A 229,888-nucleotide genomic window follows, 5' to 3' on the forward strand; every position below is an offset into this window, starting at 1 on the left:
TCTCTGTTTTATTATGCATTTTGTTTTTATCTTGTGTTCTGTGTCTTTAAGACTTTTCTATCTGTAGTAAAATATCTTTTTTAAACAGTTTGTTGCATAAGAGTTAGGTTTATTGTTTCTTACATTTTTTAGTTGTTTTTGATCTTCCCTGGTATCTCTGTAAGGTAGATACAATGCTGGAATGGTTATTAGGGGACATTTCTTGGGGCTGCAGTTCCTCTGAACTCCACAAGATGGTGATCTCATTTCTACTACCCAGACAGGACTTCTCTATGGAATACAGACAGGAAGTGATGTCAGGAACAGACAGGAAGTGATCTGGAATAAAGATAAGACGTTCCATTTGGTCTGAAGGAGATCGGAGAGGTTGCTGGACGTGGCAGTAGAGGAGGTAATTATTATTATACAGGATTTATGGCACCAACAGTGTCCTCAGCGCTGTACAATATAACGAGAGACAATACAGCAACAATACAGATCAATACAAGAGGGATAGGAGGGCCCTGATCCTGGGAGCTTATAATTTAAGAGGGAGGGGCTAGTGGTACAAAAGGTAGTAACTGTGGGGGATGGACTGGTTGGAAGAGTAGAAGATTCCTTTATTAGCTGAGGGCAGGAGAGGCTTCCCTGAAGAGAGAGGTTTTCAGAGATCGCCTAAAAGTGAACAGAGTAGGCAATAGTCTGATAAATTGGAGTAGAGAGTTCCAGAGGATGGGAGAAGCTCTAGAGAAGTCCTGGAGACGAGCATGGGAGGAGGAGACAAGGGAGCTAGAGAGTAGGAGGTCTTGCGAGGAGCGGAGAGGAAGGTTTGGGTGATATTTAGAGACAAGATCGGTGATGTACTTTGGGGCAGAGTTATAAATGGCTTTATATGTTATTGTTAGTATTTTGAATTTTATCCGTTGGGCAATGGGAAGCCAGTGGAGGGATTGGCAGAGAGGGGTGGAGGACACTGAATGGAGGCCAGTGGAGGGATTGGCAGAGAGGGATGGAGGACACTGAATGGAGAGCAGTGGAGGGATTGGCAGGGAGGGGTGGAGGACACTGAATGGAGGCCAGTGGAGGGATTGGCAGAGAGGGGTGGAGGACACTGAATGGAGGCCAGTGGAGGGATGGAGGACACTGAATGCAGAGCAGTGGAGGGATTGGCAGGGAGGGGTGGAGGACACTGAATGGAGGCCAGTGGAGGGATTGGCAGAGAGGGATGGAGGACACTGAATGGAGGCCAGTGGAGGGATTGGCAGGGAGGGGTGGAGGACACTGAATGGAGGCCAGTGGAGGGATTGGCAGAGAGGGGTGGAGGACACTGAATTGAGGCCAGTGGAGGGATTGGCAGAAAGGGGTGGAGGACACTGAATGGAGGCCAGTGGAGGGATTGGCAGAGAGGGGTAGAGGACACTGAATGGAGGCCAGTGGAGGGATTGGCAGAGAGGGGTAGAGGACACTGAATGGAGGCCAGTGGAGGGATTGGCAGAGAGGGGTAGAGGACACTGAATTGAGGCCAGTGGAGGGATTGGCAGAAAGGGGTGGAGGACACTGAATGGAGGCCAGTGGATGGATTGGCAGAGAGGGGTAGAGGACACTGAGTAGAGGCCAGTGGAGGGATTGGCAGAGAGGGGTGGCAGATAAACAACGGTTAGTAAGGTGGATGAGTCTGGTAGCAGCATTCATGATAGACTGAAGAGGGGATAGCCTGCGATGAGGTTGGCCAATGAGGAGGGAGTTACAATAGTCAAGGCGAGATATAACAAGGGAGTGAATAAGTTGCTTAGTGGTTTCCGAGGTTAGGAACGGGCGTATCTTGGGGATGTTGCGGAGGTAAAGTCTGAAAGATTTGTACAGTGATTGGATTTGGCGGTGAAAGGACAGATGGGAGTCTAGGATTACACCTAGTACCCTGGCATGAGGGGAGGGACTGATGATTGTATTATTGATCTTGATGGAGAAGTCAGGGGAGGGGGCACGGGCCGGAGGGAATACTAGGAGCTCAGTTTTGGAAAGATTGAGTTTGAGGAAGTGGAGTGACATCCATGCCGATATGTCACTTAGTAGGTTAGTAATGCGAGAGGAGACTGAAGGGGTGAGGTGAGGAGGAGACTGAAGGGGTGAGGTGAGGAGGAGACTGAAGGGGTGAGGTGAGGAGTAGAAAGATAGATTTGTGTGTAATCAGCATAGAGATGGTACTTAAAGCCATGGGAGTTTATCAAGTGACCAAGGGAGGAGGTGTAGATGGAGAAGAGAAGGGGTCCAAGGACAGAGCCTTGAGGGACCCCTACAGAGAGAGGGAGTGAAGAGGAGGAGGCAGAGTTATTGGTAACACTGAAGGAGCGCTGCGATAGGTAGGAGGAGAACCAGGAGAGAGCAGAGTCTCGGAGGCCAAGAGAATATAGTTTTTTGAGGAGGAAGGGGTCAAGTAGTAAGAGTACGAAGTAGTGGCCATTAGCTGGGATGAGAATGAAGTAATGGCCATTGGTTGGGATGAGTACGGAGTAGTGGCCATCGGTTGGGATGAGTACAGAGTAGTGGCCATCGGTTGGGATGAGCACGGAGTAGTGGCCATCGGTTGGGATGAGCACGGAGTAGTGGCCATCGGCTGGGATGAGCACGGAGTAGTGGCCATCGGTTGGGATGAGTACGGAGTAGTGGCCATCGGCTGGAATGAGTACGGAGTAGTGGCCATCGGCTGGGATGAGTACGGAGTAGTGGCCATCGGTTGGGATGAGTTCGGAGTAGTGGCCATCGGTTGGGATGAGTGCGGAGTAGTGGCCATCGGTTGGGATGAGTGCGGAGTAGTGGCCATCGGTTGGGATGAGTGCGGAGTAGTGGCCATCGGCTGGGATGAGTGCGGAGTAGTGGCCATCGGCTGGGATGAGTGCGGAGTAGTGGCCATCGGCTGGGATGAGTGCGGAGTAGTGGCCATCGGCTGGGATGAGTGCGGAGTAGTGGCCATCGGCTGGGATGAGTGCGGAGTAGTGGCCATCGGCTGGGATGAGTGCGGAGTAGTGGCCATCGGCTGGGATGAGTGCGGAGTAGTGGTCATCGGTTGGGATGAGTACGGTGTAGTGGCCATCGGCTGGGATGAGTGCGGAGTAGTGGCCATCGGCTGGGATGAGTGCGGAGTAGTGGCCATCGGCTGGGATGAGTGCGGAGTAGTGGCCATCGGCTGGGATGAGTGCGGAGTAGTGGCCATCGGTTGGGATGAGTACGAAGTAGTGGCCATTGGTTTTAGCAGACTGTAGATCATTAGTGAGTTTTAGTAGGGCAGTTTCAGTGGAGTGTAGTGAGTGAAAGCCAGACTGTAAAGGGTGAAGAAGGTTGTTGTCGGTGAGGTGGGAGGAGCTCAGGCGATTGTAGACTAAGCGTTCTAGGAGTTTAGAGGTAAATGGCATCAGGGAGATGGGTCTTAAGTTGTTCAGGTTGGTGGGGTCCAGGGAGGGCTTGTTAAGTATGGGAGTGATGTGCGCATGCTTTAGAGGGGAGGGGAAGGCAGCAGTAGAGAGGGAGAGATTGAAGATGTGAGTGAGGGAGCATAGGATGGAAGAAGAGGGTGACCGTAGTAGTTGTGAGGGGACAGGATCCAGGGGGCAGGTAGTGAGGCGGGCTTCTGAGAAAACCTTAGTGACCTCTTTGGTAGTAGCGAGGTCAGAAGAGGAAAGTGTTGAGGGAGGTTTAGTATAAGGTATGCTAAGTGGGATGGATGTCTGTGCAGTGGTGATGTCCCTACGAATTGCATCAGTCTTGTTTTTGAAATGATTTGCAATCTCATGAGCAGTGAGTGAGGTACTGGGTGGAGGTGGAGAAAGTAGAGAGTTAAAAGTAGAGAAGAGAAAACGAGGACTGGATGACAAGGTATTGATGAGAGGGACAAAGTCGTCTTGTTTGGCAGCATGGAGGGAGGAATTGTATGTGAAGAAAGCAGATTTATATCGGGTGAATGCTTGCTGAGATTTGGTTTTATGCCACAATCACTCCAACAATCATTTCTGGTGTGGTCAGTCTGCCACGGATGTAATGGTCGGGGCCTGATGCTTCGTGTTGTTAGAGGAGCAAGTCAGTCTAATGTGGATGAGAGCAAACTGTTGTAGACAGCAGTGGCCAGGTCAGGGCAGGACAGGGGAGAGATTCTGTCATAGAGTTGGTCAGTTGCAGAGTGGAAAGGAGCCGGGTTCAAGTTGTGAAGGTTTCTGCGGGTAATTGTTTGCTGCTTGGAGGGATAGGTGTTTGAAGATGAGGAGACTGTGAAGGTGATGAGATTGTGATCAGAGAGAGGAAAGGGGGTGTTTGTGAGGTTGTAGGGAGTGCAAAGATGGGAGAAAACAAGGTGTAATGTATTCCCATCAGAGTGAGTGGAGGACGGTATACATTGTGCTAATGCAAAAGATGAGGTTATGTAGAAGTGTTGGGATGTAGCCGGGTTGTTGACATTAATAGGAATGGTAAAATCTCTGAGAATGATAGTTTGTAGTTTAGAGGACAGAAAGTAGGGTGTCCAGGCGGAGAAATCATCAAGAAAGCGGGACACGGGTCCAGGAGGCCGATAGATCACTGCAATCCTCAGAGAATGGGAGAAAACAGCCGGATGCAGTGAGTCTGGGAAGAAGAGAAGGATAGAGAGGGAGGATTAGGGGGGACTTGAAAGGTGCTCAGTGGGGATAGAAGCAAACCAACCCCACCACCTTTCTGACCACTGGGTCTGGGTGAGTGGATCCAGATGAGGCCTCCATAGGGAAGTGCTGCGGGGGAAGTAGAATCTGCTGCTTGGAGTCAGGTTTCTGTAATTGCTAGTAGGTTAAGGGAGCGGGAGACAAAAAGGTCATGGACAGAGGTGAGATTATTACAGACAGAGAGGGCATTCCAGAGCACACATGAAAAAGGGAGGCTGGTTTTTGTGAGCACGGGGACTGATATTAAATTGAGGGGATTGCAGCTATTCCTGGAGGAAAGAGGATGCCTGGTGTGGGGGTGAATTACTGGAGGACCAGAGCTTGGGGAGATATCCCCAGAGGTTAGGAGAAGAAAGAGGGTGCCAGATGTGGGGGTGAAATACTGGAGAACTAGGGTTTGGGGAGATATCCCCAGAGGTTAGGAGAAGGAGGAGGGTGCCTGGTGTGGGGGTGAAATACTGTAGGACCAGAGCTTGGGGAGATATCCCCAGAGGTTAGGAGAAGGAGGGTGCAGAAAGTAAGATGGGAGCGGGATGTACACGAGCGCACATGCCTTCCAGACCTGGTGTTTGGGTCAGCAGGAGGTGATGAGAGCAGTAGTAGGGAGTTGGTAGCAGTGAGGGTGAGATGTACAAGTTCTGGGGTGGAGCAGAGGGGTGAGATTTTTGGAACACAGGAAAGTAATATGAGAAGGAGGCGTAGAGGGGAAATATGAAAGGTACACGGAGTGGGACTCAGACTTGTAGGAGATATTTCCCGGGGTGTTTGCTTGCAGTCTGTCCAGCATGCAGGAGAGTTTCTTGTTGTATCTTCCTGCTGCTTTAGTTCAACTGCTTCTTAGCACTCCATCAACGCAGAACTCACTCAAAAGCAGCCCCCCCTCAGTGATCTTCCCCCATCAGTGACTGTGCCCCCCATCAGTGATCTTCCATTAGCTGATCTAAATTTATAGGGAGATGGCCCAATGAGCACTCATCTCCACCCCAATTAGGAACTGATAAGGATCACATGAATGGGGGGGATGATTCTCAAACACAGACCAGACACAGGCTACAGTCATAAAACGGTAATAAGATGTTATGTTCTATTTACACCCAGTAGCCCCCCGTCATGTCCGTCCTCTTCGTCCATAGTCATGTCCATCCTCTTTGTCTATAGTCATGTCCGTCCTCTTCCTCCGTAGTCATGTCCGTCCTCTTCCTCCATAGTCACTATGATGTCTTTTATCTCCAGCAGATGATACACACATGTTGATGATATACATCAATATTTAGAAGGACACAAGGATCTCTACAAGGACGTCATGATGGACAATCAGCCGCCCCTCACATCACCGGGTAAGAGGAGACTTTATTGTAAAGGAGAGAGCAGTACGGAGGATCCACCTAGATCCCCCATCATCTGATAAACACATAGAAACAATGGATTCAGTCAGTGTGTGTGTTTCCTACAGATGGATCCAGTCATGGGAACCCACCAGAGAGATGTCCCCGTCCTCTGTATTCCCGGGATTCCACACAGGAAGATCACACCATCCCTCATTATTACAAGGTTGGTGGGACGGAGCATCTAGAACATGGATTCATGGAGACAATGTGTGGATTTTTTTATGTGACCTTATATTTTACAGATGATATTTTCTCTCATTTCCTTGATTTAGAGTGGAGATCCAATCGATATAGAATTTGAGGTGAAAGCAGAAGAAGAAGAGGCGTATGTGAGGGATGATCAGCAGTCTATGGAGGAGGATGGAATAACGGGGACATTTATAGAGGAGGACACTCCTACAGAGATCAGCACAGGTGGGTCATGAACACTAAATCCATTCCTCCACCCATACTGCTCACTGATTGGTCCAGAGTAGGGCGGGGACTGGGTGATATCAGCCTGTAATCCCCTGGTCACTTTCCTGAGCTGTGTTCCCCGTCCTGTATTCCTGGATTTCTCTCGGATAATCTTCCTTCTCTGTGCTGCAGACACAATTTATGTCTCTAGACTGGATTTATGGAGGTTCTGGGGTTCAGCTGGCAGCAAAATGTTGATTCATGAGCATTACTAGACATGCTCATGAATCAGCATTACTTGGGGCATGTAATTTGGGCCTCCTGCCCCTTGCCCAGGTCTAGTAAGATCTCTGACAGAACATTTCTCCCAGGGTTCCTTGCTCTGTGGTCTGCTGGCTGTGCCGGGTGGAGAAATATGTCTGTAGTGTCTCAGACCCAAGTCACTGAGTGCAGTCTCAGGAGGTGGGAGGCAGCGGTGTGGGATCTCTGCAACTTGTCTACAGTAAACATTTAATCTTCCACTGATTACTGAATACCAATATTATGAGTTCTGACCCTTACACTGTATAATGTATATTGTACATTCCATACTCCTGACCCTTGCACTATATACTCTATGTTGTACATTACATACTCCTGACCCCTGCACTATATACTCTGTTGTACATTACATCCTCCTGACCCCTGCACTATATACTCCATGTTGTACATTACATCCTCCTGACCCCTGCACTATATACTCCATGTTGTACATTACATACTCCTGACCCCTGCACTATATACTCTATGTTGTACATTACATACTCCTGACCCCTGCACTATATACTCTGTTGTACATTATATACTCCTGACCCCTGCACTATATACTCTATGTTGTACATTACATACTCCTGACCCCTGCACTATATACTCTATGTTGTACATTACATACTCCTGACCCCTGCACTATATACTCTATGTTGTACATTACATACTCCTGACCCCTGCACTATATACTCTATGTTGTACATTACATACTCCTGACCCCTGCACTATATCCTCTATGTTGTACATTACATACTCCTGTCCCCTGCACTATATACTCTATGTTGTACATTACATACTCCTGACCCCTGCACTATATACTCTGTTGTACATTATATACTCCTGACCCCTGCATTATATACTATATGTTGTACATTACATACTCCTGACCCCTGCACTATATACTCTGTTGTACAATACATACTCCTGACCCCTGCACTATATACTCTATGTTGTACATTACATACTCCTGACTTCTGCTCTCCCCCCTCCCCCCACTGCTATATATACACATAATATGGATTCTCTTTTGTTACACCCATTTCCTCCCAGCTGGACATTTTATATCGGATGATGTGATTGGAGCACAGACTTTTACATGGTGATAATAATGTGATAACATCCTCCAACTTTGGACCCTTAAACAGAAAGTGATAATGAGGGAGGAGTCAATACCCCAATGATGGTGGTCTTCAGGATCAGTCCAGTCTTCATCTTGGTTGTTCTCCCCCCATCCTCACTCTCTGACCTCTGGTGGGGCTCAGCCCCGCTGTTCTTCATGACTAAATCATGGAGTAAATAAGGAAGTGCAGTACTTCTTGTGTTGGGAAGATGGCGATGAGTGATAGAGGGGGTGGGGACCCTCGTCCTATAATCCCCTCATCACTGTCCCTCCTATAAAAGACAGTTCTGGTTGTTTCCTCACTCTCTGACTAAGGTCCATGAATAAAGAAATAACCTGGTAGGAGATCAGAGGAGCCATTTCCTAGTTTCCTTGATGGTGGAATTGTAAACTCCTCAGAGACCAAGCTGCCTGATGTGGGCGGAGTCCTGGTTTGGGGGAACCAATCAGCTCCTGTCTAGTAATCCTCTTTATCTTTGTATTTTAGTCCATGGCCGGGAGATGAGGAAAACCTCCGAGGATTGTCTCACTTTGTCTCCAGACTGGAAAATAGAAGATGAGGACATCACACAGAATAGTCCAGGAGAAAACCCGGCTCCCTCCAATGTCCATCCGGCACCACCCAGTGTAGATGGACCATCGGATTCCTCGTATCCTGAGAAACCTCAGAGTGTGCTGGACCGGGCCGGCCTTCCAACAGGGAAGAGCTTCTCCTGTACTGAGTGCGGGAAAGGTTTCCAGTCTAAATCTGGTCTGAATGGGCATAAAAGATTTCATACAGGGGAGAAGCCACATTCCTGTCCTGAGTGTGGGAAATGTTTTTCAGAGAAGTCCAATCTTTACAAACATCAAAGAACTCACACAGGGGAGAAGCCGTATTCCTGTCCTGAGTGCGGGAAATGTTTTTCAGAGAAGGTCAGTCTTTCCACACATCAGAGATCTCACACAGGGGAGAAGCCGTATTCCTGTCCCGAGTGTGGGAAATGTTTTTCAGTGAAGTCCAATCTTTACACACATCAGAGATCTCACACGGGAGAGAAGCCGTATTCCTGTCCTGAGTGTGGGAAATGTTTTTCATTGAAGTCCAATCTTTACACACATCAGAGATCTCACACGGGAGAGAAGCCATATTCCTGTCCTGAGTGTGGGAAATGTTTTTCAGTTAAATCCCATTTTAAAAGTCATCAGAGATCTCACACAGGGGAGAAGCTGTATTCTTGTTCTGAGTGCGGGAAATGGTTTTCACTGAAGTCCAAACTTGATTATCATCAGAGATCTCACACAGGGGAGAAGCCACATTTCTGTCCTGAGTGTGGGAAATGTTTTTCATTGAAGTCCAGTCTTTACATACATCAAAGATCTCACACAGGAGAGAAGCCGTATTCCTGCCCTGAGTGTGGGAAATGTTTTTCAGTGAAGTCCAGTCTTTACACACATCAGAGATCTCACACGGGAGAGAAGCCGTATTCCTGTCCTGAGTGTGGGAAATGTTTTTCAGTTAAGTCCTATTTTAACACACATCAGAGATCTCACACTGGGGAGAAGCCATATTCTTGTCCTGAGTGTGGGAAATGTTTTTCAGTGAAGTCCAGTCTTTACACACATCAGAGATCTCACACGGGAGAGAAGCCGTATTCCTGTCCTATGTGTGGGAAATGTTTTTCAGTTAAATCCCATATTAACAGACATCAGAGATCTCACACTGGGGAGAAGCCGTATTCTTGTCCTGAGTGCGGGAAATGTTTTTCACAGAAGTCCAGTGTTTACATACATCACAGATCTCACACAGGGGAGAAGCCACTTTCCGGTCCTGAGTGAGGGAAATGTTCCTCACTGAAGTCCTGTTTTCCTGTACATCAGGTATTATAACGGGGTAGACAGATCAGATGGGTCAATACTTATTGGGGGGTGGAATGTGGAAAGATGGGGGGAGGGCGATGGTAGATGATAAGAAGGTTCCCATGTTACAAACAACCAGTGCAATTGGTACCATTTTTGTATGCAAATAAAAAATACAAAAAATCCATGTGAACAAGGTGTCGGCAAATGAACAAGGTGTCAGTGAATGAAAGTGTTTGTTCCCCAATGCCAGAAGTGTGCCCAGCACAATAGGTGAGTTGGAAGGTTTGGTGCATGAAGAGAACTAGGATTGAATTGGTATTGCTGAATCTTGGCTTCATTCCTCACATGACTGGGCCATTCATATTCCTGGCTAGGTTCTCTTTCGGAGAGACGGGGGAAATAGGAAAGGGGGTGGTGTCTGTCTCTGTGTGAGAAGTGATCTCAGAGCGAGTGTGAAAGAGGACCTAGTTGATGGAGAGTGTGATGAGGCTGAAGTATTATGGGTGGAGCTGCACATGGGGGGGCGGTACTACAAAGGTCATCATTGGAGTTTGTTATAGGCCTCCCAGTGTTAATGAGGAGGTGGAGACTCAGCTCCTCCCACAGATGGAAAGGGCTGCAAGGGCTGGGACAGTGATAATAATGGGGGATTGTAACTACCCGGAAATTGACTGGAGTAATGGTACTGCAGGAACAGTTAAAGGCCAAAAATGTATAAACCTACTACAGGACAATTTTATGGTCCAGTTCATAAAGGCCCCAACTAGGAATGATGCTCTGCTGGACCTGGTCATCTCCAACCATGCTGAGCTTATTTTGAATGTCCATATAAAATAACATCTGGGTAGCAGTGACCACAACATGATTTCATTTATTGTTAGCTATAAACAGTAAGCACAGGAAAAATAAAAATGCTCAATTTTAAGAGAGCTAATTTTCCAAAGTTGAGAGCTGCTCTCCAAGACTTAGACTGGGAGGGAATATTGGCATCAATGAACACAACACAGAAATGGGAGTTCTTCAAAAAGACTGTATGTGACCACACTGCAAAATATATTCCCATGGGCAACAAGTATAAAAGGCTACAAATCCAACCTATGTGGCTTACGGCCAAAGTTACAAAAGAGATAGATAATAAGAAAAGAGCTTTTATTACATATAACAATGAAGGAACGCGATCATCGTTTACACATTACAAAGAATAGAACAGAAGATGCAAAAAGGAAATAAAGGCACAAAAACTGAAAACAAACGACAGAAAGATATCAGGACGACCCCAAAACATTCCTCCAATATATGAATAGTAGAAAGGTCCGGTCCCAGCATGTAGGCCCTTTACAGAACCATCTAGAGGGGGGGGGGACGACAAAGAGAAGGACAATGTATGAAATCCCTTCTTCAGCTCTGTGTATACAAAGGAGCATGGGGGGGCTCTTGTCCATAATGGGGGGTGGTACTGACACCCCCCCAGATGATCCACATTGGCTCACAGTTGATATGATCCAGAAATATTTAGACTGAATAAAGCCCCTGGACCGGATGGCAGACACCCACGGGGCCTTAAAGGATTCAGCTCTGTCATTTCACGGCCATTGTTTCTGTCCAGGAATGAGAAGATCGCCATGACGCATGAATCTGACAAGACATACAGGCAGGTGGGCAGTAGGACCCAGGCACGCCTGTCACCAATGATGGCACCGGCAGGCACTAGGACCCAGGCGCGCCTGTCACCAATGACGGCACCGGCAGACAATATGACCCGGGTGCGCCTGTCATCAATGACGGCACCGGCAGGCACTAGGACCCGGGTGCGCCTATCACCAATGATGGCACCAGCAGGCACTAGGACCCAGGCGCGCCTGTCACCAATGATGGCAGCGGCAGGCAATATGACCCAGGCGCGCCTGTCACCAATGATGGCACCGGCAGGCACTAGGACCCAGTAGCGCCTTCCACCAATGATGGCACCGGCAGGTAATATGACCCAGGCGCACCTGTCACCAATGACGGCACTGGCAGGCACTAGGACCCAGTTTAACCCCTCGCCATCCTGAGGATTTACCCCCCTTCTTGACCAGACCTCTGGCGCTCTACTAATTCAACGGATAATTGTGCGGTCATGCAATGCTGCACCCAAATGAAATTTATGTCCTTTTTTTCACACAAATAGAGCTTTCTTTCGGAGGTATTTGATGACCTGTGTGGTTTTTATTTTTTGTGCTATAAACAAAATAGACCAAAAATTTTGAAAAAAAAACAATATTTTTTACTGTTGGCTATAAAAAATATATAGTAAACTCAAAGTTAGTTATAAATTTAGGCCAAAATGTATTCTGCTCCATGTTTTTGGTAAAAAAAATCCCAATGAGTGTATATTGATTGCTTTGTGTGATAGTTATAGCGTCTACAAACTATGGGAGAGATAATGGAATTTACACCATTTTTTACTATACAGCACTGCAGTTTTACTGACAATTGCGCGGTCATGCAATACAGTAAATAAATGAACTTGTAACTAAACTCTTCTTTAAACATAGATGAATCTATCCCAATATACAATAAAATAAAAAAATAAATTGTAAAATAAAATAAAAATCCCCAAAAATTATATATCAAACTAAATGTCCCAAAAAATAAATGTCCAAAATGTCTCTGTAAAGATGTCTTTCCAAATTCCAGAGCAAACTCGTATCATCTTTAATCATCCAGTATGGAAATTCCAAAATTCTTCATGAACCTCAAAAAAATAAACTTCTGATAGTGTATTACCTTTAAACTGAACATACATGTAAAATAGTGAAAGAACCGTGTATCATGCCAACTGCATACCGTGAGCTCACACGTGAAAAACCAATTCCTCTACCAATATATCAATCTCTGAATATGTAAATACACTCGTGACAAGAATCAGAAGAGTGACCATTCCAAGTCCAAACGATGAAACGTGATCACCTCCAAATAGTGAGAATGGAGAATAACCCAAATCTCTAATAGTGAGCACTACAAACTCAATAATAGTGAACAATAAAGTGCTCTCCTCCAACTGGGGCAACAATGGATCATTCCCCTCTGGAAATAAATCCCAGGCTTTCAGGGGATAGTCGCACTCTCCAGGCTTCCTAATGTTCCTGTTGGCACTCTTCCATATTCCTCATCAGGTGAGATAGGAGACAATCAGCGCTATATAGTAACAGAAGTCAATATTTATTGAATATCTTACATTACAATTGAAGAATATCAGCTTCCAGCATTCAGAACAGCTCAGGTGTAGTCCTATGTATAGAGAACCGCATGTTCCCACTTCCAAAATGGCCACCACCACACTTCCGGTTTTGCGTGAGTTCTTCAGACGTTGCGTGTCCCGACATGTTTCGTCACTTCCTGGACTTTTTCACATGGGATCAAGATGTCTGAGAGGTGGTTCCTTATATTCTGTCCCACATCAAGGGCAGGAAATCGAATCCGCCATCTAACTATATGGAAAAACGACAGCATGTATATCTTTATTCCCATTCCCTATATGAGCACTGCAATCCCTATACGAGCACTGCAATCCCTATATGAGCACTGCAATCCCTATACGAACACTGCAATCCCTATACGAGCACTGCAATCCCTATACGAACACTGCAATCCCTGTACAAACACTGCAATCCCTATACGGACACTGCAATCCCTATACGAACACTGCAATCCCTGTACAAATACTGCAATCCCTATACAAGCACTGCAATCCCTATACGAACACTGCAATCCCTACACAAACACTGCTATCCCTATACGAGCACTGCAATCTCTGTACAAACACTGCAATCCCTATACCAGTGATGGCGAACCCGTGGCACGCGTGCCACAGCCGGCACGCCGAGCCTTATCTGTGGGCACGCCAGGAGAATCCAGCGGCGCGCTGTCTTCCCGGCTGTAGTGTGCGTGACAGCCGGGTCCCAAGTGCGCATGCGCAAGAAGCAGTGCTCTTTGTGAATGGTAAGGCGGTACCTGGGACACATGACAGATCCCAGAAGCCGCCGGACCAATCACAAAGCGCAGCGCTTCTCGCGCATGCGCACTGGGCATCCGGCTGTCCGCCCACACTACAGAAGCCGGGAAGACAACGCGCGGCTGGATAAAGGAACAGGTAAGATAAAAAAAAAAACTCTGCGGAAGTAAGAGCGGGTACCTGTCAAATTCAGGTACCCGCTCCCCCTCCCTCCCCAAAGGTCAGCAGTCATCCCTGTGCTGTCCGCAGTCTCTGGTCATCTCCTGTGCTGTCCGCAGTCTCTGGTCATCTCCTGTACTGTCCGCAGTCTCTGGTCATCTCCTGTACTGTCCGCAGTCTCTGGTCATCCCTGTACTGTGTCCGCAGTCTCTGGTCATCCCTGTACTGTCCGCAGTCTCTGGTCATCCCTGTACTGTGTCCGCAGTCTCTGGTCATCTCCTGTACTGTGTCCGCAGTCTCTGGTCATCTCCTGTACTGTCCGCAGTCTCTGGTCATCCCTGTACTGTGTCCGCAGTCTCTGGTCATCCCTGTACTGTGTCCGCAGTCTCTGGTAATCCCTGTACTGTCCGCAGTCTCTGGTCATCCCTGTACTGTGTCCGCAGTCTCTGGTCATCCCTGTACTGTCTGCAGTCTCTGGTCATCCCTGTACTGTGTCCGCAGTCTCTGGTCATCTCCTGTACTGTGTCCGCAGTCTCTGGTCATCTCCTGTACTGTGTCCGCAGTCTCTGGTCATCCCTGTACTGTGTCTGCAGTCTCTGGTCATCTCCTGTACTTTCCGCAGTCTCTGGTCATCCCTGTACTGTGTCCGCAGTCTCTGGTCATCCCTGTACTGTGTCCGCAGTCTCTGGTCATCCCTGTACTTTCCGCAGTCTCTGGTCATCCCTGTACTGTCCGCAGTCTCTGGTCATCTCCTGTACTGTTCGCAGTCTCTGGTCATCTCCTGTACTGTGTCCGCAGTCTCTGGTCATCTCCTGTACTGTGTCCGCAGTCTCTGGTCATCTCCTGTACTGTCCGCAGTCTCTGGTCATCTCCTGTACTTTCCGCAGTCTCTGGTCATCTCCTGTACTGTGTCCGCAGTCTCTGGTCATCTCCTGTACTATGTCCGCAGTCTCTGGTCATCCCCTGTACTGTGTCCGCAGTCTCTGGTCATCTCCTGTACTATGTCCGCAGTCTCTGGTCATCCCTGTACTGTGTCCGCAGTCTCTGATCATCTCCTGTACTGTGTCCGCAGTCTCTGGTCATCTCCTGTACTGTCCGCAGTCTCTGGTCATCTCCTGTACTGTGTCCGCAGTCACTGGTCATCCCTGTACTGTCCGTAGTCACTGGTCATCCCTGTACTGTGTCCGCAGTCTCTGGTTATCTCCTGTACTGTGTCCGCAGTCTCTGGTCATCCCTGTACTGTCCGCAGTCTCTGGTCATCTCCTGTACTTTCCGCAGTCTCTGGTCATCCCTGTACTGTGTCCGCAGTCTCTGGTCATCCCTGTACTGTCCGCAGTCTCTGGTCATCCCTGTACTGTGTCCGCAGTCTCTGGTCATCCCTGTACTGTCCGCAGCCTCTGGTCATCCCTGTGCTGTCCGCAGTCTCTGGTCATCTCCTGTACTGTGTCCGCAGTCTCTGGTCATCTCCTGTACTGTCCGCAGTCTCTGGTCATCTCCTGTACTGTGTCCGCAGTCTCTGGTCATCTCCTGTACTGTGTCCGCAGTCTCTGGTCATCTCCTGTACTGTCCGCAGTCTCTGGTCATCCCTGTACTGTGTCTGCAGTCTCTGGTCATCTCCTGTACTTTCCGCAGTCTCTGGTCATCCCTGTACTGTCCGCAGTCACTGGTCATCCCTGTACTGTGTCCGCAGTCTCTGGTCATCTCCTGTACTGTGTCCGCAGTCTCTGGTCATCCCTGTACTGTCCGCAGTCTCTGGTCATCTCCTGTACTGTGTCCGCAGTCTCTGGTCATCTCCTGTACTGTGTCCGCAGTCTCTGGTCATCTCCTGTACTATGTCCGCAGTCTCTGGTCATCCCTGTACTGTCCGCAGTCTCTGGTCATCCCCTGTACTGTCCGCAGTCTCTGGTCATCTTCTGTACTGTTCGCAGTCTCTGGTCATCTCCTGTACTGTGTCCGCAGTCTCTGGTCATCTCCTGTACTGTGTCCGCAGTCTCTGGTCATCTCCTGTGCTATGTCACCAGTCTCTGGTCATCTCCTGTACTGTGTCCACAGTCTCTGGTCATCCCTGTACTGTGTCTGCAGTCTCTGGTCATCCCTGTACTGTGTCTGCAGTCTCTGGTCATCCCTGTACTGTCCGCAGTCTCTGGTCATCCCTGTACTGTCCGCAGTCTCTGGTCATCCCTGTACTGTCCGCAGTCTCTGGTCATCTCCTGTACTGTGTCCGCAGTCTCTGGTCATCCCTGTACTGTCCGCAGTCTCTGGTCATCCCTGTACTGTGTCCGCAGTCTCTGGTCATCTCCTGTACTGTGTCCGCAGTCTCTGGTCATCCCTGTACTGTCCGCAGTCTCTGGTCATCCCTGTACTGTCCGCAGTCTCTGGTCATCCCTGTACTGTGTCCGCAGTCTCTGGTCATCCCTGTACTGTGTCCGCAGTCTCTGGTCATCCCTGTACTGTCCGCAGTCTCTGGTCATCCCTGTACTGTCCGCAGTCTCTGGTCATCCCTGTACTGTGTCCGCAGTCTCTGGTCATCCCTGTACTGTCCGCAGTCTCTGGTCATCCCTGTACTGTCCGCAGTCTCTGGTCATCCCTGTACTGTCCGCAGTCTCTGGTCATCTCCTGTACTGTGTCCGCAGTCTCTGGTCATCCCTGTACTGTCCGCAGTCTCTGGTCATCCCTGTACTGTGTCCGCAGTCTCTGGTCATCCCTGTACTGTGTCCGCAGTCTCTGGTCATCCCTGTACTGTGTCCGCAGTCTCTGGTCATCCCTGTACTGTCTGCAGTCTCTGGTCATCCCTGTACTGTGTCCGCAGTCTCTGGTCATCCCTGTACTGTGTCCGCAGTCTCTGGTCATCTCCTGTACTATGTCCGCAGTCTCTGGTCATCCCTGTACTGTGTCCGCAGTCTCTGGTCATCTCCTGTACTGTGTCCGCAGTCTCTGGTCATCCCTGTACTGTGTCCGCAGTCTCTGGTCATCCCTGTACTGTGTCCGCAGTCTCTGGTCATCCCTGTACTGTTAATTAGTTTGCACTACTGTACGAGTTGTTTTTTCTAAACCAAAAGCTCGATATTCAGGTTTCATTGCAGTGTTGGCACTTTGAAAGAAAGTTGGTTTTGGGTTGCAGTTTGGGCACTCGGGCTCAAAAAGGTTCGCCATCACTGCCCTATGGTAATGACTCCCTCTACTGGTCAATCTATGCATTCCCAGATCAATACATTCTACATCTACTCACACACAAACTAAACCTGATCCATATCCCCCAAACTATCTCATAAAAATGATAATAAATATATAATAAAATAAATTAAATATAAAATAAATAAAATCAACCCCTAAAAAACACTAACAGTTAATATAAAATCTACCAAATACATAAAAGTTTTCACTGTTTTACATGTATGTTCAGTATAAAGGTAATACACTATCAGAAGTTTATTTTTTTGAGGTTCACAAAGAATTTTGGAATTTCCATACTGGATGATTACAGATGATACGAGTTTGCTTTGGAATTTGGAAAGACATCTTTACAGAGACATTTTAGACATTTATTTTTTGGGACATTTAGTTTGATATAATTTTTGGGGATTTTTATTTTATTTTACAATTTATTTTATTGTAAATTGTATTTATGTATTATTTTATTGTATATTGGGATAGATTCATCTATGTTTAAAGAAGAGTTTAGTTACATGTACACATACTTTCAAGGGTGAAAGTTTACTTTTCTTTGGGTATAGTAGATATTTTTGTAGGTGATAAGGTGCGGAATTCTGTTTATTGATTATTGTGTACGTAAATGAAATTTGCATCCTTTTTTTTCCCAAATAGTTTTCCTTTAGTGGTATTTGATCACCTGTACACTTCTTATTTTTTGCGCTATAAACAAAAAAAGACCAAAATTTTTAATAAAAATATTTTCTCATTTCTGTCATGAAAAATATCAAAAAACTAAAATTTCATCATAAATTTAGGCCAAAATGTATTCTGCTCCATGTTTTTGTAAAAAACATTCCCAATAAGTGTATATTGATTGCTTTGTGAAAGTTATTTCATCTACAAACTATGGGATAGATGATGGAATTTACACAGCTTTTACTTTCTGACTGCCCATCATATTTCTTGAGGTGCTAAAATACCAGGACAGTACAAACACCCCAAATGACCCCTTTTTGGACAGTAGACACCCTAAGCTATCTGCTGAGAAGCATATTGAGTCCATGGAGAATTTTTTTTTTTCCACAAGTTTTTGGAAAACTAAAAAAAACATTTTTTTTTACACAAAGTTGTAACTTAAATTATATATTTGTCACACAAGCCATGAGTATATGTGGACTTACACACCAAAATACATTCTGCTACTTCTACCGAGTATGGGGATACCACATGTGTGAGACTTTTTGGGAGCCTAGCCACATACAGGAGCCTGAAATCCAATGACCACTTTGAAAGCCTGAAGGTGAGTAACTTCCTCATTTCACTTCCTGACTACCTATCATAGTTTCGGGGGCCCTGAAATGCCAGGATAGCACCAACCCCCCCAAATGACCCCTTTTTGGAAAGTAAACACCCCAAGGAATTTAAAAAGAGGCATGGGGAGTATTTTGCAGATTAAATTTTTTTCTTACAAGGTTTTGAAATATAAAAAAAGAAAACAAAAAATAAGTTTGTTTTTTTTTTTCTTCAATTTTCAAAAACTTGTGACAACAAATGAGATCTGCAAAATACTCGCCATGCTTCTTATCAAATTCCTTGGGGTGTTTACTTTCCAAAAAGGGGTCATTTGGGGGGGTTTGGTGCTATCCTGGCCTCCGAAACTGTGATAGGTAGTCTGGAAGTGTAATGAGGAAATAAAGCCATTTAAAAGCCTGAAGGTGCTTATTGGATTTTGGGGTCCTGTACTTGGCTAGACTGCCAAAATGTCTCACATGTGGTACCCCCATACTCAGGAGAAGTAGCAGAATGCATTTTGGGGAGTAATTCCACATATACCCATGGCACGCGTGAGTAATAAATCATTTAGGTGACAATTTTGTGTAACAAAAAAAAAAATGTAATTTTTTTAAAGCAAACACCCTAGTGAATAAAATGGTGGGTACTGCAATTTTTTATGGCACATAGTACATGTGCAGTGATTTTTCAGATGCAATTTAAAAAAAAATGCACTTTTTTTACTTTTAATGCACAAAAACACAAAATATTGGGCAATTATTTGGAAAGTTATAAAATATGATGGTATGCCAAGTAAATAGATACCAAACATGACCTGCTTTAAAACTGCGCATGCCCCGTGCAATGGCAACAAACTGCATACATTTAATATCCATAGGCAATGTTTTAAAGCTACCTTTAGATGGTAGCCTTTACAAGCTACCATTTTAGATTTACAGAGGAGGTCTGGTGTTAGAATTACTGCCCTTCATCTGACATTCGTGGCGATACCTCACATGCATAGTGCAACCGCTGTTTACATACCGGCACAGGGTCAACACTCATGAATGCAGATGCGTGCGCGGGGAGGTGAGGGTACTTTTTTTTTTAAAGTTCTTTTGATTTTTTAAATTATTTTTACACTGTCCCTTTCATTTTTTTATCACTTTTAATGCTATCACAGGGAATGCAAACATCCCCTATAACCTCAATGGGCATTGTCATATATTCTTTTTTGAGAAATCTGGGGTCTATCAGACTCTGGATATCTCCTCTGCCCTTACATTATCTAATCTCACCAAGATCGGTGTGATCAGATGCTTTCCCAATTTACAAATGTTTATATCCTGCAAAACTGAAGTGATGAAATGCTCGTAGCTTCCAATTTCTTAGACTATAGAGATGATTGGCACCATTCTGGTCTCCAAACAGATCTATGGTCAGCTGGCAGAAACACCGGCTGCATTCTCACGTTCCCCCGATGGCACGGGACTGCCTGAGGAAAGCTGTGGAAGGCAGTGGGGGAGGGGGGCATCGTCTCCCGCTGCTTGGAAAAGCAATCCTGCAGTTAATAAGCCACTAGGATTGCTTTTCCATGAAAGTCGATCACCGGCTGAAAAATACGATACCAGGGTGATGCCTGCAGCTGTAGGCATCATCCTGGTATAACCATTCAAAGGCCCTTGTTGGGTTTACAGTAATACTTCAGATTACAAATTTAATTAGTTCTGCAGGACATTTCGTATAGTGAAACACTTTTTCCCAAAGAAATGTACTGAAAACCAATTAATCCGTTCCGAAGGTCAGAAAAACAGTAAACGCTACTAATATACTGTATAAGTTATTTTATTAACTCATGTGGTATTTTAGTAGTGACAACCATGCTGGTGAAGGGGGAACCCAAAACTCATGGGTTTCAGTAACATTTTGACTGCTGAAGCCAGATTAAAAAGTAGATGTTTATTATACAAGCATGTACAGGGGCGGACTGAGCATTTGGAAACTCGGGCACTGCCTGAGGTCAATAGGGGGCCCCATGAGATGCCCCTGGTACCTTTTTCATAGGCTTTTTTGAGTTTGGGCAAGGACACATGGGCCCCATGGTCCCCTATTGCCCGGGGGCCCCATGAGTTGTCAGTTTGCTCCTGAGCATGTAGCTAGACCTCCATGCAGGGAGAGCAGAACAATCTATGGTGTGGATTCGAAGTAATGCTCTAAACTTCCTTGAAAAGCTAATACAATTTCTAAGTCCCAGAATGGGTGGGAATCTAGCTATCTGACTTTGAAGTCACATTCTTGTTTCTGGTGGAGTTCTTTGAAATATAAATGTGAATTCACACCAGCATGTTACATCCCCAATAGTTCCTTTAGATAGCAATCTTCCCAGCTGGAGGTGTGAATAGCATTCTAAGACAAGAAATACAGCTCTTACACAACAGGACTTCTAATAACAAAATAGACATTCACTATATATCCACTTAATCAAAACTCAAATGTTTGATATATAAAATGGCTGTTCCATTTTCCCTCACAATCCCTCCTCTTGGACATCATATTGTCCAAACAATTATCCCTTCCTAAAAAGAAATTTGAGAAACATATTTTCTATATCAAACAATTGGTACATTAGTTGTGAACAGTCGGGTTCTTGACTTTTCACAGTGTAGAGGATCATTTGGTGACAATTAAAGCTATGTAGGGCCAGCTAGATGTGTATATTAGGGGCCCTGGTAAAATGGAACAATTGTAGGATGACTAGGTCTCATCACACATACAAAACCTAATATAACATATATTTTGAAGAAGATAACAAACACTTAGTTTACAATTCCTCCCCTCTAAATTCTCTTACATCTCCCTTTGTTTGCCTAATCTTAGTTTAATATTTCTTTCTAGTTCGTATTTCTCCTGATTTATACATCCAATTTACTTCTGCAGAAAAATCTAATTTTGCTTCACAAAGGCTGAAAAATACAAAACATTAAACAAAAAATCAAAAAGTCCAAAAAAAAAAACTGTGTGTGGGCTAATAGTTTATGAACGCCAAGTCTTTAGTTGATTCCTCCATTGTATCCTTGACAGCTAGTCCTCCATAACACTGTCCTGCAACACCTAAGAGTTCATACAATGTTCATACATAATATTTTCTTCAGGACCATCGCAGTCCACATGACAAGAAACTTCCGGTAGGTGTGCAGATCTGCTGCAATTATAGCAAATTGAGCTTTGACTTCTATTCATGGACAGCTGAAATGATAAGTATAAAAGTTCTTCAGATATTTCAAAGTTTTGAACCCGCTTTTCTCCATCACTGTTGTTTGTGGCTAATGTCATGAAGTCCAGGAATAAGGGAGGATATTTTTGAAGATGGCATCATTCAGATTGCTAGTCCAGCATTAGATATCTAACAAAAATGCCCATGAAGCCATGACGTTTTTATTTTTCTGCCAAAGTAAATCTGTGTTATAGAGATAATAAGACCTAGAAGAAAAGAAATCCATCTTAATACAAGGAGAAACCACTCTCACTCAGTATAATGTGTTACTCAACTGTCATCCAAACTACCTACACTATTCAGAATTCAATCCTGAACAATCGGACATCTCAAAGGGGGCCCATCATGTATGGCTGGGATGAGGGACCTTACAGCTGACCAGGAACATGTAAGCACAGAGACAGGAGACTTGGAGAGCACAGAATACAGGACTTAGAAGAAGGGCAGGAGGACAGTTCAGCACTGTGGTACTGGTCTTACAGGCAAGCAGGACACAAAATGCTAGTAAGAAACACTTGTAGCACTGGGGATCAGGGCTCACAGGGAATGCAGGCACACAGGATACAGCTGATGTATCAAGGATTCTAAAACATGAAGGATACCCAACAGTACCATCTGGGGAGACACAACGACCCTGATTTACTATTGTGCCTGGGCGCATTTCCGTGGGCGAATGTCTATTTTTTAGTGGCGACCATCTACTTTTACCCCGCTAAGAGATTTACTAAAGAGAAGCGTCAACAAGTAGACACCCAATCAAATTTACTAACGAGACACAAACCAGAAATAAGACTCAAAAAGCAGACTTGCTAAGAGGCACGTCTAACACCATGAAAAATCACTGCAGAGACGTTCACATTGAAATTTACTTTGCCAAATATCAGGACTTCACTTTAAACAATATCTACCTTTTCAAAAAAAAATTAAAATGTGTTAAAAATATTTTTTTTAAGCAAGTCGACACAGTGAAGAACTAGACCAGCAATGGGCAAACTACGGCCCGGCGGACCTTTTAATCCGGCCCGCAGAGCTAGGCTCCCGCTAGGCTCCTCTCACAGTCCGCCCTGTTTCCTATGAGGATCTGTCCCCCCTCGACGTATCTGTGCATGTGCCAGAGATCGCCGATCGGATGCTAATGCCTGAAACTGGCACATGCGCAGATACGTCGAGGGGGACAGATCCTCATAGGAGACAGATTTTCATGCTACACCGAACGGCGCGGGAACACGGCGAGAGGAACGCGCGGAGCAAAGGTAAGTGAATTGACACGGGGGACTTAATATGGGGGATGAATTAATATGGGGAATGAATTACTATAGGGGGGATGAATTACTATATGGGGGATGAATTACTATATGGGGGATGAATTAATATGGGGAATGAATTACTATATGGGGGGATGAATTACTATGGGGGATGAATTACTATGGGGGATGAATTACTATATGGGGGATGAATTACTATATGGGGGATGAATTACTATATGGGGGATGAATTACTATGGGGGATGAATTACTATATGGGGGATGAATTACTATGGGGGATGAATTACTATATGGGGATGAATTACTATATGGGGGATGAATTACTATGGGGGATGAATTACTATATGGGGGATGAATTACTATATGGGGGATGAATTACTATGGGGGATGAATTACTATATGGGGGATGAATTACTATGGGGGATTAATTACTATATGGGGGATGAATTACTATGGGGGATGAATTACTATATGGGGGATGAATTAATATGGGGGATGAATTACTATATGGGGGGTGAATTACTATATGGGGGATGAATTGCTATATGGGGGATGAATTACTATGGGGGACGAATTACTATATGGGGGATGAATTACTATATGGGGGATGAATTACTATATGGGGGACGAATTACTATATGGGGGATGAATTACTATGGGGGATGAATTACTATATGGGGGATTAATTACTATGCTTACTATGGGGGAATATTACTATACTTACTATGGATGACACATACACATCATTCATCTACTCTTGGTCCGGCCCCCGGGTCCAATATATGAACCCATTGCGGCCCTCAAGTCAAAAAGTTTGCCCACCCCTGAACTAGACGCTTGTGCAGCGTCTTTGGCTGATATAAATGCACATGTGCAGAACACATTTTAGATGTCCTCTCTGGGCGCTTGCTTTTTAGCCACTGTTCAATAGTAAATCTCTGGCTGGAGTCCTCTGACAGCCGGCACTCGGTCGCGTCTCCTGTGTGTGGAGTCCTCTGACAGCCGGCACTCGGTCGCGTCTCCTGTGTGTGGAGTCCTCTGACAGCCGGCACTCGGTCGCGTCTCCTGTGTGTGGAGTCCTCTGACAGCCGGAACTCGGTCACGTCTCCTGTGTGTAGAGTCCTCTGACAGCCGGCACTCGGTCACGTCTCCTGTGTGTGGATTCCTCTGACAGCCAGCACTCGGTCACGTCTCCTGTGTGTGGAGTCCTCTGACAGCCGGCACTCGGTGACGTCTCCTGTGTGTGGAGTCCTCTGACAGCCGGCACTCGGTCACGTCTCCTGTGTGTGGAGTCCTCTGACAGCCGGCACTCGGTGACGTCTCCTGTGTGTGGAGTGCTCTGACAGCCGGCACTCGGTCGCGTCTCCTGTGTGTGGAGTCCTCTGACAGCTGGCACTCGGTCACGTCTCCTGTGTGTGGAGTCCTCTGACAGCCGGCACTCGGTGACGTCTCCTGTGTGTGGAGTGCTCTGACAGCCGGCACTCGGTTGCGTCTCCTGTGTGTGGAGTCCTCTGACAGCCGGCACTCGGTCGCACCTCCTGTGTGTGGAATCCTCTGACAGCCGGCACTCGGTCGCGTCTCCTGTGTGTGGAGTCCTCTGACAGCCAGCACTCGGTCGCGTCTCCTGTGTGTGGATTCCTCTGACAGCCGGCACTCGGTCGCGTCTCCTGTGTTTAACAAACAGCCCTTGGCATATCTTTATGTATTCTAATTTGATTTCCTTAGTTCTAGTGATTCTATTTTTGTTTCTTATCCTAGATAATATTTATTTTGACAGCTGAATGTAAAAAAAAAGGTCTGCAATAAAAAAGGGTCCCCCCTCTCATCCATACCAAGCCCTTCAGGTCTGGTATGGATATTAAGGGGGAACTCCACACCGAAATTAAAGAAAAAACAGCGTGGGGTTCCCCCCAAAATCCATTCCAGACCCTTATCCGAGCATGCAGCCCGGCAGGTCAGGAAAGGGGGGGTGAGCAAGCGCCCCCTCTCCTGAACCATACCAGGCCACATGCCCTCAACATGGGGGGGTGCTTTGGGGTGGTTGTGGGGGTCTGCGGGTGGGGGCCCCCTTAATATCCATACCAGACCCAAAGGGCTTGGTGTGGATGGGAAGGGGGACCCCACGCTGTTTTTTGTTTACATTTTGATGTGGAGTTACCCTTTAAGATACATACCAGATCCGAAGGGCTTGGTGTGGATGGGAGGGGGGACCCCACGCTGTTTTTTATTTATTATGGTGCTGGTTTTTAAATGTAATTCTCCCTTTTTTTCCTTCACTATAGCTCAGAAATTCAGCTGTCACTTCCCCCAGCTAAAAGAGAAAGTTTATTAAAAGATACAAAGTTTTCTGTAACATCAGGGAAAGTGACTTCTAAGCTTGTGAACTATAGTGAACAAAAAAAAAGGCGGCATTTGCATTTGAAAATCAGCGCCGACATACACTTTGTACTGCAAAAAAAATTATTAACAATTGTGTAAACCGAGGCATTATTTTCAATGGATTTTCATTCGTAAACCGAAAATTCTGTTAACCGAGGCGTTGGTACACCGAGGTACGCCTGTATTAGTATTGTAATCCTTTGTATTGGGATACATAGAACCAACATACATCTGAATTGGCAACATAGCACAACATTTGTGTCACATTGGAGACATCTGGCTAGTTACACTGACCTTGCCCAGGGACCTAGGATTGATTCACACCACAGAAATACAGGCTGGATTAGTGTTCAACAGCTCCATGGATTAGTGGTTATCACTAGAGATGAGCGAATCGAACTTGGCGAAGTGGAATTCGTTTCGAATATTAGGAAAAATTCGATTCGCGCCGAATCCGAAAATTAGCAAACTTCGGATGCACGAATCGAATTTTCCCCGATCGGCCGATTTTCATCCCTTCTACAGCCGGCAAAAAGTGTCCCTGCAGAGAGCTCCGCTATTTCTGACAGTTCTCTGACAGTTCCTTCACATTTACAGCGGTTGAAACATTGTATCTATTTGTTTCCATTTAGGAAACAAATAGATACAATGTTTCAACCCTCTGTAAATGTGAAGGAACTGTCAGAGAACTGTCAGAAATAGCGGAGCTCTCTGCAGATACACTTTTTGATGGAATGGAATTCTTCTTATTTTCATCCTACTTCTTCTTCTTCTTCATCCTCATCCTCTTCTTCTTCTTCTTCTTCTTCATCATCATCCTCTTCTTCTTCATCCTCATCCTCTTCCTCTTCTTCTTCTTCATCCTCATCCTCTTCTTCATCCTCATTCTCTTCTTCTTCATCCTCATCCTCTTCTTCTTCATCATCTTCATCCTCTTCTTCATCCTCATCCTCTTCTTCTTCATCATCCTCATCCTCTTCTTCTTCTTCCTCACCATCATCCTCTTCTTCTTCTTTATCCTCATCCTCTTCTTCTTCTTCCTCATCCTCTTCTTCTTCTTCATCCTCATCCTCTTCTTCTTCATCCTCATCTTCTTCTTCATCCTCATCCTCTTCTTCTTCGTCCTCTTCTTCTTCTTCTTCCTCATCCTCATCCTCTTCTTCTTCCTCACCATCATCCTCTTCTTCTTCTTCATCCTCATCCTCTTCTTCTTCTTCTTCATCTTCATCCTCATCCTCTTCTTCTTCTTCTTCCTCATCCTCTTCTTCTTCCTCATCCTCTTCTTCTTCTTCTTCTTCATCCTCATCTTCTTCTTCTTCATCTTCATCCTCATCTTCTTCTTCCTCATCCTCTTCTTCTTCTTCCTCATCATCCTCTTCTTCTTCATCCTCATCTTCTTCTTCATCCTCATCCTCTTCTTCTTCTTCTTCTTCTTCTTCATCCTCATCTTCTTCTTCTTCATCATCCTCATCTTCTTCTTCTTCTTCCTCATCCTTTTCTTCTTCTTCCTCATCCTCTTCTTCTTCTTCTTCATCCTCATCCTCTTCTTCTTCTTCATCCTCATCCTCTTCTTTTTCTTCTTCTTCATCCTCATCCTCTTCTTCTTCATCCTCTTCTTCTTCTTCTTCATCCTCATCCTCTTCTTCTTCTTCCTCATCCTCTTCTTCTTCTTCCTCATCCTCTTCTTCTTCTTCTTCCTCATCCGCATCTTCTTCTTCTTCTTCATCCTCATCTTCTTCATCCTCATCTTCTTCTTCTTCATCCTCATCCTCTTCTTCTTCATCCTCTTCTTCTTCTTCTTCCTCATCCTCTTCTTCTTCATCCTCATCCTCTTCTTCTTCATCCTCATCTTCTTCTTCTTCATCCTCATCCTCTTCTTCTTCAATTGAAGCTGCTTCTGCTCCGCCACTCTGCCATTGGACTCTTGATAGTCGTCTCCCCACACTGCTGCTGGGGAGACTTTTTAACATAGGCCTCTGTATGGCCTTCAATTTAAGCTGCTTACGCTTCGCCACTCTGCCATGGGCCCCTGTACCGCCTCCTCATGCTGCTGCCAGGCCCGTAATCTGCCATGGGCCCCCGTACCGACTCCTCATGCTGCTGCCAGGCCCGTAATCTGTCATGGGCCCCTGTACCGCCTCCTCATGCTGCTGCCAGGTCCAGAGTGTGTCATGGGTCCCTGTACGGCCCTCCCATTGCTGCTGTCTCCATCGCCACACTCTGCCATGTGCCACTTTCAGGTCTCCTCACACTGCTGGTGGGTTCCATTTTGTCATAGGGTGCTGTATGGCCTCCCATTGCTGCTGCCTCCACCGCCACGCTGTGGCTCCACACTCTGGTTTTGGCCCCGTGACTGCCCAAATGAGTGAAGTGTGCGGTGATTCTAAGATCGACGGCACTCATCTGCATGTCATACTGACTGACAGTATTATTTCTCTTCCCCAGCAGACTCCAAGGGCATTTAAATTAAAGGTACAGTGTTCTGCACTAATATAAAGTCTCTCTGAAGCCTAGAAACCCTTTTAATAAGTTAAATTCACAGCGAATAAATTCGCATCGAATTGAATTTATTCCGCAAATTCGGCGAATCAGCCGAATCGAATTTTTGAATAATTCGCTCATCTCTAGTTATCACTGCTGCCTCACAACGCTAGGGTTGTTGGTTTGAATCCCAACCACAGCAATGAATTTGCATGATCTCTGTGTGACTACCCTAACATACATGTGCTGGTGGCAGCATCTTTGCTTTCTGTCTAAATGATCCCGAGAATGTGAATTAGAATGAGGCCTTGTCTGTTCAAACACCTTTAAAGTTGCACCTTATGTGAATGTCAAACGATGGGATGAGATAAGGGCCTGGACTAATGATTGATTGGATAATGCTGGTTTTACTCCACGTCCTTTTGGGAAAGTTTGTTAAACCATGAGAAGAGTGAGCGAAAGAAATGAATTAAAAAAAAAAAAAATTAAATAATGGCATGGAGTCCCCCCCCCCCAAATCCATAACAGACCCTTATCTGAGCATGCAGATACTGCATGCCTTCAAAGATTTATTTCCTTTGTTGAATTGCCTGCTTGGTTCACACTAGATGTGATTTAAAATTGTGCTTTTTGTTGGCAATTTCACCGTGTTTTCTGATTTACCAATGAGTTATTGCGTTTTCAATTGTGTTTTGCATTGTGATTTCTATTGTAGTCTATATGTGAGATCGCAGCTGTCATACCGGAAATATGTCATGACGTTTGCGGAAGGACGTTTGCACACACCCGGAAGTGGTAGTGGGGAGTGTTAGTGGATGGGAGTGTAGTTAGGAGAGTTTAGTGCTCATTTACAAGTCTATTTTTTAGTGTTGTGAATTCTTCTTTTGTGGAATTCCAGACCACATCTAGACATGGCAAGATCGCTGTTCTCCACCGAGGAGCTGATCCTCATTTGCTGGGGAAACATTACTAATATTTGTTGTATTTTCAGTTAAAAACATGTCCAATTCCTAGATCCATTGAGGTACATAGCAGAGGTTCAAGGTAATCCATAGAAGTTGTTGTGACGGTCGCGGTGTCAGACCCCCAGTCAGACCCAGAGGTTCAAGGTTCTTCCTAACTATACAGGTGGCACAGACACAAGCATACACTAGGGCCACTGTTAGATATCATGGGGCCCCGTACAGCATACCTGACAGCCCCCCACCGCCAGAGAAAATATCCAAATTATATTTATGGTAAAAATACACTAAAAACATTATTAATGGACATAATCCCAACCATATTCCTGTGAAATCTAAATGATAAAACTGTACTGAGTTCATAAATAAAGCTGTGTGTGTAATGGAGGTCTTGGGGCTCATGGGTGCTGTGGCCTGTAGAGTGGGAATCAGTGGTTTGTTTTTGTGGCTATCACCGTTTGCAGGCAACCTATGTTACACTATGGAATTGCTGCAGGTCATAATTTGACAAGCATATGGGTGCAGGTGTACAGCCCTGAACACTGTGAGCATTCAGGGCCACTTCCCCACGCCATCACACCTGTCAGATTAAAACCTGTGTTCATACAGCTGCTGTGTAACCATAGTGCAGTGTTTCTCAACTCCAGTCCTCATGGACCCCCAACAGGTCATGTTTTCAGGATTTCCATTATTTTGTACAGGTGATTTGATCAGTTTCACTGCCTTAGTAATTACCACAGCTGTTTCATCTGAGGGAAATCCTGAAAACATGACCTGTTGGGGGTCCATGAGGACTGGAGTTGAGAAACACTGCCATAGTGTAACAGGTGGCTCTAGCCACATAAACAACCCCCTCATTCATGCTGTATAGGCCAGAGGACCTGTGTGAATGGGGCATTTTTTACTTTTTTTTTTTTCCTCAGCTCGTTAATTTCAATGGCCTGCCTAATGTGTGGGAACATGCAAAAATACTGCAGGCATATTATTTTAAAAGTGTGTTGCGCCTAACCTCGCACATCTGCAGAGGGCATTGCATTTCTTTGCTGTGCTGGAAAATGTGTGTTCTTGCATGCGTTTCTGCACCACCAATGGTGTGAACAAGTCCTAAGGGCCAGTTCACACTATAGAAACAGTCTAGATGTGTTCCTGATGCGTTTTTGCATGCCCTTTTGGCATGCATGTTTAGTGTGTTCAAGTACATTTTGGATGCGTTTTGGACATGTTGCATTGCATTTTTGTATCCCTTCCAGTTAGTTTTTTCTTTTTATTCAATTTAATTAGGGACATGTGCGTTTTAGTACATTCAAGGATGTTTCAATGTGTTCCAGTACAGTTCTGTGCAGAAACAATGCAGCGTGGTCAACTTTGTTTACAGCACCTGCAATGCACTGAAAATGCAAGCGCTGATGTGAACTATCACATTGACAACCATATAACCTTCTTTCTGTACGTTTGTGATGCCAAAAAAGCAACTGAAACACATGTAGTGTGAACTGGCCCTAAAGATTATTAGAGGTCAGGGAAAGGGACTGACCAGGAATTGTGTATTTAATCAAACTATTGATGAGATACAATCAGCAATCGTATAATAATGTGAGATCTGAGCTGTAGCTGATAGAAAATGAGACACATTCACTTGATCAGTAAATAGTTAAAAAGAGTGGCGCGGTGATCCATAGATTTGCATATGGGACAGGTGATGATGGGGTGGGGGAGGGGGTCAAGTTGTATAAGGAGACAGATTTAAAAGAAGAGAAAAAAGTTACAATGAAATATACACAGCATGAAACTTGCACATTTCCTAATTGGCAGAAGAACAGGACGCAGGTAGCATTCATCCACTTTCTAGTCATTAGGTAAAATCATAATTGATTGATCAATATTCCTGGCACTGACACAACCCAGAAAATTGATCTCCATTTTTTGAACGTTCATAAATGTCAAGGAGCTTATAATCTAAGGACAGAAACTCAGCCATGTAACAAGGTCCAATGAACCTAACAGCATGTCATTTAAGTGTTGGCAGAAACACATCCATACAGGGAAAGCATGCAAACTGGGATGCAGCCATGACTGGGATTAGAACCCATGACCCAAGTGCTGTAAGTTCTGAGCTCTAACCACTAAACCACTGTGGGAGACACAGTTTGAGATACAATGTAGAATAGTTACATTGTTTAAAAATGATACAGCGAGCGCTGGTCAAATGATATAACTACTAAAATGGTATTACACAAGATAAATATAACCACGAACAGCAGTGCATGAACTCGTGAAAGGTCATCCACCCCTGTGACAGTGTACTACACTATTGAGCACCTTTCTGGCTCCTGTGGCTGAGCTAATTCCTCCCCAGGACCATTTGGGCACCCACCCTGATGGATGGATGGAGCTGGATGACTAACCCATAGCTGCCAGCATACCGCTGCACCCCCAGATGTGTGATGTGTATAACCCATGCGCATTAATACTTTTGTTCTGGTGAGTGTAGACCAGTCCCAAGGGTGGTTTACCTTTCACGGGTTCATGCATTGCTGTCCGTCACGGAGAGACCACACGTGCCATTCATAGGCACTCTCTGAGTTGGTCCTCTCACACCAAGGACATTCCATTATTCAGGAATGATTATATGAACTTATGTTAGCACCATTTACCATTTTACATCATTATTGCAATTATTTGCACTTTTTGGTTTTTACATGCGTTCATTACTGATCACATGCATTTATAGCGCTGCACTTGTCTTTAACATAGAATAGTTACATGATTACAGAGAATGAAGATATATCATATTGGGAACTTATTCCAAATTATTAAACATTATTATTATTAATATAAAATTATTAAACATTCCAAATTATTTGAGATATAAGTGTGAAAATGTTTAACATTTAAAAATAGAATGTATGACATTCATTAGTTAAATGCATTAGTTGTCTGATCATTTTGGAGAAACAGCAAAAAAAAAAAAAAATTTATAATATAGATGCACTAATTATATTATTCTAAGTATTCTCTTTTGCTAACAGGAAAACGCCAATGGTACAATGCCCGCGCTTGTGCGCCATCTAGTGAATATATCCGGTATTGCACCTTAATATGTGCCAGACGCGATTCCACATTAACTAATAGCAAAGTAGACGTTCGTCTATGGAATTGCTAGACACCGCTCAGGAGACTGACAGGTCTTGATTGATTGAACTGAGTCTGCCTGAATGGTCAGATTCTGCTGGTAGACTCAAGTCTTAGTGAATCAGGGCCATAGAATCATGGTGGTACATTCCACAGACATCCTGGGGTCCTGACACCTGGGCTCCAAGAGGGGCCACAAGGAGAGCAATGCCTTACTTTTATACCCCCCCATTCTAGGTAAAGGCACACCTTTCAATACATTCCAGTATTTGCCATTTCTGTTCAATGGGGGGCTCTGTGACTTGTGAAAGATATCAGCCATCTGTAACTCCTCAGATGGAATGCATGATAGGCCAATGTCCAGCTGATCATATCTCCTCTGAATTAAGTTCCCGCAGGAAGATCGATGACAGTCGCTGATCGTACCTCCTCTGAATTCAGTTCCCGCGGGAAGATGGATGACAATCGCTGATCATACCTCCTCTGAATTCAGTTCCCGCAGGAAGATGGATGACAATCGCTGATCGTACCTCCTCTGAATTCAGTTCCCGCAGGAAGATGGATGGCAGTCGCTGAGCGTACCTCCTCTGAATTCAGTTCCCGCGGGAAGATGGATGACAATCGCTGATCATACCTCCTCTGAATTCAGTTCCCGCAGGAAGATGGATGACAATCGCTAATCGTACCTCCTCTGAATTCAGTTCCCGCAGGAAGATGGATGGCAGTCGCTGAGCGTACCTCCTCTGAATTCAGTTCCCGCAGGAAGATGGATGACAATCGCTGATCGTACCTCCTCTGAATTCAGTTCCTGCAGGAAGATTGATGACAATCGCTGATCGTACCTCCTCTGAATTCAGTTCCCGCAGGAAGATGGATGACAATCGCTGATCATACCTCCTCTGAATTCAGTTCCCGCGGGAAGATGGATGACAATCGCTGATCGTACCTCCTGAATTCAGTTCCCGCGGGAAGATGGATGACAATCACTGATCGTACCTCTTCTGAATTCAGTTCCCGCAGGAAGATGGATGACAGTCGCTGATCGTACCTCCTCTGAATTCAGTTCCCGCAGGAAGATGGATGACAATCGCTGAGCGTACCTCCTCTGAATTCAGTTCCCGCAGGAAGATGGATGACTGTCGCTGATCGTACCTCCTCTGAATTCAGTTCCTGCAGGAAGATCGATGACAATCGCTGATCGTACCTCTTCTGAATTCAGTTCCCGCAGGAAGATGGATGGCAGTCGCTGATCATACCTCCTCTGAATTCAGTTATTGCAGGAAGATGGATGACAATCGCTGATCATACCTCCTCTGAATTCAGATCCCGCAGGAAGATGGATGACAATCGCTGATTGTACCTCCTCTGAATTCAGTTCCCGCAGGAAAATGGATGGCAGTCACTGAGCGTACCTCCTCTGAATTCAGTTCCCGCAGGAAGATGGATGACAATCGCTGATCGTACCTCCTCTGAATTCAGTTCCCGCAGGAAGATGGATGGCAGTCGCTGAGCGTACCTCCTCTGAATTCAGTTATTGCAGGAAGATGGATGACAATCGCTGATCATACCTCCTCTGAATTCAGTTCCCGCAGGAAGATGGATGACAATCATTGATTGTACCTTCTCTGAATTCAGTTCCCGCAGGAAGATGGATGACAATCGCTGAGCGTACCTCCTCTGAATTCAGTTCCCGCAGGAAGATGGATGACAATCGCTGATCGTACCTCCTCTGAATTCAGTTCCCGCAGGAAGATGGATGACAATCGCTGATCGTACCTCCTCAGAATTCAGTTCCCGCAGGAAGATGGATGACAATCGCTGATCATACCTCCTCTGAATTCAGTTCCCGCAGGAAGATGGATGACAATCATTGATTGTACCTTCTCTGAATTCAGTTCCCGCAGGAAGATGGATGACAATCGCTGATTGTACCTCCTCTGAATTCAGTTCCCGCAGGAAGATGGATGACAATCGCTGATCGTACCTCCTCTGAATTCAGTTCCCGCAGGAAGATGGATGGCAGTCGCTGAGCGTACCTCCTCTGAATTCAGTTCCCGCAGGAAGATGGATGACAATCGCTGATCGTACCTCCTCTGAATTCAGTTCCCGCGGGAAGATGGATGACAATCGCTGATAGTACCTCCTCTGAATTCAGTTCCTGCAGGAAGATTGATGACAATCGCTGATCGTACCTCCTCTGAATTCAGTTCCCACGGGAAGATGGATGACAATCGCTGATCGTACCTCCTCTGAATTCAGTTCCCGCGGGAAGATGGATGACAATCGCTGATTGTACCTCCTCTGAATTCAGTTCCCGCAGGAAGATGGATGGCAGTCACTGAGCGTACCTCCTCTGAATTCAGTTCCCACAGGAAGATGGATGACAATCGCTGATCACACCTCCTCTGAATTCAGTTCCCGCAGGAAGATGGATGACAGTCGCTGATCATATCTCCTCTGAATTCAGTTCCCGCAGGAAGATGGATGACAATCGCTGATCGTACCTCCTCTGAATTCAGTTCCCGCAGGAAGATGGATGGCAGTCGCTGATCATACCTCTTCTGAATTCAGTTCCTGCAGGAAGATGGATGACAATCGCTGATCATACCTCCTCTGAATTCAGTTCCCGCAGGAAGATGGATGACAATCGCTGATTGTACCTCCTCTGAATTCAGTTCCCGCAGGAAGATGGATGGCAGTCACTGAGCGTACCTCCTCTGAATTCAGTTCCTGCAGGAAGATGGATGACAGTCGCTGATCACACCTCCTCTGAATTCAGTTCCCGCAGGAAGATGGATGGCAGTCGCTGAGCGTATCTCCTCTGAATTCAGTTCCTGCAGGAAGATGGATGACAGTCGCTGATCATACCTCCTCTGAATTCAGTTCCCGAGGGAAGATGGATGACAATCGCTGATCATACCTCTTCTGAATTCAGTTCCCGCAGGAAGATGGATGACAGTCGCTGATCATACCTCCTCTGAATTCAGTTCCCGAGGGAAGATGGATGACAATCGCTGATCATACCTCCTCTGAATTCAGTTCCCGCAGGAAGATGGATGACAATCGCTGATCATACCTCCTCTGAATTCAGTTCCCGCAGGAAGATGGATGACAATCGCTGATCATACCTCCTCTGAATTTAGTTCCCGCAGGAAGATGGATGACAGTCGCTGCTAATACCTCCTCTGAATTGAGTTCCCGCAGGAAGATGGATGGCAGTCGCTGATCATACCTCTTCTGAATTCAGTTCCTGCAGGAAGATGGATGACAATCGCTGATCATACCTCCTCTGAATTCAGTTCCCGCAGGAAGATGGATGACAATCGCTGATTGTACCTCCTCTGAATTCAGTTCCCGCAGGAAGATGGATGGCAGTCACTGAGCGTACCTCCTCTGAATTCAGTTCCTGCAGGAAGATGGATGACAATCGCTGATCATACCTCCTCTGAATTCAGTTCCCGCAGGAAGATGGATGACAATCGCTGATTGTACCTCCTCTGAATTCAGTTCCCGCAGGAAGATGGATGGCAGTCACTGAGCGTACCTCCTCTGAATTCAGTTCCTGCAGGAAGATGGATGACAGTCGCTGATCACACCTCCTCTGAATTCAGTTCCCGCAGGAAGATGGATGGCAGTCGCTGAGCGTATCTCCTCTGAATTCAGTTCCTGCAGGAAGATGGATGACAGTCGCTGATCATACCTCCTCTGAATTCAGTTCCCGAGGGAAGATGGATGACAATCGCTGATCATACCTCCTCTGAATTCAGTTCCTGCAGGAAGATGGATGACAATCGCTGATCATACCTCTTCTGAATTCAGTTCCCGCAGGAAGATGGATGACAGTCGCTGATCATACCTCCTCTGAATTCAGTTCCCGAGGGAAGATGGATGACAATCGCTGATCATACCTCCTCTGAATTCAGTTCCCGCAGGAAGATGGATGACAATCGCTGATCATACCTCCTCTGAATTCAGTTCCCGCAGGAAGATGGATGACAATCGCTGATCATACCTCCTCTGAATTTAGTTCCCGCAGGAAGATGGATGACAGTCGCTGCTAATACCTCCTCTGAATTGAGTTCCCGCGGGAAGATGGATGACAATACTCTCTAGGAGGTGTTAGGAATGACGGGTCCGGGGCTTATTCCTTACATCAGCCAGGTGACCATACTGCCATAAACCTCTACAGGAAACCTTCATGGGGGGTGTTGGGGTGATAAAACACATGGGAAATCTTATATACAGTCAATGTCCACTTAGAAAGTGCAGTTCTGGGAAGTTGCAGGAACTGAGACTGAGACTTCTATCAAAAGTTAACAATTAGAGATGAGCGAATCGAACCTGGCGAAGTGGAATTCGTTTCGAATATTAGGAAAAATTTGATTCGCGTCGAATCCGAATATTAGCAAACTTCGGATGCACGAATCGAATTTTCCCCGATCCGCCAATTTTCATCCCTTCTACAGCCGGCAAAAAGTGTCCCTGCAGAGAGCTCCGCTATTTCTGACAGTTCTCTGACAGTTCCTTCACATTTACAGCAGTTGAAACATTGTATCTATTTGTTTCCATTTAGGATACAGATGTTTTTATTCGGAAACAAATAGATACAATGTTTCAACCGCTGTAAATGTGAAGGAACTGTCAGAGAACTGTCAGAAATAGCGGAGCTCTCTGCAGATACACTTTTTGCTGGAATGGAATTCTTCTTCATCCTCATCCTACTTCTTCTTCTTCTTCATCCTCATCCTACTTCTTCTTCTTCTTCATCCTCATCCTTCTTCTTCTTCATCCTCATCCTACTTCTTCTTCTTCTTCTTCATCCTCATCCTACTTCTTCTTCTTCATCCTCATCCTACTTCTTCTTCTTCTTCTTCTTCTTCATCCTCATCCTACTTCTTCTTCTTCTTCATCCTCATCCTACTTCTTCTTCTTCTTCTTCATCCTCATCCTACTTCTTCTTCTTCTTCATCCTCATCCTACTTCTTCTTCTTCTTCATCCTCATCCTACTTCTTCTTTTTCTTCTTCTTCTTCATCCTCATCCTACTTCTTCTTCATCCTCATCCTACTTCTTCTTCTTCTTCTTCTTCTTCATCCTCATCCTTCTTCTTCTTCTTCATCCTCATCCTACTTCTTCTTTTTCTTCTTCTTCATCCTCATCCTACTTCTTCTTCTTCTTCTTCATCCTCATCCTACTACTTCTTCTTCTTCTTCTTCATCCTCATCCTACTTCTTCTTCTTCATCTTCATCCTACTTCTTCTTCTTCATCCTCATCCTACTTCTTCTTCTTCTTCATCCTCATCCTACTTCTTCTTCTTCTTCTTCATCATCCTCATCCTACTTCTTCTTCTTCATCCTCATCCTACTTCTTCTTCTTCTTCTTCATCCTCATCCTACTACTTCTTCTTCTTCTTCATCCTCATCCTACTTCTTCTTCTTCTTCTTCATCCTCATCCTACTTCTTCTTCTTCTTCATCCTCATCCTACTTCTTCTTCTTCTTCTTCATCCTCATCCTACTTCTTCTTCTTCATCCTCATCCTACTTCTTCTTCTTCTTCTTCATCCTCATCCTACTTCTTCTTCTTCATCCTCATCCTACTTCTTCTTCTTCTTCATCCTCATCCTACTTCTTCTTCTTCATCCTCATCCTACTTCTTCTTCTTCATCCTCATCCTCTTCTTCTTCTTCTTGCCATGGGCCCCTGTACCGCCTCCTCATGCTGCTGCCAGGTCCAGAGTCTCTCATGGGTCCCTGTACGGCCTCCCATTGCTGCTGTCTCCATCGCCACACTCTGCCATGTGCCACTTTCAGGTCTCCTCACACTGCTGGTGGGTTCCATTTTGTCATAGGGTGCTGTATGGCCTCCCATTTCTGCTGCCTCCACCGCCACACTGTGGCTCCACACTCTGGTTTTGGCCCCGTGACTGCCCAAATGAGTGAAGTGTGCGGTGATTCTAAGATCGACGGCACTCATCTGCATGTCATACTGACTGACAGTATTATTTCTCTTCCCCAGCAGACTCCAAGGGCATTTAAATTAAAGGTACAGTGTTCAGCACTAATATAAAGGCTCTCTGAAGCCTAGAAACCCTTTTTATAAGTTAAATTCGCAGCGAATAAATTCGCATCGAATCGAATAAATTCGCATCGAATCGAATTTATTCCACAAATTCGGCGAATCAGCCGAATCGAATTTTCGAATAATTCGCTCATCTCTATTCACAATGATGGTAAAAATTATTGTAGGCCCAAAATATCTATCACACTAGTAACAAAAATACAATTCCAGTATCTATCCCGCCATTTGTAGATGTTATAACTTTCACATAAAGCAATTCATTTACACGGATTGGGATTTTATTTTTAGCAAAGACAAGGAGCAGAATACACTTTAGCCAAAATTTATGACATCGCTGATCGTACCTCCTCTGAATTCAGTTCCCCCAGGAAGATGGATGACAATCGCTGATCATACCTCCTCTGAATTCAGTTCCCCCAGGAAGATGGATGACAATCGCTGATCGTACCTCCTCTGAATTCAGTTCCTGCAGGAAGATGGATGACAGTCGCTGATCATACCTCCTCTGAATTCAGTTCCCCCAGGAAGATGGATGACAATCGCTGATCATACCTCCTCTGAATTCAGTTCCCGCAGGAAGATGGATGGCAATCGCTGATCGTACCTCCTCTGAATTGAGTTCCCGCGGGAAGATGGATGACAACACTCTCTAGGAGGTGTTAGGAATGACGGGTCCGGGGCTTATTCCTTACATCAGCCAGGTGACCATACTGCCATAAACCTCTACAGGAAATCTTCATGGGGGGTGTTGGGGTGATAAAACACATGGGAAATCTTATATACAGTCAATGTCCACTTAGAAAGTGCAGTTCTGGGAAGTTGCAGGAACTGAGCCTTCTATTAAAAGTTCACAATGATGGTAAAAATTATTGTAGGCCCAAAATATCTATCACACTAGTAACAAAAAATACAATTCCAGTATCTATCCGGCCATGTTATAACTTTCACATAAACCGATTCATTTACACGGATTGGGATTTTATTTTTAGCAAAGACAAGGAGGAGAATACACTTTAGCCAAAATTTATGACATTTTTTTTTTTTCGCTGGACAAGTTTAACCCCTTGCCCTCCAAAGGATTTACCCCACGCCTCTTTTTGATATTCTGCACTGCACTAATTCAACTGAAAATTGCGCGGTCATGCAATGCTGCTCCCAAAAGAAATGTACGTCCTTTTTTCACACAAATAGAGCTTTCTTTTGGTGGTATTTGATCACCTGTGCACTTTTATTTTTCGCACTACAGTCAAAAAAGGAATGAAAATTTAGAAGAAAAACATTTTTTACTTTCGGTTATAAAAAATATATAGTAAACTCAAAGTTAGTCATAAATTTAGCCCAAAATGTGTTGGTGAAAAATCCCAATAAGTGTATATTGATTGCTTTGTGTGATAGTTATAGAGTCTACAAACTATGGGATAGATAATGGGATTTACGCCATTTTTTTGCTGTACAGCGCTGCACTAGTTTAACTGACAATTGCGTGGTCATGAAATATGGTAAATAAATGAAATTTACGTCCTTTTTTTCACACAAATAGAGCTTTCTTTCAGTGGTATTTGATCACCTCTGCGCTTTTTACTTTCGGTGCTATAAACAAAAAAAATTTTGAATTTTTTTTTTAAAAAAAAAAACATTTTCTCATTTCTGTCATAAAAAAATATATAAAAAAAACAAAATTTCATCATAAATTTGGGCCAAAATGTATTCTGCTACATGTTTTTGGTTAAAAATAATCCCAATAATTGTATATTGATTGCTTTGTGTGAAAGTTATAGCGTCTACAATCTATGGTAGCGATAATGGAATTTACAGCTTTTACTTTCTGACTGCCCATCACATTTCTTGAGGTGCTAAAATACCAGGATAGTACAAACACCCTCAAATGACCCCTTTTCGGAAAGTAGACACCCTAAGCTATCTGCTGAGAGGCATATTGAGTCCATGGAAGATTTTGTTTTCCACAAGTTTTTGGAAAATTACATTTTTTTAAACCCAAAGTTGTCAATTAAATTGTATATTTCTCGCACAAGCCATGGGTATATGTGGAATTACACCCTAAAATACATTCTGCTACTTCTACCGAGTATGGGGGTACCACATGTGTGAGACGTTTTGTGAGCCCAGCCACATACAGGAGCCTGAAATCCAATGACCACTTTGAAAGCCTGAAGGTGCGTAACTTCCTCATTACACTTCCTCACTACCTATCACAGTTTCGGAGGCCCTGACATGCCAGGATAACACCAAACCCCCACAAATGACCCCTTTTTGGAAAGTAGACACCTCAAGGAATTTAAAAAGAGGCATGGTGAGTATTTTGCAGATTTAATTTTTTTCTTACAAGGTTTTGAAATATTAAAAAAGAAAACAAAAAATATGTTTGTTTTTTTTCTTCAATTTTCAAAAACTTGTGGCAACAAACGAGATCTGCAAAATACTCGCCATGCTTCTTATCAAATTCCTTGGGGTGTCTACTTTCCAAAAAGGGGTCATTTGGGGGGGTTTGGTGCTATCCTGGCCTCCGAAACTGTGATAGGTAGTCAGGAAGTGTAATGAGGAAATAAAGCCCTTTAAAAGCCTGAAGGTGCTTATTGGATTTTGGGGTCCTGTACTTGGTTAGACTGCCAAAACGTCTCCCACAAGTGGTACCCCCATACTCAGGAGAAGTAGCAGAATGTATTTTGGGGAGTAATTCCACATATAACCATGGCATGTGTGAGCAATAAATCATGTAAATGACAATTTTGTGTAAAAAAAAAAAAAAATTGTTTGTTAAACACCCTAGTGAATAAAATGGTGGGTGCTGCAATTTTTTATGTCACATACTACTGAATTTTTTTATGTCACATTGTACTCGCGCAGCAATTTTTCAAACACAATTGTTTTTAAAAAATACACTTTTTTTACTTTTAATGCACAAAAACACAATATATTGGCCAATTATTTGGTAAAATATAAAATATGATGGTATGCTGAGTAAATAGATACCAACCATGACATGCTTTAAAATTGCACATGCCCCGTGCAATGGTGACAAACTGCATACATTTTTAATATCCATAGGCAATGCTTTAAAAGCCTTTACAAGCTACAATTTTAGATTTACAGAGGAGGTCTAGTGTTAGAATTACTGCCCTTCATCTGACGTTTGTGGTGATACCTCACATGCATGGTGCAACCGCTGTTTCCATACTGGCACAGGGTCAATGCTCACAAACGCAGGTGCGCGTGTGTGTGAGGGTATTTTTTTTTTGTAACTTATTTTGATTTTTTTAATTATTTTTACACTGTCCTTTTCATTTTTTTTTATCACTTTCAATGCTATCACAGGGAATGCAGATATCCCCTATAACCTCAATGGGCATTGTCATATATTCTTTTTTGAGAAATCTGGGGTCTATCAGACTCTGGATATCTCCTCTGCCCTTACATTATCTAATCTCACCAAGATCAGTGTGATCAGATGCTTTCCCAATTTACAAATGGCGCTGTTTATAACCTGCGAAACTGAAGTAATGAAATGCTCATAGCTTCCGATTTCTTAGACTATAGAGATGATTGGCACCATTCTGGTCTCCAATCAGCTCTATGGTCAGCTGGCAGAAACACTATCTGCATTCTCAGGTTCCCCCGATGGCACGGGGCTGCCAAAGAAGGCTTTGGAAGGCAGCAGGGGAGGGGGGGGGCATCATCTCCTGATGCTTGTTAAAGAAAACCTGCAGCTAATTAGCCACTAGGATTGCTTTTACATGAAAACCAATCACTGGCTGAAAAAATTGATACCAGGATGAGGCCTGCAGCTGTAGGCATTATCCTGGTATAACCAAAGTCCAGTGATATACCAGTACGTCGCTGGTCCTTGTTGGGTATATATGTTATGTTCTTTTTTTTGTATGTAGACTGTGGGCTGAATGAAAAAAAGAGAAGAAATATCTGCCAGAAAAAGTGTGTGGTATGCCCACCATTAGAATATACCGCCCTGCATCCACCCACTTCTAATGGTGGGCACACATTAGGTCACATGGTGCCACATGCCTCAATTCCAAGATTGTACAAATGTCTAAATAGTGGCACGCTTGAATAAAAATTGTCCACGTATAAGTGGTACCCCATATGGAAAAAGGATGACACCAAGTCCCAAACTATCTTGTCACTGCTCCCCATGTAGTCTGGGCATCCAGGGGGCTCCACGTGACTATCTTTTCCTTCGTACATCTGAAACTTATAAGTATAGCCTGTTGTCCTCTCACAGGTCTTCTACATCGTGAGCCCATATCTGGCACGCTTGCTGGGGAGAAATTGTTTGAATGCAAGGCAGCCAGAAAAATGAATGAGGGACTCATCAATGCAGATGTTTTGCTGGGGAGTATAGACATCTGCAAATTTTTGGTTAAGGTGATTTGCGACGGGCTGAATTTTGTGGAGCCGGTCAAATTCAGGGTCACCTCAAGGACAACTCAGTGTATTGTCATTGAAATGCATAAAACACATTATACTCTCATATCTATGCCTGGCCATGGCAGCAGAGAACACAGACCTATGATGAATCGGGTCTGTAGACCAATACAACTGCAAATCGTTTTTCTTTAGTAATGCCCATGTTGAGGGTAAGGCCCAAAAATGTTTTAATTCGGAAACTGTATTGAGCTTCTATGCGAATGGTCTGGCAAGGTTTGAATTTGGGTTGGTGGCGATAAATTGTTCTGCATATAAATTGCTGGACCTGTCTACTCTGATTTACCCCTGACTTCGGCTTGGCTTACGGATACTCTCTTTCTCACTCCTCTGTGAATGACCTTGGCTTTCCCATCTGTCTACGTCCGCTCTGATTCCCACCTCGTACCTGACCTTGGCTTGAACCGACTACTCCGTAAACATCCAAATCCCGGAAGGGCTTGCATACCACGCACAGGCACCTCCTGTCTGCAGACCTATCTCCGTGCACCAGCTGTGCTTCTGAGTGGACCACCAACCAGCACTCCTACAGGTGACCTGTGCCACTTTGGGCCTGACTCCCACTGTCCCACTCTCAGGGGAGTCCAGAAGTTAGCTGCAAGGGAAGCCCTCTCTCTATTGGCCTCCATCACCAGGTATGTGATAGGAGTAGTTAAATTTGCTGTTTCCACCTGAATTCCGAGTTGGGCAGTGAATGGGGGAAGTACGGGTGCTGCAGAATTTGTGGGCTGCTAATCGGGATTTGCAAGCACATCTGGAAGGACACCATGGGTTCTACAGGCCTGTGTGCAACTTTGGTTGTGCTCACCACTGCACCAGCTTGTACTGTACTTATGGGACTTGCCACATCACCAAGTGATACTGCAGTGCTGGTATGTGAAAGACCAGGATGTACTAGGCCGCTGGTGCTCGCCAGTTCACCAAAAGTTAGCGTGGCACTAGTACTGGCACTCTGCTGCACATGAGAGTCATCAAAATTTAAGGGCAAGTGCTAGCAGAGATCAGGCCTGATTCTGCCAACACTGCGGTTTTGTGTGCAATGTATCAAGTGACAGTGACCTACTGACACTGCACTTGCTGGGGGAGAAGGGGGGTAAGTGTAAGGGCTAAACGCAGGTGCCAGGGCTGATCCCACTAACGCTGCATTTTTGGGGACACTATACTAATGTGAACACTGGTATAGTGCTGATCTGATCAAAGATATTGATCCGTTTAGACACTATACTAGCAATGGAGGTTTATTGTGTATGAGCATCTTCCTGGCAATCAAGGGGTTAAATGTGATGACTGGTGTACTAACGGGCAATCTGATGCCATCTGGGAGGGGCATGAAAACCACGGGAGCACGAATCATGTATATATATATATGTGATTATGCGCACTTGTGCTGCCCTGTAGCAGTATTTCTGCTATAGGGCGGTCAGGAAGCCGTTACAGAAGCGGTTTGTTTTACGGCGCTTCATTAATTTACTGACAATTGCACGGTCATGCAATGATGCACCAAAATGAAATTTACTTAATTTTTTTCCACATGAATTGGGTTTTTGTTCTGGTGGTATTTGATCGCCTGTGAACTTTTTATTTTTTGCGCTATAAAAAAGAAAGACTGACAATTTTGAGGAAAAAAAACTATATTTTGGACTGTTTGCTATAAAACATGTCCAGTAAAAAAATGTAAAAATTTAATTTTGTCAAATTTGGGCCAAAATGTATTCTGCTCCTTGTCTTTGCTAAAAAAAAATTCCAATACGTGTAAATTAATTGGTTTACGTGAAAGTTATAGCGTTTACAAATGGCGGTATAGATACTGGATTTTTTTTATTTTTATACTAATAGCTGCGATCAGCGACTTATGGCGGGACTGCGGCGGACATTCTGACGGGGGGGGAACTGACTTGGGATCACTGACATCCTGAGTGACACCAATACAGTGATCAGTGCAAAAAAAAAAGCACTGACACTGTACTAATGGCACTGAGGAGGAAGGGGTTAACATTTTTAGGCAATCAAAGGGTTACCTGTGTGAGGGGAGTGTTTTACTAGTGGGCGGGGGTAGGTGTGCTTCACAGGATCACACTGATCCGGAAAACTGAAAGCTGCTCTCTGGAACAGTGTGCTGGAAACTGACAGGGATGAGAGCTGCATTGAAAACAATGCAGCCTTCCTGCCTGTGAGTGTTTGCCGGGCTCTGGCGAGTAATCACTGGTCAGGACCCGCTGATTGACACCCGTGGTCACGATCGGTGCCGCGGGTAGGACGGTTGCATGCCGCGCGCGCCCCTAGCAAGTAAATAGGATGACGGTTATAAACGTGATCCTGCGCACAGGGGCCGCTTTGTGGCAGTATATGTACTGTGGGCCGTCCCCTAGTGGAGTGATCACTGATAATCCCATACACTGTCACTGGACTAATGACACTGGCTGGGAAGGGGTTAACATGTAGGACCATGAAGAGGATCCATGTGTGTAATTACGTGTAACGTGTGTACAGTGTGCTGCCTTTACTAACTCATCTCTCATTGAAGGAGAGAAACTTGTTGAATCTGGGCTTTATTTCCCTTAGCCCCTCCCCACAGAACCAGCCCAGGGTTGATGGCCCTCCTCCCCCACTTTCACCTCTGTGGTCACCCACTTCAAGGAAGAAGAAACCTGCTACTCCACGTTAGGTCCTTGAGGAACCTGCTGGCTACTAGTTGATTTCTATTGGGCGGGGACCTCTACATGGTCTTGTTATGGGACATTGTCCTCCGCCCTTGTTCTTCTTTGAATTGTTATTCCAAATATTATGTTTTTTAATTTTATTGCTTTTTACCTGTTTACTGGCTAGATTGGATATATGTCAGGTATTCTATTTCTCTGGGGTTAGGAACCTTTCTTATACATGTCTTTTACAGACCCCATGGTGCCGGGAAGCGTCTATGTGGTCTTCCTAATTGGAAGACTCTCCCCACTGCTATGCTTTGGTGGAGACTCTTCCAGTCCTTGACCTTGTGTCTGGGTTATTTGGTGTTTTACTGTTTTATGCTGCATATCGTTGTTTTACCACTTGAACTGACATTAGCCATTTTATGGGCTCGGTGTCTTTTGTCTCTCCCCTATTTCTTCCTTTTTTTCCTCACTTTTTTAATTGCTTTTCTTTGAGGGTCATCTCGGGAATTTTCATTTGGTTCTGGATTCTCGATCTCCCCTACGGGGATGTGTGGGTCTCCCCATCGCTGTCTTGCATTTTTCTATGTCCACCTTAAGACCTAATAGTGGCATTGTTCCCTTACTCTCCCATAATGTGCAAGTTTGGGATCCCCCTCTAAGCATCTCAAGGTTTTTTCTCATTATCCTCGCGCACTCTTCTCCACCTTCAACTCTCTACTCTCGCCACCCCCACCTGCACCCAGCACCTCACTCACTGCCCTTGAGATTGCCAATCACTTCAAAAAGAAGATTGACACAATTTGCAAGGACATTGCCGCAATTCACACGCCCTCTCAACCCGTCCCCCCTCATCCCCCCTCTCCCTCGACATAACCCGCAGGGACTTTGTCGCTGCTTAAACTCCCTCCAACCCCGTTCCCCCTCACTCAGCTACCCCCCCATCACCCCTCTCCCACGGTCCCACCACTGCTCTGACCTCCACTTCCACCCCACCCTGCATTCCTCATACTGAAGCCCCCCCAACACTTCACACCTTTGACCTTACTACCATCGAGGAAGTCTCCAAGATCCTCTCTGATGCCCGCCTCACCACATGCCCTCTCGACCCTATCCCCTCACAACTCCTATGACCTCCTTCCCCCTCCATCCTACGCTCCCTCATCCACATCTTTAATCTCTCCCTCTCCTCCGGCACTTTCTCCTCCCCTCTGAAGCATGCACACATCACCCCCATACTTAAAAAGCCCTCCCTGAACTCCAATGACCCGAACAACCAGAGACCCATCTCCCTGCTCCAATTTACATCTAAACTCCTCGAGCGCCTAGTCTACACCCGCCTATGATCTCACCTCAACGACAACAACCTCCTCGATCCCCTACAGTCCGGCTTCCGTCCCCTACACTCCACCGAAACTGCCTTACTCAAACTCTCCAACGACCTGCTAACCACCAAAGCTAATGGCCACTATTCAGTGCTCCTACTCCTTGACCTCTCTGCGGCCTTCGACACAGTCGACCACCCCCTCCTCCTCAAAAAACTACACTCCCTCGGCCTCAGAGATTCTGCTCTCTCCTGGCTCTCATCCTACCTGTCACAACGCTCCTTCAGTGTTACCTATAATGCTACCACCTCCCCCTCACTCACCCTCTCTGTTGGGGTCCCTCAAGGCTCTGTCCTCGGGCTCCTTCTCTTCTCCATCTACACCTCCTCCCTTGGCCAACTCATACTCTCTCACTGCTTCAACTACCACCTATATGCTGACAACACACAAATCTATCTCTCAACCCCCCACCTCACCACCTCGGTCTCCGCCCGAATCACACACCTACTGAGCGACATATCAGACTGGATGTCGCTCCACTTCCTTAAACTGAACCTCTCCAAAACCAAGTTTCTTGTCTTCTCCCCAGCCCAGATACCACCCCCCATTGACTTCTCCATCACATCTAACAACGCCACCATCAAACCCGCCCTGCAGGCCAGAGTACTTGGTGTCATTCTGGACTCCAACCTATCCTTCCAGCCCCAAGTCCAATCTTTAACAAACTCATGCAGACTCCACCTCTGCAACATCTCCAAAATCCGCACGTTCCTAACCCCAGAAACCACTAAACAGCTCATCCACTCCCTCATCATATCACGACTCGACTACTGCAACTCCCTCCTCACTGACCTGCTTCACCGCTGGCTATCCCCGCTTCAGTCCATCCTGAATACGGCTGCCAGACTCATTCACCTTTCCAACCACTCCATTTCTGCCACCCCCCTCTGCCAATCCCTCCACTGGCTTCCGATTGCGCAACGGATCAAATTCAAAATCCTAACACTGACGTACAAAGCTGTCCACCATACTGCCCTGAACTACATCACTGCGCACACTCCGCTCCTCACAAGACCTCCTTCTCTCTAGTTCCCTGGTCTCCTCCTCCCACGCCCGCCTCCAGGACTTCTCCAGGGTGTCACCCATCCTCTGGAACTCCCTGCCCCAACCCATCAGATTATCACCTACTCTCCTCTCCTTTAGGCGCACCCTGAAAACCCATCTCTTCAGGGAAGCCTACCCCGCCCTCACCTAACAGCCGATCTCCTCCACTCTTCCTACCACTCCATCCCCCACAGCTATCTCCTCCTGTACCTCCATCCCCTCCCTCCTAGATTGTAAGCTCGAAAGAGCAGGGCCCTCAATCCCCTCATGTTTTGCATTGTATTGTTATTGTTCTGTCACATGTTCTGTCCCCCTTTGTAATGTACAGCGCTGAGCGAACTATTGGCGCTTTATAAATACTGTATAATAATAATTATAAGTCCCTGGGAGCTGATATAGTTGCTCTGCAGGAAACCCATTTTGTCTCCTCTTTCACACCACGTTATATTCATAGAGACTTCCTTGTGTGCTTTTTTGCTAATGCATCTGACAAAGATCGAGGGGTAGCGCTCTGTTTGGCCCGGCGGTTCTCTTTTACTGAATCTAAAGTGATATGAGACAAGGAAGGGTGATGTCTATTGGTTAAAGGCCACTTGGGGGGAAACTTAGTGACTTTCCTGATTTACTACACGCCTAATGTGAATCAATTAGCCTTTTTTCGATCCCTGTTTCAATCTTTAGCTCCGGAACTGGAAGGCGATGTCATTTTAGTGGGGGATTCAAATTTGGCTTTAGATCAAATGCTTGATAAATCTCATGCTACCAAACTTGTGTCCCCCCGAAACAAAGTCACAAATTTGCTCAACTTTTATATCGCTATAATTTGGTGGATGCATGGAGAGAGGCCAATCCTACTTCTAGAGACTACTCTCATTTCTCTAGAGCTCACAACCATAAAGCTTCTATCAGAGGTTTTTGTATCCAAAGAGCCTATAGACTGAAGTGATCTCGTGAAGAGTTGATCTCTGCCAAAACTAAGGAATACGAGGCTTTACTGGCCCAACGTAAAATGACTCCAACCCCCGACTTGTTACTTAAGGTACAACAGGCTCGTTTGGAGCTTAATCTTTGTCTCGCCACAAAAATGGAAAAACAGCTACGATGGAGGAATCATAAATTCTTCACATGGCGAGACAAACCGGAGTGTTGAGAGAGACTTGTTGGAGGGCTGCCCATGTGCTGGTGGCTGCCAAGTAGCCAGAGATGAACTGGGCTAAACTTGGGGATGATGGAGTCATGAGATGTTTGCCTAAGGATTGGAACCCCGTCTGTTACATACTGGAGTGAGAGTCCAGGGAGTGACTACAACACTGGAGTGAGAGTCCGGGGAGGGACTACAACACTGGAGTGACAGTCCGGGGAGCGACTACAACACTGGAGTGAGAGTCCGGGGAGGGACTACAACACTGGAGTGAGAGTCCGGGGAGCGACTACAACACTGGAGTGACAGTCCGGGGAGCGACTACAACACTGGAGTGACAGTCCGGGGAGCGACTACAACACTGGAGTGACAGTCCGGGGAGCGACTACAACACTGGAGTGACAGTCCAGGGAGCGACTACAACACTGGAGTGACATTCCAGGGAGCGACTACAACACTGGAGTGACAGTCCAGGGAGCGACTACAACACTGGAGTGACATTCCAGGGAGCGACTACAACACTGGAATGACAGTCCGGGGAGCGACTACAACACTGGAGTGACAGTCCGGGGAGCGACTACAACACAGGAGTGACAGTCCGGGGAGCGACTACAACACTGGAGTGACAGTCCGGGGAGTGACTACAACACTGGAGTGACAGTCCGAGGAGCGACTACATCACTGGAGTGACAGTCCGGGGAGTGACTACAACACAGGAGTGACAGTCCGGGGAGTGACTACAACACTGGAGTGAGAGTCCGGGGAGCGACTACAACACTGGAGTGACAGTCCGGGGAGCGACTACAACACTGGAGTGACAGTCCGGGGAGTGACTACAACACTGGAGTGACAGTCCAGGGTGTACTCTTTAAAGGCTCGCTATTACTCTAATGAGGGTAATTGTATGCATTTCAGCTATTTAGAAGTGTTCACAATTTATATCATTTTTTTATTTATTTCCTTTATTTTATTTATTTATTTTAATTTTATTTATTTTTTTGTTTTATGAGTGTACACTGATTGTTCACATTTATATATATTTATAGTGTACACGGAGTGATTTCACGATTCATGTGTTGCTCACGATTTGAATCTTGTTTTTATTTTATTTTGTGCATATTTTGTTAAGTATATATTATTGTTGGTAAAGTTATACCAGATGATATTGAAGGTAATACACTATTTTTAGTTTTTCCATTTTTTTTGAGGTACACATCTTATCTGGATTTATGGGGAGGTTGAAGTTGGACACGGAGGATTCATTTATGTGGACTATAATTTTGGATTTTAAACATTGACTGGCACAAATAAGATTTTTGTATAATGTCTGATAGTTACTAGATTTTGGACCCACATGTTTAACCTGATCTACAGGGTGATGGGGGTTAATGTTGGTAGGGCCCCGGAAACGGCCCTCTTCCATAAATTTCCACTTACAGTACCAAAAGAAGACCCTTAACCACTTGCCAACTGCATATAGCCAAATGATGGCTTCACTGTGGCCGGCTAGTTCTGGGAGTGTCATATGACGTCCTCCCAGAACACGCCCTCCCGCGTACCCCCGGAGGCATGCACTCTGTGATCTCCATGATCGCTGTGTCCTACGGACACAGCTGATCATGTGATGTGGTAAAAGGCCAATCACAGCGGCCTATTACCACATGATCAGCTGTGTCCAATGACACAGCAGATCACCAGGAAATGTAGTTGCCAGTTATCGGCTGCACTTTCCTCACACTGTCACAGCATGAGGAAAGTACTGCTGATAACCAGCAATTGTCAGAGGAGGGATCAGCACCGATCATCAGGGCACTGATGATCAGTGCCAAGCAGTGCCAGTCACCTGTGCCCTGCAGTTCCGCCCACAAGTGCCCAGAGGTGCCCACCATTGCCGCCCAGCAGTGCCACCCAGCAGTGCCGTAAGTCAGTGCCATCCATCAGTGCCACCTCTCAGTGCCTATGAGTGCTTTCTATCAGTGCCCAACATTGTTGCATATCAGTGCATCAGCATCAGTGCCGCCTATAAGTTCTGCCTATCTGTGCCACCTCATCAGTGCCCATCAGTGCTGCCTATCATTGCTGCACATCAGTGCCCATCAGTGCTGCCTATCATTGCTGCACATCAGTGCCCATCAGTGCTGCCTATCAGTGCTGCCTATCAGTGCAGTCTCATCAGCGCACATCAGTGAAGGAGAAAAATTAACTGTTTGCAAAATTTTATAATAGAAACAAAAAAACCCCTTTTTTTTTCAAAATTTTTGCTTTTTTTTGTTTATAGCTCAAAAAATAAAACACCCAGCAGTGAGTAAATACCATCAAAAGAAAACTCTATTTGTGTGAAAAACAAATGGTATGTTTCACATGGGTACAGTGTTGCATGACTGCGCAATTGTCATTCAAAGTTCTACAACGCTGAAAGCTGAAAATTGTCCTGGTCAGGAAGGGGATAGAACTGCCCGGTAGGCGAGGGGTTAAGTGTCTTACTTCTATGCTGTTAGCAGCGAGAATCACTATTGCTGAATATTAGAAGAGATCAATTATTCCGCTTCAATATGTTCACAACAAATGAGATTGGATCCTGATTAACGACAGACTCACCTGTGTTTTACATCATAATACCAACATGTGTGATAAAACGTGGGATCCGTGGAGTCCATACATCCCCGTGCCCTAGTACTTCCTGATTTGGCTCTCTTCTCCTTCCCTCCTTTTCTCTCCTTCCCTCTTCTCTCCTCTTCCCTCCTCTCTCCCCTCCCCTCTCCTCTCCCCTGCACTCCCCTCCCCTCTCCTCTCCTTTCCTCTGCCATCTCCTCTTCCCTCCCCTCTCCCCTCCCCTTTCCCCTCCCCCCTCCTCTACCCTCTCCACTCCCCTGCACTCTCCTCTCTCCTCCTCTACCCTCTCCCCTGCCCTCCCCTCCCCTCTCCTCTCCCCTGCACTCCCCTCCCCTCTCCTTTCCTCTGCCATCTCCTCTTCCCTCCCCTCCCCTCTCCTCTACCCTCTCCACTCCCCTGCGCTCTCCTCTCTCCTCCTCTACCCTCTCCCCTGCCCTCCCCTCTCCTCTCCCCTCTACTCCCCTCTCCTTTCTTCTCCTCTCCTCCTCCTCCCCTCTACTCTCCTCCCCTTTCCCCTCCCCCTTCTCTTCTCTCCTCTCCTCCTCCTCTCTTCTCCTCTCCATCTCTCTCTCTTCTCACCTGCCCTGCCCTCCCCTCTCCCCTCCCCTCTCCCTTCTCCTCTTTTCTCTTCTCTCCTCCCCTCTCCTCTCCTTCTCTCCTCTTCTCCTCCCCTCTCCTCCTCTCCTCCTCCTCCCTTCCCTTTCTCCTCCTCCTCTCCTCTCCTCCTCCTCCCCTCTCCTCCTGTCCTCTCCTCCTCCTCCCCTCTCCTCCTCTCCTCTCCTCTCCTCCTCCTCCCTTCTCTTTCTCCTCTTCCTCTCCTCTCCTCCTCCTCCCCTCCCCTCTCCTCCTCTTCTATCCTCCTCTCCTCCTCTTCTCTCTTCTTCTCTCCTCTCATTACTGTTACCCTCTTTTCTTCCTTTCTGCTGTCTCTTTTATTTCCCATGTTCTGGTGCTAGTGTAGTTCCATGTTGTATGTGTTGTGCACTATGTGTGGTGTGTATGATGAATGCTCTGTGTGATCCATATGTCTCCTATTATTGCTTCCCCTGTACAAGGTGGACTTAATGCTGGGAATGTTCTATGTGACGTCTCCAGTCATTATTGCACACATTTCCTGCTTCCCTGCGGGATGTCTGTTGTTTATTCATCCGCCTGTTTGTTGGGGAGATTTCATACCTTATAACATGACACTTGTCTGTTACATTTTCTGTAACTTGAAAAATTTCAATATAAATATTAAAAAATAAATAGTTGGTTGCATAAGAGATAGTTTTTTTTTTCTCAGTTTTTTTTAGTTATTTTTGATCTTTCATGGAAACCAAAGGAACGAATATTTTAATATTTCTTGGGGCTGCAGTTCCTCTGAACTCCACAAGGTGGTGATCTCACTTCTATCCAGAAAAGAAGTTATTATAGAACACAGACAGGAAGTGATGTCAGGTACAGACAGGAAGTGATGTCAGGTACAGACAGGAAGTAATCTGCAAAAAGACAGGAAGTTCCATACCATAGGAAGCAGCGAGGAGACAGTGGTCGAAGTAGCAGCAGAGGAGGTAATAAGATGTTATTTTATATTTACACCCAGTAACCCCCCATCATGTCCGTCCTCTTCCTCCATAGTCACGTCCGTCCTCTTCCTCCATAGTCACGTCCGTCCTCTTCCTCCATAGTCACGTCCGTCCTCTTCCTCCATAGTCACGTCCGTCCTCTTCCTCCATAGTCACGTCCGTCCTCTTCCACCATAGTCACGTCCGTCCTCTTCCACCATAGTCACGTCCGTCCTCTTCCTCCATAGTCACGTCCGTCCTCTTCCTCCATAGTCACGTCCGTCCTCTTCCTCCATAGTCATGTCCGTCCTCTTCCTCCATAGTCACTACGACGTCTTTTATCTCCAGCAGATGATGATACACACATATATAGTGTGGGAACCCAGATGAACCCCTTCAGGGGCAGAACATTCCCCCACTTCCGGGGCCGGAACATTCTCCTCATTGTGGAGATAAATTCTAGTAATATGGTCCTCTAAACCAGTGGTTCTCAACCTTTCTAATGCCGCGACCCCTTAATACAGTTCCTCATGTTGTGGTGACCCCCAACCATAAAATTATTTTCGTTGCTACTTCATAACTGTAATTTTGCAGTGGGAGGACTAGTGCCACATCACTGATGTCAGTGGGAGGAATAGTGTCCCATCGTTGGTATCAGTGGGAGGAATAGTGCCCCATCATTGGTGTCAGTGGGAGGAATAGTGCCCCATCACTGATGTCAGTGTCAGGAATAGTGTCCCATCGTTGGTGTCAGTGGGAGGAATAGTGTCCCATCGTTGGTATCAGTGGGAGGAATAGTGTCCCATCACTGATGTCAGTGTCAGGAATAGTGTCCCATCGTTGGTATCAGTGGGAGGAATAGTGCCCCATCGTTGGTATCAGTGGGAGGAATAGTGCCCCATCATTGGTATCAGTGGGAGGAATAGTGCCCCATCATTGGTGTCAGTGGGAGGAATAGTGCCCCATCATTGGTGTCAGTGGGAGGAATAGTGCCCCATCATTGGTGTCAGTGGGAGGAATAGTGCCCCATCATTGGTGTCAGTTGGAGGAATAGTGCCCCATCATTGGTGTCAGTGGGAGGAATAGCACCCCATCATTGGTGTCAGTGGGAGGAATAGTGCCCCATCATTGGTGTCAGTGGGAGGAATAGTGCCCCATCATTGGTGTCAGTGGGAGGAATAGTGCCCCATCATTGGTATCAGTGGGAGGAATAGTGGCCCCATCACTGATGTCAGTGTCAGGAATAGTGTCCCATCGTTGGTATCAGTGGGAGGAATAGTGCCCCATCATTGGTGTCAGTGGGAGGAATAGCACCCCATCATTGGTGTCAGTGGGAGGAATAGTGCCCCATCATTGGTGTCAGTGGGAGGAATAGTGCCCCATCATTGGTGTCAGTGGGAGGAATAGTGCCCCATCATTGGTATCAGTGGGAGGAATAGTGCCCCATCATTGGTATCAGTGGGAGGAATAGTGCCCCATCATTGGTATCAGTGGGAGGAATAGTGCCCCATCGTTGGTGTCAGTGGGAGGAATAGTGCCCCATCACTGATGTCAGTGTCAGGAATAGTGTCCCATCGTTGGTATCAGTGGGAGGAATAGTGCCCCATCGTTGGTGTCAGTGGGAGGAATAGTGTCCCATCGTTGGTATCAGTGGGAGGAATAGTGTCCCCATCATTGGTGTCAGTGGGAGGAATAGTGCCCATCATTGGTATCAGTGGGAGGAATAGTGCCCCATCATTGGTGTCAGCGGGAGGAATAGTGCTCCATCATTGGCATTAGTGGGAGGAATAGTGTCCCCATCATTGGTGTCAGAGGGAGGAATAGTGCTCCATCATTGGCATTAGTGGGAGGAATGGTGTCCCATCATTGGTGTCAGCGGGAGGAATAGTGCCCATCATTGGTATCAGTGGGAGGAATAGTGCTCCATCATTGGCATTAGTGGGAGGAATAGTGTCCCCATCATTGGTGTCAGCGGGAGGAATAGTGCTCCATCATTGGCGTCAGTGGGAGGAATAGTGTCCCATCATTGGTGTCAGTGGGAGGAATAGTGTCCCATCATTGGTGTCAGTGGGAGGAATAGTGCCCCATCATTGGTGTCAGTGGGAGGAATAGTGCCCCATCATTGGCATTAGTGGGAGGAATAGTGTCCCATCATTGGTGTCAGTGGGAGGAATAGTGTCCCATCATTGGTGTCAGTGGGAGGAATAGTGTCCCATCATTGGTGTCAGTGGGAGAAATAGTGCCCCATCATTGGTGTCAGTGGGAGGAATAGTGCCCCATCATTGGTATCAGTGGAGGAATAGTGCCCCATCATTGGCATTAGTGGGAGGAATAGTGTCCCATCATTGGTGTCAGTGGGAGGAATAGTGCCCCATCATTGGTGTCAGTGGAAGGAATAGTGCCCCATCATTGGTGTCAGTGGGAGGAATAGTGCCCCATCATTGGTATCAGTGGAGGAATAGTGCCCCATCATTGGCATTAGTGGGAGGAATAGTGTCCCATCATTGGTTTCAGTGGGAGGAATAGTGCCCCATCGTTGGTGTCAGTGGGAGGAATAGTGCCCCATCATTGGTGTCAGTGGGAGGAATAGTGCCTCATCATTGGTGTCAGTGGGAGGAATAGTGCCCCATCATTGGTGTCAGTGGGAGGAATAGTGTCCCATCATTGGTGTCAGTGGGAGGAATAGTGCCCCATCATTGGTGTCGGTGGGGGGAATAGTGCCCCATCATTGGTGTCGGTGGGAGGAATAGTGCCCCATCGTTGGTGTCGGTGGGAGGAATAGTGCCCCATCGTTGGTGTCGGTGGGAGGAATAGTGCCCCATCGTTGGTGTCGGTGGGAGGAATAGTGCCCCATCCTTGGTGTCGGTGGGAGGAATAGTGCCCCATCATTGGTGTCAGTGGGAGGAATAGTGCCCCATCATTGGTGTCGGTGGGAGGAATAGTGCCCCATCATTGATGTCAGTGTGGTGGAGGGGGAATAGTGCCCCATCATTGGGGTCAGGGGGGGGAATAGTGGCCCATCATTGGGGTCAGTGGGGGGGGGAATAGTGACCCATCGTTGGGGTCAGTGGGGGGGGGGGGAATAGTGCCCCATCGTTGGTGTCGGTGGGGGGAGGAATAGTGCCCCATTCTTGGTGTCAGTGGGGGGAGGAATAGTGCCCCATCGTTGGTGTCAGTGGGGGGAGGAATAGTGCCCCATCGTTGGTGTCAGTGGGAGGAATAGTGCCCCATCGTTGGTATTAGTGACACAAATGATGGGGCACTATCCCTCCCACTGACACCAATGATACTTACCTTGCTGACTCCTGCTCCAGCCTGGGCTCGCTCTCTCTCACTTACCTGTCAGCTGTCTTCCTTCTCTGGCCTCTCTCTTCACTCGCTCCTGCAGATCCCTCGATCTTCTTTGATCTCCGCGCGCTGGCGCTCGGCTCCTCCTCTCCAAGCTCCACCTCCTCGCCGGTGATTGGCCGCCTGTGTGCCTCTCCTGAGCTACAGTTCCGGTGGCCAATCAGCGGCGAGGAGGCGGAGCTGTTGAGTGATCCCGGAGGTGTGGCCATGTGACAGGGGCAGCATATCATCCCGCCCACAGATCGCCTGAGACAGGAGCGGTGTCTCGGTTCCTAAGACCATCGGAAATATGTGTTTTCCGATGGTCTTAGGCGACCCCTGTGAAATGGTCGTTCGACCCCCAAAGGGGTCGCGACCCCCAGGTTGAGAACCGCTGCTCTAAACAAACAGCACTGACAATAAATAGACAAGACAAGGACCATCCTGACCATACATGGCCTACAAAGGGCAATGATGACACTACACAGGCAGCCAATGGGCAATCATTACACTATGCAGCCAACACAATGATGGAGTGCCGGGGTCAGGAGTATGGAGCATAGAGCCCCTTACATTGCTGGGAAGGAGGAAGAAAACATTCCCCAGCCTGCCATGAAGAATATGTTCCATCATTGGTGTCAGAGGGAGGAAAATACTGAGGGGTCTGAGCAAAGTAGAGGAGCTGAGGGGGTCTCTCAGGGGTTACTGAGGATGAGGAACTTTGGGGCCCCTGAGGGGGTAGTGGAGTTCAAGGGCTTTTAGGGGTTTGAGTAGCTGAAGGAATCTGGTAGGATAGGGTTGGCAGGGAGCAGGGCTCTGAGGAAAGAGACGTTTGTCAGGCTCAGGGGGACACTGAGGTAGGGAGGGGGGCTCTTGGTCTCTGATTGTCCTCTTACCTGCACTTACTTTCCAGACCTCCTTACAGAACTCCTGCCAGGAAAGGAAGACAACCTTCACCTTCTTACCATCTCACTGGTCAAATAATATATTCCAAGATACCAAGTGGAATGAAGGAGGGCGGACCTTCACCACTTGGTGGGCACTTGTTCTTAGAGGAGGTCTGTTGGTGCATTATTGACTAAAAGGTAGTCAGGGGTCAGTGCTGAACATCTTCAGGAGACACTCCAATACCTTCCCATGACACAGGCTCTGGCAGTGCCCGGTGCTGGAATTCAGAGCTCCAGAACCACCACCACTCTGTACAATGTCCTGGATATTACAGTATACTTGGTATCCAAACCTGTCCCCCTCCTGTCCTCCTTCTACCCACACTAGGCTGTCATTGGAGGGAAGAGAACAGGCTCCTCCCCCACAGCTCTCTACTCCACCAGCACCATCCTCCTGCTATCCCATCCAAGCTCTTCTTTTACTGCAGAGAGTGACAGTGACATCACTCCTGTCAGTCAGCAGGCTGCCACAGATTGGAGCCTTGCAGTCGGAGTTCTGCCAATTATCCTGATTTTCCAGCAACTCCGGCCAAAAGTCATCAAGTTCCCCTTCCTGGACCTCATGATGAGCCGACATTGACCTCACAGCACTGCCTCAGAGCAAACAAGTCATAGGAAGGATTGTATTTATCATTCCTTGTCTGCAGATCTAAAACTCATCAAAACCAGTTCAGAGACCAAACAAACCCAACAGAGAAAAGGGGATTTCTGATCTGGCAGGACAAGAGGGTCCCGGGACCTCAAATATGCATCAAACACTAAACTGTCCAAACAAAATGTCTTCCCATGGGGGGAGTAATTCTTCCATGTCCAGCAACCCTCCTATTCCCCCCTCACATCCACATCCTATTATTGTGTGACCAATACCATCCAAATCATTCTTACTTTCATTTCCCAAAGTTATCCGTCTACAAGGAGACCTGTATAGATCACATGATGGCACCAATGAGGATGGAGGAGGACCAGAGTCACATGACTGAGAAGATACTAAACCTCACCCTGGAGATCATCTACCTGCTGACCGGAGAGGTGAGGAGGATTCTGGGAGGTCACATGACATCACTCTCATCTCTATTAATAAAACACAGACCTGACCGGAGAGGTGAGGAGGATTCTGGGAGGTCACATGACATCACTCTTATCTCTATTAATAAAACACAGACCTGACCGGAGAGGTGAGGAGGATTCTGGGAGGTCACATGACATCACTCTCAACTTTTTTAATAAAACACAGACCTGACCGGAGAGGTGAGGAGGATTCTGGGAGGTCACATGACATCACTTTGATCTGTATTAAAAAAAAAACACAGACCTGACCGGAGAGGTGAGGAGGATTCTGGGAGGTCACATGACAGCACTCTTATGTCTATTAATAATACACAGTGTGACGATTGCGATATCAAATCTCTGCCCCTCTCACCAGACTCGTGACCGAAGGACTAGCCAATCTAAAACCGCGATGTCAGGTGCGTAACAATGCCACGCCCAGCTGCACCCTGCACAATGATTTTCCAGCTAACTGGACCACAAATCTATGTACCGGCAGCCTGAGCACGATTGTTACTGGGTCAGGTTAATTACGCAATTAACCCTTCACATTGCCCCAACCTCCTTTTTGTACAGAGAAAGAAGAAACTCGGCAATATCAGCAATAACACTAGGGTGGTTGAAATAATCATCTGTATACCACTGTCACTGCAGACAGGTTATACAGAGGGTTAAACACACACAGTAGCGCTCTTCAGCGGCAGGAATTCTTAAGTTGCATTAAAGAGCTTTAGAAACAGTTCAACACTTTCAGAAAGTAAGATTTATTACTAAAAGGTCAAAAGGGTGCAATAAAAAGATTTACAGAAAAAAGATGTAACCAATATATATATAAATATATAGAGAGCAATAACACCGCAAAGAGATAACAGAAGTTTAGGTAGATGAGTACTAGCCAAAAAGCCTTGGGTTATGCAGTTTCAAGTCTCATGAGCCAATTTCTTGGCTCTACTGCTAGTCTCGATGTTAAAAGCAGGAGAATCTTCTCTTCTCTCATCCACACTCCAAGCATAACAGCCTTTTTCTAGCAAATCCCAGCAGGGTGTCTCTTTGGAGTAGTAACCAATGGTCTCCTTTTGGGGAGGGGTGTTGGGTGGAGACCTAAGTTACAAGCAGAATCTCTCCTAGCTTATATTTTGGCTCATAACTTTTCCTAGGTACATTTGCCGGCCTGGTCACTAGTATATTAATACTCAGCCACATCTGCAGAATGGTTAGAGATGAAACATGAAATATGCACTTAAATGGTTCAAGAGATATACTTTTCTGCTTTTCTCTGTAGGTCAGCTAAGGGGTGTCACATACCAGGAGAATGGTCTCAAACTGAGCCTTCTGAATATAGGCTCCATGTTTAGGTAGTTATGTTCTAAGTGAAGATATCAACTTATATGTAAAGTGAGTTTTTAAAAGTAAGTCTGTGTTTACAACCCCTTGGAAGGTCTTTTGAAGTTCAGTGACCCTTCTCATCACTCAGGCCACATGTCACCCCACAGCACGGGAGGGGGATGAGAGATCTACAAGATGGAGGGGGTAGCCTGCTTTGGGAGTTAGAAATGGTATAACATAGAAAATTATTAACAAAACGGAGGGCCGCGTCAGTCTCTGTGTGCACGATTCCTACACACAGACCTGACCGGAGAGGTGAGGGGGATTCTGGGAGGTCACATGACATCACACAGACCTGACCGGAGAGGTGAGGAGGATTCTGGGAGGTCACATGACATCACACAGACCTGACCTGACCGGAGAGGTGAGGAGGATTCTGGGATTCTAACATGATATTCTTATTGGTTCCTCAATACAGAGATTTCCTCTTCTGAAGTCAGGTGATCATATGACCATCACAGTGCCTCCATGTGACTCCCTAAACCCTGAGAGACACAACATGCAGAAGATTCTAGAAGTCACCAAGAAGATGATGGAGCTGCTGACAGGAGAGGTGAGCGGTGCCGGGAATTCTGGGACATTCTCCAGTAACAGACAAGGGATGTGTCTGGATGGTGACTGTATCATTGTGTGTGTCAGGTTCCTATAAGGTGTCAGGGTGTCACTGTCTATTTCTCCATGGAGGAGTGGGAGTATTTAGAAGGACACAAGGATCTCTACAAGGACGTCATGATGGACAATCAGCCGCCCCTCACATCACCGGGTAAGAGGAGACTTTATTGTAAAGGAGAGAGCAGTACGGAGGATCCACCTAGATCCCCCATCATCTGATAAACACATAGAAACAATGGATTCAGTCAGTGTGTGTGTTTCCTACAGATGGATCCAGTCATGGGAACCCACCACAGAGATGTCCCCGTCCTCTGTATTCCCGGGATTCCACACAGGAAGGTCACACCATCCCTCACCATCATCAGGTAGATGAGGAACAATCACTGATAGTATCATTAGGATCTGTACATTATCTGCATTGTTACCATTGATGGCATTTTTATTATATATTCAGAGTGGAAACCTGAGAGAATTTGAGGTTGAAGAAGAAGAGGCGTATGTGAGGGATGATCAGCAGTCTATGGAGGAGGATGGAATAACGGGGACATTTATAGAGGAGGACACTCCTACAGAGATCAGCACAGGTGGGTCATGAACACTAAATCCATTCCTCCACCCATACTGCTCACTGATTGGTCCAGAGTAGGGCGGGGACTGGGTGATATCAGCCTGTAATCCCCTGGTCACTTTCCTGAGCTGTGTTCCCCGTCCTGTATTCCTGGATTTCTCTCGGATAATCTTCCTTCTCTGTGCTGCAGACACAATTTATGTCTCTAGACTGGATTTATGGAGGTTCTGGGGTTCAGCTGGCAGAAAAATGTTCATTTTCATCATAGACGTTACTAGACCTAGGCACCTGGGGTGTGTGCTATTGATCTTCTGCTCCATGTCCGGGTCTAGTAAGATCTCTGACAGAACATTTCTCCCAGGGTTCCTTGCTCTGTTATCTGCTGGCTGTGCCGGGTGGAGGGATATGTCTGTAGTATCTCAGACCCAAGTCACTGAGTGCAGTCTCAGGAGATGGGAGGCAGCGGTGTGGGATCTCTGCAACTTGTCTACAGTAGACATGTAAAGTGGTTGTAATCCCTCCATATACTCAGTGCAGTGACTGGCCTCAGGTGATACACAGAGATAAAACAAATCCTACATATGTTGCACCTTTTTATCTGCAGCAATCTCTTCTCTACAACTGTTCAAAGCCCAGAATGTATACAGCTTGTCTGAGAAGTCAGAAAAAAAGAGACAGAGAGATAAAGTCACATTCTGCAGAGTTCAGTGAGGTGAGCTCTAAAGGTGATTGGAGGGAAGGTACACACAGCACACAGGAACAGAGCTGAGGCTGTCAATCACAGGCTGTGTGCTGGAGCTTCTCCCCTTTCACATTTTTTCTCTTGGTGTCAGGAAGACTTGTCAGAAGTGATTCATGCTGATCGCAGAGGAAGGAGATAGCAGACAGAAGTGGCCCTTATTGCTCTGGAGTGAGACAAGTACACACTATAGAGGGATATGCTTTGTTCATATTCCATGTCTGAGGGTTACAACCACTGTAAGTGATCTCTGATTACTAAACACCAATTTGATGTGATCCTTACACTATTTATTAGTGTGGCCCCTTGTCCTGAATAGAGGTACTATGTGGGTTTAGTTTGTGGCTGGGCTGTACTTGGCTCAGGCTGATTGTATAGTTCTTCACTTGGTTTCTCCCTAAGTTTAGGTTGTCTTGTGATGTCTCACTGTGGCCAGTAGATGTCACTGCTATCACTGGACATAGGATGAGGTGGCGGCTGCATTCCTTTTCTTTGGCTTTTTTCCCTGTTTTCTCCTGGTGATCTGGCCAGTAACACACCTTCTGTATTAGAGCGCCCCCGCTGTGGAGGCAGCAGCATGGTCAGTCTGGGGGGAGGGGAGTGTTAGATGTATTAGCAGATTTAAAACAGTAACTAATTGAAGCCAAACTCCAGCTCACACTTCATAATCAGTTTCATCAAACAGTTTTTTTCTTTTGGGATAAAAGTTTTACATGAATAAATAAAAGCTGCTCATTGTAAGCCCCCTGTCAGTGGTAAGTGGTCTGCCTCATCCCTGGAACTGATACATTCTGCTGCAGAGTTTTATAAAACAGATTTACTGGCTAGATCACCAGATGAATATAGAAGAAAACGAATACTGTTTAGTCCTAACTTTTGTATCCCGTATGATAAGTTGTACATTACATACAGTGAAGGAAATGTGTATTTGCTCCCCGGCTGATGGTGAATGTTCGCCCCTCACACAGAAATGATCGGTCTAACAATGGAATGTTCGCCCCTCACACAGAAATGATCGGTCTAACAATGGAATGTTCGCCCCTCACACAGAAATGATCGGTCTAACAATGGAATGTTTGCCCCTCACACAGAAATGATCGGTCTAACAATGGAATGTTTGCCCCTCACACAGAAATGATCGGTCTAACAATGGAATGTTTGCCCCTCACACAGAAATGATCGGTCTAACAATGGAATGTTTGCCCCTCACACAGAAATGATCGGTCTAACAATGGAATGTTCGCCCCTCACACAGAAATGATCGGTCTAACAATGGAATGTTCGGTGTAACACTGAGAGACAGAATACAACAACAAATTCAGCAGAAATGCGTCTAACAAATGATGACTGATCTGCATGTTCATGAGGGAAAGAAGGATTTGATCCCCTATCATTCAGCAGGATTTCTGGCTCCCAGGTGTCTTTCATACAGCTAATAAGCTGAGATTAGAAGCAGTCTCTTAAAGGGAGTGCTGCTAATCTCATTGTGTTACCTGTATAAAGACACCTGTCCACAGGAGCAATCAAACCATCAGATTCCAAACTCTCCACCATGGCAAAGACCAAAGAGCTGTCCAAGGATGTCAGGGACAAGATGGTAGACCTACACAAGGCTGGACTGGGCTACCAAACTATGGCCAAGCAGCTTGGTGAGAAGGTGACAACAGTTGGTGCAATCATTCACAAATGGAAGAAACACAAAACAAGTGTCAGTCTCCCTAGGTCCGGTGCACCATGCAAGATCTCACCTCGTGGGGTGTCAATGATCATGAGAACAGTGAGGAATCATCCCAGAACTACACGTGAGGATCTTGTCAATGATCTCCAGGCAGCTGGGACCACAGTCACCAAGAAAACAATTGATAACACACTACGCCGACAAGGACTGAAATCCTGCAGTGCCCGCAAGGTCCCTCTGCTCAAGAAAGCCCATGTCCAGGCCCGTCTGAAGTCTGCCACTGAACATCTGAATGATGCAGAGGAGGACTGGTGGGAAGTGTTGTGGTCAGAGGAGACCAAAATCCAGCTCTTTGGCATCAACTCAACTCATTGTTTGGAGGAGGAGGAATGCTGCCTATGACCCCAAGAACACCATCCCAACTGTGAAACATGGTGGTGGAAACATTCTGCTTTGGGACAGGACAACTGCACCGCATCAAAGGGACGATGGATGGGGCAATGTACAGTCTAATCTTGGGTGAGAACCTTCTTCCCTCAGCCAGGGCATTGAAAATGGGTGGTGGATGGGTGTTCCAGCATGACAATGACCCAAAACACATGGCCAAGGCAACAAAGGAGGGGCTCAAGAAGAAGCACATTAAGGCCCTGGAGTGGCCTAGCCAGTCTCCAGACCTTCATCCGATTGAAAATCTGTGGAGGGAGCTGAAAGTTCGAGTTGTCAAACGTCATACACCAAACCTTAATGACTTGGAGAGGATCTGCCAAGAGGAGTGGGCCAAAATCCCTCCTGAGATGTGTGCGAACCTGGGGGCCAACTCCAGGAAACGTCTGACCTCTGTGATTGCCAACAAGGGATTTGCCACCAAGTACTAAGTCATGTTTTGTGAAGGGGATCCAATCCTTCTTTCCCTCATGAACATGCAGATCAGTCATCATTTGTTAGACGCATTTCTGCTGAATTTGTTGTATTCTGTCTCTCGGTGTTACACCGAACATTCAATTGTTAGACCGATCATTTCTGTGTGAGGGGCGAACATTCAACATCAGCAGGGGAGCAAATACACATTTCCTTCACTTTAGGCCTTAATTATTTTCCACCCATTTCCTCCCAGCTGGACATTTTATATCGGATGATGTGATTGGAGCACAGACTTTTACATGGTGATAATAATGTGATAACATCCTCCAACTTTGGACCCTTAAACAGAAAGTGATAATGAGGGAGGAGTCAATACCCCAATGATGGTGGTCTTCAGGATCAGTCCAGTCTTCATCTTGGTTGTTCTCCCCCCATCCTCACTCTCTGACCTCTTTGGGGCTCAGCCCCGCTGTTCTTCATGACTAAATCATGGACTAAATAAGGAAGTGCAGTACTTCTTGTGTTGGGAAGATGGCGATGAGTGATAGAGGGGGTGGGGACCCTCGTCCTATAATCCCCTCATCACTGTCCCTCCTATAAAAGACAGTTCTGGTTGTTTCCTCACTCTCTGACTAAGGTCCATGAATAAAGAAATGACCTGGTAGGAGATCAGAGGAGCCATTTCCTAGTTCCCTTGAGGGTGGAATTGTAAACTCCTCAGAGACCAAGCTGCCTGATGTGGGCGGAGTCCTGGTTTGGGGGAACCAATCAGCTCCTGTCTAGTAATCCTCTTTGTCTTTGTATTTTAGTCCATGGCCGGGAGATGAGGAAAACCTCCGAGGATTGTCTCACTTTGTCTCCAGACTGTGAAGTAGAAGATGAGGACATCACACAGTATAGTCCAGGAGAAAACCCGGCTCCCTCCAATGTCCATCCGGCACCACCCAGTGTAGATGGACCATCGGATTCCTCGTATCCTGAGGAACCTCAGACTGTGCGGGGCCAGGCCGGCCTTCCAATAGGGAAGAGCTTCTCCTGTACTGAGTGCGGGAAATGTTTCTGTTATAAATCCCATCTTAATGTGCATAAAAGAACTCACAGGGGGGAGAAGCCGTATTCCTGTCCTGAGTGCGGGAAATGTTTCCGTTTTAAATGTCGTCTTAATGAGCATAAAACATCTCACACAGGAGAGAAGCCACATTCCTGTCCTGAGTGCGGGAAATGTTTTTCACAGAAGTGCAATCTTTCCAGACATCAGAGATCTCACAAGGGGGAGAAGCCATTTTCTTGTCCTGAGTGTGGGAAAAGTTTTGTAGCAAAATCAGATCTTGTTAAGCATCAAAGATCTCACACAGGGAAAAGACCTTATATCTGTCCTAAGTGTAGAAAATGTTTCTCAGAGAAGTCTGATCTTTACAGACATCAGAGATCTCACACAGGGGAAAAGCCATATTCCTGTGCAGAGTGTGGGAAATGTTTTTCAGACAAGTCCAGTCTTTACAGACATCATAGATCTCACACGGGGGAGAAGCCATATGCCTGTCCTGAGTGCGGGAAATGTTTTTCAATGAGGTTCCATGTTTACAGTCATCAGAGAACTCACACAGGGGAGAAGCCACTTTCCTGTTCTGAGTGCGGGAAATGTTTTTCTGATAAGTCCAGTCTTCGTATTCATCAGAGATTGCACACGGGGGAGAAACCATTTTCCTGTCCTGAATGTGGGAAATGTTTTTCAGAGAAGTCTAATCTTCACGCACATCAGAGATCTCACACGGGGGAGAAGCCATATGCTTGTCCTGAGTGTGGGAAATGTTTTTCACAGAAATCCAATCTTTACACACATCAGAGATCTCACACGGGGGAGAAGCCGTATGCCTGTTGTGAGTGTGGGAAATGTTTTTCAGTGAAGTCCAATCTTTACAAACATCAGAGATGTCACACGGGGGAGAAGCCACTTTCCTGTCCTGAGTGAGGGAAATGTTCCTCACTGAAGTCCTGTCTTCCTGTACATCAGGGGTCCCACACAACCCTGGAGGTGTATTAGTGCCTTGAGTGCGGGAAATGTCTTCTAGATGAATGTTGCTGGACATCCCAGCTCTCATGTGGGGAAGAAGCACACCCTGATATACACCTCAGATATACTCCATGGCTGATCTTCATCATGGAAGAAACAGTTCATAAGGAGATCAGAGGTCCCCAAAGACATGGATGAAGTGTGGGACCGGGTTGGCTATTGATAGCAGCTCAGTGGTTAGCCCTTCTGCCTGGCAGTACTCGGGTCATTAGTTTGAATCCCAACCATGGCACCACCTGCCTGGAGTTTGCATGTTCTCCCTGTGCCTGCATGGGTCTCCTCCAGGTACTCTGGTTTCTTCCCACATGCCAAAGACATGCTGGTAGGTATATTGTCCCCTAGTATGTGTATGTATGAATGTGAGTTAGGGACCTTAGATTGTACGCTCCTCGGGGGCGGGGACTGATGGGAATGAACAATTTATGTATAAATGGACAGTGCTATAGAAGTACCTGTAATAAATATGGAGTCATTGCCTCTCATTGGCTGAGTATATTTATGGTGGAAGCTTTCACAAACACTTAGAGGTTTAGTAAAAAAAAAAAAAGTTAGAAGGAATGTGAGTGACATTCGCCCGGCCATGACGAATATTAGGCATACTTTATTTCACACTCTGATTCCTTTGGCTCCATCTAGTGGCCATAATGTGGTATTGTGCCATTAGTGATTGCTGTATTTCAGGAAAAATCCACTATTATGTCCAATCGATGGAGGGCAATGTTATTACCAGGCTGCAGCTAGGGGGAGCTCTAATGTCACCCCAGCAGAGTGATCCCATCTAGCCCACATTAACCCTCTCACTGCCAGAGCTGTTTCTGCATGATTTTGCACACATGGGAAAATGCAGATTTTGGTCCTGAAGATGAGATAAACCCCCAAACATCTATTCTGTGACATCAGAGGCCCTGGAGAATAAAATGGTGGTGATTGTTAAGGTGTTCCCCGTACACAGATTCCCCTTCATATCCGCCTTTATTTCCTCCTTTCCCCCATTTTCTATGTTGGGATCTTTTCTACAATACTTTGTTATAATAATGGAACACGTTGTGTATTGTATTGTACGCCAATAATAATGACTCCGCCCCCACATTCCAGACAAGAGATCTTCCTGACCAATCGGATTTCTGCCTTTACTATTTCCTGGTTATTTTTGTAATCTTGTTAAAAGTGAAATTGTAATAAAAATGTATTGAATGAAAACAAAATGGTGTGTGTGTGCAATGATGACAAAGCTGTGTATCCAGAAACGGCTGGTCGGTGACACTTCCATATACAGCCCAATGAAGTGACAAGGAAGCCCTAGAACCCTTTGGAGGAACCCTGGCTGAGAAAGGCTGGACTAGGCAGTCACATATCTCTGCCCCCCTTGCAGGGTTCCCAACCCTCCGTGACTTTTATTCCTGACACAACATGAACATTTACTGACGGAGGACATGTTTTTCCTGACATCCTGAAAAATGACAGAACTCCTGTTAGGATTAATATTATTATTATACATTATTTATATAGCACCAAAGGGTTTGCTCAGCGCTGTACAGTAGCGGGGGGGACAGAACATGAGACAAGACAGTAACAATACACTACACGAGGGGTGTGAGGGCCCTGCTCTTTCCAGCTTACAATCTAGGAGGGAGGAGAAGGTGGCACAGGAGGAGATGGCTGTGGGGGATGGAGTGGCGGGAGGAGTGGAGGAGGTTAGTTGTTAGGTGTGGTCAGGTGTTAGGTGAGGGTGGGGTAGGCTTCCCTGAAGAGATGGGTTTTCAGGGTGCGCTTGAAGGTGAGGAGGGTAGGCGACAGTCTGATGGATTGGGGTTGGGAGTTCCAGAGGATGGGGGATGTCCTGGAGAAGTCCTGCAATCGGGCGTGGGAGGAGGAGACCAGGGAGCTAGAGAGCAAAAGGTCCTGAGAGGAGCGGAGGGCACGGGTAGGGTAGTATCTGGGTATCAGGTCGGTTATGTAGTTTGGGGCGGCGTTGTGAATGGCTTTGTAGGTCAGGGTTAGCAGCTTGAACTTGATGCGTTGGGCAATCGGGAGCCAATGAAGGGATTGGCAGATGGGGGAGGCAGATGTGGAGCGCTTGGTGAGGTGGATGAGTCTCGCTGCTGAGTTTAGGATCGACTGGAGTGGGGATAGCATTCGTTTGGGTGGGCCAGTGAGGAGGGAGTTGCAGTAGTCCAGGCGTGAGATGATGAGGGAGTGTACGAGTTGTTTGGTGGTGTCTGGGGTGAGGAATGTGCGTATCTTGGAGATGTTGCGGAGGTGAAGCCTGCAAGATTTAGATAGCAGTTGGATATGGGGTAGGAAGGAGAGGTGGGAGTCCAGGGTGACACCCAGGACTTTGGCGTGTGGGGTGGGAGTGATGGTGACGTTGTTAGTAGTGATGGAGAGGATGGGGGGGGGCACAGGGTGGGGGGAAGACCAGGAGCTTGGTTTTGGATAGGTTAAGTTTGAGGAAGTGGAGCGACATCCAGTCTGATATGTTGTTTAGGAGGTGGGCAATGCGGGCAGAGAATGAGGGGGTGAGGTGGGGGGGTGGAGAGGTAAATTTGGGTGTTGTCAGCATAGAGGTGGTAATTGAAGCCGTGGGAGTGAATAAGTTTGCCAAGGGAGAAGGTATAGATGGAGAAGAGGAGGGGCCCGAGGACAGAGCCTTGGGGGACCCCGACAGAGAGGGGGAGGTGGCAGTGTTGTAGGTGACACTGAAGGAGCGTTGGGAAAGGTAGGAGGCGAACCAGGAGAGAGCAGCGTCCTTGATGCCAAGGGAGTGCAGTTTGGCAAGGAGGAGAGGGTGGTCAACAGTGTTGAAGGCCACGGAGAGGTCGAGGAGCAGGGGGATAGAATAGTGGCCATTGGCTTTGGCAATTGTAGGCCAGGTGCTCAAGGAGCTTGGAAGTGAAGGGCAACAAGGAGATGGGTCTAAGGTTGTTAAGGTTGGTGGGGTCAAGGGAGGGTTTTTTGAGTATGGGGATGATGTGTGCATGCTTTAGAGGGGAGGGGACGGTGCCAGTGGAGAGGGAGAGATTGAAGATGTGGGTGAGGGAGCGAATGATGGAGGGGGGTGACTGGAGGAGCTGTGAGGGGATTTGGTCTAGGGGGCAGGTGGTGAGGCGGGCTTCGGGGAAGACCTTAGAGACCTCCTAGGGGGTAGTTGAGCTGAAGGAGCGGAGTGTTGGCGAGGTGATGATGTGTGGGGCATTAGGTATAGTGGGGGGGTAGTGCGGCTATGAGGTCGGGGGAGGGGACGGTTGAAGGAGGGCAGAAGGCTGGATGGAGAGGTGGATTGCGAGTTGACAATGCCCTTACGGATTGCGTCAATCTTGTTTTGGAAGTGATTGGCAATCTCGTGGGCGGTGAGTGAGGTGCTGGGTGGGGGTGGGGGGGATGTAGTGACTTTTGGGGGAATATTTATTAAAAATATGATTTCAATCCAACAGTAACAAGCCCAGCCGTCTGTTAAGGGTTAATCTTTCTTGGTGAGAATTCAAATGACCTTCTCGTGAAATCACACACACAATGAGTGGAAGAGACTTGTTCCAGAGACAATATACTATTTGAATCTCTACAGGTGGTCAAACAAGTCCCAGGAAAGATAATAGTGGGATCTGATGTCGGTGACTCTAAGACTGGCAAAGTATGTTTTCTCAACAATTACCATTGTCTGTTGAAAATGAGGAGATTTCACCTGAAAAAAGTTAATTACAAAGTAAAATACCACCGTTGGACTTCCAAACAGTGAGTCATCACACCTGACCAAAATGACAATGGTGAGACGATACTTGTAGATCTGAGAAGATTAAATAAAACCTTGAAAGTGTGGATTCCCAGAGGAAACTTTATGGACTGTCACAATAGGCTATTGAATTCAGGTTTAACTACAGGCCAGTCTATGTACTTTAAGCACTCAACAATGGATAAGGTTCTCTGTCATATTCCCATGAACTATATTCCCAGCCAAGGAAAGTGTGGGGGATCTCAATGGGATGTTATAAAGGGTTCCACACACAAAAATCTATTCAGCAGAGTTGGGGATTGCATACCATTAAATTAAGTATGAAATGGTGAAAAGTAAGATATTTTGTGAATTGGTATCAGTTGTATGTTTCCATCAGAAAGCAAATGTTTCACACAAGTTTGAATCTCAGGGAAATGAATAACTGAATACACATATATCTTTCTATGGTTCCTATCCGAAACATTAGTGGTAAAATCAAATATATTTGGATAAGACGTATATTTAATATCTAAAATTACCTTGGTTTCCACCCGAGGCATGAGTCATCATTAATACTCAAATTGTTTTGTGATCCCTGACTGCCCCCCAGTGGACAGGTGAGAGATATCTTAGGTACATACACTTCTCGACCGGCCAATCAAAAAGCCTGTTGGGAGGGTCTTTTAAAACAATGGTTTGGATGGTATAAAAAAGCCATGCACCTCATTTAAAAAAAAACATATACTAAAAGACTCATGCTAAGAAAAATAAGAAAGCTAAAGAAAAACCAATCAACAATCGGAAGGAGATTTGAAAAGCTGAAGGAATCTGACGAGGCTGAAATCTATCCCATCTGAAAAACTTAAAGACCTTTTAACACTATTTCTCAATATTTTCAAACTACTAAAACTTCTACTAGACTCCTAAATCTCTGAACTTCTACCATCCTACACTTTTTCTTAAACACTACCCCCTATTGCACTCACTTGCTCCCTGCGGCCATTCTTCTGCAGGAATTTCAATTGCCAGCTGAATGCACTGGGGAGGCGTCATAATCCAGGTTCTGGGTGTGGTGAGATTGTTAAGAATTAATATTGTATTTTATATTTCCTCTCTTGCATTGGGGTGATAGTAATTGCATTGGGGTGATAGTAATTGCATTGGGTGTTCATATATATATATATAGAGAGATCCATATTATTACTGCTAAGAATTGTTTGGTGTAATATTGAAATTATAGATATTGCATAATTAATTAATTTTTAATTGGTTATAGTACGATTTATCAGGGAATATTTTCTCACATTTCTATGGCCACGTTTTGGGAGAAATGACCTCTGAAGTACTATAAATTAACACTTATCACTAAATTTGATTTTAATCTTTATTACTATCTAGAAGAATTGTTTGGTGTATAGAATTGGTATAGTATATCTTTGATCGTGTGTACCAGTATCCATTCATCACCAGTCTTTTGCGCTTTGTGTTAATATATATATAATTTTTGTACATAAATAAATTTATCTATTTATTTATTATAAAGGCAATTTTTGTGTGTATGGTACGAAATCATACTGGCTAAAAGGACTCAAGGTATATTAATAAGTGGTGATCAAATTATTAAGGTGTCCAAATTATTGGTTCATTAAATAATTGCCGTATTTTAACGGCTGGAGGCACTGTAATATTTTGTTTAAGGGAAAAGGACACCACCCTTCATAAGTAGAATAAATTCTTACATAAACCACCACAGGGAGAGAACAGGGATTTGAAAGTGGAGAAGAGCCGACGAGGACAGGTGGAGAGGGTGTTGATGAGGGTTATGAAATAGGCTTGCTTGGCTGCATGGAGGGAGGTGGTGTAGGCGAGGTAGGCAGCTTTATAGAGGGAGAACCCGGGAGGGGATCTGGTTTTGCACCATAAGCACTCCAGGGCGTGACTGCGTTGTTTGAGGCATTTTGTGTGGTCATTTTGCCAGGGTTGAAGCGGTCGGGGTCTAATGCTACGTGTGGTTAGGGGTGCCAGGGAGTCAAGGGCAGCTGACAGTGAGTCGTTGTATGCAGTAGTGGCCAGGTCAGGGCATGACAGAGGGAGGATACTGTCATACAGACGGTCAGCTGCTGGGTGGAGATGGGTCGGGTCCAGATTGCGGAGGTTGCGGGTGATGGTTAGATGCTTTGGGGGGGAGTTGAGGGAGGGGGAGATGGAGAATGTGAGGAGGTGGTGGTCAGAGAGGGGGAAGGGGGTGTTAGTGAAGTCATGGGGGGTGCAGAGGTGGGAGAAAACGAGGTCCAGGGTGTTTCCGTTGGAGTGGGTGGAGGACTGAGTGTGCTGTGTGAGCGCGAAGGAGGAGGTTAGAAGGAGGAGTTGGGAAGTAGCCGGGCTGTTGGCGTTGATCGGGATATTGAAGTCGCCTAGGATGATGGTCGGTAGCTCGGAGGAGAGGAAGAAGGGAAGCCAGGCGGCGAAGTCCTCTAGGAAGAGGGATGCGGAACAGGAGGCCGATAGATTACCGCAATCCTTAGGGGGGTGGGAGAGAAGAGCCGGATGCAGTGGGCCTCGAAGGAGGAGGATAGGGAGGGGGGATAGGGAGGACCTGGAAGGTGCTCAGCGGTGGTAGGAGCATACCAAACCCTCCGCCTCTGCGTCCGCTCGGTCTGGGTGAATGGGTCCAAACAAGGCCTCTGTTGGAGAGGGCAGCAGGGGAGGTGGAGTCAGTGGCTTGGATCCAGGTTTCGGTGACCGCTAGGAGGTTGAGGGAGTGGGAGACAAAGAGGTCGTGGATGGCGGTGAGCTTGTTGCAAACCAAACAGGCATTCAGGAGTGCAACCGAGAGGGGAGGGGTGGATGTGGGGAGGAGGGGGACAGATATGAGATTGAGGGGGTTGTGGTGGTTGGCGTGAGTAGGGGGGTGCCGGGTGTTGGGAATGCAACAGCATGTACTATAATGTACTATATATAGTATTGTGTGTTATTATCACTTGACCAGTAGATGGCACTATACACTAAAGGTTACTAGTTGTGTATATCTGAAAACTTGTTTGTTCCTCTTCTCTATCATCTCTTCAGGAAGTAATGTGTCTGTAATATGTCTGCTGAGAAATGTGCTCTGTATGTTTGCAACTTAAGCCACACAAGTAAAGTCTGAATTCTGCTATCACTACCAGTGTCTTCTATAACACATAACCGACAGGTTATGGGCCCAGCTCCAGACACTGGAAAAAGGAAAACTACAAGCAAGTAAGTGCTGCATTTACAATCCTACCAATTCACTGAAAGATGGCAAGTGCTTCAGATATGAAGTTTACAATAGCAAAGCTCAACAATACCAACTACCAGGTATGGAAGTTTAAGCTTGAAATGCTGTTATCCAAAGATGACTTGTGGCCGGTACTAGATACACACAGACCCAATGACAACCCGGAAGAATGGGACAGAAAAAACAGACAAGCAAAAGCAGTCATAAGCCTGTTAGTGGAGGATGATCAACTCATTCATATACGGAAAGAACACACAGCTAAAGGTATGTGGACTGCATTACAAACACTGCATGAATGTGCAAACCTAAACAGTAAACTATATCTGCTACGCAAACTGTATAAGATGAGGCTGGAAAAAGGGCAGGAAATGGGGGAACATGTAAATGCTATGCTAGAAATTGTGGACCAGCTGGGTGCAATAGGTGAAGAATTAAAAAGCAACCATGTTGTGTCAATACTTCTGTGCAGCCTTCCAGAATCATACAGTGCCCTTATAAATGCTCTAGAAACTAGACCGGAAACTGAACTGACGCTAGAATATGTTAAGGGAAAATTAATTGATGAATACAGCAGAAGAAAGGAAAATTTCCATAGTGAAGAGAACGAGAGACCAGAGGCAGCTCTGAAGGTGCATGAAGGCATAAGACAAAGCAAAGAAACCAGGGTATGTTTTCGCTGCAAAAAGGCCGGTCACCTGAAAAAGAACTGTTCAATCTGGAAAGCTGAGCAGCGAAAGCGGGAGCTACCCACAAGAGAAAGAGCTAAAGCGGTCATGAAAGAAAATGAAAGTGCATCATGGAGTGGTACTTTTAAAGTGACTCAGAATAGTACCTCACATGGATGGTACATTGATTCAGGGGCAACAAGTCACATGACAAGCGACGAGACATTCTTCACAGAAATTGATTTTAGTGTAAAAGATAAAGTCTTCCTAGCAAATGGGAAAAGTATTACAGCGGAAGGTAAAGGTCAGGAATTTCTGAACTGCAAAACGCCATCAGGGGGCAAGCAGAGCATCCTTGTAAAGAATGTTCTATATGTTCCAAGCCTAGAAGGAAGCCTCCTATCAGGTAAAACCCTTGCAAGCAATGGACTCACTGTCCAGTTCAGAGGTGATGAATGCACAATTCAAAATGGAAAGCAAATTTTAGCAAGAGGAAGATTAAATGAACATCTGTACAAAATCATCACTGAAAGTGAGAAGGCTAATGCGGCAACTCATAACCCACATGACAAGTGCATCCACCTGTGGCATAGAAGATTGGGGCATCGAAACCCAGAAGCTATAAAGGACTTTGCAAAGAGAGGTCTATCAGAAGACATGAAAATATTGCCTTGCCACACACTCAGCAAGTGCACGTGTTGCATCAAAGCAAAGGCCACCCGAACCCCTCTTCCACAGACCAGTCAGAGTAAAACCATTAAACCCATGGAACTGATACACAGTGATGTGTGCGGACCAATGAAAACCATCACACCTGGCGGGAACAGATATTTACTGACTTTCATCGACGATTATTCCCGGTACACAATAACGTATCTAATGAAGCACAAAAGTGAGACATTAGAAAAACTTCAAGAGTTTGTAGCTATGACAAGCAACAAGTTTCAAAGGAAACCTGGAATAATACGCACCGACAATGGAGGGGAATATATGAATAAAGAGATGGAATCATACCTAAAGAAACAAGGTATTATACACCAAACAACCGTACCATACACTCCTGAGCAAAACGGTGTAGCTGAAAGAAAGAATCGCACTCTTGTAGAAATGACCAGATGAATGATTTCAGACGCTACCTTACCTAACAAATACTGGGGAGAAGCAATAATGACTGCAACATACCTACAAAACAGGCTCCCATCAAAAGCTATTGAGAGTACACCATATGAAATGTGGAATGGATCAAAACCTAACGTAGGACACATCAGAGTGTTCGGCTGTAAAGCATATGCCCACATTCCAAGTCAGAAACGCTCCAAGTTGGAGAACAAAGCCATAGAAGGCATTCTGGTGGGCTACAGTGAGCAGAGTAAGGGATATAGAATCCTTTGTCCAAAGATCAACAAGGTCACAGTAAGCCGCAGTGTTTATTTTGATGAAAGTGAAGCACCAGATAATACAATTCTTGAAAAATATGGAGAGGATTTACACGCTGAATCGGCAAGAGACACTGACCCATGCGAAGCAGGACAAGAGCCAGAACAAGAAGTGGAACTTACAATCAACGAGCCAATAGAACCCACTGAACAACAAGAAATCAGAAGATCCTCTCGAATGACAAAAGGGATACCACCCCACAGGTTATCATACGCTGCTAAAACACATCAAACACAGGAGCCAACATCCTGGGAAGACATAGAAACTTTGCCGAGAAGGGAAGCCGATCAGTGGAGAAAAGCAGCTGAAGAAGAAATAAAATCACTTCAAGAAAATAAAACTTGGTCACTAACAGAACTCCCTCCTGGTCGCAAAACCATAGGAAGCAAATGGACTTTTAAAGTGAAATATGATACAGAAGGAAACATCCATAGATACAAAGCAAGATTAGTTGCCAAGGGGTACTCCCAGAAATTTGGAGAAGATTACGATGAGACATTTGCTCCAGTTGTGAAACATTCTACCATAAGAACACTCCTTAGTATTGCTGCCGGAAAGGGAATGCAAGTAAAGCATCTAGATGTCAAAACTGCCTTTTTGTATGGAGACATCAAGGAGGATCTGTACATGGAACAGCCACCAGGATTTGAGAAAGAAAAGAACCTTGTTTGCAAACTGCAAAAGAGCATCTACGGGCTCAAGCAAGCGGCGAGAGCATGGAATGATAAAGTGAACGAAATACTCAGAAAAGAAGGGTTCTCAAAAAGTAAAGCAGATCCATGTCTGTATTCAAAGAATCAAGAGAACAAATGGACATACATCCTAATATATGTCGATGACATCTTGACGTGTTTTGAACAAGAAGGGGACTATGACCAAATAGTTCACAAACTGAAACAAAATTTTGAAATTAAAGAGTTGGGGAACATTACTCACTATCTAGGAATTCAAATAGAGCGAGATGAGGATGGAAGCTATCTTCTTAACCAAAGTCAGAATATTACAGAAATGTTAGAACAGTTTCACATGCAAGATGCAAAGGAAGCGAAAACACCAATGGAACCAGATTATCCAAAAACAAGGGAACGTCATTGTTTTCTACAAAAGAGACTAAATGTCATATAATTATGCACATGCCGTTGAGAAGGGGTGTTGGGAATGCAACAGCATGTACTATAATGTACTATATATAGTATTGTGTGTTAATATCACTTGACCAGTAGATGGCACTGTACACTAAAGGTTACTAGTTGTGTATATATCTGAAAACTTGTTTGTTCCTCTTCTCTATCATCTCTTCAGGCAGTAATGTGTCTGTAATCTGTCTGCTGAGAAATGTGCTCTGTATGTTTGTAATTTAAGCCACACAAGTAAAGTCTAAATTCTGCTATCACTACCAGTGTCTTCTATAACACATAACCAACATATATGACATGTCCCTGACCACTGCACTCTGTACACAGGGCTGTATATGACATGTTTCTGACCACTGCACTCTATACACAGGGCTGTATAAGACATACTCCTGACCACTGCACTCTATGCACAGGGCTGTAAATGATATACTCCTGACCACTGCACTCTATACACAGGGCTGTATATGACATGTTCCTGACTACTGCACTCTATACACAGGGCTGTAAATTATATACTCCTGACCACTGCACTCTATACACAGGCCTGTATATGACATGTTTCTGACCACTGCACTCTATACACAGGGCTGTATATGACATGTTCCTGACTACTGCACTCTATACACAGGGCTGTATATGACATGTTTTTGACCACTGCACTCTATACACAGGGCTGTATAGGACATACTCCTGACTACTGCACTCTGTGCACAGGGCTGTAAATGATATACTCCTGACCACTGCACTCTATACACAGGGCTGTATAGGACATACTCCTGACCACTGCACTCTATACACAGGGCTGTATATGACATACTCCTGACCACTGCACTCTGTACACGGGGCTATATATGACGTGTCCCTGACCACTGCACTCTATACACAGGGCTGTATATGACATATTCCTGACCACTGCACTCTATACACAGGGCTGTATATGACATACTCCTGACCACTGCACTCTATACACAGGGCTGTATATGACATACTCCTGACCACTGCACTCTGTACACAGGGCTGTAAATGATATACTCCTGACCACTGCACTCTATACAAAGGGCTGTAAATGATATACTCCTGACCACTGCACTCTATACACAGGGCTGTATATGACATACTCCTGACCACTGCACTCTATACACAGGGCTGTATATGACATACTCCTGACCACTGCACTCTATACACAGGGCTGTAAATGATATACTCCTGACCACTGCACTCTATACACAGGGCTGTATATGATATACTCCTGACCACTGCACTCTGTACACAGGGCTATATATGACGTGTCCCTGACCACTGCACTCTATACACAGGGCTGTATATGACATATTCCTGACCACTGCACTCTGTACACAGGGCTGTAAATGATATACTCCTGACCACTGCACTCTATACAAAGGGCTGTAAATGATATACTCCTGACCACTGCACTCTATACACAGGGCTGTATCTGACATACTCCTGACCACTGCACTCTATACACAGGGCTGTATATGACATATTCCTGACCACTGCACTCTAAACACAGGGCTGTATATGACATACTCCTGACCACTGCACTCTATACACAGGGCTGTATATGACATACTCCTGACCACTGCACTCTGTACACAGGGCTGTAAATGATATACTCCTGACCACTGCACTCTATACACAGGGCTGTATATGACATATTCCTGACCACTGCACTCTAAACACAGGGCTGTATATGACATACTCCTGACCACTGCACTCTATACACAGGGCTGTATATGACATACTCCTGACCACTGCACTCTGTACACAGGGCTGTAAATGATATACTCCTGACCACTGCACTCTATACACAGGGCTGTATATGACATGTTCCTGACTACTGCACTCTGTACACAGGGCTGTAAATGATATACTCCTGACCACTGCACTCTGTACACAGGGCAGTATATAACATGTTTCTGACCACTGCACTCTGTACACAGGGCTGTATATGACATGTTTCTGACCACTTCACTCTATACACAGGGCTGTATGTGACATGTTCCTGACCACTGCACTTTATACACAGGGCTGTATATGACATACTCCTGACCACTGCACTCTGTACACAGGGCTGTATATGACATGTTCCTGACTACTGCACTCTATACACAGGGCTGTAAATGATATACTCCTGACCACTGCACTCTATACAACGGGCTGTATATGACATGTTTCTGACCACTACACTCTATACACAGGGTTGTATATGACATGTTCCTGACTACTGCACTCTGTACACAGGGCTGTAAATGATATACTCCTGACCACTGCACTCTATACACAGGGCTGTATATGACATGTTCCTGACCACGGCACTCTATACACAGGGCTGTATATGACATGTTCCTGACCACTGCACTCTGTACACAGGGCTGTATATGACATACTCCTGACCACTGCACTCTATACACAGGGCTATATTTGACATACTCCTGACCACTGCACTCTATACACAGGGCTGTATATGACATACTCCTGACCACTGCACTCTGTACACAGGGCTGTAAATGATATACTCCTGACCACTGCACTCTATACACAGGGTTGTAAATGACATACTCCTGACCACTGCACTCTATACACAGGCCTGTATATGACATGTTCCTGACTACTGCACTCTGTACACAGGGCTGTAAATGATATACTCCTGACCACTGCACTCTGTACACAGGGCTGTATATGACATGTTTCTGACCACTGCACTCTATACACAGGGTTGTATATGACATGTTCCTGACCACTGCACTCTGTACACAGGGCTGTATATGACATACTCCTGACCACTGCACTCTATACACAGGGCTATATTTGACATACTCCTGACCACTGCACTCTATACACAGGGCTGTATATGACATACTCCTGACCACTGCACTCTGTACACAGGGCTGTATATGACATACTCCTGACCACTGCACTCTATACACAGGGCTGTAAATGATATACTCCTGACCACTGCACTCTATACACAGGGTTGTAAATGACATGTTCCTGACTACTGCACTCTGTACACAGGGCTGTAAATGATATACTCCTGACCACTGCACTCTATACACAGGGCTGTAAATGATATACTCCTGACCACTGCACTCTATACACAGGGTTGTATATGACATGTTCCTGACTACTGCACTCTGTACACAGGGCTGTAAATTATATACTCCTGACCACTGCACTCTGTACACAGGGCTGTATATGACATGTTCCTGACCACTGCACTCTGTACACAGGGCTGTATATGACATGTTTCTGACCACTGCACTCTATACACAGGGTTGTATATGACATACTCCTGACCACTGCACTCTATACACAGGCCTGTATATGACATGTTCCTGACTACTGCACTCTGTACACAGGGCTGTAAATGATATACTCCTGACCACTGCACTCTGTACACAGGGCTGTATATGACATGTTTCTGACCACTGCACTCTATACACAGGGTTGTATATGACATGTTCCTGACCACTGCACTCTGTACACAGGGCTGTATATGACATGTTTCTGACCACTGCACTCTATACACAGGGTTGTATATGACATGTTCCTGACCACTGCACTCTATACACAGGGCTGTAAATGACATACTCCTGACCACTGCACTCTATACACAGGGCTATATTTGACATACTCCTGACCACTGCACTCTATACACAGGGCTGTATATGACATACTCCTGACCACTGCACTCTATACACAGGGCTGTAAATGATATACTCCTGACCACTGCACTCTATACACAGGGTTGTAAATGACATGTTCCTGACTACTGCACTCTATACACAGGGCTGTATATGACATACTCCTGACCACTGCACTCTATACACAGGGCTGTAAATGATATACTCCTGACCACTGCACTCTTTACACAGGGTTGTAAATGACATACTCCTGACCACTGCACTCTATACACATAGCTGTATATGACATACTCCTGACCACTGCACTCTATACACAGGGCTGTATATGACATGTTTCTGACCACTGTACTCTATACACAGGGCTGTATATGACATGTTCCTGACCACTGCACTCTATACACAGGGCTGTATATGACATGTTTCTGACCACTGCACTCTATACACAGGGCTGTATATGACATGTTCCTGACTACTGCACTCTGTACACAGGGCTGTATATGACATGTTTCTGACCACTGCACTCTGTACACAGGGCTGTATATGACATGTTTCTGACCACTGCACTCTATACACAGGGCTGTATATGACATGTTTCTGACCACTGCACTCTATACACAGGCCTGTATATGACATGTTCCTGACTACTGCACTCTGTACACAGGGCTGTATATGACATGTTTCTGACCACTGCACTCTATACACAGGGCTGTATATGACATGTTTCTGACCACTGCACTCTATACACAGGGCTGTATATGACATGTTTCTGACCACTGCACTCTATACACAGGGCTGTATATGACATGTTCCTGACTACTGCACTCTGTACACAGGGCTGTATATGACATGTTCTTGACCACTGCACTCTATACACAGGGCTGTATATGACATGTTTCTGACCACTGCACTCTATACACAGGGCTGTATATGACATGTTCCTGACCACTGCGCTCTGTACACAGGGCTGTATATGACATGTTCTTGACCACTGCACTCTATACACAGGGCTGTATATGACATGTTTCTGACCACTGCACTCTATACACAGGGCTGTATATGACATGTTCCTTACCACTGCACTCTATACACAGGGCTGTATATGATATACTCCTGACCACTGCGCTCTATACACAGGGCTGTAAATGACATACTCCTGACCACTGCACTCTATACACAGGGCTGTATATGACATACTCCTGACCACTGCACTCTATACACAGGGCTGTATATGATATACTCCTGACCACTGCACTCTATACACAGGGCTGTATAGGACATACTCCTGACCACTGCACTCTATACACAGGGCTGTATATGACATACTCCTGACCACTGCACTCTATACACAGGGCTGTATATGATATACTCCTGACCACTGCACTCTATACACAGGGCTGTATAGGACATACTCCTGACCACTGCACTCTATACACAGGGCTGTATATGACATGTTTCTGACCACTACACTCTACTCTGACTATTCTCTGCCTGATCTCCTGGGGCTGACCTCGGCTTGCTACTAGACCTTGTTCTGCCTGCTTCCCTGGTACTGAACCCGGCCTGCCTTCCTGGTACTGAACCCGGCCTGCCTTCCTGGTACTGAACCCGGCCTGCCTTCCTGGTACTGAACCCGGCCTGCCTTCCTGGTACTGAACCCGGCCTGCCTTCCTGGTACTGAACCCGGCCTGCCTTCCTGGTACTGAACCCGGCCTGCCTTCCTGGTACTGACCGTGGCAGTCACCTGCTAACAAGCTACGGCCTCCAACCGAGGAGACAGTGAGACTCTCCCTTGTGGAAGTCATTGAATTATATTTTGTGGATACAAGGAAGTGAATTATGTTACTGTTTACACAATGAGTAGGCAAATGTTTAAGCTCCTCCCACTGTGATTTTGCCACACCCACAATTCACTGCTGTGCCCCTCCTATTTATTCTCCTCTGGGTACCAAAGGGTTAAATTCCCCCAGGAACAGACATAACTTTGGCCCTGTACTGTACTTCCTGGAGACCATTGGAGGATCTGATTGGACAGTAGAGATGTGAGGCCAGAAATCTTCTTCCTGATTGGACAGGATATGGATCCTTCCTGGTTCTGGAAATCTCTGATCTCACCAGTCCGGTACCAGAGGATCGGCAAACACGAGGATTAGATATTTCACAGACATGGCCAATGGTGGGAATTTCCAAACACCAAATTATGATGTTCAGGGAAACCTTCCCCAACCTTCCTCCAATGGTGGAATCATTTGCCCCAGAGACCAGCAGGACCTTCTGGAACATTCTGGTGAAGAATAAGTGTGCTGTCAGACACCGTCACAGGAGGAGCTTTCCAAATTACCACTGGATGGCCCCCACAGACCCCCCACCATGTTTGTCAGGCTCTGCTATCACACCTTTGTGCCCAGCACTCACATAGTGGGTGCCACTGGGTAGAGGGGGAAGATCATAGAACAACCAATCACTGATCACCCCTAGAAGTGATGTGTATTCGGCCACTTCCGGGGTCAGTGCCATCATTCCTGACCACTGTGACCGGAGAAGCTGTGAATGGAGCTCAATCTGCTCTCCATTATCTTCAGTGGAGGGCAGGAGACACATGAGGGGTCTGATAGACATCATGGAGGGCAGGAGACACATGAGGGGTCTGATAGACACCATGGAGGGCAGGAGACACACGAGGGGTCTGATAGACATCATGGAGGGCAGGAGACACATGAGGGGTCTGATAGACACCATGGAGGGCAGGAGACACACGAGGGGTCTGATAGACACCATGGAGGACGGGAGACACATGAGGGGTCTGATAGACACCATGGAGGTCGGGAGACACACGAGGGGTCTGATAGACACCATGGAGGACTGGGAGACACACGAGGGGTCTGATAGACACCATGGAGGGCGGGAGACACACGAGGGGTCTGATAGACACCATGGAGGGCGGGAGACACACGAGGGGCCTGAGAGACACCATGGAGGGCAGGAGACACACGAGGGGTCTGATAGACACAATGGAGGGCGGGAGACACACGAGGGGTCTGATAGACACCATGGAGGGCGGGAGACACACGAGAGGTCTGATAGACACCATGGAGGGCGGGAGACTCACGAGGGGTCTGATAGACACCATGGAGGGCAAGAGACACACGAGGGGTCTGATAGACACCATGGAGGGCAGGAGACACATGAGGGGTCTGATAGACACCATGGAGGGTGGGAGACACATGAGGGGTCCGATAGACACCATGGAGGGCAGGAGACACATGAGGGGTCTGATAGACATCATGGAGGGCAGGAGACACACGAGGGGTGTGATAGACACCATGGAGGGCAGGAGACACACGAGGGGTCTGATAGACACCATGGAGGGCGGGAGACACACGAGGGGTCTGGTAGACACCATGGAGGGCGGGAGACACACGAGGGGTCTGGTAGACACCATGGAGGGCGGGAGACACACGAGGGGTCTGATAGACACCATGGAGGGCTGGAGACACACGAGGGGTCTGATAGACACCATGGAGGGTGGGAGACACATGAGGGGTCCGATAGACACCATGGAGGGCGGGAGACACATGAGGGGTCTGATAGACACCTGATGTCTCATTAACCTCCCTGGCGGTATTCCCGAGTGTAGCTCGGGGTAAAGTTTCAGTACCACAAGCGGTAACCCCGAGCTACACTCGGGCTTACCATGCAGCACTGCTCCGGCATCTGTTCTTCACTTACCTTGTCCTGTGCTCCCACGATGTCCTTCCTGCAGTGTCCCCGGCGATGTAATCCGGCGGATGCCGGCATCTGTCATCTGGGTCCCGTCCCCTGCGAGTGTCGGGACGTACGGGGGATGGAACGGCGGGAAATTTGAAAATGACTAAAAGTAACATTCACTAAAATCACATAGTATAACATTCCTGTATCAAACCATTTCACATACATTTTGTCCCGAGTGCTTTGTCCGGCGCCCTGCCTGCATTTTTACTGTTCTTTCTGCCTGGAAACTGAGAAACGTCCATGGCGTCCAAAAAGCGTCCCTTTAGGTCAGACGCGGTTTTAGACCGGCTAGAGAACAGCGATAGTAAATCAGAACCACTTGCAGAATTGAGTGATAATGATTGGTGGGGGAAATTCCTCATCAGACACTGAAAACGATTCTGCGACTTTGCTCAGCGATGTGTGAACTTGGCGCTATATTTCACATTTCAGTGTTTTTGGTTTGATTATATTATTGAATTAAATTATTTATTATTAGTTTTTATGATTATTTATTAATTTATAATTTATGATTTCATGTTTCAAGTTTTATCCTCCCCGGGATGGTTACTAGACTCTTGTTCAGACAGATTTCAGTGAGTTATTCCTAAAAATTACAGCCTACAATAAAAAAAACTACATATTTCCATGCAAAGAAATGTACTGCTTTGAGCACAGAAATACTGACATAATCAGACCGCTAGGGAGGTTAAAGAGAACCCGTCACCACAAAATGCGATCATATGGGGGATATTGGTACCTTATTTGTTGGCATTACAGTGAAAAAATGAAAGATGCACCCAAACACCTAAAACCCCGCCCCCTAATCATTGAGTTCCCACATACATACTAACCAATATTCCACCTGTGCCTACATACAAGATCATGGATTGCCCCACACATTACATCACACCATGCATGCCGGAGTGAGAGCAATCATTCTCCATCCATGATTCAGGGTCACCTCTACACTGAGGACCTGGAAAGGCTTTTATAGCGCCCCCTAGGGACCATTTCTGAGGACAAAGTTTGTCCTGGTTTCATCATCACACCATTGTAGGGCTGGGCGTGTTGGGTATCTAGTTACTCAGCACAACCTCCTTTGTTTCCTGTTTTTGGGTAAAATATTACATTTGTTCACTAGATGACACTAATTCCTATAAAATGTTGTGCCATCTAATGGCGGAATGCACATTTTCAGCTGTAAATGAATGGCTGGTTTATTATTGCTGCTTGGATGACCTTCTATCCTTCAGTGTGTTCTGTACTCACAAGTGATGAGGATGACCTCAGTGATGGAGATCAATCCATGCCTGATGAAGGGAACTAAGGGATCTACTTACAGACCATTCATTGGACGGAAGAGACAAGTGTCCATCCAGACATTACAAATTCTGGACCTATGTGATTTAACACAGTGATTTCCTTTGATTGTCAGCGCCATCTAGTGGTCATAATGCAGTATTTTCCTGAAATACCTCCATCAGTAAAAGTCGCAGAATATGAAATGATGGACCCTATTTGGAGCCAATGATCACATGAAATAAAATGTGGCCAAAAGATGTCACAGCCGGGTGAATGCCGGTCACATTTATTAAACTTTTTTTTATTTAATAGACCTCCAAGTGTTTGTGAAATCTCCCACCACAAAATGTACTCAGCCAATCACAGGGCAGGACTTCATTTTTATTCTTCTCCTGCCATCAATGGCCAACCCGGTCCCACACTTCATCCATGTCTTTGGTGACCTCTGATCTCCTTATGAACTGTTTCTTCCATGATGAAGATCAGCCATGGAGTATATCTGAGGTGTATATCAGGGTGTGCTTCTTCCCGAGAGCTGGGATGTCCAGCAACATTCATCTAGAAGACATTTCCCGCACTCAAGGCACTAATACACTTCCAGGGTTGTGTGGGACCCCTGATGTACAGGAAGACAGGACTTCAGTGAGGAACAATAGCCTCACTCAGGACAGGAAAGTGGTTTCTTCCCCGTGTGAGATCTCTGATGTCTGGAATGACTAGACTTGTCTGAAAAACATTTCCCGCACTCGGCACAGGAATACAGCTTCTCCTCCATGTGAGATCTCTGATGTGTGTTAAGATGGGCCTTCTGTGAAAAACATTTCCTGCACTCAGGACAGGAATATGGCTTCTCCCCCGTGTGAGATCTCTGATGTGTGTAAAGAACAAACTTGTGTGAAAAACATTTCCCGCACTCAGGACAGGAATATAGCTTCTGCCCCGTGTGAGATCTCTGATGTGTGTTAAGAGAGGACTTACGTGAAAAACATTTCCCGCACTCAGGACAGGAATACGGCTTCTCCCCCATGTGAGATCTCTGATGCGTGTTAAGAGAGGACTTCTGTGAAAAACATTTCCCGCACTCAGGACAGAAATACGGCTTCTCCTCCGTGTGAGATCTCTGATGTCTGTAAAGATGGGCCTTCTGTGAAAAACATTTCCCACACTCAGGACAGGAATACGGCTTCTCCCCTGTGTGAGATCTCTGATGTGTGTAAAGAATGGACTTGTGTGAAAAACATTTCCCGCACTCAGGACAGGAATACGGCTTCTCCCCCGTGTGAGATCTCTGGTGTATTTGAAAGATGAACTTATCTGAAAAACATTTCTCACACTCAGGACAGGAATACGGCTTCTCCCCCCTGTGAGATCTCTGATGTATGTCAAGTTTTGATTTTTCTACAAAACATTTCCCACACTCAGGACAGAAATAAGGCTTCTCCCGTGTGTGATATCTCTGATGTTTAGAAAGATAGGACTTCACTGAAAAACATTTCCCGCACTCAGGACAGGAATAAGGCTTCTCCCCCCTGTGAGACCTCTGATGTGTGTCAAGTTTTGATTTTTCTACAAAACATTTCCCGCACTCAGGACAGGAATAAGGCTTCTCCCCTGTGTGACATCTCTGATGGCGGGAAAGATGGGACTTCTGTAAAAAACATTTCCAGCACTCAGGACAGGAATACGGCTTCTCCCCCGTGTGAGTTCTCTTATGTACGTAAAGATCGGACTTCTGTGAAAAACATTTCCCGCACTCAGGACATGAATATGGCTTCTCCCCTGTGTGAGATCTCTGATGTGTGTAAAGACTGGACTTGACTGAAAAGCATTTCCCGCACTCAGGACAGGAATACGGCTTCTCCCCCGTGTGAGATCTTTTATGTGCATTAAGATTTGATTTACGCCGGAAACCTTTCCCGCACTCAGTACAGGAGAAGCTCTTCTCTGTTAGAAGGCCGGCCCGGTCCCGCACAGTCTGAGGTTCCTCAGGATATGAGGAATCCGATGGTCCATCTACACTGGGTGGTGCCGGATGGACATTGGAGGGAGCCGGGTTTTCTCCTGGACTATACTGTGTGATGTCCTCATCTTCTACTTTCCAGTCTGGAGACAAAGTGAGACAATCCTCGGAGGTTTTCCTCATCTCCCGGCCATGGACTAAAATACAAAGACAAAGAGGATTACTAGACAGGAGCTGATTGGTTCCCCCAAACCAGGACTCCGCCCACATCAGGCAGCTTGGTCTCTGAGGAGCTTACAATTCCACCCTCAAGGGAACTAGGAAATGGCTCCTCTGATCTCCTACCAGGTCATTTCTTTATTCATGGACCTTAGTCAGAGAGTGAGGAAACAACCAGAACTGTCTTTTATAGGAGGGACAGTGATGAGGGGATTATAGGACGAGGGTCCCCACCCCCTCTATCACTCATCGCCATCTTCCCAACACAAGAAGTACTGCACTTCCTTATTTAGTCCATGATTTAGTCATGAAGAACAGCGGGGCTGAGCCCCACCAGAGGTCAGAGAGTGAGGATGGGGGGACAACAACCAAGATGAAGACTGGATGATCCTGAAGACCACCATCATTGGGGTATTGACTCCTCCCTCATTATCACTTTCTGTTTAAGGGTCCAAAGTTGGAGGATGTTATCACATTATTATCACCATGTAAAAGTCTGTGCTCCAATCACATCATCCGATATAAAATGTCCAGCTGGGAGGAAATGGGGGGAACAAAAGAGAATTCATATTATGTGTATATATAGCAGTGGGGGGAGGGGGGAGAGCAGAAGTCAGGACTATGGAATGTACAACATGGAGTATATAGTGCAGGGGTCAGGAGGATGTAATGTACAACATAGAGTATATAGTGCAGGGGTCAGGAGTATGTAATGTACAACAGAGTATATAGTGCAGGGGTCAGGAGTATGTAATGTACAACATAGAGTATATAGTGCAGGGGTCAGGAGTATGTAATGTACAACATAGAGTATATAGTGCAGGGGTCAGGAGTATGTAATGTACAACATAGAGTATATAGTGCAGGGGTCAGGAGGATGTAATGTACAACATAGAGTATATAGTGCAGGGGTCAGGAGTATGTAATGTACAACATAGAGTATATAGTGCAGGGATCAGGAGTATGTAATGTACAACAGAGTATATAGTGCAGGGGTCAGGAGTATGTAATGTACAACATAGATTATATATTGCAAGGGTCAGGAGTATGTAATGTACAACAGAGTATATAGTGCAGGGTCAGGAGTATGTAATGTACAACATAGAGTATATAGTGCAGGGGTCAGGAGTATGTAATGTACAACATAGAGTATATAGTGCAGGGGTCAGGAGTATGTAATGTACAACATAGAGTATATAGTGCAGGGGTCAGGAGTATGTAATGTATAACATAGAGTATATAGTGGGGCAAAAAAGTATTTAGTCACCACCAATTGTACAAGTTCTCCCACTTACAAAGATGAGAGAGGCCTGTAATTGGCATCATAGGTAGACCTCAACTATGAGAGACAAAATGAGAAAACAAATCCAGACAATCACATTGGCTGATTTGGAAAGAATTTATTTGCAAATTATGGTGGAAAATAAGTATTTGGTGAATATGAAAAGTTCATGTCAATACTTTGTTATATATCCTTTGTTGGCAATGACAGAGGTCAAACATTTCCTGGAAGTCTTCACAAGGTTGGCACACACTGTTGCTGGTATGTTGGCCCATCCTCCATGCAGATCTCCTCTAGAGCAGTGATTTTTTGGGGCTGTCGCTGGGCAACACGGACTTTCAACTCCCTCCAAAGGTTTTCTATGGGGTTGAGATCTGGAGACTGGCTAGGCCACTCTAGGACCTTGAAATGCTTCTTACGAAGCCACTCCTTCGTTGCCCGGGCGGTATGTTTGGGATCATTGTCATGTTGGAAGACCCAGCCTTGTTTCATCTTCAATGCCCTTGCTGATGGAAGGAGATTTGCACTCAAAATCTCACGATACATGGCCCCATTCATTCTGTCCTGTACATGGATCAGTCCTCCTGGTCCCTTTGCGGAGAAACAGCCCCAAAGCATGATGTTGACACCCCCATGCTTCACAGTAGGTATGGTGTTCTTTGGATGCAACTCAGCATTCTCTCTCCTCCAAACACGACGAGTTGTGTTTCTACCAAACAGTTCTATTTTGGTTTCATCTGACCATATGACATTCTCCCAATCCTCTTCTGGATCATCCAAATGCTCTCTAGCAAACTTCAGACGGGCCCGGACATGTACTGGCTTAAGCAGGGGGACACGTCTGGCACTGCAGGATCTGAGTCCCTGGTGGCGTAGTGTGTTACTGATGGTATCCTTTGTTACGTTGGTCCCAGCTCTCTGCAGGTCATTCACTAGGTCCCCCCGTGTGGTCCTGGGATTTTTGCTCACCGTTCTTGTGATCATTTTGACCCCACGGGGTGAGATCTTGTGTGGACCCCCAGATCGAGGGAGATTATCAGTGGTCTTGTATGTCTTCCATTTTCTAATTATTGCTCCCACAGTTGATTTGTTCACACCAAGCTGCTTGCCTATTGCAGATTCAGTCTTCCCAGCCTGGTGCAGGTCTACAATTTTGTTTCTGGTGTCCTTCGACAGCTCTTTGGTCTTCACCATAGTGGAGTTTGGAGTGTGACTGTTTGAGGTTGTGGACAGGTGTCTTTTATACTGATAACAAGTTCAAACAGGTGCCATTGATACAGGTAATGAGTGCAGGACAGAGGAGCCTCTTAAAGAAGAAGGTACAGGTCTGTGAGAGCCAGAAATCTTGCTTGTTTGTAGGTGACCAAATACTTATTTTCCACCATAATTTGCAAATAAATTCTTTCCAGATCAGCCAATGTGATTGTCTGGATTTGTTTTCTCATTTTGTCTCTCATAGTTGAGGTCTACCTATGATGCCAATTACAGGCCTCTCTCATCTTTGTAAGTGGGAGAACTTGTACCATTGGTGGAGGACTAAATACTTTTTTGCCCCAATGTATAGTGCAGGGGTCAGGAGTATGTAATGTACAACATAGAGTATATAGTGCAGGGGTCAGGAGTATGTAATGTACAACATAGAGTATATAGTGCAGGGGTCAGGAGGATGTAATGTACAACATAGAGTATATAGTGCAGGGGTCAGGAGTATGTAATGTACAACATAGAGTATATAGTGCAGGGGTAAGGAGTATGTAATGTACAACATAGAGTATATAGTGCAGGGGTCAGGAGAATGTAATGTACAACATAGAGTATATAGTGCAGGGGTCAGGAGTATGTAATGTACAACATATAGTATATAGTGCAGGGGTCAGGAGTATGTAATGTACAACATAGAGTATATAGTGCAGGGGTCAGGAGTATGGAATGTACAACAGAGTATATAGTGCAGGGGTCAGGAGTATGTAATGTACAACATAGAGTATATAGTGCAGGGGTCAGGAGTATGTAATGTACAACATAGAGTATATAGTGCAGGGGTCAGGAGTATGGAATGTACAAGTTATATAGTATAAGGGTTAGGACTCACAGTATTAGTATTCTGTAATCAGTGGAAGCTGTTTTCTGTTTTTTCTGTAGACAACATGTAGAGGTGAGCTGGGATTAAACTATCATAAAACTGGTTAGATTGGAGGTGAGCAAATCATTGGACAGAGGGGTGGCGGTGGACGTGGTATACTTGGACAGAGGGGTTGCTGTGGATCTGGTATACTTGGACAGAGGGTTGGTGGTGGACGTGGTATACTTGGACAGAGGGGTGGCGGTGGACGTGGTATACTTGGACAGAGGGGTGGCGGTGGATGTGGTATACTTGGACAGAGGGGTGGACGTGGTATACTTGGAAAGAGGGGTGGCTGTGGAGGTGGTAAACTTGGACAGAGGGGTGGCGGTGGACGTGGTATACTTGGACAGAGGGGTGGCGGTGGACGTGGTATACTTGGACAGAGGGGTTGGAATGGACGTGGTATACTTGGACAGAAAGGTGGCGGTGGACGTGGTATACTTGGACAGAGGGGTGGCGGTGGACGTGGTATACTTGGACAGAGGGGTGGCGGTGGACGTGGTATACTTGGACAGAGGGGTGGCGGTGGACGTAGTATACTTGGACAGAGGGTTGGCTGTGGACGTGGTATACTTGGACAGAGGGGTGGCGGTGGACGTGGTATACTTGGACAGAGGGGTGGCGGTGGACGTGGTATACTTGGACAGAGGGGTTGGGGTGGACGTGGTATACTTGGACAGAGGTGTGGTGGTGGACATGGTATACTTGGACAGAGAGGTGACGGTGGACGTGGTATACTTGGACAGAGGTGTGGCGGTGGACGTGGTATACTTGGACAGAGGGGTGGCGGTAGACGTGGTATACTTGGACAGAGGGGTGGCGGTGGACGTGGTATACTTGGACAGAGGTGTGGCGGTGGACGTGGTATACTTGGACAGAGGTGTGGCGGTGGACGTGGTATACTTGGACAGAGGGGTGGCGGTGGACGTGGTATACTTGGACAGAGGGGTGGCGGTGGACGTGGTATACTTGGACAGAGGGGTGGCGGTGGACGTGGTATACTTGGACAGAGGGGTGGCGGTGGACGTGGTATACTTGGACAGAGGGGTGGCGGTGGACGTGGTATACTTGGACAGAGGGGTGGCGGTGGACGTGGTATACTTGGACAGAGGGGTGGCGGTGGACGTGGTATACTTGGACAGAGGGGTGGCGGTGGACATGGTATACTTGGACAGAGGGATGGCGGTGGACGTGGTATACTTGGACAGAGGGGTGGCGGTGGACGTGGTATACTTGGACAGAGGGGTGGCGGTGGACGTGGTATACTTGGACAGAGGGGTGGCGGTGGACGTGGTATACTTGGACAGAGGGGTGGCGGTGGACGTGGTATACTTGGACAGAGGGGTGGCGGTGGACGTGGTATACTTGGACAGAGGGGTGGCGGTGGACGTGGTATACTTGGACAGAGGGGTGGCGGTGGACGTGGTATACTTGGACAGAGGGATGGCGGTGGACGTGGTATACTTGGACAGAGGGGTGGCGGTGGACGTGGTATACTTGGACAGAGGGGTGGCGGTGGACGTGGTATACTTGGACAGAGGGATGGCGGTGGACGTGGTATACTTGGACAGAGGGATGGCGGTGGACGTGGTATACTTGGACAGAGGGGTGGCGGTGGACGTGGTATACTTGGACAGAGGGGTGGCGGTGGACGTGGTATACTTGGACAGAGGGGTGGCGGTGGACGTGGTATACTTGGACAGAGGGGTGGCGGTGGACGTGGTATACTTGGACAGAGGGGTGGCGGTGGACGTGGTATACTTGGACAGAGGGGTGGCGGTGGACGTGGTATACTTGGACAGAGGGGTGGCGGTGGACGTGGTATACTTGGACAGAGGGGTGGCGGTGGACGTGGTATACTTGGACAGAGGGGTGGCGGTGGACCTGGTATACTTGGACAGAGGGATGGCGGTGGACGTGGTATACTTGGACAGAGGGGTGGCGGTGGACGTGGTATACTTGGACAGAGGGGTGGCGGTGGACGTGGTATACTTGGACAGAGGGGTGGCGGTGGACGTGGTATACTTGGACAGAGGGGTGGCGGTGGACGTGGTATACTTGGACAGAGGGGTGGCGGTGGACGTGGTATACTTGGACAGAGGGGTGGCGGTGGACGTGGTATACTTGGACAGAGGGGTGGCGGTGGACGTGGTATACTTGGACAGAGGGATGGCGGTGGACGTGGTATACTTGGACAGAGGGGTGGCGGTGGACGTGGTATACTTGGACAGAGGGGTGGCGGTGGACGTGGTATACTTGGACAGAGGGATGGCGGTGGACGTGGTATACTTGGACAGAGGGATGGTGGTGGACGTGGTATACTTGGACAGAGGGGTGGTGGTGGACGTGGTATACTTGGACAGAGTGGTGGTGGTGGACATGGTATACTTGGACACAGTTCCGCACACGCGGCTAATGTGTAAGGTAAAGTCAACAGGCTGGAAAAATCTGAATGTAAAATTGGTTAAAAGATCGTATTCAATGAGTAGTGGTTAATGATTCATACTCTGAATGGTCTGGGGGTGTCAGTGGTGTACTCCAAGGTTCAGTGTTATTAGTGGGGTACCCCAAGGTTCAGTGTTATTAGTGGGGTACCCCAGGGATCAGTGTTGGGACCCTTACTTATTAATATATATATAAACAATATGGGGTGTGAGATTATAAATCCCATTCCAGTCTTTGCAGATGACACCAAGCTGTGCCGGGGAATAACGTCCTTACAGGATGTCTCCAACTTACAAGCCGACCTCAATGCTCTGTGTAATTGGGGGACTATGGGGCCAATGAGGGCTAATGGTGATAAATGTAAGGTTCTGCACTTGGGGGGGCTAAGAATATGCATCATACATACTAGCGGGGTACAACTGGGGGGGCAATGGTAGAGAAGGATCTGGAGGGGTAGGGGTCAGTGGTGGAGAAGAATCTGGGGGGGTCAATGGTGGAGCAGGATCTGGGGGGGTCAATGGTGGAGAAGGATCTGCGGGGGTCAATGGTGGAGAAGGATCTGGGGGGGTCAATGGTGGAGAAGGTTCTAGTAGATCACAAGCTTAACAATGGCAGCAATGCAAAGCTGCTGCTTCTAAGGCGAGCAAAATCCTCTCTTGTATTAGGAGAGGTATAGACTCCAGAGAGAGAGATATCACCCCCCCTCCCCCCGGGTACAAATCATTAGTAAGACCTCATCTGGAATATACAGTTCAGTTTTGGGCTCCATTTCACAAAAAGAACATTGGGGAACTGGAGGAAGTACAGAGAAGGGAAACCAAACTGATACGAGGCATGGAGGAGATCAGATATGAGGAAAGATTAGAGGAACTGAATGTATTCTCTACTGAGAAGAGGAGATTAAGGGGGGATATGATCTCCATGTATAATACATAAGGGGGGATATGATCTCCATGTATAATACATAAGGGGGGGATATGATCTCCATGTATAATACATAAGGGGGGATATGATCTCCATGTATAATACATAAGGGGGGATATGATCTCCATGTATAATACATAAGGGGGGATATGATCTCCATGTATAATACATAAGGGGGGGGGGGATATGATCTCCATGTATAATACATAAGGGGGGGGGGGGATATGATCTCCATGTATAATACATAAGGGGGGATATGATCTCCATGTATAATACATAAGGGGGGATATGATCTCCATGTATAATACATAAGGGGGGATATGATCTCCATGTATAATACATAAGGGGGGGTATGATCTCCATGTATAATACATAAGGGGGATATGATCTCCATGTATAATACATAAGGGGGGATATGATCTCCATGTATAATACATAAGGGGGGATATGATCTCCATGTATAATACATAAGGGTGATATGATCTCCATGTATAATACATAAGGGGGGATATGATCTCCATGTATAATACATAAGGGGGGATATGATCTCCATGTATAATACATAAGGGGGGATATGATCTCCATGTATAATACATAAGGGGGGATATGATCTCCATGTATAATACATAAGGGGGGATATGATCTCCATGTATAATACATAAGGGGGATATGATCTCCATGTATAATACATAAGGGGGGGATATGATCTCCATGTATAATACATAAGGGGGGATATGATCTCCATGTATAATACATAAGGGGGGATATGATCTCCATGTATAATACATAAGGGGGGATATGATCTCCATGTATAATACATAAGGGGGACGTGATCTCCATGTATAATACATAAGGGGGGATATGATCTCCATGTATAATACATAAGGGAGGATATGATCTCCATGTATAATACATAAGGGGGGATATGATCTGCATGTATAATACATAAGGGGGATATGATCTCCATGTATAATACATAAGGGGGGGATATGATCTCCATGTATAATACATAAGGGGGGGGGGATATGATCTCCATGTATAATACATAAGGGGGGATATGATCACCATGTATAATACATAAGGGGGGATATGATCTCCATGTATAATACATAAGGGGGGATATGATCACCATGTATAATACATAAGGGGGGGATATGATCTCCATGTATAATACATAAGGGGGATATGATCTCCATGTATAATACATAAGGGGGGATATGATCTCCATGTATAATACATAAGGGGCGGTATGATCTCCAAGTATAATACATAAGGGGGGATATGATCTCCATGTATAATACATAAGGGGGGATATGATCTCCATGTATAATACATAAGGGGGGCTATGATCTCCATGTATAATACATAAGGGGGATATGATCTCCATGTATAATACATAAGGGGGGATATGATCTCCATGTATAATACATAAGGGGGGCTATGATCTCCATGTATAATACATAAGGGGGCTATGATCTCCATGTATAATACATAAGGGGGATATGATCTCCATGTATAATACATAAGGGGGGATATGATCTCCATGTATAATACATAAGGGGGGATATGATCTCCATGTATAATACATAAGGGGGATATGATCTCCATGTATAATACATAAGGGGGGATATGATCTCCATGTATAATACATAAGGGGGGATATGATCTCCATGTATAATACATAAGGGGGGATATGATCTCCATGTATAATACATAAGGGGGGATATGATCTCCATGTATAATACATAAGGGGGGGATATGATCTCCATGTATAATACATAAGGGGGGGGGATATGATCTCCATCTATAATACATAAGGGGGGGAAATGATCTCCATGTATAATACATAAGGGGGGATATGATCTCCATGTATAATACATAAGGGGGGGATATGATCTCCATGTATAATACATAAGGGGGGATATGATCACCATGTATAATACATAAGGGGGGATATGATCACCATGTATAATACATAAGGGGGGATATGATCACCATGTATAATACATAAGGGGGGATATGATCTCCATGTATAATACATAAGGGGGGGATATGATCTCCATGTATAATACATAAGGGGGGGGATATGATCTCCATGTATAATAAATAAGGGGGGGATATGATCTCCATGTATAATACATAAGAGGGGGATATGATCTCCATGTATAATACATAAGGGGGGGGATATGATCTCCATGTATAATAAATAAGGGGGGGATATGATCTCCATGTATAATACATAAGGGGGGATTGCTGTAGGAAAGTCCTGGATTCTTTCTTGGATACACAGAATATAACCGGATATAACATTTATAGGGAAAGTTGATCCAGGGAATATCCGATTGCCTCTCGGGGGATCAGGAAGGAATTTTTTCCCCTGCAGGAGCAGATCGGATCGTGCTTTGCTGGGTTTTTTCCTTCTGGTGGATCAGCTGTGGGTGTCGGATTATAACTTTTATTTTTAATGGTACAACTAGATGGAATGTCTGTTTCAGCCAGACTAACTATGTAACTATGTAGGTCCCACACCGCTGCCTCCCATCTCCTGAGACTGCACTCAGTGACTTGGGTCTGAGACACTACAGACATATCCCTCCACCCGGCACAGCCAGCAGATAACAGAGAAGGTACCCTGGGAGAAATGTTCTGTCAGAGATCTTACTAGATCTGGACATGAGAAAGGACACCCAAGACACACACCCCAGGTGCCTAGGTCTAGTACCGCTTATGGTGAACATTAACATTTTGCTGCCAGCTGAACCCCAGAACCTCCATAAATCCAGTCTAGAGACATAAATTGTGTCTGCAGCACAGAGAAGGAAGATTATCCGAGAGAAATCCAGGAATACAGGACGGGGAACACAGCTCAGGAAAGTGACCAGGGGATTACAGGCTGATATCACCCAGTCCCCGCCCTACTCTGGACCAATCAGTGAGCAGTATGGGTGGAGGAATGGATTTAGTGTTCATGACCCACCTGTGCTGATCTCTGTAGGAGTGTCCTCCTCTATAAATGTCCCCGTTATTCCATCCTCCTCCATAGACTGCTGATCATCCCTCACATACGCCTCTTCTTCTTCTGCTTTCACCTCAAATTCTATATCGATTGGATCTCCACTCTAAATCAAGGAAATGAGAGAGAATATCATCTGTAAAATATAAGGTCACATAAAAATCCACACATCATCTTTACAAGTCCATTTTCTAGATGCTCTGTTCCACCAACCTTGCAATGATGAGGGATGGTGTGACCTTCCTGTGTGGAATCCCGGGAATACAGAGGACGGGGACATCTCTCTGGTGGGTTCCTGGTATTAGGTGGCTCCATCATCTCCTTGTGTCCTTCTGAAAACTCCTCCATCACTCCATACTCCTCATCCTCCTCTTTATACTCTTCTTTAACATCAATATTATCATCCCCGAGGATTCCACTCTGAAAGATATAATAAAACATTCATTGTAACAAACATGCTGTGTATAAATCACAACTACCAATAATTGTCATCATCTACCTGATGATGGTGAGGGATGGTGTGACCTTCCTGTGTGGAATCCCGGGAATACAGAGGACGGGGACATCTCTCTGGTGGGTTCCCATGACTGGATCCATCTGTAGGAAACACACACACTGACTGAATCCATTGTTTCTATGTGTTTATCAGATGATGGGGGATCTAGGTGGATCCTCCGTACTGCTCTCTCCTTTACAATAAAGTCTCCTCTTACCCGGTGATGTGAGGGGCGGCTGATTGTCCATCATGACGTCCTTGTAGAGATCCTTGTGTCCTTCTAAATACTCCCACTCCTCCATGGAGAAATAGACAGTGACACCCTGACACCTTATAGGAACCTGACACACACAATGATACAGTCACCATCCAGACACATCCCTTGTCTGTTACTGGAGAATGTCCCAGAATTCCCGGCACCGCTCACCTCTCCTGTCAGCAGCTCAGTGATCTCTCTGGTGACTTCTAGAATCTTCTTCTTCTTTCTCTCTTCTATCAGGGAGGGAGGTGGAGGCAATGTGATGTCATATGATCTCCAGACTTCACAGGAGGAAAACTCTACATCTGAACACAAATAGTCACATCAAATGATATTCCCAGAATCCTCCTCACCTCTCCATTCAGGTCTCCATTTTATTAAAGCCCCACTTCAGGCTGAGGTATAATTCCCCCCCACAGGACCCCCACACTACGCAGGGTATAGGCTTGTTGCAGCATTCTGATGTCATTACATACAAAGCAGGACCAACAGTCCCACTTTACATGTGAGGATACCAAGGGACCCCACATCCTAAGAGCATCAGAAAAATGCCAGATGGAGGGACATTGGAGGAGGAGCTGTGAGGTCAGTGTGATGTCATAGAATTCTCTGACTCTGGATGGAGGGACATTGGGAGGAGGAGCTGTGAGGTCAGTGTGATGTCATAGGATTCTCTGACTCTGGATGGAGGGACATTGGGAGGAGGAGCTGTGAGGTCAGTGTGATGTCATAGGATTTTCTGACTCTGGATGGGGGGACATTGGGAGGAGGAGCTGTGAGGTCAGTGTGATGTCATAGGATTCTCTGACTCTGGATGGAGGGACATTGGGAGGAGGAGCTGTGAGGTCAGTGTGATGTCATCGGATTCTCTGACTCTGGATGGAGGGACATTGGGGGAGGAGCTGTGAGGTCAGTGTGATGTTTCCACCCCCCAGGGTCACTACAGGTGTGGAGAAAAGCTGTGTAAGAGGATATGGAGGAGAGATGAGGAGGAGATCCAGGAATCAGGAGAAAGGTCAGGGCAAGCAACAGACGAGCGCATCCAAGAGACCAAGCCGGGGTCACTACACAGAAAATCAATCCAAGGAAACAACAGGCAGGACGAGGAATAGCAAGAAGGAGCTGAGAGACAAATGAGAATATTGCTCAGCCAATGGGAGATGATCTCAGCATGACTTCCATCATGAAGGAGATGAGGGGGAGGGGAGGAAGTCACTGAAGGTGACCATAGATCCATGGAAATTCAGCTGGTTTAGCAGGGATCGCTCACATTTCCATCCATGTGTGGCCACTGCCGGATAAAAGCCACTCCCCCAGCGGCTGCAGCCAATAGCTTCAGTGCTGATCCGTGTATTCTGAGAGCGGAGGAGTCCCCCCATTGTCAGAATACAAGAGTGCAGCGGGGAGGATTCCCCCATCCACCTCCAATGTGTGGATGGGGGAATCACTTCAGTTTTTATGGTCATCCCGCTGGCTGAACGATAAAACTGAACCATGTAGGCCAGCTTTGGGAGCAAATATATTATCATCAACTCCTCCCCCTGAAGGGGTTCATCTACGTATTACCTCCTCTGCCGCCAGATCCAGGAATGTGGACTCTCTGCTTCCTCCTGATTCACCTCTCCCCTGGAACGTCCTGTCTGTACCTGACATCACTTCCTGTCTGTCTTCCATAGAGACTTCCTGTCTGGGTAGAAGTGAGATCCCCACCTTGTGGAGCTCAGAGGATCTGCAGCCCCGAGAAGCGTCTGGTAGTGTGACCCCGGCCTTGTGCTGGGTGTGTATGGACTGTAGATCCTTATAGAGGGGTCACCTTCACTCCCACCAAGGGGGACAGAAATATATGACTCCTCGGGGGAGGGGTTTTGGCCCCTTTGATTTTGCAGTAACATTGATTGCAGATTTAGTCCTGTAGAACATCTGGTATATGGATACAAAGCCCCCCAGCTGGGAGTAAAGGGTGGAAATGGCTGGTGACCCCCAGATTTGGGCAATGATGTCATCACTATAAATGGATAAAACCCGCGCTATGTGTAACAACTCCAAACCTACAAAAACCTTCTAGCGGACTGCTGCTGTAACAAAGGGAAGGATTCCCTGTCATCTAGAAGAGCATTATGTGTCACAGCGCTGTCCTATTGTGTGTGCACAGAAATCATCACAAATACACTACAAATATGTGGAGACATTCAGAGATAAAGAGCTCGGGGCTCCAAATCCTATTCTCTGCACATCCACTGCTTCCACTTTACACCCACTTCATTGGTCTTATGGGGTTTATCAATAAATGAAGGAAACTGAACCGTGTGCAAATCATCCACAACATAAAGTGCTTTGTGCTCAAGATGCTGCTCCCTGCACATCCACTGCTTCCACTTTACACCCACTTCATTCATCTCATCAGATTTGCTGCTGTAGGAAATCATCTCAAATCCTGTGCAAATCCATGGAGACGGACAATATTGTGTGCTCAGTATAGTGTTCTCTGCAAGTCCACCACTTCCACTTTGCATCTACTTCAATCCACTTATTTTACTACAAAAATCCACCAATCAGTGAAAAGTTGATAAGGTGTGACAGTGCTCCGCCCTCCAAACATGGCGGCTGTAGTGTAGCCACGCCTTCTTCCACCTCTTGTACACGGGATGGTGAGGGCGCCCCCTAGTAGTGCTTCCCCCTCACCACACCAATAGGACTCCCAGCTTTTCAGCTCCCAGAGTCACAAACATCCTTCACACTCTCCTCATCTCCGATGGTAAAGGAACCGGATCCTCCTCGCTCACTCCTGCAAGTCTGCTGCGGGTTCTGTCAGTCTCCCTCCTAGACTCCGCCTCTGACCGCCATTCCAGCAGGAGCTCCGCCTCTAAATACACACTCAGGGAGGAGAGAAAGGGGAACCCGACATCATGTGACACCTTTTATTACATGGAAATACGAAAATCAACGGGACTAATGCAATCACATTTACTGCAAAATCAGAGGAGCCAAAATGTGTCCCCCGAGCAGTCAGGCTGTAGGAGATCTGCTGAGACATAGAGAGGGAAATGGGTGCTAATAGGCTGCAGGAGATCTGCTGAGACATAGAGAGGGAAATGGGCGCTAATAGGCTGCAGGAGATCCGCTGAGACATAGAGAGGGAAATGGGTGCTAATAGGCTGCAGGAGATCCGCTGAGACATAGAGAGGGAAATGGGAGCTAATAGGCTGCAGGAGATCCGCTGAGACATAGAGAGGGAAATGGGAGCTAATAGGCTGCAGGAGATCTGCTGAGACAATGAAATGTGTATGAAATGGATGGATGTGCAGACACTCCCAGGAGATGATGTCATTATGAGTGGATTGATATATATTTTTGCATTGTCCCCCCCAGAAGGATCAGGTTTGGCGGGATCGCTCTCATTAGCTATACATTTGTATTTTGTGTTCTGTGTTTGTAAGACTTTTCTATATGTAATAAGAGATGTTTGTTGAACAGTTGGTTACATAAGAGTTACATTTATTTCTTCTTCCTTTATTCAGTAATGTTTCATCTCCCGTAGTATCCCTGTAAGGTACATATTATACAGGAAGGGGGATTATGGGATGGATCTCGGGGCTGCAGTTCCTCTGAGCTCCACAGGGTGCTGATCTCACCTATACTCACACAGGAAGTCTCTATGGAATGCAGACAGGAAGTGATGTCAGGGACAGACAGGAAGTGATGTCAGGGACAGACAGGAAGTGATGTCAGGAACAGACAGGAAGCAGAGAGGAGACATTGGTGGACATGGCAGCAGAGGAGGTAATAAGATGTTATGTTTTATTTACACCCAGTAACCCCCCGTCATGTCAGTCCTCTTCCTCCATAGTCACGTCCGTCCTCTTACTCCATAGCCACGTCCGTCCTCTTCCTCCATAGTCACGTCCGTCCTCTTCCTCCATAGTCACGTCCGTCCTCTTCCTCCATAGTCACGTCGGTCCTCTTCCTCCATAGTCACGTCGGTCCTCTTCCTCCATAGTCACGTCGGTCCTCTTCCTCCATAGTCACGTCGGTCCTCTTCCTCCATAGTCACGTCCGTCCTCTTCCTCCATAGTCACGTCCGTCCTCTTCCTCCATAGTCACGTCCGTCCTCTTCCTCCATAGTCACGTCCGTCCTCTTCCTCCATAGTCACATCCGTCCTCTTCCTCCATAGTCACGTCCGTCCTCTTCCTCCATAGTCACGTCCGTCCTCTTCCTCCTCCTCCATAGTCACGTCCGCCCTCTTCCTCCATAGTCACGTCCGTCGTCTTCCTCCATAGTCACGTCCGTCGTCTTCCTCCATAGTCACGTCGGTCCTCTTCCTCCATAGTCACGTCCGTCCTTTTCCTCCATAGTCACGTCCGTCCTTTTCCTCCATAGTCACGTCCGTCCTTTTCCTCCATAGTCACGTCCGTCCTCTTCCTCCATAGTCACGTCCGTCCTCTTCCTCCATAGTCACGTCCGCCCTCTTCCTCCATAGTCACGTCCGCCCTCTTCCTCCATAGTCACGTCCGTCCTCTTCCTCCATAGTCACGTCCGTCCTCTTCCTCCATAGTCACGTCCGTCCTCTTCCTCCATAGTCACGTCCGTCCTCTTCCTCCATAGTCACGTCCGTCGTCTTCCTCCATAATCACGTCGGTCCTCTTCCTCCATAGTCACATCCGTCCTTTTCCTCCATAGTCACGTCCGCCCTCTTCCTCCATAGTCACGTCTGTCCTCTTCCTCCATAGTCATGTCCGTCCTCTTCCTCCATAGTCACTGTGACGTCTTTTATCTCCAGCAGATGATGATACACACATATATAGTGTGGGAACCCAGATGAACCCCTTCAGGGGCAGAACATTCCCCCACTTCCGGGGCCGGAACATTCTCCTCATTGTGGAGATAAATTCTAGTAATATGGTCCTCTAAACAAACAGCACTGACAATAAATAGACAAGACAAGGACCATCCTGACCATACATGGCCTACAAAGGGCAATGATGACACTACACAGGCAGCCAATGGGCAATCATTACACTATGCAGCCAACACAATGATGGAGTGCCGGGGTCAGGAGTATGGAGCATAGAGCCCCTTACATTGCTGCTCAGGAGGAAGGAAACATTCCTTTGTAACAGGAAATGTATATAAATCTGAGGCTCTTTTAGGAATATCTGGGGTTTCAAAAAAGAAAGGGACTTTATAGCGACTAAAACATTTCATATGTGTAACATTGCACTGTTTATCTCCTCCTCCCCTCCCCCACCTGTCTCCAGCACCGCACCCGGGGACTAGCAGGGAGGGCAGAGACCTTGTAGTGTAATGAGAACCGATTGGCAGCTTCTCAGGAAAGCGGAGTGTCCTGTTTATCCTTTCTCCCTTTCACTCCCAGAGCCATTTTTGCATTTTTTGCACACGTTTAAAAAATCATTTTAGGCCTGAAGACGACACAAAACCCCCAAACTATCGATTTTCTGAAATTAGAGACTTTAGAGAATAAAATAGTGGCAGTTCCAATTTTTTATGTCACAAAATATTATCACAAAGTCTAGGAAATGACAAATTTCATTAAAAAATACACTTAAGTTAATTTCAGGGCACAAAAAGCAATAAATGACCCATTTATGTGTAATAATATAAAAGCCGAGGTTGCAGCGAGTAAATAGATATCCAACATGTCAGACCTTAAGTTGTGTGTGCTGAAATGGTGACAACCTTTAGTCCCCGGTATTATCTATAGGGGACACATTTATAGCCCCTTCTAGGTCATCAGTATAGAGTACGGAGGAGGTCTGCTCCTAGAATTATCCTCTCATTCTGGTGTGACCGGCGATATGTAACGTGTATCACAATCAATGTTATCACGTGTAGGCGCTCCAGCGTGTGCTCTTATGTTTGGGTGTGCATATATGTGGGGGGCAGGGGGGGCCTTAAAAATTTTTAAGGGGAGGAGTTATGTACTTGGGTGTAACTTTTATTCTTTACAATTAAAAAAACATTTTTACTTAAGGGGACAAAGTCCTTTATGAGATGACTTTTGATGACAGGTTCTCTTTATTGAGTCATCCAGGGTCTAAAAGACCCCCAATGTCTCCCCTGTACTCCATTGGATGTAATGTAGAGCACATCGCACCGCATTACATTCTTTGCCGGCCTCGATGGTCGGGAAATCTGTCATAACATCACTTCTGGGTCAGGACAAGAAGGGAGTGAACTTGTCCGCTCTCTTCCGTTGTCACTTACCTGGTGTGAGAGGCCAATGGAGAGAGGGCTTCCCTTGCAGCTAAGTTCCAGACTCCCCTGAGAGTGGGACAGCAGGAGTCAGGACCAAAGTGGCACAGGTTACCTGTAGGAGTGCTTGTTGGTGGTCCACCCTGGAGCACAACTGATGCACTGAGATGAGGTCTGCAGACAGGAGGTACCTGTGTGAGGTATGCAAGCCCTTCCGGGGAACATAGGATTACTGGATAGCCGGTTCAAAGCCAAGGTCTGGTACTGGGTGGAGATCAGAACAGACATAGTCAGATGGGATAGCCAAGGTCATACACAGAGGGTCGAGAGAGAATATCCGTTAGCCAAGCCGAAGTCATGCACAGAGGAGCAAGAGAGAATATCCATTAGCCAAGCCGAGGTCAGGTCAGGGTTTAAGCAGAGAAGACAGGTCCAGGAGCAAGCCGAGTCGGTAACAGGAAATCACAGATCACAGTAGCACAGGAACAGGAAATCACAGTTCACAGTAGCACAGGAACAAGGTACCGGGGAGCCAGAGATCAATCAGAACCTGAGAGTAGTGCAGGGCTTCCTTATAAAGGCCGTTTGCTGCCAAATTTGAGCCGATGTGAACCTCTGTGGCCATGCAAGGTACTGGCAGGGGTGTCAGGTCTCCTAACACCACTGCTGAGGACAGAGACTTGACAGTGCCCCCCCAAAGGGCAGCCTCCAGATGCCTACTTGGGCCATCTTGTCTGGATATTTGGAGTAGAACTCCTGGAGAAGTCTTGGGGCATGTATGTTGTCTTTGGTTCCCAGGAGCCTTCTTCAGGTGTTATCCCTTCCATTTGATCAAGAACTGAATCTGCCTTCCTCGCTTCTTGCAGTGCAGGATTGATTCTATCTCGTATTCTGCATCCTCCCCAACTGTTATTGTCAGCGGAGGAGGTTCTACTCTTCCCGGAAATGGATCATAAACTGCTGGCTTTAGCAGAAAAACATGGAAGACTGGGTGAATCCCATATGATTCGGGAAGAGATAGCTCATGTGCCACTGGATTGATTACTCGTTTGATCTGAAAGGGCCCAATGTATCTTGGTCCCAACTTCCGCAATGGGCAAGGAAGTTTTAGGTTGGCTGTTGATAACCAAGCCTGGTCTCCAACCTGCAGAGAAGGATTTCCCCTCCGTTTCTTGTCATAGTATCTTTTGTAGTCAGTTTGCAATCTTTGTACGGATTCCTGGAGAGCTCAATAGTTGTCCTGTATCCTGCTGATTCTGTCCTGAACTGCAGGTACCGAGGTTTCGAGTATGGTATCCGGCAGGCACGAAGGGTGAAATCCGTAATTAGCCCCAAATTGTGACTGATTCATAGCGGAATGGACGGAATTATTGTATGCAAATTCTGCTAATGGGAGTAGAGATGTCCAGTCATCCTGGGAAAAGGCAGAGAGACATCGTAGATATTGTTCCAACGTTTGGTTAGTTTGTTCAGTTTGCCCATTTCTTTGAGGGTGGTAGGCCGATGATAGGCAGAGTTCCACTTTCAGGGTTTTACATAAGGCTCTCCAGAACCTGGAGGTAAATTGAACCCCTCGGTCAGACACGATATTGCTGGGCAGTTCGTGTAGCCTAACGATTTCCTTAATAAAAATATGTGCCGTCTCAGGCGCCAACGGAGTTCCTATCATTGGCAGAAAGTGGGCCATCTTGGATAGCCGATCTATCACTACTAGGATGGTAGCAAACCCCTCAGAGGGCGGCAAGTGTACAATAAAGTCCATTGTGATAATTCCCCAGGGATGATTAGGAATGGATATTGGCCTCAGAAACCCCCATGCCTTGGCTTTGTCTTCCTTGCTACGTAGACATACTGTGCAGGATTTTACTTAAGTTCTGCAGTCCTGACTTAAGTTGGGCCACCAAAACGATCGCTGGATCAGGTCCATTGTTTTTCAGCCAGTTGATGGTCGTGGAATGTCTTGAAAACTTGGGATCTTACCTCCTGGGGTACAAAGATCTTATCCTGGTGCCACAGAAAGCCATCCTGCCTTCTTAATGAGTTCTGCTCAGGCACGGCACACAGATGCCTGTTCAATCAAAAGCTTCAGACTGGGCTGAATCAACAAAAAATTTTGGGCCGACAGGATGGTATTGGGGCAAAGTTTCAACTGAATCTGGGAACATACGTGATAGAGCATCTGCTTTCCCATTCTTGGATCCTGAGCGGTAGGTCATGTGAAAATTGAAGATGGAGAAATATAGGACCCATCTAGCTTGCTGCGGTCTTAGGCGCTTGGCAGATCTTAAATATTCTAGATTCTTATGAACTGTGAAGATCATGATTGAGTGACTAGCTCCTTCCAAAAGGTACCTCCATTCTTTGAACGCCATTTTGATCTCCAAAAGTTCCCTGTTGCCTATGTCGTAGTGCCTTTCAGCTTGGCTTAGTTTCTTAGAGCAAAAAGCTACCAGAAGGAGCAGAGCTTTTGGGCCTTGGCTCCTGTAGCTACCTCTGATGCATCCACCTCCAGGATGAAGGGAAGTGTTGGCTCTGGGTGTTGTAATACAGGAGCAGAAGTGAACTGCTTTTTTAACTGCTTGAAGGCTGTCTGTGCTTCTTGGCTCCAGAGAAAATGTGTATGCTGGCTAGTGAGTTGGGTAATGGGGGCTATAATGGTTGAGAAGCCCTTGATGAACGTCTGATAAACGTTGGCAAATGTTGGCTGCCCCTGGAAGCTGCCCAATAGGGCAATCATATAATTGATGAGATGGTAAAGTGTCAGCTTTCTTTTTATGAAATACATCAAGGAAATGGTGGTAGGCAGGGGGAACGGATTGACTGGCATCTGATGTAGGCTGAACTGAGAGGCACACAGGGAAATTGGTGGGTGTGGGAGTGCCACAGTGCTGAATACAGTAATTTGATGGGAAGGTGACTTCTTTTTTGAGCCAGTTGATTTGTGGATTGTGAGCTTGCAACCAAGGTATTCCTAGGATGGCTGGAAACATGGGAGATCTCAGGATGTCAAAGCAGATGAATTCCTGATGGACAGAGTCAGTTGTGGCTAGGATGGGAATGGTTTCTTGGGTAACGGGTCCTGAGCTAGGAGCGGTGCCATCTGCTAGGAGTACATTAAACCTTTGTGTTTTAGGACAAAGAGGAATACCTCGGTTCTGGGCAACGTTGATGTCCAAGAAAAAACTACAGGCTCCCGAATCAATGATTGCCCACAACTTGACTTCCTTTCCAGCCACCTGTAATGACATGGGTAGAACGACATGGGTGGTTAAGGTTCTGGATAACTGGAGATATGAAGGATGAGGCTGGCTGGACTTACTTGGTCGCACTGGGCAGTTACGTAAGAAATGGCCCATGGCCCTGTGACATAAATGTAAGATTTGAGTAGTTGAGATGTGATCAGTAGAAATATGTCATTGTAAATTTAGTTTCAGTCCATGTTATTAAAGATAAGTGTTCCGAATTCAGTCAGAGACATATGTTCACCAATTAGCATCTGAAAGGACAGAGAATGTCAATAAAACGTTGTCACCTATGTAGCCAGAGATTGCCACCTTCTTGAAATCTAAAATAAGTTCTCCAACCATTTCAGCTTCGGGAAGCACCAGGAGAGGGCTCCGCTTTGTCTGCTAGCTGTGATTTATATCCACAGATCAGAGGAATATATTTCATCTCTCATAAAAGATACAATATTAGTTGCAGAGAGATGAAAATACTTCCTTCTGATTGGACACACTGTAAGCTACATCTGCATGTAAAACTGTATTTATAGCCTCTGTAGAATCCCAGAGAAATGCAGAAAACAGTTATATGGCACCTGATTGCAACAGCTGAACAGATTGGTACTGTCACGATCAGATTGATGCGCTGGTGTCGGAAATTCTATCCCTGACTTGGTGATTCAAACCGTTCCTGGTCCAATCAACTTTGGGTACTTCAGTACCCAGAACGTCCTGTGGGCTGGTATAGGGTTGATTGGCCAAGGGCTAATGTCCAGCCTATGTCCATATTTCAATAAATTGAGGACCCTGAGATATGGATGGGGTGATTCGTACAGAGCCATTTCTATTTTACTGGCGAATCGCGGACTTTCTCTAACTTGCTCCAGTCACAGGATAACTCTTAGTAAAAGTTTTATTTCTGTTTTTATTCCCTTTTATTTTATAGTCAATAGCCAATTGTGTGTCTTTTTGTATTTTCTGTATTATTTGTAACTTTTTATACTTTGTACATATTCTATGCACAGCTCACTTTCGGGATATTAAATCATAAAGTTAATAAGTGACTTCTGGATACTTAAGCTCGGGCTCATATCTCCGGAGAGATTATTGTATTACAGTGTCTATATATGCTCGGTCTAAGTTCATTGCCAATCTGTATGCAATTGCACTGTGTGTTGGCAAATTGCATGCAGATTGTAAAGTAGCAGATCTGCCAGATGGAGATCTGTGTGTGTGGTGGCCCAGCAGACCAGTCTGCCGACAAACTGTTGGATGGTGGCAAGCTACCGTTTGTTGTGTGACTGGTGTGGGGGTGTGTGGACAGTGGAATCGTCATTCACACCGGGGTTCTAGCTTGTAGGATAGCTGGAGGAATGCTAGAAGTGTTTGCCAATTGCTAGACTGCTCCCCAACCCTTAGATTGCACCAGATTGTATATAAGATTTGTATCTGCCTGTGTGTGGTCAGCCAGCTGGATTGGAGTGGAGTCTACCTCTAGTAGTGGCCAGATGCAGTGCGGGCTGTGAATGCGTATCATGGCCAGTCTTATATGCTCAAAGTAAGACCCCCTCATCCCTCTTTACCCCAAGTCACGGCCGGACGTGCATACCTCGGTTAGCTAGGCGCCGTGGGCATGTGTGTACGGTGTGGATCCATGACAGCCCCGCAGTAAAGGCATAGGTTGCCTTGCCGTTTGCGTAATCTTTCCTCTGGAGATAAGGCAGGTCAGAGAAGGCCAATTAGCATGGGTTCTACTTCAGGAGTGCTGATAGGCGGAGAAATAGGGAGAGAATCCACTGGTCTTGGAACCCTTGGCAAAGGGTCTGGGTATGTTCAGAATGTCTCTCCTGTAGCCGTCGATCCAATTAGGCAGCGAGTTGAATTAGATTCTCCAAGGAGGAGGGAGCCTCCACCCTAGCCAATTCGTCCTTGAGGGACTCAGACAGACCTAGATGGAACTGGTATTTTAGGGCTGCGTCATTCAACCTGGTATTGGCGGACCATTTGCAGAATTCCACAATGTAGTCCTCCAGATGACGTCGGCCTTGTTGTAGAGCATGAAGGGTGGATTCAGCAGTAGAGGTCCTCTGGGGGTCATCATAAAGAGCTGCCATGGCTTCAAAGAATGTGATCACTGAGTTTAGCGCTGGTTCTTTTGTTCCTAAAGGCTGTGTGCCCATGATTGAGGTTCGTCAGATATGAGAGAAATGATGAACCCCACTTTAACTGTCTCAAGTGAGAAGGTCCTGGGTTGCAGTGCAAAATACAACTCACAAGCATTCTTGAAGGCTCGGGAATTTACGTTGGTCCCCAGGAAGCGTTCCGGAATGGTAACCCTGAGTAGTACCACAGCGGGTGTAACAGTGGAAAGCGAACTGGCTGGTGCCACTGTAGGGATAGGACTAGGCAATGGATTCTGGTCTGCAGAAGTCGCAGCAGTAGTGAGCGAATGAAGACGTCCCTCCACCTGAAAATATTCCTCCTGCAGATCCTTGACCACTTGCGTAAGTGCCATCATCTGTTGGCACAGGGCCTCTAATGTGGAAGCACATCTCTCGGCCTAAGACATAATGGCTGATTGATACTGTCACGTACCTGGTGAGAGACGCCAATGGAGAGAGGGCTTCCCTTGCGGCTAAGTTCCAGACTCCCCTGAGAGTGGGACAGCAGGAATCAGGACCAAAGTGGCACAGGTCACCTGTAGGAGTGCTTATTGGTGGTCCACCCAGGAGCACAGCTGATGCACTGAGATGAGGTCTGCAGACAGGTGGTGCCTGTGTGAGGTATGAAAGCCCTTCCGGGGAACAGGATTACTGGATAGCCGGTTCAAGCCAAGGTCTGGTACTGGGTGGAGATCAGAACAGACATAGTCAGATGGGATAGCCGAGATCATACACAGAGGAGCAAGAGAGAATATCTGTTAGCCAAGCCGAGGTCAGGTCAGGGTTTAAGCAGAGAAGACAGGTCCAGGAGCAAGCCGAGTCGGTAACAGGAAATCACAGATCACAGTAGAACAGGAACAAGGTACTGGGGAGCCAAAGATCAACCAGCACTTGAGAGTAGTGCAGGGCTTCCTTATAAAGGCTGTTTGCCACCAAATTTGAGCCAATGTGAACTTCTGCGGCCATGCAAGGTACTGGCAGGGTTGCCAGGTCTCCTAACACCTCTGCCAAGGACAGAGCCCTGACATCTGTCCCCTCTACCCTCTGGCACCCGCTGAACTGTGCCCACAGATGGGCAAGCAGAGCCAGAGAAGCATAGTAGGTACAAGGGAGGTTCACACACACGGGGTGGCAGAGGCTGGCACCTGAAAGGAGAGCCCTGTGGCTTGCCCTCAGCAGGGATAAAGATTAAAAACAATACTTGCCCGGCCCCCAGAACTACATGTCCCGGGCGTCGGGTGATGTAAAGTGACCATCCCTGCATGATGAGCCGACATTGACCTCACAGCACTGCCTCAGAGCAAACTAGTCATAGGAAGGATCAGATTTATCATTCCTTGTCTGCAGATCTAATACTCATCAAAACCAGTTCAGAGACCAAACAAACCCAACAGAGTAAAGGGGCCCCGGACCTCAAAATTGTAGTAAACACTAAACAGTCCAAACTAAATGTCTTCCCATGAGGGGAGTAGTTCTCCAATGTCCAGCAACCCTCCTATTCCCCCCTCACATCCACATCCTATTATTGTGTGACCAATACCATCCAAATCATTCTTACTTTCATTTCCCAAAGTTATCCGTCTACAAGGAGACCTGTATAGATCACATGATGGCACCAATTAGGATGGAGGAGGACCGGAGTCACATGACTGAGAAGATACTAAACCTCACCCTGGAGATCATCTACCTGCTGACCGGAGAGGTGAGGAGGATTCTGGGAGGTCACATGACATCACTCTTATCTCTATTAATAAAACAGACCTGACCGGAGAGGGGAGGAGGATTCTGGGAGGTCACATGACATCACTCTCATCTCTTTTTATAAAACACAGACCTGACCAGAGAGGTGAGGAGGATTCTGGGAGGTCACATGACATCACTCGTATCTCTATTAATAAAACACAGACCTGACTGGAGTGGTGAGGAGGATTCTGGGAGGTCACATGACATCACTCTTACCTCTATTAATAAAACACAGACCTGACTGGAGAGGTGAGGAGGATTCTGGGAGGTCACATGACATCACTCTTATCTCTATTAATAAAACACAGACCTGACCGGAGAGGTGAGGAGGATTCTGGGAGTCTAACATGATATTCCTATTGGTTCCTCAATGCAGAGATTTCCTCTTCTGAAGTCAGGTGATCATATGACCATCACAGTGCCTCCATGTGACTCCCTAAACCCTGAGAGACACAACATGCAGAAGATTCTAGAAGTCACCAAGAAGATGATGGAGCTTTTGACAGTAGTGGTGAGCGGTGCCGGGAATTCTGGGACATTCTCCAATCACTGATCATTATCAGTATCATTAGGATCTGTACATTATCTGCATTGTTACCATTGATGTCATTTTTATTATATATTCAGAGTGGAGACCTGAGAGATCCTAAAGTTGAGGTTAAAGGAGAGATGAAAGAGGAGGAGGATGAGGATGGGGGGATGGAGGAGTCAGAGCTTCTAAGAGAACACAAAGATCTGTACCAGGACACCATGGTGGAGTCATCCAGATACAGGAACCCACCAGAGAGATGTCCCTGTCCTCTGTATTCCTGGGATTCCACACAGGAGGGTCACACCATCCCTCACCATCATCAGGTAGATGAGGAACAATCACTGATAGTATCATTAGGATCTGTACATTATCTGCATTGTTACCATTGATGTCATTTTTATTATATATTCAGAGTGGAAACCTCGGGGATGATAATATTGATGTTAAAGAAGAGTATAAAGAGGAGGATGAGGAGTATGGAGTGATGGAGGAGTTTTCAGAAGGACACAAGGATATGATGGAGCCACCTAATACCAGGAACCCACCAGAGAGATGTCCCCGTCCTCTGTATTCCCGGGATTCCACACAGGAAGGTCACACCATCCCTCACCATTACAAGGTTGGTGGGATGGGGAATCTAGAACATGGACTTGTGGAGATAATATTTGTATTTTTCATGTTAGCTTTTTTATACATTATGTGAAATTTCTAATTTTATTGGTTTAGGGTGAAGATCTGATAAATATAAAAGTTGAGATAAAAGCAGAAGAAGAAGAGGCGTATGTGAGGGATGATCAGCAGTCTATTGAGGAAGATGGAATAACGGGGACATTTATAGAGGAGGACACTCCTACAGAGATCAGCACAGGTGGGTCATGAACACTAAATACACAATATACTCTATGTTGTACATTACATACTCCTGACCCCTGCACTATATACTCTATGTTGTACATTACATACTCCTGACCCCTGCACTATATACTCTGTTGTACATTACATACTCCTGACCCCTGCACTATATACTCTATGTTGTACATTACATACTCCTGACCCCTGCACTATATACTCCATGTTGTACATTACATACTCCTGACCCCTGCACTATATACTCTATGTTATACATTACATACTCCTGACCCCTGCACTATATACTCTATGTTATACATTTCATACTCCAGACTCCTGCTTTCCCCCCACTGCTATATATACACATAATATGGATTCTCTTTTGTTACCCCCATTTCCTCCCAGCTGGACATTTTATATCGGATGATGTGATTGGAGCACAGACTTTTACATGGTGATAATAATGTGATAACATCCTCCATCTTTGGACCCTTAAACAGAAAGTGATAATGAGGGAGGAGTCAATACCTCAATGATGGTGGTCTTCAGGATCAGTCCAGTCTTCATCTTGGTTGTTCTCCCCCCATCCTCACTCTCTGACCTCTGGTGGGGCTCAGCCCCGCTGTTCTTCATGACTAAATCATGGACTAAATAAGGAAGTGCAGTACTTCTTGTGTTGGGAAGATGGCGATGAGTGATAGAGGGGGTGGGGACCCTCGTCCTATAATCCCCTCATCACTGTCCCTCCTATAAAAGACAGTTCTGGTTGTTTCCTCACTCTCTGACTAAGGTCCATGAATAAAGAAATGACCTGGTAGGAGATCAGAGGAGCCATTTCCTAGTTCCCTTGAGGGTGGAATTGTAAGCTCCTCAGAGACCAAGCTGCCTGATGTGGGCGGAGTCTTGGTTTGGGGGAACTAATCAGCTCCTGTCTAGTATTCCTCTTTGTCTTTGTATTTTAGTCCATGGCCGGGAGATGAGGAAAACCTCCGAGGATTGTCTCACTTTGTCTCCAGACTGGAAAGTAGAAGATGAGGACATCACACAGTATAGTCCAGGAGAAAACCTGGCTCCCTCCAATGTCCATCCGGCACCATCCAGTGTAGATGGACCATCGGATTCCTCGTATCCTGAGGAACCTCAGACTGTGCGGGACCGGGCCGGCCTTCCAACAGGGAAGAGCTTCTCCTGTACTGAGTGCGGGAAAGGTTTCCATTTTAAATCCCATCTTAATGTGCATAAAATAACTCACACAGGAGAGAAGCCATATTCCTGTCTTGAGTGCAGGAAATGCTTTTCACGAAAGTATGATCTTTACAAACATCAGAGATATCACACGGGGGAGAAGCCATATTCCTGTCCAGAGTGTGGGAAATGTTTTTCACAGAAGTCTCATCTTTCCAGTCATCAGAGATCTCACACGGGGGAAAAGCCGTATTCCTGTCATGAGTGCGGGAAATGTTTTTCACAGAAGTCCAATCTTAACAGACATCAGAGATCTCACATGGAAGAGATCCGTGTTCCTGTCTTGAGTGCGGGAAATGTTTTTCAGTGAAGTCAAATCTTTGCATTCATCAGAGATGTCACAGGAAGAAGCCACTTTCCTGCCCTGAGAGGGAAATGTTCCTCCCTGAAGTCCTGTCTTCCTGTACATCAGAGGTCCCACACAACCCTGGAGGTGTATTAGTGCCTTGAGTGCGGGAAATGTCTTCTAGATGAATGTTGCTGGACATCTCAGCTCTCATGTGGGGAAGAAGCACACCCTGATATACACCTCAGATATACTCCATGGCTGATCTTCATCATGGAAGAAACAGTTCATAAGGAGATTAGAGATCCCCAAAGACATGGATGAAGTGTGGGACCGGGTCGGCCATTGATGGCAGGAGAAGATGTTTTCAATGTATTTTCCATGAATGGAAGACATTCCAGCAGCTCAGATGTGATCCTAATAACATTGGTTCCCCCATTCACACAGGTGGAATGGACATGAACTCTCACTGAGGGAATTGCTATACAAACATTCTATGAATAGACCCCCAAATGTCAGGAGACGTTTCTATAAAGACGGGAAGTATGGAGCAGAGAAATGAATAGACCTCCCAGCAATGTTATTACCAGGCTGCAGCTAGGGGGAGCTCTAATGTCACCCCAGCAGAGGGATCCCATCTAGCCCACATTAACCCTCTCACTGCCAGAGCTGTTTCTGCACAAATGTTAAAATGCTAATTTTGGACCTGAAGATCAGTTTGTTACTTTATTATAATAATGGAACACGTTGTGTATTGTATTGTACACCAATAATAATGACTCCGCCCCCACATTCCAGACAAGGGATCTTCCTGACCAATCGGATTCCTTCCTTTACTATTTCCTGATCTTTATGCTTCAATGTTGTTAAATGTAAAATTATAATAAAACATTTATTGAACAAAAACTATTGTGTGTGTCGGTGCAATGACGGCAAACTTCAATATAGAACATTGCTCCTCGGTGACACCTCACACCCTTCAATAACGGCGCAGAGTGCGGGGGTCAGCAGTATATCATATACAGCCCACCATACAGAGTGCAGAGGGGGGCTGTAGTGTGCCCCCCCCCTCCTGATCCATACCAGGCCACATGCCCACAACATGGGGGTCACCTTACCATGGGGGTCATCTTACCAGGGGGGATGCTGCAGCCCCATAAGACTGACCCCTTGCCCCAACACAGACATCCACATAAACTGTTGAAGCCATCAGAGAATGTCTGGGTTTATATGGCAAGGAGAGTGATGAATGTTCCCAATTTCCATCTGTCAGATATGCTGCCGATCATTTAGCTACACGTTTGATGGCCATTCCCACCCCAACCTCAGTTTTGTTGGACATTTTCAGAGTAATGACTAATGATACTGATGTAAGAAGGGATGATGGACCATCTATGTCATTGTATGAGGACTGTCAGAACTGTCCAGGTCCATATAAAGGCTGGGAATATATGACTGGTATGAAAACGTTGAATGTTCCCCCAGGAGATGTGTTACAATATGACATGTGATTCTGAAGAGATTCCCCGGTGTTGGGATCTCAGATTTCCATATGGCCCACATCACACAACCCGATCTCCTCAGGACAGGATTTTCTGTACGTCTAATAGAACATGTAGTTCAGTACATAACCCAATGAGCTGTCATCATGTTCTATCACAGCCCAGCCACAGTCACAGGTCACACTACCTTTAGGATGGTTGTTTTCTTGTGGAAATCCCACATATTCATATATTCCAGGAATATTACTGGAGGGCCTTGTACTTGGAGCCGTCTGAGTATGATATTGCCTGAGCATCCTAAAGCTATGGAGAAGGATCTAAGATCAAGAAGGAGGACCGAGATTGGATCAGAAGATTGTATATCAGACATCACACTGCTTTCCAAAGCTGAATACACTAGATTAGTTGGATCTATTGTAGGAGGACCAGCATTGGCATTATATAACACAAGGACATAGTTACATAGTTAGTCTGGCTGAAAAAAGACAAAAGTCCATCCAGTTCAACCATTAAAATAAAAAAAGTTATAATCCGACACCCACAGCTGATCCAGAGGAAGGGAAAAAAAAACCCAGCAAAGCACGATCCAATCTGCTCCTGCAGCGGTAAAAATTCCTCCCTGACCCCCTGAGAGACAATCGGATATTCCCTGGATCAATGTTCCCTATAAATGTTAGTAGAACTGTTAATGCTTTAGCATGTAGTCTGGGAAGAAGTCTGAATCGTACTTCTATGGCTTTGCAGGAACTGTTACTCAACCTCCAAGGACCCCGTAAAGCTGTTCTTCTGAATCAAGTGACTATAGATTGACACAGTGCATCACCCGCTCCTCCTCAGTACACTCCACTCCATTGGCCTCCATGACTCTGCTCTCTCCTGGTTCTCCTCTTACCTTTCTCAGCGCACTTTCAGTGTCACATACAACTCCTCCTCCATTCCTCTTTCCGTTGGGGTACCCCAAGGTTCTGTCCTTGGGCCCCTCCTTTTCTCTCTCTACCCCTCCTCCCTGGGCCAACTGATAACCTCCCATGGCTTCCAATACCCCCTCTATGCTGATGACACCCAGATCTATGTCTCCACTCCCCAGCTCACCCCCTCAATCTCCTCACATATCACAAATCTACTGAGCGATATATCAGCATGGATGTCACATCACTACCTTAGACTCAATCTTTCCAAAACTGAGCTGTAATATTACCTCCCCCCGATCCCGCACTCATGACTTTACCATCAAAATCAACAGCACAACCATTGGTCCTTCCCCTCATGTCAGGGTGCTAGGCGTAATCCTAGACTCTGACCTCTCCTTTGGGCCCCACATCCAATCACTGGCTAAATCCTGCCACCTCAATCCCCGAAACGCTTCCTAAATCCGCTCCTTCCTGACCAATGACACCACAAAACAACTTATCCACTCCTTGGTTATATCCCTCCTCCATTCCTGCAACTCCCTCCTCACTGGTCTACCGTTACACAGGCTATGCCCCCTTCAGTCTATTATAAATGCTGCTGCTAGACTCATACACCTTACCAACCGAACAACGACTGCCGCTAGACTCATACACCTTACCGACCGATCAGCGACTGCTGCTAGACTCATACACCTTACCAACCGATCAGCGACTGCTGATAGACTCATCCACCTTACCAACCGATCAGTGACTGCTGCTAGACTCATACACCTTACCAACCGATCAGCGACTGCCGCTAGACACATACACCTTACCAACCGATCAGTGACTGCTGCTAGACTCATACACCTTACCAACCGATCAGCGACTGCTGCTAGACTCATACACCTTACCAACCGATCAGCGACTGCTGCTAGACTCATACACCTTACCAACCGATCAGAGACTGCTGCTAGACTCATACACCTTACCAACCGATCAGGGACTGCTGCTAGACTCATACACCTTACCAACCGATCAGAGACTGCTGCTAGACTCATACACCTTACCGACCGATCAGCGACTGCTGCTAGACTCATACACCTTACCGACCGAACAGCGAGTGCTGCTAGACTCATACACCTTACTGACCGATCAGCAACTGCCGCTAGACTCATACACCTTACCGACCGATCAGCGACTGCTGCTAGACTCATACACCTTACCAACCGATCAGCGACTGCTGCTAGACTCATACACCTTACCGACCGATCAGCGACTGCCACTAGACTCATACACCTTACCGACCAATCAGTGACTGCCACTAGACTCATACACCTTACCAACCGATCAGCGACTACTGCTAGACTCATACACCTTACCGACCAATCAGTGACTGCCGCTAGACTCATATACCTTACCAACCGATCAGCGACTGCCGCTAGACTCATACACCTTACCAACCGATCAGTGACTGCTGCTAGACTCATACACCTTACCAACCGATCAGCGACTGCCGCTAGACTCATACACCTTACCAACCGATCAGCGACTGCCGCTAGACTCATACACCTTACTGACCGATCAGCAACTGCCGCTAGACTCATACACCTTACCGACCGATCAGCGACTGCTGCTAGACTCATACACCTTACCGACCGATCAGCGACTGCTGCTAGACTCATACACCTTACCAACCGATCAGCGACTGCTGCTAGACTCATACACCTTACCGACCGATCAGCGACTGCCACTAGACTCATACACCTTACCGACCAATCAGTGACTGCCACTAGACTCATACACCTTACCAACCGATCAGCGACTACTGCTAGACTCATACACCTTACCGACCGATCAGCGACTGCCGCTAGACTCATACACCTTACCGACCGATCAGCGACTGCCGCTAGACTCATACACCTTACCGACCGATCAGGGACTGCCGCTAGACTCATACACCTTACCGACCGATCAGTGACTGCCACTAGACTCATACACCTTACCGACCGATCAGGGACTGCCGCTAGACTCATACACCTTACCGACCGATCAGCGACTGCCGCTAGACTCATACACCTTACCAACCGATCAGCGACAGCCGCTAGACTCATACACGTTACCGACCGATCAGCGACTGCTGCTAGACTCATACACCTTACCAAACCGATCAGCGACTGCCGCTAGACTCATCCACCTTACCAATCGATCAGTGACTGCTGCTAGACTCATACACCTTACCAACCGATCAGCGACTGCCGCTAGACTCATACACCTTACCAACCAATCAGTGACTGCTGCCCCTCTCTGCCAATCCCTTCACTGGACTCTGCTCAGTGTTCTCCACCCCTCTCTGCCAATCCCTTCATTGTCTTCCACTAACCCAGGGGTAGGCAACCTGCGGCTCTCCAGCTGTTGAAGGACTACAAGTTCCATCATGCCTCTGCAAGTCATAGCTATAACTGTCAGTTTTGTAATGTTACAATGCCTCATGGGAAATGTAGTTCCACAACAGCTAGAGAGCCGCAGGTTGCCTACCCCTGCACTAACCCAACATATAAAATTCAAATTACTAACCACAGCATACAAAACCATCCACAACACTGCCCCGGCTACATCACCAACCTCATCCACAGATATCGCCAGCTCCTCTCCTCCCACGATATCTTGCTCTCTAGCTCCCTCGTCACCTCCTCCTTCTACACTCACCTCCAGGACTTCTCCAGAGCCTCTCCCATCCTCTGGAACTCCCTACCACTGTATGTATGTACCACTCCCTTCCTTCAGATTGTAAGCTCCATGAGCCCGGCCCTCCTATTCCTTCTGTACTGAAATGTATTGTAATTTTACCGCCCCCCTTATATTGTACAGCGCTGCGCAGACTGTTGGCACCATAAATCCTGTATAATAATAATAACCCCAGCTGGGAGTAAAGGGTGGAAATGGCTGGTGACCCCCAGATTTGGGCAATGATGTCATCACTATAAATGGATAAAACCCGCGCTATGTGTAACAACTCCAAACCTACAAAAACCTTCTAGCGGACTGCTGCTGTAACAAAGGGAAGGATTCCCTGTCATCTAGAAGAGCATTATGTGTCACAGCGCTGTCCTATTGTGTGTGCACAGAAATCATCACAAATACACTACAAATATGTGGAGACATTCAGAGATAAAGAGCTCGGGGCTCCAAATCCTATTCTCTGCACATCCACTGCTTCCACTTTACACCCACTTCATTGGTCTTATGGGGTTTATCAATAAATGAAGGAAACTGAACCGTGTGCAAATCCATCCACAACATAAAGTGCTTTGTGCTCAAGATGCTGCTCCCTGCAGATCCACTGCTTCCACTTTACACCCACTTCATTCATCTCATCAGATTTGCTGCTATAGGAAATCATCTCAAATCCTGTGCAAATCCATGGAGACAGACAATATTGTGTGCTCAGTATAGTGTTCTCTGCAAGTCCACCGCTTCCACTTTGCATCTACTTCAATCCACTTATTTTACTACAAAAATCCACCAATCAGTGAAAAGTTGATAAGGTGTGAAAGTGCTCCGCCCTCCAAACATGGCGGCTGTAGTGTAGCCACGCCTTCTTCCACCTCTTGTACACGGGATGGTGAGGGCGCCCCCTAGTAGTGCTTCCCCCTCACCACACCAATAGGACTCCCAGCTTTTCAGCTCCCAGAGTCAGAAACATCCTTCACACTCTCCTCATCTCCGATGGTAAAGGAACCGGATCCTCCTCGCTCACTCCTGCAAGTCTGCTGCGGGTTCTGTCAGTCTCCCTCCTAGACTCCGCCTCCGACCGCCATTCCAGCAGGAGCTCCGCCTCTAAATACACACTCAGGGAGGAGAGAAAGGGGAACCCAACATCATGTGACACCTTTTATTACATGGAAATACGAAAATCAACGGGACTAATGCAATCACATTTACTGCAAAATCAAAGGGGCCAAAATGTGTCCCCCGAGCAGTCAGGCTGCAGGAGATCCGCTGAGACATAGAGAGGGAAATGGGTGCTAATAGGCTGCAGGAGATCTGCTGAGACATAGAGAGGGAAATGGCTGCTAACAGGCTGCAGGAGATCTGCTGAGACATAGAGAGGGAAATGGGAGCTAATAGGCTGCAGGAGATCCGCTGAGACATAGAGAGGGAAATGGCTGCTAATAGGCTGCAGGAGATCTGCTGAGACATAGAGAGGGAAATGGCTGCTAATAGGCTGCAGGAGATCTGCTGAGACATAGAGAGGGAAATGGGTGCTAATAGGCTGCAGGAGATCTGCTGAGACAATGAGAGGGAAATGGGAGCTAATAGGCTGCAGGAGATCCGCTGAGACATAGAGAGGGAAATGGCTGCTAATAGGCTGCAGGAGATCTGCCGAGACATAGAGAGGGAAATGGGTGATAATAGGCTGCGGGAGATCTGCTGAGAGATAGAGAGGGAAATGGGTGCTAATAGGCTGCGGGAGATCCGCTGAGACATAGAGTGGGAAATGGGTGCTAATAGTCTGCGGGAGATCCGCTGAGACATAGAGAGGGAAATGGGCGCTAATTGGCTGCGGGAGATCCGCTGAGATATAGAAAGGGAAATGGGCGCTAATAGGCTGCAGGAGATCCGCTGAGACATAGAGAGGGAAATGGGAGCTAATAGGCTGCAGGAGATCCACTGAGACATAGAGAGGGAAATGGGTGCTAATAGGCTTCAGGAGATCCCCTGAGACACAGAGAAGGAAATGGGTGCTAATAGGCTGCAGGAGATCTGGTGAGACATAAAAAGGGAAATGTTAGCTAATAGGCTGCAGGAGATCCGTTGAGACATAGAGAGGGAAATGGGTGCTAATAGGCTGCAGGAGATCTGCTGAAACACAGAAAGGGAAATGGGTGCTAATAGGATGCAGGAGATCTGCTGACACATAGAGAGGGAAATGGGAGCTAATAGGCTGCAGGAGATCTGCTGACACATAGAGAGGGAAATGGGAGCTAATAGGCTGCAGGAGATCTGCTGACACATAGAGAGGGAAATGGGAGCTAATAGGCTGCAGGAGATCCGCTGAGACATAGAGAGGGAAATGGGAGCTAATAGGCTGCAGGAGATCTGCTGAGACATAGAGAGGGAAATGGGCGCTAATAGGCTGCAGGAGATCCGCTGAGACAATGAAATGTGTATGAAATGGATGGATGTGCAGACACTCCCAGAAGATGATGTCATTATGAGTGGATTGATATATATTTTTGCATTGTCCCCCCCAGAAGGATCAGGTTTGGCGGGATCGCTCTCATTAGCTATACATTTGTATTTTGTGTTCTGTGTTTGTAAGACTTTTCTATATGTAATAAGAGATGTTTGTTGAACAGTTGGTTACATAAGAGTTACATTTATTTCTTCTTCCTTTATTCAGTAATGTTTCATCTCCCGTAGTATCCCTGTAAGGTACATATTATACAGGAAGGGGGATTATGGGATGGATCTCGGGGCTGCAGTTCCTCTGAACTCCACAAGGTGCTGATCTCACCTATACTCACACAGGAAGTCTCTATAGAATGCAGACAGGAAGTGATGTCAGGCACAGACAGGAAGTGATGTCAGGTGCAGACAGGAAATGATGTCATACAGACAGGAAGTTCCAGATGAGAGGTGAGGCGGGAAGAAGTATATCAGAGACGTTGGTGGAAGTGGCAGCAGAGGAGGTAATAAGATGTTATTTCCTATTTACAACAAATGTATATAAATCTGAGGCGCTTTTAGGAATGTCGGGGGCTTTAAAAAAATGAAAGGGGCTTTATAGCAACTTAAATGTGTAATATGTGTAACATTGTTCTGTTTATCTCCTCCTCCCCTCCCCCGCCTGTCTCCAGCACTGCACCCGGGGACTGGCAGGGAGGGGAGAGACCTTGCAGTGTAATGAGAACCGATTGGCTGCTCCTCAGGAAAGGGGAGTGTCTGGCTTATCCTTTCTCCCTTTCACTCCCAGAGACGTTTTGGCATTTTTTGCACGTTTAAAAAATCATTTTATCCTGAAGATGACACAAAACCCCCAAAATATAGATTTTCTGAAAGTAGAGACTTTAGAGAATAAAACAGCGGCAGTTCTAATTTTTATGTCACAAAATATTATCACAAAGATCTAGGAAATGCCAAATTTCAGTAAAACATTATTATTATTATTATTACATTGAGTTTATATAGCGCCAAAGGGTTTGCTCAGCGCTGTACAATAGAGGGGGGACAATACATGAAACATTACAGCAACTACAAACGGCACACGAGGGGTAAGAGGGCCCTACTCTTTCGAGCTTACAGTCTGGGAGGGAGGGGGTAGTGGTACAGGAGGAAGTGGCTGTGGGGGATGGAGTGGTAGGAGGAATGAAGGAGATCGGCTGTTAGGTGAAGGTGGGATAGGCTTCCCTGAAGAGGTGGGTTTTCAGGGAGCGCCTGAAGGTGAGGAGGGAAGGTGACAGTCTGATGGATTGGGGTAGTGAGTTCCAGAGGATGGGGGAGGACCTGGAGAAGTCCTGCAGACGTGTGTGGGAGGAGGAGACCAGGGAGCAGGACAGAAGGAGGTCCTGTGAGCAGCGAAGGGTACGGGTAGGGCGGTACCTGGAAATCAGGTTGGTGAGGTAGTTAGGGGCAGTGTTGTGAACGGCTTTGTAGGTCAGAGTGAGTAGTTTGAATTTGATGCGTTGGGCGATAGGGAGCCAGTGGAGGGAGAGGCAGAGGGGGGTGGAGCCAGTGGAGGGAGAGGCAGAGGGGGGTGGCAGAGGTGGAGCGGGTGGTGAGGTGGATGAGTCTAGCCGCTGAGTTGAGGATGGTCTGAAGCGGGGAGAGCCTGCACTGGGGTAGGCCGGTGAGGAGGGAGTTGCAGTAGTCCAGGCGTGAGATAATCAGGGAGTGTACGAGTAGTTTGGTGGTGTCTGGGGTAAGGAAGGAGCGTATCTTGGCGATGTTGCGGAGGTGGAGCCTGCATGTGTTTGTAAGTGATTTGACATGAGGTTGAAAGGAAAGGTTTGAGTCCAGAATGACTCCAAGGACTTTGGCTTGCGGGGCGGGATTGATAGTGGTGTTGTTGGTAGTGATGGAAAGGATGGTAGGGGGTGCGCGGGCTGGGGGGGAAGACAAGAAGCTCGGTTTTGGAGAGGTTGAGCTTGAGGAAATGGAGCGACATCCAGTCTGAGATGTCATTTAGGAGGTGATTGATGCGGGCGGAGAATGTGGGGGTGAGGTGAGGGGTGGAGAGGTAAATTTGGGTGTCGTCAGCGTAGAGGTGATAGTTGAAGCCGTGAGAGTGTATGAGTTTGCCAAGGGAGGAGGTGTAGATGGAGAAGAGAAGGGGTCCAAGGACAGAGCCTTGAGGGACCCCAACAGAGAGGGGGAGGGAAGGGGAGGTGGCACCATTGTAGGAAACGCTGAAGGAGCGTCGGGATAGGTAAGAGGAGAACCAGGAGAGAGCGGTGTCTCTGATGCCAAGGGAGAGTAGTTTATTAAGGAGGAGGGGGTGGTCAACTGTGTCGAAGGCCGCAGAGAGGTCCAGGAGAAGGCGGACAGAGTAGTCGCCTTTGGCTTTGGCGGTTAGTAGGTCGTTAGTGATTTTGAGGAGGGCGGTTTCGGTGGAGTGTAGGGGACGGAAGCCGGACTGTAGTGGGTCAAGGAGGTTGTTGTCAGTTAGGTGGGTGCTTAAGCGGTCGTAGACCAGGCACTCAAGGAGCTTGGAAGTGAGTGGCAACAGGGAGATGGGTCTGAGGTTGTTTGGGTCACTGGGGTCCAGGGAGGGCTTTTTGAGTATGGGGGTGATGTGCGCATGTTTTAGGGGGGAGGGGAATACGCCAGTAGAGAGGGAGAGATTGAAGATATGGGTGAGGGAGCAGATGAGGGAAGAGGGGGGTGAATGGAGGAGTCGAGAGGGGATAGGGTCCAGGGGGCAGGTAGTGAGGCGGGCTTCTGAGAAGACCCTAGTGACTTCCTCAGTGGTAGCAGGGCTGAAGGAGTGCAGAGCTGGGGGGGTTACGGTAAGCGGGGTCTTGGGTGTGGAGGGGGGCAGTGTGGTTGTGAGGTCAGAGGAGGGGAGAGATGGGGGGGTGATGGGGGGAGGTTAGGTGGGGAGGTAGATTGCGAGTTGACTATGTCCTTACGGATTGCGTCAATCTTGTTGTGGAAATGGGTGGCAATCCCGTGGGCGGTGAGTGAGGTACTGAGTGGAGGAGGGGGGGAGAGAGCAGGGAGTTGAAGGTGGAGAAGAGTCGGCGAGGGCAGGTGGAGAGGGTGTTGATCAGGTTAACAAAGTAGGCCTGCTTGGCGGCGTGGAGGGAGGAGGTGTATGTGAGGAAGGCAGATTTGTAGAGGGAGAATGCATGAGGGGACCTGGTTTTGCGCCATAGTCTCTCCAGTGCACGACTGCGACGTTTGAGGCATTTAGTGTGGTCATTCTGCCATGGTTGAAGCAGTCTAGGTTTGATGTTGCGTGTGGTAAGGGGTGCCAGAGAGTCTAGGGCAGCTGACAGTCAGTCATTGTATATAGTGGTGGCTAGGTCAGGACATGACAGTGGAAGGATACTGTCGTGTAGGCGGTCGGCAGCAAAGTGGAGGGGGGCCGGGTTCAGGTTGTGGAGGTTGCGGCTGGTGATGGTTTGCCGCTTTTGGGGGGGAGTTGGGGGAAGGAGAGACGGAGAACATGAGGAGGTGGTGGTCGGAGAGAGGGAAGGGGGTGTTAGTGAACTGGTTGAGGGTACAGAGGTGGGAGAAGACGAGGACCAGCGTGTTCCCATCGATGTGGGTGGAGGATTGAGTGTATTGTGTGAGTGCGAAGGAGGATACACTTAAGTTAATTTCAGGGCACAAAAAAGCAATAAATGACCCATTTATGTGTAAAAATATAAAAGCCGAGGTTGCAGCGAGTAAATAGATATCCAACATGTCAGACCTTAAGTTGACATGTTGGATACCTTTTGCCATGCATATATGTAGGGGTGGGTGCCTTAAAACTTTTCAAGGGGAGGAGTTATGTACTTAGGTGTAACTTTAATTCTTTACAATTAAAGAAAAACATTTTACTTAAGGGGAGAAAGTCATCTATGTGATGACATTTGATGAGAGGTTCTCTTTATTGAGACATCCAGGGTCTAAAAGACCCCAATGTCTCCCCTGTACTCCATTGGATGTAATGTAGTGCACATCGCATCGCATTACATTCTTTGCCGTCCTCGATGGTTGGGAAATCTGTCATAATGTCACTTCTGGGTCAGTACAAGAAGGGAGTGAACATCTCATCCGTCTCCTCTACCCTCCGGGACCCACTGAACCGGGTCCACAAATGGGCAAGCAGAGCCAGGGAAGCATAGTAGGTACAGGAGAGGTTCACACACACGGGGTGGCAGAGGCTGGCACCTGAAAGGAGAGCCCTGCGGCTTGCCCACAGCAGGGATAAAGATTAAAAACAATACTTGCCAGGTGGGGCTACAATACCTCTGGTGGGGCTCAGCCCCGCTGTTCTTCATGACTAAATCATGGACTAAATAAGGAAGTGCAGTACTTCTTGTGTTGGGAAGATGGCGATGAGTGATAGAGGGGGTGGGACCCTCGTCCTATAATCCCCTCATCACTGTCCCTCCTATAAAAGACAGTTCTGGTTGTTTCCTCACTCTCTGACCTCTGGTGGGGCTCAGCCCCGGTGTTCTTTATGATTAAATCATGGAGTAATAAGGAAGTGCAGTACTTCTTGTGTTGGGTAGATGGCGATGAGTGATAGAGGGGGTGGCAGCTCCCTCAGTCCTCTGCAATGCCTCCTCCGTCCTCCAGCACAGTGAGTACCTGCTCTCCTATTCCCCACTCTGACAGCCATGCAGAGGTTCCTGAACCCCCAGAACCATCGCTGAAAGAAATAACAGCAGTCCACACTCATGGCACATCGCTCACACAGCTTACTGTGGAATATAAACGCATGAAAGAGGACATTTTATTTATCCGCCATGATATGCACAAGATGACAGAGAGGGCGACCACCATTGAAGGCAGGGTGAGCACATTGGAGGATGAACTCCCTCCATTGTAACAAGATGTACATTCTAACACCATGAGAACATCTGAGCACCTGGCCAGATCAGAGGACCTGGAGAATCACCTACGTAGGAGCAACCTTCACCTGGTAGGCTTGCCTGAGAAAGCTGAGGGAAAGAATCCTGTGGGATTTATTGAGACTTGGTTACTGAATACATTCGGCAAAGATGACCTAACACCTTTTTTCTCAGTGGAAAGAGTCCATAGGGTCCCACCCCATCCTCCTCCAACGGGGCCCCTGACAGACCTTGTCTACTGAAACATTTACATTACAAGGATAGAGATGTCATCCTCCATCTTGCTAGACAACCACCTGCCATGGAAATACAAGGTGCAAAAATATCTATATTTCCAGATTTCTCAGCTAAAATCCAGCGTAAGTGAGCCAGATCTACTGATGTTAAATGCCGCCTACGTGTGATCCAAGTGTCTTACTCCATGCTTTATCCTGAGAAGCTACGAGTCATAACAGATGGCTCCGTACAATTCTATGACTCCCCTGCAGCAGCAGCTACCTGGCTGGATAGGAATGAAAGGTGCTTATGTCCAGCTCCAGTATGACTTATCCATTGCCCAGCGTTCCCAACTCAAATTTCTCCTTGTCTCTCCCTTAGTATGAAAGCGGAGTTCAGGGATGAGTAGATTGCCTGTTTTGCTTTAGTAACAGATGACTCTCATGGCTACACCCTTTGGAATGTCACATATAGTCCCTTTGCTTCCCCCTTCTGCTACCCTGCGGGGCGTTTTTGAGTTGACTCAGGTTTGCCCATGTTTTGGCCTAAGCTGGTATTTTTTTATATTTTTTTCACTTGCTATGCTGTCTCTGGACTGGAAAACATCCTACACCAATTATCGCCTACTGGAGTGTGAGAGGAGATCCAGCGTCTCTGGGTGTTCCCTATAATTGTATATATTGTGCTGACGATATCCCACCAAACACTTCCTTGGGACATGGAACACTACCCCTGAGGAATCACACTCCTAGTCTTCATAACCTCCTTCATAACTATGAGTAATCAAAAGGATATTGTCCTTTCTTGGAATGTCCATGGCCTGCATGACCCAAAGAAGAGAACGTCTGTCTCCATATTCCTCAGCCATCAAGACCCTTCCATTGTATGCCTTCAGGAGACTCACATGACTTTGGATGCTCTTCATCTTTTGAAACGCTCTGAGTTCCCCCTTCAGTTCCATGCTACACACTCTCAGTACTCTAGGGGCATGAGTATCATGGTTGTCAGAGGAGTACCTTTCATGGTTATCTCATCCAAAATAGATCCGTTGGGTCGTTATATATTTCTGTTATACAATTGGGACTCTCATTTATGTGTTCTTGCAAATATGTATGTACCTCCACCATTTCATATGGAGACGGTGAGATGTCTGTTTCAATTTATAGCCACCCATCCACAAACACCATTATTGGTAATGGGGGACATTAACACAGTTTTGGATACTTCCTTAGATCTCTTAAAAAATTCTCCCCACTTGGCCCTACAGGAGGCTAAAGATATGGGAGGCCCTGAGGTTCCCAATCCTTCTCTTTATTATATTGTGGCCCAGTTACAACACTTTCCAGCCTGGCAGGACAATCCACACCCAGACCCGGTCAGTTCACTTCTTCTAGGGATTGTGTCCACAGATCATTTAGTGGAATGCCTGGAAGCAGGCGAGTTCAAAGCCCTAGCACAGTTCCCCACTCTAGCACTGATTGAAAGAATTTGGAGCAAGGCCAAATATTATTTCCAATCTCAAGGTTTTACCACATTCATACGTATCCTTAATAACCAGAACTACCCGGAGCTTCTTAACCCCTTCCATACCGGGCACATTACCCCCTTCCTGCCCAGGCCAATTTTCAGGTTTCAGCGCTCTCACACTTTGAATGACAATTGCGCTGTCATACAACATTGTACCGAAACTAAAATATTATCATTTTCTTCACATAACTAGAACTTTCTTTTGGTGGTATTTAATCACCGCTGGGGTTTTTAATTTTTGCTAAATTAACAAAAAAAGACTGAAAATTTTGAAAAAAAAACATGTTTTTTTGTTTATGTTATAAAAGTTTGCAAATAAATAATTGTTCTTCATAAATTTAGGCCGCGATGTATTCTGCTACATGTCTTTGGTGAAAATAACCCAAATTAGTATTTACGATTTATTCTGTAGGAAAGTTATAGAGTTCACAAACTATGGGAGATATCTGAATATTGATCAATCCTGAAGTACTGACAGCCAATCTATTTTCTTGAGGTCCATGAATGTCAGAACAGTACAGATATCCCCCAAAGTCAGAACGGTACAGATATCCCCCAAAGTCAGAACGGTACAGATATCCCCCAAATGTTCGGATGGTACAGATATCCCCCAAATGTTGGGACGGTACAGATATTCCCCAAATGTTGGGACGGTACAGATATCTTCCAAATGTTGGGACGGTACAGCTATCCCACAAATGTCAGGACAGTACAGATATCCCCCAAATGTCAGGATGGTACAGATATCCCCCAAATGTCAGGACTGTACAGATATCCCCCAAATGTCAGGACAGTACAGATATCCCCCAAATGTCAGGACAGTACAGATATCCCCCAACTGTAAGGACAGTACAGATATCCCCCAAATGTCAGGACAGTACAGATATCCCCCAAATGTCAGGACAGTACAGATATCCCCCAAATGTCAGGACAGTACAGATATCCCCCAACTGTAAGGACAGTACAGATATCCCCCAAATGTCAGGACAGTACAGATATCCCCCAAATGTCAGGACAGTACAGATATCCCCCAAATGTCAGGACGGTACAGATATCCCCAACTGTAAGGACAGTACAGATATCCCCCAAATGTCAGGACAGTACAGATATCCCCCAAATGTCAGGATGGTACAGATATCCCCCAAATGTCAGGACGGTACAGATATCCCCCAAATGTCAGGACGGTACAGATATCCCCCAAATGTCAGGACGGTACAGATATCCCCCAAGTGTCAGGACGGTACAGATATCCCCCAAGTGTCAGGACGGTACAGATATCCCCCAAATGTCAGGACAGTGCAGATATCCCCCAAATGTCAGGACGGTACAGATATCCCCCAAATGTCAGGACAGTACAGATATCCCCCAAATGTCAGGACGGTACAGATATCCCCCAAATGTCAGGACGGTACAGATATCCCCCAAATGTCAGGAGAGTACAGATATCCCCCAAATGTCAGGACAGTACAGATATCCCCCAAATGTCAGGACGGTACAGATATCCCCCAAATGTCAGGACGGTACAGATATCCCCCAAATGTCAGGACGGGACAGATATCCCCCAAGTGTCAGGACAGTACAGATATCCCCCAAATGTCAGGACGGTACAGATATCCCCAACTGTAAGGACGGTACAGATATCCCCAACTGTAAGGACGGTACAGATATCCCCCAAATGTCAGGACGGTACAGATATCCCCCAAATGTCAAGACGGTAAAGATATCCCCCAAATGTCAGGACGGTAAAGATATCCCCCAAATGTCAGGACGGTACAGATATCCCCCAAATGTCAGGACGGTACAGATATCCCCCAAATGTCAGGACGGTACAGATATCCCCCAAATGTCAGGACGGGACAGATATCCCCCAAATGTCAGGACGGTAAAGATATCCCCCAAATGTCAGGACGGTACAGATATCCCCCAAATGTCAGGACGGTACAGATATCCCCCAAATGTCAGGACGGTACAGATATCCCCCAAATGTCAGGACGGGACAGATATCCCCCAAATGTCAGGACAGTACAGATATCCCCCAAATGTCAGGACGGGACAGATATCCCCCAAATGTCAGGACGGTACAGATATCCCCCAAATGTCAGGACGGTACAGATATCCCCCAAATGTCAGGACGGTACAGATATCCCCCCAAATGTCAGGACGGTACAGATATCCCCCCAAATGTCAGGACGGTACAGATATCCCCCCAAATGTCAGGACGGTACAGATATCCCCCCAAATGTCAGGACGGTACAGATATCCCCCAAATGTCAGGACGGTACAGATATCCCCAACTGTAAGGACGGTACAGATATCCCCCAAATGTCAGGACGGTACAGATATCCCCCAAATTACCTCTTTTTGCAAAGTAGACAGTCCGACGTATTTCATAAGAGGCATGGCGAGTTCTTTGAAGTTGTAACTTTTTTGTCATAAATTTCTGGAAAATGAAGAAATTAAAAAAAATGATTTTCACTATTTTTTTCACATCCTGTCACCAGTGCAGTACAGCGTCATCATATAACTGGCATGGTGGGGATCAGGGACACTGACTGGTGACAGCACAAAAAAAAAAATTAAAATTTTTTAAATTTTTTTTATTTTTGCCATATGGCATCCACCTGGAGGCACGAGCTGTTCGCCTGACCGCCATCTGGCTATAGGCCGGGTGGCAATGTGTTAAACTGGAGGGGATGATCTCAGTGGAAAGAGTGTCTTGAGTGGGGGAGGGGTGACAACACTAGGGGAGATAGTGTCCTCATAAGGGGAGGGGGAAGGGTGTCCCCAGTGCAGGAAAGGAGGGGGAGGGGTGTCTTAAGAGGAGGAAAAGAGGGGAATGGAGTATCTTCAGTGGAGAGGGTGTCTTTAGTGGGGGAGGGGTGCCCTCTGTGGAGGAGGGGAACAGGGTTTTTTTTTGTAAATTACATCAAGTTCCTAAAAAGATAACTGTCTTGTCTATGTAAAAAGATAACTTTAGCTGAATCTTAGAAAACAGCGTATTCTGAGGGGTCTAGGAGGTAAACTGACCCCAGCTTAGTTTGTGGACAGGGAGGAGTCCAGTGGTCTGTTTGTGGACAGGGAGGAGTCCAATGGTCTGTTTGTGGACAGGGAGGAGTCCAGTGGTCTGTTTGTGGACAGGGAGGAGTCCAGTGGTCTGTTTGTGGACAGGGAGGAGTCCAGTGGTCTGTTTGTGGACAGGGAGGAGTCCAGTGGTCTGTTTGTGGACAGGAAGGAGTCCAGTGGTCTGTTTACACAAGTCCTAAACAAAAGTTCCATTTTTCTCCCAGTTTCATTTCTCCAGAAGGAAGAACCTGCTCTGGCTGTACAGATCACACAGGTGGAGTCTACACTGCAGTCTGCATTGTCAGCCGAGCAGCTGAAGGAGTCCAACATCTAACCGTCTACTAATCAGGCGTACTCTTGGAGCACCACCTACACAAGACTCACCTCGTCCATCTAGACTGCTCACTAGAGCTTCTTCTACAGCCTCTGACCCATCACTTCCCTCCTCTGCTGGAGGCACTTTATTAGGATCTATAGAGGGACAACACTGGCTTCGTATTGTCCATCAGAATCAAGGAAACAGCAAAGATCCGGCCACAGGGGAGGTAGGAAACATCAACGCTGCAACAAGGGATCTCCCACTCATCCAACCATCCCAACAGATGATTCATCATCAACAGAAATAGACGGAATTGTCACCTTCTCCTCAGCTGGACTGACATCGGGTAAGATGGACCTTCTGGGGAAAGGTTTGGGCTTCAGCCCTAAAGGTATCAGGAAGACGTTGTTGGCTCAGGACTTGTATAGATGTCTCAGGAATATTAGATTGAAGGGACATTATTCTTGGAGAGGTGATATTGAGGAACCATCTGTAGTCACACCACTGAGTAGGTCTGTCTGAGGTTTACAGACAAAATGGAAGTTTCCACCACCCACTACATATGCAGCAGCAGAAATGTTCCTTCATTTGGATGATAAAGATGGTGACGTATGACAGTCTATAATCAGGAACTCTGGGGTCATATCCTAATAATGGGACCATTGAGGAGAAAGGTGCATTGCCATCATTAGCAGCAAGGGGAGATATAACATTGAAGCCAGCTGATAAGGGGGGATGGGTGGTCATTATGGACACAGCATGTGATGACAATGAGACACTGGAGAGAGCAAAGTCTGGTGCAGCTCTGCATAGGAACCAATCAGCTATGTCAAAGCTTAATTGAACAAGCTGAAGTCAGAACCTGATTGGCTCCCATGCACAGCTGCCCCAGATTTTGCACACTCCAGTTTTAGTAAATCAGCCCCATTGTGTCCATCTGAGATGGTTTGTGCCAGATCCCGGGTTGTGAGTTCCATTCAGTACAATGTCTTTGGGTTCTCTTGCTAGTTGACTGCCCCCTTGTTAGTTGAGGTGTTTGTAGTCATAGAGGTGTTGGGTCATGATGGAATGATGTTGTGTCAGGTGAATGGTAGGCTCTGACCTGGTTTTATCTGCCAGCTCTGTGTTGATTCGCTGAGTTTTCTATTGTTTGTTATGTCCATCCTTGGAATTAGGGAGGACAGTATGATGTTGGAGTGAGGACATTTTTGTTGTGCGGTCTCTGTTAGTTGTAATAGTTTATTCTCAGAGGCTTCCTTTTGTCCCTGGAGGATGTTTGGGTCGGTGTGTATGATGATACGTTTGGGTCGGTGTGTATGATGATATGTTTGGGTCGGTGTGTATGATGATATGTTTGGGGTCGGTGTGTATGATGATATGTTTGGGTCGGTGTGTATGATGATACGTTTGGGTCGGTGTGTATGATGATATGTTTGGGTCGGTGTGTATGATGATATGTTTGGGTCGGTGTGTATGATGATACGTTTGGGTCGGTGTGTATGATGATATGTTTGGGTCGGTGTGTATGATGATACGTTTGGGTCGGTGTGTATGATGATACGTTTGGGTCGGTGTGTATGATGATATGTTTGGGTCGGTGTGTATGATGATATGTTTGGGTCGGTGTGTATGATGATATGTTTGGGTCGGTGTGTATGATGATATGTTTGGGTCGGTGTGTATGATGATATGTTTGGGTCGGTGTGTATGATGATATGTTTGGGTCGGTGTGTATGATGATATGTTTGGGTCGGTGTGTATGATGATATGTTTGGGTCGGTGTGTATGATGATATGTTTGGGTCGGTGTGTATGATATGTTTGGGTCGGTGTGTATGATGATATGTTTGGGTCGGTGTGTATGATGATATGTTTGGGTCGGTGTGTATGATGATATGTTTGGGTCGGTGTGTATGATGATACGTTTGGGTCGGTGTGTATGATGATACGTTTGGGGTCGGTGTGTATGATGATACGTTTGGGTCGGTGTGTATGATGATATGTTTGGGGTCGGTGTGTATGATGATACGTTTGGGTCGGTGTGTATGATGATACGTTTGGGTCGGTGTGTATGATATGTTTGGGTCGGTGTGTATGATGATATGTTTGGGTCGGTGTGTATGATGATATGTTTGGGTCGGTGTGTATGATGATACGTTTGGGTCGGTGTGTATGATGATATGTTTGGGTCGGTGTGTATGATGATATGTTTGGGTCGGTGTGTATGATGATACGTTTGGGTCGGTGTGTATGATGATACGTTTGGGTCGGTGTGTATGATGATATGTTTGGGTCGGTGTGTATGATGATATGTTTGGGTCGGTGTGTATGATGATACGTTTGGGTCGGTGTGTATGATGATATGTTTGGGGTCGGTGTGTATGATGATACGTTTGGGTCGGTGTGTATGATGATACGTTTGGGTCGGTGTGTATGATGATACGTTTGGGTCGGTGTGTATGATGATATGTTTGGGTCGGTGTGTATGATGATATGTTTGGGGTCGGTGTGTATGATGATATGTTTGGGTCGGTGTGTATGATGATACGTTGGGGTCGGTGTGTATGATGATACGTTTGGGTCGGTGTGTATGATGATATGTTTGGGTCGGTGTGTATGATGATACGTTTGGGTCGGTGTGTATGATGATATGTTTGGGTCGGTGTGTATGATGATATGTTTGGGTCGGTGTGTATGATGATACGTTTGGGTCGGTGTGTATGATGATATGTTTGGGTCGGTGTGTATGATGATATGTTTGGGTCTGTGTGTATGATGATATGTTTGGGTCGGTGTGTATGATGATACGTTTGGGTCGGTGTGTATGATGATATGTTTGGGTCGCTGTGTATGATGATATGTTTGGGTCGGTGTGTATGATGATATGTTTGGGTCTGTGTGTATGATGATATGTTTGGGTCGGTGTGTATGATGATATGTTTGGGTCGGTGTGTATGATGATATGTTTGGGTCGGTGTGTATGATGATATGTTTGGGTCGGTGTGTATGATATGTTTGGGTCGGTGTGTATGATGATATGTTTGGGTCGGTGTGTATGATGATATGTTTGGGTCGGTGTGTATGATGATATGTTTGGGTCGGTGTGTATGATGATATGTTTGGGTCGGTGTGTATGATGATACGTTTGGGTCTGTGTGTATGATGATATGTTTGGGTCGGTGTGTATGATGATATGTTTGGGTCGGTGTGTATGATGATATGTTTGGGTCGGTGTGTATGATGATACGTTTGGGTCGGTGTGTATGATGATATGTTTGGGGTTGGTGAAATACGGATCATTGATGACTCCTATCGCTTGTTCAGTTGTTGGACTTGAATTTTGTTGTCTCTTGTTCCTGGGAAGAGCCGTTTGGTGTTTAGATATTTCCCATTGGAGTCTATTAATAACAATAAGAATCCGGAGTTTGTTGGCTGTTCTTGTGGTTTGATGACTGTTTGTTTGTAGGGATGGGCTTCATGTTCCAGTTGAACCTAAGTTTGATTTGAACATGGGCCGTTCGTGTGTTCAGCAAACACAAACAGTATGGGCATTCAGTGGGCTGTTTGCTCACCGTGCCCCACAATGCACTGCGCCCTGATAGTGCATTGTGATAGGACAAAGCAATGCACCTAACCACAAGTCAGGTGTAATACTTTGACCAATCACAGTGCGTGGTGATGTCACAAGGGGGCGGGGTATATAAAAACTGTTGTCACAGGTGCAGCTGTCAGACAGCTAGGAGCCAGCATAGCAAGCAGAGCTTTTTTCCCCTTTTTTGGGTAGCGATGGTGGTGGCAGGATCGTGATTGACGTTGGATCTACTTTGGGGGACATTTTTTAAAATGTTTATTTTCAATAAAGGACTTGTTAAAGACTGTCTCCTGTCATTTTCTACACTTTTTTTGTGAATGGGTAGCAGTACCATATACCGCCTACTCATTTACATAGGCGGGGGGGCCAGGATCTTTGGGCCCCCTTGTTAAAGGGGACTTCCAGATTCCAATAAGCCCCCCAGGTTACAGACCCCCACAACCACAGGCTACGGTTGTGGGAAAGAGGCCCTTGTCCCCATCAATATGTGGACAAGGTGCTTTGGGGGGCTCCCGACCCAAGGCATCCCACCATGTTGCAGGCATGTGGCCTGGTATGGTTCAGGAGAGGGGGTGCTCACCTCCTGATATGGATTTTTGGGGGACCCCCATGCCATTTATAAAAATATTATTGGCATAGAGGGTTCCTCTCAAAATCCATACCAGTCTCGAAGTGCTTGGTGTGGATGAGAGGGGGACAACAAGCTGTTTTTTTTTTAATTGCTGGGCAATCCTGACAATTCTTTTGACATTCAGCTGTCGGCAGGAAACCCCACTGACACCAGGAACATGAATGAATGTCTCACTACTAAAATACCGCGTGACTTCATCATAGAACTCATGCCGGATGTTAGTAACTGAGCGGGATCTTCATACTCAGATGCGGTAAGACACCTCTCAGTCCTTCGTGTTCGACATTCACTGTAGAACATTCTGTAGGTTCAGATGTTTGACCGCGACCTGAACAGGGGGGGTGTTCGGCCATCACTATTTGTGGTCTCAGGATTAGTAGAGTTGTCTTGGCTATTGCTGGTCTTTGTCTTGTTACATTTCGGAAGCTGATTGGTCTCACCGGTCTGTTGTTCCTTGATGGGTACTTTGTATAAATCATCCTCTTTGATTCTCTTTCCTGATTGTTGAGCTCCATTTGTATCTTTGGTGTCATTATCTCTTCCCTCAGTTGAGGGTTTTCTTGGTGTAATTGTTACATTTTAGACTGAATTTCTAGGATAGATCTTTGGGGGTATTTTTAGTGTTTTTAGCTCTTCTCTCAGCTGCTCATTTACATTTTCTCACCTTCTTTTAATTGAACAAAGTCTCTCCCTAGTAGAGATTAAGCTTGTAATTTTTGGATTCTTAGATTTACTTTCTGAACGAACCTGCAAATCGAATCCAAGCATTCTGGTTATCAACTCATACTCCCACCAGGCATGGATTGAGCAGGTGAACCCCATAATAATACATGAAAACCTAACTTCTCCTAGGAGACTTATGGCTCTCTGGCAGAACTGGCTGGATACTCCGGTACTCACTCCCCATACTTCATTTGTCATAGGTTTTTATAGGTTTAACTTTTTTAGGCCCCTAAAAATGGACCCGGCCAACTGTACCCTACTAAATGGTGACTACATTGGAGGCCGATACTTGGTGTATGATCCTGTAGACACAGGCCTACTTGAACGGTGTCAGCTCTCTATGTATGTACTGGGGAGAGTTACTTGCCATGTACAGGTGAATTGTTCTACGTTGCTTCTTTTTTCTCTTTTCGTTTGTTTATAGAAAGTAACAGTGACACCAGAGACAAAGCAAGTTATTGTTCTGTATGATCTGTAACATTGCCACAACTGCTTATACATTAGAATGTATGACTCCATTGTCTGGGCTGGATGTTGGATATACTGTGTGCACTTAAAAAAAATTTTCTTAAATACTATTTAATTTAATAAAAAAATATAATACACACATATATATACACACAATGATGTACATATGCTTTCTATATATATCTGGATCTGGCTCTCTAGGTTATTTCATGTGGCCCTTGCACCTCTCCTGCAGGTACCCCCTTGTCTCCTCCCCCACCTTGTCTCAGCAGTCGGCAGCAGAGAAGAGAATGGAACTCCTCTGCTAAATCCTGCACCTCTCAGTGAAGCTGCAGCATCCCCTCATCTTCACCTCCCTTGGTCTCAGCATTCAGCAGACTCTGGTAATTGACTCCACTCCTCCTCTGGTCCTCCTCCAGACCCTGCACTTTCTGCTTTCCAGCTCTGCCCCCAAAGGAGGTGCACGGTGATGTTAGGGTGGGTGTGGGGTTCTTGGCATCTGATGTAATGGGGGGGTGAGGTGCTCTGGAGATCTAGTCTTACAGTTACAACTGGCCCTTTGAGGACAACCATAATGCTGACACAGCCTGCGATGATATATAAGATATATTTATTAATGATCATTAAAAATAAAAAACAACTTTAGCCCTTTTATATAGAATTCTGATTTTTATTTTTTATTTTTTGTACAGGTGGATTGACGAATCACGTTTTTGGTCATGCTGGTCTTTGTGAATACAACTCAGTCACATGGGAAACCAAACGTCTGGGTGTTGTAATTGACTGAAAGTTTTTATTGCAGTTCACTGGAGGAGTCACACAGGACACAAGTCATATCCGTGTTCTAAATGTCATAAGTGCTTTGGGTCCTCTTCAACACTGATCCAACCTCAGAGGATAACAAGAGAAAAGACATTTCAGTGTTCTGGAAGTGACAATTGCTTTACAGTAAAGTCCAACCCATGTATACATAAGAGGAGTCATTTCAAGCTATTTCTTGTTTGGAACGTGACAAAGATTTTACAATGGAGGCAAAACATATCACACACCAGAAGGTTCACACTGGAGAGAAGCCATATCAGTGTTCTGAATGTGACAAAGCTTTTACATGTATGTCACATCTTATCAGACACCAGAGGATGCACACTGGAGAGAAGACATATCAGTGTTCTGAATGTGACAAAGCTTTTACATGGAAGTCACAGCTTATCATACACCAGAGGATTCACACTGGAGAGAAGTCATATCAGTGTTCTGAATGTGAAAAAGCTTTTACATGTATGTCACATCTTATCATACACCAGAGGAGGCACACTGGAGAGAAGCCATATCAATGTTCTGAATGTGACACAGCTTTTACACATAAGTCATATCTTATCATACACCAGAGGATTCACACTGGAGAGAAACCACATCAGTGTTCTGAATGTGACAAAGCTTTTACAAAGAGGTCACATCTTATCAGACACAAGAGGATTCACACTGGAGAGAAGTCATATCAGTGTTCTGAATGTGAAAAAGCTTTTACACAGAAGTCACATCTTATCATACACCAGAGGAGGCACACTGGAGAGAAACCATATCAATGTTCTGAATGTGACAAAGCTTTTTTAACTAAGCGCGAGCTTATCATACACCAGAGGGTTCACACTGGAGAGAAGTCATATCAGTGTTCTGAATGTGGCAAAGCTTTTACACATAAGTCAGATCTTATCACACACCAGAGGATCCACACTGGAGAGAAACCACATCAGTGTCCTGAATGTGACAAAGCTTTTACACAGACGTCAGCTCTTATAGCACACCAGAGGGTGCACACTGGAGAGAAGCCATATCAATGTTCTGAATGTGGCAAAGCTTTTACATGGAAGTCATATCTTATCATACACCAGAGGATCCACACTGGAGAGAAACCATATCAATGTTCTGAATGTGACAAAGCTTTTACACAGAAGTCAGATCTCATAGCACACCAAAGGGTCCACACTGGAGAGAAACCACATCAGTGTTCTGAATGTGGCAAAGCTTTTACAGGTAATGCCGGGCTAAGCTATCACCAGAGGATTCACAAGCTTGAGCTGCATAAAGGAAACTCCAGAAGAAGTGGCAATATTAAAGACGTTGCAGCTGTCCCATTGGGCTCACAGGCCCAATGTCTTCCCACAAACTAGGGAAGACATGATGCTACTTTAAAAAAAAAAAAAAAACTTTGAACAAACAGGACTCTAATGATCGGATTCATTGGGTTTAGTGCTTATGTCCATCAGAAACACACCTAGAAGGCCTGTGAATATTTTACCTTTGGACATTTTTAAAGATAAGCAGCAATGACTGAACTGTATTCCTCATCATTCTCATCTTTATCCTTTTTTATGGAGCATTGACTGAACATGTAATGCATTTTCATCATTCACTAACTGAGCTATGTTCCCATGTGTTTTCTTCATTGCCAGAATCTGACCAACCAATACATGACCAACAATGCCTCAGTACCAGAGTCTAGGATGGGGTCCAATGGCTTTAGGTTATGTTGCCCCTCCCCCTCACATCTGTAAGGGTAAGCCTCAATTTCTCCCAATATTCCCCTGGCCTTTCAGTGAGAAGAAACATTTTCTCTGGATTGGAGATGCTTTATGCAGTGACCCCTTCATAGACGGGATGGGGAAATCTAAGATAAGTAAGATGAAATTGTGTACTGGAGTCATGGATCAGATAACCAATGACACCATTGATGTTATAAGCAGAGCTGACAGCAGAAGTGGCTCCACCATCTAGGGTGGTGTCACAGAACTGCTTGGCAGCTTACTATCTCTTGGAAGACCAAAGTGGAGTCTACAAACTGATGTCAGATGGAGAGTGTTGTACATTTATATTAGATCATGAGGATCTCAGAAGGGGATATCTACACAAGGTAAAGGAGTTCCAACAGGAACCTGGGTGGGAGGAGGTGGGATCCAACGTTTTGGGTGGGTTTAGTTGGAACCTGGTTGAGTAATATGGTGGGTTTGCTTCTTAAGCCATTAGTTGCTACCATAGTTTTGATTTTGAAATGTTATATATTGCTTTATTTTCTTTCACTGCCAGAGTTTATTTTGCTTTTTTTAAAGTTAAATTCACATTTTAGGCCTTATGATTAGATAAAACCCCAAACATTTATTTTACTTTCTGAAAGCAGAGACTCTGGAGAATATAATGGTGGTAGTTGCCATTTTTTATGCCCCAGAACATTAGCACAGCTGTTTATCAAATACATATTTCCTGTAAAAAACACTAAAGATAATGTTAGTGCACAAAGAACACAATATATGACCCAATTTGTTTGGTGAAATATAAAATATGGGGTTGGCATCAAGTATATAGATACCAAACATGTCAAACTTTACAAATTGTGTGTACTTGTGAAATGGTGACAAACTTCAGTACCAAAAATTGTTCAAAGATGACGCTTTAAGAGCCTTTATAGGTTATCAGTTCAGATAGTTATCCGTGAACGATGGCTTCAGAATGATTGTTCTCACTCTCGCTTGTGCAATGATATGTAAAATGTGTCGTGTGATTTGTTTTGTGGGTTTTTATTTTTATAGTGTTACTTTAATTTTTTTCAACTCTTTTGCGCTTAGCATGACTTCTATCAGAAGGGGGGTTGGTACAAATTTGTGGTCACAGGTCCTCTTTAAAGAGACATCAGAACATTATTAGACCCCCAATGTCACCTCTGTACCCCAAAAAAGATGGTCAAGCACAGATCATGCCTAATCAGCTCCTTCCCAAACCATAGTGACTGGAGAATGACAGCACTGAAACCAGAAATGACATAATCTCCCACCTCCCACATCCATTCACTGAAGGGGAGATCAGAGATCAGATGTTTGCTGATCTCCTTCTGCTCTCACCACTGACACCCACCATGCCTGTCTTGGGCTTGCAGGAAGGACAGTTGAGCCCGGTATACATGGTGGGGGGAGGACCTTCAGTGCGGCTGAATCACTTCCACCAGAAATCTGACAGTTGGCATAACAAATGTAGACAACCCCCGGGTGCTATAGCTATAAGGCCGTGCTGCTGCTGATGGAAACCTTACGTTGGCCGGAGTGAAAGGGTTCCACTAATGTCCATCTGCCAAATCTGTATCTGAGGAGACCATAGAAGCTGCATTAGAAAGAAATGTGAGCATGGCTTCAGTCAGGCGATGGTCCTGGTGGTCATGGTCTTGTTCTCCTTCAGGTCCTCTCACCTTGTAGATGGTGACATGGACTTGTGTGGGAATGAGCAGGAGGGGCTCGGGGTTCTCTTGTACCCAATCAGCTTGTTGTGGATAAAAGATGAAAGTGTCTTCTGGGAATTTACAGGGATTTGGATGTTTAGAGGGATACATAAGTGGGCGTGGCTTGTGTTAATGAGGGGTGTGTCATATGTTAATCAGTTTTTTAGAATAGATTATATAAATGGTATAAATAAATCAACAATTTATCTCTTTTCTTCTGTTGTTAAAGTGTCACATTTAATAAAGTTGAATTATAATTTCACCGCACAATACCGTGGTCTGGGTTCTTCTACAACACATCCCCCCAAAAATGTCCTCTTCCAGTTATAGGGGTCTGGTGGAATGGGACACCAGCTGATTGTGTCTCTTAGGCCCCTTGTACATGGGGGGGTCCAGCCCCTGTGGGTGCAATGCTGGCATTATAATACACCTGGTAGGCACAGGTACAGTGTCCAGCCCCGCTGCCTGCAGCCTGTCAAAGTCTACACTACAGCTGGATGGGGCTCAATGCTGCACCACGTTTACCTCGTGTTTAGGGGGCTCCGTGTTCAGGGAGAAATGACCGCCATCCTGATCAGACGAAGCATAAAGAATAATGCTACCACCTCCCCCTCACTCCCCCTCTCTGTTGGGGTCCCTTAAGCCTCCATCCTCGGCCAAGGGAGGAGGTGTAGATGGAGAAGAGAAGGGGTCCAACTCATACACTCTCACGGCTCCAACTACCACCTCTATGCCGACGAAACACAAATCTATCTCTCTACCCCTCACCTCACCCCCTCAGTCTCCGCCCAAATCACACACCTACTGAGCGACATATCAGACTGGATGTCGCTCCACTTCCTTAAACTGAACCTCTCCAAAACCGAGTTTCTTGTCTTCCCCCCAGCCCGGACACCACCCCCCATTGACTTCTCTATCACATCCAACAACTCCACCATAAAACCCGCCCCGCAGGCCAGAGTACTTGGTGTCATTCTGGACTCCAACCTATCCTTCCAGCCCCAAGTCCAATCTTTAACAAACTCATGCAGACTCCACCTCCGCAACATCGCCAAAATCCGCACGTTCCTAACCCCAGAAACCACTAAACAGCTCATCCACTCCCTCATCATATCACGACTCGACTACTGCAACTCCCTCCTCACTGGCCTGCCTCGCCGCTGGCTATCCCCGCTTCAGTCCATCCTGAACACGGCTGCCAGACTCATTCACCTTTCCAACCGCTCCGTTTCCGCCACCCCCCTCTGCCAATCCCTCCACTGGCTTCTGATTGCACAACGGATGAAATTCAAAATTCTTACACTGACATACAAAGCTGTCCACCATACTGCCCCGAACTACATCACTGACCTAATATCCAAGTACCGCCCAACACGCACACTCCGCTCCTCACAAGACCTCCTTCTCTCTAGTTCCCTGGTCTCCTCCTCCCATGCCTGCCTCCAGGACACACTAGAGGATAAATTGTTAGTAGTTCTGATGTTTTATGATTTTTATTATTTTACACAATATTAGTGCAATGATTTATGAAAGGTACAATTTCAGTTAAAAACACAGTAAAGTTAATTTCTGGAACATAAATGTCATTTATTATCTAAGGTTTCAGTAAAATATAAAAGATACATTTCCCCGCACTGAATATAATGGGATCCCACATAACAGTCGCTGTTCATATTCAGAATTCCTTTCTTACAATGGGATCTTGTGTCCGGATAAATTCTTTTATAGATCCCTTGTGACATTGTGTTCTCATTGTAAAATCCTAGATTTGTAAATCTGTCGCTGATATTTATAATGGTTTTGTCCAGAAAAAGAATGGAGTGATGTGGAGAGATGGAAACATATGTATAGATGAAAGATTGGTCTGTTGACTCCCCAGAGCTCCTTTCCATGAGAGATGTTTGTTTCCCCCCCCCAGAGCTGAACAATGGTACGTTCCTGAATGGCCAGGCTGCTGGTTTGTTGAATCCAGAGTCTACATACAAGATGCCTCCACAGTGTACATTGATGGGGCTGGGAAGGCTGGTACATGTTGTTCATTTGCTCCGGGTGCAGGAGATAGGACAGAATCCCATTGTTGCCGGGTGTCCTCGCTTTCCTCAATTCTGTACTCACTTCATTTACAAAAGCAAACTTTGTGAGTGGAGAAGGTGATTGTATCCGGCTGGAGCTCAGACCTGACAGGGACTCGGGATTTTGGGCCTCTTATGTCTAAGACAAATATAGTCTGAGTTGGAGAGAAGATAAAATATCATTTCTTCTCAGAGACATTCTGAGGGGTTTTCCACAATTTGTAATTGCTGACAATTCTTTTGTGGACATTCAGCTGTCAGTGGGGAAACCTGCCGACAGATGAGGAGTCATCGGTTAGGGGTGTGACCGCCTGATTTCCGGCCAATCATTAACAACCAGATATATTTCACACAGAATTCAGATCAGTCCATCAATTGTCAACAGATGAGAATTCAGAGAAAGCTCCACCCTCATTCCTTCTCCACCAATCAAGGATCTCACTCCAGTTAGCCAGTCACCATGGGCATGATTTCCTTGACATCCATCATTGGTGTCAGTGAGATAAAAATAAGCCCCATTGTTGGTGTCAGTGAGATAAAATAAGCCCCATTGTTGGTGTCAGTGAGATAAAATAAGCCCCATTGTTGGTGTCCGTGAGAACAAAGTGTACCCCCAGCCCAGCATTGGTGGTCAGTGGTGGTACCACCCTCCCGCTGCCTCTCTGCTGATGTCAGAATTATACTTTCACTGTAGGAAAGGAGATGCCGGCTCCCAGCAGTCGGGTATAATTGCAGTGCCTGGTGATGGAACCCAGAGAGTGTTCCGGAGTCATCACCTCACTGCCACTCTGAAGAGTCCTGGAACCTGCCAGACATGGACATGAACATTGGAGAACACTTGGAAACAACAACAAGGTTCAAACTATGAGACATTTCTTAGAGCTGCAGTTCCTCTGAGTTCCACCAGGTGGTGATCTCCCTTCTATCCAGACAGGAAGTGATGTCAGGTACAGACGGGAAGTGATGTCAGGTACAGATGGGAAGGGATGTCAGGTACAGACCGGAAGCTCTGGGTGAGAGGTGAGTTGGGAGGAAGTAGAGAGGAGACATTGCCACCTGATGCTGGCTGCTGGGAAGGTATATAATCCCCCCGTAGTTTTCATCAGTGCCTCAGTGGTCTGCCTGTGAGCCTCTTCCCTGCTGGATCCTGTATCTTGTATACTTTTCCCTGATTCTGGTTTCCTGCATCCTGTTCCCCCATCTCTGCTCCCCTGATTCCCAGTCCCAGTCCTGGGTCTGCCCGGTGTATGTCAGCTTCCCTCCATTTGTACACAGTGTATTATAGTCAGGTTGTTGGGTTGGTTATTTGCTGTCACATTTATTTGTCACTTTTGCTTTGTCTATGGTCTGTGGGTGTCAGAGGGTGTCGTGTCCATTAGTAAATGAGACTTAAAGCTATTGTAAAGACAACATTGTGTTTCTTTTAAAACAAACAATGGCCCCTGCTTCTGTCTCAGCCAATGAGGAGGGAGAATCCCCAGACTGCCAAGGATCTTGTGCACATCGCTGGATCAGGATGGGGCTCAAGGGAGTATCGGGGGGGTTGCTGCACAGAGGACTGTATATCACAAAATCCTGACCAATGTACTATGCATGCTGGGCAGTATATGACATACTCCTGACCACTGCGCTCTGTACACAGGCCTAAGATATAATCCTGACCACTGCACTCTGTACATAGGACTGTATATGATATACTCCTGAATACTGCACTCTGTACACAGGCCTAAGATATAAACCTGACCACTACACTCTGTACACAGAGCTGTATATGATATACTCCTTACCACTGCACTCTACACAGAGCTGTATATGACCTGTTCCTGACCAGTGTACTCTGTACAAAGACCTAAGATATACTCATGACCACTGCACTCTGTACACAGAGCTGTATATTATATGCTCCTGCCCACTGCACTCTGTATGATGGGCTGTATGCGACATGCTCCTGACCAATGCACTCTTTTTGCTGAGGCTGTATAAGACATGATCTTACCCACTGTGCGCTGTACATCACATACTACATCTGACTACTTCACTCTGTATATCATATACTCCTGACCACTACATTCTGTATTCTGGGATGGAAATCACATACTTCTGACCACTACACTCTGTACTCTGGGATGGAAATCACATACTCCTGACCACTGCACTCTGGGATGGAAATCACATACTCCTGACCACTACACTCTATACTCTGGGATGGAAATCACATACTCCTGACCACTACATTCTGTACTCTGGGATGTAAATCACATACTCCTGACCACTACACTCTATACTCTGGGATGGAAATCACATACTCCTGACCACTACACTCTGTACTCTGGGATGTAAATCACATACTCCTAACCACTACACTCTGTAATATGGGATGTAAATCACATACTCCTGACCACTGCACTCTGTACTCTGGGATGGAAATCACATACTCCTGACCACTGCACTCTGTACTCTGGGATGGAAATCACATACTCCTGACCACTACACTCTGTACTCTGGGATGGAAATCACATACTCCTGACCACTGCACTCTGTACTCTGGGATGGAAATCACATACTCCTGACCACTACACTCTGTACTCTGGGATGTAACTCCTGACCACTGCACGTTGTTTGCAGGGCTGTATGAAGTAGTCTCCTGACCCCTGCACTCTGGGCCATTATTTATGGTGAACCAGAAACTGGATGACCTGTAAAGGCTTGTAAAGTGTCTTCTGTGAGAAATGTTTGGGCCCCAAAGATCCCCATCGTGGCCCCGACACACACAATTCTTTTCACTCAATAAATTCTTTATTATAGTTTTACTTCTAACAAGATTGTAATCATAGAATCAGGAAATAACAAAGGAAGGAATCAGATTGGTCAGGAAGATCCCTTGTCTGGAATGTGGGGGCGGAGTCATTATTATTGGTGTACAATACAATACATAACGTGTTCCATTATTATAACAAAGTATTGTAGAAAAGATCCCAACATGTGACATGGCTGAATGAATGCTGGTCATATTAGTCCATCTATTCTCTAAGTGGGGTGGTATCTATTGGGCCAATCCCTTTTACAAACCACATAATATCGCCCTTCAAAGTGAAAACAGAAACGATTTGCACAAAATCAAAGAGTAGAAATATTTTCTGGTGGATCCCCTCTACCCAGACCCCATATGTAGACATAGAACAACAAGCTGTGTTCCCTCTCGTGCCGCACTCCTCCAACCACCCAAACCCACACAGAAGCCAAGGGAAATAATGAGAGGAAAGTTCCCCCCTAGTTTGGGGCGGAGTTCTCCTTCCCTCCTGTTGGGGGATGGGAGAAGGATGGACTGAAGACAGAGAGACGCTTCGGGGTCACCACTGTTCTGTAGAGCCTTGAAATGAAGGACATCAACTTCAGAAGTTCTTGTTGTCTGTGTAAAGTTCCCCGATAACGAGATCTGGGCTCTCCCGGCTTCTAGCTCTGTAACCCGCTATATCATTATCAGGAAACGCAACTCCGACACCCAAGAAGGGCTGAAGTTGTGTCCTTCATTTCCAGGATCTACTGACCACTCTGCACCCCGACATTTACTGCACTTCATCCATGTCTTTGGGGGCCTCTCATCTCCTTATCAACTGTTTCTTCCATGATGAAGATCAGCCATGGAGTATATCTGAGGTGTATATCAGGGTGTGCTTCTTCCCCACATGAGAGCTGGGATGTCCAGCAACATTCATCTAGAAGACATTTCCCGCACTCAAGGCACTAATACACCTCCAGGGTTGTGTGGGACCCCTGATGTACAGGAAGACAGGACTTCAGTGAGGAACATTTCCCTCACTTAGGACAGGAATACGGCTTCTCCCCTGTGTGAGATCTCTGATGTTTGTAAAGATTGGACTTCTGTGAAAAACATTTCCCGCATTCAGGACAGGAATACGGCTTCTCCCCCGTGTGAGTTCTCTGATGTATATAATAATCGGACTTCAGTGAAAAACATTTCCCACACTCAGGATAGGAATACGGCTTTTCCACCGTGTGAGATCTCTGATGTGTGTAAGGACTGGACTTCTGTGAAAAACTTTTCCCACACTAAGGACAGGAATAAGGCTTCTCACCTCTATGAGATCTCAGATGCTGGTAAAGACTGGACTTCATTGAAATAATATCCTGCACTCAAAACAGGAATACGGCTTCTCCCGCGTGAGATCTTTGATGTGTGTAAAGACTGGACTTCACTGAAAAACACTTTCCACACTCAGAACAGGAATATGGCTTCTCCCCTGTGTGAGATCTCTGATGTTTGTAAAGATTGGACTTCTGTGAAAAACATTTCCCGCACTCAGGACAGGAATGCGGCTTCTCACCTGTGTGAGACCTTTCATGTTTGACAAGGTCTGATTTTTGTGCAAAACATTTCCCACACTCAGGACAGGAATACGGCTTCTCCCCTGTGTGAGTACTTTTATGCACATTAAGATTTGATTTATAGGGGAAACATTTCCCACACTCAGGACAGGAATATGGCTTCTCCCCTGTGTGAGATCTTTCATGTCTGTAAAGATGAAACTTCACTGAAAAACATTTCCCACACTCTGGACAGGAATACGGCTTCTCCCCCGTGTGAGATCTATTATGCTCATTAAGACGGGATCTATAATGGAAACCCTTCCCACACTTAGTACAGGAAAACTTCTTCCCTGTTGGAAGTCCGGCCCAGTCCCGCACAGTCTGAGGTTCCTCAGGATACAAGGAATCCGATGGTCCATCTACACTGGGTGGTGCCGGATGGACATTGGAGGGAGCCGGGTTTTCTCCTGGACTATACTGTGTGATGTCCTCATCTTCTACTTTCCATTCTGGAGACAAAGTGAGACAATCCTCGGAGGTTTTCCCCATCTCCCGGCCATGGACTAAAATACAAAGAGGATTACTAGACAGGAGCTGATTGGTTCCCCCAAACCAGGACTCCGCCCACATCAGGCAACTTGGTCTCTGAGGAGCTTACAATTCCACCCTCAAGGGAACTAGGAAATGGCTCCTCTGATCTCCTACCAGGTCATTTCTTTATTCATGGACCTTAGTCAGAGAGTGAGGAAACAACCAGAACTGTCTTTTATAGGAGGGACAGTGATGAGGGGATTATAGGACGAGGGTCCCCACCCCCTCTATCACTCATCGCCATCTTCCCAACACAAGAAGTACTGCACTTCCTTATTTAGTCCATGATTTAGTCATGAAGAACAGCGGGGCTGAGCCCCACCAGAGGTCAGAGAGTGAGGATGGGGGAGAACAACCAAGATGAAGACTGGACTGATCCTGAAGACCACCATCATTGGGGTATTGACTCCTCCCTCATTATCACTTTCTGTAATGTACAACATAGAGTATATAGTGCAGGGGTCAGGAGGATGTAATGTACAACATAGAGTATATAGAGCAGGGGTCAGGAGTATGTAATGTACAATATAAATTATACAGTGTAAGGGTCAGGACTCATAATATTGGTATTCAGTATTCAGTGGAAGATTAAATGTTTCCTGTAGACAAGTTGCAGAGGTCCCACACCGCTGCCTCCCATCTCCTGAGACTGCACTCAGTGACTTGGGTCTGAGACACTACAGACATATCCCTCCACCCGGCACAGCCAGCAGATAACAGAGCAAGGAACCCTGGGAGAAATGTACTGTCAGAGATTGTACCGGGGTATGAGGAAGAAGACACACAGAACAGGTTCCAGATATCTTAACATCTATGCTGAAATCAACATATTTCTGCCAGCTGAACCCCAGAACCTCCATAAATCCAGTCTAGAGACATAAATTGTGTCTGCAGCACAGAGAAGGAAGATTATCCGAGAGAAATCCAGGAATACAGGACGGGGAACACAGCTCAGGAAAGTGACCAGGGGATTACAGGCTGATATCACCCAGTCCCCGCCCTACTCTGGACCAATCAGTGAGCAGTATGGGTGGAGGAATGGATTTAGTGTTCATGACCCACCTGTGCTGATCTCTGTAGGAGTGTCCTCCTCTATAAATGTCCCCGTTATTCCATCCTCCTCCATAGACTGCTGATCATCCCTCACATACGCCTCTTCTTCTTCTGCTTTACCCTCAACTTTTATATCTATCAGATCTTCAACCTAAACCAAGAGAAGGAAAGAAAATATCATCTGTAAGACATAAGCGTTAATATTGTTACATCACATAAAAACTCCACACATTGTCTCTATGAAGCCATGCTCTAGATTCTCCATCCCACCAACCTTGTAACAGTGAGGGATGGTGTGACCTTCTTGTGTGGAATCCCGGGAATACAGAGGACGGGGACATCTCTCTGGTGGGTTCCTGGTATTAGGTGGCTCCATCATGTCCTTGTGTCCTTCTGAAAACTCCTCCATCACTCCATACTCCTCATCCTCCTCTTTATACTCTTCTTTAACATCAATATTATCATCCCCGAGGATTCCACTCTGAAAGATATAATAAAACATTCATTGTAACAAACATGCTGTGTATAAATCACAACTACCAATAATTGTCATCATCTACCTGATGATGGTGAGGGATGGTGTGACCTTCCTGTGTGGAATCCCGGGAATACAGAGGACGGGGACATCTCTCTGGTGGGTTCCCATGACTGGATCCATCTGTAGGAAACACACACACTGACTGAATCCATTGTTTCTATGTGTTTATCAGATGATGGGGGATCTAGGTGGATCCTCCGTACTGCTCTCTCCTTTACAATAAAGTCTCCTCTTACCCGGTGATGTGAGGGGCGGCTGATTGTCCATCATGACGTCCTTGTAGAGATCCTTGTGTCCTTCTAAATACTCCCACTCCTCCATGGAGAAATAGACAGTGACACCCTGACACCTTATAGGAACCTGACACACACAATGATACAGTCACCATCCAGACACATCCCTTGTCTGTTACTGGAGAATGTCCCAGAATTCCCGGCACCGCTCACCTCTCCTGTCAGCAGCTCAGTGATCTCTCTGGTGACTTCTAGAATCTTCTTCTTCTTTCTCTCTTCTATCAGGGAGGGAGGTGGAGGCAATGTGATGTCATATGATCTCCAGACTTCACAGGAGGAAAACTCTACATCTGAACACAAATAGTCACATCAAATGATATTCCCAGAATCCTCCTCACCTCTCCATTCAGGTCTCCATTTTATTAAATACCCACTTCAGACTGAGATATATAGCGCATCCAAGAGACCAAGCCGGGGTCACTACACAGAAAATCAATCCAAGGAAACAACAGGCAGGACGAGGAATAGCAAGAAGGAGCTGAGAGACAAATGAGAATATTGCTCAGCCAATGGGAGATGATCTCAGCATGACTTCCATCATGAAGGAGATGAGGGGGAGGGGAGGAAGTCACTGAAGGTGACCATAGATCCATGGAAATTCAGCTGGTTCAGCAGGGATCGCTGAAATATCCATCCATTTGTGGCCACTTCCGGATAAAATCCACTCCCCCAGCGGCTGCAGCCAATAGCGTCAGTGCTGATCTGTGTATTCTGAGAGCGGAGGAGTCCCCCCATTGTCAGAATACAAGAGTGCAGCGGGGAGGATTCCCCCATCTACCTACAATGTGTGGATGGGGGAATCACTTCAGTATGTTCACTCATCCTGCTGGCTGAATGATAAAACTGAACCATGTAGGCCAGCTTTGGGAGCAAGATATACAGTGAGGAACAGAAGTATTTGAACACCCTGCCATTTTGCAAGTTCTCCCACTTCTCCATCATGGAGGGGTCTGAAATTCACATTGTAGGTGCATTCCCACTCTGAGAGACAGAACTGAAAAAAAAAAATTCAGGAGATCCCATTGTATGATTTGTAAAGAATGTATTTGTCTTGCACTGCTGAACAGAAGTATTTGAACACCTAAGAAACAGCAAGAATTCTGGATCTCAAAGACCTGTTACTGCGCCTTTATAAAGTCCACCTCTACTCCACTCATTCATCTAACTTAGTAGCACCTGTCTGAGCTCTTTAAAGACACCTGTCCACCCCACAGTCAGTCAGACGCCAACTACTACCATGGGCAAGACCAAAGAGATATCAAAAGACACCAGAAACAAAATTGTGGACCTCTACAAGGCTGGAAAGGGCTACGGGGCAATTGCCAAGCAGCTTGGTGAAAATAGATCAACTGTTGGAGCAATTGTTAGAAAGTGGAAGAGTCTAAAGACGACTGTCAGTCTCCTTCGGACTGGGGCTCCATGCAAGATGTCCCCTCGTGGGGTATCACTGATGATAAGAAAGGTGAGGAATCAGCCCAGAACTACAAGGGAGGAGCTGGTCAATGACATGAAGAGAGCTGGGACCACAGTTTCACAGGTCACTGTCGGTAGAACACTACGCCGTCATGGTTTCCAATCATGCATTGCACGGAAGGTTCCCCTGCTCCAGTCATCACATGTCCAGGCCCGTCTGAAGGTTCCCCTGCTCAAGTCATCACATGTCCAGGCCCATCTGAAGTTTGCCAATGACCATCTGGATGATCCAGAGGAGGCATGGGAGAAAGTCATGTGGTCAGATGAGACCAAAGTAGAACTTTTTGGTCTAAACTTCACTCGTCGTGTTTGAAGGAAAAAGAAGGATAAGTTGCATCCCAAGAACACCATCCCTACTGTGAAGCATGGGGGTGGTAACATCATGCTTTGGGGGCGCTTTTCTGCGAAGGGGACAGGATGACTGCACTGTATTAAGGAGAGGATGAATGAGGCCATTTATTGTGAGATTTTCAGCAACAACCTCCTTCCCTCAGTCAGCGCATTGATGATGGGTCGTGGCTGGGTCTTCCAACATGACAACGACCTGAAGCACACAGCCAGGAGAACCAAGGAATGGCTCCGGAAGAAGCATATCAAGGTTCTGGAGTGGCCTAGCCAGTCTCCAGACCTAAATCCAATAGAACATCTTTGGAGGGAGCTGAAACTCTGTGTTGCTCAGCAACAGCCCCGAAACCTGACAGATCTAGAGGAGATCTGTGTGGAGGAGTCGGCCAAAATCCCTGTTGCAGTGCAAACCTGGTCAGGGACTACAGGAAACGTCTGACCTCTGTAATTGCAGACAAAGGCTTCTGCACCAAATATTAACACGGATCTTCTCAGGGGTTCAAATACTTCTGTTCAGCCGTGCGAGACAAATACATTCTTTACAAATCATACAATGTGATCTCCTGAATTTTTTTTAATTCTGTCTCTCAGAGTGGGAATGCACCTACAATGTGAATTTCAGACCCCTCCATGATTTCTAAGTGGGAGAACTTGCAAAATCACAGGGTGTTCAAATACTTCTGTTCCTCACTGTATTAGAAATGATTATTTTATATTATTATACAGGATTTATGGCACCAACAGTTTGCTCAGCGCTTTACAATATAACGGGAGACAATACAGCAACAATACAGTTCAATACAAGAGGGTTAGGAGGGCCCTGCTTCCAGGAGCTTACAATCTAGGAGGGAGGGGCTAGTGATACAAAAGGTAATAACTGTGGGGGATGGACTGGTAGGAGGAATAGAAGATTCCATTATTAGCTGAGGGCAGGATAGGCTTCCCTGAAGAGATTGGTTTTCAGGGATCGCCTAAAAGTGAACAGAGTAGGCGATAGTCAAATAGATTGGGGTAGAGAATTCCAGAGGATTGGGAAGGCTCTGGAGAAGTCCTGGGGACAAGCATGGGAGGAGGAGACAAGGGATCTAGACAGCAGGAGGTCGAGAGGACAGTTTGGGTGATATTTGGAGAAAAGATCGGTGATGTAATTTGGGGCAGTTATAAATGGCTTTATATGTTATTGTTAATGTTTTGAATTTTATTTGTTGGCCAATGGGAAGCCAGTGGAGGGATTGGCAGAGAGGGGTGGAGGACAGTGAGTGGAGGCCAGTGGAGGGATTGGCAGAGAGGGGTGGAGGACACTGAGTGGAGGCCAGTGGAGGGATTGGCAGAGAGGGGTGGAGGACACTGAATGGAGGCCAGTGGAGGGATTGGCAGAGAGGGGTGGAGGACACTGAGTGGAGGCCAGTGGAGGGATTGGTAGAGAGGGGTGGAAGACACTGAATGGAGGCCAGTGGAGGGATTATCAGAGAGGGGTGGAGGACACTGAATGGAGACCAGTGGAGGGATTGGAAGAGAGGGGTGGAGGACACTGAATGGAGGCCAGTGGAGGGATTGGCAGAGAGGAGTGGAGGACACTGAGTGGAGGCCAGTGGAGGGATTGGTAGAGAGGGGTGGAGGACACTGAGTGGAGGTCAGTGGAGGGATTGGCAGAGAGAGGTGGAGGACACTGAGTGGAGGCCAGTGGAGGGATTGGCAGATACAGAACGGTTAGTAAGGTGGATGAGTCTGGCAGCAGCGTTCATGATAGACTGAAGAGGGGATAGCCTGCGATGAGGTCGGCCAATGAGGAGGGAGTTACAATAGTCAAGGTGAGATATAACAAGGGAGTGAATAAGTTGCTTAGTGGTTTCCGAGGTTAGGAACGGGCGTATCTTGGAGATGTTGTGGAGGTGAAGTCTACAAGATTTGGACAGTGATTGGAATTGGGGGTGAAAGGACAGATTGGAGTCTAGGATTACACCTAGTACCCTGGCATGAGGGGAGGGACTGATGATTGTATTATTGATCTTAATGGAGAAGTCAGGGGAGGGGCACGGGCTGGGGGAATACTAAGAGCTCAGTTTTGGAAAGATTGAGTTTGAGGAAGTGGAGGGACATACATGCCGAAATGTCTGATGAAAAACAATGGTGAACCATCTGTGCTACCCGGAATAAACTATTGTTCTAGGAATGGGTTGCTGCTACCTGGCTATACACCTGGATAGAATGGGATCAAAATTATAACAAAATTGGTGCTGCTCTCCCACACTTGTACTTATATAAATAATTACATCAAAATGAGGTTTCAGTGACACCCCTAGTGAATCCTCCTGAGTGTAATTATCACAAACCCAATTCTTCATATTATTATACAATCTTATACAGTGATGTTTGATAAACCATATGAAATAAAATATAAATGTGCAAAACACATAAAAACACAATACAAAAACCCACTTGTGTCCCTAAACAGGGTGAAATCACAAACCGGTACTAAACCACACGTGATAAAACACTTGGCAGAAGTGAATGCCCAAAGGTGCAGTGGAATGACAAATGGCACTATTGTGCCTATAGAAACAACCAATAGGACGGTCAGGATAAATGGACCCTGTCTATAGGACAATCTACAAGGACTATAATGAATCCTTCAACATTAATGTGTGACCACCACTCAACAAGTGCCCACATGTACCAAAGTGTAAATTGCCGTGCTCCAGTCCCCAAACTTGGGACTATACTGCTATATAAATAGCAAAAAATAAAAAAAACACATAACTTAAATCAATTTATAAAAAAGTCCACAAAACACGTGCCACCAATTATATAAACAAAAACATAATTGTCCACGTGTGTAATCTTCAATAAGGCTGGATATATAGAAACCTCCAGCCATCAATAGAAATCTGGCAGATGAACAAAAAGTGTAATCCTTCACCGGTAAGATTGCCCCCCTCACCTTCATGAAGTGACCCCACAGGGTTAAAGTGCTTTTCTGCTATTAAGCACAGCCAACCGCTCAATCCTCCACGTCAGATTCGGTATCACAAACAGTGGTGGTGTCCCCCTCAGAACTTACAGGTATCACCTCTCCTGATATCCGGATGGTTTTCATATGATCTACTTGTACCTCAGCTTCCTCATCAGTGTTTATAAAACAAGAAGAATCCTTCCATCATGTGATATTGTTTCATTTATTGATGTAAAAGAATTCTATAAATGCTCACTCACATGTGTTATGAGAAAACAATGCTCACAGATCCTCATATGAACTCCTGGGTGTACTCCTATGGGTGTATCAAGATGGCCCTTCTGCCGGAAGTGATGTCACCACGTCTCTATCTATTTATATAGCAGTATAGTCCCAAGTTTGGGGACTGGAGCACGGCAGTTTACACCTTGGTACGTGTGGGAACTTGTAGAGTGGTGGTCAAACATTTATGTTGAAGGATTCATTATAGTCCTTGTAGATTGTCCTATAGTCAGGGATAATTTATCCTGACCGTCCTATTGGTTGTTTCTATAGGCACAATAGTGCCATTTGTCAGTCTATTTCCACTGTACCTTTGGGCATTCATTTATGCCAAGTGTTTTATCACGTGTGGTTTAGTACCGGCTTGTGATTTCACCCTGTTTAGGGACACAAGTGGGTTTATGTATTGTGTTTTTATGTGTTTTGCACATTTATATTTTATTTCATATGGTTTATCAAACATCACTGTATAAGATTGTATAATAATATGAAGAATTGGGTTTGTGATAATTACACTCAGGAGGATTCACTAGGGGTGTCACTGAAACCTCATTTTGATGTAATTATTTATATAAGTACAAGTGTGGGAGCGCAGCACCAATTGTATCATAATTTTCATGCCGATATGTCAGTTAGTAGGTTAGTAATGCGAGAGGAGACTGAAGGGGTGAGGTGAGGAGGAGACTGAAGGGGTGAGGTGAGGAGGAGACTGAAGGGGTGAGGTGAGAGGTAGAAAGATAGATTTGTGTGTCATCAACATAGAGATGGTACTTAAAGCCATGGGAGTTTATCAAGTGACCAAGGGAGGTGTAGATGGAGAAGAGAAGGGGTCCAAGGACAGAACATTGAGGGACCCCTACAGAGAGAGGGAGTGGAGATATAAATATATATATATATATATATATATATATATATATATATATATGAGGAGCTATAAGTAATGCTGAAGGAGCGCTGCAATAGGTAGGCGGAGAACCAGGAGAATGCAGAGTCTTGGAGGCCAAAAGAGGAGTTTTTTGAGGAGGAGGGGATGGTCAACAGTATCAAAGGCCACGGAGAGGTCAAGTAGTAAGAGTATGGAGTAGTGGCCATTGGTTGGGATGAGTATAGAGTAGTGGCCATTGGCTGGGATGAGTATGGAGTAGTGGCCATTGGCTGGGATTAGTATGGAGTAGTGGCCATTGGTTGGGATGAGTATGCAGTAGTGACCATTGGTTGGGATGAGTATGCAGTAGTGACCATTGGTTGGGATGAGTATGGAGAAATGGCCATTGGTTGGGATTAGTACGGAGTAGCGGCTATTGGTTGGGATTAGTACAGAGTAGCAGCTATTGGTTGGGATGTGTACGGAGTAGTGGCCATTGGTTGGGATGAGTACGGAGTAGTGGCCATTGGTTGGGATGAGTACGGAGTAGTGGCCATTGGTTGGGATGAGTATGGAGTAGTGGCCATTGGCTGGGATGAGTATGGAGTAGTGGCCATTGGCTGGGATGAGTATGGAGTAGTGGCCATTGGCTGGGATTAGTATGGAGTAGTGGCCATTGGTTGGAATGAGTATGCAGTAGTGACCATTGGTTGGGATGAGTATGCAGTAGTGACCATTGGTTGGGATGAGTATGGAGAAATGGCCATTGGTTGGGATGAGTACGGAGTAGCGGCTATTGGTTGGGATTAGTACGGAGTAGCAGCTATTGGTTGGGATGAGTACGGAGTAGTGGCCATTGGTTGGGATGAGTACGGAGTAGTGGCCATTGGTTGGGATGAGTACGGAGTAGTGGCCATTGGTTGGGATGAGTATGGAGTAGTGGCCATTGGTTTTAGCAGTTAGTAGATCATTAGTGAGTTTTAGTAGGGCAGTTTTAGTGGAGTGTAGAGAGCGAAAGCCAGACTGTAAAGGGTGAAGAAGGTTGTTGTCAGTGAGGTGGGAGGAGCTCAGGTGATTGTAGACTAAGCGTTCTAGGAGTTTAGAGGTAAATGGCAGCAGGGAGATGGGTCTTAAGTTGTTCAGGTTGGTGGGGTCCAGGGAGGGCTTGTTAAGTATGGGAGTGATGTGCGCATGCTTTAGAGGGGAGGGGAAGGCACCAGTAGAGAGGGAGAGGTTGAAGATGTGAGTGAGGGGGCGTAGGATGGAAGAAGAGGGTGACTGTAGTAGTTGTGAGGGGACAGGATCCAGGGGGCAGGTGGTGAGACGGGCTTCTGAGGAAACCTTAGTGACCTCTTCGGTAGTAGCGAGGTCAGAAGAGGAAAGTGTTGAGGGAGGTTTAGTATAAGGTAAGTGGGATGGATGTCTGTGCAGTGGTGATGCCCCTACGAATTGCATCAATCTTGTTTTTGAAATGATTTGCAATCTCATGAGCAGTGAGTGAGGTACTGGGTGGAGGTGGAGAAAGTAGAGAGTTAAAAGTAGAGAAGAGACGATGAGGACTGGATGACAAGGTATTAATAAGAGTGACAAAGTAGGCTTGTTTGGCAGCATGGAGGGAGGAATTGTATGTGAAGAAAGCAGATTTATATCGGGTGAATGCTTGCTGGGATTTGGTTTTACACCACAATCGCTCCAGCGCATAACTATGTCGTTTAAGATGTCTGGTGTGGTCAGTCTGCCACGGATGTAACGGTCGTGGCCTGATGCTTCATGTTGATAGAGGAAAAAGTGAGTCCAGTGTGGATGACAGTGAACTGTTGTAGACAGCAGTGGCCAGGTCAGGGCAGGACAGGGCAGAGATTCTGTCATAGAGGAGGTCAGTTGCAGAGTGGAAAGGAGCCGGGTTCAAGTTGTGAAGGTTTCTGCGGGTAATTGTTTGCTGCTTGGAGGGATAGGTGTTTGAAGACGAGGAGACTGTGAAGGTGATGAGATTGTGATCAGAGAGAGGAAAGGGGGTGTTTGTGAGGTTGTAGGGAGTGCAAAGATGGGAGAAAACAAGGTCTAATGTATTCCCATCAGAGTGAGTGGAGGACGGCGTCCATTGTGTTAGGGCAAAGATCAACTTATCCCCCTGAAGGGATTCATATACAGATTACCTCCTCCGCTTCCACTTTGCATCTACTTCAATCACTCTCCGCTGGGGGGCTTTGTATCCATATACCAGATGTTCTACACGACCAAATCTGCAATCAATGTTACTGCAAAATCAAGCTTCTATGGAAGACAGGAATTGATGTCAGGTACAGACAGGAAGTTACATAAATAAGGAAGTAAAGAGGAGAAATTCCTGGATCTGGCAGCAGAGGAGGTAATACGTAGATGAACCCCTTCAGGGGGAGGAGTTGATGATAATATATTTGCTCCCAAAGCTGGCCTACATGGTTCAGTTTTATCGTTCAGCCAGCGGGATGACCATAAAACCTGAAGTGATTCCCCCATCCACACATTGGAGGTGGATGGGGGAATCCTCCCCGCTGCACTCTTGTATTCTGACAATGGGGGGACTCCTCCGCTCTCAGAATACACGGATCAGCACTGAAGCTATTGGCTGCAGCCGCTGGGGGAGTGGCTTTTATCCGGCAGTGGCCACACATGGATGGAAATGTGAGCGATCCCTGCTGAACCAGCTGAATTTCCATGGATCTATGGTCACCTTCAGTGACTTCCTCCCCTCCCCCTCATCTCCTTCATGATGGAAGTCATGCTGAGATCATCTCCCATTGGCTGAGCAATATTCTCATTTGTCTCTCAGCTCCTTCTTGCTATTCCTCGTCCTGCCTGTTGTTTCCTTGGATTGATTTTCTGTGTAGTGACCCCGGCTTGGTCTCTTGGATGCGCTATATATCTCAGCCTGAAGTGGGGCTTCAATAAAATGGAGACCTGAATGGAGAGGTGAGGAGCATTCTGGGAATATCATTTGATGTGACTATTTGTGTTCAGATGTAGAGTTTTCCTCCTGTGAAGTCTGGAGATCATATGACATCACATTGCCTCCACCTCCCTCCCTGATAGAAGAGAGAAAGAAGAAGAAGATTCTAGAAGTCACCAGAGAGATCACTGAGCTGCTGACAGGAGAGGTGAGCGGTGCCGGGAATTCTGGGACATTCTCCAGTAACAGACAAGGGATGTGTCTGGATGGTGACTGTATCATTGTGTGTGTCAGGTTCCTATAAGGTGTCAGGGTGTCACTGTCTATTTCTCCATGGAGGAGTGGGAGTATTTAGAAGGACACAAGGATCTCTACAAGGACGTCATGATGGACAATCAGCCGCCCCTCACATCACCGGGTAAGAGGAGACTTTATTGTAAAGGAGAGAGCAGTACGGAGGATCCACCTAGATCCCCCATCATCTGATAAACACATAGAAACAATGGATTCAGTCAGTGTGTGTGTTTCCTACAGATGGATCCAGTCATGGGAACCCACCAGAGAGATGTCCCCGTCCTCTGTATTCCCGGGATTCCACACAGGAAGGTCACACCATCCCTCATCATTACAAGGTTGGTGGGATGGAGCATCTAGAACATGGACTTGTGGAGATGATGTGTGGATATTTTTATGTGAGTTTTTTTTACAGATAATACATTTCCTTGATTTAGAGTGGAGATCCAATCGATATAGAATTTGAGGTGAAATCAGAAGAAGAAGAGGCGTATGTGAGGGATGATCAGCAGTCTATGGAGGAGGATGGAATAACGGGGACATTTATAGAGGAGGACACTCCTACAGAGATCAGCACAGGTGGGTCATGAACACTAAATCCATTCCTCCACCCATACTGCTCACTGATTGGTCCAGAGTAGGGCGGGGACTGGGTGATATCAGCCTGTAATCCCCTGGTCACTTTCCTGTGCTGTGTTCCCCATCTTGCCTGATGTGGGTGGAGTCCTGGTTTGGGGGAACCAATCAGCTCCTGTCTAGTAATCCTCTTTGTCTTTGTATTTTAGTCCATGGCCGGGAGATGAGGAAAACCTCCGAGGATTGTCTCACTTTGTCTCCAGACTGGAAAGTAGAAGATGAGGACATCACACAGTATAGTCCAGGAGAAAACCCGGCTCCCTCCAATGTCCATCCGGCACCACCCAGTGTAGATGGACCATCAGATTCCTCGTATCCTGAGGAACCTCAGACTGTACGGGACCGGGCCGGCCTTCCAACAGGGAAGAGGTTCTCCTGTACTGAGTGCGGGAAGGGTTTCTGTTATAAATCCTATCTTAATGTGCATAAAAGATCTCACACAGGGGAGAAGCCGTATTCCTGTCCTGAGTGTGGGAAATGTTTTTCAGACAAGTCACATCTTTCCAGACATCAGAGATTGCATGTGGGTGAGAAGCCATATTCATGTCCTGAGTGCGGGAAATGTTTTGCACAAAAATCAGATCTTGTCAAACATGAAAGGTCTCACACAGGTGAGAAGCCATATTCCTGTTCTGAGTGCGGGAAATGTTTTGCACAAAAGTTCATTCTTTACAGTCATCAGAGATCTCACACGGGGGAGAAGCCGTATTCCTGTCCTGAGTGCGGGAAGTGTTTTTCATACAAGTCACATCTTTCCAGACATCTGAGATTGCATGTAGGCGAGAAGCCATATTCATGTACTGAGTGTGGGAAATGTTTTGTACAAAAATCAGAACTTGCCGTACATCAGAGGTCTCACACTGGGGAGAAGCTATATTCCTGTCCACAGTGTGGGAAATGTTTTACAACGCATTCCAGTCTTTACAAACATAAGAGATCTCACACAGGGGAGAAGCCGTATTCCTGTTCTGAGTGCAGCAAATGTTTTATACGAAAATCAGAACTTGTCATACATTTGAGGTCTCACACGGGTAAAAAGCCATACTCCTGTTCTGAGTGCGGGAAATGTTTTTCACAGAAGTTCACTCTTTACAAACATCATCAGAGGTCTCACACAGGGGAGGAGGCTACTTACAAGTGAGTGTGGGAAATTGTAAAAAAATCAGAACTTGTCATACAATAAAGATCTCACAAGGTGGAAAAGCCGTATTCCTGTCCTGAGTGTGGGAAATGTTTTTCAGTGAAGTCCCGTCTTTCCAGACATCAGAGATCTCACACGGTTGAGAATCCACTTTCCTGTCCTGAGTGAGGGAAATGTTCCTCACTGAAGTCCTGTCTTCTTGTACATCAGGGGTCCCACACAACCCTGGAGGTGTATTAGTGCCTTGAGTGCGGGAAATGTCTTCTAGATGAATGTTGCTGGACATCCCAGCTCTCATGTGGGGAAGAAGCACACCCTGATATACACCTCAGATATACTCCATGGCTGATCTTCATCATGGAAGAAACAGTTCATAAGGAGATGAGAGGCCCCCAAAGACATGGATGAAGTGTGGGACCAGGTTGGCCATTGATGGCAGGAGAAGAACTCAGTGATTGGCTGAGTACATTTTGTGGTGGGAGATTTTGTAGTCTATTTTTTAAAAATCATTAATGGAACGAATGTGAGCGACATTCACCCAGCAGTGATGAATATTGGGTGTATTTTATCTCACACTGATTTCCTTGGCTCCATCTAGTGGCCATAATACAGTACTGTAATATTTGTATTCAGTGAGGTATTTTCAGGACTCATACCCCATTGTGGTCTCTAGATGGAGCTGATGATCAAAGGAAATTATTGTTTTACAGTAAACTGGAATTATTGCTCTCACTCTGACATTCGCTGCGATACCTCACATGTTTCATGCAACTGCTGTTTACATACGTGTGCTGGACTTACATGTAGAATTGCATGATGTTTACCAACATCCCATCTGTTAGCTTGGACAGCGACAGGTCCTCTTTATTAAGAGATTTAAGTCTTAAACACCCCTGATCCATCCAAGCAGCCGATCAATGAGAAATGTGTTTGATGAGCTGCATCCCGGGTGTATGGGCCGGGTAAACACCGAACCAACACAGGAAGAGATGAAATCCTTGTCATTTCTGGCTTCATTCAGCACAGAGGAGCTGGAGGAATGGATGTTCCTCCTTCTCCACTGTGTGCAGCTGACCGCTTACAGTGGTCCCAGGGTCCCTGGTGGAACTGAAGAGCCCAGGACTGGTGGTGGGAGGGGGCCCTTCATATGCTGAAAAAGTGATCTGCAGCTGTATAGAACCTCCAATCACTTCTATGTGATATTTTATTGCCATTGTAAATCAATGAAGAACATTCGATCAGCTCAGCAGTCTGATACAATTATGTTTGTACCCCCATTCACACAGGTGGAATGTACAGGGACTTTCACTGGGGGAATTGCTAAGCAAAGTATTTATGATTGGCCCCTAAATGTCAGGAGTCGTTCATTTAACTAGTTGGTGACCTCCCATCCACAATGTATTGCGGACGAGTAGCGACTCCTGTAAGGTGCTCAATACTTGCGGGTTCAAAGCGCACATGTGCGTACCCCCTCGCTGACCCCGCTGCCATTCCATGCAGGAACAGTTCATTAGCGGGTCCCAGCCAATGACTTTGCCCGGCACCCTGCTGGTCTCCTGCAATGATTGGAGAAGCAGTCATGAGCCTATGTTAGTAAACACGGGATCTAGCTGCTTCTCCTCTTCATGGACCCTTTTTGGTCCCAGAAGAGATAAGACAGACACTGTGACACATTGTAGATGAAAGCACATTTTACACACACGTTAGATTAGCACATTTAACCCTTTGATTGCCCCCTGACACCCAGACAATGCCATTAGTACAGTGTCAGTGTACAGTATTGTTCACTGATCACCATATTACTGCCACTGCGGAGAGCATCAGGGTCAACTATCGCACCCACGTTATAGGTCGCTGATCACCGTATTACTGCCACTGCGGATAGCATCAGGGTCAACTATCGCACCCACGTTATAGGTCGCTGATCACCGTATTACCGCCACTGCGGATAGCATCAGGGTCAACTATCGCACCCACGTTATAGGTCGCTGATCACCGTATTACCGCCACTGCGGATAGCATCAGGGTCAACTATCACACCCACATTATAGGTCGCTGATCACCGTATTACTGCCACTGCGGATAGCATCAGGGTCAACTATCACACCCACGTTATAGGTCGCTGATCACCGTATTACTGCCACTGCGGATAGCATCAGGATCAACTATCGCACCCACGTTATAGGTCGCTGATCACCGTATTACTGCCACTGCGGATAGCATCAGCATCACCTATCGCACCCACGTTATAGGTCGCTGATCATCGTATTACTGCCACTGCGGATAGCATCAGGGTCAACTATCGCACCCACGTTATAGGTCGCTGATCACCGTATTACTGCCACTGCGGATAGCATCAGGATCAACTATCGTACCCACGTTATAGGTCGCTGATCACCGTATTACCGCCACTGCGGATAGCATCAGGATCAACTATCGCACCCACGTTATAGGTCGCTGATCACCGTATTACTGCCACTGCGGATAGCATCAGGATCAACTATCGCACCCACGTTATAGGTCGCTGATCACCGTATTACTGCCACTGCGGATAGCATCAGGATCAACTATCACACCCACGTTATAGGTCGCTGATCACCGTATTACTGCCACTGCGGATAGCATCAGGATCAACTATCGCACCCACGTTATAGGTCGCTGATCACCGTATTACCGCCACTGCGGATAGCATCAGGATCAACTATCGCACCCACGTTATAGGTCGCTGATCACCGTATTACTGCCACTGCGGATAGCATCAGGATCAACTATCGCACCCACGTTATAGGTCGCTGATCACCGTATTACTGCCACTGCGGATAGCATCAGCATCACCTATCGCACCCACGTTATAGGTCGCTGATCACCGTATTACTGCCACTGCGGATAGCATCAGGGTCAACTATCACACCCACGTTATAGGTCGCTGATCACCGTATTACTGCCACTGCGGATAGCATCAGCATCACCTATCGCACCCACGTTATAGGTCGCTGATCATCGTATTACTGCCACTGCGGATAGCATCAGGATCATCTATCACACTCACGTTATAGGTCGCTGATCACCATTTTACTGCCACTGCGGATAGCATCAGGATCAACTATCACACCCACGGTATAGGTCGCTGATCACCATATTACTGCCACTGCGGATAGCATCAGGATCAACTATCACACCCACATTATAGGTCGCTGATCACCGTATTACTGCCACTGCGGATAGCATCAGGATCAACTATCACACCCACGTTATAGGTCGCTGATCACCGTATTACTGCCACTGCGGATAGCATCAGGGTCAATTATCGCACCCACATTATAGGTCGCTGATCACCGTATTACCGCCACTGCGGATAGCATCAGGATCAACTATCACACCCACGGTATAGGTCGCTGATCACCGTATTACTGCCACTGCGGATAGCATCAGGATCAACTATCACACCCACGGTATAGGTCGCTGATCACTGCCATTACTAGGAGAGTGTTTGTACAGATCAATCTATTGATCACAAACAGAACTATACTAGTCCCCCTTAGTATAGTGTCCCCAAAAACAAAGTGTTAATAGGATCAGCCCGTTCACTCCCAGCACCTGCATTTAGCCCTTCTGCCCCCACAACAAGTGCAGTGTCAGTACATCATTGTTATCTGTGATACATTGTACACAAAACAACAGTGTTAGAAAGATCAGGCTTGATCTCTGCTAGCACTAGCAGGTGATTTGTTTTTTAGTGGCGGTTAAAGCAGTCCCTGTCAGCCAGGAGCTCTTTTTCGGAGCTCTTCTTCCCATGGATCGCACTAGGTACCTCTAAATTTAATGCCTAAAATGTTCCAACAAAAGTACTCTAGTGAAGAGGTCTACAGGACTGAGCTTGTCAGATGAGAGTGAATGGGAAGCCTCTCTGACAGATTCTGCCTCCTAATATGAACCTGTAGAGAGTTGTGTCGCTCCCAGAAAGCTCTGACAATGGAGAAGAGGCCCCTGTTAAGATCAGACCCCAGGTACCTGAAGTACTAAGAATGCATGACTACCTTTTGGTGAACTGGCAGTCACCAGCAGCTTAGTACATCCTGGCATTTTACACTCCAGCAATCCAAGCTGGTGATGTGGCGAGTCCCATAAATGCAGTCCAAGCTGGTGAGGTGATGAGTCCCATAAGTGTAGTCCAAGCTGGTGAGGTGGCGAGTCCCATAAGTGCAGTCCAAGCTGGTGAGGTGGCGAGTCCCATAAGTGCAGTCCAAGCTGGTGAGGTGGCGAGTCCCATAAGTGCAGTCCAAGCTGGTGAGGTGGCAAGTCCCATAAGTGCAGTCCAAGGTGGTGAGGTGGCGAGTCCCATAAGTGCAGTCCAAGCTGGTGATGTGGCGAGTCCCATAAGTGCAGTCCAAGCTGGTGAGGTGGCGAGTCCCATAAGTGCAGTCCAAGCTGGTGAGGTGGCGAGTCCCATAAGTGCAGTCCAAGCTGGTGAGGTGGCGAGTCCCATAAGTTCAGTCCAAGCTGGTGAGGTGGCGAGTCCCATAAATGCAGTCCAAGCTGGTGAGGTGGCGAGTCCCATAAGTGCAGTCCAAGCTGGTGAGGTGGCGAGTCCCATAAGTGCAGTCCAAGCTGGTGAGGTGGCGAGTCCCATAAATGCAGTCCAGGCTGGTGAGGTGGCGAGTCCCATAAGTGCAGTCCAAGCTGGTGAGGTGGCAAGTCCCATAAGTGCAGTCCAAGGTGGTGAGGTGGCGAGTCCCATAAGTGCAGTCCAAGCTGGTGAGGTGGCGAGTCCCATAAGTGCAGTCCAAGCTGGTGAGGTGGCGAGTCCCATAAGTTCAGTCCAAGCTGGTGAGGTGGCGAGTCCCATAAATGCAGTCCAAGCTGGTGAGGTGGCGAGTCCCATAAGTGCAGTCCAAGCTGGTGAGGTGGCGAGTCCCATAAGTGCAGTCCAAGCTGGTGAGGTGGCGAGTCCCATAAATGCAGTCCAAGCTGGTGAGGTGGCGAGTCCCATAAGTGCAGTCCAAGCTGGTGAGGTGGCGAGTCCCATAAGTGCAGTCCAAGCTGGTGAGGTGGCGAGTCCCATAAGTGCAGTCCAAGCTGGTGCAGTGGCTAGAACTAGTAGCCACCAAGAATTTGCACACAGGAACGTAGAGCCCATAGTGTCCTTCTGGATGTGCTTACAAATCCTAATTGGCAGCCCACAAATTCTGCAGCACCCGTACTTCCCCCATTCACTGCCCAACCAGAAATTTAGGTGGAAACAGCAAATGTAACTACTCCCCTTGATTTTGTTAAGCTGTTTCTCTCAGAAGATCTGTATAATTTGATTGTGGGTCCAAGCAATTTATATGCTGACCAGTACATGGCCACCAACTCAAATTCAAACCTTGTCAGAATATTTGCATAGAAACCTATCATGGTTTACAAATGTAAATCTTTTTGGGCCTAACCCTCAACACAGACATTTCCAGGTGACCATGAATAAGAGTTCCAATATCTCCTCGATGTTCTGCAGACAGATAGACATTTCCTGATGACTTATGGTGTACAGATTCCTCGTGTTCCCAGATATGAGCTCATACATTGGACTTGTCCTACTTTCTCCAACCAGGAGTGAATGGACTTGGCAAGATACTCTCCCTATGTGGAGGACACGTGGCCTGCTATGGTTCTGGAGGTGGGGGAAGTGCATGCATGTCCTCCCCTTTCCTGGCCAGGCAGGCTGCAGACTGGGATATGGGTCTAGGATGGATTTTGTGGGGGACCCCATAAGTTTTGGGGTTTTGTTTTAAGGATTTGGTATGAATTTATCCCCTCCCTCCTAGATTGTAAGCTCAAAAGAGCAGGGCCCTTGAACCCCTCGTGTTTTGTTTTGTTACTGTACTGTCTCATGTACTGTCCCCCACTATAATGTACAGCGCTGAGCAAACCTTTCGGCGAGATATAAATAATGTATAATAATAATATAGTAATAATAATTTTGGTGGAGACCACGTGCCATTTTTTTACATGGTGTCTCCCTTGAAATCCATTCTAAACCTGAAAGGCCTGGTATGAATTTTATGGGTGACACCCCATGCCACCCCAGAAAACCGCAGCTGACACCTGAATGGAATGAGCAGGAATTCATTACTGGTTGTCAGGATGCCTGGGGTTGCTGGTTCTCTACTAGAGATGAGCCCAACTGCCCGGGGTTCAGTCCAAGCAAGGTTCAGAGAAGTTTCCATGCCAATTCCAAATCCCATCAAAATCAATGGGAGCAAAATCAAAAGGCCCATTTTCTAGGCCAATAGGTGTGAGAAAATAGCATGGGGAAGGGAGGGGCACTGTCATGGGGAACATGTACCAGTGCAAAATAAGTTTTTCAAAAATTCCACATTCGGCCAGGAGCGGGAATTTTTCTTAAATAATAAAATGTCCAATTCCTTTAACCTCTTCATCTCTGGAGAAATGTTTTCCTTTTTGTACACATGTATAAATCTGCATTTGTCTCGAGTAAATAGATACCAAACAAATAGATACCAAACAAGTCAAGTCTTACAATTGTGTGCACCTGAGACATGGCAAAGAATGACGGCCCCTGAAAATCTCCATAGGAGACACTTTAAAGCCTTTACTGCTCATCAGTATAGAGACAACTGTGATCTGTGGTGGTGGAATGATTCCTCTCACTGCGACATTCGTGGCGATACCTCACGTGTGGTGAAATCACGCTTTACATACACATACACACCCTTTGTGTACTTTTGTGTTTTCAGGGCAACGGGGGTTATGTTTAATTTTTTAATAAATGTTATTGTCATTTGTATTTTTGTACTTGTGTATTTATTTCCTATTTAGCTGCATTGCTATCACAAGCAGTTAACAACCCCCCCACTGTGACATCATTGGTCAGGTGACAGGTCCTCTTTATGAGACATCGGGGCTCTATTAGACCTCCAATGTCTCCTCTACCCTCCGATGCACAGATGGCGCTCGGTTAGATGCTTCCTTGGCTGGATCACCCGGGGAATGACGGCTCAGAAACGGGAAACACTCAGAGCTGAGGACTGCCGGCTTCATTCAGTGCAGAGGGGATCGGGGAATGGACGTTCACCATTTTCTTCCATCTTGGCCTCCTGAAGGCACTGGATGTGGTCTCTGGATCCCAGAAGGAGTCCTGGAACCATGCGGGGGAAGGGGGAGCTGTGATGGGGGCCTCACTACCCACAGTGTAAATGGGATCAGGCAGTTACACAGCCACCTGGATCACTTTTACTGTGCAGCTGGGAGGCGGCTGAAGGAAACAAGCACTGCTACTGCCGCCATCACCTTGTGAGGGTCTGTATGATGTTTCAAAAGAAAAAAGGAAGACAGCAATTTAAGCCGGTTAATTGTTTTTCTTTGTAAATGTCACTTTTTTTGTAGCCCCTCCTACAGCAAAAATGAAGAAATGTATAGAGTCCCCCAAATACATACCGGACCCTCTGAGTCTAAGAGTCTATGGGGGTACCTCATACAAAAAATCCAGAAAATCCATAGCAGACCCTTAATCCAAGCATGCAGCCTGGCTGACCAGGAAAGCGGTAGGGAAGAGTGTGTGGCCCCACCCCCCTTCTGAACCATACCAGGCCATGTGCTCTCAATATGGGGTACCTTGTCAGGGGGGACCCCCTGTGGCAATGCACCTTGTCCCCATACAGATGAGGACAAGGGCCCCATCCCACACCCCTGGCCTGATGGTTGTGGGGGATCTGTGGTCAGGGAGGTCCATCAGAATCTGGAATTCTCAGACACCGACCCCCCATATCAGTGAGTTTGGGGTACATAGTACACAGCACCCCTAAAAAAGGAAATAAAGTGATAAAGACCCTCAATGTCCTCACTGACTGATAGAGTCCTGAGCTGTCATCAGATATATAAAGTAAGGGGCGGGGATAGTGGTGACATCATTGCCCATATATGGCCATATTCACACAATGATGTCATCCTCTATTCCCCGCCCGTTTGCCTACGTGGCCATGTAAGTGAGTCGGCGGGATGAAGTCAGTTGTTGCTAAGGACGCAGCTGTTGCAGGCAGCCATTGCTTCCCTAGCAACCAGGGAGAGCCAGAAGCCGTCACATCGGTCTGCAGCAAATGCGGTAAACGTTGGATGTTCAGAAGAGTGTGGGAGCCGCCAGTGTTCATCCAAACTTCTGTCCAGACTCGGAGCTCATACCTAATGCAGATTATTGTCAGTGTGTGGAAGGATTGAATCTACCAGACCGGGATCTGTAGGTGTGTGTGTGTCACTGCCCGGCACACCAGTCACATCACACACTCCAGGTTGTGCCAATCTGCCCTCAATCATGTGTGTGGGGTGTGCGGGGGTGGGTGGGCAGTGGAAGAAGTGATCCCACCTGGATTATGGATGGGAGGATAGCTCGGGGATCCTCTGAGGTGTGCGGGGATCACTTCTCTGCTCCACAGACCTCAGATTGTATCAGATTGTATGAAAGATTTGTATTTGCCTGTGCGTGTCCAGCCAGCCCCATGTGGGAGAGTCTCCCTCCAGTGGTGATCAGCAGTATTGCAGACTGTGAGATCCGTATCATCGCTGGTATTATCTTCCCAGAGAAAGCTCCACCCTCATTCCTCCTCCACCAATCAAGGATCTCAATCCAGTTAGCCAGTCACTGTGGGCAAGATTTCCTTGACACCCATCATTGGTATAACATCAAGATAAAACCTTGGGATAAAATAAGCCCCATCGTTGGTGTCACTGAGATAAAATAAGCCCTATTGTTGGTGTCAGTGAGATAAAATAAGCCCTATTGTTGGTGTCAGTGAGATAAAATAAGTCCTATTGTTGGTGTCAGTGAGATAAAAAAAAACCTTATTGCTGGTGTCAGTGATATAGAACAAACCCCTTTTTTGTGTCAGTGAGATAAAATAAGCCCCATTGTTGGTGTCTGTGAGAACAAAGTGTACCCCCAGCCATCATTGGTGGTCAGTGGTGGTACTTACCTGATCCCACCCTCCCGCTGCCTCTCTGCTGATCTCGGAGTTCCACTTTCCCTGTCAAAAAGGAGATGCCGGCTCCCAGCAGTCGGGTGTCATTGCAGTGCCTGGTGATGGCAGAGCTCCCGGCTGTCCCTCCTTCCTCCTCCTTGGTCCCTCATTCGGCTCGGATCTCTATAGTTGGATATAAAATCCTCTATTTATCTATCAGGAAGTGTTTCTCGGGGCTAAACCTTCCCTCCGTCTACATTTCTGGATTAGTACATTTCTAAAGCCGGTATAAAGGAATAGAAGTATAAACAGCACTTGTGGGGTTATCTCATCATTTCTTTGTATAATTCTCCTTTAGGGGGCGTGGCAGGGGGTGTGTCCTCTCTGTATGGAGTCCTGGAATCTGTGAGACATGGACATGATGGGACAGGAGACTAAATCCTGGGACTGTCCATCATCATCCGGGACACTCATCACCAATGACAGAGCCGGGGCCACACTACCAGACATTTCTCAGGGCTGCAGTTCCTCTGACCTCCATAAGGTGGTGATCACAGACAGGTAGTCTCTCTGGAAGACAAGAAGTGATGTCAGGTACAGACAGGAAGTGATGTCAGGTACAGACAGGAAGTGATGTCAGGTACAGACAGGAAGTGATGTCAGGTACAGACAGGAAGTTCCATGTGGGAGGAAGCAGAGAGGAGAAGTTGTTGAAAGTGGCAGCAGAGGAGGTAATAAGATGTTATTTCCTATTTACAACCAGTAACCCCCCATCATGTCCGTCCTCTTCCTCCATAGTCACTGTGATGTCTTTTATCTCCAGCAGATGATGATACACACATATATAGTGTGGGAGCCCAGATTAACCCCTTCAGGGGGACGAGTTGATGATAATATATTTGCTCCCAAAGCTGGCCTACATGGTTCAGTTTTATCGTTCAGCCAGCGGGATGACCATAAAAACTGAAGTGATTCCCCCATCCACACATTGGAGGTGGATGGGGGAATCCTCCCCGCTGCACTCTTGTATTCTGACAATGGGGGGACTCCTCCGCTCTCAGAATACACAGATCAGCACTGAAGCTATTGGCTGCAGCCGCTGGGGGAGTGGCTTTTATCCGGCAGTGGCCACACATGGATGGAAATGTGAGCGATCCCTGCTGAACCAGCTGAATTTCCATGGATCTATGGTCACCTTCAGTGACTTCCTCCCCTCCCCCTCATCTCCTTCATGATGGAAGTCATGCTGAGATCATCTCCCATTGGCTGAGCAATATTCTCATTTGTCTCTCAGCTCCTTCTTGCTATTCCTCGTCCTGCCTGTTGTTTCCTTGGATTGATTTTCTGTGTAGTGACCCCGGCTTGGTCTCTTGGATGCGCTCGTCTGTTGCTTGCCCTGACCTTTCTCCTGATTCCTGGATCTCCTCCTCATCTCTCCTCCATATCCTCTTACACAGCTTTTCTCCACACCTGCAGTGACCCTGGGGGGAGGAAACTTGGCACCAGCACGCCGCCAAATCCATCCCCACCATTAGGGGCTCTGGAGACAATTGTCTGCTATTTACACTCCGTTCCTCCGCACGTCACCTGATCACATGACAGCTTACTTCCACAGATTCCGGACAGATTTCTGGATGGTAAAGGTCAAAGTTCACTCTTCAGTTTAGAAGAGGTAGGACGCACCCAGGAACAATGATTTGTTTTATATGGAAGCCTCATATAGAGGACCCCTCAAATCTCCCCATCCAAATGTCCCTCCATCCAGAGTCTATATGTCCTATGACATCATGCTGACCTCACAGCTCCTCCTTCCAATGTTCCTCCATCCGGAGTCAGAGAATCCTATGACATCACCTTGACCTCACAGCTCCTTCTCCCAATGTCCCTGCATCCGGAGTCAGAGAATCCTATGACATCACACTGACCTCACAGCTCCTCCTCCCAATGTCCCTCTATCCAGTCAGAGAATCCTATGATATCATTGTAACATATATGTAAGAGTAGAATCATGTTATCAGTAGCTGAGATGTGAGGTGATCAGTAGAAATATGTAATTGTGAATCTAGTTTTATTCCATGTTGTTACAGATAAGTGTTCGGTATTCAGTCAGAGATATATGTTCACCAATTAGCATCTGAAAGGACAGAGCAGCTTCTAGGCTAGAGGTGACACCTGGATGCCAACAAAACGTTGTCACCTGTGTAGCCACACTTTGCCACCTTCCTGAACCTAAAAGAAGAATCTTAGTCATTTTGGCTACAAGAGTCAGCAGGAAATGTCTGCCAGCTTTGATTTATATCCACAGATCAGAGGAATCTATTTCATCTCTCATAAAAGCTAAAATATTAGTTGCAGAGAGATGTAAATACTTCTTTCTGATTGGACACACTGTAGGCTACATCTGCATGTAAAACTATAATTGTAGCCTCTGTAGAATCCCAGAGAAACACACAAAATGGTCATATGGCGCCTTACTGTGACAGCTGAACAGTGATTGGTACTGTCGCGATCGGACTGATGCTCTGGTGTCAGAAATCATTTTCCTGACTCAGTGATCCAAACCGTTTCTGGCCCATTCAAGATTGGGCACTTCAGAGCACAGAACATCCTGTGGGCTTGTACAGGAACACCCCCCAGGGTTGATTGGCCAAGGGTTAAAGTCCAGCCCACTTCTATATTTTAATAAATTGAAGACCCTGAGATATGGACAGTGTGATTCGTACGGAATCCATATGACTGGTGAATTGTGGACTTTCTCTGACTTGCTCCAGTCGCAGGATAAATCTTTGTAAAAGTTTTATTTCTGTTTTTATTCCCTTTTATTCTATAGTCAATAGCCAATGTTTCTTTTTGTATTTTCTGTAACTGTTTTTTCTTTGTACATATTTTATGCACTGCCCACTTTCGTGATATTAAATCATAAAATTAATAAGTGACTTCTGTGCACTAAGCTCGGGCTCATATCTCCGGAGAGATTGTTGAATTGTAGTGTCTATGTGCTCAGTATAAGTTCATTGCCAATCTGTATGCAATTGTACTGTGTGTTGGCAGATAACATGCAGATTGTAAAGTAGCAGATCTGCCAGATGGAGATCTGTGTGTGTGTGTGGTGGCCTAGCAGACCAGTCTGCGGATAAACTGTTGTGTGTCTGGTGTGGGGGGGTGGACAGTGGAAGAGTGATTAACTCCGGGGTTCTAGCTTGTAGGATAGCTGGAGGAATCCTAAAAAGGTGTGCCAATTGCTAGACTGCTCTCCAACCCTTGCACAAGATTGTATGTAACCTTTGTGTCTGCCTGTGTGTGGTCAGCCAGCTGGATTGGAGTGGAGTCTCCCTCTAGTGGTGACCAGAGGTAGTACAGACTATGAAAGTGTATCACGGCCAGTCTTATATGCTCAAAGTCCCCCTCATTCCCTTTTTACCTCAGTCACAGATGGATCATGCCTCAGTTAGCTAGTCACCATGGGTGTGCGTTTTATCTGTGACAATCACACTGACCTCGCAGCTCCTCTCCCAATGTCCCTCCATCCAGAGTCAGAGAATCCTATGACATCATACTGACCTCATAGCTCCTCCTCCCAATGTCCCTCCATCCAGAGTCAGAGAATCCTATGACATCACACTGACCTCACAGCTCCTCCTCCCAATGTCCCTCCATCTTGTCTTTTTCCCTGTTCCTCTTAGGATGTGGGGCCCCTTGGTATCCTCACATGTAAAGTGGGACTGTTGGTCCTGCGTTGTATGTAATGACATCAGAATGCTGCAACAAGCCTATACCCTGCGTAGTGTGGGGGTCCTGTGGGGGGGAATTATACCTCAGCCTGAAGTGGGGCTTTAATAAAATGGAGACCTGAATGGAGAGGTGAGGAGGATTCTGGGAATATCATTTGATGTGACTCTTTGTGTTCAGATGTAGAGTTTTCCTCCTGTGAAGTCTGGAGATCATATGACATCACATTGCCTCCACCTCCCTCCCTGATAGAAGAGAGAAAGAAGAAGAAGATTCTAGAAGTCACCAGAGAGATCACTGAGCTGCTGACAGGAGAGGTGAGCGGTGCCGGGAATTCTGGGACATTCTCCAGTAACAGACAAGGGATGTGTCTGGATGGTGACTGTATCATTGTGTGTGTCAGGTTCCTATAAGGTGTCAGGGTGTCACTGTCTATTTCTCCATGGAGGAGTGGGAGTATTTAGAAGGACACAAGGATCTCTACAAGGACGTCATGATGGACAATCAGCCGCCCCTCACATCACCGGGTAAGAGGAGACTTTATTGTAAAGGAGAGAGCAGTACGGAGGATCCACCTAGATCCCCCATCATCTGATAAACACATAGAAACAATGGATTCAGTCAGTGTGTGTGTTTCCTACAGATGGATCCAGTCATGGGAACCCACCAGAGAGATGTCCCCGTCCTCTGGATTCCCGGGATTCCACACAGGAAGGTCACACCATCCCTCACCATCATCAGGTAGATGATGACAATTATTGGTAGTTGTGATTTATACACAGCATGTTTGTTACAATGAATGTTTTATTATATCTTTCAGAGTGAATCCTCGGGGATGAGAATATTGATGTTAAAGAAGAGTATAAAGAGGAGGATGAGGAGTATGGAGTGATGGAGGAGTTTTCAGAAGGACACAAGGATATGATGGAGCCACCTAATACCAGGAACCCACCAGAGAGATGTCCCCGTCCTCTGTATTCCCGGGATTCCACACAGGAAGGTCACACCATCCCTCACCATTACAAGGTTGGTGGGATGGATCATCTAGAACATGGACTTATAAAGATGATATGTGGATTTTTTTATGTGACCTTATATTTTACAGATGATATTTTCTGTCATTCCCTTGATTTAGAGTGGAGATCCAATCGATATAGAATTTGAGGTGAAAGCAGAAGAAGAAGAGGCGTATGTGAGGGATGATCAGCAGTCTATGGAGGAGGATGGAATAACGGGGACATTTATAGAGGAGGACACTCCTACAGAGATCAGCACAGGTGGGTCATGAACACTAAATCCATTCCTCCACCCATACTGCTCACTGATTGGTCCAGAGTAGGGCAGGTGCTGGGTGATATCTTTTATTTTTACCTTCATGCATTCTTCAGCCTTTAGAGCCACTTTAAGCCACCACTGATTATTGGACAACACTTGTAGCGCTCACCCCGGATGGGTCGGCTGATATTCCCTCAGGCTCTTTTTCAAAGCTCGCTCAGTGGCAGCCAGGCACACAAGATGGAAAGATGGCGCTGGACCCGTAGGGTTCTCTTCCTGGTATTTTTCTATGAAGGCATTGATGTAGGTGTAAATGATCTGGTTCCTGGGCAGGTGGCTTCTACACCCCCAAGGATCTGCACATCTTCATCTCCCTGGCTTGTAGTGTAAGGCAACGAGAACTGAGAGTGAAGCTCCACACCACTGCTAAGAGGTCCAGATACAATTTTAATTCCAGTAAAAGCCGGTTTAGGGGGTCAGAGTGCAGCCTTCATCAGGGCTTGACTAGCAACAATGGGAACAAACCAGAGGTTTGGTGGCCACACAAGATGCTTGTATTTCACAATGCACAAAAAATACAATTTTAGGTCCAGTTCACTTTGATGCCAGTCAAGCCCTGATGAAGGCAGCGCTCGGACCCTCGAATCGCGTTGGCTACTTCTTGGATTGTACCCATAACTGTTAATGAATAAAGTTGCATCTGGACCTCTTAGCAGTGGTGTGGTGCTTCAATTTCAGTTCTTGTTCCATCCCAGTCACTCTTCTGGCTCCATGAACAGTCTAGGAATATCCCTTTATAGATGATGTATTATGGGGTGACCTGGGATATGGTGCAGGGGGGCTGTGGGGTACTCCAGTAGTAGTGTAGTGACATGAGGACACTATGACTTTCTCACACTTCTCAGTACAGTCCTTCCAGCAGCAACTAATGGACTGAGTGACATGAAGACACTGTAGGAAATGTCCCGCTGTAAGCCAGCTCTAGCATCACACAGTCACTAGGATCCTACACACTGGTCCGTACTCACAATGTCCCTGGATACTTAGATGTCTCCTTCCAATATCAGCCAGACATTCCTCCCATGAACCCTCCAGAACAGATTCTCAATCCGTTCTAGCAAGGTTCAGTACAATAGATCCCTCAGATCCAGCATAGCTGGGACCTCGATCAGCACATTTAGAACCACAGCTGGACTGCCCAGAATGGAAGCAGCTCTTCAGGCTGGGAACTTCTCCTCCTGGACAAGAACAGGGCTGCCTCAGACCCTAGGCTATTTATGCACTCCCTGGCCACCTACTGGGCATCCTCCTCCAGGGATTGGCTGAGACAAAATAAATATGCAGGCTGTGAATCTGCCTTTTCCAGCCCACTATGTTTTATATTACTCCAGAAGGCAGGGGAAGCAGTTGAACCTGAAGCCATTGAAGCCTAGAACAGTCCAAAACATTCAATCACTGATTACAGGGGAGCAAAAAAGGACTAAAGGTGCCTATCTAGAAACCTGTCTAGGAGTGTGCTACGCACTATATAATTTATATTACAACTTGACCCCTGCTCTATATACTGTATGTTGTACAATACATACTCCTGACCCCTGCACTATATACTATCTGTTGTACAATACATACTCCTGACCCCTGCACTATATACTGTATGTTGTACATTACATCCTCCTGACCCCTGCACTATATACTCTGTGTTGTACATTACATCCTCCTGACCCCTGCACTATATACTCTATGTTGTACATTACATACTCCTGACCCCTGCACTATATACTCTGTGTTGTACATTACATCCTCCTGACCCCTGCACTATATACTCTATGTTGTACATTACATACTCCTGACCCCTGCACTATATACTCTATGTTGTACATTACATACTCCTGACCCCTGCACTATATACTCTGTGTTGTACATTACATCCTCCTGACCCCTGCACTATATACTCTATGTTGTACATTACATACTCCTGACCCCTGCACTATATACTCTATGTTGTACATTATATCCTCCTGACCCCTGCACTATATACTCTATGTTGTACATTACATACTCCTGACCCCTGCATTATATACTCTGTTGTACATTACATACTCCTGACCCCTGCTCTATATACTCTGTTGTACATTACATACTCCTGACCCCTGCACTATATACTCTGTTGTACATTACATACTACTGACCCCTGCACTATATACTCTATGTTGTACATTACATACTCCTGACCCCTGCACTATATACTCTATGTTGTACATTACATACTCCTGACCCCTGCACTATATACTCTATGTTGTACATTACATACTCCTGACCCCTGCACTATATACTCTGTTGTACATTACATCCTCCTGACCCCTGCACTATATACTCTATGTTGTACATTACATACTCCTGACCCCTGCACTATATACTCTATGTTGTACATTACATACTCCTGACCCCTGCACTATATACTCTGTGTTGTACTTTACATACTCATGACCCCTGCGCTATATGATCTATGTTGTACATTACATGCTCCTGACCCCTGCACTATATACTCTATGTTGTACATTGCATACTCCTGACCCCTGCACTATATACTCTATGTTGTACTTTACATACTCATGACCCCTGCGCTATATGATCTATGTTGTACATTACATACGCCTGACCCCTGCACTATATACTCTGTGTTGTACTTTACATACTCATGACCCCTGCGCTATATGATCTATGTTGTACATTACATACTCCTGACCCCTGCACTATATACTCTGTTGTACATTACATCCTCCTGACCCCTGCACTATATACTCTATGTTGTACATTACATACTCCTGACCCCTGCACTATATACTCTGTGTTGTACTTTACATACTCATTATCCCTGCGCTATATGATCTATGTTGTACATTACATGCTCCTGACCCCTGCACTATATACTCTATGTTGTACATTACATACTCCTGACCCCTGCTCTATATACTCTGTTGTACATTACATACTCCTGACCCCTGCACTATATACTCTGTTGTACATTACATACTCCTGACCCCTGCACTATATACTCTATGTTGTACATTACATACTCCTGACCCCTGCACTATATACTCTGTTGTACATTACATCCTCCTGACCCCTGCACTATATACTCTATGTTGTACATTACATACTCCTGACCCCTGCACTATATACTCTATGTTGTACATTACATACTCCTGACCCCTGCACTATATACTCTGTGTTGTACTTTACATACTCATGACCCCTGCGCTATATGATCTATGTTGTACATTACATGCTCCTGACCCCTGCACTATATACTCTATGTTGTACATTGCATACTCCTGACCCCTGCACTATATACTCTATGTTGTACTTTACATACTCATGACCCCTGCGCTATATGATCTATGTTGTACATTACATACGCCTGACCCCTGCACTATATACTCTGTGTTGTACTTTACATACTCATGACCCCTGCGCTATATGATCTATGTTGTACATTACATACTCCTGACCCCTGCACTATATACTCTGTTGTACATTACATCCTCCTGACCCCTGCACTATATACTCTATGTTGTACATTACATACTCCTGACCCCTGCACTATATACTCTGTGTTGTACTTTACATACTCATTATCCCTGCGCTATATGATCTATGTTGTACATTACATGCTCCTGACCCCTGCACTATATACTCTATGTTGTACATTACATACTCCTGACCCCTGCTCTATATACTCTGTTGTACATTACATACTCCTGACCCCTGCACTATATACTCTGTTGTACATTACATACTACTGACCCCTGCACTATATACTCTATGTTGTACATTACATACTCCTGACCCCTGCACTATATACTCTATGTTGTACATTACATACTCCTGACCCCTGCACTATATACTCTATGTTGTACATTACATACTCCTGACCCCTGCACTATATACTCTGTTGTACATTACATCCTCCTGACCCCTGCACTATATACTCTATGTTGTACATTACATACTCCTGACCCCTGCACTATATACTCTATGTTGTACATTACATACTCCTGACCCCTGCACTATATACTCTGTGTTGTACTTTACATACTCCTGACCCCTGCGCTATATGATCTATGTTGTACATTACATGCTCCTGACCCCTGCACTATATACTCTATGTTGTACATTGCATACTCCTGACCCCTGCACTATATACTCTATGTTGTACTTTACATACTCATGACCCCTGCGCTATATGATCTATGTTGTACATTACATACGCCTGACCCCTGCACTATATACTCTGTGTTGTACTTTACATACTCATGACCCCTGCGCTATATGATCTATGTTGTACATTACATACTCCTGACCCCTGCACTATATACTCTGTTGTACATTACATCCTCCTGACCCCTGCACTATATACTCTATGTTGTACATTACATACTCCTGACCCCTGCACTATATACTCTGTGTTGTACTTTACATACTCATTATCCCTGCGCTATATGATCTATGTTGTACATTACATGCTCCTGACCCCTGCACTATATACTCTATGTTGTACATTACATACTCCTGACCCCTGCACTATATACTCTGTGTTGTACTTTACATACTCATGACCCCTGCGCTATATGATCTATGTTGTACATTACATACTCCTGACCCCTGCACTATATACTCTATGTTGTACATTACATACTCCTGACCCCTGCACTATATACTCTATGTTGTACATTACATCCTCCTGACCCCTGCACTATATACTCTATGTTGTACATTACATACTCCTGACCCCTGCATTATATACTCTGTTGTACATTACATACTCCTGACCCCTGCACTATATACTCTGTGTTGTACATTACATCCTCCTGACCCCTGCACTATATACTCTATGTTGTACATTACATACTCCTGACCCCTGCACTATATACTCTATGTTGTACATTACATCCTCCTGACCCCTGCACTATATACTCTATGTTGTACATTACATACTCCTGACCCCTGCATTATATACTCTGTTGTACATTACATACTCCTGACCCCTGCTCTATATACTCTGTTGTACATTACATACTCCTGACCCCTGCACTATATACTCTGTTGTACATTACATACTACTGACCCCTGCACTATATACTTTATGTTGTACATTACATACTCCTGACCCCTGCACTATATACTCTATGTTGTACATTACATACTCCTGACCCCTGCACTATATACTCTGTTGTACATTACATCCTCCTGACCCCTGCACTATATACTCTATGTTGTACATTACATACTCCTGACCCCTGCACTATATACTCTGTATTGTACTTTACATACTCATGACCCCTGCGCTATATGATCTATGTTGTACATTACATGCTCCTGACCCCTGCACTATATACTCTATGTTGTACATTGCATACTCCTGACCCCTGCACTATATACTCTATGTTGTACTTTACATACTCATGACCCCTGCGCTATATGATCTATGTTGTACATTACATACTCCTGACCCCTGCACTATATACTCTGTGTTGTACTTTACATACTCATGACCCCTGCGCTATATGATCTATGTTGTACATTACATACTCCTGACCCCTGCACTATATACTCTGTTGTACATTACATCCTCCTGACCCCTGCACTATATAATCTATGTTGTACATTACATACTCCTGACCCCTGCACTATATACTCTATGTTGTACATTACATACTCCTGACCCCTGCACTATATACTCTGTGTTGTACTTTACATACTCATGACCCCTGCGCTATATGATCTATGTTGTACATTACATGCTCCTGACCCCTGCACTATATACTCTATGTTGTACATTACATACTCCTGACCCCTGCACTATATACTCTATGTTGTACATTACATACTCCTGACCCCTGCACTATATACTCTGTGTTGTACTTTACATACTCATGACCCCTGCGCTATACACTTTATGTTGTACATTACATACTCCTGACCCCTGCACTATATACTCTATGTTGTACATTACATACTCCTGACCCCTGCACTATTTACTCTATGTTGTACATTACATGCTCCTGACCCCTGCACTTTGTACTCTGCAGTACATTACATCATTCTGATACCATATAGTTCTAACTTTCCTCTGTAATAGGTTGTACATTACATCAGCCTTACTTCTTTTACGCCATTTCCTGCCAGCTGGACATTTTATATCGGATGATGTGATTGGAGCACAGACTTTTACATGGTGATAATAATGTGATAACAACGTCCAACTTTGGACCCTTAAACAGGAAGTGATAATGAGGGAGGAGTCAATACCCCAATGATGGTGGTCTTCAGGATCAGTCCAGTCTTCATCTTGGTTGTTGTCCCCCCATCCTCACTCTCTGACCTCTGGTGGGGCTCAGCCCCGCTGTTCTTCATGACTAAATCATGGACTAAATAAGGAAGTGCAGTACTTCTTGTGTTGGGAAGATGGCGATGAGTGATAGAGGGGGTGGGGACCCTCGTCCTATAATCCCCTCATCACTGTCCCTCCTATAAAAGACAGTTCTGGTTGTTTCCTCACTCTCTGACTAAGGTCCATGAATAAAGAAATGACCTGGTAGGAGATCAGAGGAGCCATTTCCTAGTTCCCTTGAGGGTGGAATTGTAAGCTCCTCAGAGACCAAGCTGCCTGATGTGGGCGGAGTCCTGGTTTGGGGGAACCAATCAGCTCCTGTCTAGTAATCCTCTTTGTCTTTGTATTTTAGTCCATGGCCGGGAGATGAGGAAAACCTCCGAGGATTGTCTCACTTTGTCTCCAGACTGGAAAGTAGAAGATGAGGACATCACACAGTATAGTCCAGGAGAAAACCCGGCTCCCTCCAATGTCCATCCGGCACCACCCAGTGTAGATGGACCATCGGATTCCTCGTATCCTGAGGAACCTCAGACTGTGCGGGACCGGGCCGGCCTTCCAACAGGGAAGAGCTTCTCCTGTCCTGAGTGCGGGAAGAGGTTCTCTTATAAATCCCATCTTAATAGGCATAAAAGATGTCACACAGGGGAGAAGCCGTATTCCTGTCCAGAGTGTGGGAAATGTTTTTCACATAAGTGCCATCTTGACATACATCAGAGATCTCACACGGGAGAGAAACCGTATTCCTGTCTTGAATGCGGAAAATGTTTTTCACTGAAGTCCCATCTTTCCACTCATCAGAGATCTCACACGGGAGAGAAGCCATACTCCTGTCCTGAGTGCTGGAAATGTTTTAGACAAAGATCAGCTCTTGTCATACATCAAAGATCTCACACTGGGGAGAAGCCATATTCCTGTCCTGAGTGTGGGAAATGTTTTTCAGTAAAGTCCAATCTTTCCAATCATCAGAGATCTCACACGGGGGAGAAGCCATATTCCTGTCCTGAGTGCGGGAAATGTTTTTCAGAGAAGGCCAGTCTTTACAAACATCAGAGATCTCACACGGGGGAGAAGCCGTATTTTTGTCCTGAGTGTGGGAAATGTTTTTCACGGAAGTCCCATCTTTCTAAACATCAGAGATCTCACACGGGGAAAAGTCACTTTCCTGTCCTGAGTGAGGGAAATGTTCCTCACTGAAGTCCTGTCTTCCTGTACATCAGGGGTCCCACACAGCCCTGAAGGTGTAATTAGTGCCTTGAGTGCGGGAAATGTCTTCTAGATGAATGTTGCTGGACATCCCAGCTCTCATGTGGGGAAGAAGCACACCCTGATATACACCTCAGATATACTCCATGGCTGATCATCATGAAAGAAACAGTTGATAAGGAGATCAGAGGTCCCCAAAGACATGGATGAAGTGTGGGACCGGGTCAGCCATTGATGGCAGGAGAAGAAGTTTTCAATGTATTTTCCATCAATGGAAGACATTCCAGCAGCTCAGATGTGATCCTAATAACATTGGTTCCCCCATTCACACAGGAGGAATGGACATGAACTCTCACTGAGGGAATTGCTATACAAACATTCTATGAATAGACCCCCAAATGTCAGGAGACGTTTCTATAAAGACGGGAAGTATGGAGCAGAGAAATGAATAGACCTCCCAGCAATGTTATTACCAGGCTGCAGCTAGGGGGAGCTCTAATGTCACCCCAGCAGAGGGATCCCATCTAGCCCACATTAACCCTCTCACTGCCAGAGCTGTTTCTGCATGATTTTGCACACATGGGAAAATGCAGATTTTGGTCCTGAAGATGAGATAAACCCCCAAACATCTATTCTGTGACATCAGAGGCCCTGGAGAATAAAATGGTGGTGATTGTTAAGGTGTTCCCCGTACACAGATTCCCCTTCATATCCGCCTTTATTTCCTCCTTTCCCCCATTTTCTATGTTGGGATCTTTTCTACAATACTTTGTTATAATAATGGAACACGTTGTGTATTGTATTGTACACCAATAATAATGACTCCGCCCCCACATTCCAGACAAGGGATCTTCCTGACCAATCGGATTCCTTCCTTTACTGTTTCCTGATTTTTATGCTTCAATCTTGTTAAATGTAAAATTATAATAAAACATTTTATTGAACAAAAACTATTGTGTGTGTCGGTGCAATGACGGCAAACTTCAATATAGAACATTGCTCCTCGGTGACACCTCACACCCTTCAATAACGGCGCAGAGTGCGGGGGTCAGCAGTATATCATATACAGCCCACCATACAGAGTGCAGAGGGGGGCTGTAGTGTGTCCCCCCTCCTGATCCATACCAGGCCACATGTCCACAACATGGGGGTCACCTTACCAGGGGGGATTCCCCCAGGCATAGCACCTTGTCACCTTGGCTGGTGGCTGTGGGGATCTGTGGGTGGGGGTCATATTGGATTCTGGAAGCCCCCTTTAATAACAAGGGGCCCCCATATACCGTCCCCCATGTGAATGAGTATGGGGTATATAGTACCCGACAATAGCACCAGCCCAATGACAGCTCCCTAAACTGTCATCATCTACATAAGTGAAGGGACAGGGATGGTGGGACCTCATTACCCAAATGTGACCAGTGACCATATTTGGTCAGTGATGTCACTGATATCCCCGCCCCCTTCCTTACATGGCAGGGATTCCCAATGACATCACTGATTCCTGGGGGTGTGGCCGCTGTACCCATCCATGTCTTCCTCAGGCACCAGTGACAGCGGGAAGCTGTTATATATAGAAGTGGTAGAAATGTCTCTTCTATATGTGATGATCGGCTCCTGCAAAACACGGGACCGGAACAGGCAAAGTTTGGTTTGTACTGTCGTCTCATCCCTACTCTCCGACAACTAAACCCAGAGATCATCCCAATTGGTCATTGTATTTGTCCCTTACATTGGTGACCAATGGGAGAAGGACCCCTTATATCAGTGGTCAGTGTAGTAGTCCCTTACATTGGTGACCAATGGGAGAAGGACCCCCTTATATCAGTGGTCAGTGTAGTGGTCCCTTACATTGGTGATCATTGGGAGAAGGACCCCCTTATATCAGTGGTCAGTGTAGTGGTCCCTTACATTGGTGACCAATGGGAGAAGGACCCCCTTATATCAGTGGTCAGTATAGTGTTTCATTACATTGGTGATCAATGGTGATCAATTGGTGATCACTGATGGGGGAGAGACCTGTGTATAAACAATACAGATCTCTCTCATCAGCTCCTGCGCACTGCTTTGTATGGCTCTGCATAGCAGTGTGCGCACAGTGAAGCACACACACAGCCCCCATAGTGAAACAGCACACAGTTAACCCTTTGATTGCCTCAGATGTTAACCCCTTCCTGCCCAGTGCCATTAGTACAGTGTCAGTGCTTTTTATTAGCACTGATCACTGTATTGGTGTCACTGGAGATGTCAGTGACACCAAGTCAGTTCCCTCCAGTGTCAGAATTCCCGCTGCAATCCCACTATAAGTCATTGACCATTACTAGTATAAAACAAAATCCCAGTATCTACACCACCATTTGTAGACGCTATATCTTTCATGTAAACCAATTAATTTATACGTATTGGGATTATTTTTACCAAAGACATGGAGCAGAATACATATTGGTTGAAATTTAGGATGAAATTAATTTTTTTTTAGGGAGGCAAATTTCATTAGGGAGCAGCGTTGCATGACCGCGCAATTGTCAGTTAAAGTGCAAGAAAATCTTAATGCTGACCAGTCAGAATTGCTGTCTAATATTAATGACTTGTGGTCTAATACTGGTAAACGCATGTCTGCCCCTCCCCCAACAATCTCATGAGTCATTACAACTAGAGGGCGCTATCCAGCAATTGAATGTTGCCTCTGAGAATTATAAAAGACTGTGTTACATATATTGGTCTGTTACAGCCGTACAACTCAGGAGTCATTGGAGGATTAAGGGGTTCAGGAGCTCAATCCTGAAGAGACAATTTAGTGGTGCGAACAAAGACAGAGGCAGAAGTGAGAATAACATCTCCATGAATCCAGATCTGATCGCTCTGCGTCTACTAGACTCTCCTCAACATCTTCCCAATCCATACAATCAAGGTTCTCTGCACTCAGTCAGCAACTAATAAAAGCCGTGCTGATGGTGAAGATTCTAAAATTCAGGCAGCTTTCACCCAGAAGAAAGCAGAAATGGAGGCTCAGGCCGCAGAAATGGAGGCTCAGGCCGCACAAAAGAAAGCAGAAATGGAAGCTCAGGCCGCAGAAATGGAGGCTCAGGCCGCAGAAATGGAGGCTCAGGCCGCACAAAAGAAAGCAGAAATGGAGGCTCAGGCCGCAGAAATGGAGGCTCAGGCCGCAGAAATGGAGGCTCAGGCCGCACAAAAGAAAGCAGAAATGGAAGCTCAGGCTGCAGAAATGGAGGCTCAGGCCGCAGAAATGGAGGCTCAGGCCACAGAAATGGAGGCTCAGGCCGCACATAAGAAAGCAGAAATGGAGGCTCAGGCCACAGAAATGGCGGCTCAGGCCGCACATAAGAAAGCAGAAATGGAGGCTCAGGCCACAGAAATGGAGGCTCAGGCCGCAGAAATGGAAGCTCAGGCCGCAGAAATGGCGGCTCAGGCCGCACATAAGAAAGCAGAAATGGAGGCTCAGGCCACAGAAATGGAGGCTCAGGCCGCAGAAATGGAGGCTCAGGCCGCACATAAGAAAGCAGAAATGGAAGCTCAGGCTGCAAAAATGGAGGCTCAGGCCGCAGAAATGGCAGCTCAGGCCGCACATAAGAAAGCAGAAATGGAAGCTCAGGCCGCAGAAATGGAGGCTCAGGCCGCAGAAATGGAGGCTCAGGCCGCAGAAATGGAGGCTCAGGCCACACATAAGAAAGCAGAGATGGAGGCTCAGGCCACAGAAATGGAAGCTCAGGCCACAGAAATGGAGGCTCAGGCTGCAGAAATGGAGGCTCAGGCCACACAAAAGAAAGCAGAAATGGAGGCTCAGGCCGCAGAAATGGAGGCTCAGGCCGCACATAAGAAAGCAGAAATGGAGGCTCAGGCCACAGAAATGGAGGCTCAGGCCGCACATAAGAAAGCAGAAATGGAGGCTCAGGCCACAGAAATGGCGGCTCAGGCCGCACATAAGAAAGCAGAAATGGAGGCTCAGGCCACAGAAATGGAGGCTCAGGCCGCAGAAATGGAAGCTCAGGCCGCAGAAATGGCGGCTCAGGCCGCACATAAGAAAGCAGAAATGGAGGCTCAGGCCACAGAAATGGAGGCTCAGGCCGCAGAAATGGAGGCTCAGGCCGCACATAAGAAAGCAGAAATGGAAGCTCAGGCTGCAAAAATGGAGGCTCAGGCCGCAGAAATGGAGGCTCAGGCCGCACATAAGAAAGCAGAAATGGAAGCTCAGGCCGCAGAAATGGAGGCTCAGGCCGCAGAAATGGAGGCTCAGGCCGCAGAAATGGAGGCTCAGGCCACACATAAGAAAGCAGAGATGGAGGCTCAGGCCACAGAAATGGAAGCTCAGGCCACAGAAATGGAGGCTCAGGCTGCAGAAATGGAGGCTCAGGCCGCACAAAAGAAAGCAGAAATGGAGGCTCAGGCCGCAGAAATGGAGGCTCAGGCCGCAGAGAAAGAAGCTAAAGCTACCCACCAAAAGGCAGAAATTGAAATACGCGGCTGCTCGGCGTCAAGGCCCAGCCGCATTTATGTGTACTGTCAGTGTGAAGAGGTTATAGTGGTTCTAAAGTTTTCTTTGACATTAACGAATTCTAAGGTAAAAAACCTTCTGTGTCCCAGGATCCTCCCCAGCTCCCTGTGGGCGGGGTTACTCGCTCTGCAGGCAGGGGTACTGCTCCTCTTGTGTGCTCACTCATCAATGCCCAGGACCAGGTGGGGCTGTGTTAATGTGAAAGTCAATGGTTAGGCAGAACCCTGGCCTACAGATGAGTTGTACACCATGTGCAGCTGTGTAATATACATCCCATGTCACTACACACCTTCCTCATTGTATGTAGCATTAGGAGGGACACACTGAGCCCATGTTCTCTCCACCAGCCCAGCGATACCTCTGCCACCTCACTACCAGTGACAGAATGGGGTCCCCCTGTACACCTAGGATGTATCTCATGTGTTCACTTCACTTCACTCCTCAGCTCTCCCATACCATGTGGCCAGGTACATGAGATCTCCATACCATGGGTTTGGTCCCAGATACTTCTGGGGAACTGACACTAGGAGAGAGGCAGAACACCAACCCCCTCACTCCCAGAGAACCTGTCACCTCTGCCAGGTATGATGCTTATTGACCAGCTACTATACTATATGCTCCCTTGTTCTCCCTTTTCCTGGCCTACCAATCTGCATGCTTGGATAAGGGTCTGGTATGTATTTGGGGGGAGACCCTATTCTGTTTTTTAATTTTGTCATGGGGTTCCCCTCAAAATCCATACAAGATCCAATAGGCTTGGTAAGGATTGGGGGGACCTCTATGCTGTTTTTTTATTATTTATTTTTTTAAACCGGCACTTGTTTTGTTTACATTCTGTTGACAGCGGGGAATCCCTCTGGCAGGATGCAGCGGTCGCCTGCTTCTTAACAATCTACTTCCTAATGTATCTGAAAATGTTGTTAGAACTTTTTTGGATTCAGTCAGATTCATTATTATGTCTATTCGGATAGATGTACGCTGCCACTCCCTTTCTCTGTTGGGGTCCCTCAAGGTTCTGTCCTTGGACCCCTTCTCTTCTCCATCTACATCTCCTCCTTTAGTAACTTGATAAACTCCCATGGCTTCAACTACCACCTCTATGCTGATGACACACAAATCTATCTTTCTACCCCTCACCTCACCCCCTCAGTCTCCTCCTCACCTCACCCCTTCAGTCTCCTCCTCACCTCACCCCTTCAGTCTCCTCCTCACCTCACCCCTTCAGTCTCCTCCTCACCTCACCCCTTCAGTCTCCTCCACACCTCGCCCCTTCAGTCTCCTCCTCACCTCACCCCTTCAGTCTCCTCCACACCTCGCCCCTTCAGTCTCCTCCTCACCTCACCCCTTCAGTCTCCTCCTCACCTCACCCCTTCAGTCTCCTCTTGCATTACTAACCTACTAAGTGACATATCGGCATGGATGTCACTCCACTTCCTCAAACTCAATCTTTCCAAAACTGAGCTCTTAGTATTCCCCCCAGCCCGTGCCCCCTCCCCTGACTTCTCCATCAAGATCAATAAAACAACCATAAGTCCCTCCCCTCATGCCAGGGTACTAGGTGTAATCCTAGACTCCCATCTGTCCTTTCAGCTCCAAATCCAATCACTGTCCAAATCTTGTAGACTTAACCTCCGCAACATCTCCAAGATACGTCCGTTCCTAACCTCGGAAACCACTAAGCAACTTATTCCCTCCCTTGTTATATCTCGCCTTGACTATTGTAACTCCCTCCTCATTGGCCGACCTCATCGCAGGCTATCCCCTCTTCAGTCTATCATGAATGCTGCTGCCAGACTCATCCACCTTACTAACCGTTCTGTATCTGCCACCCCTCTCTGCCAATCCCTCCACTGGCTTCCACTCAGTGTCCTCCACCCCTCTCTGCCAATCTCTCCACTGGTCTCCACTCAGTGTCCTCCACCCCTCTCTGCCAATCCCTCCACTGGCCTCCAATTGCCCAATGGATAAAATTCAAAACACTAACACTGATGTACAGTTGTGTTGAAAATAATAGCAGTCAGACATCACTAACCGGATCAATCACTGTTTTTGGTGGAAATGATATCTCTACATGGCAAATAATTTCCTAGCAGGTGTAGTAGAGTCATAGAAATCCAACAGACCCAACAGTCATGACATGCATGCTGCTGATTCTGTGTCATTGAATCACTCATTGAAAGGGGCGTGTTCAAAATAATAGCAGTGTGGAGTTCTATTAGTGAGGTCATTCATTCTTTGATAAACAGGTGGCAATTATTGCCCTTATTTAAGGAAGGAAGGCAGCAAATGTTGGACATGCTGGTTACAGTGCATTTCTCTCTGAAATTCTGAGGAAAATGGGTCGTTCCAGACATTGTTCAGAAGAACAGCGTACCTTGATTAAAAAGTTGATTGGAGAGGGGAAAACATATAAAGAAGTGCAGAAAATGATCGGCTGCTCAGCTAAAATGATGGCAAATGCTTTAAAATGACAACCAAAACCTGAAAGACGTGGAGGAAAGCGAAAAACTACCATTGGAATGGATAGAAGAATAGCCAAAATGGGGTGGACTCAGCCAACAATCCGCTCCAGGAAGATGAAAGAAGGTGTGACGTTCCCTGTGAGGACTCAGCCAACAATCAGCTCCAGGAAGATGAAAGAAGGTGTGACGTTCCCTGTGAGGACTGTTACAATTAGAAGACGCCGATGTGAAGCCAAGCGATCTGCAAGAAGTCCCCGCAAAGTCCCACTGTTGGGAAAAAGACGTGCTGAAGAGGTTACAATCTGCCAAAGAGCACATTGACCGGCCTAAAGAGAAATGGTGGAACATTTTGTGGACTGATGAAAGTAAGATTGTTCTTTTTGGGTCTAGTGGGCGGAGACAGTTTGTCAGACGTCCCCCAAACACTGAATTCAAGCCACAGTACACTGTGAAGACCGTGAAGCATGGTGGTGCAAGCATCATGATATGGGGATGTTTCTCATACTACGGTGTTGGGCCTATTTATCGCATACCAGGGATCATGGATCAGTTTGAAGACATCAGAATACTTGAAGAGGTCATGCTGCCTTATGCTGAAGAGGAAATGCCCTTGAAATGGGTGTTCCAACAAGACAACGACCCCAAACACACCAGTAAATGTGCAACATCTTGGTTCCAGACCAACAAGATGGACGTTATGGAGTGGCCAGCCCCATCCCCGGATCTTCATCCAATAGAAAACTTGTGAGGTGACATCAAAAATGCCGTTTCTGAGGCCAAACCAAGAAATAGAGAAGAACTGTGGAATGTGGTCCAATCATCCTGGGCTGGAATACCTGATCACAGGGGCCAGAAGTTGGGGGACTCCATGCAACACAGATGTACAGCAGTTCTCAGAAACAGTGCGACTACAACCAAATATTCATGAAGTCATTCAAAGGAAAGCAAAATCTTCAAACATTTCTCAGTTTATATAGTGAATGTTTGAGTTTTTAAAGAAGAATACAAACACTGCGATTTTTTTGAACCGTCTAATATTCACTTTTCTTCCATTTTTTTAGAGGAACAACACAAATTTAATGTATTTTTCTTCATGTTGTGATTTGGAATAGAATGTGTCGTGTTCCCAATGCATTTGTGTGGATGGAAATAAAAGGATTAGAAGGATTTTCAGCTTTATTCACTTTTTTCAACACACTGCTATTATTTTGAACACAACTGTATAAATCTGTTCATAATACTTCCCCAAATTACATCACTGACCTTGTCTCTAAATATCACCCAAACCGTACACTCCGCTCCTCGCAAGACCTCCTACTCTCTAGCTCCCTTGTCTCCTCCTCCCATACTCGTCTCCAGGATTTCACCAGGGCGTCATCCCATCCTCTGGAACTCCCTACCCCAATCTATTTTAACCTCCCTAATGGTATTCCTGAGTGTAGCTCGGGGTAAAATGTCAGTACCAAAAGCGGTAACCCTGAGTTACACTCAGGCTTACCATGCGGCGCTGCATAGGGAGTCCCTGCAGCACTTACCTTGTCCTTCGCTCCCGCGATGTGTCCCCTGCAGCGTCCCCGGCCATCTCCTCCGGCGGATGCCGGCATCCGCCTCTTGTGTTCCAGTCCCTGTGACGTCGGGACGTACGGGCGCCGCCGGCGGTGGGAAATTTGAAAATTTAAAAAAAATGACATTTTTTTCAAAACGATTTTACACAGTAAAACATTGCTGTTTCAACCCATTTCACATACATTTTGTCCCGAGTGCTTTGTCCTGTCCCCTGTCTGCATTTTGATTGTTCTTTCTGCCTGGAAACTTAGAAAAGTCCATGGCGTCCAAAAAGCGTCCCTTTACGTCAAAAGTGGTTTTAGATCAGCTAGAGAACAGCGATAGTAAATCAGAACCACTTGCAGAATTGAGTGATAATGATTTGTGGGGGAAATTCCTCATCAGACACTGAAAACGATTTTGCGACTGAGCTCAGCGATGTGCGAACTTGACGCTATATTTCACATTTCAGTGTTTTTGGTTTGATTATATTATTGAATTAAATGTATGATTTAGACTCTTGTTCAGACAGATTTCAGTGAGTTATTCCTAAAAATTACAGCCTACAATAAAAAACTACATATTTCCATGCAAAATAATGGTACTGCTTTCAGCACCAAAAATATGAAATAATCAGACCGCCAGGGAGGTTAATCTAATTTTTGTCCAAACAATTAACTTGAACAAACGAAATCACACATATCTACTAAATACTAATTAGTTTTGTAAACCTGGAACTAAACCCTCCTGTCCTTTACAGCCAAGGAAGTTGCCATCTTACCCTCAGATTAGATGTGCAGTTGTCATGGTGCAGCACATGTGATCATCTATGACAGCAGACATTTGAAGGTTTGACAGTTTGGTTTAACCACAACCACAAGTATGACATTGATCACCAGAGACATGCCTTGGATGGATTTGATTTGAAAACACTTTGGAAAGGGCCTTGGGCTCAGAGGGAAGGGCTCTGGTACCAAAAGTCAGGGGCCTTCATGGTTACTTGCACCGGGGCCCCCCCAAGCCTGGGGCCCGTTCCACCGATCCCGGAGCCCCTTTCTCTCTTGCTGAGCCCTTTATTTTGGTCCCACAGGGAGACACTTTCGCATGTTCTGCAGCAGGCCCCCTTCCTGTCATCTTGGGTAGTATTGGCACCTTTTCTTCAAGCCAAAACGGAACACTTTAGCGGAACTATACAGATTTGTTTTTATTAAATAACATTTCTACTCATATGGATTAAATCATAAGAGCCCTCCCGCATCAAAGTTCACAGAGTTCCCCCTTTACATTGGAATCCACAGAGTTCCCCCTTTACATTGGAATCCACAGAGTTCCCTCTTTACATCGGAATCCGCAGAGTTCCCTCTTTACATCTGAACTCCTAGTTTCTCCTTTATATCAGAATCCACAGAGTTCCCCTCTACATATGAACTCTTGGAGTTCCTATATACTGTAAGGGTGGACTCTGCAGACTTTGATGTAAGGGAGACTCTGATTTAAGGAGGGGCATTGGGAACTCTGATGTGAGGAGGAGACTCTAATGTAAGGGGGATCACTGCAGACTCTGGTGTAAAGGGTAACTCTGATATAAGGGGGTCTCTGGTAACCAAAGCCCCAACATTCATCATAGTTCCCATCATTCCATTTTAACCTGGGTTCCCATAGTCCACCTTTCATCAGAGTCCAGAGAGCCCCTTTTACATCATTCACGTGTTGCTGATCATCTTGTCTTAGAACTGCCTTTTGTTTGCAGAACACCACTGCCTTATGGGAAATAAAAACCATCTAAACCCAGAAGTGTGCATTTAAACCTCCTCGCATAGTATGACTTACTTTCCTCATAGTAAGAATAAAAGTTAGGCTTCCACCAGTGAGTCCTATTCTCCATGATTAACCCCGTCCTGTCCCTGGCCAGTCTATACGGCTCTATCATCTGTCACATCTATCTCATCTCATATGTCACATCTATCTGTCATCTATCACACACACACGTATGAGAAGCTGGAACAGGTGCTTGCTGCAAGACAAGATCGTCACTTCCGTCTATTTCCGGTTTCTTCCCAAAGTCTCGTGAAGGACAAGAAGAAGATGGACGTTGCACATGGTCAGACATTTATGACAATAATGGTGACTTTTTCTTTACATTTCTGCTTGATATTTCTACAGTAGTTGTATCTCCATGGAACTGTTCATGATACACTTTACATTGTTATTTCTACAGTAGTTGTATCTCCATGGAACTGTTCATGATACGCTTTACATTGATATTTCTACAGTAGTTGTATCTCCATGGAACTGTTCATGATACGCTTTACATTGTTATTTCTACAGTAGTTGTATCTCCATGGAACTGTTCATGATACACTTACATTGTTATTTCTACAGTAGTTGTATCTACATGGAACTGTTCATGATACACTTACATTGATATTTCTACAGTAGTTGTATCTCCATGGAACTGTTCATGATACACTTACATTGTTATTTCTACAGTAGTTGTATCTCCATGGAACTGTTCATGATACACTTACATTGTTATTTCTACAGTAGTTGTATCTCCATGGAACTGTTCATGATACGCTTTACATTGTTATTTCTACAGTAGTTGTATCTCCATGGAACTGTTCATGATACGCTTTACATTGTTATTTTACACCATTGTGTGATAGGATAAAATCACACTTCATTTTTTATTTCAACGGCTCTTTCATTCATAATCGCCTCAAGACACTAAAAGAAGTATTATATGTGTCTAAAATCCAACAGTCTGTGCATGTAAACGCACCTCCAGCAGTAATGCAGGAACCAGAGCCCAGGGTTATCCCGCCTGATCATGTTTCTGGTGACCCAACATGTTTTCCAACTTTAAAAACAGTTGTTTACTATGCTTCAAGCTCAGACCACATTCTTCTGGTTCTGAAGGACATGGGTTAACCTTGTTGTTACATGGTTGCAGGGGGCCCCCAGTCTTGGGCTTTTAGTCTCCTCACAGATGACCCAGCCTGAAGGTCAGTTTGGTTTAATCAATGATAATCCTGACTAGAGATGAGCGAAGAAATGAAAAATTCGATTCGACCGATTCGGCGAATTCATGGACAATATTCGGTTCGAGTCGAATAAATTCGCTGTGAATTTAACTTAAAAAAGGGTGTTTCTAGGCTTCAGAGAGACTTAATATTAGTGCAGAACACTGTACCTTTAATTTAAATGCCCTTGGAGTCTGCTGGGGAAGAGAAATAATACTGTCAGTCAGTATGACATGCAGATGAGTGCCGTCGATCTTAGAATCACTGCACACTTCACTCATTTGGCCAGTCACGGGGCCAAAACCAGTGTTTGGAGCCACAGTGTGGCGGTGGAGCCAGCAGCAATGGGAGGCCATACAGCAACCTATGACAAAATGGAAACCAGCAGGAGTGTGAGGAGACCTGAAAGTGGCACATGGCAGAGTGGGAGCAATGGGAGGCAGTACAGGGACCCAGGTCACACTGTGGGCCCAGCAGCAGCGTGACCAGGCGTTACGGGGGCCCATGGCCGATTTGGGGCTTGGTGGCAACTATGGAAGGCCTGTAATCTGCCAGCAACCTATGACAAAATGGAAAACCGCAGGAGTGTGAGGAGACCTCAAAGTGGCACATGGCAGAGTGGAAGCAATGGGAGGCCGTACAGGGACCCAGGTCACACTGTGGGCCCAGCAGCAGCGTGACCAGGCGGTACGGGGGCCCATGGCCGATATGGGGCCTGGCGGCACCTATGGGAGGCCGCTAATCTGCCAGCAACCTATGACAAAATGGAAAACCGCAGGAGTGTGAGGAGACCTCAAAGTGGCACATGGCAGAGTGGAAGCAATGGGAGGCCGTACAGGGACCCAGGTCACACTGTGGGCCCAGCAGCAGCGTGACCAGGCAGTACGGGGGCCCATGGCTGATATGGGGCCTGGCGGCACCTATGGGAGGCCGCTAATCTGCCAGCAACCTATGACAAAATGGAAAACCGCAGGAGTGTGAGGAGACCTCAAAGTGGCACATGGCAGAGTGGAAGCAATGGGAGGCCGTACAGGGACCCAGGTCACACTGTGGGCTCAGCAGCAGCGTGACCAGAAGGTACGGGGGCCCATGGCCGATATGGGGACTGGCGGCACCTATGGAAGGCCGCTAATCTGCCAGCAACCTATGACAAAATGGAACCCTGGGCTGGGGCAGGCAGAACCGCCGTATCTTTATCACGTTTTTCACAGGCCACCGAATGGCGACGCTGCATATGCTGACGCAACGCTGTAGTCCCAACATGGGCCCCCTGGCCACGCTTGACTTTCTGGCCACATAGTCGACATTAGGCTACGTTTACTTTCTCGGGCGGCTTGACGAAAACTTGCCACACCGCCGAGTAGGAAACTTTGCACCCGCTACTCCTCACTGGCTGACTGCTACTTCCTCCGTGCACACCGGCACCACTACTGGCTGTGGTGGTAGGCTGCAGTGGAGCTGCTGCTCTACTCCGTGGCCGTTTGCCTCCACTGACAAAGCTGCGACCCTGCTGCCTCCTGGCAGCAGCAATGGGAGGCCGTACAGGGACCCAGGTCACACTGTGGGACCAGCAGCAGCGTGACCAGGCGGTACGGGGGCCCATGGCCGATATGGGGCCTGGCGGCACCTATGGGAGGCCGCTAATCTGCCAGCAACCTATGACAAAATGGAAAACCGCAGGAGTGTGAGGAGACCTCAAAGTGGCACATGGCAGAGTGGAAGCAATGGGAGGCCGTACAGGGACCCAGGTCACACTGTGGGCCCAGCAGCAGCGTGACCAGGCGGTACGGGGGCCCATGGCCGATATGGGGCCTGGCGGCACCTATGGGAGGCCGCTAATCTGCCAGCAACCTATGACAAAATGGAAAACCGCAGGAGTGTGAGGAGACCTCAAAGTGGCACATGGCAGAGTGGAAGCAATGGGAGGCCGTACAGGGACCCAGGTCACACTGTGGGCCCAGCAGCAGCGTGACCAGGCGGTACGGGTGCCCATGGCCGATATGGGGCCTGGCGGCACCTATGGGAGGCCGCTAATCTGCCAGCAACCTATGACAAAATGGAAAACCGCAGGAGTGTGAGGAGACCTCAAAGTGGCACATGGCAGAGTGGAAGCAATGGGAGGCCGTACAGGGACCCAGGTCACACTGTGGGACCAGCAGCAGCATGACCAGGAGGTACGGGGGCCCATGGCCGATATGGGGCCTGGCGGCACCAATGGAAGGCCTGTAATCTGCCAGCAACCTATGACAAAATGGAAAACCGCAGGAGTGTGAGGAGACCTCAAAGTGGCACATGGCAGAGTGGAAGCAATGGGAGGCCGTACAGGGACCCAGGTCACACTGTGGGCCCAGCAGCAGCGTGACCAGGCGGTACGGGGGCCCATGGCCGATATGGGGCCTGGCGGCACCTATGGGAGGCCGCTAATCTGCCAGCAACCTATGACAAAATGGAAAACCGCAGGAGTGTGAGGAGACCTCAAAGTGGCACATGGCAGAGTGGAAGCAATGGGAGGCCGTACAGGGACCCAGGTCACACTGTGGGCCCAGCAGCAGCGTGACCAGGCGGTACGGGTGCCCATGGCCGATATGGGGCCTGGCGGCACCTATGGGAGGCCGCTAATCTGCCAGCAACCTATGACAAAATGGAAAACCGCAGGAGTGTGAGGAGACCTCAAAGTGGCACATGGCAGAGTGGAAGCAATGGGAGGCCGTACAGGGACCCAGGTCACACTGTGGGACCAGCAGCAGCATGACCAGGAGGTACGGGGGCCCATGGCCGATATGGGGCCTAGCGGCACCAATGGAAGGCCTGTAATCTGCCAGCAACCTATGACAAAATGGACAACCGCAGGAGTGTAAGGAGATTTCAAAGTGGCACATGGCAGAGTGGAAGCAATGGGAGGCCGTACAGGGACCCAGGTCACACTGTGGGACCAGCAGCAGCATGACCAGGAGGTACGGGGGCCCATGGCCGATATGGGGCCTGGCGGCACCTATGGGAGGCCGCTAATCTGCCAGCAACCTATGACAAAATGGAAAACCGCAGGAGTGTGAGGAGACCTCAAAGTGGCACATGGCAGAGTGGAAGCAATGGGAGGCCGTACAGGGACCCAGGTCACACTGTGGGCCCAGCAGCAGCGTGACCAGGCGGTACGGGTGCCCATGGCCGATATGGGGCCTGGCGGCACCTATGGGAGGCCGCTAATCTGCCAGCAACCTATGACAAAATGGAAAACCGCAGGAGTGTGAGGAGACCTCAAAGTGGCACATGGCAGAGTGGAAGCAATGGGAGGCCGTACAGGGACCCAGGTCACACTGTGGGCCCAGCAGCAGCGTGACCAGGCGGTACGGGGGCCCATGGCCGATATGGGGCCTGGCGGCACCTATGGGAGGCCGCTAATCTGCCAGCAACCTATGACAAAATGGAAAACCGCAGGAGTGTGAGGAGACCTCAAAGTGGCACATGGCAGAGTGGAAGCAATGGGAGGCCGTACAGGGACCCAGGTCACACTGTGGGCCCAGCAGCAGCGTGACCAGGCGGTACGGGGGCCCATGGCCGATATGGGGCCTGGCGGCACCTATGGGAGGCCGCTAATCTGCCAGCAACCTATGACAAAATGGAAAACCGCAGGAGTGTGAGGAGACCTCAAAGTGGCACATGGCAGAGTGGAAGCAATGGGAGGCCGTACAGGGACCCAGGTCACACTGTGGGACCAGCATCAGTGTGAACAGGCGGTACGGGGGCCCATGGCCGATTTGACCTCATTCATCCCATAGTCCTGCCGACTCACGAATAGCGTGGCCTCCTCAAAGGGCCTGAGCAAGCGCAGGTGTCACGCATGAGCTGAAAATGGCTGACATCTAAGTTACACAGGGAGTACCTTTATCCGCTTTTAACATCTGGAAATCTGTGATGGCCTTTCGCTGTTCGTAAAGGCGGTCTAACATATGTAGGGTTGAATTACACCTTGTTGCAACGTCACAACATGAGGAGTCGGTACGGGGGCCCATGGCAGATTAGGGGCCTGGCAGCAGCAATGGGAGGCCCGTAATCTGCCAGCACCCTATGTCAAAAAATTCAACACACCAGCAGTGTGAGGAGACCTGAAAGTGGCACATGGCAGAGTGTGGCGATGGAAACAGCAGCAATGGGAGGCCGTACAGGGACCCATGAGAGACTCTGGACCTAGCAGCAGCATGAGGAGGCGGTATATAGGGGCCTATGGCAGATTAGGGGCCTTGCAGCAGCTATGGGAGGCCCGTAATCTGCCAGCACCCTATGTCAAAAAATTCAACACACCAGCAGTGTGAGGAGACCGGAAAGTGGCACATGGCATGAGAGACTGTGGACCTGGCAGCAGCATGAGGAGGCGGTACAGGGGCCCATGGCAGATTAGGGGCCTGGCAGCAGCTATGGGAGGCCCGTAATCTGCCAGCACCCTATGTCAAAAAATTGAACACACCAGCAGTGTGTGAGGAGACCTGAAAGTGGCACATGGCAGAGTGTGGCGATGGAGACAGCAGCAATGGGAGGCCGTACAGGGACCCATGAGAGACTGTGGACCTGGCAGCAGCATGAGGAGGCGGTACAGGGGCCCATGGCAGATTAGGGGCCTGGCAGCAGCTATGGGAGGCCCGTAATCTGCCAGCACCCTATGTCAAAAAATTGAACACACCAGCAGTGTGTGAGGAGACCTGAAAGTGGCACATAGCAGAGTGTGGCGATGGAGACAGCAGCAATGGGAGGCCGTACAGGGACCCATGAGAGACTGTGGACCTGGCAGCAGCATGAGGAGGCGGTACAGGGGCCCATGGCAGATTAGGGGCCTGGCAGCAGCTATGGGAGGCCCGTAATCTGCCAGCACCCTATGTCAAAAAATTGAACACACCAGCAGTGTGTGAGGAGACCTGAAAGTGGCACATGGCAGAGTGTGGCGATGGAGACTCAATGGGAGGCCGTACAGGGACCCATGAGAGACTGTGGACCTGGCAGCAGCATGAGGAGGCGGTACAGGGGCCCATGGCAGATTAGGGGCCTGGCAGCAGCTATGGGAGGCCCGTAATCTGCCAGCACCCTATGTCAAAAAATTGAACACACCAGCAGTGTGTGAGGAGACCTGAAAGTGGCACATGGCAGAGTGTGGCGATGGAGACAGCAGCAATGGGAGGCCGTACAGGGACCCATGAGAGACTGTGGACCTGGCAGCAGCATGAGGAGGCGGTATAGGGGCCATGGCAGATTAGGGGCCTGGCAGCAGCTATGGGAGGCCCGTAATCTGCCAGCACCCTATGTCAAAAAATTCAACACACCAGCAGTGTGTGAGGAGACCTGAAAGTGGCACATGGCAGAGTGTGGCGATGGAGACAGCAGCAATGGGAGGCCGTACAGGGACCCATGAGAGACTGTGGACCTGGCAGCAGCATGAGGAGGCGGTACAGGGGCCCATGGCAGATTAGGGGCCTGGCAGCAGCTATGGGAGGCCCGTAATCTGCCAGCACCCTATGTCAAAAAATTCAACACACCAGCAGTGTGTGAGGAGACCTGAAAATGGCACATGGCAGAGTGTGGCGATGGAGACAGCAGCAATGGGAGGCCGTACAGGGACCCATGAGAGACTGTGGACCTGGCAGCAGCATGAGGAGGCGGTATAGGGGCCATGGCAGATTAGGGGCCTGGCAGCAGCTATGGGAGGCCCGTAATCTGCCAGCACCCTATGTCAAAAAATTGAACACACCAGCAGTGTGAGGAGACCTGAAAGTGGCACATGGCATGAGAGACTCTGGACCTGGCAGCAGCAGGAGGAGGCGGTATAGGGGCCCATGGCTGATTAGGGGCCTGGCAGCAGCTATGTGAGACCCGTAATCTGCCAGCACCCTATGTCAAAAAATTCAACACACCAGCAGTGTGAGGAGACCTGAAAGTGGCACATGGCAGAGTGTGGCGATGGAGACAGCAGCAATGGGAGGCCGTACAGGGACCCATGAGAGACTGTGGACCTAGCAGGAGCATGAGGAGGCGGTATATAGGGGCCCATGGCAGATAAGAGGCCTGGCAGCAGCTATAGGAGGCCCGTTATCTTGCAGCACCCTATGTCAAAAAATTCAACACACCAGCAGTGTGAGGAGACCTGAAAGTGGCACATGGCAGAGTGTGGCGATGGAGACAGCAGCAATGGGAGGCCGTACAGGGACCCATGAGAGACTGTGGACCTGGCAGCAGCATGAGGAGGCGGTACAGGGGCCCATGGCAGATTAGGGGCCTGGCAGCAGCTATGGGAGGCCCGTAATCTGCCAGCACCCTATGTCAAAAAATTCAACACACCAGCAGTGTGTGAGGAGACCTGAAAGTGGCACATGTTTGAGGCATGATTCATGGCGGATTTAGTCAGTTGTGTCAGGAACTGGTGGTTTGAAATCCAGACTAATCCACGCCTGATTCATTTTCACAAACGTGAGTCTCTCCACACTTTGGGTGGACAGTCGTGTCCTCCGCGGAGTTACAATACCTCCTGCCGCACTAAACACGCGCTCCGATGCCACGCTACTGGCCGGGCATAACAGCCTTTCAAGGGCAAATTCAGCTAGTTGGGGCCAAAGGTCAAGTTTCGTTGCCCAGTAGTCAAGGGGATTGTCTACCTCGGTTGGCAGGGTGCTGTCCAAGTAGGCCCAAGCCTGTTGTTTGAGCTCCTGCTCCAGGTCCACCTGATGCTGCTGCTGCTGCTGCGGCTGGTTAGTAGTTTCCTCACTGCGCTGGTGAAGAAAGCTACTCATCATCGACTGCAGACTGAGGCAGCCGCTGCTGGTGGAGCTGCCACTGCTCCTACCACCCCACCCCTCCCCTGCTGCCATGGCAGCGGAACGCGAGCGCACAGGGCCCACAGTGTCTGAGGATGGACGTTGGCGCACAAAGGCAGAGACCAACTGACTACATAGGTGGTTTTTATAGTACGTTATTTTGGCCTCCCTCTCAGCAGGTGTGAAAAAGGCCACCATTTTTGAACGGTAGCGAGGGTCCAACAAGGTGGACAGCCAAAAGTCATCCCTCTGTCTGATGGTTATTATTCGGCTGTCGCTACGCAAGCATTTGGGCCATTTGTGCCAAGGAATGCGAGGGACTCCCTGCCTCCATCTCCACAGCATACTGCCACGGTGCGTCTGGGTCCTCTGTCTCCTCCTCCTCCTCCTCTACCAGATGCTCCTGCTCCTCCACTCCTGTCCGCTGAGTGGAAAAACCACCCATTTCACTCAATAATTCCTGAGCACAAATGTCCTCCTCTACCTCCTCCTCTTCTTCCTGTCCTGCCCCCACAGGGGTCATGTGGCGTTGAGATCTGTGCGCCACGTCTACCGCACCCTGACCAGCCATTGTTAACAGCATTTGTTCCAGGACGTGCAACAGAGGAATGACGTCGTTCATCCCATAGTCCTGCCGACTCACGAATAGCGTGGCCTCCTCAAAGGGCCTGAGCAAGCGGCAGGTGTCACGCATGAGCTGCCAATGGCTGACATCTAAGTTACACAGGGGAGTACCTTTATCCGGTACTTGGAAATCGGTGATGGCCTTTCGCTGCTCGTAAAGGCGGTCTAACATGTGTAGGGTTGAATTCCACCTTGTTGCAACGTCGCAGATCAGGCGATGCTGTGGAATTCCGTTCTGCCGCTGCAGCTCAAGGAGGGTGTGCTTTGCGGTGTAGGAATGGCTGAAATGCATGCACAGTTTACGTGACAAATTAAGGATGTCTTGCAGTGGGATGGTGGATTTTAGGAACCGCTTGACAACCAGATTGAACACGTGAGCCATGCATGGCGCATGGCACAACCTTCCTTGACGCAGAGCAGACACCATGTTCTTTCCGTTGTCGGTCAACATGGTTCCGATTTTCAGTTTGCGTGGAGACAGCCATCTGTCGATTTCTCTGTTCATTACACTCAGAAGTTCCTCCCCTGTGTGACTACGTTCGCCAAGGCATACCAGGTGCAGCACAGCGTGACACGGTTGCGCCCTGCACATGTGATATGCCGGTCGGGTAATGGGACTTGGCACGGGGGTGGCGGCTGAGGACACGGCGGAAAAAGAGGTGGTAGAGGCGGACATGCTTGCTGGACCAAGGACGTGCAAACGTGGAGGCAAAAGCGTCGTGACCTGTCCAAGTTGCTGGTGCGGCTGTGCCGGCACCACGTTCACCCAGTGGGCCGTAAATGACATGTACTGTCCCTGACCGTAGTTACAGCTCCACACGTCGGCGCTGCCGCGCACTTTGGCAGAGACCGACATGCTCAAAGACTGGCCCACCATCTCTTCTACATGTGAATGCAGGGCTGGCACTGCCTTTTGGGCAAAGAAATGACGGCTTGGCACTCTCCACCGCGGCGCGGCACAAGCCATCATTTCTCGGAAAGGTGCTGAGTCCACCACTTGGAAAGGGAGGGACTGCAGCACCAGCAACTTGGACAGGAGGACGTTCAGCTTTTGCACCGTCGGGTGCGTGCTCGCAAACTGTTGTCTCTTGGAAACGGATTCCAAGAAAGACTGTTGACGGAATCCGAGAAGAGGAGTAGCAGGAGAAGGAGCATCTGAACGAGCGGAAGATGCCAACGAGCGACAACTCCCCTCAGCAGAGGTGTTGGAGCCTTGACTGGCTGATAGAGGGTGATTGACGACGTCCGGTGACGGAGCAAGTAACGGAGCGGGTGATGGGGCTGGGGCAGGCAGAACCGCCGTATCTTTATCACGGTTTTCCCAGGCCACCGAATGGTGACGCTGCATATGCTGACGTAACGCTGTAGTCCCAACATGGGCCCCCTGGCCACGCTTGCATTTCTGGCCACATAGTCGACATACGGCTACGTTTACTTCCTCGGGCGGCTTGACGAAAAATTGCCACACCACCGAGTAGGAAACTTTGCCCCCGCTACTCCTCACTGGCTGACTGCTACTTCCTCCGTGCGCACCGGCACCACTACTGGCCGTGGTGGTAGGCTGCAGTGGAGCTGGTGCTCTACTCCGTGGACGTTTGGCTCCACTGACACTGATGCGACCCTGCTGCCTCCTGGGCAACCCACCGACTGTTTCGCTCGCTGCCAAGCTGGCACCCTCTTCTCCTGATGATGCGGAAGAAATTGCCTGATGACGACGAGGCAGCCAAGTGCGATCAACCTCCTCATCATCAAGTACGGTCTCCGCCTCACTACTAGCCCCCTCGGCTGCGTCTGGGTCAGGAGACAGACCTGTCTCTAGATCGGCTACCGAGCCACTCTCCTCGCCAGTACTTCTTCGCCTGGCTGCTGAAAAGGCGGATGTCTCCCCCCGTTCCTGACCGCCCTCTGTTAGCTCTTCCTCACTGTACAGTGGGGCTGAGCCCACAGCATGCGATACTTCGCTTGGTGAGGGAACAGCAAAGGACAGGGGCAGGTAGAGGACATGTGATTTCAGTGGGCTTGCTCCCGGGCCATGCCAACTAACGGTTGTGTCTGACGTACCCACCGACCGTTGGCTGTAGGTGTCAGAGGTGACCTGGGAAGAGGAAGACTACCGAGCCAACCAATCGATGACGGCAGGGTTGTCGGTGGAGACACGACCGCTGGATGACACCGGGAGCACTGGCCTCTGGCTGCGAATAGTGCTGCCTCGACCCCTTCCTCTGCTGCCACGTCTGCTCGCTCCTAAAACATTGCCTCCTCTGCCACTCCTCTGCATGTTGTCTGACATACTCTTTAATTCAACGATTATGTGTCCCTGAGTAACAATTCTGTGTCCCTGAGTAACAATTCTGTGTCTGTCCAAGTAACAATTCTGTGGCCCTAAGTAACAGTTCTGTGGCCCTCAGTAACAATTCTGTGTCCCTGATTAACGTTTATGTGGCCCTAAGTAACGGTTCTGTGGCCCTCAGTAACAATTCTGTGTCCCTGATTAACGTTTATGTGGCCCTAAGTAACGGTTCTGTGGCCCTCAGTAACAATTCTGTGTCCCTCAAGAAACAATTCTGTGTCTGTCCCTGAGTAACAATTCTGTGGCCCTAAGTAACAGTTCTGTGGCCCTCAGTAACAATTCTGTGTCCCTGATTAACGTTTCTGTGGCCCCAAGTAACGGTTCTGTGGCCCTCAGTAACAATTCTGTGTCCCTGATTAACGTTTATGTGGCCCTAAGTAACGGTTCTGTGGCCCTCAGTAACAATTCTGTGTCCCTGAGTAACAATTCTGTGTCTGTGCGAGTAACAATTCTGTGGCCCTAAGTAACAGTTCTGTGGCCCTCAGTAACAGTTCTGTGTCCCTGAGTAACAATTCTGTGTCTGTGCGAGTAACAATTCTGTGGCCCTCAGTAACAATTCTGTGGCCCTCAGTAACAGTTCTGTGGCCCTCAGTAACAGTTCTGTGGCCCTGAGTAACAATTCTGTGTCTGTGCGAGTAACAATTCTGTGGCCCTAAGTAACAGTTCTGTGGCCCTCAGTAACAATTCTGTGTCTGTGCGAGTAACAATTCTGTGTCTGTGCGAGTAACAATTCTGTGGCCCTAAGTAACAGTTCTGTGGCCCTCAGTAACAGTTCTGTGTCCCTGAGTAACAATTCTGTGTCTGTGCGAGTAACAATTCTGTGGCCCTAAGTAACAGTTCTGTGTCCCTGAGTAACAATTCTGTGTCTGTGCGAGTAACAATTCTGTGGCCCTAAGTAACAATTCTGTGGCCCTAAGTAACAGTTCTGTGGCCCTCAGTAACAGTTCTGTGTCCCTGTGTAACAATTCTGTGTCTGTGCGAGTAACAATTCTGTGGCCCTAAGTAACAGTTCTGTGGCCCTCAGTAACAATTCTGTGTCCCTGAGTAACAATTCTGTGTCTGTGCGAGTAACAATTATGTGGCCCTAAGTAACAGTTCTGTGTCCCTGAGTAACAATTCTGTGGCCCTAAGTAACAGTTCTGTGGCCCTCAGTAACAGTTCTGTGTCCCTGAGTAACAATTCTGTGTCTGTGCGAGTAACAATTCTGTGGCCCTCAGTAACAGTTCTGTGGCCCTCAGTAACAGTTCTGTGTCCCTGAGTAACAATTCTGTGTCTGTGCGAGTAACAGTTCTGTGGCCCTAAGTAACAGTTCTGTGGCCCTCAGTAACAGTTCTGTGGCCCTCAGTAACAGTTCTGTGTCCCTGAGTAACAATTCTGTGTCTGTGCGAGTAACAATTCTGTGGCCCTAAGTAACAGTTCTGTGGCCCTCAGTAACAGTTCTGTGTCCCTGAGTAACAATTCTGTGTCTGTGCGAGTAACAATTCTGTGGCCCTAAGTAACAGTTCTGTGGCCCTCAGTAACAGTTCTGTGTCCCTGAGTAACAATTCTGTGTCTGTGCGAGCAACAATTCTGTGGCCCCAAGTAACAGTTCTGTGGCCCTCAGTAACAGTTCTGTGTCCCTGAGTAACAATTCTGTGTCTGTGCGAGCAACAATTCTGTGGCCCCAAGTAACAGTTCTGTGTCCCTGAGTAACAATTCTGTGTCTGTGCGAGTAACAATTCTGTGGCCCCAAGTAACAGTTCTGTGGCCCTCAGTAACAATTCTGTGTCTGTGCGAGTAACAATTCTGTGTCTGTGCGAGTAACAGTTCTGTGGCCCTCAGTAACAATTCTGTGTCCCTGAGTAACAATTCTGTGTCTGTGCGAGTAACAATTCTGTGGCCCTAAGTAACAGTTCTGTGGCCCTCAGTAACAATTCTGTGGCCCTAAGTAACGGTTCTGTGGCCCTCAGTAACAATTCTGTGTCCCTGTGTAACAATTCTGTGTCTGTGCGAGTAACAATTCTGTGGCCCTAAGTAACAGTTCTGTGGCCCTCAGTAACAATTCTGTGTCTGTGCGAGTAACAATTCTGTGTCTGTGCGAGTAACAATTCTGTGGCCCTAAGTAACAGTTCTGTGGCTTTCAGTAACAGTTCTGTGTCCCTGAGTAACAATTCTGTGTCTGTGCGAGTAACAATTCTGTGGCCCTCAGTAACAATTCTGTGGCCCTAAGTAACGGTTCTGTGGCCCTCAGTAACAATTCTGTATCCCTGTGTAACAATTCTGTGTCTGTGCGAGTAACAATTCTCTGGCCCTCAGTAACAATTCTGTCCCTGTCCCTGAGTAACAATTCTGTGGCCCTAACTAAAGTTTCTGTGGCCCTAAGTAACAATTCTCTGGCACTCAGTAACAATTCTGTCTGTCCCTGAGTAACAATTCTGTGGCCCTAATAACGTTTCTGTGGCCCTAAGTAACAATTCTCTGGCACTCAGTAACAATTCTGTCTGTCCCTGAGTAAGAATTCTGTGTCCCTAACTAGCTTTTCTTTGTCCCTAAGTAGCGATTCTGTGGCCCTCATTAACAATTCTGTGTCCCTGATGGTTCTCTGTCCCTAAGTAACTTTTCTCTGTCCCCAAGTATAGTTTCTGTGGCCCTAACTCTGTCCCTGTCCCTAATACAGAGCGGTCTGCCTCTGTTCAATGACTGCAGGCAAATGAAGAATTCCAAAATGGCCGCTATTTATAGCTCGACCATTACACAGTGCTGGCTGGCTGGCTGCTGATTGGCTGATGCGATCACATGTCGTTGAGGAATGCATTATGGGTCAGCGCGCCTTGTCTGCGCGCCTTCCCAGACATCCCCGCTCCGTCACCGCACATGTCAGCCGCCATTTTCGGAAAAATTTTGATTCGAAATTTTTCCGATATTCGACTCGAATTCCACTTCGGCTACTTCGATTCGCTCATCTCTAGTCAGGACGGTACAGATATCCCCCAAATGTCAGGATGGTACAGATATCCCCCAAATGTCAGAACGGTACAGATATCCCCCAAATGTCAGGACAGATATCCCCCAAATGTCAGAACGGTACAGATATCCCCCAAATGTCAGAACGGTACAGATATCCCCCAAATGTCAGAACGGTACAGATATCCCCCAAATGTCAGGACGGTACAAATATCCCCAAAATGTCAGGACGGTACAGAAATCCCCCAAATGTCAGGACGGTACAGAAATCCCCCAAATGTCAGGACGGTACAGATATCCCCCAAATGTCAGGACGGTACAGATATCCCCCAAATGTCAGGACGGTACAGAAATCCCCCAAATGTCAGGACGGTACAGATATCCCCCAAATGTCAGGATGGTACAGATATCCCCCCAAATGACAGGACAGATATCCCCCAAATGTCAGAACGGTACAGATATCCCCCAAATGTCAGGACAGTACAGATATCCCCCAAATGTCAGGACAGTACAGATATCCCCCCAAATGTCAGGACAGTACAGATATCCCCCAAATGTCAGGACAGGACAGATATCCCCCAAATGTCAGGACGGTACAGATATCCCCCAAATGTCAGGACGGTACAGATATCCCCCAAATGTCAGGATGGTACAGATATCCCCCAAATGTCAGGATGGTACAGATATCCCCCAAATGTCAGGACGGTACAGATATCCCCCAAATGTCAGGAGAGGACAGATATCCCCCAAATGTCAGGACGGTACAGATATCCCCCAAATGTCAGGAGAGGACAGATATCCCCCAAATGTCAGGACAGTACAGATATCCCCCAAATGTCAGGACAGTACAGACATCCCCCAAATGTCAGGACAGTATAGATATCCCCCAAATGTCAGAACAGTACAGATATCCCCCAAATGTCAGAACAGTACAGATATCCCCCAAATGTCAGGACAGTACAGATATCCCTCAAATGTCAGGACAGTACAGATATCCCCCAAATGTCAGGACGGTACAGATATCCCCCAAATGTCAGGACGGTACAGATATCCCCCAAATGTCAGGACGGTACAGATATCCCCCAAATGTCAGGACAGTACAGATATCCCCCAAATGTCAGGACAGTACAGATATCCCCCAAATTACCTCTTTTTGCAAAGTAGACAGTCCAACGTATTTCATAAGAGGCGTGGCAAGTTTTTTGAAGTTGTAATTTTTTGTCATATTTTTTCAAAAAATGAAAAAAAAAAAAAAAAATTATTTGCACTATTTATTTTTTTACATACTGTCACCAGTGCAGTATAGTGTCATCATATAACTGGCATAGCGGTGATCAGGGACACTGACTGGTGACAGTATGAACAAAAAAAATTATACTTTTTATTTTTTTTATTAGTTTTAATTTTTTATTACACTTTTTTTCTTTTTTTAGATTTTTTTCATATTTCACTATGACCAAAGTAGTATAATATTACCATAGTAACGTTGTACTACTTTGGGGAAGTGATCTATATATATTTTTTACACAATTTGCTTATAGCAAAGAATTACTTTGCTATAAGCAAACATTTACCTGAATGAAATCGATTCATTCAGGGGTTTTTTTGTGCTTAGCTGTGATTTGGCCACAGCTAATCACATGACACAGCTGGGATGTGATTGGCCCAGCTTGTGCATGTGATCACTCACAGCTAGACACACTTGTATACAATGGATGGCGTGAAAGGAAGCCATCCATTGCATACAACTATCATGTGACCTGCTGTGATTGGTCACAGCAGGTCACATGGTACTGGCAAAGGAGCACATATCTGTTATCAGCCGTGTCCGAGGTACACGGCTGGTGACAGACTGCACCACAGCGTTGCCCTGCGGGCATGCGCAATACACTCTCCGGGAAGGACGCCATATGGTGTCCACCCGTAGGGACGAGTTATTCGCCTGGCCATGTCAGGGCCTGGACTTGAACCTGGGACTTCTACTGTGTCAGGCAGTAACTCTACTCACTGAGCTACCTGGGATGCTGGACAACACTTTGCCTCATCTATTGGATAATCCTGCCTTGTTCCTTGTTTGCTCTTGAACCTTGAACTCCTTGCTCCTCCCATGAACTTCCTATATAAGCCATGTCCTTGGACTTCCTCCTTGCCAGATTATTGTGCCTTTCCAGCCAATATTCCTGCTACTGTTCCTGCTGCTGTCTACACCTCCGCTACTGACCTTTGGCTTGTTCCTGACCACGATTGATCTGCTACCATTTGTGACCGACCCTTGGCTTGTGACCGACTCTGCTTTCGTCTGATCCTTAACCTGTTGATCCGCTATTGGTTCCCAGTCTGCTCATTCCCTGGTGGGGTGATCCTGAGATCTGCGACCTGGTATTAACACGCAGCCCAATCCATCTCCACCATTAGGAGCTCTGGTGAATACCGGTTAATACTTAGACCCCGCACCTCAGGTGAGCCTGCGTCATTCCCAGGGGGATCCGCTGGTGTACCTATCCTGCTGGTTCCAGGTAAGCCTTTTACTGCTATAGCAACTGGTCTCTGAACCTGACCTTACACCGTGACAGGCCACCATCTGGCTATAGGTTGGGCGGCAACGTGTTAATCTGGAGGGAATGATCTCAGTGGAAAGAGTGTCTTGAGTGGGGGAGGGGTGACAACACTAGGGAGAGAGTGTCCTCAGAAGGGGAGGGGGAAAGGTGTCCCCAGTGCAGAAAAGGAGAGAGAGGGGTGTCATCAGAGGAGGAAAAGAGAGGAAGGGAGTATCCTCAGTGGAGAGGGTGTTTTTACTGGAGAAAGGGTGTCCTCTGTGGGGGGGAGAGGGTGTTCTTAGTGGAAGAGGGGAAGGGTTTTTTTTGGGTAAATGACACCAGATCAAAGTCCTCCTGAGAAGTTCCTAAAAAAAACTGTCTTGTCTATGTAAAAAAGATAACTTTAGCTGAATATTAGAAAGCACAGTGTATTCCAAGGTGGCTAGGAGGTAAACTGACCCCAGCTTTGTTTGCCTACAAGGAGGAGGACAATGGTCTGTTTGCCTACAGGGAGGAGTTCAATGGTCTGTTTACACAAGTCCTAAACAAAAGCTCCATTGTTCTCCAGTTTCATTTCTCCAGAAGGAAGAACCTGTTCTGGCTGTACAGATCACACAGGTGGAGTCTACACTGCAGTCTGCATTGTCAGCCGAGCAGCTGAAGGAGTCCAACATCTAACCGTCTACTAATCAGGCGTACTCTTGGAGCACCACCTACACAAGACTCACCTCGTCCATCTAGACTGCTCACTAGAGCTTCTTCTACAGCCTCTGACCCATCACTTCCCTCCTCTGCTGGAGGCACTTTATTAGGATCTATAGAGGGACAACTCCGGCCTCGTATTGTCCATCAGAATCAAGGAAACAGCAGAGATCCGGCCACAGGGGAGGTAGGAAACATCAGCGCTGCAACAAGGGATCTCCCACTCATCCAACCATCCCAACAGATGATTCATCATCAACAGAAATAGACGGAATTGTCGCCTTCTCCTCAGCTGGACTGACATCGGGTAAGATGGACCTTCTGGGGAAAGGTTTGGGCTTTAGCCCTAAAGGTATCATGAAGAAGTTTTTGTTGGCACAGGACTTGTATAGATGTTTCAGGAATATTAGATTGAAGGTACATTATTCTTGGAGAGGCGATATTGAGGGATCATCTGTAGTCACACCACTGAGTAGGTCTGTCTGAGGTTTACAGACAAAATGGAAGTTTCCACCACCCACTACATATTCAGCAGCAGAAATGTTCCTTCATTTGGATGATAAAGATGGTAAAGTATGACAGTCTATGATCAGGAACTCTGGGGTCATATCCTAATAATGGGACCATTGAGGAGAAAGGTGCATTGCCATCATTAGCAGCAAGGTGAGATATAACATTGAAGCCAGCTGATAAGGGGGGATGGGTGGTCATTATGGACACAGCATGTGATGACAATGAGACACTGGAGAGTGGAAAGTCTGGTGCAGCTCTGCATAGGAACCAATCAGCTTCCAGTTTTTTTGTCAAAGCTTCATTGAACAAGCTGAAGTCAGAACCTGATTGGCTCCCATGCACAGCTGCCCCAGATTTTGCACACTCCAGTTTTAGTAAATCAGCCCCATTGTGTCCATCTGAGATGGTTTGTGCCAGATCCCAGGTTGTGAGTTCCATTCAGTACAATGTCTTTGGGTTCTCTTGCTAGTTGACTGCCCCCTTGTTAGTTGAGGTGTTTGTAGTCATAGAGGTGTTGGGTCATGATGGAATGATGTTGTGTCAGGTGAATGGTAGGCTTTGACCTGGTTTTATCTGCCAGCTCTGTGTTGATTCGCTGAGTTTTTTATTGTTTGTTATGTTCATCCTTGGAATGTCCATCCTTAAATCTGATGAGGCCAATATGGCGGTCAGAGCAGCCGCATGACCCAGAGCTCCGGTCGCCCCCAAACTCCATCTAACTCCCACCAGCTAAACTGACTTAACAGCGGCCACCCCGACCCTCCTTGACCCCCCCTGTACCTGGAGAGGGAGTGGTGCCACGTGATCCACCACTGTGCCCTATCCGCCACCTCTGCCACGCTGGTCCCATCACCACGTGGCCCGAATCTCTGCCGCTGCCGCCATGCTGGTCTCATCACCACACGGCCCGGTTCTTTGCCGCCGCCGTCACCGCTGGCCACATCCAAGCTCCTCGGGCCCTAGACACACCAGGAGAGGGGAAGCCACCGCCCTCTAAGAAGTGAAGCCGCCGCCCAAGCCTCCACGGTGCCTGTCCCTGCAGCCCCGGCCCGGCCTCCCGAATCCACCGGCCCTCCAGACAAACCACCCACAACCTGATTAGTTGCACACAAGCAGCCTGCATATAAGCTACCGCCGGGTAGCAGCAGGCAGGGGGCAAGCATTGGTGCCCCCAGCCCTACCTCTGCCACCAGGACCCTATAACTGCCCAGGACTAGTGCAGCACTCCAGCACCCAGCCTCGCATGGCCTGCTGTGGCCCACCAAGGCGCACCCCCCATGACACCTACAGGGAGCCTGCATGGCAGCACCACCACCCGCACGGCCACCACCACCAAAACGGGCCACTGAGAACCAGGACGCCTCCTCTCCAGCCAGAGGGGTTAAAGACACTTCCACCACCCCCACCCTGTGAGGGAAATCCACCACCACCAAAATGGACAGGGTAAGCCACCACCACCAACTCAGCACCCCTTCTCCCCACCATGTGCTACAAAGCTGCCCCCGTGCCCCACCACCGCACAACCCCATGGCCCATCATGTGAGCCTGCCATGCGGCCTACAGCACATGCCGGGCCCTACAACACCTACAGGTGCCAGACCCTGCCGCTCCCACAGACGCCGGACCCTGCGGCACCCACTAACGCTGGCACACAGCGCCCACAAGCACAATTGAGAGAAGGCAAAACTGCCATCACCTCCGGGATGCTGCCACACCGCCGTTTTTCTCCACAATGAGGGGAAGCTGCCATCACCCCCAACAAAGCTGCCACCACAAACCCAGGGGATACCACTAGAACCTAGAGGGCCACAGGAGCACACAAGGCTCCAAGGAAACCACAGTCAACCCACACACCAGCACCACCACCCTGGGACTTCCACCTGGACCCTGAACCCTGCCAAGCATGTCTCCGCAGGAGCACACGCAAGTTGCAGCCACACATCACTCCTGACCTGATCACCCTGACAGCACTCACACCGACCCCAACCCAGCTCAACCCAAAGGACAAGTAACAGCCGCACAATGATCCAGATCCGTCCACCCAGGGACTACTCACACCAACCCCTATCTCTGCTCGACCTAAAGACACGAACCCTTGATGTAAGACACCACAACAAGAGACCCCACTGCTCACCAGACTGTCTACAATCAAGCGCCCCTGGAAACCATCCACCCTCACCCATTCCCCCTCCTTACTCCCCTACTACCCAGCTACTAGAAGCCACAGCAACAAGATACGCCACTGCACACTGGACTATCGACAGCCAAGCCTCCCACCACTCCTATCTGCCACCCTTAAATGCCTCTTCCACTCCTTCTCATATTCCTCTCCTCCGTTCCCAAAATCTATTCTCTATATCACTCTGCTCCTCCCAGACAATTGTATATTGTGTCCTCACTGCTTCCTTCGCCCCTCTATGGCACCCACCACCTCCTCCTAACACTTCACCCTCCCACAGACCCGAACACCTCCACTGGCAGATTTGCTCACTCCTGTACATCCCGCTCCGATGCCACCTTTCTCACCCTTCTCCTCCAAACCTCCAGGAACATCTCCCCGAACTCTGGCCCTCCACCACCTCGCTCACCCACACAGCACCCTCCCACTTCCACGTCCTGCCGCAACCATCGCAACTTAGTATCTGTCCCCCTGCTTCCTAAAACCACCCCCCCCCCCCCATTTTCATGCGCACTCCTGAACGCCCGATCGGTGTGCAACAAGCTCACCACCATCCATGACCTCTTTATTTCCCACTCCCTCAACCTCCCAGCGATCACGGAAACCTGGGTCCAGGCCACTGACTCTACCTCCCCTGCTACGCTCTGCTATGGAGTTCTCACCTGGACCCACTCACCCAGGCCCAACTGTCATAAAGGTGGTGGGGTTGGTCTGCTCCTGTCACCACAGAGCACCTTCCGAGTCCTCCCAAACCCCCCCTCTCTATCCTTCTCCTCCTTCCAGGCCCACTGCATCCAACTATTCTCTCCTACCCCCCTGAAGGTTGCCGTTATCCACCGGCCTCCTGAACCTCTATCCTGCTTCCTGGATGACTTTTCCTCCTTGTTACCATTCTTCCTCTCCTCCGAGCTACCCACCATCATCCTTGGGGATTTCAACATCCCTGTCAACGTTGACAACCCGTCCACATCCCATCTCTTCCACTTAACCTCCTCCTTTGCACTTGCACAGTGTGTACAATCCACCACCCACTCTGACGGAAATATCCTGGACCTTGTCTTCTCCAACCGCTGTGCTCCCCACAACCTCACAAACTCCCCCTTCCCTCTCTCTGACCACAACCTGATTACCTTCTCTATCTCCTCGTCCTCCAGTACCTACCCCTCCAAATGTCTTACCACCACCAGTTGCAACCTCTGCAACCTTATCCCTGCCCCCCTCCACTCTGCAGCTGATCAACTCCACGACAGCATCCTCCCCCTGTCCTGCCCCGACTTGGCTATGACTGCCTATAACAACACGCTATCAACAGCCCTTGACTTACTAGTGCCTTTAACCACACAAAACATCAGACCTCGACCAATCCAGCCCTGGCAGAATGATCACACTAAATCTCTCAAATGATGCAGTCATGCCCTGGAGTGACTATGGCACAAAACCAGATCCCAACAAGCCTTCTCCCTCTATAAATCTGCCTTCCACACCTACACCTCCTCCCTCCACTCCGCCAAACAAGCCTACTTCCTGACCCTCATCAAGGCCCTCTCCTCCCATCCTCGCCGACTCTTCTCCACATTTAACTTCCTACTCTCTCTGCCCCCACCTCCACCCAGTTCCTCACTCACTGCCCTTGAGATTAGTGCAATTACTTCAAAAACAAGATTGACACTATTCACAAGGACATTGCCGCAGCTCACACTCCCTCCAAACCTTTGACCTTACTACCATCGAGGAGGTCTCCAAAGTCTTCACTGATGCCCACCTCACCACCTGCCCCCTTGACCCTATCCCCTCACAACTCCTACAACCTCCCTCCTCCTCCATACTACGCTCCCTCACCCACATCTTTAATCTCTCCCTCTCTTCCGGCACATTCCTCTCCCCTCTGAAGCATGCACACATCACCCCCATACTTAAAAAACCCTCTCTGGATCCCAATGACCTGAACAACCTCAGACTCATCTCCCTGCTTCCACTCACATCCAAACTCCTCGAGCGCTTTGTCTACACTTGCCTAAGCTCTCACCTCAACGACAACAACCTTCTTGATCCCCTACAGTCCAGCTTCTGCCCCATACATTCCACCAAAACTGCCCTATTCAAACTCTCCAATGACCTCCTAACAGCCAAATCCAATGGCCACTATTCTGTACTCCTACTCCTGGACCTCTCCGCAGCCTTTGACACAGTTGACCACCCCCTCCTCCTCAAAAAACTACACTCCCTCGGCCTCAGAGATTCTGCTCTCTCCTGGCTCTCATCCTACCTATCACAATGCTCTTTCAGCGTTACCTATAATGCTACCACCTCCCCCTCACTCCCCCTCTCTGTTGGGGTCCCCCAAGGCTCTGTCCTTGGGCCCCTTCTCTTCTCCATCTATACCTCCTCCCTGGGCCAACTCATACACTCTCACAGCTTCAACTACCACCTCTATGCCGACGACACACAAATCTCTCTACCCCTCACCTCACCCCCTCAGTCTCTATCCAAATCACCAACCTACTGAACGACGTATCAGACTGGATGTCACTCTATTTCCTTAAATTGAACCTCTCCAAAACCGAGCTCCTTGTCTTCCCCCAACCCACACACCACCCCCTACTGACTTCTCCATCACATTCAAAAATTCCACTATCAGACCCGCCCCGCAGACCAGAGTATTTGGTGTCATTCTGGACTCCAACCTTTCCTTTCAGCCCCATGTCCAATCATTAACAAAGTCGTGCAGACTCCACTTCCGCAACATCGCCAAAATATGCACGTTTCCAACCCCTGAAACCACTAAACAGCTCATCCACTCCCTCATCATATCAAAACTCAACTACTGCAACTCCCTCCTCACTGGCCTGCCTCGCCACAGGCTATCCCCCTTTCAGTCTAGCCTGAATTTGGCAGCCAGACTCATTCACCTTACCAACCTCTCCGTTTCCGCCACCCCCCTCTGCCAATCCCTCCACTGGCTTCCGATTGCGCAATGGATCAAATTCAAAATCCTAACACTGACGTACAAAGCTGTCCATAATACCACCCCAAACTACATCATACATACACCTAATATCCAAGTATCACCCTTCACGCACTCTCTGCTGCTCTCAAAACCTCCTTCTCTCTAGTTTCCTGGTCTCCTCCTCCCATGCCCACCTCCAGGATTTCTCCAGGGTGTCACCCATCCTCTGGAACTCCCTTCCCCAACCCATCAGACTATCACCTACCCTCCTCTCCTTTTGGCATGCCCTGAAAACCCACCTCTTCAGGGAAGCCTACCCCACCCCCTGCTAATCTTCCTACCTCCTCCACTCTTCCTACCATTCCATCCCCCACAGCTACAGTATCTCCTGTACCACTTTCCCCTCCCTCCTAGATTGTAAGCTCCAAGGAGCAGGGCCCCCTCATGTATCACATTATATTGTGTTGTATTGTTACTGTTTTGTTTGTTGCTTGTTCTGTCCCCCTTTGTAATGTACAGTGCTGAGCGAACTGTTGGCGCTTTATAAATTCTGTATAATAATAATAATTAGGGAGGACAGTATGATGTTGGAGTGAGGACATTTTGTTGTGCGGTCTCTGTTAGTTGTAATAGTTTATTCGCAGAGGTTTCCTTTTGTCCCTGGAGGATGTTTGGGTCGGTGTGTATGATGATACGTTTGGGTCGGTGTGTATGATGATACGTTTGGGTTGGTGTGTATGATGATATGTTTGGGTCGGTGTGTATGATGATACGTTTGGGTCTGTGTGTATGATGATATGTTTGGGTCGGTGTGTATGATGATGTTTGGGTCGGTGTGTGTGATGATATGTTTGGGTCGGTGTGTATGATGATACGTTTGGGTCGGTGTGTATGATGATATGTTTGGGTCGGTGTGTATGATGATACGTTTGGGTCGGTGTGTATGATGATACGTTTGGGTCGGTGTGTATGATGATATGTTTGGGTCGGTGTGTATGATGATACGTTTGGGTCGGTGTGTATGATGATACGTTTGGGTCGGTGTGTATGATGATACGTTTGGGTCGGTGTGTATGATGATACGTTTGGGTCGGTGTGTATGATGATACGTTTGGGTCGGTGTGTATGATGATACGTTTGGGTCGGTGTGTATGATGATACGTTTGGGTCGGTGTGTATGATGATATGTTTGGGTCGGTGTGTATGATGATACGTTTGGGTCGGTGTGTATGATGATACGTTTGGGTCGGTGTGTATGATGATACGTTTGGGTCGGTGTGTATGATGATACGTTTGGGTCGGTGTGTATGATGATACGTTTGGGTCGGTGTGTATGATGATACGTTTGGGTCGGTGTGTATGATGATACGTTTGGGTCGGTGTGTATGATGATACGTTTGGGTCGGTGTGTATGATGATATGTTGGGGTCGGTGTGTATGATGATATGTTTGGGTCGGTGTGTATGATGATATGTTTGGGTCGGTGTGTATGATGATATGTTGGGGTCGGTGTGTATGATGATATGTTTGGGTCGGTGTGTATGATGATATGTTTGGGTCGGTGTGTATGATGATATGTTTGGGTCGGTGTGTATGATGATACGTTTGGGTCGGTGTGTATGATGATACGTTTGGGTCGGTGTGTATGATGATACGTTTGGGTCGGTGTGTATGATGATATGTTGGGGTCGGTGTGTATGATGATATGTTGGGGTCGGTGTGTATGATGATATGTTGGGGTCGGTGTGTATGATGATACGTTTGGGTCGGTGTGTATGATGATACGTTTGGGTCGGTGTGTATGATGATACGTTTGGGGTTGGTGAAATACGGATCATTGATGACTCCTATCGCTTGTTCAGTTGTTGGACTTGAATTTTGTTGTCTTGTTCCTGGGAAGAGCCGTTTGGTGTTTAGATATTTCCCATTGGAGTCTATTATTAACAAAAAGAATCCGGAGTTTGTTGGCTGTTCTTGTGGTTTGATGATTGTTTGTTTGTAGGGATGGACTTCATGTTCCAGTTGAACTAAGTTTGATTTGAACATGGGCCGTTCGTGTGTTCGGCAAACACAAATGGTATGGGCATTCAGTGGGCTGTTTACCCTGACAGTGCATTGTGATTGGACAAAGCAATGCACCTAACCACAAGTCAGGTGTAATACTTTGACCAGTCACAGTGTGTGGTGATGTCACAAGGGGGCGGGGTATATAAAAACTGTTGTCACGGGCACAGCTGTCAGATAGCCAGGAGCCAGCATCGCAAGCGGAGCTTTTTCCCCCCTTTTTTGGGTAGCGATGGTGGTGGCAGCATCGTGATTGATGTTGGATCTACTTTGGGGGACATTTTTTAAAATGTTTATTTTTAATAAAGGACTTGTCAAAGACTGTCTCCTATCATTTTTTATACTACACTTTTTTGTGAATGGGTAGCAGTACCATATACCGCCTACTCATTCACATAGGCGGGGGGGGTGGGATCTTGAGGCCCCCTTGTTAAAGGGGGTTTCCATATTCCAATAAGCCCCCCCAGGCTGCAGACCCCCACAACCTCCGGCTATGGTTGTGGGAAAGAGGCCCTTGTCCTCATCAATATGTGGACAAGCACCCCCCCATGTTGAGGGCATGTGGCCTGGTATGGTTCAGGAGAGGGGGTGCTTGCCTCCTGATATGGATTTTTGGGGGACCCCCATACCATTTTTAAAAAAATGATTGGCATAGAGGGTTCCTCTCAAAATCCATACCAGTCTCAAAGTGCTTGGTGTGGATGAGAGGGGGGACAACAAGTTTTTTTTTTTTTTTTTTTAATTGTTGGGCAATGCTGACAATTCTTTTGACATTCAGCTGTCGGCAGGAAACCCCACTGACACCAGGAACATGAATGAATGTCTCACTACTAAAATACCGCGTGACTTCATCATAGAACTCATGCCGGATGTTAGTAACTGAGCGGGATCTTCATACTCAGATGCGGTAAGACACCTCGCAGTTCTTTGTGTTCGACATTCACTGTAGAACATTCTGTAGGTTCGGATGTTTGACCGCGACCTGAACAGGGGGGTGTTCGGCCATCACTATTTGTGGTCTCAGGATTAGTAGAGTTGTCTTGGCTATTGCTGGTCTTTGTCTCGTTACATTTCGGAAGCTGATTGGTCTCACCGGTCTGTTGTTCCTTGATGGGTACTTTGTATAAATCATCCTCTTTGATTCTCTTTCCTGGTTGTTGAGCTCCATTTGTATCTTTGGTGTCATTATCTCTTCCCTCAGTTGAGGGTTTTCTTGGTGTAATTGTTACATTTTAGACTGAATTTCTAGGATAGATCTGTGGGGGTATTTTTAGTGTTTTTAGCTCTTCTCTAAGCTGCTTATTTACATTTTCTCACTTGTCTTTGACATTTTTCTTTTAATTGAACAAAGTCTCTCCCTAGTTGGGATTAAGCTTGTAATTTTTGGATTTTTAGATGTACTTTCTGAACGAACCTGCAAATCGAATCCAAGCATTCTGGTTATCAACTCATACTCCCACCAGGCATGGATTGAGCAGGTGAACTCCACATTAATACATGAAAACCTAACTTCTCCTAGGAGACTTATGGCTCTCTGGCAGAACTGGCTGGATACTCCGGTACTCACTCCCCATACTTCATTTGTCATAGGTTTTTATAGGTTTAACTTTTTTAGGCCCCTAAAAATGGACCCGGCCAATTGTACCCTACTAAATGGTGACTACATTGGAGGCCGATACTTGGTGTATGATCCTGTAGACACAGGCCTACTTGAACGGTGTCAGCTATCTACAGTTGCAAGAAAAAGTATGTGAACCCCTTGGGATTATGTGGAGTTTTGAATGAACTGGGCATAAAATGTGCTCTGAACGTCATCTAAGTCACAACAATAGAAGAACACAGTCTGCTGAACATAATACTACACAAACATTAGATGTTGCCATGGTTTAATTGCACATAACATGTAAACATTCACAGTGCAGGGAGGAAAAAGTATGTGAGGCCCTAGCTTAATGACTTCTCCCAGAGCTAATGGGAGCCAGGAGTGAGCCAACCTTGACTCCAATCAGTGTGATGATATTGGATGTGTTGCTGACAGCTGTCCTGCCCTTAAAAAACACACACCTGTTTTGGATTTACTGGTTTCAAGAAGCACTGTCTGATGTGAACCATGCCTCGCAGAAAAGAGCTCTCAGAAGACCTACGATCAAGAATTGTTGACTTGCATGAAGCTGGAAAGGGTTACAAAAGTATCTCCAAAAGCCTTGATGTTCATGTGTCCACGGTAAAACAGACCGTCTACAAATGGAGAAAGTTTAGCACTGTTTCTACTCTCCCTAGGCGTGGTCGTCCTGTAAAAATGACTGCAAGAGCACAGCGCAGAATGCTGTATGAGGTAAAGAAGAATCCCAGAGTGTCAGCTAAAGACCTACAGAAATCTCTGGCACATGCTAACATTTTTGTTGACACATCTACAATAAGGAAAACATTAAACAAGAATGGAGTACATGGGAGGGCACCACGGAGGAAGCCATTGCTGTCCAAAAAGAATATTACAGCACGTTTGAAGTTTGCAAAAGAGCACCTGGATGTTCCACAGCACTACTGGCAAAATATACTGTGGACAGATGAAACCAAGATTGAGTTGTTTGGGAAGAACACACAACACTATGTGTGGAGAAAAAAAGGCACAGCACACCAACATCAAACCTCATCCCCACTGTAAAACATGGCGGAGGGAGCATCATGGTTTGGGGCTGCTTTGCTGCCTCAGGGCTGGACGGATTGTTGTCATTGATGGGAAAATGAATTCCAGAGTTTATCAAGACATTTTGCAGGAAAACGTACGACCATCTGTCCGCCAACTGAAGCTCCGCAGAGGATGGGTGATGCAACAGGACAATGACCCAAAGCATACAAGTAATTCAACAAAACAATGGCTGCAACAGCACAGAATACGCCTTCTGGAGTGGCCCAGTCAGAGTCCTGACCTCAACCCGATTGAAATGCTGTGGCATGACCTTAAAAGAGCGATTCACACCAGACATCCCAAGAATATTGCTACACTGAAACAGTTTTGTGAAGAGGAGTGGTCCAAAATGACTCCAGATTGTTGTGCAGGTCTGATCTGCAACTACAGGAAACGTTTGGTTGAGGTTATTGCTACCAAAGGAGGGTCAACCAGTTATTAAGTCCAAAGGTTCACATACTTTTTCCTCCCTGCACTGTGAATGTTTACATGTTATGTGCAATTAAACCATGGCAACATCTAATGTTTGTGTAGTATTATGTTCAGCAGACTGTGTTCTTCTATTGTTGTGATTTAGATGACGTTCAGAGCACATTTTATGCCCAATTCGTGCAAAACTCCACGTAATCCCAAGGGGTTCACATACTTTTTCTTGCAACTGTATGTCTGTACTGGAGAGAGTTACTTGCCATGTACAGGTGAATTGTTCTACGTTGCTTCTTATTTCTCTTTTCATTTGTTTATAGAAGGTAACAGTGACACCAGAGACAAAGCAAGTTATTGTTCTGTATGATCTGTAACATTGCCACAACTGCTTATACATGAGAATGTATGACTCCATTGTCTGGGCTGGATGTTGGATATACTGTGTGCACTTAAAAACTTAAATAATACAATTTAGTTTAATTAAAAAAAAATATTTATATATATATATATACAAATGATGATGTACATATGCTTTCTATATATATAACACAGGTGTCAAACACCTGTATCCAGATCCTGCCCTCTAGGTTATTTCATGTGGCCCTTGCATCTCTCCTGCAGGTACCCCCTTGTTTCCTCCCCCACCTTGTCTCAGCAGTCGGCAGCAGAGAGGAGAAAAGAACTCCTCTGCCAAATCCTGCACCTCTCAGTGCAGCTGCAGCATCCCCTCATCTCCACCTCCCTTGGTCTCAGCATTCAGCAGACTCTGGTAATTGACTCCACTCCTCCTCTGGTCCTCCTCCAGACCCTACACTTTCTGCTTTCCAGCTCTGCCCCCAAAGGATGTGCACAGTGATGTTAGGGTGGGTGTGGGGTTCTTGGCATCTGATGTAATGGGGGGGTGAGGTGCTCTGGACATCTAGTCTTACAGTTACAACTGGCCCTTTGAGGACAACCATAATGATGACACAGCCTGCGATGATATATAAGATATATTTATTATTGATCATTAAAAATAAAAACCAACTTTAGCCCTTTATATAGAATTCTGATTTTTATTTTTTATTTTTTTTTGTACAGGTGGATTGATGAACCACGTTTTCGGTCATGCTGGTGTTTGTGAATACAACTCAGTCACATGGAAAAACCAAACATCTGGGTGTTGTAATTGACTGAAAGTTTTTATTGCAGTTCACTGGAGGAGTCACACAGGACACAAGTCATATCCGTGTTCTAAATGTCATAAGTGCTTTGTGTCCTCTTCAACACTGATCCAACCTCAGAGGACAACATGAGAAAAGTCATTTCAGTGTTCTGGAAGTGACAATTGCTTTACAGTAAAGTCCAACCCAAGTATACATAAGAGGAGTCATTTCAAGCGATTTCTTGTTTGGAACGTGACAAAGATTTTACAATGGAGGCAAAACATATCACACACCAGAAGGTCCACACTGGAGAGAAGCCATATCAGTGTTCTGAATGTGACAAAGCTTTTACATGCAAGTCAAATCTTATCATACACCAGAGGATTCACACTGGAGAGAAGTCATATCAGTGTTCTGAATGTGACAAAGCTTTTACAGTGAAGTCACATCTTATCAGACACCAGAGGATTCACACTGGAGAGAAGCCATATCAGTGTTCTGAATGTGATAAAGCTTTTATATGGAAATCACATCTTATCAGACACCAGAGGATTCACACTGGAGAGAAGTTATATCAGTGTTCTGAATGTGACAAAGCTTTTACAAATAAGTCATATCTTATCATACACCAGAGGATCCACACTGGAGAGAAGCCATATCCGTGTTCTGAATGTGACAAAGCTTTTACATGGAAGTCAGATCTTATCATACACCAGAGGATCCATACTGGAGAGAAACCACATCAATGTTCTGAATGTGATAAAACTTTTACACAGAAGTCAGTTCTCATAGCACACCAGAGGGTTCACACTGGAGAGCAGCTATATCAATGTTCTGAATGTGATAAAACTTTTAAACGGAGGGGAAACCTTGTCATACATGAGAGGATTCACACTGGAGAGAAGCCATATCAAGGTTCTGAATGTGATAAAGCTTTTACACAGAAGTCGCATCTTATCAGACACCAGAAGGTTCACACTGGAGAGAAGCCATATTAATGTTCAGAATGTGACAAAGCTTTTACAGGTAATTCCAGGCTAATCTGTCACCAGAGGATTCACAAGCTTGAGCTGCATAGAGGAAACTCCAGAAGAAGGGGCAATATTAAAGAAGTCACAGCTGTCCCATTAGGTTCACAGGCCCAATGTCTTCCCACAAACTAGGGAAGACATGATGCTACTTAATAAAAAAAAATTTTTTGAACAAACAGGAATCTAATGATCGGATTCATTGCTTTTAGTGCTTATATCCATCATAAACACACCTAGAAGGCCTGTGAATATTTTACCTTTGAACATTTTTTCAGACAAGCAGCAATGACTGAACTGTATTCCTCATCATTCTCATCTTTATCCTTTTTTATGGAGCATTGACTGAACATGTAATGCATTTTCATCATTCACTAACTGAGCTATGTTCCCGTGTGTTTTCTTCATTGCCAGAATCTGACCAACCAATACATGACCAACAATGCCTCAGTACCAGAGTCTAGGATGGGGTCCAATGGCTTCTTGCCAAGCCTCTGAAACCTCATTAGGAGAGTCCATTCCAGGTACTTTTGAGAATTTATAAATCATAAGCTAGGCTTGAGGGCTCCAGCTAAGCCCACCTTGTCCACACCTCCCATTACATGTTCCACCTCCTCTCCCATGATCAATGCCTCCTTTCCATGTTCCATCTCCTCTCATGGATGACATCTTTGCAGGCAGGTCTGTAGCTGCGATACCAGCCAGATAGAGGTCTCTGGTTAGAGAGTAACGTCTTAAGCTGGTGTAGGCCTTCCAACATGGAGTTAATGCTGTTTTAGGGGACATATTCAACAGTACCACCTAATCCCAGCTGGCCACTTATGCTTCATCTGGTTTTCTCAATAGGGATTCTATCAGGTGAAGATTGGATGTCCTTGTTATCTTTTTTTTTTCTCCAGCTATTGCTCATCTCCATAAACTATTCACACGGTACAACTGCAAGAGATCTGAACTTACAAAGTGCTAAGTGTGCGGTCATATTCCTACCACTTCTTCTGGGAGACTGAAATTCCTCTTATTGGGGTTCACCTTAATGACTCTGAATGAACGGGTCCCTTTTTGGGGCAAAGTGTGCAAAGAGCACAAATTATTCCTGGAAATGCTAAGACATCGGCACTAAAGTGTAACAATGGGCAAAATCAATAATTACATAAATGGTGCAATCTGTCATTAGCATAAATGTTTTATGTTTTTCTGAGTCTCCCCTTGTAACATTTTTATTACCTGTTGACCCTCCCAGTAGATCTGTTTTTTTCCTGCTTCCTGTAGAAGGCCAAGCTCTTTGGCAAAAATAAAAGTTGGGGGGGTAGGAAACACCATATAACACTGCTGGGGGTGCTTACAACTGTCATCTTCCATTCATATGGGGGGTTTAACCTTATAGAGAACCTATTGCTGTAACTGCTGTAGAAGTGTTAGCTGGAGTTGGACTTTACTTGTTGTGTGTCTTACTTATAATCTATCTAAGACTTCCCTGTACAGGGTGACAATGCTGCTGTGTAATGTTCCTGCAGACTGATCAGGGTTGTCACCCTGTTACAGAAGGTGGGGAAATAGCAGATCTACAGACAGGACCAACAGCTGATACAACTATGTTGCAGAGGGAACTCTGGGAATGCTAATGACAGATTGCATTACACATTCAGTCAGCAGACTTCCTGCTGTTGGTCTTCTGTTTGAATTGTGTTCTGATATTTACTGTCCTGCTGTAAAAGGTGTAAATGATTGCCCACATGTTTCCTGTATAGCAGGGACTACAACCTCATATCAGGAATAGTAGGATGGGTACTTACCCAAGGGGATCATCTTTTTGGATTTGGAAGAAACATTTAATTCCATTAATGACACCGACAAAGGGAGTCTCATTTACTTCACTAACAATAGGAGAGCCAATCACAGGCCAGTAACATTTCATGGTTTCTCAATGTAATTGAAGAATGATTAATCCCCATTGGTCCAATGGATTCCTAGTCCTTTCAGATAACATTTGCTTCTTTTGTAGAAGGAGCACCCTAAAATGTCTTCCCTTCAATTCCACCTATAGCTGTACTTGAGGTTATGTTGCCCCTCCCCCCATATATGTAAGGGAAAGCCTCAATTTCTCCCAATACTCCCCTGGCCTTCCAGTGAGAAGAAACATTTTCTCTGGATTGGAGATGCTTTATGCAGTGAGCCCTTCATAGACAGGATGGGGAATCTAAGATAAGTAAGATGAACCGGTGTACTGGAGTCATGGATCAGATAACCAATGACACCATTGATGTTATAGCAGAGCTGACAGCAGAAGTGGCTCAACCACCTAAGGTGGTGTCACAGAACTGCATGGCAGCTGACTATCTCTTGGAAGACCAAGGTGGAGTCTACAAATGGTGTCAGATAGAGAGTGTTGTACATTTATATTAGAACATGAGGATCTCAGAAGGGGATATCTACACAAGGTAAAGGAGTTCCAACAAGAACCTGGGTGGGAGGAGGTGGGATCCAATGTTTTGGGTGCAAGTATAACACAAAGGAGTGTAGCGCTCCTAACAATCCATAATGCAGAACAAATTAATATGCAAATGACATAATAAAGAGATCCGTATAAAAGTCCAGAGAAAAGGTGATAATGAGATCCCAAATGATATCAGGATGTCCTATGACGGAGACTGTGGATCAGGTGATATAAGGTAATATGATTGCACACTCATCAGATATGCAAATCAAATGCGCATTAACAGCAGTAATCACAGGTCATCCAATGTCATTGGATGGATCTGGTCAGATCTGGTCATAGTATTCCTCACTCCCTGACGGTACTGGCACACATGGGGGTCACCTTGCAATGGATGTAACTTGCTCTGTGGGTGTAGTTAGCTCCCAAGGGAGTTCAAAAGAACAAAGGGGCCCACATAGTGCAGTATCTTTAGGATATTTATTCCATTCAACGGTAAGTATACAGAGAGAGGTGAATATAAAAAGTTACTGACCATCAATGTAAGTAAGATGGCCGCCGGGGCCCCTCGTGGCGGCGGCGGCGTAGTATCACATCTGCTGTAGCTCTACCCTGACGCGTTTCGAGCTACTGCTCATAGTCATAGGGGTTCAGCTTACTGCGGGTGGACGCTCCTTCCTTATTTATGTGGGGAAATGGCGCGTGCGCAGTTATCGCACGTCATTTTCCGAGAGCTGCGTGTCTCCGCAGTGGGCGCCATTTTGGTGTAGCCCAACCGACGCATCTGCAGATGTCTCTTATGACGGACTTGCGGTGACAGGCAGCATAACAGGAATTATCCAGCAGCGATGTGTGGCTATGGAGATAACTCCCTGGACTTTTATATGGGATCTCACACTTTCCAGCACTAGTAGCCACTAGTTAGTGGCCTATGTATATATTTGCACATTGTCACTTTATTATGTCATTTGCATATTCATTTGTTCTGCATTATGGATTTTTAGGAGTGCTGCCCCCCTTTGTGTTATACTTGTGTCTTTTGAAAGGTCTTATAAAGTGCCTTTTGGTGTACAGCTGCTGATAATGTTGATTCTATTTAGTGCTCACTTATTTCTCTTGTATTTAATGTTTTGGGTGGGTTTAGTTGGAACCTGGTTGAGTAATATGGTGGGTTTGCTTCTTAAGCCATTAGTTGCTATCATAGTTTTGGTTTTGAAATGTTATATATTGCTGTATTTTCTTTCACTGCCAGAGTTTATTTTGCTTTTGTTTTTAGTTAAATTCACATTTTAGGCCATATGATTAGTTAAACCCCAAACATTTCTTTTATTATCTGAAAGCAGAGACTCTGGAGAATATAATGGTGGTAGTTGCCATTTTTCATGTCACAGAATATTAGTACAGCTGTTTATAAAATACATTTTTTCTGTAAAAAAAGATAATGTTAGTGCACAAAGAACACAATATATGACCCAATTTGTTTGGTGAAATATAAAATATGGGGTTGGCATCAAGTATATAGATACCAAACATGTCAAACTTTAAACATTTTGCGTACTTGTGAAATGGTGACAAACTTCAGAACCAAAAATTGTTCAAAGGTGACGCTTTAAGAGCCTTTATAGGTTATCAGTTCAGATAGTTATCCGTGAACGATGGCCTCAGAATGATTGTTCTCACTCTCGCTTGTGCAATGATATGTAAAATGTGTCGTGTGATTTGTTTTGTGGGTTTTTATTTTTATAGTGTTACTTTAATTTTTGTTCAGCTCTTTTTCATTTAAAATGGTTTCTATCAGATAGGGGGTTGGTACATATTTCTGGTCACATGTCCTCTTTAAAGAGACATCAGAACATTATTAGACCCCCAATGTCACCTCTGTACCCCAAGAAAGATGTTCAAGCACAGATCATGGCTAATCAGCTCCTTCCTAAACCATAGTGACTGGAGAATGACAGCGCTGAACCCAGAAATGACATAATCTCCCACCTCCCACATTCATTCACTGAAGGGGAGATCAGAGATCAGATGTTTGCTGATCTCCTGCTCGCACCGCTGACACCCACCATGCCTGTCTTGGGCTTGCAGGAGGGACAGCTGAGCCCGGTATACATGGCAGGGGGAGGACGTTCAGTGCGGCTGAATCACTTCCACCAGAAACCTGACAGTTGGCCTAACAAATGTAGACAACCCCCGGGTGCTGTAGCTATAAGGCCGTGCTGCTGCTGATGGAAACCTTACATTGGCCGGAGTGAAAGGGTTCCACTAATGTACATCTGCCAAATCTGTATCTGAGGAGACCATAGAAGCAGCATTAGAAAGAAATGTGAGCATGGCTTCAGTCAGGCGATGGTCCTGGTGGTCCTGGTCTTGTTCTCCTTCAGGTCCTCTCACCTTGTAGATGGTGACATGGACTTGTGTGGGAATGAGTAGGAGGAGCTCGGGGTTCTCTTGTACCCAATCAGCTTGTTGTGGATAAAAGATGAAAGTGTCTTCTGGGAATTTACAGGGATTTGGATGTTTAGAGTGTTACAAAAGTGGGCGTGGCTTGTGTTAATGAGGGGTGTGTCATATGTTAGTCAGTTTTTTAGAATAGATTATATAAATGGTGTAAATAGATCAACAATTTATCTCTTTTCTTCTGTTGTTAAAGTGTCACATTTAATAAAGTTGAATTATAATTTCATCACACAATACCGTGGTCTGAGTTCTTCTACAACACATCCCCCCAAACATGTCCTCTTCCAGTTATAGGGGTCTGGTGGAATGGGACACCAGCTGATGGTATCTCTTAGGCCCCTTGTACATGGGGGGTCCAGCCCCTGTGGGTGCAATGCTGGCATTATAATACACCTGGTAGGCACAGGTACAGCGTCCAGCCCCGCTGCCTGCAGCCTGTCAAAGTCTACACTACAGCTGGGCGGGACTCAATGCTGCACCACGTTTACCTCGTGTTTAGGGGGCTCCATGTTCAGGGAGAAATGACCGCCATCCTGATCAGACAAAGCATAAAGAAGATGTAGGCAGGTGCAGTCTGCTTCTTCTACTGTAGGGGGCACCCAACCAGGGGGACATCCCAGCCTGGAGAGGAAGTCGGGGGACACTTGGTTTCTCTGTGGTTTCCCGGTTCCTGGAGACTGTGTGGAATGAAGGGGTCCATGGAGTCCTGGAGACATTTTTAATTCTTTTGTTTACATGTTTTAAAAATAATTTATACCTTAAAATTACTTAAAATCCCCCAAATATTATATGTATTTATTCACAACAGCAGACACACTAGAGGATAAATTTAGTAGTTCTGATGTTTTATGATTTTTATTATTTTACACAATATTAGTGCAATGATTTATGAAAGGTACAATTTCAGTTAAAAATACAGTAAAGTTAATTTCTGGGACATAAATGTAATTTATTATCTAAGATTTCAGTAAAATATAAAAGATACATTTCCCCGCCCTGAATATAATGGGATCCCACATAACAGTCGCTGTTCATATTCAGAATTCCTTTCTTACAATGGGATCTTGTGTCCGGATAAAATCTTTTATAGATCCCTTGTGACATTGTGTTCTCATTGTAAAATCCTAGATTTGTAAATCTGTCGCTGATATTTATAATGGTTTTGTCCAGAAAAAGAATGGAGTGATGTGGATAGATGGAAACATATGTATAGATGAGAGATTGGTCTGTTGACTCCCCAGAGCTCCTTTCCATGAGAGATATTTGTTTCCCCCCCAGAGCTGAACAATGGTATGTTCCTGAATGGCCAGGCTGCTGGTTTGTTGAATCCAGAGTCTACATACAAGATGCCTCCACAGTGTACATTGATGGGGCTGGGAAGGCTGGTACATGTTGTTCATTTGCTCCGGGTGCAGGAGATAGGACAGAATCCCATTGTTGCCGGGTGTCCTCGCTTTCCTCAATTCTGTACTCACTTCATTTACAAAAGCAAACTATGTGAGTGGAGAAGGTGATTGTATCCGGCTGGAGCTCAGACCTGACAGGGACTCGGGATTTTGGGCCTCTTACGTCTAAGACAAATATAGTCTGAGTTGGAGAGAAGATAAAATATCATTTCTTCTCAGAGACATTCTGAGGGGTTTTCCACAATTTGTAATTGCTGACAATTCTTTTGTGGACATTCAGCTGTCAGTGGGGAAACCTGCCGACAGATGAGGAGTCATCGGTTAGGGGTGTGACCGCCTGATTTCCAGCCAATCATTAACAACCAGATATATTTCACACAGAATTCAGATCAGTCCATCAATTGTCAACAGATGAGAATTCAGAGAAAGCTCCACCCTCATTCCTTCTCCACCAATCATGGATCTCCAGTTACCCAGTCACCATGGGCATGATTTCCTTGACATCCATCATTGGTGTCAGTGAGATAAAAATAAGCCCCATTGTTGGTGTCAGTGAGATAAAATAAGCCCCATTGTTGGTGTCAGAGAGATAATATAAGCTCTATCATTGGTGTCAGTGAGAATAAAGTGTACCCCCAGCCCAGCATTGGTGGTCA

At 46.6% G+C, this 229,888-nt stretch overlaps 2 protein-coding genes across 3 annotated transcripts; both read left to right on the forward strand.

The window, feature by feature from the left end:
- The first annotated feature begins 263 nt into the window (after nucleotides 1-263).
- On the forward strand, nucleotides 264-9,909 carry LOC149450556 (uncharacterized). 2 transcript variants are annotated; one of them, XM_089691761.1, is made up of 5 exons: nucleotides 264-391; nucleotides 5,898-6,001; nucleotides 6,118-6,215; nucleotides 6,325-6,466; nucleotides 8,362-9,909. In XM_089691761.1, exons 2-5 carry the CDS (start codon nucleotides 5,968-5,970, stop codon nucleotides 9,690-9,692), a joined length of 1,605 nt encoding a protein of 534 aa, XP_089547887.1. In that variant the 5' UTR covers nucleotides 264-391; nucleotides 5,898-5,967; the 3' UTR covers nucleotides 9,693-9,909. The 2 variants fall into 2 exon arrangements, with proteins under 2 accessions (XP_089547887.1, XP_089547888.1); XM_089691762.1 differs by having other exon boundaries at nucleotides 5,901-6,001.
- A 50,567-nt stretch (nucleotides 9,910-60,476) lies between these two features.
- LOC149450557 (uncharacterized) lies at nucleotides 60,477-183,398 on the forward strand. Its single transcript, XM_089691751.1, has 7 exons — nucleotides 60,477-60,604; nucleotides 64,676-65,835; nucleotides 113,275-113,767; nucleotides 138,027-139,003; nucleotides 160,093-160,895; nucleotides 161,810-161,861; nucleotides 181,840-183,398. Exons 1-7 carry the CDS (start codon nucleotides 60,541-60,543, stop codon nucleotides 182,443-182,445), a joined length of 4,155 nt encoding a protein of 1,384 aa, XP_089547877.1. The 5' UTR covers nucleotides 60,477-60,540; the 3' UTR covers nucleotides 182,446-183,398.
- The last annotated feature ends 46,490 nt before the right edge of the window (nucleotides 183,399-229,888 follow it).

This window comes from Staurois parvus, unplaced genomic scaffold (assembly GCF_062004578.1).
Source record: "Staurois parvus isolate SC_StPar_1 unplaced genomic scaffold, SC_StPar_1.0 ptg000571l, whole genome shotgun sequence".
Classification (NCBI taxonomy): Eukaryota; Metazoa; Chordata; class Amphibia; order Anura; family Ranidae; genus Staurois; species Staurois parvus.

What these genes read in the sequence shown, in the direction of transcription:
- LOC149450556 (XM_089691761.1), top strand. Translation starts at nt 5,968, where the DNA reads ATGATGGACAATCAGCCGCCCCTCACATCACCGG. An exon ending in GCCGCCCCTCACATCACCGG is followed by an intron (nt 6,002 to 6,117) that starts GTAAGAGGAGAC and finishes TGTTTCCTACAG; the next exon opens with ATGGATCCAGTCATGGGAAC. An exon ending in CCATCCCTCATTATTACAAG is followed by an intron (nt 6,216 to 6,324) that starts GTTGGTGGGACG and finishes TCCTTGATTTAG; the next exon opens with AGTGGAGATCCAATCGATAT.
- LOC149450557 (XM_089691751.1), top strand. Translation starts at nt 60,541, where the DNA reads ATGGAGGAGGATGGAATAACGGGGACATTTATAGAGGAGGACACTCCT. An exon ending in AGCCACTTTCCTGTCCTGAG is followed by an intron (nt 65,836 to 113,274) that starts TGAGGGAAATGT and finishes ATTTTAGTCCAT; the next exon opens with GGCCGGGAGATGAGGAAAAC. An exon ending in CTGTCATGAGTGCGGGAAAT is followed by an intron (nt 113,768 to 138,026) that starts GTTTTTCACAGA and finishes AATGTGACAAAG; the next exon opens with CTTTTACATGGAAGTCACAG.